Here is a 287,270-nt window from a genome sequence, read left to right on the forward strand (position 1 = left end):
GAGATTATATTTCAATCCTTTATCTTATTAAGGGAAGATGTATTTTGTCCATTAATCCAATTAGCTTTAATGGATTAATAAGATTGGGCTTGCTCTGTTTCAGGGAGCACACAAATAGCACTCAAGCATAATTAATCCTAAACTTAAGTAATGCTTGTAACAAGCATGCTATTTCCCTGCATATTCTATTAATTATTTTTACAAGCTATGCTCTCAAATTACATGATGTGAATTCTCGATTAGAATGTCTCAATTCATGACCAAAAAGCAAAACATTTACTTTCATATGTTTATAAAATTCTCTTTGTGCTAAATATAGGCAGGTAGGTTCCAGCCCAGAATAATGTTTTCAGTACTTGGGAGGAATCTGTTTGTTCAGATATAAAGGCATGAGAATAATTTGTCATTATTCTGACATCTGTCTTGGCAAAGCACACTTTCTGATCAGCACTATTCACATATAAATTCAACTGCGGGTTTGGGTGCTTCAACACTATAAACAACTCCGTCCTTTAGGTATATACAGAGCTCTTGGCATATTTTGCTGTTTGAAGCCATATGGTTCTTAACTTTAAACAGTGCTTTTATGTTACTGATACAAAAAACAGAGAAGCTTAGAAGAAAAAAGGGAAAGAAACTATCAGGAACAAACTCTGCTAGAACAGCACAAATTCCTGCAGTGGCATTGTTCTCATGTCTGTCTCTGCATGGTAAAATACAGCATCTGGTTTCCTGATAGAATGAAGCAGCTGTGGAAAATAAGAAGAGTTTGTTGACAGGCATCCTCGCTAACTCCAGAAGTTAATCAAAATCCAGCCATCTATCTTTGCCAATGGCTTGCGAGCAGCCTGGGCAGAACTACATTTCCCAGCGCCCCCAGTGGGGGAAGAGCGAGTCAGACCCAGGGAGCCAGCTGCTCCGCTGTTTGTTGTAGGAGCGGGGCTGCTAACCGAGGTCAACGCGGGACTCTCACACCTAGCTGATCCCTGCTGCTGGACACAGCACCCCTGAGCACAGTAAGTCGGGAAAACGTGTGGGAACGACAGGCCTAGATCCACCTCCTGCCAGCTGTACAGCATAGGTGAGACTTAAAGGCAAGATGGGAGTTTGGGCTGGCCTCCTAAGATCAAGTTTTTACTGTCTCCAAGTTTCCAATGATCCTAATCAAACTCTGGCACTGTGGTTCCTAGGAAGGAAGGGGTTAAACGCCTGCACATGTTGCATTTCATCATTCCAGGTACAAGCTATTCCTCTTTCCCTGCCCCAGTCACACTCTGCTGTTCATTCCAAAGTACAGAGCTCCTGAATTCAGCACAGGCTGCTGCTGTTCTGCAGATTTTCATAAGCCAGGCTCTATGAGACATGGGGGTGGAGAAGTGACGGACACATAATCATCACATCACAAAACTGTTTCAGACGTGGTCTCCGTGTTGGTGTCAGTCCTCGCATGCGTCTGCCTGAGCCTGCTGGCAGCATGCCGAGCTCCCATTGCTGTGGCTGCAGCACTGAGCAGGGATACCAATGCTCTCCCCAGCAGCTTCTGCAGCAGGCCTGGCTCCCGTGTCTCACCAGGGATCACTCTGGTGAAGACCACGCTCAGCTGAGACACTGGGAAAGAGGGATATGAGGCAAAGATGTCAGAAGCTGCAAGGCACAGCCTCCATGCTGCTTGCTACAGAAACTGCATGTGCAGATGGGAGCCTCTGCTCAGGCACCACTCAGGCTCTGGAGCCATCACTGACCTTTACTGAAAGGAGGGACTCTCAGGACTCTTCTTTGGCACTGCTTTTGTGCCTGTAAGTCAAAGCAAATGTAACTTCCTCCTTAAGGAGCTCCGAGTTCTCTGGCTGAAAAGTGAAATATTCCTAATAATTAAGGATTATGAATCATATTTATTTTTTCAGATGAATGCTAGAGATGGTAGCATTTCTGGCTATTTTCTGACATCCTGAAGTTGAGATCAGACTGCAGTCTGTGACTGCCTGAGCTGAAAATGTGGTAGGACTGTTTGGCACAAAAAGCATTCATAGCTGGAGATGGTCCAAGTCAGCTGCAACTGCTGTCTCTTGTCTAACTTGGGGAATTCTCTTCCACAGCTGATATTTTGTCTTTCATTCTCTTCTGGCATCCGTGCCTTTCCCACAGATCTACTGTGTACTGCAATAGGATGTTCAGTTGAATTGAGGCCATTACAAACTGTGTAGGAAACAAACAACAGAGCAGTCACCTTCACTCCTCTTTTCCCCACGGATACAGGAATTTAGGATGGGAACGTTCAATGTAGTCTTACTGCAGTTTCTGTAAGACTTGTGCACAGTCGCAGATGGAAACAAACTGAGGTATCTTTTAATAATCTTAAAGACTGCCTGAAACTGGATTTGATGTGTGACTAGAAGTAAAGACCACAGCAATAATTTTAGAAAGCAGATGCCAGTATTCTGCAGACTCTGTGAGAGGGAGATTTCTGCTAGTGGGTGTTTGCACCTTTAAATCAAACTTAACTTTGTAGGGCCTCTGCATTATATTCTATGCTTCTCTTTTTAGGCAGAGACAGCTACCTCTAGGTGTTGGTTATGGCTGCAATTTATCAAGCAGCATATAGAAGAGCTTCCTCTCTCATCTGCAGGTTACACTCTACCTATGTTAGAAAAATGAGGTAAGTTCTTGTGTACAGTGAGAAGACCAGAGTTTGGCACCCTTGTATCCACTGTCACAAGCAGCCCTACCTAAATCTTTTCACAGCTGAACAATGACGTAGTAATGCTATGAGAGCTCTGTAAATGATAACAGTTAGTAATGTCTCCACTCTGTTCACCAGTGATAAGAACTGGTTCTCTGAGGCTGAAGCTCTGTTAATAAATGCCTAAGTTTGCTCTCCTAGCAAAAGATCTCTTAAAGTACAAACAAACTTGAAGCAATGCTGCTCAACTCTTTAAATACTACTTCAAACAGTCTGAAAGCAGCACATCCTGACACCCTTTTTCCAGTGACTGCTTTTCCTAATTCAGGCCCCAGCCAACTGGGCCATAAGACTTCAGCTTGGTCTTTACCTCTCATGTCAGTGTGACAGATAGAACAGTAATGCATGTAGCCTGATGGGAAGAGTATTCCACATCTGAAGTGCTCAAGTAGCTTTCCAGAGACTTGGAGCCATCTAGATTGGGGGGAATAAAAGGGAAGATGAAGGTCTTGTGCACATAAATGATCATGTCTGTAAAGCAGACTTCTTGGATTAAGAGACTGGGTTACTGTTCTTTTTGGATGTCCAAGACCTGAGGCTGCTTGTGTAGTAACAACTGCAGTATTTTCTGCCACACAGCACCTTTGCTAAGGTCTACAGTCCACCAATGAGTGGACTCAGCTGTCAGAAACTCTAGAAGCTTATGGCATACATAAAATCTGTTCTGTCCATTTCTTCCCCCTGCTCTATGGAACATAAATATGTCCAATTAAGCATAACAAGGTGATCTCAACACGATCTTGAATTCATCTTCCCAATTCTTCTCTCACTTCAGATACTTAAATGAGTTAAAGGAAGATGACAGCCTTTGTAGAGAAGCCCAGACCGCAGGAACTTTCTACCTCTTTCACAATCTCTCTCCCTTCCTGCAGAAAGTTGGGGAAAAATATTTTGTACCACAGCTCAGTGCAGCAGGTAAGCAGGTGTCTGGAAATACCTCCTGGATCACACAACTGAAATGATAGAGAGTCCTTTGCAATAAGCAACACTTCATATGGGTGTTGAAAATCTGTCAAGCTGTGCAGGAATATCCTGCACACTCTGTTAACAACCAAAGGCTATTCAGACTTAAAACCTTGACAGGCAGACACAAGCTCATGCTCTTCACACACATACAGTACCAACATATACCTGATGTGTTTTGTGATGATCATTTTTAAACATTTGGGACCATGCCTATTGAAGAGAAAGGGCTGGCAGGGAAAATGCAAGGTCTATCTCATAAAGATTATTTGGTGTAACACAGGAGAAATTTTCAGTGAGAGAAAGGTGCTGGCTAGCGTAGGACAGAAAGAGAATGGACAGCTGCTTCCAAGGCATTACAGCATTTCCATCTTTAGCTTGACATGGTCAAAACTTCTAAGAGCTAAGAGGAAAGCCAGACTTCTGGTCTCCATTCAGGCGGGACCACGTGTCTAGTTCCCTCTCTCACATGAGCACCCTGCTCTGAGCTAAGATTGCATATGCCTTGAAGATCCAGAGAGAGCATAATGGTTGTATGAATGCACTTTCATCACAGATTTTTCTTCCCCTTTCCCCTGCTGTTTAGAGATTAAAAGGATCCTGGAGAAATTCAAAGAGACAGAGCAGTGGATAGAGAAGTCGGTGCTGATCGGTTGTTCAGACGAGCACGTACCACACTTTGCCCTGGATTTAGGTTGGGATTACTCCTCTTCCATCTGTGTCAGCATCACATTTGATGCACTAAGATGAAGATGCTGCCTAGGCAGCATCCCTAATCCTTGCTGAGTGAATATTTACTGCCAGAGTAGACTCAGTTGAGTCTCTATGGGAGCTGTTTTGAGTGGCGGGTCAGAGGCACAGAACTGTGCGTGTGTTAGTAAAGGTGGGCTGTTGGCAGGTCACTTAACATTTGGGAATGTTACCACTGATGTGGTGTCACTTCCACAGGAACTTCCAGAAATTGTATACCGGAACAATGTAGGGCGTAAAGTTGGGATAATAACTGTGATTTATGAGATCAAAGATTTTTTTGTTGTTGTTTTTTTTTAAACAGGAGCCTTGGAAAAATCAGTCATTGAGTCTCAACTCAAGGGATCGTTTACTAACTTACAAAAGGCTCTCTTCGTAGTGGATAGGAAGGATTCTCCTTTGCTGGCTTCGGTATTGTACAGGACTTCTTACTTTAAGAAGCTGAGATTTCTAACATTAACCTTTCTCCTTGTCTCCCATATTGTTTTATGATTTAATACATGTTGTGGAAGTATGTACTGCACACTTTCAGTGACCTAGGTACAAACACACTATAAATGACAACAATTGTCCCAAATTTGTGATCCCAAAAGCAAACTGCAATGGAAAGAGAAATAGACAAGTGGCTTAAAATAAATATCTGAACTAATTAGCCATTTAGCATCAACCTACTTCATGTCCAGTGTGAAACATACTGATATTATCAGCAGTTACAGCAATCCGAGTTTGTCCTCAGCTTAACAATTATCCAGCACTAGTTTCTTATAATCTTCTAGGCAAATTGAATTTCACAAATTCAATTCTGACCTTCTCTCAGAGCTGCTTTCAAAACTATTTACTTATCAGCTATTAATCTGCAGATACCCTACATTTGGAAGTCCTATGAAAAGACCTGTGCGTGAAAATCAGCTTGTCCTGACCCATAAGTAGAAACAGCTCATGTTTATTTTCCTGCTTCATAATGTTTGTGGTGCTTGGGCTATTTTTCAAGAAGGCAGAAATAAGATTTGTGTTTTTTTTCTTGGTGTTCGCAGGCTCAGTCCCTTCTCCAGTGGCACGATTCCCACCAGTACTGTAGCAAAACTGGGCAGCCCACTCAAAGAAACGTAGCTGGCAGCAAGCGTGTCTGTCATGCAAACGGAATAACTTACTATCCACAGGTGAGCATATGAACAGCACAGGTAATCAACACAGGGACTCTGTGGTGACAAGCCAATGCTGCTGGGTCGCATAGAGGAGAACCTGTAAAAGTTTTGCACATACCTGGTTATTTTTTCTTTAGTGTACATTCAGTGACCCTCAGTGCACTAGGAAAAGCAGCAATTTGGTCTGAACTTCTTGCTTTGCTTTTTGATGCATTTGCTAGATGTCTCCAGTGATTATCACCCTGGTGTCTGATGGGAGCCGGTGCCTCCTTGCACGACAGCCCTCGTTTCCCCAGGGAATGTATTCTGCTCTGTCAGGCTTTTGTGATATGGGTAAGGTGGTCTCTGACCCAGCACAGTGGCCTTGGACATGCAGGGTATGGGGGAAGAATGGGCAAACATCAAATACATGTTCACAGAGAAGAATGGACAGACACACAAGTGGTATCAGGGAAAAACATATTGGATCTAAATAGCTCAGCCTTCCCATCCAGACAGAATTCAAAATAGCTGTATTTATCTGAAGAGAATGGGAATTATGGGTATGTATCAATGGCTGTAGTCCCTGTTGGTAAGTAAATACATGTATAAGACTCACCAGATCAGAACCCCAGATACTTTTTTAGTCCATTTTGTGTCTAGTACAGTCTGGCTCAGAAGAAAAAACTACAGACCTCTTGTTACACGAGACAAAATGGCTTAAAAAGGGAAATGATGAACAGAGGCAGCATTGTTCTGCCTACCAACTGTATATAGACACAGCAAAAATGTCTCTGATGTCTCTGCTTAACGAAGGTAAGCATTGTTGATAAATTTAATTGAGCATCCTGCTGACAAGCGTTTCCAGGTCAGCACAGCCAGAGCTCTTGCATGTGTGTGAGCAGTCAGGGCTGGAACACCTCAGAAATAACTGTACCTACATTTTCTTTGCATGGTTTACTGCCCTGAGGCCAGGCTGTTCTTACCTGACTATGGTTGCTTTTAGGTGAAAATGTCGAGGAGGCAGTCCATCGAGAGGTGGCAGAAGAGGTTGGCCTAGAGGTGGAGTCACTCTGGTACTCAGCTTCTCAGCACTGGCCCTTTCCCAGTAGCTGCTTAATGATAGCTTGTCACGCTATAGTGAGGGCACAGCAGGCTGAGGTGAGCAGACTTGGGTACCCCTGAGGCATTTCATTACTCACCTCACATAGCAAAGTATCTTTCAGTCTACAAACTCGAGTTTGGAGAGCAACAGATCCTCTCTAAATGCAGTTTTCCATGAGCTTTCTCTAGAAGTGAGGAACAAACTTCAAAATAATGGTATCTTCTGTTGCAACATGCCAGATTTTGCACAGATCTCTGAACATGTACAAACTCACAGCCTAACACCCCTGATTGTTTTTCCTCTGAACTTTGCAGAGGAGATACTCTCTAGTATTAATATGATATTTGCCATTAATATCACATTCTGTCACATTAATTACCATGCTTAGCCACTGATACTTTGCAGTCCAGTGCCATGATGGAATAGGGCTGATTTGTGGATTCCCTAAGGAAACCAAGACAACAAAACACTGGTGGGTAGTAGTGTCCTTTCCTCTACTGGCTTCAGCACTTAATCCTGGTATGGATAAAGCACTCTGGGAATTCTAACATAGGAACTTTGTGGGTGCAAGAACAAGCAAGGTACTGCTGCCCATATTTAAATCTGATTTAAGGAACTGGTATTCTCTGAATTCTTTCCAGATCAGTATGAACAAGCTGGAACTAGAGGAAGCCCGTTGGTTTGGCTTGGAGGAAATTGTGGAGGGTCTCAAGAGACAGCCCAGATCTTCAAAGCAAGATGATGGTAGTTTTTTACCCTGGTTTCCTCCCAAACAGGCCATTGCTCACCAGCTGATTTGTGAGTGGGTTAAGCAGCAGACTTCCTAGCTGGCTTAGACATGTCTTCATCAAGTCTGGGATTATGCCAGAACTATGAAAGTTCAATAAAAAAAGCTTCCAAAGTTACTGAAGGCAAAGTCTATGTTACAGTGAGGATAGCACCACACTGATGGCAGTCTTACACTCCGATATATAGACCTACAAAGCCATTTCTAAACTAATCATCCTCAAATAATTCCATGAACACTAGATCACCTTTGAGATCCCATGTCTTGCTGTAAGCATACAATAAAATTCTTGGTTCCAAAGCATCATGCTTACTGTGACCAGCTGCTGCTGTTGCCCAGCAATCAACAGAATAATGAGCCCCTGGCACCTGTCTCATTTTTCACCATTTGTCCATCTTGGATGGATATCAAATGCACACCTTTTCCAGAAAAAAATAAAGGGACAGTGGCACCTTTCAGTGTTCACATTTATATGGATCTGGAAGAATTCTTAAACAAAAAAACAAACCAAAACAAACTCCCCAAAAACCATAAGAAAAAACACAGTCTGTATGCTGTCCCGTTCTGCTTCCTTTCCCATTCAATCTTCCAGTTTCATGTAAAACATCCAGGTTTTTTTTAATGTTAAAATAGGCTTTTACTTTGTTTATAAATCTGAGTTAATAAAAATGTCTTCAGAAGCACCATTTCCTCACCAGTAAGACAGTGTTACTTCCATCCCAAGGAAGAGAGAACAGAGCTATCTGCTGGTAGAGACTGGAAGAGCAAAACTTACATATAAGTAAGACCCAAGATAATGCAAAGGTGAGAGGAAATGCTGCAAGAAAGGACTGCACTTCTGACATAGAAAAAATCCTAAAAGGTACAATGCCTCTTACCCTGTGCCAGTGTTTGTGGCTTGCCTGCAGAGATGGTCTCATTATACTGATGAAATTGCATCACTTCTCTGGAAGGAGAGTGACAGAGATAGCCTGGGTAAGGAAAGCTTAGCAAGAGACAGATGGAAGCTTGATCTGCTGCTGATTCAGGCTGGCAGTCCTTTCTGCCTATTTGATCAGAGTTTCAATGCAAAGATTGCAGGTACAGATACTTGAACGGGGAACAGGAATGCATCACTGATTGTCACCATCAGGATTCACTGCAGGTGAAAGAGCTTTTCAGCAATGGTAAAAATCTGAAGTCAGGACAGCTGAGCAGTAAGTAAAAAGAAGGTTTTCTCACACCACTTAGACACGCTTTGTTTCCTCGGGTTGATTTTACTTTAGGAGGTTGGGAAGGGATTCCTTCAGGACACGTTGGCATGGGCAAACACCCTTCCCACCCTCTCAGTCAATAAAATGCATATGATAGAGCATATTTTTCGTGTTTGTGAACTCCGTCAGTCATCCTGGTAAGAATGTGTGCTGGTACAGCCAAGGGCATTACTTCTTCCCCTCCAGCCCAGCCAGACACACCACAGAAGCCCATACACCACTGAACTTAACTACAACACTCCTGCATCCAGTTTTCTTTGGAACATGTCCTGCTGTCTCTCTTCACAGTAATCCACCCTGCTTTCTCTCCCATCACACAGTTCTAATTCCTTAGCATTTACCTCTTCATCTCTCATCTCTGAAATCTGCCATTTTCATTTTCAGCTTCACTCCTTTCTTTCCCTTCTCTGCAGTAAAAGATACTGAAGAGTTAAGATACCTACCAGCAAGATACCCCGCTTCTCATCCTCCTTCCCACTTCTCCTTAATGCCTTCCAAGCTCACCCTTAAATAGTTCATTAATGTGCCCCAAGTATGCTTCCAGTCCAATATCCAGCTCAATGTACTTAGTACTTTTAATATCCACACATGATGTGTTATCCCAGTGGCAGAAAAAGGACTAAAAAGTGAAAGCAAAAAGTAGTGCCTATGAGGGAGAGGAGACATAACTGTGTGACTTCTGCAGTAATGTGAGCTTTGTGTGCTTTGGTTTTGTACTTTTACAGTACTTACCTGCAGTGTTTGTCTTTGTCAAACCAGCTCCAGTGTGATCAGATCTACCATCAGAGAAAATTCTTCTGTGTTTGGGAAATGCTGGGTTACTCCACTTACCCAGTTATGTTTTTTAATATCAACACTGCAGGCTATCAGTGAGCTCTAACTGAAAGAAATCAAGTACTGATGTTCTGACACCAGCTCTTTCTGAACTGTCATTTCTACACTGCTGATACAGACCTGTCTTGGGAGGGTGTCCCTTTGGGGTGATGTGGCCACCACAGCAGAAGGCAGCTGGTCACAGGAGGTGTGTTCATTACTGCTGCCCTCTTGCTTGATGCTCATGGGCCAGACACTGCCCAGGCTATCCGCAGACTTCAGGACAACTCACAAGAGTTGCAGTCTGTCTAATACTCTGACTATACCAGGCTTTTTCAGATTTCATCAGTTACTGCCTATTTTCTACAAGAAAAAAGTTACAGGAAAATGTTCTCGTTTGTTTCTGTGACTCACCTTTTAAAACACAGATTTAAAGGTCTGCATGTTCCTTTTAATTATCAAAAAGAAAAAAAATCCTTACTCCATACCTTTTTGACTTGGGTATAAAACAATGGTGGCCTCTGTTCCTGATGTTAAAAGAAAGCAGGAATGATTACAGAGAATTATAGGCAATACAGCTACGAAAAGAACAAAAAAACAAGTTGAGAGAGACATTGTTCTCACTTGCATTCACCTCAGAAAGCTGGCTGAAGCCTTAGTAATACTCACTGCAGTCAAGAAGGAACATGCACCATAAAGGCGGGTGACCTGGAAAAAGAAACAAGACAATTCCTGACAGAAGCTGCTTCAACAAAACACAGCAGGGCTTTCCCATGGAAAAAGTATCAGGCAGGCAAAAGGGACTTAGCAACGTATTTTTCTCAAAACCACATCCATTAAATGAATCTCTCTGTGGACACTTGACTTGTGTAAATCACTGAGACTCCACTGCCTTCAGAGACTGCCAGGGCTTGGGACTGACAGCAAGACCTACCACTGAAAAGCAGTCAGCATGTGGCACTACAACCCAGTTGTTCACAAGTATTACCAGCTTGCAGGATACATGGGCAGCCATAAAATAATAACATTCAGCTAATTAATTTGAAATAGCTTTTTGGAGAGCAATACAGGCAAGTTCAAAGCAGCATTCCATCTACCTACTGAAAGCAGCAGGGCATAAAAGTTATTTTTATCTCCAACAGCTGCTAGCAGAGGATTAAAGTAACCAAACTTCATGACACAACTTGTCTATCTCTGATAGAGGGAGCTCTGAAAAATCCTACCTGGAAATGGGGTGATTGAGAATTCACTTACCACATGCTCTCCCATCACCTTGGTCTACTCTGCTGCTGCATGGAAAGGTCACATTTTCCTACCCACAGGGGTACTCATCCATTGTGAATGGCAGAAAGTCTGACTTCAGCATTACAGGTCAAGGAAGAAGCTCTTACACTAAGTTACTTCACCTTAAAACATGTTCTGAGATGCAGTGGATGCATCCCAAATCTCATGCTTAGCCTGAGATGTTATATGAGTACTTAATGGAACACCCTGACAACATGACTGCATTAAAGTGATTTTTCAAGTAATCATTTTTCAAGTAACCATGGGCAGTTCAGCTCTTGCAGCTGCAAGGGACAGGTTGTCAGAACATGTAATTAAACTAACACTATTCATGTGCTTCATTCTGAAGCACTGCTGAAATGACTTACGGGAAAATATAACCCCCATTTTCAAGAAGGGGAAAATGATGACCCGAGGAATTACAGACCAGTCAGTCTCACCTCTGTGCCTGGCAAATGCTTGGAGCAGATTCTCCTGGAAGGCATGCTAAGGCACATGAAAATCAACAAGTTTGGCTTCACTAAGGGGGAAATCCTGCCTGACCAATTTGGTGGCCTTCTATGGTGGGGCTACAGAACTGATGGACGGGGTAAGAGCAGTTGATGTCATCTACCTGGACTTGAGCAAAGTGTTCGACACTGTCCCACACAACATCCTTGTCTCTAAATTGGAGCGACATCCGTTAATTACTTTGCTTTTTAGCTACAGTTGCACATCAGAAACCTGTAGGTTGTTCATGACACCTTTCTCTATTAACTGCACTCCACAAACAGTTCCCTAGCCTGGAAGCACAGCCAGCGCACATTCCTACATCTGCCTCTATCCTATTTCAACAGGACAGGTTGTTACTGTAAGTTACTATAAGAATTCAAAGACAAAATAAACTGAATCATGACCACAACAGCAATCTCAGTTATCTGCCCTGAAAGCACTGTTTTGCTGTTAACTATCTACTATTGGCACCTGGAATTTGTTAAAGATACCTTTTCTGTCCTCAGGAGGTGGTAATCAGGTTCCTGGCGGCTGAGGAAAACACTGGATGCACACCATCTAAGGTGATGTTTTAGGCTTCACACCCTTGACTTCATACTCTTGAGCAAGTCACTTTTTTCAATGGCTCTGTATTCTGCTGTCGAGGCCGAGAAGCCCAACTGCCCTCCATGGTGGTATTTTCTTAGGGGAATAAACAAACTTAGAAAAACTAATGAATTTCCATCTTAGACTTGCCAGGACAGATGCTTTTACGTTCCATTCCAAAGATGTAAATGGCAAGAGAGAGGGCAGCTGTTGCTGTAGCTTTTGCAATACCCCAAGGGATCCCGAGGTGGTACAACAGGCCTGTCCTGACTCTTGCTGCTATTAAAAACAAAATCCAGTTTCTCATAGGAGTTAGACAAGTAGCTGCAGCATGAGCTGCACAAAACGTTGATAAGAAATACTTCTCCACAGCTGCAACTAATACATGCCCTGGAGATAACTGTTACTCCTATACTTTAGCATTAGATAGGGAAAGCAGGAAGCAAGTGTCCTGCAGGGAGGTGATCTTTCATGGCAACAAGGGAGGCTGATACCCACTTACATACCAAGGATGTAGAAAACAATTAATTTGCAGGAGACCGATCAGTATCACTGACATTAAACTGCCCTTGAACACAGCGTGTTCAATAGTTAAATACCATTCCTCCCAAGCAACACCTCCTCTCCACTGACCACAAAGGAGTTAGACTGATGCTAGAAACACTGCTAGCTTGTGGATCCCTGTCTTCTGAGGTGACCTGCACACCCTCCATTAACACAGAGAAAATAATGGCCCTCTCTCTTAGGCTCCTCGCTATTCCATAAAGCTCACTGGTGGAAAGAGTGGCAACAGCCAAACTGCCCCGGTGTTCAGAAGAATTTTAACAAGGTAAAGGTCTCTGGTGTCCCCTGGATTAGTTTTGATCTCCTGTATGGAAGCTGAAAGATCCATTATTTGTTGTTTTGATTGAAACATACCAGTAAACAATTAGACCATTCAGAACTGGGGCTTCAGGGTCAAGCCACAAACAAGAAAACTACATTTCTGGGAAAGGTCAGGAAGTTCTAAGATGGACAAGGCTGTACAAAAGGCAGACGCTCAAGTGAGCAAAGTGAATAAATTGTGTTGGAATGCAGTTCCAGTTAAACTAATTTAGAATATAATGGAAACTTTAATAGCAATTCATTGAAAGAGAACCACACCGCACTTGTTCTTCCAAATTAGTTCCATCAGACTTCCTTCACTAAAAATACTCTCCTTCAAAATTAAAAGCAGAAACGCTTCATATGTTCCTTCAGAGCAGTGGAAGAGGCAGCATGAAAATGCTTTCTTTGATGGAAAATTCTCTTGTGAGCAATTCCAGAGTTTTGAAGGTCTCCACTCTGAAGCTGCTAAACAAATCTAAATAGTTTGAATAACTACAGCCCCAGAGAAATAACAGTCCAACTCATGGAAAAGTAAGATTATCTCAGAAGCAAGATCAACTGACGTGCTTCCAAAAGAGCATCTTGTTCTGAACATGGGCTTAGAAGTTTTCTTCACATACTACACTAGAAGATTCCTTTGATCAATTTTGACGTTTTGTATGGTACAGGCCACAAAAGAGTTTAAATGTGATCATGTTCTTGAAATTGAATTTTTGAAATATCTAAACTTGATCTTACTACTCATCCATTTCTCAGTTTGTTATTTACCTTCTCTGTTCAAATATAAACTGTTTTTAAGGTTCAAGTACATTTGTTTTGCACGACTGCTGGCTGTCCCTATCTCTTAGATTCAAGAACTTCTGTTACCCCCATTTTTTCCAGTGTAGGTTTGTCCAACTCAGTCTCATTTCACCTCTCTGCAGTGCAAACTCCTTGAACCGTAGCAACATCTTTATACATCCTAACTCTTGTCCATCTCTAACCCCTGTCCAACTTTCAGTATTCTCCCTAAACTGTTGAAAAAGTGATGCAGACAACATTGATGGAGGACAAATCTGGAGAGAGCATTGTCATCATACCCTTCAGCCACATTAATTCCATGCATTCACATACAGAATCTCTAATAGATATGACATTGTACCATTTTACCAGATATTTGTCATTTGAGAAAACAAACATCAATTTGGGAAAAAAAAAAACCACAAAACAACCAAAACCCCAGACCAACAACCCCTGAGCATAGCTCAATAGGGAAGTCAGTAAGCAAGCATTCATTGTACATTGTTAAGGTCTCGTTAATTTCAATGAAACATGCCAGTGTGAGACTTTCAAACAATCTTCTATGTATTGGTCAAACTCAGTTGGCACGTTTTCAGATGATACTGAAACTCATCACCCAACAAATGTCCAAGTCCTACACGGAAACAACTTTTGCTACTTTCTGCTTTGTCAGCTAAAATAACGCCAACACTTAACATGCAAAAACATTAAAACGAATACTCCAACTAAATGAACTCCGAACCTTAAAACTAACAGCAATAGTGTACTTAAAAAGCAATTAGGTGCACATTCAGGATCAACCAGGCTTTTATATCATTGAATGCTATTTTTCTGAATATGTTTAAAGAACCAACCAACCAACCCCCAAAAAACTCAACCAATAAGCTTCTCTTCTAACAGTTAAGACAATTTATTGTTGTGTGAAAACAAAGAAAAAACAATTCAGAATCTGGTAGAAACCCACTCACATCTGGCAGGACTGCATTCTTGCTGTCTGTAAATCAAGAATTTCTACGTATTTTATTCCAAGTTTATCTTGTTAAAGCTAAATCCTACTATCTAGAATAAACCTTTCATTCCATGTGACAGCAACATGCCAAACGCCTTCTAGCTACATTTTCACTGAAATACAAAACAAAACTGCTCAGACTGGGCTCACATACAGCTACTGCTGGCACGATAGCAACATTCAGCAATAACAATTGCAAAAATGCCCAATTATGAAAATGCTTTAACTCCAAGAACTTCCAATACTGCACTGAGGAAGCCATGTATACCTTCAAAGAAAAAAAAAATCTCCAGTAATCAAGTTATATTTCTGCTTTTATTTAAATAATTCAAATATTTAAATAATTCAAAAATACTTATAGCCAATATTTACATCCTCAAACCAATTACTCTTCAAATCCTCCTGGTTAATACAGAACAGACTCTTTCAGTAATTATCAGAAGTTCTTACAATGAAGCATTGTACTTTTGGAAAAACAATTAAGCGTCTGCTGAACATTTAACCAGCATTCCCAAATCCACAAGAGAACACTGCTCCTATAAGATGGTATTCCTCCATCTTCCCCTAAGGCAGCAGCTTTTTCAGAACATGAACTGCTTTCCCAATATTGAAACCTCCTAGTAACAGGTAAAAGGACATTCTAGAAGTATGCCAAATTGGATCACTGATTTGAAAAACTGAAGATGGAATTTGTAATAAAAGTTTAATTCAAGTCACATCATTTTTCAATTTTCTGAAAACATTAGCACTGTAAAAATCTTCCTATCCAAGATAGTATCCAGATGGCTTTTGCAGATAAATTCACTTTTCATCTTTCAAGTCACACATAACTAATGCATAAAATGCTTTAAATTCAAACCTTTTGTCTCTTCTTCCAAACACTGCTAGGCCTTCTGTGCTCATTTCTCAAACAGCCATGTCTTCTGAATTAAGACAGTCTTTTTTTCTGTTGCTCAACAGAGCCAGTACAATCTGCATTTTCAGGTAAATACACACCCATGCTCTGTAAAATGTTAGAGGTGGGGCCTGCCAGTCCAGACTGAGCACTATAGGATTCAAGCAAATTAGCTACTAGGTTCATATCCACATCAACTGGTGTCAATTCAGTATCTTCAGCTCCAGAATCATGGCCAGTACTTTCGCATTTAGCTGCTTTAACAGAACTTGCCTATGGTGAGGATAAAGAGAAAGTTTATCAAATTGTTTAAACATTTAAAAAAAAAACCCAACTACAAAAAAACAACAAACAAACCCCCAAAAGAGAAATGACACAAGGAAACAGTTCTGCAGCCAACAAAGCTTAGTACATTCCACACTGTCTTGATAGACAGGAATTTAGTCACCAAATGCTCATGCCAGTTAAAAATTATCACTTGCCATTATATAGAGTAAGTTCCAAGAGAAAGATGGAAAGGGTTACTGAGTTGGGGCTCAGCTTCCTATGGGAGTTGAGGAACTACAGGAACACAAGAAGTCAAGCTGCTGCTGTCTGCCTTACTACTAAACCAGAGTAAACCAGGGAAATTAAACTAAGTTTTGGAAACAATGTGCAAGTTAAAACTCAAATATTTTGCTTAAAAAACAAAAAAAAAGCATGGCGCAACTTCAGCACATTTTTCTTAGACATGGGATTACATTTTTTTTTAGTAATTAGTTCACACATGATCAGAAAACAGAAGTTTCTGCTCACATTACTCAGAATGACCACTTTTAGCGTATTTCCTACTGAAGCTCTCAAAATTATTATGCTACAAACTAAAACTCAAAGCAAACTTACCCCTTTCTTTTGGGTGGTGAAACTTTTACCAACATTGGTATGTGCCAGTTCACGGTCCATCTCATTCATGTATGATTTGAGACTGCCTATAAGTTCATTAGGTGATACCTCCTGGTCAGGCTTTTGATTTTCAGCATCGAAGTCTTCATCATCTTCATCTGAGAAATCAAACTGCTCCTCTTCATCCAGATCATCAGAATCCAGCTCTTCTGAATCTGCCCCTATGTTAGTACAGATACCAAGCAAATCAGCGCAGTGCCCATGGATGATGAGAAGACCCAGGAAAGGTGAGTAACCATGAGATAATTTGATAAAAACAAAAGAATAATGAAGCAAATCTCACCTAAAATTCTGTCTAACGCTTTCGTGAAAGCATCTACGTCAAAGGTAACATGGGAATCATCAGATGACCTAAAATATAAAAATACTTTTAAATAAGTAAAGTTTTTATGCTTGCATAAGCCCCACTTAGGCATAAGCCATATGGCATACCGATTCCTCCTGAGCCTAGATTAAAGTTGCAATATTTGAACTGATGGTCTTGGAAGTGCTTACAAGTCTGAGGCCTCTATGAGTCAGAAATGAAAGAGCAAGTGGAAGAATTCAGAGGGAATAAACCCAACAACTTTAATCATCTGTCATGGTCAAACAAATACTGCACTGAAGACAACCAAAACAAGCATGCCTGAATCCTTCTGGAAGGAAGGACTGGAACTTTAGACAAAGATTTAAAATGCTGAGAATATCTTGAGGTTTCCTGCCTAGAAAGAACACCAAAAGCTTCATTCTGATCTCTTTCAAGGCTCAGTGACTTGGGCGGGTTTGTTGCTTGTGGGGCTTTTTTCTTTACATAACTGGAAAAATAGTACATGATAACTTAGACACTAATTAAACATGAATTAGTTAAATACTAATTAAAAAAGTTCTAACACTAATTAAGAAGGATCCAACAGCTACAAGTAGACCCTTACACACTTGCTACAGCTTACACAGCATTATTTACTCAGTATTAAATCTATTCAAAAGAACCTAGACAATTCACTACTGACACTTTTCTAAATTAAAGACTTGCTCACACAACATTCACATTACTGGCATTCTGCTGTTGTCCAAATAGTTAAGTATCTTCAGTTAGCACTTTTCTTCCATTATTAGCAACGATAGGGATCCACACTGATTCATTTTTCCCGTTTCCAGGTGTACCTTATGTATTTCAGTAGTGCAAAAAAAGGCCCAGTACAGCTGAAATAGCACAACTTCCAGCATTTTTACCTGTACCAGTGTCTGAGCGGTCACCAAGCTGGTTTAAAAGCATCTATATATTAACTACTAACTTGGGTTTGTTTCAGGCCTCTGCTAAGTAGAATTCTCTGCAATAGAGTCAACAAAAAAGCTGCAGCAGAATGCAAACACATTCTACACCAAACACCAAACTTAAAAATACTACTACCATGGCATTTCTGCTCCTTCATGTGTTGAGACTTTGGATACAAAAGCCTTCATACTTTCAGCAACTGTCTCCAAGTCATATTTCTGCTCTTCCTCATTTGAGGACTGAAGGGACTCACTTCCTGCCTCCTTCAGCATCTGATCTAGATCATCTGGTGTAAGCTCCAGCCAACTGTCATCTGAAAGAAAACAGGACATTATATGTTATTCTGCACAAGTCTGTTAACCCAAAGCCCAATCCAGGTAGTTGAAAGTACAGCTAACATTTGATTGCTTATTTCTGCACTACTACATTTTCACAATGATACCAGATAACAGAGGGTACAAGGCAGTGAGAAGCTGAGCAGAAGAGAGTTCAGATTTCATTTTACTACTTTGAAACTCCATTTTACATGCAGCTTAAACTAGCAGATCTTGTTCTAGTCACACTTCAACTATGATCATTAACACTAAAGGTGGATTTGTGTGCATCATTCAGAAATCTAGACACTGGCAACAACTACATTTCTGTCAAATGACTGAAAAAGAAATCTGTTATACAAAGTTTATGCTGGCCTCACATTGGCCACCAGAGTAGACAAGACAGTAATTAACTTTGTATTGTCAGTATTGGAATTGGCTTATTATTATAAAATGTTTAAATACTTTCCATGTGGTAGACAGCTGACACAAAGTACTTGGTCTGGTGTAAGTGTGCATGGTGTTACTGAACTAGTGGTATCAAACCAGAAACTGGATTATGTATCTTGCCAACTCACAACTCCAAGCTTTGTGGCTTATACAATGAAATGGTTGCCTCAATCTTAAATGACAGGCCATTGGTAGCAGTCACAGGATAGCAAACAAACTAAGTAGATATGAAGACTGCTACACTGCTGTGAACATCCACCCTCTCCCCCTCCAAATAATCATTTGTGATTGGAATAGTCCTACTCCCATTATGCTCACCATCCTCTGGAGGAAGACAAGCTGCTTCTCTCTCCAGTTCCTTCAAATCAATGGTTGTTGTCTGTAGCAATGTCAGGATTTCATCACCTGGGCTCACTTCAACACAGCTAGAAGATAAAAAAATCAGTTTACCAAAATGTATTTTTACTAGCATTACAGTGCCAATGGCATCACACACTCAAATTCGCCATTATTCCTTCTGTGCAAATACATCAAAAGATAAGTGAATTTGTGGGAAGTACCAGAATAGTGCACAAATAGTATTAGTCAAAACAAGACATAGTAAATTACTATGTCCCTCTTGATGGTTCCAAAGCCTATTTCTTATGTTTCCCTTGTTCTTTGTATTTATGTTATCTTGGTAAACATTAGGATTGCCAAACAGCACAGACTGGAAATTCAAGCAACTAACAGTCAAGATATTATGAGCTGGCAAACCCTCAGATCTTTTTGCAATGAATCTTTTTGCATTTGATCTTTTGGAGAAATGTACAGCCAGCTGCCCGTCTTGAGTAAAGGAAGCAGATTACTACATACTTATTATTCACTGGGATTCCTTTTCAATTAAACTTTTAAACACTTTCTATAGCCAGCCAACCAAATGATGCTTTTCAGTCACTTCTTAACCCACTTGGAATAGCTTAGCATTTTACAAAATCAAGATAGTTACTCAAGCAATAACTTCTACTAGTAGAGAGTATTCTAAAGGAACTAATATCCGTACGCCCTAGCCACATGTTAAGCGTGCAATGAAGAAAAGAGTTCAGACTATTTGTAATGAGTATTAAAAAAGTACTTGTGTATGATTACTCATGATTTTCAAGTAGCTCTTACCTTTCTGGCTTGGGAACAGATTGCTGGAAGTAATCTTCTGCCATATGCAACAGTTCTGAGTACTTAGCAGATCCTTCCATTTGTCCCTGTTTAATGCAAGTCACAAGTATGAATCCAAAAAATTCTCCCTCCCCTTCCTTTTCACAAGGAAGCTTCATAACAACAATTTGTCACACAGAAATTTAGTGCTGAGAAAATCAAACAAGTAATACAGCTTTGCCATGTATACGTGGAACAGAATATAGGGAATGAGAATAAAGTATTTTTGCAGTCAAATATGAACTGAAGTCTTATGCTGCAATATCATATGGTATACACTAAAAACAATCAAAGACTACTACAATTCCCACGGGAGGGCAGATTTACCATGCTCATGTTACAACTGTACAGGAATTGTGAATAAATCTGTTGTTGTTTAGGAATTACCCACAGAACTGGCATTGCAGTACTGTAAGAATATTGTCCTTTTCCTATACTTAAAAGATACTAACCTAAACATGCTGATAGAATTGTCAAATTTTATAACCTTCAAATACGTAGTCAACTTATGTTAAATTCATAGATGTTTAACATGTAGTCAAAGGCGTCTTTAAACCAAAATAAAAAAAAAAAAAACCAACCATGAACAAAAAAATACACTTACAAGCTCCCAAATGGGACTATGGATGTTAAGTATAAACCTTTAAGAATATTTAATTCTAGAGGTAGAACAGTGAAAATATGTATAACGACAGACAAACATACTGTGGGGTTTCCTTTATTCAAATATCTACTCCTTCTTTAGATGAACAAATTCATCCCCAAATCCTGCTTTTTCCTTATTACAAAAAGAAATTAATTAATTTCAAAGGGGAACAAGCTGCACATACCTCTGTTGAAGTCATTCATTCATTTTCCATAGAGAGAAGCATTAAATTTCTTTCCTTGCTGTAACTACTAACACAAGTTCAAAAGCTAAACCATGTTTTTTCCCAGAATGTTTAAAAGACACACACAACTTCACCTTGAAATAATTTTTCTCCTTGAGGCTGCTGAGGAATCGCTCCCACAGAGGACCACTCAACACATTTCTCTTAGAATCAGGAGATACTTTATTGCACTTGGAGCACAAAATTTCAAAGCCATGAGCCTGCATAAGAGATGCAAAAAAAGGTTCTCAAGATGTGACAAATTTAAGTGCGCCTTTAAATGACTGCATAAAAACCTGACTATCGTTGCATTCCTGATGCTGACATTTCAGAAGCAGATGCCAATCCCAATTACATGTCAGGTAGTAGTATTTGTTTTGGAAGTTGGAATCTCTCTTTCTGCAGCAATAATGGATCATTTTAATTTTGCAAAATTTCTCTACATCGGCAATGCAACACAGAAGACAGATCTATAGTGCACAAGCTACTCCTTACATACGCATGAAGGCTTTACTTGTATTTATAATCTATGGAAGTATAAGAGTGCTCTGTTCTATAAAAGAAAACTCCTACGATTCTGTACTTCCAGAAAAATGGCAGCTGTGAATTTGCTCACATTTTTCTGTATAAGCAGGCAACATACAAGCAAAGAGTCATTTCTTAGGCACAGGTAAACAAGCAAACTAAAGACTAAGCACAAAACACATGAAAAAATAATTACCAGTTTCATGCCCAGTTCATAGGCTTTGAATTGAGGGTGAGATGGGAGTGGCAGTGTGTATCCACTGCGTCTATCTGGAACAAACTTCTGCTGCACCAGTTGAGCATATAAACACTTTGTGAAAGTAACCTGAAAAAGCCAGAGCAAAGGAAAAACACTCACTGCAGTGTAACTATCTTGTGTACAAGCATCAGCTTCCAACCACTCTAATTTTGCTTTAGAGCACATATATTACAGATGATACCTGAGGCTGTAGTCAAAATACATCTTAGACACATTCACCTAAGATTGTTGCTTTTCAGATCTCACAAAGTATATTCCAAGTTGACATATCTGAATAGACTTCATGCAGCCTAAATACATCAGAAAAATGCCTCAGCATTCATGCCAACGAAGTATATTTTAAAAAAGGTTAAGTACTGTCCTAAATTGACAAACTAAAGCTGAGATTTCAACAGTCTAGAAGTCTAGAATTTGACTGCAACTCTTATTTTCAGGAGTCTAGGGGTATTACTCTGTAATCCAAACTTATCTGATATGACACTGCTTGGAGAATGCTCATAAAGCACCTCATAAAATAGCTTTCACAAAGCTGTGTAAGCACAGCTGAGAAAGTGAAAAGCCTTGGAATAAACAGCTAGTGGCTGTAGGAGCAACTCCCTGTGTTGGCTGGCAGTGCTGTCAAATTGCTCTGACCACAGAACTAGGTCAATTTACTTAGCACGCCATCTCAGCAGAGGAACTACCAGCAGTAACCTCTGATTTCAGAAACACTTATCTCATGATTAGCCATGTCAATCTGAAGGCAGAAAAGCTATTAGCATCATGAACTAGAAATTCAGGTCTAGTGCCAAAAGAAAAAAAATCAGAAAATGCGCTATTTTAAAAATTAAATTTACATATTTATATCACTTGACCACAGAACTTCTGTCAGCTACAGAACCTAATTAAATGACAAGCTGCATTAGAAGGATTGCTTACTATGGTCATCACACGCTCCTCAGGACGGAAAGTCTTAAAAGGGCGACATGCTCGTAAATCCACAGGATCTCTCAGGTAAAAGGCCTGGACTGCTGCAGCCACCAAGGAAGGGCGCTGCCTCAGCACTGCCACAATGCCTGCTGGAAGGTAGCAGTGGGCTTGGTGAAACGAGGCCTGAATTTTCTCAGGATACCTGTATCACACAATAACAACACAGTGTAGTAAATGTATTGCAAGCCCAAACCACCCCTTTATTAATGATTATTCCCTTTTTTGCTTTAATATTATTATGGGCCAAGTGCCAGAACATCATTCTAAACTAAATTTAAAGCTCAGCTAACCTAACATCTGGAATGTCTGCTTGTATATATACATATATGCAAATATAAATATCTAATTAAATTTAATTCCCACAGCAGTAAAATGAATCACTGTGAACTTGACTACATGTCCATCTATACAGTACCCTTCACTGCACTGAGTGCAGAAGTCACCTGGCTCACACTGCCAAAACTTTGCAAGAAATAACGTACAATGCTGAACACAACTGTGACAAGTTGACACTCTGAAAAGTGTTCTAGTTCTACATTTTAGTTTGTAATCTTCTTTCCTCCCGCTGCAAAGGCTCCTAAAGGCTCACAGAACTTTTCAGATTATTCAGTACAAGAAGGATGTGAAGGAAGAAATAACTCTTGTCATTGTCAGGTGTGGCATCATAGCAGTGAACCACTTTCAAAGCCCCCAGATCACAGCATAGTCTACAGGACAGTGGTCCCCCTCTTTAGAAGAATGCCACCAAAAAAACTCCAGCTGGTGGCTTCTGAAAAGGAAGCAATTTTATCACATCTAACAGAAAGTATGCCAGACAGCCCAGAATCAAAACTTACTGTTGCAGAAGACCAAAATAAAACACCCACATACCCACTGATGCGTTTATACACTGCTGTTCTAATGGGTTCTGCAGCCAGGAACTCCTCCGAATGGTTGGATAACAGTGTTAACGCCTGCGAGATTGTCAGATTGTCAGCAGATGGGTTGTATTCCTTCTCTTGACTCTCTGACAGTGGAATGATGTGTAGTTCTCCTTTGTAAAAGAACACCTGGCAGATAGTAACACTGTCATCAGACAGAGTAAGAACAATCACACACTAAACAATGGAGAAATTAATTTAATATATGAATGCAACTGTTTAAACACAACACATTATTTTAGTGTGAAGTGTCCCTGCTTCAGTGTGAGGTGTCCCTGCTCATGGCAGGGGAGTTGGAACTTGATGATCTTAAGGTCCTTTCCAACCCTAACTGTTCTATGATTCTATGATTTCAGGAGCTACATATGAACTCTGCTGGATCCTGATCCCAAGAACTGAATGTAATATTGTCAATTCCCTCACTCTCCCCATTCCATTAAATGGAAGAAAAATATGGTCCTGGTAGTCCAGCTACAGGCTTGCAACTCATTTTTGCTTTGTATTCTACCCCTTTTCTTTCCAAGAGTCTTCTGGCAGGAAAAAACACAAAAACAAAAATACCCAAAATCTTTGTTCATGAAAAATTAAGTTCTTCCCATTACAATCCATTGCCAAGAAATTCAGTGACATAGCTTCTAGCAATCATCAACAGCAAGGTGATCTGGCTGCAACCTCCAGGTGAAGGAGTCCACTCATGGAGTTATGCCAGAATCAGTCTGTCTCCCCCCAGTCAGCAACACTCCAGCATTCCCCACTCTGAGGGCAGCAAAACCTTATGCCTGAGCATTCAAGAATATGGTAGAAAAAACACAAGTGGCTATAGTAGAGCTAGAAAGTTCAGGAGGATCTAAGAGTGCTCCTAAGTGCAGTACTGTAGGTTTGTACTACGCTGCCAAATACATTTCAATAGTTCCAGTCTTATTCAAGCCTTCCTTGCAGTGGAGTAACTTAGGAAATGGAAAGCTGGTCAAACTTACTGATTTTACAGATCAATCAATAGCACGATAGCTTCACTGCCTTCATATCTGCCACCACAAGTAGCAAGCTTCAAAAAGTTCAGTCAGCTCTTCATTATGGGACAACCCATAAAGAATTAATTATGCAGAGTCATAATTAATTAAAGAATTAATTAATAGAGTCAGATCCAGCTGAACAACACAGACTCACAGCCTAGCAGGAAGGTCTGCAGTCTCCATATGAACATTTGCTGTTAGCATAAAAACGTGTAAGAAATTTCTCTTTCTTTCTTCCATCAACAAACCAATTCTAGAAGAACAACCTTATACCTGCAACAATTTCCAGGTATTCCTACAGCAGTTTCTCAGTCACTCTACACAGCATTCTACAAGAGCACACAGGTAAATCAAGTATCAGAGATTTCCAGTGGTTAGGTCTCTCGTTCAACATCCACAGCAAGCAGAAAGAAGCTCATTAAAACTAGAATAAAAGACTGTGCTGAAAAAAAAACTATGTTGTTAATTAAAACAAGTCTTGAGCCTTGACCAGAAGTTTCTTCACTACTGAGGGCTAGACAGCAGTCTGGATTTTCAGTGGCAGTCAGACCACTTGGTTACATAGAAGTACAAGAGAAAACTCCAACTGGTAAAGATCCATTGCGAGCCACTTGGCAACACATACGTAAGTTTTACTCACCCTGTTGTCACTGTTCTCAGGATTCAGCCACTTTGGGAGAAAATCAGCTGCTTCTATCAAGAGAAACTCTCCATCGTTGTCATCGATCCTGGCCAAGCAGAAATTGGTTTCTTACCAGAGAAAGTCTCACACAACACAATTAACACGCACTTCCAAAGCCATGTCTGCTTTTTATTTTAACGTTAAGACATGACCTCCCGTCAGGAGGTCCCTTCACACCCCATGCCCCAACCGCCGGGCACAGCACTGGGCCCGCGGCGGCGGTCGGAGCCATTACCTGGCCGCCAGCCCCGGGAACTCCCTGGTGATCTCCCGGACGAGGTAGACGATGAACCACTCATCCTCCACGTTATCTCCGAACAGCGTGGTGCCGCCGAGGTGCGCCGGGATCTCGCCTGGCCAGGGGCGAAGAGAGGCGGCTCAGCGCCCTGCCGGGCTTCCCTCACACATCCCGCTTCCCTGGCTCCCCTCACCCCCCGTCCCCCGAGGCTCACCCCGCGGCGGCACATAACGCAGACGGAAGGGCTGTCTCTGCCAGATATAGGTGGCAAGGAGCGGCGCGAATCGCACCGCGACGCCCTCGGCGCAGCGGCGCAGTAGCGCCTCGCCGCCCGACCCCGTGGCCGCGAAGAGGCAGTAGCGCACAGCATCCTCCGGCACCGCGGCCTTCCGGATCGCCTCCATGACAGCAGGCCGAGTCGGACCGCGCCGCGCTGGGCAGGGCAGGGCGGGGCGGGGCGGGGCGGTAACGCGTTGCTCCGCCTCCCCAGGGGCGTGGTGCGGCCATGGCGGCTGCGGGCCGGCGGTGGCCGGCGGCGTCGCGGAGGAGCTGAGGATGATCTCGCGATACGCCCGGAAGCCGGTGCCTCCCGGCGCTCTGGAAATGTGAGTCGCTGCTGCCTCCTCCTGTCCCGCTACCGCCCGCTGTCCCTGCCCCCGCTGCCCCAGCCAGGTCCCGCTCCCGCCTGGTGCCGTGCTCGGGCCTGCCCGCCTCGCACTGCCCTTCAGCCCGAGAGCCGGGCCCTGTGCCAGGTCGAGGCCCCGGTTACCGCGTGTCGTTGCCGGCGCAGCTTGCCGGTAACGCCTGGGTGGGCCGAGTTTAACGCGGAGTTGCAGGGACCCGGTGCCGTTACCGCGGTGCGGTGGCGGTACCGAGGCAGCTGCCGGCGGTGCTGCCTCTAGAGGTGCCGGGCGTGGGGGACAGCCACGGTAACGTGCGCACACCGATCCTGGCCAGTGAGCGTACTCGTCGCTTCGAAAACATAAGTGTGAGAAAACGCGATTAAATCGTTGGTCTTGTCCTCTCTTTTTTTGACCCAAGAGTTCACGGGAGCGTAGGCGGTTTGGGGTTTGGGTTTTGGGGGGGGGGGGGGGGGGGGGGGGGGGGAGCGAGAGGTTTAAACAAAGACAACAGTTCGGTAATTCGCTACTACTATGCTTAATTCAGTCGTCTTTTCTGAACAGCAGAGAAATGACAGGAGAGGCAGCTTCTTTACCTAAGGCTTTTTGAGCTGATACCTGGGACAAGACTTTTGCTCCTGCATTGATACTTCTCTGCCTCCAACTATTGTGACTTTTCTCATCGTTCTTTCCTGAGCATATAAACTGGAAAACAAACAAAAAAAGGCAAATACTATTTCTCCTGGCTTGCCTGTGCATGGTTTGGTGGCTGCTCTTGTTCTGTTTGATTGTAAGTCACCTACAGGCATAATGAGATTGTATCTGCTTTTAGAGAACTGTAGACCAATTCTCAACATTTTAAGAATAAATGAAGACACTGATTTTTAAGCAAAACCCTTTAACTCCATGTTTAGCCTAGAGTTAGTTTTGATACATTAATTCTAAAGCTTTGGTAACAAAGATTAGCCTGATATTAATAAATGAGCTCTGTTATGCAAATTAGTGCATTCCTTAAAAGCAGGGAAAAAAACAAACAGAAAACCACTGTGGGACCTCCGTAGATATTTGTTGCTGTAAGTAATGTCAAGTTCCACTTCTTGTCTTATTTAGACAGGGACTTCCAAAACACACCTTGCGGCATCACCCACTGCCAGAACCAGGAGCTGAGGTGCACCCAGCCACACCCAGGGCTGAAAACCATGGCAAGACCTCAAGGTACTCATCATAACATAAAATGAATCTTTGTCTGGAGACAATGGGAAGAGCAGGCACCTATTTTGGCAGTAATAGAAAGCATGTAGCTGTGTTCTGTTCCCATCTCGCAAATGGCTTGGGTCATCTAATTTTAAGGCAGAAATGAGGAGAAACGATAAAATAATTTCTGACTGCTGCAGAACAAAGACTGGAAATAGTCTGCTGCTTAACTGAGATAATTTTTGGAAAATCTGTGCTTTGCTTGACGTCGAGATTTCCTGTGTCATTGGGATTATTAGTAGTTACAGTTGTTACAATTACTTGTGTACTGTAGGTTCTGCTTAAATGCCTCTGAAGTAAATATTTACCCTATGAAAACTCTTAGCATTGCCAAGATCTATTCTGATATGTTTTCTGTTGTATGGAGAGAAAAGTTTGTCATTGTGTATTCTTGGGTGTTTTCTTTTCTTTTTTTTTTTTTATCTTGACTCAATATATTCATTTCAGGGAGTCTGAAACCCAGAAGGAATCGGATTATCCTTCTGTTACTCCAGCTGATCGTGGGAATTCATGGTCTGCTATTCAGGGTTATGCTGACGCCTCTACCGAAGACAGCTCAGCCTTCTCTTGGGGCTATGATGTGAGTAGAATATAATCATTCAAGCCAAATCTAGCACACTGAGTAGAAAGACATTTGAAATACCATTGCAAATACACTGCAGGATAAAAATGAGGATTGGATCTCTCCCTAAATCATAAAAGAACATCTTTACCTCTTCCCCATTATTCCTTTCTCTCAGATTAAAACATACCAGGCTCATGTTTCTCAATTAATATTCTGCATTTTCATCTAGCATTTTGAAAATGCAGATCATGTAAAGCATAAGTTTATCTGTACAACATAATAAATGCTGCTGTTGTGGAATCCCAGACATGAATGGATGACTTTCAGGCACTTGGTGTGAGTTTATCAAACTTCTGCATACTTGTATGTTTCTCAAAATACAGTAAGACCATAAAACATTTTAATCTAGAAATATTTATTTTATTCTCTGTCTGCCCAAACAAAGCATGCCATTGCTTTCTGTGAGGTTAGATGGAACTGTTTAGATTTTAAATTACCCAAGAACTGACCCCATTTTCTAGAACATGTAACAGAGGTCCCGAATATCCATCAGTTGCACAGTGTAACACACCATCCTGCACTGGTTTCTGCTTTGCTGTTGTCTGTGGACATGGCAAGCAACAGATTTTCCATTACATTAAAATGTCGATGAATTTTATACTTCCTGTTCTGATTTCTTTTCTGTAAATTGCTATTTTTTTAATATAACAGTACAGATATTTTAAAATGTTTTAATAGCTAATCTGTAGTGTCAATGAAAGCTTTATGTGTAAACATCAGTCTTAACAGCAGTCTGCATTATCACTGGAGAGAAATTATTTAAAGTTAATGTCTTTCTGTGAAAAAAAAATAGAACTGGTTAAAGTCCTACTAAACTTTAAACAATTAATTGCCTTTTTCAATTACATAAAAAAAATCTATTTAAAATTCCCCTCTGAATGCTATTCAGTAGGTATTTATTGGATAACTTTCTTTTCTAGGAATTTGATAAAGCTGCCACACAGCAAGTTGAACAGATGCTCAGACAAATTGATGAGCTTCTCTATGAGCAGAAAGAAAATGAGCAGGTTGAGGAACTGCGGGAAGAATGCCAGCAGTGGACATCCAACTTTCCTCATCTCAGGTATTGTATAGACTAATGCTAGTACCATCACAGTTATAGGTAGCGATGGAAGCAGTTGCTTTTAAAACAGCATTAGTAACAGGGTGGTTTTATATAATTCTGTAGTATTATAGTATAACTAGAATTAACTACTTATAACTAGAGATAAAAAGATCACTTTGGTAGTCTGCCTGCCATTCTCATTAATAAACATCCTGCTATCTCGCATTTGGTTCCTTCCTAGAGGATTTTTGCTATTTGCAACTGACTTGGCCTTAACATAGCCAAATTCTCTCAGAAAAGATGTATGGTTGAGCTGAAAGCCATGTGCTTAAAATAATATAAAAATCCTTCTGCCCTAGTTCAGCGGTACTTATGGCTGTCTAGAAACTTACATTTTAAATCTTGGCTACATGAACTTGAACAGTTTCATACACATTCAAAAGTCTTCCAATTAGCAGAGCATAAAAAACCAAGCAGCACTTTCCTAATGTATTTACCTGACTCAAAGCAATCTGTACTAGAAAAACAACTGAAACCACTTTCAACTGTCATAAAGAAAACTACATAGAATTCTTAGGATTTGCTGCTATGTTTTCTCACACTCTTCAATAATCATACTGTCAGTGTTTTCTGATGTGTTTATCCTTTGCTTTTGCCATGGCAGAGTTGTGGGGAAGCAGACTGTGATCCCCACAGATGAAGGGTACAGATGGTATTCAAGTTTACCTTCTGTCAGTTCAGGTTCCTCAGATGTAAGTTCACCACCAGAAAAAGATTCTCATGAGTAAGTACCAGTGGTTAACCCAGACTGTACCAAGGTGGGAAGGTAATTTTGTTCTCAGTAGACTGCAGTGGCAAGCTTCTTAAAATGTGAACCCTAACTCCTTTCTGTTAGGCTGAGTTTTGAACACAGCATTCAAAATAGCAAGACTGCTTGTTGCTAACTACAGTAAAGTGGACAGTAAATAGAAATACCTTTGCTGCTACTGACTTCTTAAGAATATGTATGTATTGTAGCTGGTTTTATTGTTATCATCTATTAAATTTGTATAGAACTTAAACACCACAAAGCACTAGTTTAGTGGTACTTTTATCATTTAGTGTTTTAGGATGATTTTTAATTAGCTTTGATTTTTTTTTTTTTTGATTTTTTTTTTTTTTCCCTGAAGATTTAAGGTTCTTGGCAAGAATTAAAAATATTCAGGCCAAAGTTTTTCCTTTAATACATAATTTGTTGGCCTCAATACTGCTCAGCCTTAACTACCATGTTGTCTCTCAGTTCACAAAATGCTGCTATTTGAAATGGAATAACAACTTGTTTTAATTTCTGCTTTCTGAAAACTGTCACTTGTTCAGATTTAGTGTTTTTGGCAAGAAGGTACCTCTTTCTGTTACTCCCATTCACAAAAAGGCTGACCGTTCCAAGTCTCCGACCTTGTGTTCTCCAGAGAGTGAAGAAGGTGAAGATGGAGTAATTGTCTCTGAAGGCGTAATGGAGGAATATTTAGCATTTGACCACAGAGATGTGTAGGTATTGAATATTAAGATAGTAGCTAGTATCAGTATCCTGGAATTCCTGCAGTTAATATATAAACAATATATATTAACAAAATATATATAACATATATTTGGTTTTGATGTTGATAATTTCTTTTTTGATAAATTGATAGCTGATAAATTTGATGAATTTATTTCTTTATATCTTTTCCCTAAAGAACTTTCAAAGGCCTGAGGTAGGATGCTTGGGCACTGGAAATGCTCCCAATCCTAGAACAATTTATTTTGATAAATTATTTTTCAGATTTTTTTGGGGTAGGTTTTTGTACTAGCCATTTTTGTGCCTGGTTTAAATAGTTCCTTCCATCATAACTAATAGCCTGCTCTCTATGTGCATATTTAATAAAACTTATTTAAATGGCATTTATTTTTTATACTAAGTCAAATTCATTGCTGTTTGTTACGCACTAGCAGTGTGCTACTTTGATTTTGTACTGGAATTTGGGTGGAATTGTACCTTTCCAGATTTTAAGTGGTAAATTAAGAATTGGGAGTGGATTTGATGCTTGCCAAGAAAAAAAAAATCACTATTTTTATCTTAAGAAGAAAGGATTAAAGTTAGTATAAAGAAGATTCTTTTTGCCCTTCATTCAACCCAACAATATGAACATATGGCCTGGGTAAGGACTCTGGGTGGTACTGTAAGTTGCCAACTACTTAACTGGTTTTAAAAAGAAAGCCACTTAACTGCATGGACCATGAGATTCAGGTTGGTAGGTGGCATGCTTTGACCAGGCCAGAGGGACACTGCTGAGGCAAACAATATTGCTGTCTCTGTGAAACAACAGTGGAAGTATTACAGCTTTTTCTAGAGGCATCTCCTTAGTTTTTTTGGGTTCCCCCCCCCCGCCTTGTAGTTTTTGGATGGTAAATACTAATTTAGGGAACATACAAGAAAGCCGTAACGAATATACTCACATCAGTATTTTCTCTCTTCTATAAGGTTTCTTTTGGCTGATGAACATAAGCTTTTTTGTGCAGTTGTCTTCCAGGTTTCACACTTCAGAATACCTCTTGCATTGTGGAAGAGCACAGCAAAGGCCACTTGCTGCTGTGTATTATGTTTTTTCTTCCCTCTATTGATTACATGTAATTGTCTAAAAATGAATGAAGCCTGACAAATGAACAGATATCACTTGAACTATTGATGCTTTTTTTTTATAAATACTTAATTTTATATTTCTATTTTTATATAAATATATTTAGATATATTTACATTTTATCTATACATCTGAAAATATTTACATCTAAATTTTTGATAATTATTTTTAAATGGAACTTTGCCTTGGTAACTAATTTATTATTCATGAATATCATTTATAGTGATACTGTGTGGGGAAAAGAAGGGGTGCTGTAATGAGGTGATTGTCCCTGTCATTTCTTATTTAGATCAGCAGTAGATTCTGGAAGAAACGAAAGTTCAAGTGCCTGATGTACGGAAGCTTGCTTCTTTCACTATTACGCTGTTATTTGATACTGCTTTCAGAAAATAATACTGTGTGATAAATACAAAACTTCTCCTGGAATTTCAAATTGTATTTCAAATTGTTAACAGCTTGTCTTCAAGCTGTTTGGCCAGCTGCCTTCACCTGTTTCAGGTTAGGAGAAAATGGAACAGAAATGCAGCATTATCTGATCCTATTAAATAAATGCAACAACATATGACAAAGAAAATATGTTTATGGTACAGGTAATGCTTATGTTTCTACAGGGAGGAGGAGTTGCATGAGAGGAGAAAGGGACTGTCCTCTGGTAGACACAAACTGGGATTTCCTCCTATTTCTCCATATGCTTGTATGAAGGATTCTGTGCTTACATTTGTGTTTGATGATGTGTGGAGTGAAGTCATAAGCTGCATGGAAGAATTAATCTGCAGACACTGGGAAGGGTCAGCCTCTGGTAGGTTAAACTGAAGATCCAGAAGGGGATTTCAGTTTTCAATTTTGCAAGAATGTAATGAGAGAGATTTATTTGGGAATAATCTCTTCGGGGGTGTACGTGGTGTATTCTTCTAACAGTGTGAGACATGCCTTCAAAATATTTAACAGAGCTTACCATCTGAGAGGACTCTCTTCACAAAAATAGCACAGTCCACAACCAGCAATGCCAGTCTGCATTGACATGAATTCTCTATTGCTTTGCACAGATGATGAGAAAAATATCGTAGCAGTAGAAACAATCAGAGCAGATGCTGGAAGTGCTTTACAATTTGATCCTCTGCCAGTGTTGTTACCTTCCGTGCCACAAACTAAAATGCCCTCAGTGACTTCAAATCTGGTAAGTATTTTTAGCCATCCGTTTTGTGTATGGATGAATCAATACCGTGCTACCTAAGCAAACAGATTCAAGTACATTGAGAGATTGTTTAAATACATGACGAGTTTGGATTTTGTGTGAATTCTGACTGTCCTTTCCAACACTTAAATTCTGTTATTTCTCAGTTGCAATATTTTAGTTCCTGCTTTTCTCTTTAAAACTTGGTTATGTATTGGACAACTGTGCTGACCGTTCATTAGTGATGTACTTCTTTCTACATTTTAATAATATTTGATCTAAACTGTGAGATAGAGGATTGCATGATTGAGATCCCATTCTCACTAGCTTTAACTCAGAAGGCAATAAAGGGCAAATCCCACCACAGTTATAAAACAGGTTGCTTTTTTTAACTCAGACACTTAAATTGGACTATATTACCTATTTTAGATTATCTGCTCCCAGAGGGGTGAGTGACAAAGTGTTATCTGTTATTCCATTTTAATTCAGCTCTTTCCTTCTCATTTCTTTTCTCCTTTATTTCTACCCTCTGCCTCTTCCTCATGTTCCCTTTACTGTATGTGTAGTGCTCAAAACCCAGATGTGGCCGCAAAAGCAAAAAGAGAAGAAAAACACCTCAAGTATGTATGCTGGAGAGATTAAAGCTCTGGTATTTTCTGTCTGCTATTGTTAACAGTGGGCGGAATTTGATGTTTTTCCAGATCAGTCTGTATTCCACAAAAGGAGTTTGCAGGTCTGTTCTTGACAAAAAATGTCGACATACACTGAAAATTAGTTTTATAAAGCTTGGAATTACAGCCATTGTTAGAAGATCCTGCCATGCAAATGAGAAGCTCTGTTAGAAAATATTAAGTATGACATAGCATGGTAGGATACATTTTCTAAGCACTACCATTTGCAAGAACAATAGGATGAAAAAATGCCTTAGACGGGGAAATAATGTAACTGAGTGTATGTCTGGATATCATGGAAGAAATTAATTTCATTCTTCCAAAAGTCCACACAGGGACAAAAAATCTATAAATACGTGTATATGTCTCTGAAAAGTGTAATTTACTCCCTTATTTTTTAAATTTTCAGGTAAATCTCTCTCAAGGGTCAAGTACTGGCTCTCAACATAATCTAAATGGACTGATGGTAATACAGGGGATCCAGCTACAGCAAAGGAATCTGCCTGTAATGGAGAAAACGCTGTAAGAACTACAAATTTATCTGTAAAGTGGAGCACTCCCATGGTGAGAGGGATTCACCCTGAAATATTGAGAGATAACTGTCTACACTGGAGAAAGCAATTCTCAAATGCTTTCCTGCTTGGTTGTTTACTTATTTGTCTTCTATGAAACAGTATATTTCTAGAACAGGTTTTCTGTTTGATTGCTGCTGGTTTAGCACTTAGTGAACAGCCGTGGCATTGGTACTGACACCCTGAAAAGAAATTAAGATGGCATAGAGATTTGCTCAGATCCAAGAATCTTCAATCGGAAAGTTCATAGTTCAGTGAAGAAAAAAAGATAGGCTTTTTTTTATCTTTTCCATCCCCTATTATTTTCTAATTTGGCTGTAAATTACTTTATATAAATTACATAAAAAAACCACAAATTGAACACATCATCTCTATCCACATATAATATTGTTAATGTCACATGTAAATGAGTACTTTATAGGTGTCAGTCAGGTTGACTATATCTCTTTCGGTTCTGTAATTCTTTTGTTAGGGATCTGGATGACAAACAGCTGGGTTCCAGTTCCATCCTCTCTAACAGAGTGTGGCCAAATTGTCCATTGGAGCTCAGCACATCATCCCTGTCACATTCCACAAGAAGGCGAAACCCACCGCCACGTACCCTGCATCCCATCAACACAAGCCACTCTCGTACTGGGACCCCAGGGTCTGTGGATGATGTCTTCAGGGGAACTCAATTGTATGTTTTAAAACCAGTTTCTCACTGCAAGTTACCGTATCTAGAGAACCCAGTTTATACTAAAAGCATTCAGTTGAATAGAAAGAATATGAATGATTTGATTAAAGGAATTAACTACCCATTAAAGCACAATCTCCCTTGAAAAGGCACTAAAGTTGGTATTTATTGTGCTACAAGCTGTGATTCAATGAATCACATATTTAGGTAGTTTTGCGCACTGCACAAGCAAATACCACCATCTTTCTTGACACTGGCTTTCTTTTTCTATAGCCTGTTTTTGAGCTGTATTTTGTCTGTATTTTTTGGAGCTCAAACTACCTGTTGCTGTTCTAGTCCAGAGTGGGTATAAAGAAGGTGCCCATTTTAGGTTATCTGACCAAAGGATTTTTAATCAACTCGGTAAATCCTCAGTTACATCTAGAATGTCTTCTTTTTGTTTGGCATAATGATCTGAGTGAATGTCATTTAGAGGGACCTTGGGGTATCAGGAAACAATGCAGGGTTTAATATGCTCTATTCCACGTGTGTTGTAAATTAACAGTTTCCTTTTAGTTTCTCAGCTTACCTATAAACTCATTCAGCCTGGTTTGTTTGTGTTTTTTTTTTTTTTTGTCACATACTCTGTCGAGGTTTGGTCCTTGTCCCTTCATAACTGATGTTTCTACTTCCAGTATTTAATGCTTCTGTTCCCTTTCCTCAGGCTTTGTTCAATCTAATGATTGTTAACATCTCCCCTTTAATACCATGTATTTTTAAATGTATGCACTAGGAAAGTATTTTTTAAAATGCTGATTAGTTTTTAATGCCTCTTTACAAGACATCCTTCCTTCAGTCAACTCCAGAACACGTACAGAGCTAAGACCTCTTGATCATTTCTAGCACTTCTCAAACACACAATAATTTGCAGACATCTTTCAGGTGAAAAGGCTTTCCTAGGAAGAGGTTTTATCTAGAAAAGAAAACTTTCTCTTTTCATGCCTTCTGTGACCAAAACTTAATAAATGTTACATTTTATGTAACTAGATTAGTTTAGCTTCCTTTAGAATGCTTCCAAAAGCCTCTTGCACCTATTACTTCAAATAAACAAAATATGAAGAAGGTGGAAGCCTTATTTTACCCCAGATGTTTTACATGATGGTTGTAATAAGTGAAAGAGCTATACTCTGCACTAGCTTTTTTTACCTGCTCTGCTTAAAATGCAGGCCACTGTTGTTTTATAGGCTTGTTGCATAGCTCTAGTTGCTAGTCTGAAGTTAGCAGTACTTCATCCTAAAGGTTAAGAACAAAGAGCAGAAAATAATGCTGTGCCTGGGAATAGGCAGACAAGATTCTACCATTGTGTGGTAACTGCACATGAAGATAACATATATATATACACACGCACACCCCCCCCCCCCCCCTTGTTATGCAGTACCAGCTGCACAGGACACTCCAACAGGCACTGGATGCATTTTATCCAGCTAGCTTTTACATACACCAATTTCGGCTGGGGTATTCATTCTCAGACTCACTTTCTCTATATGCTTAATACTAAACATTCTGAAAACTAGAAGTTTTTGTTAATAGATGAAAAAGGTTTCTGCCAAATTTCACGCACGTCTCCAGTAATCAGCCTTAACACCAGCATCTTGTGGCAAAATTCTGCAATTGTTGCTTACTTTTAACATTGTCTATGTAATGCCAAACAAACTGACAATACTGTGTGTTTACACCATGGCAGACATAAAGTGTATGTTTTTTCCTGTTCTTATTGGTGCATTTCAGTCTGACTGCACATGAGCAGCTTACCTCACCCTCCCCACTGCTGCTAAACCGAAATAATCTCCTACCACCTATTAATACCACCAGTATGGCAGGTCATGTGAGCACTGCAGGATCCCAGAGGCAAACGGTAAGAGGCACAATAATTTATTATTCAGTAGTCTAAAATTGCAATGAGTGCTGATCCAATTACCAAACCCAAGAGTTCCAGTTTATTTGTTACCTTGTGACAGCAACTGAAATGATGCACAAAAAGTCCTATCAGTTTTGACTATCAGCATCACCCAGAGTCAACTGTTTTAATTCCAGTTAATGCCCGAATTTTTTCCTCTCTGTAACTAGATATAAGATGGTTGACTTGGAAAATCAGCTTTAATTTCTAGGCTAATTATTTTAAATGTGCTGCTGCAATAAGGAAAACTTGTAACTGTTCTTCAATGCAGAAATCTCGAGGGAATTCAAGTCGAGCTCACAGTGTAACAGCACAAGAAGATACCCACCAGCAGCTACAGGAGCGGCTTCTCTTACCTGATCATTTATCCAAGCCTAACACAACCAACACATTCTTGGTAAAGCATGCAAATTATACCAGATCATCTTAATTTTCTGAATAGGGTGCTCTGACAGTTAATAGGGTGCTCTGACAGTTAAATATTAATTGAGAAGCAAGGGTCATAGGCAATCAGTGGCAGGGAGTTCATCAGATTTGCCACTTGATTAGATACTCTCACTTTAACAGAAACATCATTGCTTGGCACTTCTGAAACAAACAGGGCAAGTCACTTGTTCAGGATAGCTAAAGCACTATAGTCCTCATAGCCAGCTCTGAACTACATCTATGTGTAGTTGCTGGTACTAAACTTTCCTTGAAAAATGGAAGTTTGCAATGCTTGTGCAGAAAGCTAAGTATTACTTTAGGCATAACATTTAATCTCTCACCTGCACTGGTAATCTAGCATCTTCTGTGAAGGCTTAAGAACTGTGAGGTAGGAGAGGATGCTTTAAAGTTTTGCATAGACATGAAGAATTAATTTCTGCAGCTATATTCAGAAACACTGCTTTATTGCACAAGTTTTTTGTGCTGTCAATGTCCAGCCTGGTTCTGTATTAAATTCTCTTGGTTTAATTTATTGAAACACAGCTGCTAGCTTGTTCTAACAAAGAATTTGGTCTAGGCTTTAAAAGCTATCATCTCAACAGTAGAGTTTAAATAGCTGCTTGTTCAGTTTCTGTGTATAGTTTCAATATCCCTGACTTAGCAGGTACAAGCAAACAAACTTTCCGAAGTCTACTGTGAAACAGAACTATTTCCAGAAATGTTGAGCGTGCCTTTAACTGTGGTCATTCTAAGTACGAGTGTTTTAAAAGAGTATTTTCTACTCCTAAAGTTGATTTAACTCTTCTTGAAGTTGTAAAAGCTCTACTTAGACCTTTACCACATCTTAGATGTGTTTAATTAGTTTGAATCTGCATTATCATCTCGATGTTTAAAGATTTTTGTCTGCAAACATAAATAATGTGAACTTTCTTTTCAGCTAGATCCACAGCGCCGCCGTTCTTGCACTGTTATTGATCACAGTAGTCAGTCTCGGACAAGCAGAGGATCAATAGGTTCAGGTATGCTCATCAGTCACAGAATTTAATATCAAGGAAGAAGTAGGCTTTTAGGACAGGGATGCATTTCCTACATAGGTAACTGTGTTCAGGAAGCTTTTCAAAGTTCTAAATATATTTTCCATTATACAGGTTTTATAGTTGCAAAGAATATGTTTGGGTGCAGGTGTGCTTTTATTACCACCTACTATTTTAAATCATTTAAGGAAGCTTCATGTAATCAGCCCTTGTGGCTCTCATGTCAAAGGTAAAAGCAGGAGTTGCCAGTTTAAACAGAAACTAGCAACAACTACTTTCTGTCAAGGGGATTTCTTCTGCTCAACTGTATAACTGAAAAAAATTGTCTTATATCCAAAGGAAACTTATTTGCACTGTATCTGAAAGGTATTCTACTAGATCTTAAAATTGTTTTAGATCACCTTGAAATATATTTTAAAGCCAGTAACTGTACAATTCACATGCGTACTCTGAAATCACGAGTTTCTTGTACTGTTTAATTTGTAAAAATTGGATAAACTTAATGGAGTTACTTGGCATAACCTAAAATGAATCTCACCTGAAACTACGTATTTTTAATTAACCAAAGTGTCAAGGCAGCAGGAAGGCATTTTTGGTGTGAATGTAATGCATAACTCTTCCATCTTTTTTGTCTTCCTTCACTGCAAAGTCATCTTGTTTGTGGTTAATACGCTTCAAAAACAGTTCTCATATATGCATTGGAGTAGTTACAGAGTCATAACCAGGGTTGGGTTTTGTTTTTGTTTTTTTTTTACAACTTTTTTTTTCTTTTTTATAGCAGGAAGCTACAGTACTAAGCTGCATGTGTGTAGACAAGTGTTACAGTAGACCAGCGAAGCTTACCCTCAGAGATTTAGGTTTCGACCTCTTATTGCACACGCAAGGGCTACCCTAGTCAGTTGAAAAGGATTTTGTTCACAAGTCATGGTAGAGCAGAAAGTTACCTTTGTGCCCTGGAACAGATTTTCTGAATGCCATCTTGATAGCTCTCAGCTGAGTTTGCCTCAAGCACTCATTGCTAGCTTCAATATAAAGCCAAGCATCACCTCCACCTGGAAAGGGTGGCACAGAGCACAGTGTTAGATGCACTTTCTGAAAATGAGGTCTGTTAAGGCAAGTTACACTGGACTCCTTTCATCACAGTGTTTTGGGATTCCTTATGATGTTGACAGAATTTCCAACATAAAACTATACTAACAAGATATAATTGAAGGTGCAAAAGTTAATGTAAGCTGCGAAGGTTAAAGTAGCAAGTACGTGGGTCATCATTAGAAGACAGGAGCAGTCTTCCTGCTTTTTTAATAGCACAGTGGCCTATTACCATTAATATAAGTAGTACAAGAAACATAACTTTAACAAAGGCACTAAAGTAACTTGTTTTTAAACAAGGAAGAAGTGGTTCCTACTGAAATGAAAGAAAATACCTGCTCTTCCCACCCCCACCCCCCGCCCCCCCCCCAAAAAAAAGAAATCAAACCAACAGATTAACAGTATCTTTGAATGCAAGATGAATTTTACAATTTAAATACTGGATGAAATATCAAGGAATACAGTAGTTCCCTGCAATGCAGCAACTATGAAAGCACAAACTTTGTCCCTTTTGGAAGGCAAATCACTTGTGCAAATTTGAGACAAGTTACACATAATGCAGTTGATAGCCATGTATTAGAATAAAAAGCATGTTAGTTTTAAGCTAGCAGAGCTGTATTTGGTACTTAGTTTTAATACTTTCTGGAGGTCTTAAAAGTTGTACATGATCTCTGTTTATTAGGTCTTCAGCTGCATAGGTCTGTGAAAACCCACAGGCGAAGCGGATCAGTCACAAAAAGCAAACAGGGGTCTAACGTGCCATGAAGCATTCATCCATCTCCACAGAGTCATGAACCACCTCTCATTCTCAGCAATGTCAACATTGTTTACAGAGTTTTCAAACACCCTTCCTTTTGAATAGTTATTTTTATATAAATCTAAGAAGCAGGTGCCAAAGATTAGAAGGGGTATACTTAAACATTCCATTTTCTACCAGGAGAAGAGTTATACTCCGGTGGAAGGGTGATCACACTCCGGTGGGCAGTAAAGCCTAATTCCTAGAAAATCTATCAAATGCTCTCAGTCGTTGCTGTTTTCCCATTACGGGGTTGTGACTGGATCATGTTGTTATGGGCAGGTTCTGCAGAACCTGTTGATTTTTCCGTTAGCTTTTCAGAAAATTAATCAGGCCTTCCACAGCAATAATAACTTAAACTTTTTAGAACTATATAACTGTATTTTTATGTTTAAAGCAATATTACACTATCAAAAGCAAGCACTGCACATGATACTGCTTCTACAAATTAACTTAGACCTAAGTTATGAATCCTGTAGTAATTGCAGCAGATATTAATACACATGTATAAAACTAAGGTAGCAAACCAGATGAACAAAACTGATAGGTTCAAGGGTAGCACACCACTGACTCGTCCTGTGTTATATACTTACACCTCTTCCTCAGTGACTGAGGAACGTTTAAGAGGCAAAAAATAGTCTTTTAAGTACAAGTAGTTCCAGACAGTATTCAAAGAAAAAATACATTATCTTCCTGATGGGATATTTTACAGTATTTTTACGGAATAGGTCAGCCTCTGTTTCCAGAAATACCTGCAATTATACAATATTTCTGCACTGTACCCTGAAGTTCCACAACTTGCAGATGCAGTGTAGCTTTTAGTAGATGCGTTCTCCACTGTGTGACAGACATACTGGAAGTATTAGCTGTAGTTCCCCTTGTGGCCCCAAATAAGACAAAAACATGAAATACAGGCTTCTCAAAATAAGTGATTAGGTCAAGGTTTTAGTCCCAAACAGTAAGCACCAGACTACAAGTATAAACACAAGGAGAGGATAACCACTTACTGTATTTTAGCTAAGTTAGGGCTCTGCATGAAGACAGTTGCTCCTTTATAACCCACTTCAAAAGCATTTTTTTCTGAATTTCCTTATTACTATGTTTCAAATTACAATTCATATGGAAAAAACTTGTCAAGAGTTCTTTTTGAAGTGGCTCCCCTGTTTCGCCACTCTGAGTTACGCAGTCTGTCAAATGTTATTGGTACCTGCAGAACAACTAGTATTTTTTAATCAGTATTGAAATTCTTGAGTCCAGCTGATCCAAGTGTGCTCTAATCAAAAAGAAGGGAAAAGAAAGCAAAGCAGAACTCTGCACATGTGACTGGGTTAATTTTCCTTTGCATTTCTAGAAAGGAAAAAGCACACTGGGCTCAGTCTAAATTTCTTAACTTTGCATAGAGAGAAACTGATGCTGAAGAGAGGCCTCTAGTGATTAAACCCTTTCAAAATACAGTTTCTCTTAACATTGTATAATGTCATTTAGTTATCTCAAGCTTAACTGCAGATAAGCATCCCATTTTTTATCAGTGCCATTCCTCAGGGACCAGGTTAGTTTTCTGTAGCCCTAGTGCATAAGTTATAAAAATATACACATAAACTTGAATAGATTTCTAGTAATAGTATATAGTAATAGTATTTTACAGCCTAGAGGAGTCAGTGTGTTAAAAAAGTGAAAGCAGTCTCATAATAAGGTAGTTACTGATTTCTGTACAAATGGTTGACACCAGAGACTTCTTCTGGGCTGTTAGATATCTATTTTGTATACGAAAAGTAATGTTCAAGTCATGTGTTGTGCAACATAACAAAAAATATGCTACACTCTCAGAATAATCTTTGCAAGCAGCCAAGTAAAAGGGAACAGAGTTATCATCTACCTCTAGCTTCCCCCCAGGAAGCTCTATTAAATAGTTCCTGATTGCTACCACTGCAGCAATGAGGACCTTCAACTCAACAGGTAATGTTCACCTTGTGGCTCATAAACCTTTGAAAAATGATCCACAAAATAAAGCCAGCCCCATTCCTTTGAATTGAAAACCAGTTACCCTTCAAATTCATACCCCTATGCACTATGTTAAATGGTTTAAAAACTGAAGCAAAAAAACATTAAAGTGTTTGTGCATCTTACAGCAGTAATTCACGTCTGAAATAACAGAAGTGTTGACAAAAGCAATGAAGTAGCTAATCACTACCATCCTACAGCAAACTGGGTGGTGATGCTATTGAAATAACATGCAATACATTTCTTAAGCTTTGGAATTCCTTGTCCCAGGACATCATAAACCCTAAAAATACTCAATTCAGTCTATTTTTAAGTTTTTTGCCTCATCTCAGTGTTACAGAATTGCTGCATGCTGCAGTCTCGTACTCTTATTTCATCTGCCACAGGCAATCAAAGACCCAACACTAGGTGGCCCTTTCATCTAATGCAGTCATGTGCACTGACATACAGTTATTAATAGAGCCATATTTTCTGGTGCTATAGAAGTATGTAGTATTTACTTGACTTAAATTAGTCAGAGAGTCAACATGATCAGTTTGTTTTGAACAGCTAACTAGAGAGTAAAGAGCAGGCTGGGGAAGCAACATAGCAAAGAATTATGTAGAAAGTTTCCATTTATTAAATCTGCAATTTTCCAAAGTATCTTTATAAAACCACTGGAAGACCTAACAAACACTTGTTGAGCTGAAGTGCAAAGACCTTTAAAACCAGAAGGTTTATCTCAAAAGGCACATGATAATAGCAAAAAGATAATATTTCCAACTTGGAAATCACAAGAAAGCACTGAAGACTCAAAGGTGGGATTACATTGTTTTACCATCAACTGTACCGATACCCATTAGGTGACTGGAAGAAAGAATCTTCAACACAAGTTTAATAAACACACTGGCAGCCTAAACATCACACTGCTTCCCTACTGTATCAAAACTTTTAGTCAAGAATCTGTTTGATCTTAATCGAAGAGCACCCAGAGGATTTTGGACAATAGCACCAGAATGCTTTGCCTTTCTTGTTCATATGATGTGTTCTGGATCATACCTTCCAGTCACAGCAAGTTGATGCACACGCGCTCCAAAACTGTAGCCCAGGTTAGCTCCGAAATTCTCCCAAATTCACGTGTTCCCATACAAAATGATACCTGATATTGCAGCCTATACAGTTATTTTTTTCCTTTCTTGGCTGCAGTCTTCTTTCCTCCTTTTTTAGTATTATTCGCGTATTTTGCTTCCAGTTGGGCCAAAAAGTTATCCATTTCCTTTTTTCGATCTTTATTTCTGCTCTGGGGGAGGAAAAAACAAACCAAAACCACTCTTTTACAAAATTTTTTTACTACTTCCCAATACAGATTATCCTATTGAAGTTAGATGGCTACATAAAATCTTGGAATAAATTAAACAGGGAATGCAAGCTGCAGAAAGTACAGTACCATCAAGCAGAAGCCAGCCTGAATTCTCTAGGCTCCATACCGAACTTCCTGAATTATGGAGAGAGGTAGCGTGGCTGTAAAAGTCACAACATAAGGCCAGGAAAAGCAAAGCTATTTCTAGTTTATACCCCAAACTATTACATTTTGAGGAATGATTTAGCATAAACATTCTAGGAAGGCCACTGGACGGTAAGATAATAAAACCAGAAAACATCCCAAAAAGCAGAACGTAAACAGTTTCTTTTCTCCATCCCTGAGACACAATAGCAAAATAGTGAGACCTATCAACCCCCTACATCCTTGTGGAATCCATCAGAAAGAATCATTGACACTCTCTGTGCAACTGCCTAAGGCCAGAATTCAAATATTCTGCTTGTGTATGCAATAATAATACTACAATAAGTGTTAATTTAAAAAAAGACACAGATAATAAAACCCATACAATTCTCTGATTATTAAAGTATGTAGACAGCTAACATCAAGGTCAGATTTTAACCTCAGGAACTCAAAACAGCTGCAAGGATCCAAAATACAAAGGCGCTCAGGGAAAACATGATTTTAAGCCAGTAACATAATTATGTTTAACAGATAGAAAAAAGCCTTACCTGAATCAGCGCTTTCAAGTCATCTTCTCCACCAAGGCCCAGCTCATCTTTAGTCTTTTCTGCCTCTCTAGCTTCTTTTTCTGCCTAAAATAGCAAACTAGGTTTTTTTAAAAGTATTTTGCATGTTATTTGACAAAGTCTTACAGTAGTTACCAAATGTTATTTTTTGCATCTCCATACAAATAGCTGCAGAGAAATATGAACAGTTTCTAAGTTTGACCACAGATGAGAAATTAGTCCAAGAAAGCCCATTCTGGTTCCACAATTTAGCCGAGCAAGACAGTTTCTTGGTGTTCCACAATGCTGAATGTGACGTCTATCTGCACCCGTTTCCCCCAGCCAGTTGTCTGAGTAGCTATTTAACTGGTTACTGTGATGTGTATAGAACATATTCTACAAATATCCAGGTAGCAGAAGAGGTCCATTTAGTCCTGAATGTTACTGCACACTTGCCTAAAGGCAAGCATAATGTTTCCCACCATGTACACTTCTTAACTCTGGCAACTCATGGCTTTGTAAATAAATGCAGGAACATGCTAAACTGTAATAAGCCATTGTGTATAATAATGAAATAAAAGTAATATGCAACAGCCTATTACAACTCAGAAGCTTTCCACAACAGTTTCTGGGAGGGCGTGGAGAACACAGGTTAACAAACATGGAAGTCAAAGATCCTGAGCAAGATCTGTAACCCAGCGATCCCTGGGCAAACATTTGGCTCAGGGGCAGTTTCATTTATTTCTACCAAAGGGAAATTAAAAGCTTGTAATAGATAACGTGTTCTCTTTGGTCCCTGATTGATATAACCTACCCGCCTTTTTCTTGCTGTCATTTTCTGCTTAGACTCTTTTACGAAACCTTTGTAGGATGGGACTTCTCCAGCCGCAATGGCTTTTTCAATGATTTTCCGTATCCTTGGTTCATCCGTATAGTCCACACACAACACTGACTCCATTATTCTGTCCATGTCACCCTCGAAATCCATGTATGCTGCTTTAACATCGGCTAGTTCTTCCTCTGAGTCTTTATATCTCTTTTCGAAGTCTTCAATATCTTTTACAGTAATCTGAAGCAAAGAGGTGACACTTGCAGAGTTTCAGGATGTATTCGCCAGAAGAGACAGCACACACGCACACTCCACACACCCCCAGTGCTCCAGTTTTAGAGAGCTCGTAGGGCAGACCTTGCTACAGCCGCGCAGCAGCGGGCTTCCCCTTCCCGCAAGGGTCTGCTATCCCGTCGGGGCGAGCCCTGGGGGTCCCCTGCCCGCTTTTACCTTCTTAAAGAGCAGCCGCCAATACTCCAGCCAGTCCCGCTCGCCGCCCAGCGCCTCGCCCTCCTCGTCCACCGTGCCCTGCTCGTCGTACAGGGCGCGCTGCTCCGCATCGCTCAGGACGGCGTACGCCTTGCTCAGGATCTGCAGGACACACGGGGCGGCCGGGCTGTCAGTCGGTCAGTCACGGCCAGCCGCAAGCGCCGCCCGCCCTCTCTCCCGCGCTCACCTGGAACCTCCGCGTCGCCTCCTCCTTAGCATCGGGCTCGGCGCGGTCGGGATGGACGCGGAGCGAGGCGCGGTGGTAGCCGCGGCGGATCTCCTCGGGCGAAGCCTCCCTGCGGACACCCAGGACGCGGTAGAGGTCAGGGGAGCCGAAGGCGGCCTCACACAGCTCCAGCAGCCCCATCCCGCCAACACAAGACCGCCAACCGCCCCCGCGCCGCGCCACGCCCCGCCCCGCCAGCTCCCGCGAGAGCTGGGCAAGGCTGGGATGCGCATGCGTGAGACGGACGGCGGGGTCGCGGTTGCAGAAGCTGGGCCACACAGAGGCAGCATCGGTGCATGGTGAAAAGGGGAACGAATAAAGGGGAGGCAAGGAAATCGTATTTGTCTTTCCATTTACCAGCTTTGCTGGCTCTTATGGGCCATTCCGGGTGGATGAAATCCACTGACTACTGGAAAAGCTTGCCTGCCTTCTGAAAGCACAGATGCAACAAAGTACTTAGTGAAAGTAGACTTTCACTAAGACAAAGACTCCAGGAAAAAAAAAACAACAAACTCCAGAAGCTCTTGAAAATTTCTGTTTATTACACCGAAATTCCATGTTCCAACCTTTCACACATTTTCTGTTCCTTCCAGGCTGTCCCAGATGTGACAACAGGAAGGCAAAAGTGTTTGCGTGTATCCAAACAAAACCATGGAATAAAAGCCCAATAAAGATATGTTTATAGAAAACTCATCTGGTCTTTAATTAAATGCAACGCAAGCGGTATACACAAGCTGATAGGTACAAAAAGTCAGATGCATGAAATAAAAGTTAGCATTTTACCTTTCTTGCACCTTCTGCTGAAATGTAGAACATTTCACTACCATTACCATGGAGGGAATAAAACACAGCAGCATTAACTCGGACTTCAGCTCTTATTTACAGGATTTAGATGGTAACATCGTAGAATATTGTTGCTTTTATAAAAAAAAATATAAAAGCTATAGCTATTATCTACCACTGCTGGAGAGCTCTGCTGGTGCCAGTGGGTATCACTATTCACAGCTTGATTAACCAGTTATTGTTGTACAGTTCAGGCTATGCCTGCAATGATTATTTCAGTCAGTTCTGAGGGACACTGAATCCTCTCTGACCTTATCACCTTTTCTCCTTCTCCAAAGGGCCCTTCATGGGTTTTCCGAATTTCAGTGCTAATGCTGACTGCAGCATTAACACGGCACGATGACGATATGACAACCAAAGGGGATTAAAATATAAAAATTCCCGACCATTTTATTCTTCTGATTTTTTTAACTTCTGTTTCACCTTCTGTTCATGTGAGGAAGCTTTGACTGGTTCAGCTTTCTTTGCAGTTTCAGCAGTTTTCTTTTTTGGGTTTTTCTGTCTGGAACGGACAAGGTCTTCACGTCCAAGTTGAATCATTTTTGCTTCCCACAGCTTCATTTCATTCTCATACCGAATCTTGTCATCTTCAGCAAGCTGCATGTATGGCTGGAAAAAAAAGAGGTAGCAACAGTTACAGAAGAGGCTTTGTCTGAATAACTGCCACGTCACATCCTCCCCTTTGACGCAAAGGTGACTTCAAACAGGACCTGTGCAGTGCGGATCCCAGGCATTCACCATGGCTGCCAGAAAATTAATTAAAAAAATCAAATTTGCACAGAAATACAAAACCTTATCATTGTATTATGATTATGTCAATAGATGGCCATTCCTGAAGAGGAAGTTTATTTAATATTGCTACTAACAGCTAAGGCTTTTAATTTAAGAACTAGTTTGAGAGAGCAGAGCTGGTGTATGTAAGGAAGAGGAATAGGTATTTCTGCAGAACTATTTCAAATTATTTTTCTACAGGAAGAACATGAACCTAGTGTATGTTCTAAGTACACATTCAAAGCATCTGGAAGAAGAGCAGTCAGGAGGAAGGACACTAGGGTACAGAATACTTAAAATCTGGAGGTTTAGCCTAGATTTTAGTAAAAAATAAATAAATAAAAATCTCAGGGGCGCTGAGATTTTCATGTACCCATCCGCAGGTTCATATTTCAACACACTGGCAGAAAACTATCCCAAGGCAATCAAAGTTAAAAAATACCACATGCACATCACTTGCAGACTTCTGTTGCTTTTACCCGTGAGATTCTTTCCATGAGCAGTGAATTACTATGCTGGCATTAAAAAAACAGTATTATACATTATTAGGAAAAAAACATCAAATTGTTGCAAATTATTCCACCTTCCTCCCTAAATGCCACCCAGCATCCATGTCCAGACATATGGAACTTCCATCCTATCCAACTGACTGACATTTCATCAACACTGTAAAGAAGCAGTCATTAATAGTATAAAAGTAATGACAGCCTTTTTCAAGATGCATTATAAAAATCTGAGAATTATCTTCAGTACCATATTTTGAGGAACCAAGTTCAAGACTTCATATGAATTTATTAATTTTGACTCAAGTCTGTCATTTCCTGGTTAGATCAGAGCCTCATCGAAATTCACTGACATACCTGCTTTTGGGAACTGGACAGTTTTTGCCATGTATCATATAATTGCTTCATCTTTGCCTACAGGATATAAAAGATGCAATGTATTAGAATTATTCTACCAGCAGGCTGACTGCAGAGGGTTACACATGCCATGCTAGTGAAAGCCAAATACAAACCAATGTAAAAAAGCACAAAGTCACACAAGCTTAATACCCCACCCACTCAATGAAGGGAATTAATAAACTATACTGTTCAGTAAGTTGCTGGGCCTCATCTGGGGCATGTTTACAGACAATATAAGCATGAAGCAGTTTAAGTCATTTAGCCTGCTGTGAAAGCAGGCAGGTACAGCAGCTGAGCTGATTTGTAGCAACACGACTACATCTCACTGGGTGTTATCAGCTTCATTTAGAACAACCCCTAACTTGAGCCAAGCCCCCCTAAGTATTAACCATGTTCACAGGAAACTGTACTACTTAAGGAGTATTTGGCCACAGGTGTGTCAAACTGGGCCTCAGCTGACTGGAGATGCCTGCCTTGTACATAGAAAATGAAGGAACAAACTATTCCCACCACTCTGATTTTGTGACTAACTGCATAAGGTAACAAATGCATTGGGCATACAGGCGAAGTCTCCAGCACTTCAAGTGCTGTAATCCAGCAGCATAACTTCAATCACCCCAAGTGCAGACCTCATGCATCTGCTGAGGAACTCTTCGATGTTCCATAACATCAAATGAGCTACAGGAGATACAATAACCACTACTACAGAAAGGGTAGCAGGCAATCACAACCATTTGAAAAACTAATCTATTTCTACACCAAAACAAAGGAAAGTAGAATTCTCTCCTTACAGAATGAACAGATGAAGTCTCTAACACTGAAGTGCAAAAAGTCGCACAAACATTGCTACAGCAGTTTATATGGGACATGCCACCAGCAGGATAGCCAGATCGTTGCAGCCTTAAAAATGTATATCCTAAACAAAGCAAAACCCACATAATGACCTACTGAACAGTTTTGTTGAAAATTACAGAATCTAAAACAGATTTTCTGGATACAGCAGATCTATTTTAAAGAACAATCTTTCTTGACTTACCGTAGCTGAAATTCCCTCACTTGCTTTAAACTTTTCTGACACAAAAATGTTAAAGGCACTTCGAGATTTTTTAGGTTTTCCAAGCACAGTCAATTCCTTTAAAAACAAAAAGAAAAGTTATTCAATCTGCCAAGTGTGCATTTTTCCAAAGCTAAGCTTACCATTTATCTTCGTATTTTACAAAAAAAATCAGGCTCAAGTTCCAGGTTTGGTGGCTTATTCCACAAACTGGACTGTATCTCGAAATGCTTTCACCACTCATCAAGACTAATGCTAAACTAAATTAAGAAAAGCTAACAACCTAGATTTTCACAATCCTTTTTTGGAGAGGCATGGATTTGATGGATGGACCACTTGGTGGATAAGGAATTGGCTGGATGATCGCACTCAGAGAGTTGTGGTCAACAGCTCCATGTCCAAGTGGAAACCGGTGACAAGTGACATTCCATAGGGGTCAGTATTGGGACCGATCCTGTTCAACATCTTCGTCAGCAATGAAGATTGAGTGCACCCACAGTAAGTTTGCTGATGACACCAAGCTATGTGGTGCAGTCAACATGCTGGAGGGAAGGGATGCCATCCAGAAGGACCCTGACAGGCTTGAGATATAGGCCCATGTTAACCTCAAAGTTCAACAAAGCAAAGTGCAAGGTCCTGCACATGGGCTGGGGCAATCCCAAGCACAAATACAAGCTGGGCAGACACTGGATTGAGAGCAGGCCTAAGAAGGACGTGGGGGTGTTGATTGATAAGAAGCTCAATGTGATCCACTAATGTGCGACTGCAGCCCAGAAAGCCAACCATGTGCTATGTGGCACCAAAAGGCATGTGACCAGCAGCCTGAGGGAGGTGAGAGTGCTCTACTCTGGTCTCTTGAGGCCCCACCTGCAGTACTGCATTCAGCTGTGGGACCCCCACCATAAGAAGGACACTGACTTGCTAGAGCAAGTCCAGAGGGCCATGAAGATGATTAGAGGGCTGGAGCACCTCTCATATGGAGACAGGCTGAGAGAGTTGGGCTTGTTCAGCCTGGAGAAGAGAAGGCTCCAGGCAGAACTTCTAGCAGCTCCCAGTACCTCAAAGGGCCCTATGTGAAAGCTGGAGAAGGACTTTTTACAAGGGCCTGTAGGGATAGGACAAACAGCTTTGAATTGAAAAACCATAGATTTAGATTAGACATAAGGAAGAAGTCCCTCACTGTGAGGTTGGTGAGACAATGGAACAGGTTGTCCAGAGAAGTTGTGGCTGCCCCATCCCTGGAAGTATTCAAGACCAGGCTGGATAGGGCTCAGCTTTGAGCAACCTGGTCTACTGGAGGTGTCTCTGCCCATGGCTGGTTGGAACTGGATTATCTTTAAGGTCCCTTCCAACCCAAACCAGTCTATGATAAAGCACACCTAAGAGATTCGCTTCTATGCGGCCCTAATTCAACAGCTACACATACAGCAAAGTGTAAAACAAATCAAAGAAAGTAAGGAAAAAAGACTACATCAAATAGCTGCTACCTGTAGCATGCCCCACTGAAGTGACAGATACAAGGCCTTTGTGAGCAGCTATTTCTGGATGCCTTTCCAACCAAACAAGGTATTGCTGGTTCAGATGTCTTTTATTACCTATCATTTCTCTAGGAATATGAAGAAAAAATCGTAGAGAAACTACCTCTAAGCACAAAGATATGTGATAGTTCTGGTCTTCAAATAGAGGAGAGCTACTAGAATAACTATTAACACCAGCAATTATTTTAGTCCACAGGGTTGTGGGGTTTTTTTTGTGTTTTTTGTTTGTTTGCTTTTCGACAGGGTGTGTTTGTGGTGTGGGTTTGGTTTTTTTTTTATTCTGAATCACTTTTACATTTTTAAGTATTTCATTTCTGCTCTGTGTACTGGACAAACATACGTTAGGTTCCTTGAGAGAAAATAAACCTGAAGTTCAAATTACTTACTCTTTTTATCCTGAGTGATCTTCTTTTTGCTTGTTGTCTATTCCTTTCTTCTTTCAAAGCAGCAGCCTGGGCTGGAGTTAGCTGTGCTTTATATGCAGCCACCTCTTTTTCGTATCTTTGCCATTCTGTCTTGCTAGCTTCCTCATAAACCTTCAACACGAACAATCAGAAACCTTAAAGATGCTTTCAGTCAGAGAAGCACTTGACCATTAAACAAGCTAACGCTTTTAACCTACTAGTAAAAAATATTACAGGCTACCCTGGAACATAAGATTTTTAAAGTAAAGTAGCAATTTTAGATATGTTTGAGCAGCAGAACTGATTCAGAAGAACTCAAATTCGAAACCTTGGCTCCTCCTGTTAATTATCTTAGTCACTCTGATAACACTGCACAAATCTTCAGAGGCAGCTCAAAGCAGTAACAATCTTCCATACAAGGAGGAAAAGCTGAAGCTTGGTTGAAACACTTACTCTTAACGTGTGCATACTCAGTGCAGCACCCAAGTGCTCCAGTCACCAAACACGTTGCTACACTGGCCAATACCAGGTAGAGAAGCATCACAAACTCATGGCCTTGGTACCAGGGCACCAAAAGCAGCTGAGCCAGGCTACCAAGTATCCATGTAGACTTGAAAAATCACCATCCTGTTCTCTGTTTCAGACATACAAATGGGAAGGCAAACTTTATACCAAGGCATGTGGTGCAAGAAGTCCAGAAGGGGTAAAAGAGCACTTCAATTCTACTGAACAAAGGTATCATTTCAGCTAGAAAAGTGCAGTTAGTTCCCAACTGAATCTAATTGCTAACTGCAATCATGGAAGAACAATCATTACTTTGCTGGAAATGGCACGTATATTCAGAAATGATTAGCAGTTCATAAGCTTGTTTTGCATTATCCCTTGAAATTGCCACTCTTAAAGAAACTTCACTACTTATGACAGAAAGTTAACTAGATGAAACTGAAAGAAAGTTACCTGTAAGTTAGGTCTCAGGTTACTAGCAGGAAAAAAAAGCTGTGGTCCACCAAAATTAACTGAGGTTTCACCTAACTTATGGATATGAAAGCAGAAAAACTTTCCAATGTTTATGTTATTATACATGTAATGCACATGCATACACAATTACCATTCAAAAAGAAATGAGATGCTGGTTCGTGGCCCTACAGCCACACAGAGCAAGAGCTGTGTCACTTCTCTGGCAACAGATTAAAAACACTAAGGTAACATGTACTATTGTCAAAGTATCTTCCTGTATTTGATTTACATAGGAAGGTTTTAGTAGCAGGAGAACTATGGGGGTGGCTTCTGTGGGAAGCTACTACAAGCTTCCCCTATGTCCAACAGGGCCAATGCCAGCAGCTTCACAACAGACCTGCTGCTGGACAAGGCAGAGCCGAACAGTGATGGTGGTAGTGCCTCTGGGGTACCATGTTTAGGAAGAGGGGTGGGAGAACAAAAACTTCAGCCAGAGACAGGAGTGAGAATATGTAAGAGAAACAGCTCTGCAGGCACCAGGGTCAGTGGAGGAGCAGGGCAAGAGGTGATCCACGTGCCAGAGCAGAGGTTCCTCTGCAGCCTGTGGTGCAGACCATGGCAAGACAGGCTGCCCCTCACAGCACATGGAGGTCTATCGTAGAGCAGATAGCCACCTGCAGCCCATGGAGGACACCACGCAGACAGATGCTCAAAGGAGGCTGTGACCCTGTGGGAAGCCCAAGATGGAGGAGGGCCTTTGCAGGACCTGTGGCCTCAGGGAGAGAGGAGCCCACGGTGGAGCAGGTTTGCTGGCAGGACTTGTGACCCCATGGAAGGGACCCACACTGGAGCAGTTTGTGAATAACTGCAGCCCATGGGAAGCACTTACATTGGAGAAATTTGTGGAGGACTGTGTCCCATGGGAGGGAGCCCAGGCTGGAGAAGGGGAGGAGTGTGAGGAGTCCCCCTCCTGAGGAGGAAGGAGCAGCAGAGACAGTATCTGATGCACTGACCACAACACCCATTCCCCATCCCTCTGCACTGCTGTGAGAGAGAGAAATTGAGAATAAAAAAGTTAAGCCTGGGAAGAAAGGGGTGGTGGTGGAGGGAGGTGTTTTTTAAGATTTAGTTTTACTTCTCATTATCCTACTGATTGTATTTGTAACAAATTAAACAAATTTCCACCAGTTGAGTCTGGTTTTGCCTCTGATGGTAACTGGTGACTGATCTCTCTTCCTGTCCTTGAGCACTTGGTTATATTTTCTCTCCCCTGTCCAGCTGAGAAGGGGGAGTGACAAGAGTGGCTTTGGTGGGCACCTGATGTGCAGTCAGGGTCAACCCACCACACTTTATCAGAGTACTTCAAAAAAGCTCCAAATTCTCTTCAGAATTGTTTTCATGTCTGAACCTTTATATACAAGTACTTTCAAATTGTTGTTGAAAAAAACAAACAAAAGCCGCAACAAAAGAACCATCATGTGCACACACACACAAAGCAACAAAGAAAAAAACCCAAACAGGACACCAAACCAAGTATAACAACTATTATAAACTCAGTAGTCTTAGTGCACCCCACAAAGTTACAAACTCACCTGCTTCTGTGATGCTGGTAACTCCCTCCAAGCACCTGCCATTTTTTTAAGCAGCTCCTTGCTGTTTATTTCTGTACATTAAGATTAGAAAGCAAGAAAATAAAGTTCAATTTTCTATCTTCTTCATTTTTTTCTCAAGGAAATACATCACTAGTATCTTCTTTCTGTACAAACATATATTTCTGCTTTCACAGAACTTATTGTAGCAGCTAAAGGGAGCTGAAATATTTGGGGGAGAAGGGGAAGTCCCTGCCCTTGGTTCGCACTCAGAAGAAACGTGCAGTTCTAAACTGAAGCACCATTTCAAGACAGACAGAGACACACCTATTACAACTGCACAAGTTTCATTGTTGTGATTTTTTTTAGTTTTGATTTGGATCTTTTTCTATATAATGCAAGACGGTCTGAAGTTGGAGTGGAGACAGGGAAGAAACCAGAAGTAAAATTTCCAGTTCTCTTTTTTTTTTTGGCTGGATTCCTCAAAAGGAATATAATGTGACCATATCCACCTGATACAGTACATATGCTTTATTATAGTACTTTAGTTAGAATATTATTAAACAGAAGTCAAAGAAAAAGTAACTTCTTTCTCTCACAAACAAAATTACAGTGACTTAAATCTGCTCTGATTTTCAGGTGATTGTGTTTGACTCTGCCCCTTTGGTGAGGTTTCCAGCCAGACCTGAACTTGTGAAGGAGGAAAAACCAGAAAAAGAAAAAGGTGGTGGTGGAGAGAGGCCCAAAGCTTTCCTTTTCTGGAAAAACCCTTATGAGGCTTTTCCTCTACTTTACACTAAAAGAAAAAAATAGATCTTCCTCTCTCCCACCTCAAATGTAACGTTCAGCCACCTAAAGAGTGGGAAAGCAGAACTATGCTCTTATCAGTTACTTGCCTTCCAAAATTCTGCAAAAACAAGACAGATAGGAAGTTTTTAATACATATATACCAATCTTAAAACCTCTGCAAATATGATACTTTGCCAATGCTAAAAGAAAACAGATAAATCATTGGGTTATTTTTGAACACTACCTCCAGTGGAACAAGAAAGCCTCAAGATCTCAATTTGTATGTGAGATACAGTACATTTATTTGCAATTATTGAAATCTGGGAAACATGTGGGAAACACTGGTGTGGCACATAACTACAGTATAATCTGCAAGTTCAGTTCTCAACCTTTCAGGCTGTTGAACTACCAAGCAAAACATGGGATCAAATGGCTTTCCCTACCTAAATTAACCTCATGACTTGCCCAGTGTGACCATAGTTCTTTAAGCATTTTTACATTCAACAGTGTTTTCCAAATCAACTCTGCATGCCATTTTGCTTCCCTCTAAGCAAGAAGAGTGACTGCATTGACTATAAATGAAATTTTTGATAATAAATTAAACATATTAACCAGAACCATTTTCCTCTAAATAAATTTACTTTTTCTCATACGTACTTTAAGGCAATCCATTAGGTTTTAAATTACAAAGCATTAGAATAACATCATACACAGCTTGTTATAGCAGCAATAGTGTACTTCAAATAAAGACAGATTTTAAAATAACTGAAAACCACAAATCACTCTTAACATGCATGGCCTATGTAAGCTCCTTCTTCAAACATTTTTAAAGTTACACAAAAATGTTCACTATTTTGAGTTGCTAGGTATAGAAGATCAAGCTAATACACATATAGGCAGGAAGTACAGCAATACTGTATTTACTTCTGGTATGCTACAGATAAAAAAGATGGGCTTGGTCTCCTGAAACCTGGGTAATATGCTTTGATTACTTCATAGAATCACAGAATACCCGGTTGGAAGGACCTCAAGGCAACTGAGATATTTAGGTCCCAAATGACCTCAGCAGAATTAGAAGTCAATTCTTATTGTTTCAGAGATGATCTAGAACATCCTGAGACAAATGTTACCTACAGCATGAACTCAGCCACAGATAGTTTCCTGAAAATTGCTGTAGTCTATAGCACTGTGAAAGGGCATAGCAATAAATCACAGGAAAACAAATTCTCAAGAAGAGCGACACCTTGGATACTGGTACAGAAGCTGTCTATCTTCTTCAATTTTCCACTAGTGCATTGTCTACAGAATGAGTTAATGCAGAGACTGAGTACGGATATCATGTAATTTCATGTATGCTCAGGAGAGCTTTTGCATTATTTTTTAAAAATTGTTTTTGCACCCACCTTGTACTTGTTAGCCCTCTCAGCTATCATGAGCAAAATGTTACAGAGTTACTTCAGCTGCAAGGGTTGGTTACCTGGGGCATGCAAGGCCAGGCTGGATGGGGCTTTGAGCAATTTGGTCTAGTGGAGGGTGTCCCTGCCCGTGGCAGAAGGTTTTCAAATAGATGGTCTTTATGGTCCCTTCCAACCCAAAACAAGCCTATGATCTTACATTCATCTGGTCCGACCTTTCTTGACAAAGCACGAACCAGACTAGATGACCTGGCACACTGTCCAGCTGTAACTTAAAAGTGTCCAACACCGGGCAGATTACCGATTACTCTCTGTTCGCGACATTTATTTTTACAAATAAACACTTCGTTTCAGTTTTCTTCGTTAATCACATTCTGGAGGGAAAACACAGTATACATTTGAACTGAGAACAGCTTTACAACAAAACCTCTGACACGCTTGACATTCTAAGACTTTGCATTTCTAAACGCAAAACGAAGCGAACGCGAATCCTCTCGCACCTTCAGACCTCATACCTGGATGTTTCTGCTTGAAAACTGGACGGTTTTCTACTAAGAAGCGTAAATAGGCCGTCATAGGCCGCTTTGGGGCCTCATCCGTGCTGATCCCCCTGGAAAAGCACTTCTCAACCGAGGCGACACCGCAGGCCCTGCACACAACGACACCACTCGTTACCCCCACAGAGCCCGGTAAAGCACACTGCCCTCGCGAGAGGCCCGGCGCACGCTCGGGGGAGCCCCTCACCCGCCGAGGAGGGGCACCCCCGTTCCCGGAGCCGCGCTCCCGCCTCGCCCGCACCTGAGGAGCCTGTGCGCGCCGGTAACGACGGTCGCGGCCCGGCCCAGGACCGACCGCACCGCCGCCATGCCTCCGCCCGCCTGCGCGCGCAGAGGTCGCGCGGCAGCCGCACGGCACCCTGGGACAGCGGCCGCCGCGCGGCGAGGGCACGGGCTGCGGCCGCGGTGACGCAAGCGAGGGGCGGGGCCAGAAGTGGAGGGGACGCACCAAGGTGACCCCGCGGGGGAGGCCGAGCCCGCCCCCGTTGTGCCCTCTCCGCCCCGGCACACAGTGCAGTACGCACGTTCCGTGTTGGGTACGTTCGGCCGCTTGGAGCGTACAGGGGCCCAAAGCGACAGTGACACGGTTGAGCTTGCGGGAGGGCTGAGGTACCGGCCTGCCTGCACCGTGCAGGTGCTGCAAAAAAAAAGGGGGCTGCACGGAATACGGTGCTTCCCCCCACCCCCATAATTTCCCTGAATGGAGAAGAAGACTGTAAGAATCACAGACTGGGTTCATGCTTTTTAACCAGAGTGTTTATAAGACCAACACTGATTTAGTATTTAAACAGGCTGCTGGGAGAACGCCTGACAGACTGGAGCCGGTCTTCCTTTTCTAATGAGCCTGCTGCTCTCATACTGTGATGGAAAGACAGTCCAGCACGTATGACAGGAGCCGAAAAATTACCAGTTGAAATACAGCAAGTCGAAAGGGAGCATGTATTTTGAGATGCAATTCAAACTTCGAGTTTCACACTGTTCAATATAGATAATGCGGACTTTTAAATAACTTCTAATACAACTGTATTACTACTGATCTAGACAAAAATAAAAGCTCTGGGAACACATTGTGATGGTCAGCTTTCTACCACCGTTTCAGAAGTATAAATAGCGGCTTTGGCTCCCCTAGCACCAGTGTATTACTTCAAGTATAGTGAAAACACACATTAACAACAGATTCCTCCACCTTTATTTAACTTAAAATAGCCATGTTTGCTTAAGCCTCTAAGATTAACTGAGCCATTCCCCATCAAGATTTTGTTTCAGAAGTCATTGTTACATCATAGATAAAACCATAACACAGGAGTAACATTTGCCCATGTGTGACCAACTTACACGTCTGTAGGACAGCAAGCATTAAGGTAACAATGATCCTCCAGCAGGAATACAAGCTCCCACTGTGCACGCTTCCCCTCTCCCAACCACTCCCAATGCCAGTTTTGGCATTCATTAAAATAAAAAGGGCAAATACGGCATTGTCTTAACAATTTATATTATGATGACAAATTTCCCAATTGAAAGTCACTTATTTCATGTGCAAGGTACAGAGAAAAAACAGTCATTTTTATTTTCAGATACCCAAGAATGTAGGGTAGAAAACCAAACTTCTTCCACTTTTAATGCACTTTATAAGTACATATTGCCTCTCTTCAGCAGCACTGGTTTTCTGCGTGGATAGGCTGAAGCAACTGAAGTGCTAGTTAATGGAAAGTTGGCTTCAAGTGTAAGTTTACTGTAACATTCTGCTGCTGCAAATACACCACCTTAAAAAGTGTTTGATATGCCAACACTTAACACAATTTCTGCCATCTGTAACACACCATTAAACTAGTTTAAATCCTATATAAAACAATGAGCACAGCATGCTAAATAAATTAGGCAGAAGCTAGCATAAAAATTAACTGCAACACAGTTCTAAGTTTTGAGATGCATGGCTTTCCCATCCCTGTTGTCTACAGGACACATGCACAGATATTTTGATTCTCTAGTGTTAGAACAAGAAATTTAAAGATATGTATGATTAAAAAAAATAGCCAAGACAAATAGTAGAAAAGGCATTTTATTTATATGGAAAAGGCTATATTTAGATTTGTAAAAGGTCTGTGGTAGTGTTATGTTGCCCATGTCAAAAATTGGTTGTGAATAGCAACAAAACGGTTACATATCTTTCTACATAGCAGTGCAATTAGTTCACATTGCAATAAAATCAAGTATGCAACAGAATCAAAACCAAGTGTTTCTCCATAATCAGCATATAAAGAATTACAGTGCAAAGATAATTTTAGGTTTTAAGAAATCTGCAGTCAGTCTTTAGAATATCCTAAGGGGTGGGATACTCCAATTATTTTCATTACTAGCAGTTGTATCTTGTCAATACTGTGCACAAGCTAGTAAGTCTAAAATGAAACAACTTGCATGGTAAATAAAATATTTAGTCTATACAATAAAAAAAATAACAAATTACCATAAGTGAGTTAACAAAATGAAATTCGAACACACGAAACAGACAGCTTACTTTAAGGACACACATACAGTATTCATCACATAAAACCAGCTACTTTTTTTCCAGCAAAAATAATTTGGTTGCTTTACAACTGCACTATGGAACTTGTAGTCTGAAGATGCAGATGCCCAACTCTTAAAAAACATATTAAATGTCTTCTGCAAAGCATACAAAGAGGATAAATATTCTGATCACAGTCAAAAAGTTATTTTTGGAAGTCGGTTCTCCCTTGCTCCAGAAACACACTTAGATGGTTGAAAAAAATTCAAGGCGCATCATGATATGTTGAAACAGTAAACTGTGCTCCATTTCCTTCTAATTTTGAAAAAATCCTAGAATTTACAGTACTCTGGTATATGAAAAAGTCTTCAGACGTTTACATTGCATATTTCTGAGTCCATTCTCTTGCATGTCTGTTGTATCTGTATATGCAGAAAGAAGGCATTACAGTGAAAAGCTGTTAGTGATACATCAGCAACAGCCACATGTTGTTGTCACTTAACACATTAAAACTTTTCATCTCTTGGCATCGACTCAATAATAAAATAGTCTAAAAGCCAAGAAACATATACTCACTGTACACGCAGTTTAACGTTACCTATCAATGCTATTTGGACTCAAACTGAAAACCAATCTCACAAGTTTATATTAAAATGTATGCATATCTGATTTGTACCTTAACAGGTATTTGTTGTCAATTAGTCCTAAATGCGTAACTATTAACAGTCTAACAAAATTCACACTTTTTAGCTGCATAAAATTCAGTATAAATGAACTGGTTTTGGAAATGGTGGGGAGAGAAGGCACAGTGGGTTTGGGGTTTTGGTTTTTTTTTGGTTGTTTTGGTTTTAATCATACTTTATTCTCCATTCTCAACTGCCATCTGCATTTCAGAACTTGAAAGGAAAGTTTTCTGGAAAAGTCTGTAAGCCCAGGATAAGCAGGTAGCTGCTACATCAAGGAGAAAGCAGCAAAAATGGAAAAGTCTCACATGTAGTATTTTATCCATGGAATCCTTTGGAAATCATGCAGTCTAAACCGTGGAATGAAAGGCCCAAGCTTCCTGCCATTCACAACTGCAACAAACTCTGAAGAAATCAATGTATTGCTTAGCTTAGTTATCCACAGATGCCAGTATTTAAAGCTCAAGTGCTCAAAGGAATCACTCCAGAGAGGTAGTACTTTGGAAAGAAACACAACTATGCTAAAGCACTGGTGTAGTGATCTCTAAAGACTGTTATCCCATATTGTGAAGGTTCAGCCCTGTGTGTAGCTGTAAGATAAGCATTTCAAAACAGTCCTTAGAGGTGACAATAAGTCAGCAAGCCTGAAAAATTGAACTTTGGGAAATCCAGGTGGTTCCACACTCTAAGCCAAAGACCCCAGAAGAGATGTTCCAGGCAGTATAGTACTTTTAGAGCTGAAACTTCTCAAATCAAAATCAAGTTTGGTTCAGAAGCATTTAATACTTCATTTATGTGCTGTCCATGTTACCTTCCCAAGATTAGAAACTTCCTCCAAGATCTAAGGTTCTTTTTCAATGTAAGATGCTGCAAATTGCAACATGACAATAGTTCTTAGCACTAAGAAGAGCAGAGTACTGGCCTACACTAGGTTTGTAAAATAGCATCAAAACCATACTTATTGTTCATATCTAACATCTTACTAAAGACACAGGTTTTACAACCAGAGGCTCACACTAGCAACAGATAACTCATATTTGGGAAATTATTTTTCATGAAATGAATATAAAAATAAATGTGAAGGTTTTACGCAACCAAGTGCGATTACCCAACAGTTGTGTATGCCCACGGTTCTCTGCCTGCCATTCCACTGAGCAGTATTTCCAAGATTTAAAAATCTCATCCTATAGAAATCTATCAGAAAGTATCTTTAAAAGCTAAAATAGAAGGTGCATAGCAGATAACCATCTGCAGGTACCACACACACAATTGCGTATATGTTATACTCACTTTTCCTTGTCTGACTTGTAGATCTGTGCAATATCTGGTACTAATGGATCATCTGGATTAGGATCACAAAGTAAGGAGCATATGGACAATAGAACTAAATAAAAGAGACACTAGATTAAACAAGTTAGTTTGCTTCATTTCAATAATCCTTTAATATATCCCAGTACACAGAAGGAGATTGGTAAAAGGGAGATTGGAAAGAGAATGCATGTAAGTGGTAAGCTTTCACATAGCAGTTCTGCTCAGCATAATTTTTCTAGGTCCTAAGTAAGCACCACCTGACACTATCCTAGAGAACTTGCAATCCAGGGAGCTGCACCTTTTGTAATGGTCTCTCTCTCAGGTTTTAAACCATGAATATTAAACAAACTGCAGCCTACACAGTTACATAGAAACTGTGTATGCAGTTAATTAAAATAAGCCCTTCCATCTACAGTTATTTAGGATAATAAATACTGTTTACATTACACTGCAATGCAATCCTATTTGTGAATAGCCTTCACTTCTGTGCTGACAGTTTTCTCCTTCATATGAACATTTCATGGAATTTGATGTGTGGTTTCCATTTTGGGAAAATATTTCATAAGGATTATATGCAGGAATTCACTTACAATTCCATATTAATTAATACAAGATTCCAAAGTTAAACAATTCTAAATGTTTTGTGAAAGGGAATTTGAAGGTACCATAAGAAGCTGCTGTAGAACTGGAGTTTTTTTCCTTGCTTTTTCTTGTTACCAGATAGTCTGGACTAAAACTTACTTTCAGCTGTAGGAAGTCCACTCACTTCATACTGACATATTTTATTTTATTTAGTGCAAAATACACCAGTAATATAGAAAATTGGGTTAGAATACTTGATCACACCAATTAGAGGTGCTATCGATGTGCTGTAATGCTTTGAATCAGCAAAACAGAAACAATAAAGGAGAAACTTCCATGAGCCACTGCCCTAATTTCCAGTTTATGAAATACATAATGTGTTTGCACATTAAAAGTGCATCAAATCAGAACACAAGACCAAACTGCTCCAGAAATAGAGGAACTTGAGAAACGCTGTACAAGACACAAAAAAAGTGCTGAAGATCTGAAAACTTCAACATTTTTCAGTTGTAAATGCCAACTGCTAAACATGATACAAGGGCCCACTTTCATTTGCTAAATACCTTCTTAATAGCTAGAAATAATACCATTTTTGCTGCGTGAGAAACCAACCAGTTTCTGTGAAAAGTTGTTACCAACTGCACGCAAGAGTAATTCAGATCTTCAGCAATTACTTCAGGAAACAGTATTTAAATTGGATTTTATTTTGCTTGAGATCACTGCACTGCAGCATCATTGTGTGTGAAGTTGCTTTTCCAAGGAGGTATAGGAATTGCACTTGCACAGAGCAATTTTCATTGGACAATATTTTCCTTGCTTGTACACCAAATGCAATGACACTGTTCTAAAACAAGAGACATGATTTAGAGAGCTCTCAAGCACTTAGGCAAGATGTCATACTGTTTAACCTTTTCAGTCACATGAGAACTTTCTGTAATATGACTAAGAGTGAGCCTAAGCATTTTGAGGATGGGAGAGAAAGAACAATGATAGCACCCAGATTTTAGGGAGCTTTAGAAGTGACATAAAATGCCTACAACAAAAGAACTACTTTACTGAAAATTCAATGTTCCAAAAATCTGCAGTGTTCAATTTGAGAAAGTTTAATTACAGGACTAGAATATCTTAATACATCTTTTACTGATGACTTTGAAAGCAGCTACATTTTAAAATATCCATCTTACAGAGGAATGCAAAACAGAACAATTTATCTAATATTAAAATAAAGTGTAATTAAGACCTTAGCCCACACAAGGATGCATAGGCAACCCAAAGAGCTATCAATAAGCAATCAATTAATCCCACACATCAGTATCAGGGTTTTCCACTTACATCCAAATTAATTTGATTCTGAAGCCCTGCTCACCTGTTTCTCCTCAGTTCTGCATGCACAGTCAGCTATAACAGAAGTTGCATTTCAAGCTAACTGAACATTTACTACCTTACCCAATCTGTTTTAGAACATTTATTTGCCATGCACCCGGTATTTTATGTAATGTGATACTCCAAATAAACCATGCAAGATCTTGGATCATAACAAGAATTCCAATGGAATTTGCCACTTTTGTTATGTGCAGGATAAATGAGTTCCCACTGCCACCCTTAGATAGTACAGTAATATGCAAATAAGTACCACAGCAGTTTATATAATTTCATAAACACGTTAGCAAATCTGTGAGTTTACCTTTAGATACAGTCAGAGCTGGTGACCATTGTGATCTCAGGATATCAAGACAAATACTCCCATTACTGTTTATGTTTGGGTGGTATATTTTTGTTGTAAAAGCAATCTGGAGTAAAAAAAGAAAAATAAAAACAGTAACAAAACCAAGAAACAAGTAACATCAAATTATGTTTATTACGTTTAGAATCCTTAACGCAGTCCCTTCAGTTCCAGATCTGCCAAGACACTTTACTGTACAGTCTTATCCATTCATCTGCTATGAACATTTATCCTGTTGCTGGCCTTTCTGGTTTTAACTTCCAAAATTAAGCCTCAAAGAACTACGAGATAGAAACAAAGCTTTGGAAAAAAAAAAAAAAAAGACAAACCAACAAACCCAAAAAAACCCAACCAAAACAAAAAAAAAAACACCACCAAACCACCAACCAAAACCAACCAACCAAACCCAAAACTACAAAAAAGAAAAAAAAACACCAAACCCACAAAAAAAAACCAAAATCCACAAAAACCAAAACACAAAACTATGTAAGTTTTGAGTGTAAGGACTTACCTTTGGTGGCTTAAAAGGATAGTCTGTTGGAAAGTGTACTGTGAGAAAAAATACTCCCCCTTGATATGCGCTATCGGGCTGGGAAAGAAAAAACAGAACAAACAAAACACATTAATATATTTCAGGTATTTTAGAATTTATCTTCTGAACAGAGACAACCTCCCAAAGTTGTGATTATCTCTGAAAAACTGATTTTTTCCCCCAGTACACAGCCTACACTATGGACCACAGCCCACTATAGGCTGTGTACTGGGAAGGCACAGAGGGAATTGAACCCTCCCATTGGCCTGCACAGCTACAGTAGCACCAGCTGTGACTACTACTGCAGTAGTACAACATGGCTACAGAGTGTTGCCCTTCTTGGGAAGAGAAGGGGAAGGAGCAGTGTTGGACTGGTGTAGCTTCAAAATGACTGATCCATCAGCTCCACAGCACCAAGGGTAATACAAAACCCAGAGCAGGTCTTCCAGATCCTGTCTCCATGCAACATCACAGCTGTTCTGATCCTCCTCCTCCTCCATCCTTAAGCTACAAATATACTTACCTTAAGAAGTGGTATCTCTTTGCAGATGCAAAGAGTAGGATTTTCCAACATAATTCAGTTGATCATGATGACATCAGGGAGTTTTAAAACACACAACATCTTTGTGACCTGTACAAATCTGTGAACATGCATTTTGTTAGAGAACATGTGCACAGGTTTAGGTCCAGGTTGCACACAGTTAATAGAAAGAAATAACTTTGTTGCAGTCATCTGTTGAGGAAATCTTCCATTTTTATTAACTAGAAGAGTGAGGGGAAAAGTCTCAGTGGCTAAATTATAGAAAACAGTGCTGTTGTTTCAAATAAAAGGAAGAAAACCTCTCTCATCACTTGATAAATTTAAAACAGCAACATAGGAACTCGATCTCAGCAAAGCTGCAAAAGATCAAGTTTTAGGGGTTTCTAATGGAAGTAAATGCAGACCTTTTTAAATAAAAGGTTTACCTTGGAAATAAGGGAAAATTACTGCTTTAGAGATGAATACAAGGTAAGATCACAAATGTTGCACTAAGACATGTTGTCTTACACACTCAAAATGCAGTGTTGCAATGTAAGGCAGGTTATATATAGTATTACTAAGAAGTCAACATGAGCTATCATCAGAAGAGATTGCTGCTGTACTGCCAATTAGGTTTGAAAGGACTCCTTGCATGCATTCTACATGGATTTGTCAAAGTTAAACTGAAGCTGAGACAAGTTCAGTGTAAGAGGGAAGGCAAAGTTAAGTTACATCATGTTTTATGATTAAGTAGTGTATATAAAAGAAATTGATGATGCCCCTAGGCAGGAGAAGAGTTTACCCTACTTCTGCATATAGGAAGTGAATTTTGAGGGTAAGCTTTAGACCTCAGGTCATCAGGGAACATACAGGACGTGCATCCCTATTCCCTTCTGTTATCAAGATAAAGGATTAATATCCTGCAGATGTTCTTTTCTTCTATCTCAGAAGATATGGCTGAGAAAAGGATAAGAATGAGCATCACTTGCCAACCCAGCTACAGAAATTTGAAGAACCTGAAGCAAAGAGTATTTTCCACTACAGAATATGAAGAGTGAATTGCAAGCTAGAAGAAAAAGTTGAATTTAAGTTGGGATTTATATGCTAGTATTTCATTATTCAGGTTAAGAGTCATTCAGGACAGAGACATTATTGGTGGCAGTTAGCACATAAACTTTTGTTACCTCCTACCTTCTTTGCTTTTTTGCCATTCATCTTTAAGCAGCACAGAAGGGGAAGGGTCAAATGACTTTGTATGTGAAAGAACACAGTTGTTAAAGAAAAATGCTCAAAGCATTAGTATCCTACAGAAAAATGTGCCACAATCACTTCAGTTGCTGCTGAGCTATTGACAAGTTGGACAACAGACTCCAGCATATGACCAGCAAATTCGTAAGTGATCTTCCATTACTTCAGAGCAGCCGCGCTGAAAATGCAGTCTCCAAGCAGACAATCTCACTTTTGCCCACCATGTGATGCTGCATCTTTAATGGATTAAGCATTGTCTCAAAATTTCAACTCGCACAGTGATTCAGCTCACCATCTAAACCAAGTAAGTCCAAAAGGAAACACTATGAATATATACTCCTTACCATGATATTATTAAATACTCCTTTCATCAAATTACATGGGCTTTGTTTTTTTTTGCTAAAACTCTTCTCAGTTTTCCTTTAAACTTTGTTCTTAAGTTTTGCCCTTTCTTACGTCATTTCCTTGACAAGAACAATAAATGGAGTATTTAAGAGATCTCTCTCAACCCAAGAAAAGCAGGCTTTTCTTGCACAGAAACCAAAGTACCTGCAGCTGCTGATCTACAGTTCGCAAAAGCCATCTTTTTGCCATAGCCACATCACAGCAATCACGTAAGCTCTACCTAAAAGCCGCCAAATCACCATGTGCAACTCCACTCTTGTTTACAGTTACTAACTTTAACATTGAATTATACCCATTCTTCGTCCTTCCAGATGGATGAACCTTCCAGAAGTGAAATGATCATCTTTGAAAAGCAAGCTTTCCACTCTGGAGCACACATCAACAATTCAAACATTGCAGATGACTGATTAAGCACCCCTGACTTCGTGAAAAGGACAGATTTTCTAACAGTTACGGAAGTAAATTAGTACCAGACTAATAAGAACAACAATACCGCCCTCAATCTTATACACAATACAGCTGAATTTGACTGCCATGTTTACAGAAACCCAAATGAATTCTTCCATTACAAAAAGGGTAACAAGGTCTACTTTCTAAGGGGCATGAATTACATACTTACAGGTCCCATAATTGTTGCTTGCCAGTGAAACACTGAAAGTCAAAAAGATACAGCAATTAGAGATTTTTTGAACTTTAGTAACCAAAAAAAGGTAAACTGTGACAAAGTCCTATTAACAGCTTACAGTCATCTCCAACAGGTCCGGCAGAACAGTGGGCCGGTGGATCTCGCTGCAGATCACTTAGTTCCTGTAAGAAACACACCAGTAATTGAAAGACATGTACATAAATATGTACCACTCAAAACCACCAGGTCAAAAGAAAGAACACAAACAGATATTAAATAGGTCTTTTTAAAAAAACCAACACTTGAAATGCCCATTGATACCAAAAGGGGTTTTTGCCAGACAGATCTGCTGCTAAAGAAAACATCGTGGTATAAATTAGTGTCTAAAAGTACCTTCAGAGTTATAGCCAAATTCCTAATAGGCTGGTTATACTGAAGTAGCCATGGAAGGGAGGGTGGAAGGAATGAGGACAATGAAGGGTTTCTTAATTTGTCTGTAAACTCACTGCTAATTTAGAAATTTATGCGCTAATCTGACTATTCCTTTTGCTTTTAGTTTTACAAAAGTTTCCTGCATTGGCCTAATCTATGCACACTAGCCGAGTTAAGCTAGATCATTAAATGCCTGCAGTCTGCCTAGAGATGATATATGAACACAACATAAAGGTTCCTAAATAAACTAGAAAATAAAGGAAAATATTGGCTCGACACCTTATTTAATTCCCTGCAGGCCTTCCCTGTTTCTTCCCCCACCAAAAAAAAAACCAAAACAAACAAAAAAAAACACACACCCGCCAAAAATCCCCCCAAACCAACTACTAAAAAGCTGCCAGGAAAGTTGAAATTGAAGCATTCAGAGAAGCTTTTGCAGATCAACTGACTTATTTCCCTTACATAAGTCCACACAGTCCCAAATAATTTAAAATTCTTATTTAATTACACAAAACCAGCTCAGCTTTTCACTTGATTTTTCATTGCTATACGAAATAAAAACCAAACCATTAATGTTGGTTTTTCTTTTTTAATTCAATATACTCCTTTTGATGTCTGAAATTTTACCATACTAACAACAAACAACTTTTTCCCAATTCTGAGCTGATAGGAACTACACTGCAATAAGTTTAATGACAGCTACAGGTTGGGCAGAGAAGAGATTCAAAGCAGCCCTGAGGAGAAGGACTTGGGGGTGTTGGTTGATGAGAAAATGAACATGAGCTCGCTTCAGTGTGCTCTCACAGCCCAGAAAGCCAACCGTATCCTGGACTGCATCGAAAGGAGCGTGACCAGCAGGTCAAAGGAGGTGATCCTGCCTCTCTACCCTGCTCTTGTGAGACCTCACCTGGAGTATTGTGGGCAGTTCTGGTGTCCTCAACATAAAAAGGACATGGAACTGTTGGAACAAGTCCAGAGGAGGGCCAAGAGGATGATCAGGGGACTGGAGCACCTCCTGTACGAGGACAGGCTGAGAAAGTTGGGGCTATTCAGGCTGGAGAAGAGAAGGCTGCGTGGAGACCTCATAGCAGCCTTCCAGTATCTGAAGGGGGCCTATAGGGATGCTGGAGAGGGACTCTTCATTAGAGACTGTAGTGACAGGACAAGGGTAACGGGTTAAAACTTAAACAGGGGAAGTTCAGGTTGGATATAAGAAGGAAATTCTTTACTGTAAGGGTGGTGAGGCACTGGAATAGGTTGCCCATGGAGGTTGTGAATGCTCCATCCCTGGCAGTGTTCAAGACCAGGTTGGACGAGGCCTTGGGTGATATGATTTAGCGTAAGGTGTCCCTGCTCATGGCAGGTGGGTTGGAACTAGATGATCTTAAGGTCCTTTCCAACCCTAACTATTCTATGATTCTATGATTCTGTGCAAATATTTCCATAGAAATAAGCTAAAAGATGTGTCCTAAACCACTGCTCCTAAGTCACTCAAGTAATTACTCAAAACATACACATTCAAGTCAACAACAGACATAAGCAGGACTGCAAATATTTCCTTGAATTTAGCTTAAGGAGTAACAGTGGAAACATTCCTATTAAAAAAAAAAAATCATTAGTCATGTCAACTACTTTTAAAATTACAAGGTTTAAATTCAATCTAAGTTTAGCTGAAGCGTGGAATTCATGTAGATAGTGCAATCAGACCTTACATACAATTTGTAGGATTAAAATTCTGCACTTCTCAGCTGCTGTGATACATTTATCCATTTAAGACATCCAGTAAACATTTCAACTCACACACTACCCTGAGGGACCCAGTTTACCATGGACCTGGCACCTAAACTCTTACTTCTTACATTGCTTACAGGCTCACTTTTGGCCCTGAATACAAAGAAAGGCACTTCAACATATCTTCAGCCAAAATAGAGTAGAAATGTTACCACTTGCTCTGAAGTCACTCCTCACAGTCCTTGTGATTTAAAACAAAAGAGACAGTTCTTTCATAAACTGAAGTAGCTCCAGTTGCCAACTAGCATTACTTGTCTGTCCTTAACTTTACTCTGTTGGTGAAATTGTATGCTGGTCCAGAAACAACATTGCAGACTAGACTTAGACTAATAAAGGTAACAGCAAAACCCTTTAAAAGCACAGTTCCATTTTTAATCAGAGGATTCAAATTTCACTAAGGGAGTGATACAGAGAACCAGCAATCTATGCTAAACCAAATCATTGCCAGTACACTAGGGCAGTCAACAAGTCTCAAGTTTCCAAGAGTCATCAGCATTGTAGCAAGCATCACCAACAGCAGAGCCTTACAGCCACTCTCTAATTTGCAACTCAAAATCTAACCCAAGAGAAGATTAAGTCTTGTACACACACTAAAAACAAAACAAACAAAAAAAGCCAACTACACAAGACTGTTGGCCAAATCAAAGCCTAAAAATCACATTTTATAGTGTTCACTGACTACTAAATTAAAGGCAATGATGGGAAAAAAATATTCAGCTTAAGCTCTTCAGAAAGTCTCTAAAATATATACAAACATTCCTTAAAGCATGTGTGAACTGCTAGGCAAGCACTTAATTTTGGAGTCACAAGTCCATAAATCGAGATCTTCACATGCCCCAAAACCACATAAATTGGTTTTCTTTCATATGTACTTCAGAACTGGCAGGAACTGGGCAAGTCTCCTCAGGTATCCATTTTCAACTTGTGCAGGCTAAAGGCACTGAAATTTGTCTGTGATGAAAACCCCCTGATTTTTAATCATACCTGGATGAGACCCAGAACTATCAACTCCTGTTATCAGTATTTCCCCAACAATGATGAAGATTGAAGAGGCTCTTTTCAACCAATTACCCTAGACCATACCAGTAGTAACAAATACATTCCAAGAGCTTCTGCAGCTAAGAAACAAAGCGTGGCCAAGCTTCAAAATAGTAATAAAGCTAATTCAAGACATGTTTTCCAATCATAAGAAATATTGTACTGAACCTAATGTGGTTTAAAAATACTATTGGTAACATGATCAAACTTTGTAAATTGAAACTGACAGCGTTAACAGTTTGAGCCTCTACCTACGGAAGCTCAGATCAAACTGTGGAAAAACAAAGAACGAAACCAGACTTATGTTATTATTTATGCTCCGAAGCTTCATATTCAAAGCAAAATTATCTGGAGAACTGTAAGATTTGGGTTTCAAGCTCTCCTACATCATTTTGAACTGGTGCAAGGCGACAATGTCTGAGTTCACCTGACTTTTCAGTGGCCAGAATGGAACACTGCAGAACAGTTACTATAATTCTCTAGAGTAAGTAGATGTAGAAAAACTGCTTCATGACTTTACATATTCATAAAAGAATTGTAAGTTGAATACAGGAATTACCTATACAAAGCAGCTAGAAGAACAGAGCAGCGCAAGAAGCCCAAAACTTTGCTTTGTCAAGTTAGAAGGGCTGAAGGTTATTTAAAGCACAATGTGCTGAAACCTCATGGAAACTTCCCAGTAAGTTCATTGCTTCCAGCAGCTTTGTCTGTGTTTTATGGATTATCACCATGTAGCTGCACGATGCAGGTCTGGTTACTTCAAAGGCTTGTCTGTATCAGTATTTTTAGTCACGGGTATAGAAAATGCTGGTGCAAGACTTTTGATGTACACAGGCTAACAAACAGGATCTATAACTCAAAGCACTGCAGATTCAGTTTCAAAAGAGAAAGTCAGCGCTAGAAATGACAAGTGTACACCAGCGCAGCATTTTTACAAGAGTGTACATAAACCCAAAATTTTGTCTGCAAAAGATGCAAACAGAAGTATCAGTTACTTCAAACACTGGTAAATGTCACAGCATAAAAGCATCTACCATGAGCTCAGACATGCGCCACACTATCCCAATACAGCCAGGATAAACTTGTACAGGGAAAACAGCTAAGCTGAGGACAGTGACAGAAATAAATCTTCTAATCTTCTCAAAAACAGGAAATATTACAGACTAGAATACTGTTAATTTTATGCCTATGTTAATTCTAAATAGTCTTAATTCTATGTCTCCAACTAGTTGCAATGAATGGGTGCTATAGCAAACTACTTCTATTTGTAACTACAGAACAGCACCAGAGCACAATGTAAGCCAGACCTGTGACTAAGCGTAGCTAATAAAGGAATATTAGCATAATGCTGCAAATGCTAAACAACGATTACTGGAGATGATCACAGCAAAGCCTTCAAATTATCACCTTTCATTGCACCACATGCACTGTAGAATAGCTCTGTGGGCAGCATGAGGCAAAAAATTAAAAAAAAAATAAATCAAGTTTGACATGCAAAATACATGCTATAGTAAGCTATAAATACTGGAAATATTTCAGAATGTGCAGACTAGTGCCCATTGTCAATGTATAATTTGAAATACAGGATGTATTTCATGGTGAAGACTGGAAGGCCTTACATTTAACACTTATATGCTTCATTAGCAGTCAGGCTTTTCTCCAAAAAAGCTACTGGAACAAGATTGTAAAGGATACTTGGATAACAAGGAGAAAAAATATTCTCAGGATAGCACTCGATGACTATGAGGATGAGTAAAAAAAAACAAAAAACAAACAAACCAAACCAAAACAACCAGCTCTTAAATGTCTCCTTCCCCCCCCCCCCCCCGTTAAAAAAGTCAAAAAAAAGACTGCAGACTATCAAAAGACTCAATTGAACTGCAGGCAGAATCACTAAAAGCTTTTTTAATTCTCTAAGAAACACAAACCCACAACCAGAACCCTTTACTACACCATTATTTACATATAGGTTTTTATATTTGCCAGCTATGTTCTTCATTTCTTGCACTGTAAACCACAAACTCATTTCCTACCAATTCCAAGCACACACTGCTGCTATTATATTAATGCTGTTTGGAACTAGCTGCCAAAAAAAGCCCAGTGATTAGACTTCGGCTAGTTAAAGCATTCTCTGTTCCTCATAAATCTGGTAAATGTAAACAAAATATTTGTCATAACGTTTCTTGATGTAAAGGTAAGTCTCACTAATAAAGTATATATTCTATTTTATACATTGTTCTTAAGCAAAAGAAAAAAAAAGGATATTCCTGATATCACAGCTGGTATTTTAAAAACAAATTAAAACACTTACATTACAGATCCAAGAAAAGTTTCCTCAGTATGCTTGTTACCATCTAAAGACAGCATGTGACTCAGTTTAAAGTCAAAACCTAAACCATAAATATTGATAAAACTTTACTAGAGTCAATTTACAGTAACAGCAGTTATTTTCAACATCAATATTATAGTCAGTATGTCCTGTTAGTCTACATGTAAATGAAACACATACTGAAACAAACAGACGTATAGTCCACTGACATACCTAAATGTTTGAATGCTTCTATTCTTACTGAGTCGTAGGAGAAAAACAATCGGGCACTATGTGCAAATGAGATAAAAAACAACAGCTATTTTTAAACCAGTCTTCTAACTGGTTTCAAAATCTCTTAAGTAAAAAAAAATTTTATGCTTAGGAAAAAAGTACATACTGGTTTTATATGTATTTCAAAACAGCCCGAGCCATTAACCAGCAGAGTATCAACATTAACACTAGAGGAGCACACAGAAGTATAGGGTTTATGATGAAAAAAATCTCAACTGTAATACTGAACTGACAAGGCAACAAACGCGCAACTAGACACATTAACCAAGAATTCATTACAGGAATCTCAGAAAAATGGTCCTGCATAGGATGAATGGGCAGAATTGACTCATGCACAAACAGGCATAACCTAGCAGTCTGAGTTATTTTCTACCCTCACAAAAGCCATGATGTCTCAATTTCTACAGGTGGCAACAATAAAGCTTTTAAAAAATATCCCTTGGCAACCAAAACCTATGCTATTTGTTTTGCTATCATAATTTGCAACATCTGGAATTTACAATGCTCACAAGAACATGTGGTTTTCTTTCATTGGTTCATCACTGACTACAGAAAAGCAACTCCTGCCCCAAGGAACATCTATTCTAGATTACACACAGAACACAGCCTAAAGTTTTTGACAGCTGAGGAACACTATGCCTCACTCTTTCATGCAACACCAAAGCAAAGCACTGGTAAGATAACACACCCCTCAACATAAGATGAGTAAGGCTTCCCCATCCTTCTGAGGGACTTTGAGATGAATTTGTCATGGAGGTGGCACTGACGGCTATGCTTGCACAACAGTTCTTCACGTCCTCACTGCTCTTTCATGCCCAGCACTAAGCTGAATGTACTTTTGTATGCAGTGATCTGCTTATTCATTGGTTACTCATTGCTCACTTTTTAAGAAAGCTCCCAAGCACAATACATCTTTCCATTCCTAGTGTACAGTCTTGAAGCCCACAATGCTGTCGTCTTCCGAGGAATCCCTCAAGGCTGATCAACAGAAGACAGGGTGCAACAAAACAGCTCATAATGGCACCATTATTTAGAAATTGGAGTCCCAGCCACTATAAGACAGAATATGCTACTAACATTTCTGTGTATTACGGCTTTGCTTCCTCTGTAGGTGTTATCATTCCGAACACACAAATTATCAAAATAATTACAAACACTCAAGCTTGCCACCAAAACCCCTTCAATTCTGAAGTACAAATCTCAACCACCCTAAAACCATCCAAGTTCACTTACCTTCAGACAGTACATCTAGACTGACATGCTCCCAAGTAATACTATTGTGTTTTCTGACAGCACTTTCCAAAGAGTTCCTCCAGGCACTTGATGAAACTATGAAATCCCTACAGTATTTCCTCTACTCCAGATCTTACCCCTTACTATTGTTGAGATACACCATAGCTACAAACCTTTATAGCTGGTCTGGAACATCAGAAAGTTAGATTGGATGAACACACCATCATACAAATACATTTCATCTGGCATTAAACTTTCAGTTTTGTAATTTTCAGAAAAGGTCTACATATTACCGTGACATCAAGATGGTTTTAAAAGGAAAGTTAAAATAAAGGGGAGAAGTTTGAAAAGACAAACTATCTTATTTCCTTGCCAATTTCCTCTTCTACTGCTCCAGAGGCAAGCAAGCTGCTAACCAAATCCCTCTCGTAATATATTTTATTTCCCTGGAAAGGCAGTGGATACTGATAGAGGTATTGGAAAAAAAAAAAAAGCACAACCTAAAAGCAAACAAACAAACAAAACCAAACCTGAAACAAAAGAAAAACCACCAAAAAAACCCAAAACAAACCCCCAAACCAAAACATTCCATCCAAACAAAAAAACAAACAAAACAAAAACCAAAAAACAAGTAAACAACAAAACAACACAACCCAAAAAACAGAAAACAAAAACCCAGCAATAGTCATTGTCATTTCTGCAGCAAACTAGAAGCAAGAAGTAACTAATTCTGAAACTAATCTCAGCTCTGGTAGGTCCTTCCCTGACATCTCTTCATGCTCCACACAGAAGTTATTGTGCAATCAGAACATCTTACACTACCATGAAATCAGCATCCTGGTAATAATTTCCTTCATTTTCAAAGTGTAGAAACAGAATCTAATACAGTTAGCAGAATGAAAGATACTCTTTCATAAATAAGAGTCTACTCATAATCTCATATCTGTCAAACACAACGTTTTTAAATGTGACACTAAACAAAATTATGTGTTGTCAATACATATGGAAGTCTCTAAAGCAGAAAGTTACACAGGGAATGTGGTAAGAGAGAAAAATGCAGAAAACTTATTTTAGCAGGACCTCATTTGGAAAATCACAAACTACCACTCCATCTCGAAAATACCAGAAGACTACCATAACTTACATTTTTTCTTCGACTGCTCACCTTACCAAACAATAAAAAATCTGTTTCTCCAATACCAACATTTTCAAATAGCAAAAGGGAATCCACAACGAGAAATTGCAGCACAGTCACAGAACCAGGATAGCACAAACACCGACTAAACACGGTGCACCAACAGCAACAAAATACCACATATTCTATGACGCGGCCAAGGCACTAACATTACCTCAGCTTCTATGTTTACCATTCAGAATCCTTTTTTTGTCTGTACTGCACAGCAACCAGTTGGGTCTTACCAAACAAAAGGAATCTAGAAATTTACTCCATAATTAAAACCTGACCATTCATTTGCAAATGTTACCCCAAATCTCCACAACCGGGATGCATTCAAAGGTCATATCAAGTACTGGGCTGACAGTACTTCTTTCCACTTCTTAATGTGGAGAAAAAAAAAAACTTACGTGCAAAGCGAACCAAGCTGTGCATAACGGGAGAGCAGTATTCTGGCAACAAACATTTTACTTGAAGCTCTCTCTACTAAAGATAACCCGTTAACACAACGTGGCCTGTCACCCACTACTTCACAGCCATACCCTCGGGAATTCTCTCAGATGTTTTATTAAGGACTGTTTAAAACACTGACTCGGGGTAGTGGGTCTTCAAGAAGGCGAAGAGTCCCGAAACCGCAGGAGCCCAAGAGCCATCCTTTCTCCACCTCACGACCGCTCTGTCCAGGACAGCTGCGACCCACACCGGGCTGACCCCCTCCGCCCCCTGAAGTGGCCCGAAGGACCAGCGCCGGCAGCCAGGAGACAGCAACAGGGACACGACCTGAGCGACGGAAAGCACGACAGGCCCCAGGCGGAAACAACGCGGGGCAGCGGCACCCGCGATGCCTCCCGCTGGCCGCGGCCCCGGCCCGCCGCCACTCCCGGGCAGCAGCTGGGCGGCGACAGCCCTCCCCTCGCCTCTCCGCCCCGCTCTACTCCGGTCCCACGGCTCGGCCCCACTCACTTTCTGTATTCGCTTCAGCGCCATAGGAGCGCGGGACACAACGGCGGCACCAAGGAGCGCGGCCGGCGAGAGTAGGGGCGGAGCGGCTGGGTAAGGGCACCCGCGTGCGCCGCGGACGTGGGGGGGAAGGGGGGCCGCGGGGTGGAGCCCGTACTCGCAGGGCCCTTTGTGTCCCCCCTGCGCATGCGCAGGCCAGGGCCGCTTGCGGGGCGCGCCGGGAAGTGCAGTCCTTGGGGAGCGCGGCGGCGCTGCTGCCCCCTGGCGGGGCGCACCACACCCAGGGCGCGGAGGAGCAGCTGCTGTACAGCTTAAATATTTCCTTTTCTTTGTAACGGCACTTAAAGTTTAGTGCGTTTTGTAAGGGGGGTTTGTTTTGATCTTGTCCTCTCCTCCCCAAGCAAACTGAAGTATTATTAGGCTGCTTGTGTTCAAAGAACAGAAGGTGTTTGAAGGTCACGTCCTTTGCAGTCACGCTGAGATGTGAAGAGGAAACTCCACACATGGAGCGTCAGAGTTACAGCACCTGCAATCCTGCACCGGTAAAAGCCAGATATCACATTCACGATGCTGTACAAAACAAGAGAGGCAAGCTGTTTGTAAAGGCTGTTGAGTAGGTCCCACGCTAGCAAGTCCTTAATCAGGTATAGGAGTCTTGATACTTTTTTTTTTTAAGTAAACACTAGACATTCTCATATTGATACCAGAGTTTGTGAAGTTTAAGGCAGCTATTGCTCTAGCTCATCTCTCCACAGCTATGCAGGCGAGGGCTCACGCATGTTGCCCCTGTACTCAGCACTGGTGAGGCCACACCTTGAATGCTGTGTTCAGTTCTGCACCCCTCACTACAAGAGAAACACTGAGGTGCTGGAGCGGGTCCAGAGAAGAGCAACAAAGCTGATGAAGGGTCTGGAGAACAAGTCTTATAGAGGAGCGGCTGAGGGAACTTGGATGGTTTAATCTGGAGAAGGCTCAGGGGGGGCCTTATCACTCTCTATGGCTACCTGAAAGGAAAATGGAAAGAGGAGATGGTTGATCTCTTTTCCCAAGTAACAAGTGACAGAACAAGAAGTAACAGCCTCAAGCTGCGCCACGGGAGGTTTACACTGGATAAGAAAATTTAATATACTGGATAAGGAAATTTAAGGGAAATTTCTTCACCAAAAGGGTAGTCAGGCATTAGAACAGCCTGCCCAGGGCAGTGGTGGAATCACCATCCCTGAAATGTTCAAAAATCACTTAGAAAAGGCCCTTAGTGACACAGTTTAGTGGTGGACTTGGAAGTGCTGGGATAACAGTTGGACTTGATCATCTTAAAGGCCTTTTCCAACCGAGATGATTCTATGATTCTATGTGCTAAGTGGTTTGCAGAGTCTTGGTAATTCAGGGCACCCAGCAGCAGCACCACCACCAAAAAATTACTGCAAGGCCATGTTAAGCTGGTGTCTCCTCAGGGTGAACAGTGATGCTTGGCTGCCTGCCATATTGTACTTGCAGTGGCCTCAACGCCTACTTTTCCTGCACGTCCAGGCGTCCCTTCTCCGCAGTGCCATTCACCGCTACCCCGCAGCCAGCCCCACAGCACGGACCCACCCGCGGAACACTTTCTTCACCGCGGGGAGGCCTTTAAGAGGTGGGGCCTTGCCGCCATCTTGCGGGTGGGCGTTTGTTGGCGCACGCGCGGCGGGACGCGGATTTGAGTTGTGTCTGCCCTCTACGACTTCGGCGTGGGAGCGATGGGGCTGGGGCAGAATTCCTCTGTGCGGGGTAGGGGCGCCCTCGACGCGGAGGGTGGGAGGTGCACGAGGATGGACGGATGGTCGGGCGGGATGGGGTAGCTGCCTACCGACGGGAAGGGGGGGCAGAGGGGAAAGGTGTGCGCGTCCTCGACCCGCGTTCCGCTGACTATCGGGGACAAAATGGCGGCGTGGCTGCCCCCTGTGGGGACGCGGGTGTCTTCCTGTCGTCCCGTCCTCCCGGGGCGGCGAGCACGGAGTGGCTGGTTAGATACGCACATTAGTAAAAGGCCCCTGTTGCGGATGACTGAGGAGAGCGAGGGTCGCGACTGAGGAGGGCCCGGAATTTGTCGAGCTCCGCGGCAGGCTCTTGCGTGTGTTCCGGCCCTCGCACCCGGTTCTGGCTGCCTGCCGGGTTTTATTGGAGACGGCCTGTTACAGGCACCGCTGTTTCGTTTCTGCCTTTCCCCCTGCCGCTTCCCTGGTGAGCTTTACCTTTCTCTGTGCCCCGTACTTTATGTGAAGCTGCCGGGCATAAATTACACGAAAATTTGCGAATTTCTGGAATTCTAACTTACGCTCAAAGCTCGGTACTGTGTAATAGGGATAACACTGATGTTTTCGCTGGTAATGATTGACCTAAACCGTGCCTGAAGCAGCGTTGTGTGTTTTAAATGCTGTTGGTCAACCGGACAGGATGAAAGGATTGAAATGGGTGGAAGACAGTGGAGAGCTGAGTTACTTGATTTCCTCAAAAAAAAAACCAAAACAAAAAACAACCCAACAAAAAAACAACAAACCAAACAACAACCCGAGCTTCACCTGCATGGCTATGGTTTCTAGTTGCAAAGCTCCTTGTGGCTTATGCCCTTAAGTCAGTGAACTCCATCCATATCGATTCTGGGAGTCGGGGGTGGATACACTGCTTTTACAGAGGGTGTTGGTAAAGGTATTGGTATAGTTTAAAGTGGGTTATAGTGATGTAGGCTGTGCTTGTTAAAACAATCGCACCAAAACCCTGAGGATGACTTAATAATAGATTGCAGCGAGGTTGCATTCCTAAGGGCAGCTTACTGTAATTTATAAGCTTGAAAAAATTAGAACAGTTGGTATACAGTAGGAATTGAAAAGAAAGCTTTGTGGGGAAGGGAGAAGGACATGCTCCTAATCAAACTGAAAATATTCTCCTTATCCCAGGAAAGAGGGGAAACAGCTGATTTAGAGTAGTCTGGAGGGAGCTTTGTGTACAAGGAGGTAGTGGCATACTCTTGATGTGATTTCTGTCAAGATTAAGCTTGATGAGTGACTGGCAGGTCACAGCTCTTTTCTCAGCTTACGCGTGTCTCATGCTAATGACTTTTGGAAATTGTACTAATACCTTATTCCATGCTGACAGCTAGACACCAGAAACTTACCAGAGTTTTGTGGATTTAATTCTTGGTAGCAATTGAAGAGTTAATTGCTTCTCTGCACATTGGTGTGCATATGTGCTGGAAGGTTACCCGTCGGAAGGCAGTAAATGGCATACCTAGTGCTTTCTGTTTCGAGTGTGTGACTCCACATTGACCGCAGATCTGATGGTCATGGTGACTTGCCTTTTGCTGCTTATTGGCCTGTTCCAACAGCCATTCTTCTTTGTGTGTCATCTTTACCTTACAGTTTCAGTTCAGTTAAGCCTATCAATCATAATTGCATTTCTTGTGAATGCTGTGAGGTGTTAGAAGTGGCTTTATTTACTTGGTCGGTTGGCTTTTACTTATTAGGCTTTCTGTGCAGCCAGTTATCCTGGATGACTTCTCAGTAAGCAAATGTCACGTGTTTCTCCAAGCATGGCCTGCAGAAAGATGGCCTCTTGTTTTGCATGGTTACACTACTGGACTGTTATAAACAACTCTTGGGTAATAATAGCCTCTTTATTGGCAACAAAGGGAGAACAACGCTTGAAAGTTATAAGTCCTTCTGAGGGGAAAACCAAAAAATAAAAGTTTTCATGTCTGGAGTTACTACTCTGCTGCTGATTTTGAACTTAACATGAACATTTTTTAAGCAGCAGAGGTAACATGAAAGTAGTCTCTTAGGATCATCTTGGACTGAATTTCTAGCGGTATAGCTATTCCCCATGTTGTTTCCAGTCCCTGGAAAGTAAATAACGTGTCATAATAAGGGTCGTATACTCCTGATGGAGCCAAGACCGTCTTATTTTCTTGTGCTTGTCAGTGCAGATAGTAAATACATGTTCTTCCTGCAAATAAAATCTGTCGGAGGTCTCTGGTAGATCCTAAAACTACCTCTATAGCCCAGACCTAGAAACATCCAGGGTAATATTCTGGCTGCTTAGAGAAGAGAGGAGAAACTTTGTGATCCAAGTCTCTTGTTCATTAGGATGTGTCCAAAGAATATAGAAGAAAATAAATTCCCGCCATTAGCTTGTTGCTGTTTTCATCTTTTCTGTTTATTTCTGTGTGCTTCCTGCTCTCCTGGGGCTGCGTTCTTTAAACTCCTGTTTCCTCCTTTCTATTTTTCTTCCCTTCCTTTACCTGCATTAGGATAAGGGAAGAGTAAAAGAAAAATTGTGGGTGGAGATGAAGACACCTTAAGTAATGCAAAAGTTGTACATGCACGCAAAGCAAAACAAGGCATTCATGCACTGCTGCCCATCAGCAGGCAGGTGTTCAGACATCTCTGGGAGAGCAGAGCTTCATCACACGTAACAGTTACTTGGCAAGACAAACACCATCACTTTACTGTTACTGGATACCAATGTCAGCACAGGTTGGGTTGCTGCTGCATGTGCACTTCTTCTTGTAAGACTTGACCTCCAGTGTTTCAGGTGGTTCCTGCTGTAGAAATAACCCTAACATGCAACTCAAATCCTAGATAACAACAATTTAAAGGTATTGCCATTACAATCTCCGCTGCTTATCCCTTTGGGCTAGGCCATTGAGTTTAATGTTGCAGTGAGTTCCTCCCCTTGCTGCTGTGGCTTTGGTTTATCCGCAGACTGCAGTCCCTTAGGGGTGTACCTGCTCCAAGTGGAGGTTTACTTATGAGCCACAGTGTTTCTGTGGGTATACCTGCTGTGACATAGAGTTATCCATAGCCACAGTTGCTTTGCAGTGCACCTCTTCCAGTGTTGCCTTCTCTGTGGGTCAAAGTGCATTCAGAGATACACCTGCTCCATCATGGCCTTCCCCACAGCAACAGTCCCTTCAGATGTGACCCTGCTCCAACATGGTCTTATCCATGGCTGCAGTTCCTCCATGGGTGTACCTGCTCTGCTATGGGCATACCATGACCACATGCTTTGAGGTGCTCTGGCATGACCTTGTGCACAGCCACTGATGCTTCAGGGTGTACCTGCAACAGCATGGGCTTATCCACAGCCACAGATGCTTTGAGATGTACCTTCTCCAGCACGGACTTATCCTTGGGCTGCTGTCCCTTCAGAGGTATACCTGTTGCAGCACAGACATAATCATGGCCACAGATGACTTGATGTGCCTGCTCTGCCATGGATTTATTCATAGCCACAGGTGCTTTGTCCTGGCGTATCCTGCTCCCACATGGACTCAGCTACAGGTCATGGTCCCTTTGACTTGATTTCACACTGAAGTCCCAGCCTGTCTAGTACCAGGACTGCAGAAACAGCAGTGATGCTCTTGGCCATCAGCCAGCCCAGATGCGTTGTCATTGCTGTTACTAAAATGTTGGCAGGCACAGCAGAGTAAGATGATAGGCAGTATAGTACTATGGCAAGCAGTGAACGCAAAAAGCAGCCACTAATGAGCACTAGACTCTAATACACAGTAAGGCAAGTGAGCCCCATGGCAAGCATAGGGGCAAGCATAACAGCTATAAATTCAGCCTAGCACATTACAATCAAATCTGTCATTGTCTTGAGCTCTTCCAGCCCCACACTGGGCACCAAAAAGGACTTGTGGTTTAACCCCAGCTGGCAACAAAGCCCCACACAACCACTTGCTCACCACCCACCCTCTTATCCCCGGTGGGGTGGCAAGAGAATCAGAAGAGTAAAATTCATGTTGAGATGAAGACGGTTTAAAACGTAACACACAAGCTGTGCATGCAAGCAAAGCAAAACAAGGCATTTATTCACTGCTTCCATGGACAGGCACGTGTTCAGCCATCTTCAGGAAAGCAGGGATCCATCATGTGTGATAGTTACTTGGGAAGACAAATGCCATCACTCCAGATGTCTCTCCCCTTCCTTCTTCCCACAGCATTATATGCTGAGCATGGTGCCGTATGGCATGGAATATCCCTTAGGTCAGTTGGGATCAGCTGTCCTGGCTGTGTGCACTCCCAGCTTCTTGTGCACCCCCAGCCTACTCACAGGTGGGATGGGGTGAGAAGCAGAAAAGGCCTTGACTCTGTGTAAGTACTTCTCAACAGTAGCTAAAACATCCCTGAATTGTCAGCACTGTTTCCAACACAAATCCAAAATGTAGCCCTATGCTAGCTAATAGGGAAAAAATTAACTCAATCCCAGCCAAAACCAGCACATAAAGTAAAAAAGACAGTGTGATCTATTATAAGAAAAAAATATCATAAGCTCTTTATGTGTATGTTTGTCTCTGTGTGTAGCAAATTAATTTGGCCTTCAGGAGGAGATGTAGGGGGTCACTGAAATATGACAGTTACTTTAATAATCTCTGTTGGTCTGGATGAGCTGTGTGCAGTTATGTGGTAGGTGGCTGGAGGCATCCCTCAGGTCAGAGGGATCTGGGTTAGCTGCAGATGCGCAAAGCAGCTCTTCTGAATGTGCTGCAAAAGCTACTGAATTTTAACGTAGACTTTCCTGCTTGCACTGTGAATCATAGAAGTATTTTATCATCAGAATCTTTTCCTCTGCTGGTCTGTTAAACTGACCTGGACTTTTGCATAAGTGCAGTAGGCGATCAACTTCCTTAAGGTACAGCGCCTTAAAGGGAGGTTCAGTTATAGGAGTCGTCCTTGGCGGTCTTCAGAGTCACTCTTTCCCCTTAGTTCCTCAAGGTAGAATGGATACAGTCCATCACCGTCCCCTCATCAGTTATTTAAAAATGTAGATGATGATTCGATCCATTGGCAGTGCACTGGCTAGCAACTCGGGCAATCCTTGCAACTGCTGCTTTTCTGAAGTCTCCAGTGTGGGTAACCCCTTGTTTTGCTTGCCACTGTTGTAGTTACACTTGACATTTCATCAGAACTCATCTTAAACTTGTCAGACCCAGCTTGTCCCTGAACTGTCTGGGTACCTCCTTCTTGCTGCAGTCCCGCTCTGATTGAGGAAACATACTCAAGTGAGAAGGTGAAAGGGTGCTGCAGACTCTCTGCAGTGACTTTCCTTGGGAGAACCTGCTGCCTCTCATTTAAGCTGTGGCTCTTCTTTGGATTAATTTGGACTGTTTTGCTAAAGTAAAACAGATTTTCATGGAATCCCTTCTTTAATTTCACCTCCTTGCTTTTTTAACCTATTGAAATGAATGCATTATTCTGACTAGTTTATACAGGGGAGATAAAAGAGGTGAGAACTCACTGGATGGATTTAAAACACTGGATTTACGCTATGCTTTCTGGGGTTTTTATTGTTTCAAGGAGTTTGGGAGCAGGGAAACATGCCCTAAATTCTTTGATATTAAAGATGTTTTTTTTCTGTGTCTTAATATCACGCTGTTGTTACAGGGAGGGTCTCAGTGTATGTGGGTCTCTTCTGTTTCATGTCGTAAGAAAATGAACTCAAGCATTTCTGCATTTCTTACTCCTTGTGTAAAACTCTAAAGGAGCACCTGCCTTTTCTGATCTTACAGGGCTACAGACATCATACAAGTATTTGTTTAATTCCGCATATTGCTATATCCAGACCCTTGTGGATCAGTATGGTGTGTATGAGCTGATGCACTATTTTAGCAGAGGAGAGGGTTTGATATGGATTTCAGCAAAGGCTGTTGGGCAGGGGTGGAAAACCTTCTGCACTTCTTTAAGTGCAAGCTTACAGTGGCAATACAGCAAGTCAATTGACTGTGGAGAGTAGCAAGAACTGATAAAGGTTTTTTGTTTCTTAGCTTTTAGTGTAGTAATTTCTTCACCAAAAGGTGATCAAGCATTGGAACAGGTGGCCCAGGGAAGTGGTGGAATCAGTGTCCCTGGAAGTGTTCAAAAAACATTGAGATGAGGCCTTTAATGACATGGCTTAGTGGTGGTTTTGGCAGTCCTGGGGTAATGGTTGGACTTGATGATCTTAAAGGTCTTTTCCAACCCGGTTAATTCTACAATATCTCTTGCTCCAAAGATGCCATCTGGCTTGGCATCTTTCAAATACAATGCAAACATGGAAGGGCAAGATAGAAATTCCCAACTGGAGACTCTTCTAGTTTTCTTAAGTTGTGCAGTTGTGCTGAAACTTAAATTCTTGTTTGATTTCTTTATCTGTAGAGTCAGACAAAAACTGTATGTACGTTTTAGGAGTATGTTTGTGAGTAGAGTTGGTGGATAAAGAGCAAATAAAGAGCACCCACTTGTTGCTCTGAGAGAAATAGCTGAGGCTGTTGCTGCAGCCAGAACCTTTTGGGCCAAAGTCCAAAATGTTTTCATGAGGCAGAAGAGAAATAAATAGATCCACAAAAAAATAGGAAAACTCCTTGCCAAAAAGGAAATTATTCTACGTGAGCAAGACTGCAAAGATTTTAGGGGTAACTAGAGGGAGGAAAAGTGAGGATGAGGAGAAAAGCGATGGTGAAGAGGATTTTTTTAAATGGAAGTTGTCTTTCAGAGAGTCAGGACCTAATCCAGTTAAAATAAACTCATGCTATTATTCTTAAATATGACGGGGTTTGATCTTTGTTCTTTCCAGTACACCACAGTGGGGATTTAATCTAAGCTGTCTTTTGTTGCTGTTGGTGGTATAATAAATAATTTCCCCATTGCCAAACACTGTTAAATTTTTTTTAGCTACGATGCATTATATTAAAAGCTATTCAGTACCCATACCTTGGATGGGAGGGGGGGGTTCCTATTTAGGTAGTTGGTGTTGAGTGTTCTTCTTTAATGACTTTTCTGCAACTGAAATGAACAATAGTGGGTTTCTTTTGCTGCTACAGGATGTACTTACAGCTGGTTTAATGTGCTGGACTTGGATGGACTATTCTACCAGATATCTGTTGATATCTGAGATTCTAAAATAAAAGGTTAAACCCTCAAAACCCTGTGTTTTATCCTTGTGCAGGAAAGGATTGGAGTGAAGAACTCTGATTAGTAGAAAGGAGTAGATAACTAGGCAAGTGTCAAAAGAAAATACTCCTCTAAAGTACTGCATTACTACTACAGAACAGAAAGGTCTGTTGAAATGCGTTGCCCCAAGCATGAAAGCATTTGCTACTGAGTAGTTTTATGTATGCTGTGGTCAAAACCTGACAGTCTTTTTTTTTTCTTCTCTCTTACTGTAGCTGAATGGATTGCTGCGATCTCCTTAGCTGCTGGAGCAGCTGTGGTTGGGTATCTAGCTTATAGATTTCTCTCTAAAGACAAATGCTCCAAAGCAATGGTGAATCCCCATATCCAGAAAGATAATCCCAAGGTAGTCCATGCATTTGATATGGAAGATCTGGGAGATAAAGCTGTGTACTGTCGTTGTTGGAGATCTAAGAAGGTAAGAATATAATAAATGGTCCATTTTCGTTCATGGGCATCCATCTTTCAACAAAACTTATTTTCAAACTGCTTTATTCAGAGGAAACTATGTTTTTTTTCACCTAAACTATACTGCAGTGAGATGTAGCATTGTTTTAATCCGTAAAACTATGTAGATTTATCCTGTCACTCAGTCTAAAGCCTGTAGATCGGTGCCAGTAAATAAAATGTTTCTCTAGCCCTGAAGAAGCAAATCTCTTAAAGGAGAGCCACTGTACGGAGCAATCACAGTTGTGAATGACAGATACTATTTTGTGTGCTGCTGGTACTAATACTGAGTCTTATCTAAAACTACTAGCATGTTGGCAGTAGCAGCTCAGAAGCCACAGTCTGACAGGACCTTAAACACCTTTTACTGGAGGATGTTAGACGTTTACTCTGTTAGCCAGAAAGTACCTTGCCCCTAGTTCATGGTATTAATAATACAGATTGATTAGCTTGGTATACTAGAGCTGGTGTCAAATTGTAACTTGCAGTGTCTGAGCCCATCATTAAATCTTGTAGGTGGAGTGACTGTGGAATTACTTTGAGAAGAGCTTGACTTGCACAGATGGTGTTACCACTGTTCTGTCCTGAATTTCTTGTAATGCTTCTGTGTGCTGCAGTGTGCCACACAAATGAGTACAGCTGTGAATTATTTCTAGTGGTGATGGAAATAATCTAAAAAGAAGTCATTGTGATTAAAAGCTTTTGAAGAATGTAGACTGATGGACTTAATGCATTTCTGCCTTAGCAACTCAAAATAGTTATATGGGTAATCCTGAAGTAAAGCCGGTGAGATCATGATGGCATATTTTAAGCTGCTCTTTCAGAGCAATTAGAATTCTGGTCTAGACACCCGTCCAACTTACTTGCATATGAAGTTGGGTTGACTCAGTTTGCCTAAAAATAGTGCTAAGCATGATATCTAGCCTTTCAGTAACACTGAGATAGAGATGCATGACATTTGATATAACTGAGCTCTGTATAATTTATCTGTAGTGGTAGTTCTGGGATCTGTAATGGGAGAAAGCGGGCAGTATGAGCAGTCCTGTCCCTTTACCACTGGCAGACATTTAAAAGCTTTTTCAGAAGTCAGGGTGCTAACATGTGGAAACTGAAATAATACAGAACTTCAGAGACATAACTGAGGCCAGCAGCCTTGAAATCTAGCACTCTCCATCAGTGAACTGGACACTAGACTTCTCAAGTCTTAGGCAGTGGTCTAATTGGGCCACACTCTGCAGTGTTCCAGGTGCTGTATCTTCTGCTGTTGTCAGATCTGACTTAATTACCTTGTGGGTGAAAATAACTCAGGAAGTTACGTATTTGTAGCTGTATTTGGTTTAACACTGGAACACTACTGAGAGTTAAACAGTATCACAACTTGATTCTGAAATAACCCTGTGGAGATGGGCTCATCTTCTCTGCTCTGTCCAGAGTTTGAACTGAAAACCAAAATATACATCCCCACCATGGCTACAACGTCCTCCATGGATTAAGGTACATATTGTATGATTATGCAACAGGGAAGTGTGTACATTTACATGAAGTGTTGATGGCTGTACAGCATGCAGGTACATGCATACTTATACTAATATTGCTCCTAAATCTTTCTGTTAAGTCTCAATTGATGTCCAGAATGTAGCGTTGGAAGCTACCACAAGGGCTACAGCTTCAGAAAAGAGAAAGGGGGAGGAGAAAGGCTGCTCCAAGTATCTGTACTTTGTTGTAATATCTGAATTTGAGTTTACCTCAGATTGAAATAGTGTAGGCACCTCCTTCAGGCCTTCTGGAAAAATATAAAAAAATCCTAACTGGAACCTTGGTGTTTTTACTTCCCACTTCCCACTCCATTTGCTAAACAAAAATGGAAGATTGTGTCTGGCTTCAGTGGTTGCATGGCAGCTCCTGCAAATATTCTAGCTATTGTTTGACACCGTCTTCTTTGTGTGAAATAAAAATATTAAGAAGTATATTTTATATTGAAGGGCATTGTCAGTTTAGGAATGTACTGTCCTACTGAGTTAGGGCTCTGTAATCACACACCAAAAGGAAGTGGATGGGGCTACCTTATAATGAGTCTGTTCTTAGAACTCTGATCTGAAAGGTCTTGCAAAGGCATTAAGGAGGTCAGTGGAAAAATTTGAAGGCGTTTGTTTTCTTTTACTGGTGCTTAATAATGAGTATTTTAATCAGCATGCTGTGCTTCAAAGACTGCAGTTTCCAGTTTTGTGCTGCCTTCTTGCCCTGATGGGTTAACCTTCCACGGTGGGTGGCATAATCTTAAAGATGGCGTGCGTGCTTCTGTTCAGTTTGTGCCAAGTAATAGAATACAGAGACATTCTTCATCATTCTCACATGCTTGTCATCCTTGGAAGTAGCTAGCTAGCATTATCTTTCTTGCAGTTCTCAAACTAAGATCCTGTTAAAATTTGTAAGATTATGTTTATGATGGCAGAATGGTAGAGTATGTGTGCTTCCAATGCAGGGGAAAAAAAAAAAGGCAGTTAAGTACCTGCTGTGTTTAAACAAGTGGCATATGGGGATCTCTTCCATATATAGCTTGGAAGAAATGCCCTCTTTTATCACTGTGTGAGCATTTCTCATCAGATTTAGCTTCACCTGAGGCATGAGGCTGTTAACAGATCTAGTAGCATTATGAACCGTGGGATACTTCAGTATGCACTGATGGTGTGTGTACACTACAGCTGACTTCATATGGTGTTCTTCCTGTACGAGGAATAACAAAACAGTCTGACTGTATCAGGGATTTTTGGGGTAATTCTTAAAAAAGCAGGATTCTGTTCAGTTGGGTTTTTTCTTAAATAGTATACTTAACAGGCTTTTTCTTTGTGCCGGCCAGAGTCTGTGGGGTGCGCATGTTTAAAAAACCCACAGGTGACATCTTTAGGTAAGTCTGTCTTTGGATGTAATTACATGTTAATAATAGGTAGGTAGTTCTGTAAGTGGTTCTTTCCTATGCAGTGCTGTGTTCTGTGGGCTCTTCATAATATTACTTGTCATGTTTTATGGAAAAACCCAGTGTTCATATTTACAGTGTACAGGCAAGAGTTTTGTCTTAAACCCAAACTGTAATTAGTCTAAAGTTAAAACATTTGTTTTCTTACTCTTCTGCATTTTAAACTGTGTAGCCAGGGAGGGAGTGGTAATTTACTTTCATTTGCAGTGACCTGCAACCTCTGTGTCTTCAGAGAAGCATTGGTCCCTAGGCTGTGGGACAAGGGATTCTGCTACAGAAGAAATAGTGGTAGAGAATCTAAACCTTTGCACTGTCAAGGGAAATAAGGTGGTCTGTCCAGATCACTTCACAGTTCCTTCATCTTTTGCCACTACTGATAGCCTGCTTTATCTTAATCAAGGATGAATGTGTCGTGGCAGGCCCAGGATCCATCTGGTCTTCAGGGTGACCAAATGGGTGCTGTGGAAAAGTGGTTTTTGTTTTTGTTTTCTGAGAAGCTCATGTCTAGCGTCCCAGCCTCTGGAAGCCAGCTGTTCTAAGACAGCTAACCCAGAGGAAGAATTCAGAGCAGTCACTTGGCAGTTTTGAGATGTCTCAATGCAATCTGTAGCCTGTGAATCCTGCCTGAAATCTTGAAGTGATGGTAACTGGTGTTCAATGATTCTGTAAGGAGTCACGTGGAAAAGGCTAGAGGTAATGGGTACAAATTATTCCTGGGGAGATTCTGATTAAACACGAGGGAAATTGATCACAATGAGAGCAATCAGCCATTAGAACAATCTCCCCAGGGAAGCGGTGGACTCCCTAGTGGTGGACACTCTGAAGATTCAGTTGGACATGGTGCTGGGATGTCTAATGTAGGTCATGCTTTGCCAGGAAAGGCTGGACCAGGTGATTCTTGAGGTCTCTTCCAACATGGTATTGTTTGAGTCTATGATTCTTTTTGCTGTAGCTGGATCTTGGGTTTGCCTCCTTGGGGCATATGAGATATAAATGGAAGCTGGGTCGATGCTTCTGTGAAGACGAGTGGACAGTGGTGTTGCATGGAAAAATAACTGGCTTGGGAACATCTGAGTTGGAAGCTGGTCAGTGCCCCCTGAACATGCATTCTTGTTTTCTCAGATTTTTGTCAAGTATCTGTCAGTACCTACTCATTCAGTCACAAATGACTGATATGATGATGAAGTTCCTGCATGAATCAGCATACATGAGTATTCTTCTAATTTGGGGTTTCTTTATTCGCAACATCACGTGCCATTTAGAGCGTGGATTTTGACATTTTATAACACTGAAAAACAAAAAAAAAAAACCAACCACCTAATCTCTCCCCACTCCTCCCCATCTTGCAGCACTACCCTGCGGGGCATGTTACTTTATTTTTAGAGCTTTTTGAATTTTTGTTTGTTTTTTTTTTTTTTTTTTGCAATTATATTGTCTTTGTTATACTGGTTTTGTGCAGTATTTTGTAATCTTTTATTCTAACTAAGCATGGGCAATAGGATGTTAATTTTTTTTCAAGGCTATGACTGAGTTATGAACATTGGGGTCAGTGGAGTGTTGAAGACTTTGTGACTGTACTGTGAGGGAATATTGCTGTTGCAAAGTTAAAGCTGAGTAATGTCCAACTTTTGCTTGCTTAGAAGTAATGGGAATCAAATAGTAATGCAGAGTACTGGTGTGTGATTGCTGTGATCATCTCCAGAGTTTCTTGTGCACGGGAGGCATAGCCCTAAAGAAGTGATGGATCTAACCTCACTCTTGCTGCTTCACAGAATGTCCTTTGGCTCTTGCATGTGAAGAGCTGCCCAGGAGCAGAAGGATTGTTATATGGGCATTGTATTTACAGCTGCCTAAAAGAGCCTCCATGGGTCTTGCTCTGACCAGGCAGTTCTGTTTTTCTTTTTTTATGGAACAGGCATTTCTTCAAATTACCTCCTCAGTGCTGCCCATAAGAGCCTTTGTTGAATAGCCATGTCACTTGGAAGTGCAGTTTACATTAGCTGGTCAAAATCCTAATGTGGAGGCCAGCTTGTGCAGAGTCCTTTGTGTCAGATAATCTACCTGTGTCAGGATGAAGCAAAGCTGGCTTGCCACTCCAGCTGTCTAGCGGTAGGACTAATATGTAGGTGTGTCTGTTAAATAAGAGGTGAGCTAGGGAAGCTGTCTTTTTTTTCGTTATGTGTTACAGAAAACGGGGGGGGGGGGCGGAGAAAATCGGCTAAGATCTCCTGTTTCTCTTCCTCACCCCACTTATCTTCTGTAACTGCACTCAGCTCTGGGTGCTCTCCAGGAAAACAGAATATGAGGTAAGGTTGAGAGCAAGATACTCCAGGTGGGTTACTGTTGCAGCTTGGGCTGCATCTTCCTCATGGTGGCCTGAGTCAAGAGCATCAAATAGTTCGAGTTGTTGCTTTTTCATAACAAGCCTCTCATCCACTCTGTGCTCACATGTTCAAAGCTAGTGTTCAGCCAGAACTCAGGGAGACCTGAGATCTAAGCAGAAGAGTTGTGGCCTATGGTCACAGTGGGATTTAATGAGATGTTATAATGAACTGTAAACCTAGGTTCTTAATTCTGACTGTGAATGTACTTTAGATGTGTTTATTCTTTCTTTTTTTTCAGTTCCCGCTGTGTGATGGTTCTCACACAAAGCACAATGAGGAAACTGGTGACAACGTTGGGCCTCTGATCATCAAAAGGAAGGAGGCATAGAGTGGACAGTAGAAGCTACAAAATGAATGTCTGACAATTCCTCTGTTCACTTGTAATTGGGGGAAAAACCACAAGTTCTTTGTCGTGTCACTGAAGACTTTCCAGTATAATATGTACATCAGGCTTCAGCATGTGTATTTTCTCTGGTGCTTGTCTTGTTTTAATCACTACAATACATAATTTACTAAATAGTCATGGTTTAAATTTTTGTCCTGTAAAGCGTGTGCACCCTCTCACAGAGTACAAAACTAAAATGACGCGCAGAATGTACTTCATCAGAAAATAGGTGTTAAATTTTATTTTCAAATACAGTGTACAGCTCTGAGGCTATTCAGTAGAATGTGTGTTTGAAAGGTAGATCCTAAAATCCTGGAGGGGTTTTAAAGTCACAGGTCTAGATACATTTCTATGTAAAAGGTAGCGGCAGGAAAGAAATCGTGGTGCAAAATGCAGCTTAACCTCTGATTATGCTGTCTTTTCTGCAGGTGTCATGTTTGGCCTGTTACACTACTGTTCTGTGTGGCTTCTGTAAAAGAACAAAGTTGCTAACTATGTACAGACAGCGTAACAGTCTTAAAGCAAGATGGGGCTAAAAGGCAAGTTTACCTTTGATTTTATAGCAGTGTTAAAACTTGACCTTACTACCATAAGGTATCAGGAACATACTAGTGGAACTGCAGACCTGTATTTAGAGTAGCATTAGGAGGATGGTCTCTGTGAGAGCTTTCTGAAGAGAACAAGTGGAATGATGCGAAGTACTCAAAGAGTGATGGGCAGAGGGTGACAGGGTTGTCTTTGCTGCTAGAAAGCCTTAGTTTCATTTGCAGACTCTAGCAGTGAAGCTGACTTCCCCAGACCACAGGACGCTTCTGTGGGGGAAGCTATGCCAATTTATTCCAGAAGCTAAATATAAAAACTGAAACCCCACCCATCATTATTGTCTGCTTCATCATTGCTCTGGCTGGTTCCGGAGGACTCTTCCTGCTGCAGAAGGAGGAGGCACACCTTTCTTACTAAGTGGCCTTAGGCTCTATGTGTCTTAAATAACTCCTGCCTCCCTGGGCTAACTGCTAATGTGGTTCAGCTAATTTTACCAAAAGACCTGACATGGCCAGGGAGAGGCTTTGGCAACAGCTGAGAAGCAAGGAGGAAAGGAGGGATGAGACAAGGATTGCTCTTATCCTCCTTTTGTAGGGCACTTGTCTGTCTTGCTTGACACGGTTGCATTAATGGCTGTCATGTTGGTTTCCTTAAATTAAATAGCTTTGATTTATTAACGTGTGAATGACTACAAAGCAAAACCCAAAGAGTGGGGTGGCAGAGGGCAGTTTTGTATTAAACCTGGTCCATTAGCATAATTGCAGCCTGTGTAAAATTGAGCTGTCAATGTCCTGAGACAGAGAGACTACCTCAGAGCTAGAAGAAAGGCCTTCTCAAGAAGCTGACATTTTATCCTAGCCTCTTAAGGAGTCTTCCAGATGATAGGGTCAGTAGAGGTTGGTTGTTTGTTTATAAGGGTGTGTTTGGTACCGCTGGTTAAGATTGAAGAAAACTGTATTTTTGATGTAGGAGTTTCAGAGGCTAAGGTCTTAGCTGACTGGTCTGAACTTTGGCAGAAAGCATAAAAATGGAGAATGTGGCACAGAGGTAAAGAAAGTTTGCAGGAGGAGTGCTGTAGTAGAGGCAACTACTGTCTATGAGAGACCTCTACTTGTAAGAAGTTGCAGTTAAATACATTCAGTTTCTGTTGTTTCTTCCTATTTTGACTGTAAAGGTACTTGATATTTTTTATTTGGCTGAGTACTGATGCATATGGAAGGTTGTTTTAATCTTAAATTGTCAAATATGCTGCTTTTATCCAAAACAAAATTATTTCTGTATTATTAGATTATGACACTGGATATTTCTGTATTTTTGTCAAATACACATTTGGGCTCATCTTAGTCTTGAGGTTGTAATGTCTGTGTTACCACGGGTGTGCTGTGTCTTTCAAGGGAGAGTTACACTGTGAGTAGTGCTGTACGCCAGTACTACTGTAATCATAAACCTGTGTCTTAGTTGGGTTTTCCTTCTGAGACTTTTTCCTATTAGCAGCAAAGCCTGGCTGCTCTTGAAGGAACAACAGTTCACTGAAAGCTGCATTGATGTTCTGAGAGATGAAGTTCTGAAGTTTCAGATGGGTCTCCTGAGTCATAAAACTATTTCCTGGAGTTTGAGCATCAGGGAAGGGGATTCCGTAAGTTTTTGTTCCTGGGAAGCACAGATGCAGAAGCAGAGTCTTCGTTGATTTAAAATTTGGTGAGTTTTGGAGAAGTGTTGAGTTTTGAAGAAGTGTCACATTTCTGAATGTTGACACAGAGTGGTGAAATCTTATTTTGATGTATGTACAGTTTTCTGTACAGTACCTAAATGTTCCTGTTACTCATGTATGTGAGTTGTTTGAACATGAAAATGAGCATTACAGAGAACATTTAATTTTTTTTTTTTCTTAGTACAACAATAGGTTGTCATGTACCTATTGACTGACATAATATAGGTCCATGTGCTTGTCTGCTCCAGTGTTTTCTGAAATCTCTGTTCCTTAGTGCTTTCCTCAAATAGTCTCTACAATATGAAGTGAATTGGTTGTTTTACCCAGTTTTAAACATTACAGAGTTCTTCTGCAGATGTGCAGCTTTCACCTCACATTGAAACTTCCCCATGAAAATGTGGTACACATCCTTCATGTTAATGCAGTGGAAGATTCCTGTCCCAGAGTAAAACTGTATTTCTCTTCTACATGGTTATTTTTCAAAATGTAAGTGTTCGTTAGGAAGGTGAGCAAATTAAAGTACTGATTCTGCAGTAAGTGTGTGACTCATCAAAATAGTCTGAATGTGAAATATCAAGTGCTTCTGGAATCAACATTCTTGAAGAGCAGACAGCTGTAAGTTACAGGTATTCTCTGCATATGGAATTCAAGAACTCAATCTAAGGGACAATTCCAAAACATAGAATCATAGAATAGTTAGGGTTGGAAAGGACCTTAAGATCATCGAGTTCCAACCCCCCCTGCCATGGGCAGGGACACCTCACATTAAACCATGCCACCCAAGGCTCTGTCCAACCTGGCCTTGAACACTGCCAGGGATGGAGCATTCACAACTTCCCTGGGCAGCCCATTCCAGTGCCTCACTACCCTTACAGGAAAGAATTTCCTCCTTGTATCGCCTTTTCCTATCACTACAGTCCCTAATGAAGAGTCCCTCCCCAGAAAAGGGTGGAGACCACCATTGCAATCACATACTGGTCCACTAGGAGGAAACAAACTCTATACAATGGATACTTATTGATGTGGGCAATGCTGATTTTAAGGTTCTTTTTAATGCATGCATATATTTGTGTGGTTCTTTTTTCCAGCAGCATTGCTGTCTGAGCCTGAGCATGTAGAAGTGCTGCATAAACATATTTGGGACTAAGCAGCTTTTCATGTACAGAGGCTTGTGAACTTTAAATCTAGGAGTTGTGTCACCAGTTCCCCAGCTGCAGAGCTGATCACAGGCCCTACTTAAATTTTCACCATGTTGTTGCAGTTTGGATCTTGTTCTGGGGCTGTAGAATGGATTCTGCAAAGTTGCACAGAAATTGGACTGGGGTTTTCATTTCAGTGTGATACAGCTAGACAAAGACATGGAAGTGTGAGTCACTGCTGTATCACAGTTGCTCACTCCAATAGCGGAAGAACATTTTATAATAGCAGGAAGGATAAGAATGTAGGCGTGAAACTTAACATTGGTGTTGCAAAGAAACCTTATCAGCTGGTTTCTCTTCAACCATCCTGGACATGGAAGTCTCATACTAAATTTGGCTTTAGTTTTAATTCCTGAAGCTTTGAGGCTGACAAAACCAACCCTGAGCCCTGGCTGGATTAGATAGAAAAGTACAATCCCCCCATAGCGTGTGGAGCACAGAGGCAATGCCCCTGTGCCGCTGCCACCAGGCTGAACTTATTAGTGCTCAGCATCTGTGTTCCAGCCTGGTCAGAATGTTTCACATGGACCTGCTGAGAAGACCAAATGCCTTTTCCATTGTCACTGGTACATGTTAAGCCCAGCAGTGTCAGCTACCCGTTCCTGCAGTTGCTTTTTGCACTCAGGCTTGTTTTGCCTGGGTTTCCTGCAGTGATTAAGTGTCTTCTCTGCACTGGCAGGAGAACAGTCTTTTTCTACAGCCATCATTAATGTAGGATGGGTATCAGGGGCTGCTGCTTGAAGCTCTCTGCTTCTTGTTTTCTACTGTACCCGTGTATAGTGAGTTTCTTGGGCAGGATCATTCCAGGCTGCCTAATGCTGAGACTAATGCAGAGAGGAGCTGAATTAAAAACAAATAACATACATAAATGTGTGGAGAGAAACCAGATGGGGAAAAAAGAAATAAAATGGCAGATGGGAGGAGAACATAAGCTGGAAGCGAAGATTTAACACCATGTAATATTGCTAGGTGGTAACAAAAAGGGGTAAATCAAATTACAGAAAATGGCATTTTATTATATCTCAACAGAGTGAAGCATAAGATGTACAAAGTGGCTGCTCATTCGCTTCTGGGACTAAGCAGTTCTATTAGCAAAAAAACTTACTCCTTAGAGCTGAAGGGGTTATGTGCCTCAAGCAGACATCTGTGGTTATTTTGCCTGAACTGTTTGTGAGACCCCACAGTCTGGACAGAAAGCAATGTATATTCATGCCATGGGTCCTGTGTTAGCAGTCTAATGTTCCTCCATGCCTGCCTTTGTAAACTGTTTAATTAGATGTGCAATCATAATAAATAGAAGGAGTATTTACTAGTGTGCTCCCTGAAGTAGAATCACAATAAGTTTATGTGACTGTAGCAAAGCAGTCTACGTTTCTCATGTGCAGCTTGGACTGGTAAGAAAGGATTTATTGGGGGTTTTCAAGCAACTCCTCTCATACACAGAAATTGCATGTGTCTCACCTAAGCATAGGGAGATTATTTGTCTTCTTGTTTTTTTTCCTAGCTGAAGACTGAACCATCCCGCCTCTCTGATGTGACATTGCGCTGCCTTTAATCCGTGCTGCTCTGCATCCTTTTTGTCATGCAGACTGTAGTTTTCCTGTGGCATTTTTGAATGCATGGCATTTATACAAAAAAAAAAAAAAAAGTGCCTTCTGCTTTCCAGGAGAAGCCTGTTAAAAAAAAAAGAGGAGCTTCCTGAGCGTGCCAGTAATTAAAGCTTTAATGTGTGAAGCATTCAAAATTCAGCATACTGCAAGGATCTGCTCAGTAGCTTCAACGTTTGTTGTTCAGTCAAGTCAGCTGGCAACAGAAAGGCAGCAAAATGGATGAGAAGGTCACTGACTGAGTAACTTTTCTCAAATACTTTTCTGCAGCTGGCAAATATCACCATACATGGATGAGACATGGTCGAGACACACTGTCTGTTCACTGCCGGGACTCTTGCTCAAAGCAACAGCCAGAACAGACTTTCACTTCAGCGATTATTAAATTTGTTCTTCTTTCCAAACAGTGGATTCTTGCTCTTTCAACTCATTCTTTGCTGTGCACGGGTTAAATTACTTTTTAAGGGCTGAATTCTGTTGCTTTGCAGATAAGTTTTGGCAGTAGAATACCATTTAATGGAAGAGACTTTTTTTTAATGCTACTTGGCAGTGGGTTTAGTCAATAAATAGGTATTTAATTTTACTGCAGGTGGAAGCAATGTAAGTGCCTCTAGGGAAAGACAAAGAGGCATTTTAAATAAACCTCTTGGCATGTTAATCATCTTAAGTACCGGGGTTATCCTAAAGCATTAGGATGTGACTGCTAAAATGCCATCATGCATTTGTAAACCCCTGAGCAACCCCCTTATAGAGACAGAACACTGTACTTGGAAAATTTTTGTTTAGAAAGACAAAGGGAGTAATCTTTATCTACCTATAAGCCATGACATCAGAAGATGCTACTAAACACTTTGATCTAATGCCTCTGTTTCAGAAAGAAGCACAACCTCTTGCTCAAGGATGTCAAAGTAGGTATTTCATTCAAAAAGGTCTTTCATTGCTGTTTTCTAAGGCTGGGGGCAGCAACACATGTTTCATCTCTTCAGAGTCTCCACAAATCATGTTTTTATTCCATCTTACGCACTGACTAATTAATGGTCTGTTCCTATTCTCCATGAGAAGCAGGCAGAGAAGGAAGCTGGCCTTGGTATGTGGCACACTAAGGCTACACAGAGCAGCAAAATGATGCCTTTTGTCTTTCTCGCAAAGCTCTTCCTGATGTTGCCTAACATTTTGTTGGCTTTTTTTAGCTGCAGACACATACCTGGCTGATGATTTCAGACAAGCATCAACAGTGACTTCAGGATCTCTTTCGTGGGCCATGACAGCTAGCTCTACAGTCAAAGAGCTTTGGTTTGGAATATTTTCCTCTACATTCATTACCCTACATCCATCCACACTGAAGCTTCTATGCCAGCATTGTGCCTTATGTTCAGTTTTGTGAGATCTTGCAGGACTTCTTTGACATCAGTGTTGCATCTGACTGACCTAAGGAGGTCAGGAGCATCTGCAGACCTGGAGACTTTGTGCATACTCCCTTCTCCAGGTCTTGAATGAAGATGTTGAGTAAAATCATTCTCAGCAAATACCCACTGCTGCCTCCTCTCCACCACGAAAACTCTTCAATTTCCCACCTGTTAGCCTCCTCTCTGTTGAAAAAATACATGTTTCCTTCAAATTCTGTGCTTAATTTCTTCAATGATCACCACCACCAAAATATCCAAGGACTCTGAGGAAGGAAGGAACTATTGAAATGGTCTTCTCACCTTTATATTCCTAGTGGCTTTCTAATACAAAACAGACCTCCCAAAATTTACAGCTGTGGCTCTGTTCATAGAAAAGGTGATACAAAAAAGACACAACTGCCATGAATTAACCTCACAGTCATTTTCTAAACATATGCAATTATCTCCAGAGAGTGTAGGTTGGCTTTTGACACTGTCCCTTTGTTTTCATCCTGGAAAAGCCCTGATGTACCTGGTTGCTAGGGAGGAGAGTAGTGTCAGAGTGCATCAGTCAGAGCCAAGTAAAATATTAATCACTGTGGGACCTGATGCCTAAGCAACAAGTCAGTAGTAAGGAAAGAAAGTGGGAGAGCACCATTAAGTTTTATAACTACAACTGACAAGGTTCAGATTTTCCTTTACTTAACAAGAACAAAATAAAAAGACAACACAGAACTTCTGTGAATTTAACAAAGGATTAAAAGCTCAGAGCTACTTTAACAGGGAATGATACAGCAATGCTGCTGCTGTGAAACAGCAAGAAAAAAGAACTGCAAAATGGTTACAACTTTTACTGCTGTAATGAAGTCTGCAGTATGCTGAATGATCAGATGATCAGGACAGGCTCTCCTGTACACAGGAGCACCACTGCAGATGCTCTCAACTGTCCAGCAAATTACTGGTTTTGCCGATCAACATTTCTTATGAGGACCACAGGTATGGTCCAGGTCTGTTGCAATCTTTTCGGCCAGCAGAAGCTTCACAAACACAGCCATCTGCTGCAGGAAGTAGCTCTGTGGGCAGCAGGATCTGCATCTCTTGCACAGACCTCATGCAGAAAACACTGCTCCAGCATAGCAGTGGTTATTTTGGCAAGATGGGGAGAAGTGGCTGTGAACCATGCAAAAGGACAGTGAAAAAAACAGCAGCACTTGTCAGCATACCTGTAGAGTACCAGTATTTTGGTCAAGACCCAGCCCCACTAATCTGTTTACCTAATATCCCCCTGCACTTCCACTGAAGTATGAGCTTATTTCCTGTGCTAACTACTGTACGTCTTGCGGTTAGTTATTAACTAGTTGTTGTGTTTGAAAAAGGGAGTTATTTCAGCAGAAAGTGATTCTTCTGTAATCCTCACTTAGTTCAGGGGAGCTTTGCACTGTGCCGGTGAGACATCCTCTTGCAGCACAAACAGTTTGTGCAAAATAAATGCATGCGTAATATTTTCTAGGCGTTGTTAGTCCTTACATTTTATCAGACTACGTGATGATTGATTTCCAGCAACAGACAGAAAGAGTAATCCGGAATTAAGTACAGTTTTGCCAAATGGATTTTATTAGGGAGGAAGGGGGATTCCCAGCCTCTTGCCCCTCCTTTAGGAGCTGTTTGCAGCCTCTTTCGCTTTCTCTTCAAGTGCAATTGCGCAGCCTGGAGACGAGACATTTCCTTGGGAATCCTGCTGGTAGGTTCAGCTTTCAGTGCAAACTCTTACAGTATCACACTCTGTGGGGAAATTAATTATTTGTTATTCTGGTATTCTCCCAGTTTCACTTCTTTTATTTTAGAAGACGTTCCCAGACAAGTGAATTCCGTGTGCTGAAGCATGAGGGTGGAATGAGTGAGTAGAGGATAGAGTCTTGCATCACTTGATTTCCATATGCATAAATCCGACTAAGTATCAGGGAAAAGGAAATAGTCAGTGTTTACTTATTCCAATTACTCATGCATCATATTTCTTTTAATCCCCTCCAGGCCCACTTCTGTTAGCTTTAAGGATATCTAGAAGCTATTTGTTCAGGACTGGGTGCTTGAATAGTCTTTGATTTCCTTTCTTCTTCTTCTTTTTTTTTTCCTTTTAATTCCTTTTTTCCATTAAGATTTCGAGTTCTGGTATATCTCAATGTAAGGTGGGCACCGATGCAAGTCTGAAATGCCACCTGTTCTTCTCTGTGTGTTTAGACCCAGATCGACCAGAGTGTCTCAGATCTTGCAGGGGCAAGTATCTTTCTGTGAGGCTCAGGTTGGCATCTGAGCCTTGCAGCAGTTGCTGCTGCTGAGGCCGGGATCTCTCTGCCTGACACGTACCACTTGTGCTTTTTTCCCCAACGAACTCCTCAGTAATTTTTTTTTGTGCAAGTGTTGACCAATCTGTGTCATTTCTCTCCTGCGTCAGCACCCCCCTGGAAAATTTAGCATTGGGAAACTGAAGACAGGAGCTTATGCTTTCAACCATCTGACTCCTGATCTTTAGGGCTGGACAGTATTGACTGACGAGAAGGGGGAATTTGGGAGGGAGAAACATAAGTTTTCTGACCAGCCTTGTTAATTCAGAAGGGATCTTGCTGAGTTGTTAACACCATCTTCCCCATCTCACCTAAGTAAGAGATTGAAACAAATTGTTCCATGAACAATGCACTAATGAAACTCAATTTTCATAGATTTATATGCTATGCTCCTTCCTCTCACCCTTCAATACTCTCATTTTCCCTGTGACCTTCCTCTTCTTTGATACTTTAATTTCCCCAGTAAATATCTCAAATTGCCATCCAGTTGTCCCAACCACCTGCGACATCTCCCAGGTATGGGATAGGGAAGAGGTGGCAAGTAATAGCTGAGCTCACCACATTGTTCCTCTAATGTCAATGCTGATTCTGGATATACAGCAGCCCATTTTTATAAAACCTGGGGGAACATCATATATCTGCTAAAATTCATTTGCCTATCTCTGGCCTTGTTTTCCTGTTCCTGAGTCCTACTAATGCTAAACACACCTTGATACTGGTGGATACTGTGGCAAAAGTGCAGATCAAATAGAGTTCAGCTAATTTTATGAAGAAACAATGGAAAAAGAAGGCAGTAATTGCAGGCTGACAAATAGAGCTGATATATGCCCTAGTGAAAAGAAATGTCTCCCGGCCAGGTAGCAGGCTTTGGGATCTTGTGAGTGAATGCAGGGCTTGTACATACCTCCATCTACCCATTGGGAGTTAAAATGCAGATTAGAGATTAATTCCTTATCCAATTTTGATCTGGTGTCAGGTGATGTGCACCCACCTCAAATGCAAGACCAGCACCTCCAGAGCTTGACAAGGCTCCATTTGAAACCATTTTAAAGGTCTTAAACCACTTTAAAGGTGTGATACTATTTACATGCTTCAGTTAGCTCTTATTTTCTGAAGAGAGAATAAACAAACCTCGGGATGACAGTGAATTGATATAAACCTGAAGGGGATTTAGGGTGTATTTCTGGTTACTGAGAACCAGGGAAACTGCATTCCCGAGAGCCGAGGCAGTGAACGCTGGCCCGGGGGCTGCCGACGGCCGGGACGATGTAAAGATGTCCACGGGGATGGGTGTCACCGACCCCGACACGGATCGCGTGCGCCTGGGTCGTTAGGCCCTGGTGGCTCCGCAGGAAGCCGCTGACCCCAGGCCATGCCCGTCCCGGCCGCACCGAGACGCCGGGGCCCATGCGCGGCCTATCCTCGGCGCCGCTCATCGCTCGGTGACACCGGCACGATCGGGCGGCGAAGCCTCCCACCCACCCCACCGAGGGCCAGACGGAGCGGCGGAGGCGGAGCCACGTCCGGGGTGGGGCGGAGCCGCGGCCATTCGCTACCTCGACGGCGGGGTGGGCGGTGCGGCGTGGTGTGGAGCGGAGCGGAGCGGGGTGATGGAGCTGCGGGCCCTAGTTGCCCGCGCTCCGGCACGCAGCGCCCGCTGAGGCCCGCCCAGGGCCGCCGCAGCGCGGCAGCCCCTCACCTCCCGCCGCCCCCCCCGCCCCCCTCCTCCCCACCCGGGAAATGGCCACGGAGCCCCTGCGACCGGCGCCGCCCGCGGCGGGGCGCCCCGAAGGCGGGCGCGGGCGCTGCGCGGGCGGCGGGCACGGCGAGGCTGAGGAGGCCGCGGCCCAGCCGGTGCTCGGCGCTTCCCCGGGCCCCGCGGCGGCGGCGGCAGGGGGCCGGCGGCGGGGGCTGAACGGCTGCGTACCGCTGTCGCACCAGGTGGCCGGACACATGTACGGCAAGGATAAAGGCGGTGAGCGGCGGCGGGGCGCGGGGAGAGGGGCGGCGGAGGGAGCTGCGACCCGGGCCACCCGTGAGGGAGCTCCCCCGCATACCCGCTCTCCCGTTTATCTTAATTCTTGTAGAGCTGGTTGTAGCGGGGCGGGTCTCGCTTCAATTCTCCTCACGTCCCGCTGGCGGCGGCCGGTAGTTGTGCTGTTGGTCGGAGGTGGTGTTGGTGACAGGAGGGAGCCGCTCACTGGCGGCGGGGGGACACATGCCCGGCACCTCAGGAGCGGTGTCAGGGCTTGTCGCTTTGATGGCTGAGGTCCCGCGCTGAGCTGCGGGCACCTGTTTGCCCCGGGGACTGCGTGTCGGTGCTGGTGTTTGGTGGTCACCTCGATACTGAGGGCCCGGTCTATCCGGCCAGGGTCTGCTTCCTCCTTTCGAAGGGTGGAGGAACTGCCAGAGCTCACCCGATGTACGCAGGTCGTGGGCAGAGTGGTTTCAGCAGTGCCAAATGTCTGTCTTCTGATGGTTTGCATAAATGGCAGTGGCCCGCCAGGACGGAATAGTTAACGGCGCCTTTAAGCTTCTCAGTTAGCTTCATTTTATCAGGCACCTTTTAAAAAGTGGGAATTTTGATAACAGTGCCCTCATACCCTCAGAACGTATGTTGGACCTGTGCTTTATCTGAAGGTAGCCCCCAAACCTATGGCCACCAGAAACTTGGGTGAAGTATTAATGAGTGATTTACCAGCCTGGGGTAACTTACTAGTTGGTTGTTAATTAGATGGTAAGAGTAAGCCCAACCCAATGGCTATTAAGCGGTCTAATAATACAAATATGAGGATGCAGCATTTCTGATGTGTGCCTCCACTGCCTTTAAATTTCCATTTTAATTCCAGGTTGAGGAGTGAGGTGTTAGCCCTTCTCATGAAAGGTGCCTTTTAACATAGGCAGCGGTCACTGCCAGAGCAAGCAGCCAAATTAGCATTGCTAAATGGCATTTCTCCCCTTCCAGAACAACGCATTTGGTACAACTTCTGCCTCTGAGCCAAATGCAAGGTATATATTTAACTATCAGTGTGCTCTGAGAGCAGCTGTCATGTTGCCTTTGAACCCTAATAGGTAGGAACTGTCTTTGCTGAATAGGCTAGGGGTAGTTCATCAGAACCCCTTCAGCTATCACTGAGTGGAATTGCAGTACTAATGGCACTGTGAGTTTGTCTTATCTACAGCCTGCGTCTGTGGCATGTCTTGTTGCTGATAATATCCACAGCAAAGTAGTTCTTGTCCCTTGCCCTTGCTGCAGTTGGTGCAATAAAATGTAGAGGGAGGTGCGTTGGATCCTTGGAGCTGTAGAGCTTCGTTGTTCCTGTATCATAACATAGGGTGGGATCAGTTAAAAAAGGCTTGTTCAGGGAAAGCCTCACCTTTGCCACATGAATTTTATCAGTTGGATCAAGACAGCATGGGTGATGTGCTATCATTGTGGGTGCAGCTCAAATGGATTAGGTAAAGCTAGCTCCACTATATCTGATGATCAAGACCAAGATTTTCCTGCAGGGGTATCACCACAGTTAATGATCTCATCTTAGAAACAGTTTTACATGTAGGTGAAGACCAGAGCTGCTCTGGCACTCACAGCACTCTAATTTTTGTAACTGAATATTCTTATTTTATTTCTTTACAGATGTATGTAGGAGTGCAGGCAGTTGAGATGCAAAAGATCATTATAAAGGGTCACGTATAATTCTGCCGTGCTATTCCCCTTGGTATCTTTGTTGTGAAGCTAGTGGCCAGATGTTTGAATATATGTAGGTGCTAATAGCACTGGTAAGAAATATCACAATCTGTATGCCAGAATCTGTGAAAACTTCAGGCGTGCGTGAGGAGACCCTGTGTCTTCTACCTTCTCCACTGTCTTTTTCTGCCTTTTCCTGCAGTAGTCGCCCTTCCTGTTATTTTCTGTTCTGCCATTGAACCTTTAGTATTTTAAAAGCCTAAAGCTATAAACCCAGCACACCTTTTTGTCAGGATACCTCTATTGCTATGCATACAACATACAAAATGTACCTTGAAGGTTGTACCCGGCTGGCGTTAGTATCTGAGATGTTTACTGATTCAAGCTCAGAGCCTTCCTTGTTCTGCTCAGCTTCTTCCTCTATATCACTGCTGTCCTCTGCACCCAACTTCCCTTCTGCCCTTGCATAGAAAGATACAGAGGACTTGTGGGTATCCAAAATATTTTTAGTTTTTTAATTTTTTTTTTTTTTTTAAATAAAGTAGACCTTAAAATTTCATTGCCATGTGGTTCCCTCCCTCCTGAATAACCTTTCAGTTTTCCCTTTGCTCCTTGTGACTCTTACTGCTTTGCAAAGAAAGCCTTGTAGCATTCTCTCTGCATGCAAACATAGTCTCTTGGCTTCTGGGCATAATGATTGACCTTCTGTTGAATGCTGTGTAGTATTGCTTCCCCTGGAACAGAGTAAATCACATGGAGTAAGTAAGGTTGTGGCTCGCTTCCATAGGCATGAGGAGAGAGACAGTTGTTGGTGGGATATGTCACCTTATAGAGCCTCCTGCACTTGGCTGTGGTCTGGTGACTCTACCTGTAAAATGCTGCAGGTTCCCAAGTTGTTAGTGGGATTCTGTAGCTAAAGGAGCCATTCTTTTTCAGTGTGACTTGCTTAGTAATGAAAGTCACTAAACTTCTAGCTCTGGCAGCTGTTTCCTGCTAAAAAGGTTAAGATGGCACATACATACTGGTCAGTCCTTATTAGCTACCCTCAAGAGGATGGAGGATCTTTCTGAAGTAAATGTTTGGCTTGTCTGTGCATAACAGGTTTTGTCTATAGTTCAGTGAAGTGTATGGACTGGATGTGATGCTTGTTTAGAGGAGTGCATACATCTGTGTTGTTTATTTTTGCAGTGGATTTGGGTTTCAGAATGCCAGTAAGCTTTGCTTGCAGAGCCATAGAGAAATGTTTGTAAGAGGTTTCAGAATTTTAATTTTGGTATAGTTCTGTTGCTTCTTCAGAAATGTTGAATTGCGTACTTGTATGTTAAAACAATACTACTTCCTGTCTGTGCTCAAAAACCTAAGGAACCCTAGAACAAAACCATAACCAATGCCCATATGTTAATATGACCTGCAGGTGATGGTATCTCAGGTGGTTGGTTGTAGATCAGAGGGAGAGTTACGGAGTTCTCATCTTCATGGTGAATGTTGAAGCACTAGTTTTTGGTTTCCAGGCCTGCCTCAGTCACAGTTACAGAGTAGGTGCTCTAGTTTGTCAAGAAATTCAGAGGATGAGGGAACTTCAGATAATGCCAGGTTATAATAAATTCTTCAAGTAATATGTATCAACCCAGTAGTGTATGGGTCCTACTTCCAGGAAAATTTGCCTGGCCTTTCTACCTTGTAGATTGTCTACTTGTTTTTTCATCAAAGCCAACATGCAGATTTTGAGGAGTATGTATTATAAAACTTTTTTGTAATGTTGTGATTGTTAGCAGTTCACATTCCAAACACGTGCCATTCAGATACTTTGTGCACTTTGCTAGTGCTTTCCAGCACAGGTAAAAGGGTACAGGGAGGGCATGATAAGGTGTTGTGTCTTGAAGATGTGGTAGTCTGGGCATTGTGTGGCAATGTTTTTCTAGTTCTGGAAAGTATACAAAATCCAGCTTTCAGCAAACAATGTAACTTGAGAGCTTTTACGCATGTTTTTACAAACCACTCTTTCTTCATTGGCGCAGCCAACTAGTGAAACAATTTTTCTAAGTCTGGTGGTTGTTTTAAAGTAAATATCTTAGACTCTGAAGATTTTGTTTAGTTTCCAAGGCTGCACAACAGAGCCCATTCAGAGATAATGCTTTCTAAAAGGCAAAACACAATTGCTGTTACAACTGCAAACTCTTTTTGGGACACAAAGCTCCTGGCTCATTGTACTGTGTTTCCTCAAGTGGTAAGCTGAAGCTGGAGCCTACTGTTGATAGTGCTTATGTTTTTTCCTTCCCTTGTAAACAAAATGAATTACTATCTGAAAAACTATGAATAAATTCTAGGGGAAAATTTATTTTCCAGAAGTTGGTTTTTCTTTTTCTCTTGCAGCTGATGATCTTGAAACCTAGAGGGATGCAGAAACTTTCAGAGGGATGCAGTTACTGTTCTCCATTCTTGCCCATATCCATTTCTTTGAGTACCCTCAGATATTCAGTTGTGTTTCTTATGCAGCTACTCAGCAGTGTTGCTGTCTGGAGAGTCATTAGGGCTGTTTTGTGAGGGTATGTTCAGGTCTTTTTTTTGGTGCATGATGAAGGTGATTGCCTGGCTGAGGTGAATGCATTAAACTTGGTACTAACTCTTTTAACTTACTGTTAAATAACTTATCAGTTATTTAAAAAGGGAGTGTCTATGTAATCTTCCATAGTTAATGCATTTTTTTGGGTGGAATTTTTAATGTCAAATCCCAATACTGTGTTGGCCTTGAGCAGAATTAGACCCAGGAAATCATCTAATGTCTAAAAAGATGGAGAAAAATGCAAGCAGCCCTCCGCTAAGGTTTGTTTGTAGGGGCTGTCAATTTCAGCTCTACTGTGTGTATACTGAAAGCAGTACAACTTTGCAAATAGGCTGTCCCTGATCGTGTATTTGTTGTTTGGGGTGAGGGGAAGCAACCTGTAAAACCAAGCCGTGAAGGAGGTACTTCTCTTCTAGGTATACTTCAGCATCCAGATGGGACTGTCCTGAAGCAGTTGCAGCCACCACCTCGTGGTCCCAGGGAGCAGGAGTTCTACAACAAGGTGAGGGTCCTGCAGCATGGAGGGAGCTGTCTGGCTGTGGGTGAAATGATGGGTGTGCTTCCTGTAGAAGATACAGTTCCCAACCTGTTGTGGTGGGAAAGTAAAACCTAAATATTTGAACAGTAGGTCAGCAACAGCCCTGTCTTGGTATCTGTGTGCTGTCTAGAACTTTCTCCTTTGTGGATGTCTGTCCCCATGACAGGTCTACTTCACTCACAGTTTTTAAGCTTGCTCATTTGCTCATGGGACTCTGGGTTTTTCACAGGATCTAAGATTTTATTGAAAAGCCTTGTGTGATCTCCATTTCTGATTAAAGGATGGTATGTTTGATCCCATCTTTCTCATGTTGCAGATTGTCTCAGAATTCGTTGTATCTAAATTTAGCATGTCTCGCAGTTCTGTCTAGTCTGGTTTCTTGCTAAAAGTGTTGGTCTCTTCACTGTATTAAAATTCAGCTCCTTTATAAAGTCAATAGAAAGTTAAACTCTCCAGTTGTTTTAACTTTAGTTTGATGTATTTTTCCTATTATTCATCTTCAGTTTGCTTTATCAATAACTTCAATAACACAGACCAGGAAAGCTATCGCTTCTCTTATGCAAAAACACTGTTCTTAGAGCCCCTTTTCCTTGCCAACCTACCTGCCCGTGATAGTCCATCATGTGGTTTTTCTGCATCAGCCTGATATGTCATCCCGTTCCGTGACTTACTAGGTAAAAAGAACTATGGAAAACTTCATGATGCAGGATGAGAGAGAAGTCTTGAGACTTTTTTTTATATATATACGTGTATATATGTATATTTTTTATGTTGTGCTGTTTGATTTTTCTCCCCCCACCCTCTAAGGGTGTTAAGTTTCCAAAACACCTTGGTTATTTTGTGGAAATGTCTCACATTAAAACAGACTAAGCAATGTGCACTGAGAGAATATTGTGTTTGCATGCTAGCATTACTTGATAATTCTCATGATGGGACTGCTAGACAAAACAGCAGTTCTTGACTTAGTAGGAGCTCAGCAGGAGCCAGTTAAATGTAAATGTAAATATTTTTCTGAGTTTTCTTAGTGACTGTCATTTAGATGAGGTTAGAAAGCTGCAATTCAGCCTGCGCGGTCATTTTTCAGTAGGAGGAGAAAGCTCGAACATACTCCTTTGAGTGCCAGGCTGCTGCTTACTCTTCTGTGAAATCCTGAGGTGTGGACAGTAATGTGCTATCACTGTCTAAATCCAGTGGGTAAGAGGGGTAAGCTTGAGCATTGCTTAGATGTTAGCCATTTACAGCACAGGCTTTATCTTTTTGCCTGTTTCTTAAACTAGTGTGACAAACTTTGAGCAAGACCTTGAGCAAAATCTTTGAGAAAAAGTTTTGTATTAGTGCCCTTGTTACTATGCCATGTCATAGGGGAAGAAGTCAGGTTTCAATGCTAGTAAGTTGCAAAGTTAATTTCATTATGTCTTCCAGGGCCTTGCTGGGTTACTTCCATCACAGAATTTTTTGGTTATCAGGCATTTGGGAAAAGGGTTGGGTAATTCTTGAAAAATAATGAAGAAAGAGAAGGGTGCACACACAACTAGTTGTGTGTGGACTAGAATGCCTTTTTTGGGGAAAAGGGAAGGTGAACAGATGCATGTGCATTGTATAGGTGAAAGTACAGGAGAAAGGTCTTGGGGATTTGTCACTTCTCAATGATTAACTATTACCATGTTTGCTCTTGGGCAGAAACCTTGTGATGCAGGATATAGGCACCTGAGCACTACATACGGTTGTTACAAGATGAGGATTACTGCAGATTGTGAGGTTCAGTGTAAGGTACAGTTACACCTAGAGCTTGAGCTGATTAGAGTAGCTCATTGCTGCCAATAGAGAAAGGCCTTCTGCTATGCTGGTGCTTTTTGGGCACAGATGAACTGATTTGACTTATTTAAAAGGCTGCAAAACTTCCTTGTGTTGATTGTCTGTTGTCAGTTTTAGTGATTAATCTGATGAGCAGTGGAAACAACAGCAGGACTGCCCTGTTTTGGTGACTGAGCTCAAGGCATCTTTTGGTCCACAATCAGAAGAAACTTTATCACCTTGGAGAAGTTAATGAGCTTCCAGAGACTGGGCAAAGGAGAGTTTTACCACAAGGGGTTGTTTACAAGGCGGGAGATGGTGAGAAACAGTGCAGAAATGAAACAAGTGAAACAAGACTGATGAATCCCAGGCTGTCACTTTGTCAGGACTAGACAGCAAGTCCATTGATAAGATCACACCAGAAGGTTGCCAGTTAGTATATGTGAATTGTCACTTGTTTCTTTATTTCTGTGTCTATTTTGTCATAACTTATGACTTGCTTATAACTGTTTTGTTTCTAGCGATAGGTATGTTATTGTTTCCTTTGCATGCTACCTTACCCTGGCCTTGAATTAAAATTAGTACCCCAGTACCTGGGACAGAAACAAGTGGTGTTTTTTACTTGTGGGTGAAGCGAAACTCCTTGGCTGAAGTAACTGAGAACCTTTGTATTATGGTAGCAAGAAGATGAGCTTGCCTCACTTACAGCTGGAGAGCAGCTATTGCAGATCTGAGGCAGAAGTGTTTTCTGGTAACTACCAGTGACTGGGAAGCCCTGTTTCAGCATACAGTCTGAGTGCTTGTGAGCTGAAGGCTGCAGGAAACGTGTCATAATAGAGTTAACAAGGCATTGACAGACAAGTTTGACTATAACTGATACATTTAACCTGATACCAGGTAGATGTTACCTTCTAGCAGCCTTCCAGTATCTGAAGGGGGCCTACAAGAATGTGGGAGAGGGACTTTTCATCAGGGACTGTAGCGGTAGGACAAGGGGTAATGGGTTCAAACTTAAACAGGGGAAGTTCAGGTTAGATATAAGAAAGAAATTCTTTACTGTGAGGGTGGTGAGTCACTGGAAAGGGTTGTCCAAAGAAGTGTGAATGCTTCATGTTCAAGGCCAGGTTGGACAGAGCCTTGGGCAATACGGTCTAGTGTGAGGCATCCTTGCCCATGGCAGGGGGATTGGAATTGGATGATCTTGAGGTCCTTTTGAACCCTAACCATTCTATGATTCTATCTGGACAAGAGAATCTTCTCTTCTGAAACTGCTGGATTTTCTTTTAGCTGGATATGTGAACATGACAGAAGGCCATAGTCTGTGTCAGTGAATCACCAAAAGTTTTTTCCTGTGGTTACTGATGGGTTGTTTTGAGTTGAGCACCAAGCTGAATGCTGAGTGGTAGAGCCCAAAAGAAATAGGCTTCCATTTTGGAATGGAAACTTGAGTGAGACACTGTAATACAAAATGCTAATAGTTATCTGAAACTTGCTCAGAAGTGGCAGACAGCTGGAAATTTTGAAGAATTTCACAGCTCTCTGTCAAAGTGGAAAACTGGGAAATCTCTCAAGTAATTCCTGCTCAGACTGCCATTAGGCTACCTTTCTGTTTTCCTTATAGTGTGTTTTCAGATTAGCAGTTAAAAAAGCCCCAACAAACAAACCACCCAACCCTCTAAATACATGCGCTCTTTCTTAAGAGTTTATTTCACCAAGTAAACCAAACTTTTGCCTCTAGTATAGCAATATGTGTCATTCTCTACTGATGGGGAAATGGCTTGCCATGATTCTGTGTTGGGGGAGAATAGTGTGACAAGATCATTGTGAATACCTTCTATGATAAAATGTTGCAGAACAATGAGCTATTTGTAGTTGCTGTTAATAACTTACTATGTATTGCTTAACTTATCACTGGAGTGTGATTTCCTAGTGGTAATGTCCACTTTCTGTTGAGTTCTGTAAATACCAGTAATTATCAATTCAAAATAATTAACATTTTAATTTTGTTCCTGCAAACTTCATTCTTGTACCTGAGGGCATGAACTTTTTACAAACATAGGCTGCATAATTATGGAGTGTTTCACCAGGTCTTCTGGTACCCTTACCTGGGTAAAAAAATTTTGAGTATTTACACCTTGAGTAGCTACAGAATGCTCCATTTTCAGTAGGTACGAGCAGCAAGAGAGTAGGGAAAAAAATTGAAGTAGAAGGGTTGTGTTTTTTTTAAGGGCTGTTTACACTGATGATCTGTTGTTTCCATCTAATGGAAATACTCAGCGAGAGCCTGTAGGTGGAGGCACTTTAAAGGACTTTTTAAGGAGTTTCAGGAGGAAGCAGTGTACAGAGATGTGGAAATAGGAAAATAGTGTTTAAAAATGTAGTATAATGTATTATGTAGTAGTGACCCATTTCCATTAAAGCATATAAATTGTAAAAGGCAGTATGTGTTTATGGTATGCTGCCTACACATGCACGCTAAGAAATCCACAGAACCAGGCTACTACTGGATGTGTTCTAGTATTTGGCTTCAGCCTGCTTTATGCCAGGGTGCATTTATGCATGCGGAGCACTCTGATTTAGTTCAGCAGTGTTGGGAGAGGGAAGGGAAGAAACCTATCAACCCTCCTATGGTGATCTCTTCTGGCAGATGAGTTGGGAACTGTGAGAAAAGCATCCTTTGAGAAGGTTAGTGCAGTCACTGTATGAGGTGAAACCCCCTGCTTAGCTGCATACAGAGCTCCAGAGCTCTTGTCTCAAACAAGCCAGGCTGTACCCAAGAGCACTGTGTGCTAGCATAACTCTGTCTTCCTGTTTCAGAGCTGTCCTCTTCAGAACAGGGTTTTTTTCTTAATTTATCACATCAAGAATGTAGCATTGCAGAAACTACAGTCTTGTTGGTGCCCTGAAGAGGGGGAGGAAGCTGGAATGTCAAGCTTTAAATAGGACAAACTGCTTTTGGAGGCACAAGACCATAGAGCTTGGGCTGCAATTATTTAAAACAGAGGAAGAGAGAATATACAGTTGTTAATGTTACCTTCATGACTACCATTTCCTCCTACAAGCTGTGTGTTTAGCACTAAGAGATTGAGTGTTTGCTATGTTCAACAGAACAAGAGAAGGATGGTGAACTCTTTTGAAATGGCAGCTCTTTCACTCTGGCATTCCCTCGGTGGGGCTGTAAACCTTTGTTACTGTGTGTACCTGTTCTGAGCATGGCATACTGAAGTTTCAAAACCTACTAATGCAGTAGGTAATAAACTGGGGTTTTATGCTTCACAGATCAATCAGTGTTCCTGTATACTTTTATTTGAATTGGCCTTCTGCTTTCCTATGGTGACTGTGGGATGCTTGGGGTATAAGTATACCTTCCCCCTCATCCCGCTTGCTGAAAACTGTCCTGAGAAAGCTCTGGCAGCATGGACAACTTCCATCACTTACCCTTTCCCTCCCCCCCCCCCCCCCCCCCCCGTTTGCTAATGGCTGCAGGTCATGGCTTGGAGTCAAGTTATGGCTCCAAATAACATACCTGCAGTACTATAAGGTTTCTGAGAATGTTTATTACAAGTCTTGCCCAGATACCTTTGTCCCAGAGTGCAAGGGTGATAAAGGAAAGTTGGAATGACAAGGTAGATGGGGTTCTCCCAGTTCCAGTTCAGCTCTGGCAGCCTTCTGTCTCTGTCACAATGCTTGGGAACCAAGGGAGCTGATTTACCCCACGTAGCATTGGGAAAAGATAATCGGCCTAATCACATGGCCCTTCTGGATAACAGATCTTCCACCCATTGCCAGTTAATGATGGCTCTGTTAACTGCCATAGCAGTAGTTTGAAAGTTCAGGGTTCAAGCCCTGCGGACATATAATATGAATGCAAGGAAGCTGTTACCACTGTAGATAATAGAAATTGTTTTTCACTCTTGTTGCATGTTCTGAAAACAAAGCCAGGATGTAAGAGACACAAATAGCTTCAGCATGTAAAAGAGATTTAAGTTAGTTAGGTGAGAGTCAAGCACTTGAAGGTTAGGAAGCAATGGTTTCATGGTAGCCTGTACAATTGTTGTTCTGAACTTCTGTTGGCTGCATTATAATGCAGGTTTCAATAGGGCAGTGACCTGGCTTTCTGTTTTGTTTCCCCTAAAGAATTTACTAACTCATTTTACAATCTGATGTAAGGCAGAATTAATATTGTTTGTTCAACTTCTGCCATCTGTCTTGTGACAGTTTTTGAGTTTTTGACTAGAGGATAGCATGTTAGTGAAGACCCAATTACGTTAATGTTCCTGAAGACATAATTCCTTGTGCTTCTGTGGTTACAGAGAAGAAATGTGCAGGGAGTGTGCCTGCTTGGACCATTATCAATAATTTTCTCCTTACTATGTTACTTACCTGATTGTCAGTAACCTGCCACTACTCCTATACTGTGGCTTTTCACTGCTGCTTGATGCTTTCTTCTTTTTTGCATTGTCTAATTTTAATTAGTATTCAAGCAGCTTCAGGCAGTGCAGAAGACTTCTGGTGACTTCCCTCCCCCTCCATGGCATAAAATCAAGCCAGCAGCCTGAAAGATGTGTTTTGGCCTGGAAGCTTTTGCATGGAGCTGCAAGAACTGACTCATAAAGCTCAGCCCTCTTTTAGCCTATATAGCACAAATCATGATAAGGCAGCCTGTGTTCTGTCAACTGTTCTCTGCTAGTGACGGAAAAGGAGAGGGATTGGAAGTGTCTTGCTTCAGGATGAATTACCCTATTTTGTAAACTCAGTTAACTTGTTTTATAGTCTTGATTTAGATGATTATCCTTGACTGAAAAAAGAATGGCTGATGGCTGTCATGCTGCTATTGTGTACTAAAATATCCTTATCCTGTGATCAAGTCCCCAGCTAAGGTTCTGATTTTCAGTCTTGTAAGGACAAAGCTTGGAAAAATACGATGCGCAGTTCTCTTAACATCTTATTTTGGAGATGCAATGCTGTGCCCAAACTTTTTGTTAATATGACATTCGGAGCTGTAGTTCAATGTCCTGAATGGTTATCTTTGGCCGCGTTTCATTCTGGTACATCCAGATCCTGCTACATGTCCAGAAGAGGCACCTGTACTGAAGTATACAAATTACCTGTTTGCAAACGCAGTGAGCATATTCTGATACAGCCCGTTTCTGCCTGTGGCATCATTCCTCCTGTTGAGAATCTGTCTGGGAGAGATTCTGTCTTGCTGGGGAAAAGAAACAAATTTAAGTACCCAAACCAGTGTGTGATATTGCCTCATACTCTATTCTTTAAACCACAAGCCTGGAGAGAAAAATTTTTATAAAAGAAAGATCATGCAGTACTCTTCAGCTAATGAGAAGAAAATGGCTTTTTGACCGATTTTGAAATACTGGCAGCTTGTATCCAAATCTGTTTCTCATTAGGAGTTGTCTAAGAGAGATGAAGCGTAGGTCTAAGAATCTGATGAGCTCCTACTACTGTCCTATAAACCCTTTTTTTTGGTACTTCAGACCACTATTAAATGGCTGAAAGCCTGCTGTACCAGGACAGTAAGATTTAAAAAGTATGACAGATTTGTGATTCTTGTACACTATAGCACAATCAGTTTGGAAGGGACTCGCTGCCTGGTAGAAGGTTAACTTAGAAGGGTCTGGTGAGCATCTCTTTGCTGTGCTCCTTGTGTATTGTGTAGCACAGAATAAACTATAACCTGCTTTAATAAATCTAAGAAAATCTCATAAAAGGAGACAGTAAAAGGTCGTTATTGCAATTTGATGGTATTGGGGAACTACTGGGTGGACTATTACTACTTAGTAGTCCACAGTCCATGCTATGTGAGAAAACATGAAAAAAAAATCCAGTTCTCCTACCAACCTGATTCTGAGGAAGATTCTTGCCCAAGAGTAGATTAGCTGAAAATAAAGGAATAATGCATAGTTGTAATGTGCATATCCACAGTATGTTAAATTGGATTAAGTTACAGTACAGTGCTCCTGCTGTGCTAGAGGGTCATGCAAGTGCTGGATCAAATCTCATTTAAACTTCAGTTAGGAATATTTCAGAATATGGATAAACTCATTAAAGGTATCTTGGTGTTACACAGAAAATACAGTACTTTGTGCGTAATAAATTTATTTAAAAGTAAGATATGGCTGGTGGGCTGCCAGTATGGGATTGAGGAAGGTGTAGGTTGCCTCCTTGAAAGAAAAGGAAAATATATTCAGTCTCTGAAAACAAGAATTCCAGTTTGCAGATTAAAAAAAAGAGGCTTGTAATATGAGAATGTTGCATAAGGACGTTTGTTATGTATGCAAAGAGATGTGAATCACCAGTACGTATGGCGGAATATAATGTTCTTGGTCATCCAGGTACCAGATTAACCATAAGCAAATTAAAAACTCTATTAAATATTAATTGTTACTATCCTTTACTAGTCTTTCAGGAGGGCAGTGAGGAAGTCTCATCAACAAGAAGGCTGAAGGTTCTCAAGAAGGACTTCAGGGCCGCGGGGTGACTTGTTCAGGAGCCCAAGTAGCTTTCTCGTCTCTCTTGCCAGTCACAAGCAATAACAGTGGAAACATCAGGAAAATCATGAAAATTAATTCCTGACTCTGGCACTGGTGTTAGTGTCAGAATTTTTGGATTTTTGACCGTGGGTTAATTTACGTGCTCCAGGCCTGCTGGCAGCAGATGGGATATGCCTGTCCCAAAGGAGGAAAAGTATCCTAGCTCAGGAGTTAGCAGGGCTCATAGAGAAGGCTTTAAACTAGGTTCGAAGGGAGAAGGGGATAAAACCAGGCTTGCTAGAAATGAGCCAGGGGGTGCCATGCCACTGTTGGAGGCCAGATACACAGGGAAACTTGAATGAATATGTGCCGATGCCCACAGCATGGGCAACAAATAGGAGGAGCTGGAAGCCATTGTGCAGCAGGCAAACCATGACATAGTTGCCACTACAGAAATGTGGTGGGATTGTTTGCATGATTGGAGTGCTGCAGTGGACAGCTACAGAAGGAATAGGTAAGGAAGGAGAAGTGATGGGGTTGCCCTGTATGTCAGGGCATGCACTGACTGCCTGGAACTTAATGTTATAAGCAAGAAGGTTAAATGTTTGTGCGTGAAGATCAGGGGGAAGGCCAGCCAAGCAGGTATCCTAGTAGGAGTCTGTTACAGACCACCTAACCAGGATGAAGCTGTGCATGAAGCATTCTCCAACTGGGAGAAGTTTCACAGTGGCTAGCCCTTGTTCTCATGAGGGACTTAAACCTAGCAGATGTCTGCTGGAAATACAATACCACAGAGAGGAAACAGTCCGGGAGGTTCTTGGAGGGTGTGGAAGATAAGCTCCTGACCCAGCTGGTGAGTGAACCAAGCAGGGGAGATGCCTGGCTGGATTTGCTGTTCCCAGAGGACTGGCGGATGATGTGCTGGTTGGAGGCTGTCTGGGACAAAATTAAATAATAGAATTTTTGATGGTTGGAGAAGTCAGGAAGAAGGTCAGCAAAACTGCCACCTTAGGTTGCTGGAGGGCTGACTTTGGCATATTTAGGATGCTGGTTGAGAGAACCCCTTATGAAACATTACTGAAGAACAAAGGGGTCCAGGAAGGCTGGATACTCTTCAAGAACTAAATTTTCAAGGTGCAGGAGCAGGCAGTCCCCATGTGCTGAAAATCGAACTGATGGGGAAGAGACCAGCCTGGCTGAACAAGGAGATACTGCTCTAGCTCGGGGAAAAAGAGAGTCTATCACCTATGGAAGAAGGGACTGTCACCCCATGAGGAGTACAAAGACATTGTTAGGTAATGCAGGGAGAAAATTAAAAAGGCAAAGGCGCAGCTGGAACTAAATCTGGCCACTGCTATAAAAGATAATAAAAAGTATTTTTACAAATATATTGGCAATAAAGGGAGGGCCACGGAGAACCTCCATCCTTTACTAGATACTAGGGGAAACTTAGTGACCAGGGATGATAAAAAGGCTGAGATATTTAATGCCACCTTTGCTTCAGTCCTTAATAGTCACACAAGCTATCCTTAGGGTACTCAGTCTCCTGAGTTGGATGGCAAAGATGGGAGCTGATACAAGTCCCCATAATCCAGGAAGAAATGACTAGTAACCTCCTGCTCCACTTAGATGTACACAAGTCTATGGGGCCAGATGGGTTCCACCCAAGAGAGCTTGCAGGTGAGTTCAAGCCACTGTTCATCATCTGTCAGCAGTCCTGGTCTAGTGAGCAGGTCACAGAAGACTAGAGGTTGGCCAGCATCACATCTCTACAAAAAGGGCAGGAAGGAGGACCCTGGAAACTACAGTCCTGTCAGCCTGACCTCACTGATGGGGAAGGTCATGGAGCAGGTCATCCTGAGTGAGATCACAGCACATGCGGAAAAACTGGAGGATTAGGCCCAGTCAGCATGGGTTCATGAAGGGCAGGTGCTGCTTGACCAACTTGATCTCCCTCTATGACAATGTGACCCATCTGGTTGATAAGGCTGTAGACACTGTCTGTTTGGACTTCACTGGAGCATTTGACACTGTCTCCAGCACCAATCTTCTGGAAAATCTGGCTGCTCATGGCCTGGATATGTGTACTTTTCACTGGATTGAAAACTAGCTGGATGGCTGAGCCCAAAGAGTGGTGGTGAATGGTGTTATGTGTAGTTGGCAACTGGTCAGTAGTGATGTCCTGAAGGGCCTGGTATTGGGGCCAGTGTTGTTTACTGTCTTTACTGGCAGTCTGGATGAGGGGATTGATTGCACCCTCAGTAAATTTGTAGACAGCATCTGGTTGGGCAGGAGCGTTGATCTGCTGGAGAGTAGGAGGGCTGTGCAGAGGCATCTGGACAGGCTGGATCGATGGGCTGTGGCCAATGGTATGAGGTTCAACAAGGCAAAGTGCTGGGTCACAACAACCCCATGGAATGCTACAGGCTTGGGGTAGAGTGGCTGGAAAGGTGCTCGGTAGAAAGGGACCTGGGGGTGCTGATTGACAGCTGCTGAACATGAACCAATTTGTGCCCAGGCAGCCAAGAAGGCCAACAGCATTCTGGCCTGTATCAGCAATAGTGTGGCCAGCAGGACCAGGGCAGTGATCATCCCCCTGTGCTCAGCACTGGTGAGGCTGTGCCTTGAATACTGTGTTCAGTTCTGGGCTCCTCACTACAAGAGAGACATTGAGGTGCTGGAGCAGGGTCTAGAGAAGAACAACAAAGCTGGTGAAGGGTTTGGAGAATAAGCCTTATGGGGAATGTTTCATGGAACTGTGGTTGTTTAGTCTGGAGGAGAGAAGGCTCATGGGGGACCTTATTGCTCTCTACAACTACCTGAAAGGAGGTTGGAGTGAGGAGGTGGCTGGTCTCTTCTCCCAAGTAACAAGTGATAGTACAAGAGAAAATGGGGAGGCTGCACCAGGAAGAGTTTAGATTGAATATTTTAGGAAATATTTCTTCACCTAAAGGGTGGTCAGGCATTGGAGCAGGGAAGTGGTGGAGTCACCATTGCTGGAAGTCTTCAAAAACCATGTAGATAAGGCCCCTAGTGACATGGTTTAGTGGTGGACTTGGCAGTCCTGGGGTAACGGTTGGACTTGATGATCTTAAAGGTCTTTTCCCACCGAGTTGATTCTATGATTATGTTGAATGTCCTACTGCTTATAACATGCTTGTTAAAACTCCTGTAATATTCAATACTTGGGGAGCAATCTGGTAGCAATTATTTTTCAGTCTTTTGATATTTATTTTTCTGAGTGCGTGTATTACATAAATATATGTACATGTGCGTGTGTATATAAATCTTACTGGCAAAGCAAAACAAATTACTTGGCTTACCATGCCTGAGTGTTACAGAATGCAGTTACCCAGACTTTGCCTTACTGGAGCAGACACTGATCAAAGTCGTCCTAAGGTTTCATAGTGGTATTATTACTGTTCTTTTTCAGTTTCTCTTGCCCCTGTGTTCTAACACAGTTTAGCCTTGCTGCTTTCCTTCCTTGCCAGTGGTGAGCAGGAAGGTTGGTTGCAGGTTTGGGAAGCAAGAACCAGTATGCTTGTCCATTAGACTGGCGAGTAAAAGAAACACGTAGGCTCACAGCTGATAATGTAACTTCCAGTTTTGCACAAACAAAAATGTAGGTGGGACTCCAAACAGTTAATTATTCAAAGCAAACAAAAAAAAATCTCTATTTTGATGTTACTGTATCTTATTGAACAGCTGAAAACCTCTCTATTTCAGTAGAAAATATGAGAAAAGCTTTTGGGGTGTTATTTTTAGTCCTTGTGGAAGGAGCTATTGCATACTTTCCTAGAATCACAAGCTATCAACTAAAATTACTTTTAGTAGATGCTATTCTTCTCTGTCCATTTGTTTTATTAGGATTACTACTAGTTGCCCCTGTCATGTTAAGTGTTCTCATCGCAAGGTAGAGTCTGTTGCTGGCAGAGGAGCTTTTGATAGCTCTTGAATAGTTGGAGTTGCTGTAAAAAAAACCTCATCGTCCTGAAGCAGGAAGTTGTATGAAAACGCTCTGGCCGCTGTCTTTGTTCAACTTGCTTTTGCATCGGTGAGGATTTGGATGTGTCAAGGTGGTGGTTTCTGACCAGATCCGTGTCTTTCCTTAAAATGCAAAGCAGCATTCCTGTTGCACCACTTCATGCATTGCAGTAACACAGCTGTCCTTGGCACAAAAGTTGTAAAGATAGATGAGAACTGGTCATACCATACTTCTTCAAAGGAGGTATGAACTGGCAAAGAGACTTGACTTGTTTTGAAATCTGCTGGATCTCTGGCTGCTGGTAGCTTGAGTTTTTGCAGTGGGTAACTTGAGGACAACATCAGTACAGTTCAATTGGGTGGATGGTAAGTGTTGTCAAAGTAAGAAGGAAGAGCAAGTAAGAATGGGAGAAGTATTTAGTGAGTTAAAATTGAAACTTCCTTATCAGGTGACTGACAGTAGTATGCCTTTTTTTAGGCTTTTTTTTTTTTTTTTTTTTTTAGGATGGGTTCTCTTTATTTTGGTCTCTAGTGGAGAGTGCCTAATGTGAACTCTGTTCCAGTCTGTCTTAATGCACATTGACATAACTGAACCAAGGGAATGTACGTTCTGGAGTAGAGACCTTGATGTGCAGTTTGCCATGTATTTTTGGACTATATTCATCAGAGTCTCATGACCTACTTAGGAGACTGCTTAACAGGTGATAGTGGTGCTTGAGGGATCTGGCTTTGTTGCACATCCTGAAAGGATAATTATCCTTGACTTCAAAGAGCTCTGAAGTTGATGGAAGACTCCAGCTCCTGCACAGTTGAAGCTGAATGTAACATCTGATTGGGCTGCTGAGTTGTGAACCTAGGACAGATTGAAGGCAAGAGGAAGCTCTGTTCTGTGGCAGGAGATTCCTGATGAAACGTGATCTTGTAATTTTCCAGTTTTGACCAAGAACGTCCTGATGCCCACTGCCCTGCTCAGTCCTCAGCTGGGTGTCTTGTTTAGTTGTAGGGGTGGTGTGAGTGAAGGAAATAGTTTAAACTTGCTTTGTTGTTAATCTTTAGTTGCCCAGAAATCTTGTGGGATGAAAGATGAGAAGGGAGCTTGCTGTCCTGTGAAGAGGGAAACAACCCTTTTTGCTTGTGATGGGGCAATGTCAGGTGCCTGCTTATGTCTTTCAGAATACTTAAATGCCTTGCCTCTGCAGTAAGTGGTTATTGGACAGAAAGAGGGGCTGCATCCGTCTGTCTCTATCAAGCTTACCTCTGACTGTTTCAGAGTGACTAGTTGTGTATGGTGTCTGTGGCTCCTGCAGGTCTTCACATGCGGCTCCGCTGTGCTGTTTGTTCAGCATTGCTGTAATGGCTGTGCTTGACTGCTGCCTTTTCATTTTTTTCTTCTGTCTGCTGAAGTTTTGAAGCTCTGCCACATCCTCAGAAATGGGTCAGGGTTTGCTTTGCCTCTTGTAAAGATGATTCCATGCCTGGGGCTGCAAATCTTGCTAGAGTCAGCCTAAAGTTGACCACATAAAACATGTGGAAGTGGATGAAATAAGACCTACTGTTTTTTGGCATTGTTAGAGAATGACTGGTTGATAAACATGACCAAATAAGTATCTCTTTGGGAGATTTTTGGAAGTTATTTTCACAGCCTTCATTTTTTTTAGAAGGTGAGATGGCTAAATCTGCTGTAATTCCCCCCCCCCCCCCCCCCCCCCCCCCCCGACACTTGGAAGAACGATATGATTGTCACAAGCATGCATCATACTTACTTGAAAATCCATTTATGTGATCAGATTGTGGGAATATATTCTGATTTGTTTTAAGATTTTTTTTTTTCTGTAGGTGTGAGAATAGTGGTTACTATCTCATGTGTAGTATTATCGATGTATTAGTAAAATATGCAATTCAGTATAATAGCATTTAGTAGAACAGCATTCACAAATATTTAATTTTTGGAATTACTCCGATATCAGATAGTTTGAATATAAGCAAAGATGGCTCAATTCCTGTCATATTTGTTGAAACAAATACTGTAGGCACTTGCAAGTCAGACCATGATGGTGGTACTATGAAAAAAGAAGCTATCATCCGAGTTGTAAAGCCAAGCAGTTACGAGTTGCTGAAATCACAGCTGCTGTTTCAACCTCATTTTTTTTTGGCCCTTGTACTTGTCTGGTGTAAGTGGGTGATGTAGCAGTCTGGAGGGAAATGCAGCGTACGCTCAGGTAATTAAAGTCTGTAATATAATGCATACACATTGGGAGACAGAATTAAGGTTGCACTATCATCTGTAAATCTTGCATTTGCTAATTTGAGCACATGGCTTATTAACTGCTTCCCACCCCTCAAGACCCGCTCCCAAAAACATATTGGAAGCTGAACTCTGCCTGATGTTGGCAGCTGATTGTGTATGCTGAGACTCTGCAAGCTATAGCGCTGTTGCTTTTAAGGGACACTTTACGATAGCCAGCAATAAGAAAAGGTGATGTTTCAGGCTGACATGCTACTCTGGCATTTAAAGTTTCCTACTTAAGTAGCTTTAAAATAATGCAAATATAAAATATATATTCTTTTAAATCAACTCTTTTTGTGTACTTTAGAAGATTCTGTTTAGACTACATTTTTGCCAATATGTATTTTTTTCATCAAGACAATTAAAGACAGGTCCATACTGCCAGAACTAGTTTCCTGATGAAATTTAAACATTTGTTTTATTCTCACTTTGTGATTTGTGTGATTAGCTGGTCTTTAGAAAACAAAAAAACCTAAATGTTGAGCTGCTTCAAATAAGGAAAAGAACATTACTGTTCTCCCAAGCAGCTCCTGTTTGCATTAAAAATCAGATTAATCTGTTTGGATCAGACTTACCAAAACAGAGTGTACTTTGGATTAAAAACTAAGGGATGGTAAATTTGCTTCAGAATTAAAAAGTCCTGAGTAACTGGAAATTATGACTTCATAGTGTCTGTTAGACTATCTGAGCTGCCTCAGGACATATCTGGGGCATATTCTTCCTATGAGTTAGTTGTTGTGATTTGTAATGGTTGTGTTGTGAGCCTTCCAGATGTCGGCATCATGTTTACTTGCTTTTAAGCCCAACAGTTATAACATTTTGTGTCTCCAGTTTGTACTGTTGGAATAATGTAGCCTGTGATATGTAGAAGGGATATCTGCCCTGGCTGAGCTGACATTGAATTGTTTTTCAGTTCTTGATTTGTTGGATGAAGATGCTGGTGTGGCTGCTGCTGGTTTGCAAGACAGGACATGAGTCTGATAGCCTCAGAACCGGTACAGTTACCGGTAAAGCAGAAATAACTTACATTTGTAAGTGTATGCTGGAAAAATGGACCTGTTTTTACACTAAAAGAAAGTGCAGCTTCTTGAAATGAACTTGGAATATTGCTGATATAAGTAAAAATAGAATGGTCTATTTCTAAAGGTTGTCTTGGGTTAAATGATAACCTGTCTTTTCCATGAGTTTTTCAGCAGTGTTGGTAGTGATACATTTCAGGGCATGAGCTGCACAGTTAATATCCTGTGTAATTTTAGGGATGGTTTTGTGATGTGTACATTTATATTTGGCATTCTGAATGACATCTAAATGTGTAGCTTGCGGGTTGTATGACATGGGAAGAAATGCCTATGGTGTGGTGCTGTTTGTAAGGCCCCGTTCTAATGAGCAGAAATGCTTCTCCTGCATATGAAGGAGTACAATTCCTGAAATATCTGGTTTTGTTGCTTTGCCCACACCAAATGACTTCCTCTGATCTTTATTAACTGAGTGCTTATTTTTGTTTGACATGGAAATACATTACAGGGAGAAACTGAAGTTTATATTAAGGTCAAATAAGTGCTTTGTATATGTTACATCAAACTGATGAGGGGAATTCATTACTGTTTCTGGGAGCAAGATAAATTCTTGAGAGACAGAAATAATACACTTAGTTATGCTGAATTAATGATACTGAAAAATGCATTACTGTGAGTTTTGTTTCTGTTTAAAATGTCTTGATACCAGTGTGTTAAAGGCTACACTACTTGGAAGATACCACTCTTGGAGCTCTTTTCCCAGTTTGGTGTTGACTTTGGGCTATTACACCCCATTATAAATTATCTGAATATCTTTATTGTATCCTACTATTTGAAATGCACAGGAGCGTACTCCTGGCTACTTGCTAAGTTGCTAGGTTTAATTGTCTTAGGTTGGTGATTAGAAAGTGAGTCAAAGCAAGAGTACTGTCTCTTAAAAATTGGAAGCTGTCTCCTGATGTCGCTGTCTCCTGATATCACTTTCTCAGAACTTTTTTACCAATAGGCTAAACAAATGAATTCTTACTATGTTTGCCTGTTTGGTTTTTTTTCCCAGTTACATTCAGTTTTTCTCCTCATCTGCTGCACTTGTTGCTTCCATCTCTCTCCTCTTTGACCTGTCCTAAATATATATGCTTGCTTCCATGTAAAGACTGTGATACTGCATGATAATTTAGTGCCTCACATTTCTGCTTAAATTCACCTGGGAAAAAAGTATTTTTGCTGGGTGCAGTGCGGTTTCCATGTCTTTGCTATGAGGTGCTATGATAATAAACTACCACAGTAAGTGAAAATTGGCTTTGTACTACTTGTGTGAAAATACCCACAGTGTGAAGTAATTCCACCAGTCAGTGCTGGACTCCTGGCCCAGAAACAGTCCTCTATACTGTGAGGAACAGTGAACTCTTCCAAAAGATAGCAGTGGATGAGTCTCTGCTTCAGCATCTGAGTGGTGCCAATCTTTTTCTCTCTCTTTTCTCCCACCCTTAATTTTTTGTTCTTCCTTAAACTAGTAGAATCAAGCTACACTGCAGGCTTCTGGGGAAAGCACTGTCTTCTGCTGGCAACACCTTAGGCTCAGCAAAGAAATGTTGCGTAAATAAAAATAAACAGCAGCCACTGATCCCAGGGGACAGGCAAGTTCTTTTGTCTTGGAGCACAAGAGTATCACTGTACCATCTTGAGAGCACACAAAGGAAAAGTAGGCCTAGATGTACAATTACCTGTAGACCTCGGAGGTTGTGCCAGCTTGCCACAACTAGGACTTGTGAAAAGAGGTCACTGCCCTGTGATGTGACACTGTGACTTGTAAGATACACACCCAGCAACTTTTGTATGCTTAAGATAGCAACCATAGTGGTAGAGGGTGTGGCAGTAGGTGCATGTCAGTGTGTTGTATCATGCTGTGCACGTACTTGTGTGGTTTGAGCCTTGAGGATTCAGCCCTTTCTTTAGGGTCTTTAAAAGGGGTTTTATGCTATGAGTTAGTTAAATGAATGGCTTAACTTAAATGCTGTAATGAAAAGTCAGTGTGGGTTTGGTTGTATCACTTCCTTCTTGGTCACTACCCTGTAACAGTGCTAGCATAAAGGTGTCAGAGTAGTGGCTGTTACAAACCCAGGAGAGCTCTCTATTAAATGTGCCTAAAGGGCTATTGAACAGCACTGTGCATTTGAAGCAGACTGGTGATTTGAGTTCGCCCAGTTTGAGGTTTCTGTGGTAAAACCTAAATATAGCACAAACCCGCACTGACTAATTTTAACATTCTGTTGCTGCATGAGGCTCTGTCTAGAGTTACACGGCATCAGTGATCATAGCCAAGGCTTGCCTTGATGCTCTAAAATAGTAATTGCACTTCAGGTCTGGCTTTTTGGTTTTTCCTCCCTAGATGTGTTAATACTACAATGCTTAAGGCATGTCTTTTACAATACCTACCCTTTGTCATTTCCATCACTAGATATTCCCCAGCCATAGTTAAATGTGGATCTTGAAGCAACTAGCTGAGCCAACTTTGCAGAGCTCAGTTAACACCTTAATATATTTTTGCATTGCTTCTGGGTTTGCAGCTTGCTCTGACTGCACTCCTGTGCATTGTGTGCTGAAGTAAAAGCAGAATTGTTGGCTTGCCCTGGTCACTGGTGTGCAGAGTCTGTGGGTATTGCTGTGCAGCTGCTGTAGGGCAGGACACGAGTCTGATAGCATCAGAACTGGGATTGCTGCAAGGGGATTAGGATGGGATGGTTCCTAAATGCAGTAATAATCATTGTAACCTGTACTTGTGTGGATATAAATCTTTTAGTTTGCCAAGCATATTGAACTGTGCTGTAGGCTATCCCCTATGTCTGTAACTAGATCTTCAGGTGAGGTGGGGTGAATCTGGTCAAGGGAATGGTTTTGAAACTCTCTTAACACTGCAAGCTGGTGACAATCATGGGATTCTGTGGAAGACAGTATCCAAGGTTTTGTTTTAACTTTGAAGTTTTACTCTTTCAGGAATATACCCAGATCTGGTTTTCTTACAGAAGCTGCAAAAATTGTTGGAAGCGTTAAAGGAAATGAAAGGAAATATATCTGAATTGTGCATTTTCTGTGTGGTGGAGTTGCAGGATGAGTTAGTTTGGACGAAATGAGGGAATACTATCCAGGCTGAGCTTATATGCTTTACTTGACATAACTTAAAAAAGCTTCAGATATATGATATTATGTAGTAATCCTATACAGTCTTGGATCCAGGATGGGAAAACACCCTTTTTGCTAAATATACTTTGATGCTAACAATTACAGTTTAGAATTTTTACACAAGTGAAGCCATAAATTAGTTGTAGAGTTGATATGTTTTTTTCCACTTTTAAATTTGAAATAAGGTATACCATTCATTTATGTTGGATTGTGATAATTATCATCTTCATCTTGTATGTTTTTTTAAATGCAAAGTAGAAATCTTAAACATATGAAAACAAAGACTAAGAAATTATAATTATGGGACAATTGGAAGTATAAAATGAATGTCTTAAACTGATCTCTCCATCCCTCCCTAATTTATTTCAGGTTTATGACTCTGACTGTTGCGACAGTGTTCTTCTGGAGCTGCGAGAATATCTGCCAAAATACTTTGGTGTCTGGTCACCACCTACTGCACCAAATGGTACTGTTCTAATTTTATCTGTTAATCCAAACTTCCTGGAAAGATCTTCTGGAGACTGATTTTTGATAGTTGTGAGCTCCGTAGGGTTTTTTGGTTTTTCTTTCTAACCCACTAATGTTCCCTCTAGCAACTGGTTCCAGTTTCCATTTGTCTGGCTGGATTAGGTCCTTGTGGTCTTCCTCCCAGGGAGATGGCTCATGGCTGTTTATCTGGCAAACATTTCCTGAGTAGCTGGACCTGATGCATACTGCCTGGAGCTGCTGCTCTAGTCTGGATCATGTCAGAGGAGTGGGCTAGTTGCATGTTGATGTCTGGTCAGGCCATCAGAGCAAGAGTCAGACACTGTGTGGGTGTGTAAGGGAGAAAAAGTAGACGGGGGATGTGTTCAAACTGGACTTTGCTGCTGGATCTGCAGAGATTGGGTACCATCACCATGCCATATCATACAAAGCAGTTATTTCCCCATTCTGGGGAGCTCTGCTTGTCATCCTCTGTTTGAATGGAACAAAGCTCTGATATCTTAACTTCATGTTTGTAAAACATGCTAGGAGTCACGAAGAAAAAGGTATTTTGGGAGCTTGTCTCTTCAAGAGAAAATAGATATTATTGATGTATTTAAAACAGAAACTAGTTTTCTTTTGGGGACTTTTATTATTCACATTGGGGAAATGGAGTTCTGGAACACAGGCAAACAAAAGGATGCCATGAAGTCTATTTAAATGCATGGCCACCAAAACTAGATGCTGGGCTTCCTTAATATAATTGTCTTTTGCTCATGTTGTCACTTGATAGACTTGTTTTCCCAAGAAAGTAGTAAGACAGTGTCCAAAGGCACTGTCTAAACTCAGCAAAAATAAATACAAGGAGAACTGTGGTAGTACCCAGCACTTTCTTGGCTCAGATATCCCTTCACACTTTCGCATTTGGCACTAACTCAAATAGCTCTGCTGGAGCTTTTTCCTTCCCTCGTAATTTTATGTGTGTCATGGAGCTCACTTAATGTCCCCTCCAAAGTGCAAATAATTTTTTTCTATTCACAATACAATCTTAAGTTATAAAAATACATGGTTTAGCCAAGATACAGTAATTCAACACATGCCTAGTTTACTTTGGGAGTTGACTAGTAGTGTGCACCATGGGGCTGAATTTTGGCAGGTCTCCAATAGTAGTCCAGACATAGCTGGTAGGAATGACTATTTAAAGGAAGACTTAACTTTGATTTTGCTTGTTTTGCTTCTTGGAAATAGTGCACCATCAGGAGCCCTCTTTATAGACAGCTGTGGCCAAGGTTCAAACAAAACACTTCATTGCCAACTCCATTATCTATATTATTAATCAGTTTTGTGTAGTCTTGATAGACATCAAATATGTTGGAGATGGTGGAGCTTAACAGAATAGATACATCCAAAGCTAAGGAGATTGCCATTCATGTTGGGAGTCATTTGTTGTTTAGTAGGTATTTGCAAATGTGGTTTTGCTAATGCCAGGTGTGAAGTAAAACCTGTGATTCATCTCTGTGTGTGCATTGGTGCTTGGCACCAGAGGTGCGAGCAATCAGCAGTGTTGCATTTGGACTGCATAAAAAGTAGGGAAGCAAGTTCAGAAAAATAGGAAGGGGGGAAGTAATCACACAGAGGAGGGACATGGAGAGGGGACATTTCTGGGAAAGGTGGGGATGGGTTTATTACCTGTCCCCCAGATTAGCCATGAATAAAGTTCTGGTTCAAAAGATTGAACAATATGCTTATGTGCTGTGGTGTGTCCCAGTGACATTCGATGAGGGAATCTAGCTGCTCAAAAGATACCTAGTTCTTAAATGTAGATTGAGGATATATTTGTAGGCTTTTGCAGTCCTGACATTTGGAAGCATGACCTTTCGTTTGGCAGTTGGTGTTCTACAGATTCTGGGGACACAACTTCGTACAACCTGAGTAGTGAACCCAGTAATTCCTTATTGTTTCTTGGTTGGGCATAGGTGACCGTATCGTGGGCTGTCTTAAAAGGAGCGTGACCAGCAGGTCGAAGGAGGTGATCCTGCCCTTGTGAGACTTCACTTGGAGTACTGTGTGCAGTTCTGGTGTCCTCAGTATAGAAAGGACAGGGAACTGTTGGAACAAGTCCAGAGGAGGGCCACGAGGATGATCAGGGGACTGGAGCACCTCCTGTATGAAGACAGGATGAGAAAGTTGCATCTCTTCAGGCTGGGGAAGAGAAGGCTGCATGGAGACCTCATAGCAGCCTTCCAGCATCTAAAGGGGGCCTATAGGGATGCTGGAGAGGGACTCTTCATTAGGGACTGTAGTGACAGGACAAGGGGTAATGGGTTAAAACTTAAACAGGGGAAGTTTAGATGGGATATAAGGAAGAAATTCTTTACTGTAAGGGTGGTGAGGCACTGGGATGGGTTGCCCAAGGAAGTTGTGAATGCTTCATCCCTGGCAGTGTTCAAGGTCAGGTTGGACAGAGCCTTGGATGACATGGTTTAGTGTGAGGTGTCTCTGCCCATGGCAGGGGGGTTGGAACTAGAGGATCTTAAGGTCCTTTCAAACCCTAACTATTCTATGAGTCTATGTGACAAGTTAGCAGCAACTGTGGTGGGTAAGGTGGAGGAACACAAGGAGTTTATTTTCTTAGAGGAGTATGTAGGGAGAAGCATCAGTCTATTCTGAAAATGTAGATGAGTGGATGAAATAGCTAGCTAAAAGGGGTGAAAAGTGTTTATGTAAGTGATATTATCGGAAGTGTGACAAAAAAGATGGACCGATACAGTGTCAATAAAATTTGTAAAATACTGTCCTGCTATGCTGAAATTACCTAGTGCTGCTGCACAGGAGTTGGGTGACAGTCCATCTCTCTAAAATAATTTAAAATTGGAGTGAGACAAATTGATTTAAACTGCATTCACTGGCATCACTAGTATTTGGGGTTGATTAATAAAGAACTGGAAAAGTTGTTATAAAAATGTGGGACCCTTTCCCTCTTCTCTGCTCCCCCCTTCCTTCTCTGCTCCCCCCTTCCTTCTCTGCTCCCCCCTTCCTTCTCTGCTCCCCCCTTCCTTCTCTGCTCCCCCCTGCCTTCTCTGCTCCCCCCTGCCTTCTCTGCTCCCCCCTGCCTTCTCTGCTCCCCCCTGCCTTCTCTGCTCCCCCCTGCCTTCTCTGCTCCCCCCTGCCTTCTCTGCTCCCCCCTGCCTTCTCTGCTCCCCCCTGCCTTCTCTGCTCCCCCCTGCCTTCTCTGCTCCCCCCTGCCTTCTCTGCTCCCCCCTTTCTTTTCCCCTTTCCCTTTCTGTTGCTGGGAGCAACTGAGGCTTTTCCCTGTTGCTCATATGTTTTGAGACACGTCTTGTAAGTTCTGAGAAGAATTCAGACACTTCACTTTGTCACTTCTGATTCCAGTTAGGACTGAATGCATCAACATGTATGTGCTTGTCTCCTTTGGGATTGTAATAAAATATGTAAATAATATGTCAGACCACATCTTTGTGCCTCCTTCCCTGCCACTGAAAAATACAAGGAGGGGGAGGGCAAGCCTCTGAGGAATGATTTATTTAAATCCTTGTAATATATAGTCAGGATTATGAACCAAAGCTAAGATAAAAAAATCATTACAAGTTCTTTTTTCTGAAGGAGATTTTAATTTAACCTGGTCTTAGATGGCAAATGCATGATTTTCAGAAGCATCTTGGGTTAGCAGTGTACTGCATAATAATGTAGAAAATCTGAACTGCTTGAAAAAGCTGCAGGTTTTTTGTTTAACGAAAGGACAGGAGGGAGAGTGCTCCAGTTATCTAGGCTCAGTTGCACTTGTTGATGACTTTGAGGACACATGGGGTCAGAGCCTCACTTCAAAAGGTAGTGATACCTTCCAGTGACTGAATCTGAAGATTACTTAGTTTGCTTTAGTCTCAATGATTTGAGATATTGTAGGAATAAGTGTTGAAAGGTGTAATATGTTCTGATATTGTGGGTTTGGGCTCTGTTTCAGAAGACTGTAGATCTTGAACACAGTGCAGATAAGAACTGAACAGTGCCAGGAAAAATGAAGCATAGACACTTCGATGGATTTTTCTGAAGCTGTAATTAACTTGGCATAACGCTTTGTCTGTGGTGGCATTGCTCTCCCCACAAGGACAAAACGTTTTTGAGAGTAGGGGTGTGCACTGAACAGATGTAACATAGTCTTAATTCTGAGCTAGCAGTTAGCCAGTGATAAAGACTTAGTAATTCCAAAAAAGTGAGAGAGATGAGTCATTTCTGGATAATTCACAGGCTTTGCCAAGTAATTAGTGTTTTGTAGGGCTAATGTTAGCTCCTAAGTTATTTTAATACTTTTAAAAATAGTAATTGTTACATTTTTTAGGAGGTCAGTAAGGAAGATATTGTAGTTTAACAGATATTAAATGGATGGGGAACTAAAAAATTAACAGATATTTAAAACTTCTAAATATATTGGAGGTGCTGAATGTTGGTGCCATATGCTTAAAAAGAGGAATTTGTACTAGTGGAGTAGAGGACAGTGGATAAGCATGGGTGCTCTACAAGTGCCTTCAGTGGGAAGAGCATGACTCTTGCCTGCATGTTTCCTGAAAGGAAGTACGCTATGTTTTGGGAGATTTAAGTTCTGCTTTTTAAAGTTTTTATGGGTTTGCTTTTTGTTGCATTGTGGAAATAGATGTTTTACACTACTTTATATACAGTTATATTTTAGGGTTGATAAAAACATTGCATCTAAACAATTTGTATAACTTGCAGTAACTTGCAATCTGTATAACTTTGTATTTGCAGCACTTTTGAGTCCAGAGGTGCTTGCTATATCTTCCAGAGCATTTTGAATTTGGTGGTGAAGGATTGCAACCATTTTCTGAGATGTTTCTGTATTTATTTTCTTTCCCTACCTCCCATGGCATACCTCTGGCTCAGTTCTTTTGAGAGCTGAGTCCTAAAACCCTTTAGGTTCATTTAGTTGTTGTTTTCTGGATTGCTTTAGAGTGATGACACATACCTATTGATTACAGTGATTTCCATAACATGCAAAAAGAATAGGTGTGAAGGGTGATGCTTAGACTTTTACAGTTATTGTTTTAATAATAGATACCTATCACGTTACATGGACTTCCCTGGTTACATGGTTCCCTAAAGCCCTGCAAAACTGCTGGTGTCTGACTGAATTAGACCTTTGTGTAAAATTTTTGGATAGAAAAAGTGGCACCCACACTTCAGGTGATATTCTCCATACCAGGGATTGTATTCTGTATTTGTCCTGCTTTTCCTTAGGGGATATCTAGTGAGCTAATGTCAAGTATGTTTGCTGCCTTTGGCTTCTCAGAGTTAAGCATGAGTGACTTTAACTTGGATGTATCTCTGCAGTGTTCATTAATTTCAGATTGGTGTACTGGGGAATTGGGACTTTTGATCATGATGGTGACTTGAGGCTCTAGGTAGGACTTATTTAAGTAATAAGAGTCCTTTTCATTTCTTACCATGAAGGAAGTATTTCCACTTATTAAGTAAGTGGAAACAGATCATTGCTTGTTCCCTTTGTTTTAGCTCTAACTGATTTTGTTACCTGTCTGTACAGTTATCAAAACAAAGCACTTGATCCTTCTTCTCTTTTTAAGCTTTGACTGTTTTTGCTTTCTTTGGCAATCCCATTTTGGATCATGCTGCAGGAATGGGGAATAATAAGATGTGCTTGCCTATTCAGATTGCATTGAAGACAAATAAATACACTCATGGAATAGACTGTACTTGAAAGAAAAACTTTAATGTGAAGTTTGTGACTGATAACAGGTAGATTTGCAGAAGTTGCTATGAAAAATTAGACTTGTGTTAATGCTTTGTGTTGTCATGGCATATGTCACGCCCGGGAAAGGGCTGGAGATCTGTGCAAGGGTTGTCTGCAAATCAGACAGTTAGTGGAAGTCTGGTTTTTTTTTTGTTGTGTTCTGACAGTTGGTTCTGTAGATCATGTTGGTAATAGTCTCTTACCTGCACTGGAGAAGAGCATAAACCAGTTTGACCAGGTCTGAGGTACTACTTTAACCCCAGGCTCTCCAAGGGCTTGGGGTTTTTGATCCACCCACCCTCCCAAAGGGGCTTTTGGAAATGGATGAAAGGCAGCCCTAGGATTTGAGGAGTGTTTTCCCATAAAGGTGCACCATGAGAAATGATTGCAGACGGGAGTGGGATAAAAAGGAGAAAAATGAGATGCATTTCGGCCCCTGTAGGGTAGGAATCTGAAATGTTGATTTAATTTTTAATGTGATAAAAAAATGCCATTTTAATTCTAGCCCTTTCACACAGAAAGAAAACACCATCTCCATTGCAAAACCAGCCATGTAGTAACCTGCATTTGTATGTGCTTATTAATGCTATTTGAGGTATGTTAATGTCTTAATAAAAGCTACTCATGAATTTCATCTGGGCAGTAATTTGAATTTGAGTGCTAGGTTAGCACACTTTAATTGTATACAATTTTCTAAACAATAAGGCATTTAGAATTTAATGCCAACAGAATTTGTGGGTGTCGATGACTGTGATTTAGTCTGTGTTCAGAGACAAATTTGACTCTTAACTCATGTGATCTTAAGCCTTAAAATATTCTTCTTCCACAGAAGCTCAGCAGAAACTATGTAATTGTTTGCTTTGACCCACTGTTTATGCAAGTCTTGTCTTTTTAACAGATACGTATCTAAAACTGGAAGATGTGACCCGTAAGTTTAAAAAGCCTTGCATAATGGATGTAAAAATAGGTCAGAAAAGTTATGATCCGTATGCTTCAGCTGAGAAGATACAACAGCAGGTCAGCAAGTACCCTCTGATGGAAGAGATTGGCTTTTTGGTACTTGGCATGAGGGTAAGAACTTGTTTTGTTTTCAGATTCATCTTATTCTATGGCCTCTTGTTCCACACCAGATACAGCAGCTAGTTTTTCTAGCAAACCTCTTGAGTTTGACGTAAATGAAGTGTTAAGTGAATATGTTGGTAGTACTGGTATCAGCTGTTGTGTGAAGTATGTTCCAAAACACTGCTCTTGTTCACAACAAGTGTTTAACCTGGCTGTGCGCCTTATGGGGATCTATTTGCAACTTGGGTTCTGTATATGTATACAAGAAAGGAGTTGGAGCAGACTATAGTTATTTAAAACTGAATGTAGCTACAGTCAATTCTTGCGTAGCAGATATTTCAAATTATCAAAGTGTTTGTTGGTTTTTTTTTTCCTTACTTTTAGGCTTTTCTCAGAGATTTACATACTGAACCAGTCTCTGTAATAACTTAATCATGAGCTGTATCTTTTAAAAAGATTTTATCTCTATTTTTAGAATAAAGATAATTTTAATGTAATTTTCCTATTTAAGGAAGAGCAAGTTAGCTCTCACAGGTGATGCGTGTTCTTGTAAGTAGCTGTTCATGTTCTGCATTTAAAAAAGCTTTCCACCAGAAGAAAAACCTATTTGGTGCATACATGCTTGAGGAACTGTCAGGTGAGGGTTAGTTTGAGATGGATAAGGCCCTGCATATGTCCATGCTAGCACTACTACATTTCCTTATCTTGGGCAACAAGAAAGATTCAATATTCAGTAGTCTAAAACTTGAATGTAAAGCAAAGCTGTACAGAACATTTGTGGATCTGTAACACAAATGTGTTGATGTCAGTAATGCATTCCTGATGTAATGCATTTGAAGTACTTTTTCTTTGCTATGATTGGCACAGGAATAACTTTCTTTTTGATGTGAGATTTTTGTTTTCCCTCTTGCATACACAAAGCCAGGGCTTCTCAAGCTCTGCATCAACAAGCACGAATGGCTGAAGTCTGATAAGCTTCCCCTTTGCTGTTAGATAGCAGTAGCACACAGATTGCACCATTGTTTGAAATAATTCTAATATCTCTGTAATGTTTTGTACTTAATTGCCTAGGCTCTCAGCCTTAACTCTGTCTTGAGATAAGCTTCTACAGCTATAAATTATAGTGGTCATGAGTAGTAATTATGTAAGCCTATGAGAAAGAACGTGGGAGTTGAGTCAAAAACCAGTCAAACAGTTTAGATCGAGAAGGAAGGCTGGAGATTATAGCTTTGGATTTGGCTTATGTCGTTACATAACCTTTCTTATCTCATGTATAAAACAATATACTTAACATCCTTTGTTTCATGACAGTGCAAAAGGAACGAACGCTTGCTTCCACAGTATTTTTGCTTGTGCCTATTGTTTCTAACATTGTCATTTATTGATATCTTTACTCTGTTGCACAGATTGTTTCAGTACCCTAATTTAAACTCTGTATATAATGGTTCTCCTAAGCAATGCAGTTTCCCGTCCAGTATTTAAGTAGATGAGATTTGTTTTGTGCCATTGGTACCAAATTGCATGTTGGAAGTTATTTCCCGAAAAGAATTCAAAAGGTACCTCCTCCTCTCATGCAACACATAGCAAAGTCTAAATTCACAAGGCAGTTTTTCTGCTCAGCTTGCTGCCTCTTGATTGTGGGGTATTTTCTGCCTGTTTGTTTTATTTTTGCAAGGTTCTGGCCATAATGTAAATTGCTCTCCTGTACAGGCATTTACTGCCTCTAACAGCTAACATACTAGGTAAAGGTTGCTAATCTTTCCTGGACAAAACATGGTGTAGCACGATTCAGAAAGTTAGAGGGGTCTGGTTTTAATCTCTCCATTCAGTTTTATTTTTAACATGGAAGTGGGTTTGCTTAGCAAGTTTCTATTTCAGAAGAGCAAGAGAAAAGAGGACCAGGAATAATAGAAAATGTAGTTATCTGTGGCTTTTTTTAAAGTGCACGTCATATAAGCTGTCATGAAGAGATACATGCAAAAATATATTACTAGTTTTCTTACCCCAAAATTTATTCATAGTAGGTTTTTACACTAAAAGCCATTGATACAGCTTTGTGCTATACACTGGTAAATAAGCAGACATCTGTTTCTATATAAAATATGTATGGTTTGTCCTTAAAGGAAGTGAGTCTTCTATCTGCAGAGCTTTGATTTGTGTACATAGTTCTGGCATTTGGCATGTGCTAAACTATATTCATCTTAATGCACTGAATAGACAGAATAAATGCATGGAAACACATTTAGGCAATACAATCATTTCAATAACATTGGTTAAAATCCTAATTTCATCTTCAGTGGAGAGGTTCCTTTCCTTAACAGATGAGGACAAATCTGTTACGGAAGTAGTGAAAGTTTAAATAGAAGTTGGAAACTAAGGCATGGTTGCAATAGCAAAAATTCAAGTTGCGATATGGTTTCAGTAGTAGACATGTAAATACATAAGAAGTATCTTCACAGAGTGTGCAGTAATAAAAACAGAGTATTTTATATGCTGGTGAATACAAGCAGAATGTGAAGGTTGTGATCTCAGTTTGGATTTGCAATCCAGTTAGAATTGACAATTCCCAATTTCTGCAGGTTTTCTTTTTCTTCCAGAACATCTTGATTGCAATATCACATAATCTGTAATATTTCCGAAGCATGTTTTTAAAGCACAAACTGGTGGTTACGTAACTTTACCAGTATAATCCATCATTTCCTTTTATTGTTTGTGCCTATGAACTATTGCACGCAGGTATCTCATCAAAGCTGTTTTTACAAGCGAGTTTCCCTATCTACAGCACATGTTACTGCAAGATGTATTAAAACTGTCTGTAGCTAAGTCTATTTTATGAGGTCTTTATGAACCCTTTCTAGTACTGTGGAAATTTGCATAAGTTCTGATGTCTTAATAACAAGATTTAGGAAAGGAGAAATAATAAAGCTATTAAATCCTGCATCTAGTGTTCATGTTCTTCCACAGTAAAAAATGTCCAGAACTGGGTGTTTTACAGTTGTAAGTCTAATTTAATGAGGTTTAAGAAAACAGGAAAAAAAAACCAAAACCCACAGTCCCGCCCCCAAAGTACAGCAAACCAAACCAATCTAACCCACAGCAAGCCAAAGAAACCAACCAAAAACCCTGAAAAAAACGCCCAAACCTCCAAACAAGCAAGCCTCCCCCCCAAGTCTGGAAATACATGTCTACGGTGGCTGAACTGAGCAGTGACCCATGGCACTGGTTGGTTTCTCTGTGCTGGCATTGTTACCCCTGTGCACTGCTGTCTCTTCTGCTTTTCTCATTTCACTTTCACTCCCCGGTTCTTGCAGTTGAGTTGGACTCACCCGTTTCTCACCTGAGGGTTCTGAATCCTTGCTGTGGAACTGAAAGCAGCAATTCCTCAGAGTCTGGTATCTGTGAGAGGATTGAAGGGTGTATTTCAGAAGTACTTTATTTGTGGAATCTGGGAGATTCATCTGTCACCCTCTTGGGCAAATTCTAGCAGATGGGTACCCTGGCATGTTATTTCCAGCATTTTTCGTTACTTGAAAGATTTATCATGTATATGACAGCTGGTCTACTTGTGTCTTTATGGCTGCTGAGGTTTCCTCTATGTTAGAAAAATGCTGATGATGGATGAGATGAGAGATTGCTTCTTTTTCCTCCCTATTATATAAAAAAGGAGGCATAAAAGACAGTTATTCTAATGAGGTGCTCTGTGGAAGTTCTGGGAGTCCAAAATTGTATATTAAGCTACCTTTAAAATGATACATGATTTAACTGCAGTGTTGTTGCTTCTTTTATTTAGGAGATTATTAGTCTGCTTTTTCACTGAATTAATTTCAACATAATTTCATTCTACAATTTATTTATGTAAGGATTTTACTAAAACTTTATATGGATTGTCACAGCATTTGGTGGTGTACTTAATCATATAGAGCACTCCGTTGAATATCAGAAGAACAAAGAAACAAACCAGGGAGAATAGTATGCAAGTATAGTTTTAGAAACTGGGGAGCAGGGATGCATCCTTCCTGTGGTGAATTTTCATGCCAGAAACAAGCAGGCATGTGTGTAATTTCCTCACTTGTGGTCTAGCAACAACTAAGTTTTTAAAAAGAAACAAAGGGAGTATGTGTGTTTTGATAGATGGATTTAGATAAATGGGTGTGCTCTCAGCAGAGTAATAGTTACAGCATAACAAAAAAGCAGTAGTAGCAAATAAAAGAATGTATTTAAAAAATTTTCTGTTACTTTTTCCTGAAATCTTTTTTTTACTTTCTTTTGGAAAAATTAAAAAACAAGGCTTGTTAAAACTCAGTGTTCAAGTCTCCCACTGTGGTAGGATCAATCCCTGAGAGATTACAGGGCTGCAGAACCTGGGTTCTTCTGACATGCTCCTATATTTACATAGGGACAATCGTGAGGTCCAGGCAAAAGGTACCCAGATGTGGGTGTGGGTCTTGGCCTAATGGTAGAGATGCCCCCTCCAAAGATAGTGGACTGATGCTGGAGTTGGATGTCCTCAGGTTAGCTGAGGTGCTGCTTGCTTACTTCACACTTTAGCTGTGGCTCCAGATTGGGTAGCAGGTGAGGTGCTGACCTTCACATGCCAGTTATGAGTTCAGAGCTGCCTTGCTGTACACAGAAAACTGTGTAATATTTAAACGCTTGCTCGCGTGAATGTAAGATAGGGGTGATAACTATATTTATGGAAAAAATACAAAGGATAGACAGATCAGCCCTTTGCCCTTTCAAGTCCGGATGCCTCAGCATCAGAGCATGTATCTCTGATCTCCCTGTGCTTTCACAGAAGAGGAGGGCCCAGGCTGCAAGTGCGGGGCATGAGAGGGTGCTGGGATGGGCACTGAGAGCTCCATGGGAAACTGCTACCCAGGCACCAGAAAGCGTGGGAATATCAGCAGCACGAGTCATATCATGAGTGCAATCAAGGTAACCTTGGCTCTGCAGGTACCCCTCTGTAGTACGCTCTGTGTGCATGCTCAAGATACATCTCCCCTGCCCAGTTTCAGTGATGTGGATTAGTTAACTTTTTTTGCAGATGTGAAAGATCTCTGCAAGTTACGTAGAGTTTTTTATTTGTGCTAGCAGTATCTCTACCAAACAGGCTAGTCTTAATTAATATGTATTTAAATTATACTTTCTGGAAGTTAGGGAGTTGCCACAGATAAGCACTTGAGCAGCATGTGTTGTTTTCTGCATCACCATGAAAGTCTGTACTGAATTACTGTAAATAACATTACATAACATTTGATACTTCCTTTCCACGGTCCAGTCTTCAACTTTATGTTAAAGGTTTCCAAATCATAGAATCATAGAATAGTTAGGGTTGGAAAGGACCTTAAGATCATCTAGTTCCAACCCCCCTGCCATGGGCAGGGACACCTTACACTAAACCATGTCACCCAAGGCTCTGTCCAACCTGGCCTTGGAAACCATCAGGGATGGAGCATTCACAACTTCCTTGGGCAACCCATCCCAATGCCTCACCACCCTTACAGTAAAGAATTTTTTCCTTATATCTCATCTAAACTTCCCCTGTTTAAGTTTGAACCTGTTACCCCTTGTCCTATCACTACAGTCCCTAATGAATAGTTCCTCCCCAGCATCCTTATAGGCCCCCTTGAGGTACTGGAAAGCTGCTATGAGGTCTCCATGCAGCCTTCTCTTCTCCAGCCTGAACAGCCCCAACTGTCTCATCCTATCTTCATACGGGAGGTGCTCCAGTCCCCTGATCATCCTCGTGGCCCTCCTCTGCACTTGTTCCAACATTTCCATGTCCTTTTTATGTTGAGGACACCAGATCTGCACACAATACTCCAGGTGAGGTCTCACAAGAGCAGAGTAGAGGGGCAGGATCACCTCCTTCGACCTGCTGGTCACATTCCTTTTGATGCAGCCCAGGATACGGTTGGCTTTCTGGGCTGTGAGCGCACATTGAAGCCGGCTCATGTTCATTTTCTCATCAACCAACACCCCCAAGTCCTTCTCCGCAGGGCTGCTCTGAATCTCTTCTCTGCCCAACCTGTAGCTGTGCCTGGGATTGCTCCGATCCAGGTGCAGGACCTTGCACTTGGCATGGTTAAACCTCATGAGGTTGGCATCAGCCCACCTCACAAGTGTGTCAAGGTCCCTCTGGATGGCATTCCTTCCCTCCAGCGGATCAACCGAACCACACAGCTTGGTGTCATCGGCAAACTTGCTGAGGGCGCACTCAATCCCACTGTCCATGTCAGCGACAAAGATGTTGAACAAGACCGGCCCCAACACCGATCCCTGAGGGACGCCACTCGTTACTGGTCTCCAGCCGGACATTGAGCCATTGACCACAACTCTCTGTGTGTGGCCATCCAGCCAGTTCTTCATCCACCGAGTGGTCCACCTATCAAACTGATGTCTCTCCAATTTAGAGACAAGGATGTCGTGTGGGACAGTGTCAAACGCTTTGCACAAGTCCAGGTAGATGACGTCAGCTGCTCTACCCCTGTCCATCAGTTCTGTAGCCCCATCATAGAAGGCCACCCAATTGGTCAGGCAGGATTTCCCCTCAGTGAAGCCATGCTAGCTGTCACCAAGCACCTTGTCGATTTTCATGTGCCTTAGCATGCCTTCCAGGAGAATCTGCTCCAAGATTTTGCCAGGCACAGAGGTGACACTGACTGGTCTGTAATTCCCCAGGTCATCCATTTTCCCTTTCTTGAAAATGGGGGTTATATTTCCCTTTTTCCAGTTGTCTGCCTGACTGTCATGATTTCTCAAATATGATGGACAGTGGCTTAGCAACTTCATTTCCCAGCTCCTTCAGGACCCACGGATGGATTTCATCAGGACCCATGCACTTGTGCACATTCAGATTTTTAAGATGGTCTCGAACCAGTTCCTCTCCTACAGTGGCCCAAGGTCTTCATTCTCACAGTCCCTGCATCTGCCTTCCAAGACTTGGGTGGTGTTGTCAGAGCCTTTGCCAGTGAAGACCGAGGCAAAGAAGTCATTAAGAACCTCAGCCTTCTCCAAATCCAGGGTAGCCAGCTCTCCTGATAGTTTCTGGAGGGGGCCTATGTTGTCCCTAGTCTGTCTTTTATTTGCTGCGTACCTATAGAATCCCCTCCTGTTATCCTTAACATCCCTAGCCAAGTTTAATTCTAACTGGGCCTTAGCTTTCCTGACCTGGTCCCTAGCTTCTCGGACAACATCCCCATACTCTTCCCAGGCCATCTATCCTTGCTTCCACCTTTTATAAGCCTCTTTTTTCCTTCAAATTTTCCTCAGGGGCTCCTTATCCATCCAAGGAGGTCTCCTGGCCCTCCTGCTGCACTTCCTTCTGGTTGGGATACAACACTCCTGAGCTTGTAGCAGGTGATCCTTGAATATCAACCAAAGGTCTTGGGCCCCTCTGCCCTCTACGGCTATATCCCATGGAACCTTACTAAGCAGGTTCCTGAAGAGGCTAAAGTCTGCTCTTTCGAAGTCCAGGGCAGTGAGCTTGCTGCACACTCTTCTCACTGACCTGAGAATCTCGAATTCGAGCATCTCATGATCGCTGCAACCAAGGCTGCCCTGGAGAGTCACATTTCCAACAAGCCCTTCCCTGTTGGTGAGCATGAGGTCAAGCATGGCACCTCTCCTTGTTGGCTCCTCTGTCACTTGCAGAAGGAAGTTGTCTTCCACACAATCAAGGAACCTCCTCGATTGCTTGTACCAAAAAAAGAAAAAAAAGCAGCACACTCGAAGTGCAAGGAATGAGCCTCGCCCTGGGAAAATCACCTGCTTGATCATGGTGTCTTCCCTGCCAGGTACACCTCCCATGGTGTACCTCACAGCTGAGATCTTGCAAGGGTGGTACTTTTATAAAGACCATGCTGGACCAGCTTTTCGTTTTAGCTCAACGTTTCCTTCAATTGAAGAATGTCAGGTGAGCTAACTGTAGTTGAAAAAAGATCATAAAAATACGTGTAGGTATGCAAGCAACAATAATTTAACACCTTGGGGGGAAAGAAAGGCCAAGTGCAGGTTGAGAAAGTCCAAAGAGATAATTTCCCTTGACAGTTAATTATCTGGATTTTTGATGTGCTGTCCATACAGAGTCTCTACTAGTACTAATTAAAAACCTGAATCTGTTAGCATGCTAGATTGCAGTTCTGTGTATGCGGAAACCTGAGGAATGGGAGCTGCTTGTAGGGCACAAGAAGGAGCCTCCACATTATCAACCAAACCAGCTCAGATCTTGTGTAGTAAGAATGTATAAAAATCACTGATGAAGCAGGGTTGTCCTGAAGGCAATGTTTTACGGATCATATAAGGAGTTTTGTCTTGCACTATACAATGAATCTTGTGAACACAAAGCAAACATGTAACAAGCTGTGGCAGGTGGGCAAGAAAGAGCATTTTCTTGTCTAATGATTTCTTGACCGTTGTTAAGGTTACAGGTCTGACTTCTTTATCTTGTCATTGCTTTGACAGAAACGGGCCAGTACAGACAGCTGCAACAAGAGGGATAAAAAAGAAGGTTGATTCAAAGGCAAATATGCTTTTGGGAAGGGTTAGCAGCAGATTAGTAGCAGTGACAGCATGAACAAAAGCATGGTCTGTGGACTAGGAAGTTGATTTTAGTCTTCTACTGTGCAGCTCAGCCATCCCTGTGGTATGGGGGAGGTGGGGTGGTGGGTAGGTGAGGGTGAAGCAAGAGCGGGTGAAAGCTAATTTCTGTTAGAGCTTGGGTTTCTGTTCCTCTGTTTTCAGACTGAGTCTTAATTTATTTGTATTTGTTTGAGGTTTTCCAGGAATGATTCAAATAGTCACTTTCTCGCAGTTGAGAGAAGGCTTGAAGCGGTATTATGAGACAGCTCTGGCTAACATGGAGAACACTTTCATCAGTACCTATATATATTGTCCTTCAATGCTACTGTCTGCAGCCAAGCCCATTGGTTAACCAAGGGAGTTACGAGTCTTTGCTTGTTCACAAGATGGTTAAATATGTCTGTTACCCTGCTGGTATATCTGTGGGACTTGACAGTTTGTCATTGACCATTTTGTATAGTTAAAAATGCACTGTTAATGCAGAATATGCACATCTGCCTCGGGTATTTTTAACCTATATGGAAAAGCCCTTTGGGGGAATGGTTTTGCACAATTGACGAGAAGCAGGGTGGCTTCACAGGAAGCCTAGCTCAGAAGCACAAGGGGTGATGTGCTGCCCCAGCGTTTCTCTGGAAAACAGAATGAGCTTGCAGATCTTAATCAGCATTTTTGAGCAAGTGCCCATGTCACACAAACTGCTAGCTCTTACGGGGAAGAGATAGGGTTCTGGGAAACAAGATTATTCGTTTGGGAGTGTGCTGGAGTGCTGGTGTATGGTGGAAGCTGCCCCTAGACCAACTAAATGAGAATGTTCAGTATTATTTAAGTGATGACACAGCTAGTTAAAATCTAGGTGTAGTCATCAGAGTCCTGATCCTCTCCTATTTTTTTATTTTATTTTTGCTTTATTTAATTCTCTTTGGCTTGTGGCTGTTTTAAATTTAAAAAGTTCTTGAAACTTTTTGTGTGTTTTTGAAAATAATTTCGGTACCTGGAGAATTTACATAAATAATCTTTGGGTTCATACGTTCCGTGCTGTAACTCTCTTATGTGCTCTGAGAGAGGAAATTAAAAAAAGTGGTGAAAAATGGTTGCTTTTGTGAAACCAAACTCATCCTTGTCAGATGCTGGTTTAGAAGAACTCAGCTCTGCCATGCATTTCTGCAGTTTGTAGACATCAGGGCCTCAGTTTCTTTAAGTATCATAACAGTGGAAATAGGAATGATACCAGTGGGAAGTGTCTCTGCTACCAAGTGAGTTTAAATGTTCAGGCTTCCAACTCCTGTTGCTTTAGAATAACCAGAATTATTTACTGTCCCATCAATTCATGGTTGATGACTTAAGTCAGTTTCTGCACATGATGATCTAACTTCCTTGGGGACCCTGAATTTAGTTACTTTTAGCTTTTTTTGTCAAAATAAGAGCTATTTGAGACTTCTCTTCCCAACTACTTTGCAAAGGATAAGTTACGGGCTTGTGTTTTCATACTGTGCTTGTGGTGGTTTGGATGGGGAAGAGAGGTTTTGGGGGGCTACAGTGAAAACAGGGAGTTCTTTTATTTGTGGTTATTGCTTACATACCACTCCTTTTATGCACTGATGTTTTACTGTCCTGGATTTTCTGTAGGCTACAGCAAGACAAAGCCCCCAAAGGAGGGCATGAGGGCAGGCGCCTCACTAGTGTGCCCTGACTTACTTCCTGTGGAATCCTCTCTTTTTATGGCAGGTGAAGGGGGGGGGCGCAGAGCGTTGCAGTCCAAATGGGTGCTGCAGGGTTGGGTGGTCTGAACAAGTGCCAAGCACGAAAGTTTCTGCCAGAGACAACTGCCTGCTTGGTAACACCATTATTTCTGCAAATAAGAATTGTGTATACTCCCATAAACAAATTATACTTGGGCCTGGCTGGCTGTCATGATTCTACTATGGAAATTATTTCAGTTAGAGGGAAAATGTGTCTCTCTGTAAAACATTTTTGAATTTAGTTGTTAAGCGTGTACAATTCCTGATATGGACAAAACTGCACCCGAATGAGTTGCGTCCTTTTCAGGCGAGAGCTGATGTACTGCTGTCGAGGCTGGAACCAAGCTTTCACTCGGCTCCTGGCATTTATTTCATATAACCTCATTTGTGTCAATTATAGTTTCTGATGGGTCTCATGGAGCTGGGCCTTCCTGGTCACATCATAGTATTTCTTACGGGTTGGCTGTTGTACTAGTTATTTTTAAAGTTCTAAGAAGTGCAGACTAATTGCATTGTGTTTTTTATCATCTTATGTCGTACTGATTTAATATTCATAGTAACGTGGGTAGGAGTATGATAGTTTCAAGTCGTAGCATTGGTTTGCAAAGCAGGTGCCATACACAGTGTTATTCCAAAATGGGTATGTTGCTTTTTGCCAAAGTGGTGTCTTTCTAATGCAGGAAAGCTGTAGTTTAGACCCCAAGGTGTCAAGGGGAGAATTTTGCAGATCAGAGCACTAGAGGGCAGTGCTGACCTTTGCAAGTAAAAGTACGCGAGCGCTAAACGGTGCCAGGCGTTTTGTAGCCTATCTGTAAGGTGTCTCTTAGCTCTGCAGAAATATTGGTGGCTCCAAATAAGTACAGAGTTTCCTCCTTTTTTCTTGCAGGTTTACCATGTCTCTTCTGACAGCTATGAGATGCAAAACCAGCACTATGGAAGGAGCTTGACAAAGGAAACAGTAAAGGATGGTAAGGGAGTTTGTGTGTCAGAATTTAGTGCTCTTGGATAATTTTCATTTATTTACTTATTTATAGAACTGTATGGTAAAAGTAGTCCGTGTATTGCCATTTTAAAAATCCTTTTTTTCCTTCCTCTTGCCTGGTGGGTGTTTGGCTATTTCCTGTATCATGTGAACTACCTGTTGATCCTAAATTGTTTCTAATTGGCTGTAACAGTGGTGTAAACTATAGGAATGTCCTCATCACTACTACTCTTTAGTAGCAGTCTACTAAAGTAGTACTACTTTTGTAGAGTACAGTCTTTTACTACTACAGAGGGGGTGATGGTGGTAGAAATAAATTTCTTTGCAGCCTTGAAACTGTAATGAAATAGAAATCCTTTAGAAGTATTTAATGTTTTTATAATATGTATATTTTTATCTCTAGTTGTCTTCTGTGAAGATGGCCTGTCTGTTAAATTAGAAAGCTACTATAAAGGTGTCTTTTGATTTAAGGGACCTTCTTGATTGAAGTCAATCCATGCGTTGCTCTAAAGTAACAATAAATAAAAATGCTGCCATTATGGCTCTTTGGTGGTAACGATTTCAAAGTAGTTATTGATTGACATCTATTCATCTGTCCCCCACTAAGGGACAGAAGGACACACTCCTCTCCAAAGCTGGCACTAACTTCTCGGCACTGTCTCTCATGACAAAGAGCTGCTTGAGCTTGTTTGTCCCTGAAGAGTTCAACAGATCCCTGGCCAAAACTTGCCCAGCCAGATATTTGCTGAAATGACTTGGGGAGCAGGAACCATGTTTGTCTACTGATTTATACATTGATAAGTTAGTTTACTTACAATCCAAACCCAATCTGTAGTATTACACAGCAGGCCTTACACAGGTGTGGTAACTGAAGATATCAGAGTTCCGCGGTTCACTTCTGATGTAGATAGTTTCTTTTCAGTCAGTTATTATGTGAGTGCTGTTTTTTCTCATCAAGACCTATTCTCATCCCAAAAGAAATAAGTCTGTTTTCTTTTCGGAGGTGAAAATAATCCCAAAATGTGTCTATTTTTTTTGCAGGCATCTCAAAGTTTTTCCACAGTGGGTACTGCTTGAGAAAAGATGTGATTGCTGCCAGCATTCAGAAAGTTGAAAAAATTCTGGAGTGGTTTGAAGGCCAGAAGCAACTTAACTTTTATGCAAGCTCATTGCTGTTTGTTTATGAAGGTTCCTGTCAGCCACCAACCATGCGATTGGGTGATGTCACCTTGGCAGAGAAGGGAGGAGTACCCAAAGGACTGTTATCAGGTGGAGATGTACTGGAGTATAATAATAATATTCACGTAATAAATTCTACAGAGAATGGAAAAATTGAGGCTTCTGTAGGTAAAGGCTTGTCCAAATTTTATGCACTTCACAAAAAGGCATACTCAAAAAGGCATCACAGTCAACTCTCACTAAAAGTTGAAAACTTGGAGCAAGACAATGTGTGGAAAAGCAGCACGTGCATTGCGCAGGAGCATCTGAACGGAAATGTTATACCCCAACTGGAAAAAGTTTTCTGTCACATGCCAGCTGACATCAAGGAAAGTGCAAATGTAGAAGTCCGAATGATAGATTTTGCTCATGTGTTCCCTAGCAACACAAAGGATGAGGGCTACATTTATGGTCTGAAGAATTTAATCACAGTACTTCAAAATATTTTGGATAACTAAATTCTTTGCTATGTTTTTTACTGGGGGCCAATGATAAAGAAGAGTAACAACATGAAGAATTTCTGCACTTGTAATGCTGTATAACTGGGTTTCTATTGTTCTATATTTTATTTGTCTTTGTACTTTTGGTAGAAGGGTTTAACTTTTTATAATCTCACTCAGGAAAATAATTGATAGTTAATTAGGGAGTGTGAAAGGATGAAGATACTTAAGATTAAGCAGGATAGGTAAATTAGAATGAAATATGTATGGTTGGTTTAAATCCAAGGAGTACAGCTGTACAATAAGCAAGGGTTATGATAGTTCTCCTTATGACTTTAGCATAGATAACATTTGCCCACTTAGCCTTGACACTGAGCCGTACCTCCATTAACAAACAGGTTTTTAGAAAATGGACTGAAAACTAATGTGCAGGATTGATGTCCTCAATACTGCTCTCTTGTGTTTACTGTGTTTGAATAACTGGAGTTAACCCCGCTTTGAGAGCAATCCCGTTGAGTCAGTAGTCTAACCTGGAAGCCAGTGTATCAAGAAGTGCTTTTCAATGTCACTGGACAGTATTGCTGTTCTTTCAACCCTGCTGTGGGCACTTCCCCTCTTGGTGGTTGTCTGTAATGGATGTTCACCACAGACAAGCTACAACGTAATTTGTGTAGAGGTGCTAAGAAAATGCTGGAGTAAAATATCCTAACAGGCTTAAACTGCACAACTGCTAGAGAAATTGTTTGTTCCTAAGAAAGAGTGAAAGAAGGTGAACGGGAGATGTTCCAGCAACTAATTTGATTTAGGAGGTTAAGTCAATCTCTTATGTTGTGACTAAGAAAAAATGCCTCACTCCTTTGTTCAGATGGCCCTTCTCCAAACACATTAGTTTTAAAAGCAAACTAATTGAATGGGGAAACAAAGTGTCTTGAGTAAGCATACAGAGATTTCCTCTAGCCCTTTATTGCTTGCACTTTTTGCAACAAGTGTTTCACCTTTCCACTGCTGGAGAGCCCTGACTGGAAATGTGGAGCAATACAGGTGAAGGACCGTTTACTGCAAAGATGCAGTTTGGCCTTGGAGAAAGCAGATGTACCTCTGTGTTTGCAGTGGAGTTGTGGCTCTCTTACCCTGGGCTAAGGAAGCCAGCTCTTTTATTTATTTATTATTAGTTTTTAATGACACACAGGTAAGCTGTGTAATTTGAAAGCTGTCCCACTTCCTTCTTTTCCACCAGAAAAAATCAAGCTTTCATACAGGATGTTTGAAATCAGGATGATGTATCCAAAGCATTTTTGGTGTCCCTTTTCTGTATGCTGTGTATGTGGCTACCAGGTGTGTATAGTCAGCTATACAAAAAGTTGGGATGAAGGAGTCTTGCCATCCATACAGCAAGACTGTAATGCTTTAAGCAAGTCCCAGAAGTGAAACTTCTTAGAATGGACTTTATCATTGGAAATTTACATCTTTCATATGTGGACTTAAGGTGACACTGTGGCCTTGCTGCTCTCTCTTAATGATGTTCTGCACTGTGCACACATTTGTGTACACGTCTTAGCAAGTTCTTGATTTGACATCTGTTTTCTGTATCAGAAAGAGAGAAATACTTTTTCAAGCAAGTACACTGTTTTAAATAAAGCTGAAATTCTAGCTCTATTTGAGAACTTGGATTGGTTGGAAGCAGTGGTGTGTTATGTGTAGAACTGCGTGGTTTAGACTTTGGAGCTAATATCAGCCAATACATTCAAGAATGAAACTGGTCTTGTCAGGAACATGTTTTTGAAGCATGAGAAAAGATGGTTGCAGGAGGGGCAGTGTCATTTTGTTGAAAGTTTTATGCAAATCAAGGGTGAGGAGAAAATACCAGTAAGAGAAAGTATGTTTTTCTACCTGGTATTTCCATTGCACCACATAGTTACAATATATTCCCTACTCTCCATGACCTAATTTAAGCCATATTCTGGAAAGAGTTTGTGGTTTTGTTTGCTTTGATGCTGGTTTCTCTGTCAAGATTTTGTTGTTCTATCCTGTAAATGGTCAACACTAGAATAGTCTAAGCTGGTAGTGGCCTTGTGTGATAAAGTTACAATGTTTTATAGAAAATACAGGGGAAAACATTTATACATCTGAATCTTTGTCCTCTGTAATTCATCTCTTCTGGATTTTAATCCATTTTGTGCTGGAGAAACCAGACATCTGCCTCAATGAATTCAGTCATTGGAAAATGATCTGTATGCTCTTAATATAAGCGCATTCTCCTGTCTCTGCTTTAAGATATGTCTTCAGTGTTTGAATGCTCTTTAAGTATTGATTGTTGTGTTGACTTTGGCAGTGTTTGTAATGCACCTGGAATATTGTTAAACTGTCAGAATATTTTGAATAAAAAAAAATAAAATAATTTTATCTTTTTTTTTTTTTTACCAGTAGTTATTATGGATGTATTTCTGTTAATTTAAAATGTAGTTTGAGAGATAACAGTATTTTTAATTGGAAATTGTGTAAATAAAGTTTGCTCTAGAGGTGTTCTGGCATAGTGCCAGCTGTGAATTTAAGCCTGCAAAGGTGTTACATTCACATTGTTCTTGCACATTTTAGACTTGGTGTTTCTAGTGTCTTTGGGCAGATTGTCTTCAGTTATAGTTGGAGATGTATTCATAGAAATTATTAAACAGATTAGAGAATTAGTAAGAAGATGAAGAGGGAGGCACTAAACATATGCATTGTCATCAGTCTCCCTCCAGTGATGCGTCTTTTGTCCTGTATGGAGCGTACAGGACAGGTGACTATGTAGTGCAAATCTTTACAGAAATAGTAACAAGACTTACAGGTATTTCTGTCCCGTAAAGCTGAAAGCAGGTCTCTTCCCCAGCCTGGGTGTGGTATATCTGAGTGCTGATGTCGTTGATGAAGCCTGTCTGATTTTAAGCAATAAGAGTTTTTGATTTAGCAGAATCGATTGTCAAAAGGCAAGATTCATGGAAGTATTGTTATTCCTTTACTCTCTGAGAGTATACTTCTCTGAAGACTTTCTACCTAGATGATTGTGAGAATTGTGTATAGGCTTGCCTAATGAGAGCTTGAATTATATAAAGTTTTATAAAAAAGCATTTACATATATGGTATTTTTGGATATGGGTGGAATTTGTTGCATAGGTTACATTGGAAATTATTGTACCCTTATGAAACATTTAAAGTATTTTAATCAAATAATTTTATGAACTGGAGACTTTATTTGTATGTGATTCACATGAAACTTGTACTGTTTTTCTATTTTTCTCAGCTGTAATGCATAGTCAGACCATTCTTTTCCATAACCCTACAGTTCAATGGAGAACTTTAGAAGCACTCTGTACATCAGGAAATCATTAATCCCCTTCAGTTTGTTTAACAGAGTGTATATATTCTTGAGATACTTTGGTGTACATGATACTTAAAGTAATGTTAGTGTATTATACACCTAGAGACCCAATAAAACTTTCTCACCTGCAGAGAGCTCCTGCAGAGCCCAGTCTGGATTATGTAGTATTTTAAAAGGGCCTTTTCACAGGTAAAAGCAACGAAGGGAGGGCGGCATCACCTGCGCTGGCCATGTCAGGTGGAGGTGTTCACAGCCTGAGCTTAAAATCATTTTACTGTACTGTCAAGTATAGGAAGGATAGAAACTCCCATCCACATCTACTATTTAAAGTTATGATCAGTTGTCCATCCTCCCTTTTTTTCCCCTCCAAGTAAGCTGTCCTCCTGAGTGCCTTTGTCGTCCCTTGCCACTAGGAACCTTCTGTGTGGAATGACGTAAAAGTAAATTTTTTATTTCCTAAAATCTCATGCCCCATAACTGCTCTTAAGGTATTGAAAAACACCATCAAAATGCCTCAAATACTGTGGGAAATGCAGTTTCCCTTTTGTACTCTTTCTCATGAAAGAGTTGGAATGGAATGTTAGTGGAGAGTGTGCTTGGATGGGAGACTGGATTGTAGGCTTTATGAAACCTCTTTGTGTTTTGAAAAGAGCATTTTGGGGGCAAGGTGAGTGACAGCCAAACTGTGTGAAGTTTTCCTTGTCTTTCTGCAATTAATAGTGAGGGTTGTGTTTAAGCAGGTAGCATAGTGGGAAGTGGTGAAAGTTCATACAGAGTCCTGAGCAGGACATCTGGTCACGTCTACAGTGTGGGTAACAGCCACAGGTCAGACCCAAAGGCTGCAAGTCTTACAGTATCTGGCTGGGAGAATACACTGGGCACGTTCATTGAGGTACAGCAGATCATGGCAGGGTGTTAGCTGGGAGCAGATTCACCTCCATAGCCACAGGCCAATACTGCCCCTTTTCTATCATCATAGCAATCTAAATGAAACCTGCAGAGAAGACTGTCATCTGAAGGACAAATATAACTATTTGAGCAGTGTCTGAAAGGGGAAGAAATGAGAAAGCTAAGGGTTGTACAGCAGAAAATACGCTTCAAAAAACAACTGTTGCTGTGCTCTTGTTTTGTGGAGATGGGCCCCGTGTTACATGATGTTCAACAGCAAATAGAACAAAGGTACTTTAAAACCACCCAAGTTTGAATCGTGTACATTGGTTAAAATAGCTATTTTTTTAAAAAGTGACCTATGAAGTAACGTCCAAATGTGATGTGTGTTGCACCCGACTATAAATGGAACTAGAGTGCACAGAGGCACTTTAATACTCTGGGAACTATACTGGAAGGTAAAGAAAGCATGTGAAATTGCAGCTGATGTGGTGGTGTTAATTGTTCTCAAAAATTTGACGTTAATGATGTTTGATGGGTGAATGTGTCTAGTCTGGTCTCAGCTCTTTGATTCCAGTGTCTAAAGCCGTCGCTCAATCTCCTGTGATTTGGATGTGTCTGTAATTTCATTTGCTGTTCTTTGCCGTTACTGGACTGCAGGGGGTATTCTTAATTTTACATGTGTTTATTTTATAGACCATTGTACTATGCTATCTACCAACTTTTGTAACTTAATTATAAGTGATATTTAGGGTAATTCTAATAGCTGTATATTTGGCAAATTATTAAAATTTTCTGCAAGTGACTTGCAAGTATAATTGGTTTCTTTTTAATACAGGATGATTGTTGAGAAAGTGTTTTCTTGGCTGTACCTGTACTGATGAATCCTTTTTTCTCCTCTTTTCTGTGCTCTCTAAAATGGGTATTTACATAAGATTTACCAGTTCTGCTTTGCTGCCATATTTTTGTCAGGGCATCTATTGCCAGTGTTTGCTAGGAATGCCTGCCTTGGTATACAAGAGTCACCTCTATAAAATGGGGGGTGGGGGGAATAATCCAAATGCACACACAAGAAGAATACCAAACATCAGCATACCAAACACTCTTTGTTTAAATACAAAAAATGCCAAACATTCTTTGTTTAAAAACAAAGGATTTGGTTTTTGATCAAAAGTCCTTGATTCGCTGCATTCATGCGAACTGTTGGTCAGTGCTGCATTTGATGTCCATAGCAGTCCATCAGTCTTTTTCTGAAAACTTTACCTACTAGGAAGTGCTTCTCTGAATGGGAAGAGGATTGGAAAAGACAAAGTTATCCCTATAATCGAGACACAACAACAATAAAGATTTTCGTAACTTCAGGACAGTTCAGGCCTTGATAAGCAACTAGGAAACGGCTACTTTACTCCAGAAATGCTGAACCTCAAGGTTACCTTTAATATTTGATTGAAAGCTATGAAAGTCACAGCTTAAGGGTCTCAAAACTGACTCGATTTTTCTCCTTGCTGTTTCAGCAAGTAGTGAGTAGTTGGATAGTAAAAGGAAGTCAGAGATGAAAGTGTGGAAAAGCTACACATTCCTTTGGTGTTCTGGGGTGTGAAGTGGGCTACTGTGAGGTGTTCTCAGGACATACCCCAAGCTGTGTATGAAAGAATTTACTGCCTATGTTAAGTCAGTAAGTTACTGCTTTGCAGATGTGCAAACTAAATTAAATTAATCAACTGATGGGCATCATGGCTGTAATTATATTGGAGCAGTTGGTACCAATTAATAGAAGCTTTCAACTAAGGGACAGTCCCTGCAGTTATTTTGGAATATAGAGCTTAGCGGTCTTGTTTTACACCCTACCTTCAACTAAATGAATTAAATTGTTTATGCAGGACATCTGTATTTGTAATTTCCGCAATCCTTTAAAATCATTCTGGAAAGCACTTTAACAGGTCCATGGGAGTCTGTGTGTGTTGTTGATTACAAGGCCTTTTGCATTTGCAATCAGTTCCCTAATCTGGAAGCCTGCAGGCACAGCCCTCCAGTTTCACTGTAGATCTGTTTGGTTTTGGGAAGGGTGTGTGCGTGTGTTTTGTTTTGAAAGTGTGTTGTCTTGTACACTAAAAGCTTTCTAAATGTGTCTGGTAGTCTTAGTATTGTCCTGTGGGTCTGCACAGCCTTCCTGCTCCAGAATTGAGGAAATCACTGGAAAGGGGTAAGACGAGCTGTGGCAGGAAGCATAGGTTTGTGAGGATCTAGTTTTTATTGGCTTTTAAATTAAAAAAAATCTGAATGGTGGCTATGCATGGGAGAATCCCCTAAAGAAAACCCATTTCCTTGTTGTTCTAAAGTCAAGGGAGAGCCATGCTCCTTCATTTCCTCCTTAACCCACTTGTCAGTAGTGTATCGCCCACGTGGGGTTACTCTGTCTCTCTGCTGTCTCCTTTCTTGGGCTGACCTGAGTGGTTGAAGGGCTGCACACTGGAACATGTCAGGGAGCTGACATGGCTGAAAACTGACTGGGACAAAGAAAATTACATTTAGGGAGGTGCAGAGGGGAGCTGCATGGAAATCCCCACCCCTGGAAATGCCATCCCGGATGGATGTATTGGGATACAGCCCTGTGTGAAGACTTAACCCACTTGCCCTAAAGACCTACTCAGGAGTCTTTGCTAGCGCAGCTATCGGGTTTATTTCCCTTGCCTCTCTGTTGCGCAAAGCGTGACTAATGGCTGACAGATGCTACATGTTACGGTCTTGCTCTCGTCTCGCCCTAGGCAATCTGTTCCTGTGCCCTCTCCAGCTCAGTCAAGGCTTTCTGCAGTGAGTGGGTTTCACTGGAAACCAATCTGACACATAAATTACTAATTTTCTGCTGTCCTGACTTCCTTGATTTGGCTCATTTGGGGGGAAAAATGTGCCTCTTCTGGGCGTAGTAGAAGTGGTGAAAGATTCTGGCTGTGGAAGCGGAATGAGATTGCTAGAGTTCCATTAAAGAAGTGTATCTTTAATATCAGGCATTTCTCTTCATCTCCTGTTGCCACTCTGCTATCTTTGCTTTTACTTTTCATCTTTCTTGCCATCCCAAAACACAGATTTCCACTAAGTGTAACTTAAACTGTAGTTTGTGGATTAAGTCATCATAAGATTTGTGGATAAATGTTATCTAGATTATGAATTGTAAGATATCTGCAGCCAGTCCACGTTTTCCTGTGGTCATCTCTACGCTTACTTTGACCCTCAGCAGTGCAAAGAAATCTACCTATGTATCGTGCAGTACATCTGAAGGGCAACCTATAGCCTGCTGCGCTGCATGCGCCCACTGCTGGCAGTAAAGAAATGGCGTCAGCACACACATTGGTTGATGGAACATAAGGAGAAATTGAGTGCAGCCCATTTTCCCACAGCTATATAAGCTTTGCGATGTGGCTAGCAATAAAAACTTGATTTTGTTAGCAAATTCAGTGGATATAAATTGGGCAAGCAGATGGGAAGCTATCAAACAGATACTGTGCCCAAGTACCAATTTTGCAAAATTACTTTTTAAAAGAAAAGCCAGAAATAAACCAGGAACAAGCTATGAAGAAAATACTGACTTGGTACACTTTGGTCAACATAAACCTTTTGTTCTCAAATACAATGAATCTGGAACTGGAGTAATGCCTTTTCTAGGATATGCCCTCAGGCTTCTCCAATACCTGGTCATGTAAGTTTGTGGGTGGGAGAGGTAATTCCTGAAAACCATCATGTCCAGTAGCAATCAAAAACCATTGGACTTTGTATTGGACCTCTGTTCGATCCAAACAAAAACCAGTGTTATGCTACTGTGTAATTCCATAAAAGCAATAGTACTCTTATAGCTTGAAAACTCTGTCTGGTTTTCAAAATATTGATGGAAAGCTGTGCTACGTGCAGAATCACCCGGCCTTTGTTAGGTCTTATTTAAAGTCACTGCGGTCTCATTTAGCTGGGGATGATGTTCAGGTCACCCAGGCCCTGTCTCTGCTCCAGCAGTCAGAGTATCTTTCTCCTTTCTCCTTTGCTGAGTCTGGGGACTCCTTATCTTCTTTCCAGGTTTCATTCCAAGTTCTTCTTTTGGTTTCTGCTAAAGTCCATCTGGGGAAAAGAAAAGAAAAGAAAAGATTTTAACCTATGTGGTGCTCTGGGTCGTAGGCAGCTGTGGTGACTCTCAGAGCCCTCTTCCAGCAGTACACTAGTCACCTTAGTATGCAGCAAAAGTCCAGAGTAACCCATTAAGCTATAGTCGTAGCCATAGTCATAGCTAATAATTATTACAACTGTGGTGTGCAACCTTGTTTGTAAAGAAAAATAATGTTCTTGTGAATAGACAGCATGGCTTCAGCCTGTCTTCCTTCTTCTCTATTAAATATACTAAACTTGAGTATTAAATCCATAGTTTTAAGATTAACTAAGAGATATAACTGCTTGTATCAGTTAAACTGTTCTTGTGGTCTGTATGAGGAAAAAGGAAGCAATAAAATGGAAAGAGAGCAATCTGGGCATCAAAGCAACAGTTCCAATCTGTCAGGGTCAACAGATGTGTGTTTATGAGTTTGTAATTATCATTGCAAGTTAGAAAAATGTACTGCATTATAAAGAGAGTTGAAAGCAGGATGGTTTGCATAAGCGCTTCTCTTTCCTTTGTGTTATTAAACAAATTAAACTAAAATCATGGCCCAAGACACATCCTTATCATTAAAATACAGTTATCCTTAAAGCTAATCAAAATGCATATAACTGGATTTTTTGGTCTAATTAAAGCCCAGCAGCTCACACGGGTTTGCAGGAGATGCTTCTGAAACAACCTGAAGGTTTTCAGCAGCCTATATTGAGCTCCCTCTGAAAGACTGGATCTGACATCAATAATTATAGTGCTAATGGCAGTTTCCAAGTTTGACCTGAGTTCAACATTTGCTTACTCATAGCTGAGAGTAATGTAAGCCCTTGTTTGTGTTAGACCTTCACGCAGCCACAGAAGAAGAATGTAAAATATGCTCCTTTCCAGGGCTGGCAACTTTTGGGTCAGTGGCTTTTTTCAAATTAACTGTATGAGGGAATGGTGATTGTAAAAAAAGGAAAAGAGTGGAAGAGTGGAAGAAAACAGTGCTGCGCTTCCCCTGCATCCCTCCTTGGTCAGAGCATTTACAGAACTCAGCCCACTGACTCTAACCACATGTTGGCCCTTAATCAGCTTGAATCGACGACTTCTTACCCTGCTTGGTGGCTTTTCAGGTCCGTTTTCAACATTGGTACCCCAGCTTTTGGAGCAAGGGTTAGCTCCAGGTCTCTCCCTCACCACGGTGGTGACTTAGGGAAGATGCTGATACCCACCTATGCTCTGTCACAGCTCAGTTTTCACATCCACCTGAACAAGACTAGAAGCACTAGTGTTTTAACACTATTAAACCTCTGTCTGGAGAAGCAAATGGAGAACTGCTTGATCTGCAAAAGCTGGTGTGCCTCTAGGAAAATAGCAAAGACACAGAAGTCCTGAGTACTCCCTTGATTTACGCTTCTTTATTGACCCTTTTTTCATTTTCAAAGCTTCTATCTCACCTGGTACTTGCCAAAACAAAAGCAGCCATGCTGCTTGTTGAAGCAGTCAGCACGACAGCCAGGAGCACTCAGTGGGACAGCTGGAGTGGGAAGTCTGAGAAGTGAATCAGAAGGTCTTTATAATGCAAAACTTTTTTGCCAGCAGGAAAGGAAGGTGCCACTTTTAGTCCTCAATTATGTTAGCTTTGTCGAAATGAAAGTAGCTCCCAGGGTACAGAAATAAAACAGAATAGACAGCCAATTAAAGAAAGGAGTGGGGGAGAGAACCAGGCTGAAGAGGAGGAATGCATTTGCAGGGAACTGGGAGTTTTTCCCTCAAGAAAAGTGCATTGAAATAAAAGAAGTTAAAAAAAAAAGGAGTTTGCTGTTGTGAAGCATACCAGTGTAGTGGGCTAGTAATAGAAATCATTGATTTATTCACACTAAAATAGAGCCTGAGAATTGCAGAAGAGCTCCTGTAACCTCATTGATGTTATCCTTAAATCTCAGTGATGTCTCTCCCTATGGGGGCTACTGCCTGTATTCCATGTGACTTGATAAAATGGAAAAATGAGTTAGATTTCTGCTTTTAAGTAGCTCTAACGTCTGGTACAGAAAATACCAAGCTGTTGCATTTTATTTGGGTCCAAAGACTGTTTGGGTCTGCTTTTCTCTGGGACATCAGTGGGAGCTTTCCTCTTGGAGTATGTTTAGAAAAGACCCTTTGGCTCCCGTAGTAGAGTTCAGTGCCATTTCCAGTTGCACACTGCCCCCTGATTACAGAGTACTGATAAATATCCTGAGAGTTTGTCGGTAGATACAATGGTCTGCAGCACCCTTCTACACCAGCTGCTTCTCTGGGTGATGCTAGGTGCTGCTTAGGGAGGTACCCAGGAGGGATGGCGGCATTTGGCATTAGGACATCCGGCTGATTTAATCTCTGCCTACCTCCCATTAGAATATTGCAGTGTGTCAGACCAGGGGAAATGAGCCTTTGGGTTTCCCCCATGGGGACCCTGGGTGATCACGGTGGGAGTGAACAGAGGATGCAGGTTAGTGAACTGCTGCGCCGGGTGCTGGCAGCCAGGTCTGGGTTCCCACTCCTAGTTTTGGTGGTACCTTCTCAAGTGCCACTGATGGCCTCCATAGGCCACAGTCGGCTTTGCATGAAACGTTCCTGCCTGAGCTGGTCCTTTTAGTTGCATTTCTTCAGTGCGTCTTGACGACTATCCTCTTTGTGGAGAGTATCCTGAATTCTGGTCCTATTTTGGTACCGTGACCCTCAACTCAACTGGTTCTAGAGTTTCTAGTGACCCTCATGAAACTCTTTGCTTCAGGGGTTTTTAATTTTTGCCTGCAGCAGAAGCTAAACCCACTACCGACAGACAGTGCTTAATTCCACCATGGGCACTTTTTTTCCAAAACATGTGACAGTAATTCTGGTTTGTGCAGCGCCATCCATCTTAAGCAGAACAAACATCCCATGCAGCTTTCTCACACATGGAGAATGACGGCGGATTTTGGCACATAGCATCTGCTGCATTTTCCGTGGCTGCAGATCTCTGTCACAGTGGGAGGCCCTGGAGCCTCCCAGGTCCCCTTGTACTTTCCGGCCATTCTGTGACCCTGCTCTTGAGGTATCAGTATCACACCAGCATGGGAAGATAAACCCTGGGATGGTTCTGGATGAAGACCTGCAAAATTCATGGCACCCCCACAGGGCTTTTAGCTTTTGACCTGCAATTATTTTAATTAATAATAATTTTAAGGCATTATTCATCATCAAAGGCTGATCAGACTTGATTTTTGTCCCACGCTGGGATCATCTGTTGGTGATGATTGCTTTCTATTATTTTTTTCTGATGCAGACAGCATGAGTTGGGCCCTGCACACTTTAGAAGCCTTTGGAAAATGCTGTGTATTTGTGTTTCAGCTGTACAATATCTTTAATTGCCAAGTGAGGTATTCCAAAATCAGTGTTCCAGCTACCTGGGAAGGGAGTGACACCACCTGTCATTCCCGTGCATGGCATTTGGGTTAAAGTGGAGATTTGGTTAAATAATGCAAAATTTGGGCTGTCAATTGTGAGAGGAGCAGAGCTCCCACGATTCTAGAGATGGAATGTGCCAGAGGCAGGTCAGGATGGGGGGAGGGGCTGTGCTGAACCCCCCCCTGAATTTCTCTCCCGTGCTTGGAGATCTACAACTATTTTCCTTGGCAGTAGCAGCTGAGATACTGCCAACAATAAAGCCAGCAGCTCTGCCCCCATAAAATGCTGGAGACAGTACATTAAACCCTACCAAGGCAGTTTTACTACTGCGTATCTCTTGGCTTCATAAATGTATATTAGAGAAGCCATTTTATACATTAATGGGATTATTTCACAAGACACAGAGAAGTAACAGAGCCCTTTTATCACCGGAGTTGTGGTAAATAGTCTTAGGACTAATTATTAATTACTGATAATAATTGGGAGCACTTTCCCAAGGGAAGCTGTTACACAGGCTTGTTGCAATGTCTTACTGACAAATGTTGATGTGTTTTCTTGAAAAACGTGGGTTTAAGGCCATCAGCCGATGATTCCCTCAGCTGCATGGCTGTAACAGATGTGTATTTTTAAATGAAAATTTGTGAGGGTTATGCTACCCTGCAAAATGACACAACTAAAAAAGAGACCCTCTGGAAGATAAAGGTGTGCATACAGGAAATACCAGTTCCTACAGGAAGAAAGGCTGCTGGCTCTGAAGGAAAAATGAATGGGAATGAACCCTCAAACTCTTCTGTGCAACCCCATGAGATGTCAGGCAATGAGGGGATAATGGTGAGAGAGTGGGACATGATTGGCAGCTAGGATATGGGAGGTCCTAGTTTTTACCTCTGGTTGAGCCTTCATCCCCTCACCCCTGTAGTTAAAAGCTCCTTAATCACAGTTTCCTCAACAAATTGGCCCTCCAAAATAGGTTAGAAATGAGCTTATAACCAGCAGCCATGACAGGGTCAAAAGAGAGGGTGTTGAGCAACAGGGCACCAGCTACTCCCTACAATGGTCTCTCTTGCCCCCAAGGACAGTGGCAATGATCTTTGCCAGCAGTGACCAGAGCAGCCTGGCCATGCAGAGTGACTTCAACGAGAAACCTTGCTGGAGTGCCTTGAGAGCATTGTGTTAACCCGCTGAATTATGGAAAAAAGAGGAAAATGCTGGGGTGTGTGGGTGTGTGGGTGTGTGTGTGCTTCTCCTGACCCCCCCCCCCCCCCCCCCAGCCCCCCATGCCCTATTTATTTAGTAGTGTAATAGTCACTGGAAGTTGAAATAACAGGACTGATTGTTTTCTTTCTTTACAGCAGCCTGGTCTGGGTTATGGCCACTTTTGGAGCACTTTTGGAATAATTTTGCTTCTTGTGACGGCTCATTCAGGGAGTTGCTCTGGATTTTACCCTCTGGCAGATGGTTTGCATTCCGTCTTAGGAAAAGCATATTTCACAAAATAATTACTTCTGTAGCTCTTTGCATGTTCTCAGTTGAAGATGCTGCCCTAAAGCCAGTGCAACATCTGAGCATGGATGTTAAGGGCTCCAGTATGCAGCTCTTGCCTGGCCATCTTGGAGGATGCAATATGCTGTAGGTTTGCACCACCAAAGGCCAAATATGGCTACAAGAGAGCTCCTGAGAAATGACAAAAGTTGAAAGGCAGAGTGAGGTTGGGGGGGGCTTTCTGCCTTTTACCCCTTGACTGGAGACCCACTCTCCATCCCTTGCAACTGATGGGCTCACAGGGAGCTTCCCACCCCTACCACCACTTTGGGCAAAGGCATTTTTCTCCCTAGTGCCTACAAGTGATTAATCACAGCAATAAGGTGCTGTACAAGGAGAGGTAAGGTGACCAGAAGAGCTTATCCTCATCTCCTGTGTTGGGCAGTCTGAACTTTGAGCCAGTTCACCTGCAGGTACACAGAACTTAAAATGAAGCTGCTCAAGGCTTTTTTTTAATCTCTTCAGATGGGTTCAGACTCCAGATACAAAACTTCCTGCTCTCACCAACAAGCAAGTGCCAGGAAGGTTTCTGTTGCTGCTCATCCCTAGCTCACATCTCCTCACATTGGCACAAGGCTGCCAAAACACCTGACTGTGGAAGGAAAGTGGCTTATATTTTAAGGAGATCCAAAAGGTTGTAAAAGGAAGAAAAATAGTAATGCAAATGCAGGCCTTCTGACTGCTCCACAGGACATAGGATCATTAAAAAAGGTGCAAAGTAAAACAACTGTTCGTGAGAAAAAAAATGACTGTTCAAAGTCATTCTCATTTTCTTTCCTTCTCTGATCCTCTCTCATTTTCCCTCCCACCACTCCTCCTGATTGCTCTTGAAATAGCCATAGCACCTCTTTTTTATTCAATAGAGGAGAGGCAAAGACACTCCAGAGCATTCTACTGTGTCGGTGCCATGAAACATGGCCCTGATGACAGGAGAGCCTTTTCCTGCTCTATGTGCACAAATGCACTGATGTCTGGGATTATTCTGGAAGCAGCTGAATAACTTGTTAGGCCATAACTGCCTTCATTGAGCATACAATGCCAGCTGCTCTGCCAGCTAGGACTGGGAGGCAGCTCCTTTTGGGCTGAGTGAACTGCATTAGGGTGATCCAGCTGATTTTGGCAGAAATATTGGCTACAGCTGCTTCAGGTCCAGCTGCAAATGGCCTATCCAGCAAGCAGGAGCAATGCCCCTCCTTTAAAAGCCCCAGAGCCTACAACTAGGCAGGTATGGCAGTTTGGCTCTTTAGTATTTTTTTAGTCTATTGGGTAGAAGTTGCTGAAAGTTTGTTTTTTAAAAAAACGGAGCAACTTCTTTTTTTTTTTTTCTTTTGTGCCTTACATTGGTTTACAGGTGCCTGCGTATGCCCTTCTGCTGGTCAGCCATCCTCTCTGACCAAGTCTTATGTAGAGAACATGTAGTGGAGTGTTTAACTTCATCAGGAAAGCAGCTCCATGAGGCACAAACTGCAGTACTCAAATAAGAAAGCGCCCTATCACAGATGTGTACTTTCTGGCAAAGGTGAGGTCTTCCCATATCCTGTTCATCTCCCCTTCATGCTCCATCTGCTTCATCAAAGTCTTCCTTGCGTTTGTTTTTGTTGCAGACCAGTCAAACACAAAAGAGAAGCTATAAAGCAAAATAACTCCTTTTCTATTTCATGCTATTTATTTTTCATCTTATGACAAATACAACTTTATGTTGGCTTTTCTAGATGGTAACATCAGGCTGGTTCATTTAGACAAGGGTTTTTTTTATTTATTTTTTAAATTATTTTTATGTAGGTATTTAGAGGGGGATTCCTCTTTAAAATCCACCAGGAGGAAATCTGTGAAGATTGGATGGTGCATGGGGGAAAAGCTGATGTTGGTCCTCGTGTATGAAATGCATGTCCTTGCTCTGCTTCTTGTAGAAGGGAAGTTGAAGGAGCTGCTGTCGCCTTGAGAATTCAGTTCGTGACTAAAGCAAGTAAGCGATTAGTATGGCTGGGAATTGCTGGGAAAAGCATGTGTTTCCTGGGGGAAAGTTGAGGGAGCTGCTTCAGCTCTGCCAGCGCTTGCAGCAGGATTTCCAAGTCGGTGTCAGCGACAGAAACTCTGGAGGGAGCTGCAGTGCAGTGTTAGCACAGCTTCCCCCCCTCCTCCCTTTTAGCCAAAACTGAGCTTTAAAGAGGTGGCGTTGGTGTTGGCCTTTTGAAAGTGGATTTATTTTTGAGTGATACGAAAGGAAATTGGTTTGGTTATCTCTGTTTCCATAAGCTGCAAATGCAGGAACTTAAGTGGTTGCATGCATTATTAACCTGTGCCTTTGCTGGTCAAATCTGAGTGTTTTTCATCAGTGTTATGAAGTTCTGGGTTCTGTGCTGGATATCCCCTTCCTCTGCAATAGAGAAACAGGTGGATAAAACTACAAGATATAGACACCAGCTGTGGAAACCAAAACAACCAAATAATTTTCATGGCTTTTGAGTGTTGTTGCTCTTTTTTGAGATGGTGGTTACAGAAGGGGATGGGTAAACTGAGACATAAACCCCTGAAATGTATGTGTTTAAAACCAAAACCGACAAAAGAGAGCACTTAGATGTGTATAAACTACAGGCAGGACATTTTTTGTTGGCAAAAGACTGCTGAGAAGCAAAGCTGTCCAACCTCAAACCTAGGGTTAGAATCATTAAAGAAAAGCCTTATCAAAGGCTGACCTGGAGTTTATGTGGTTTTCCTTACCTGTAGGAGTTATCCCTGGCCCTGGAGGCTGCTGAGCCATGCAGGTATTTCAGGTGTAGTGCAAGGACAGCCTGATCAGCAGCTCCTGTTTTGTGCTGGTTTTGGGAGCTGTTTCTTCCAAGGTGTTCTGTCCGCTCAGCAAGGCTTTTATTTCCTCATGAGTGAGGGAATAATTTAGGCAGTTCCTCACACCTGAGCCTGTGTGAGGACCTGGGCTGAGCTTAGGAGCCCTGGTTCAAGTCAGAAGCGCCTCGTGGTTAGAAACGTGTTATTTATTCTGGTGAAGCTGTGCTCGGTTTCACCGGAGACCTTTTCAGTAAGAATTATTACTTTATTCTTAAGGGAAATCCCCGTTTGGGGAAGGTGTTTGCAGCTGGAGCAGTGGCGAAGCCGGCGAGAGGCTGGCAGGCACTACCGACCTCTTGCTGTGCCCCCGGCTCCCCCGCCCCGGCTGAACGACCAGCTCGCGGCTCTGCAGCGCTGTGTTTGCCACGAAAACAAACGCAGATTGCGCTGTCGGGTTTTGGTTTCAAACCGGGGCACAGCGATCGGATCCTCGGCCCCTGTCCCGCCACCGGTGGCCCGTCTCGACCTCACAGCTCCTGCCCCGGCCAGGGACTGACAGCAGTGGGAGTGATCCCGTTGACAGTAAGGTGAGGGCTCAGTTCCTCGTGTTGATCCGCAGGCCAAGTACAGGCATACTTTATCGCCTCCTTCCTGGCTATCATCTGTCGCTGGAGACTAAGGAAGGTCAAGCACGGGTAAAATTAGGGTTCGGACTGTGAGCGAGCTACTGCCCTCATGGCTTTTCATCCTGAAACAGTATCAGGTGAGACGACGTCTTGCAGAAGCAAAGATTCCCAAATATTGGTGGGTACTGCAACGACTAAGAAATAGTGCTTCAGGTCTGTACTGAGATGGGGCAAGAAAAGCCCTCACCCTTTGTTCTTAAAAATCTTAAGTCTTTGTTTTAGTGTCATCTCAATTTGAGTTCTTTTTTTTTTCAGTTAGAAAGAAGTGTTTCTGCAGCGTATCAGTTTAATGATAATGAACAGTGGTGTAGCGCTAGATGTCAGTAGTGCTTCACCAGTTTCTGTATCAGACCTTACATGCTTTATTTGCTCCTGGCTTTTGGCTTATGATGCCCTCCCCTTATTCCGTGTTTTCCAGAATAAACATATACAAATATGCTGTCCTTCAAAATACATTTTCTCTTTGCTGTCCTTGGTGAATAACCATCTTAGGTCACCAATTTACAAAAAGGACATGTTTTCTGACATTTCAGTAGGTCATGCATAGGCTTTTTTGCTCTTAGTGTTCAATTTATAAAAGTTGCATCTGGGTTTGTAACTTGGCAAATATCCTTGCTATGTTGTTCCTCCAGCAGATGTCATGGGGGAATTCATCCATTCTGACATCTGCTGGAGGAACAGCACAGCAAGGAACAAACAATCCAGGAGGTTCCTGGGAAAGATTAATGGTAACTTTCTGACACAGGTGATGAAGGAGCCAACGAAGAAAGATGTGCTGTTGGACCTTATACTAACAAACAAGGAGGGACTGGTTGGGGATGTGAGGATAAGTGGTAGCCTAGGTTAGAGTGACCATGAGATACTGGAGTTCAGCATCATCCAAGGAGGAAGCAGGCCAATAAGATGTCAACCCTGGACTTCAGGAAAGCTAACTTTGGCCTCTTCAGGGGCATTTTTGGAAGAATCCCATGTGAACAGGCACTAGAAAGAAGAGAGGTCCAAGAGAGCTGGTTAATATTCAGGGATCACTTTTTTTCAGGCTCAAGAACACTGCATCCCCATGGGTAAGAAATCAATCAAAGGGGGAGGGAGACCTGCATGGCTGAAAAGTCGGACACAAGCAGAAGATGTACAGCAAGTGGAATCAAGGACAGGCTGCTTGTATGAATATAACATGTTGTCAGAGTATGCCGAAATGTAATGAGGAAAGCCAAGGCCCATTTGGAATGATATCTGGCCAAGGATTTCAAGGACAAGGACTTCTTCGGATGCATCAATAATAAGAGGAAAACTATGGAAAATGTGGGCCCACTACTGAATGGAGCAGGGACCCTTGTGATAGAGGACACAGAGAAAGCAGAGATTCTGAATGCTTTCTTTGCTTCAGTCTTCAATGCCAAGGCCAGTCCCCAGTAATCCCTGACCCAAGACACAAGGGATAAGATCTGGAGAAAGGAAGTCTTTTCTTTGGTTGAGGAGGATGAGTTAGAGATCATTTAGACAAACCTGACTTCCACAAGTCCATGGGCCCTGACTGATGCACCCCCAAGTGCTGAGGGAGCTGGTGGGCATCACTGCTAGACCACTCTCGATCACCTATGAAAGGTCATGGCAATCAGGAGAGGTGTCTGAGGACTGGAAGAAAGCAAATGTTACCTGAGCCTTCAAAAAGGGCAACAATGAGGACCCTGGGAACTACAAGGCAGACAGCTTCACCTCAGTCCCTGCAAAGACAATAGAACAGCTCATCCTGGAGGTCATCTCGAAGCATGTGGAAGACAAGAAGACGATCAGGAGTAGTCAGCATTGATTCACCAAAGGGAAATCATGCTTACTTAACCAACCTGATTGCCTTCTACAATGGGATGACTGGCTGGATAGAAGAGGCATTGAATATTTTTTATGTGGATTTCAGCAAGGCTTTCAGCACTGTCTTGTATGACATCCTTGTACAGAAGCTCAGGAAGTGTGGGCTGGATGAGTGAACGATGGTGAGATGGAATGAGAACAGGCTGAATGGCAGGTCTCAGAGGGTTGTGGTCAGTGGTGCAGAGTCTAGTTGGAAACCTGTAGCTAGTGCTGTCCCAAGGGTCAATGTTGGGTCTGGTATTGTTTAACAGCAGCCTTGGACACAACTTCAGGGAAGGCTGTCCTGCATGAGGAACTTCTTATTTTTAACAGTATTAGTAAATCAAGAAGCAAATAAGTTCTGTGTAAGGGAATGTTGCTTTTTAAAGAAGTGTTATCACCATATATTCCCCAGCTGTGCAATGTAGGTATGCACATCTTGTCTACACTCCTTACACTATCAGTTTAAAGATAGAAAACAAGAGCTGCAATATTTGCTTTTGTGGCATCTCTGTGCCTTCCTTTTGGGAGCTGTGTTTTTATGATCAGCTACAACTGTCACACCAAGTCAGCCAGCCTGGAGAGTAAGTTTCCTTCTAGTGAAATATGCGTGATCAAAATATGACCTTTTAATTCATTCTTTTTCTGAGATTTCTTTTTAAAATAGTGTTTCTGTGTACTAGGCTTGCTTTAGTCTTCTGACTTTGCAGGCTAATTTCTTTGTGCTTAGTTTGAGTTGACACTGTTACATTCCATACAGGGTAAGACTTGTGCAAAACCACTAGGATGTTTGTGCTATGTGGGAGAGCATAGTGTTCTCCATGGCAGTCTCGGGTTAAAGAGTAATTCATCCAGAGCTGGATGTTTCTCCTTCATGAAGCAGCTTAAGGCATCCTCAGGAAATATTTCTTTAAGAACAGAAATAATTCATGTGAACACGATGTGAGATGTCTTCAGAAGCCCCTTAGCAACAGATTAACTTTTTCAGCAACTTTAGTGCATAAAATATTTTATCGGTACTTGGTCACTAGGGTATGAGACAGTTTCTGTGGACAAAATTCATATGTTCCAATTGCTCCAAGTCAAAATAAGTAAAACCTAACAGAAATTACTTAATTATTTACTTTTAGGCTATTGGTTCCTGAGTGTGGCTACGTCCAGTAATGTTATAAAAATGTGTTCATCTGGTATTGTTTTGCAGGAGATGGTTTTACACTGAATTTTGCAAGCATGGGGCTTCCTTCTGCTTTGCAGGCAACTCTCGGAGAACTAAAGCGAAGATTAAGAATGCAGATGTATGTCTAGAAAGTAAAGGTGACAGGCAGAGAAACTACAAGAAAACTTCTTTCCTAGGGAAGCTTGGCAAAGGCTGTTATGTGGTAGGAAAGAATCCAAAGGAAGTTAACAGGGTAGAGAGGACAGGCTTTTAAATATATTCCTGCCCTCTCTATTGAGCAGAGGAGTGAAAGACTGATATGTGTGCACTTGGGAGTATACTACCCCCCTCCTTTTTTGGCTGGGATCTCTGAGTGGTGTGGTGGTGGCTCCTCAGACTGTTCCATCTGATTCCCATCAGAGCTGTCACTGTTGGGGGGCTTACAAGGCCTTACACAAAATTATGTTGTAAACCATCAAAATCTTGCTGCTGCTTGCTTGCAGTGAAGTTGTACAGCAGCTCTGCTGTGCTTTACACCAGTCGGCAGCAAAAGGGGGACTCTGTGACTCTGTCTGGTCTAAGTTACAGGCCCAGGTTTGTGTCTTGGAAAAAACAGCTGAGTGGGCTGTTTGTAGCTGCTGTTGCTTTTAAGACCAACAAACCCTGTGATCCAGAAGATAAGCTTTTAGCTTCATTCTCCGTGCTGAACCCTGATACAAAGTTAGTCTGTCTCCCATGGGGCAAGCGAGGCAACCTGTGATGTTGTTGGATGCTGTTTTCAAGAACCTGGACACTTTTTGTGCTTATAGGAGTCTGTAGGTAGACATAGTGATCATGCAGACAATAGGAGGAGTATTTTTTTTGTAGTGGAGAAGAGCTGAGAAACAAACTACTAAGTATAAATTGTGTAGGGTAGCTGGAACAAACTAGGAGTAAAATTACGATAGATGAAATATGAGGCCTCTTGCCCATTAGATAGGTCTATGTGACACAGATGCATGTGACAGAATGCATATGTATGTTTCTATGCGTTTTGTGCACAATCTATTGCAATTTATATAGGTGTAGGTAGGAGGGACAGCTGTTACAGAGTTGCTCAGTCTGAAAACAGCTGTGGCCATCAGTCCGCAAAAACTTCAGGTTTACAGCAGGGAAGGCAATAGCTGGAGTGATGTATTCTGTTACTGCCCAGCAGCAAAGGTGGGCACTCTTAATCACTACATGAGTTGTCACTTTGAAAGACTGCTGTATGTCATTGATGGGAACACTTGTGCAATCTTACTGTCCACCTGACAGGGAACATTGCTGTCCAGCCCCTGAGAACTACAGTCAAAGACTAACCAAAACTAAAGGAAAAGGTTAGGAAGCCTGTGCAATTGTGAATCTGTGCAAAGGAGTGTCCTCTTGAGTATCTCGCTGTTTTCAGTATAAGCTGGCATTGCTTTGTAAGGTTCCCTCCTGAAAACCTGTGTGTATTCTGTGTTTGCTGGGTGGCATCAGCTGAACTGAGTTTTGCAGCTAAAGGTCGGGGAAATAATTCTTTAAAGAACTGTACAAACTCTGTATATACTCTGTGTACACAGACTTTCTTGAAAACAAGTACAATTTGCTTTTCCTTTGTGATTATTTCCAGTACTAGGAATTGGGTTAGGTGTTACTGTTAAGCAAAGGCTTCCCAGCTTTGCTTTTCTTCTATGGAAATGAAGATAGACAAAGGTGACTGGCTCTATTCTCTCCCAAGAATGTGTAGTAGCACTTCTAGTTAAGAACAGTAGAAAGTGTTGTGGAATGATAATGTGGGTGATACTGGTGTTAAAAGCTTGAGAAGACAGATAAGCACTGCAGGTATGAAGGAGTTATCATATACTTGAACTGTACCTTTGTAATTAGTCATGGATAATTATATCTTCCAGTAAGATACTGTTAGCTGTATGGGTTGCTGGCATGAGTATCTGGTTGCTTGATGCCAACAAAGTAGATTCTATAAATGTAGCCATGTAAGTAAGGATTTAATGTACTTAAAAGTGATTTCAGTAAAATTATTCATTTATTCTTCTCACTTTAATCTCATTGTATCCCCATATGTTAGTAGCAGACCTGAGTTGAAACAGCTGGACAGCTGAATTTTTAAAACAAAAATGAAGGTAAAGATGCTGTACAATTTCTTAAATTGTTCCCTGAAAGCTGAGCTTCATCCTGTCCTCCAAAATAGGATTATGAATTTTAAAGGATTAAATGCTCTCATTTCAAATCTCTTAATGAATTGTGATTAATTCTAGTTATTTTTTTCTCAACTTGTGTTTGTCAGAAAAATAACTAGCTAATACAAGAACCTTTTCAGATCTATGATGATAAAGCTTAACCCTGCGATGTGCAGGTCTGGACACTGTGAACTCATATTCTGGACAGGTGCAGTCTGTAGGACTGAGGTCTTGCTGATATTGGCATGTGTTTGAGATCCCATCTCACCTGTGGGCATGGTGGATTATTTACCACTGCTAATTTGTGTTTTTTTTTTTTTTGTCATATTAGCACAATGAGATGTGTTGCGGTGATGAACGGTGGTCAAGAATGAAATAGAAGAAAGCTTGTTAAGAAACCTTGTGTTTGTTCTAGAATCACAAATGAGTCCGGCTTCAGATTTATGTATGATTTAGAAGAAGACTGGGCTGGTGAAGTTAAATATTACCTGGGTGTGTTTAAGGAACTCTGGCACTGCAGGCAGTGATTTTTCAAGGTCATTCCTAGGGCACCCTGGCATTTCTGGGCACAGCTCCCTTTCCTGTACCCTGTTCCTCCTGATGTGTTATACATCGGTTTGTCCTCTCCTTGTACAGTTTCTGATGGGCTTTCCTATAGTCACACCAGAAGTAAGAGCAGGTCCTCAAGTAATAGGACCTTCCCCTACCTCTGCTTGGGACAGTTTTCAAGAAGGGCCATAAAAAAGGCTTCATCATCTCTTCTGCTTTTATCTTTCATCAGACTGTGGTGGTGAATTTTACAGTGGTGGAATTCACCACCACATCAGGTGTTGAATTTTTCAGTGACCTCTTGTATGCATTTTCAGAGATGCATTTCCAATGGTGTCCTAGAAATAATCCATTTGCATACATAACCCGCCCCAGAAGGCTCTAGTGAACCCCAAAAGTCAGGAGGTAGTTTCACATCAAGAGGTAAATAGTTGTCTGGTCAGATTTTTTGCTGCTGAAAGACTAAGCGTGGTACCAGCACAAACCATAGTGTACCCCCAAAGTAAGAGGAGCTTTGGGGGTAAGAGGCTAAGAGTTTCAGGCTCCTTTTCCCATGACTGGTCTTGGGTAGGACTGATTGCAAATACTGGTTCTCAAATCCATAGAAATTAATAAAGTATCTGAAACCTTCCATTAACCTTCAAATAGTATTTACAAATTTTATTGTGAATATTCATTTTATTAATTTGGTCATAAAATATTCCAATATTCAATGTGGAATTTAATAAGCTGCAGTGTTAAAGTAAAATTGCTGGAATAGAAACAAAGTAGCTGTAAGTCTTCCTGAAGGAAGATGATCTAGGAGTAGTGGCAGAGACAAGAGGTCACTGTCCTCACAGGAAGAAATGGGGTGGATTGGGGCGGAGGAGATTTTTTTTGTACTGTGAGAATTGTGCTTGTTTTGAAGTGAAGGGTAGGAAGAAGTTAGTGATACACAAATTGTGGAAGAATGGACTATAGAAACAAGTAAATTCCCTCAGTAGGACACGTGCAGTCCAGGGGGACTTTTGATTCACAAGGCAAAGGAGTGCTGTGCTGATAAGGGCACTTATGCATGACTTGAGAGAGGGCTTTGTCCCTGGTTTTGCTGTTGACCTTGCACCTCTGTATTTCTTGCTCTTTTCATCCTCTGCCTTGTATATTTAGACTGTGTTTCTTTGTATTATGGCCAGCCTGCTGGAGAGTGTGCATTCATGCAAGACCTTGGCCAGGGACTGCGTGCACTTTTGTCATAGAAATAAATAGTCTTTAGAATGCACAGGACAGCTGTAGAGCATAAGATAGAGGTGACGCTCTTTGGTGCCATTTTTGATAAGCTGGCAGCAGTGTCCTGCATATAAAGAATTTTTCTTATTTGTTTTTGAAAAGCAGCCTGCTATCCTGCTATGCAGTGGGGGAATCAAGGGCAGCAGCAGTAGTAGGGGTTTGGAAGACACTTGATTGTGTGGTATCTAGCAAAAGAATGCTAACCAGTCTGAGTGTTCTTACAGCCAGGGCTAATCAGGTATTAGCCAGAAGAGCTATGGGGTTCAGATAATAGAGGAGTTTAACAGTTACTAAACTCAGCTGTGCTGCAGAATCCTGCATATAAATGCAGGTATAGAAAGGCATCCCAAAAGATGCTGTTTTTAATGGTTTTCTATCTTCTAATTGCTAGATATGAGTGAAGATGTGAATCTCTGTTAGATTCGAGTCTACCTCTCCATAGTGATGTACTGACATAACTAAACCTGGAGACTTTTGTATTACAGATAAAGCTAGCTACCTTATCAGAAGTGGTTTTTGAAAAGAAAAGTTTTAGAAGGTGGCTTGTGGCAGTTTAAAAGCAGAAGATACCTGTGGGTAAGGAACCAAGCAAGCTTATGTGCTGTTGAAAAAAGAAAACTGAAATCAGAGTTCTTTGAAACAGAGATTAACTTGAATGCTTTTTTTTTTTTTTTTTTGAACAAGAACAGGGGAGAACAGGACTGGCCTAGTGCTGGCATCTCCTGCAGGCAGACATATGTTCTTGTCCTGGCCATGAATTGGTTCAAATGGAGCTTCCTTACCTGGGACCAGAACATGCAGAGGATGTGGCTTTAGCAAGGGCTGTGTGACTTGGACATGTCAGTGATTCCCCAGCCTTGTATTATACCAAGATGCACGTGGTATTGTTTTGCCTCCAGCTTGGAGGATAAAAAAATGGGTCTGGAAAAACTAATGCAACTTCTTGTCCTATGACAGAAGATGCTCACCCAGCAGCTAGCTGTCATCTGCTGTTTGTTATCAGCCTGTTCCTGCTTTGGGAGCCTGAGATTTAAAAGCCATTTTACTGCTAGGGTCTCTCTGTACCACAGAACAGGATCTCCATAAAGCATAGAACAGCCTTTGTGACAGATACTGTAGGAAATATCACTAGGAAATGTAGCCTGAGGGTATGAGTACTCTGGGAGTTTTTTTTGTAACTGTTATTTCCAGAATAAAGCTACTAATTTTGGCTCTTAATTCTGCTCATGTTCATTAGGCAGATTTTGTGCCTTGAAATGTATGCTGTTGAGTAAGAGAGGGGTAAGAAAGGTCAGTGGGGACAACCTGAGAAGACTGGAAAAAAAGGTAAAACTGGTAAAATGGAGCAGAGAAGTAGTGAAGAGGGAGTGGAGCTGCCTCTGGTTTTCAAGCTGGGAAGTGGTCAGGCTGGAAAGTGAAGAACAGTTGAGAAATGAGTGTCAGCAGTCAAGTTGCTGAGGATGGCAGTAAGGAAATCCCACTGTGAAGACCCTGACAGAGGGAGTGTGGGGATGACAGCGGGTGGAAATGTAACCCTGCCAGAGAGCATGGGTTAAGAAGAAGTGTTTGAAGCTCTGTGAGCAGAAGACAAGCTTTTTTCCCTGCCACTTTTGCAATTGCTTCTTGTGCAGATTTTTTTCATTTTCAACTTTCCATGAGTGGGTCTGACAGATGTGAAAGGATTGTGCTGGAGCTGTCAGGGCACCTGGGGTTGATTGGTAGAAAACTGCAGCTCTGTGCTTGCCCTTGCAGGCTTTACCTACAGATTTTGAGTCTGTCTGTGTGGCAGAGCATGTTAAGGAAAGGCCATGCCCAGTGTCCTTTTGTGGGCTTGCTTTTTTTTCTGTTGTCCCTCTGTCTTTTTTAATCCACAGGTAAATGTAGGCAGCAATCTGTAAGAAAACTATAACCTGAAGCAAAGAAACTGTTTCAAGATTTGTGTCTTGAACTTCTCATCAATGTTATGTCTTCACTGCCTCAATCAAACTGGTTTTCATTTTAGTGGTAGGCGCTGGGATTTTTAAGCCATTATTGCAAGGATGGAAGTCACTGTTACTGTTCTACAGACCCCAGGAAAGTGGGTCCCTCTTAGAGAAAAATAAATGCAGAGGGTTTAACAACAGCAGTCACTTTTGTCCTTGGAATTGTGTCCAAAAGCAAGTTGTTTGCCCTACACCCTGGTAGGTGTGCTGTGCCCCTGATCGTTGTTTTTTGTTCACTGTACTCTTTTGTGTCTCTGCAGCTGCTGCTGCCTTTGCCAGTCCTATTGAGGTGAGCCATTGCCATCATCCGCTTCAAATTCAGTGAAGCTGTTTTGCAGCAGCAAGAGGATAGGAAAGGTGCTTTCCTTTACTTACCACAAAAAAAAAAAGCTGCTCTTGAGCCTATTCTGATAATCCTCTGGGTCCCTCTCTGCAGGAGGAAGTGTTTGGGATTAGCTGGGTTAAGTATACTCTTTTTTTGAGTGCTGGCTGTTTTCATTTGTAACTGCTTTTAAGCAAAAGTTGTCACTGACAGCCTCTGCAAGGTTAAGGATCTGCAGCCAAAGCCAAGTGTCCCTGGAGATGTTTTCTTTGGCTGGCACAGGAAAGTGTGGCCTTATAATATCCACTATAGCTCTACCATGTATCCGTTTATTGCAACACTGCTAACAGGAAGTAATATCTTTCACCATTTTAATGATAACAAGTAAGCATTCTGTCTTTGGAGGGGAAAAAAAATAACCTAAGCCTTGAAGGGCTCCCTAGAAGATTTTTTTGGTCCAAAGAATATGAAATCCTGAACTGGCATATATTAGACACAGGATGTTGTGAAAGGATAAAGAGGTTTCAGAGATACAACTTGGTGACTGCTCAGAAGTGGTGACCTCAAGGCATATTTGTACCAAGCATTCAGCAGGTAACTTCACAGAGTTATCCAGTGAAGTACAAACTGAAAGGTATTAATCAGACTGTGACAGTCTAAAATATGTTTATCAGAAGCTCCTGTCTTATTTTGGTAAAGTTTTTAACAACCTGCCATGTTGATAAACTAGAGATGTAGTTCCCTGGGTTATCAAAGCCAGTTAAATTGGTGTTCTAACTCTTTCCAAGTGAGACATTACACGTGTTCACTGTTGCTCTTGCTAGTAATGTTGGATCCTGTTTGTATATAAAGCACAGAGAGATGATTCACTCCAAAATTATGGAGTGGCCCTTTAGAGAGAAGCAAAATTGGTGTTCACTCTAACCAGTTTATTGTAAATCTGAGTCTCTCAGCAGCAGCAGCAAAGTACTCCAAGCACTTCCTGGACTGTGGTGTGTTAGCTGTCTTGGAAGATGTTATATCACGTCTGAGTCCCAGCGCTGGGGATAGTTATTCAGTTTGTGTGATTGCCCGAATGAATCTCTATCTGCTTCCAAAACTATGAGCAAAATAGTCTTCCCTTTGACACGGGTCTGTGCCTGCTAGTGAAGATGATAGCTGTCAGAGTTGGGTTTTTTTATTGTTGTGAGTTAAAGCTTTTTTTGTATATGGAGGTAGCTGACTGAGGCTGTTTCTTCTGAAGGTGCATGTATACTTCAGATGCTTTTGTGTTTTACCAAGATTTGTATTGCCCTAGGAGCTGCTTAGGTACAGAAAATCCCTAAACTCCACAGATAAATCCTTGTGATTTTTCAGTGATTTATAGCTGCTGGATATAGAAAATACTGGAACATTTCTTCCACAAACTGCCCCAGCAAAACTAATCGTGGAAAACACTGTTAGAATGCAAAAGGGATGGTGAATATGTGTTTCAGAGCAGCACCTCAGAGCTGCATTATCTACTACCCTTACTAGGTAGAAAGGATGACTAGGTGGCAGGCTCAACTTATGCCCTTATATGAGAAGGGAGGATGTTACAGATCAGTTTTCCTTCTCTGGATACCACAGTCCAGATTAACTCCTTCTCAGCCACTTCTATACGATGCATGAGTGCGCTTAATCTGATTACTTTTTGGGGCATTTGGGCATCTCTGTGTGCTTTAGCCCCCTGAGCTGCTGTGATCCTGTGAATAACAGCTCCAAGTTTCCCCTTATGCTGAGAAAAAAACAGTGTCTACAACCTGGTGTGCTCAGCCTTTGCCTGTCTCTGGGGACTTGTTGGGTTTGAAGGTTTAGTATCCTTGGAGTGCAGCAGTGTGGGTCTGATTTTTGGTGTCATTTGGTTCTTAACATGGGCAGTAATGGATGTGAAGTGGCAGTTTTTATGGCTGTTGTGGCTTTAGGTGTTAAAGGAATATTGCTTGTTGTGAGAAAAGGGATTACAAGTTGGTACCTCGCAGACAATCTTATATTGTTCCTTAAACTTCGATACACAATATAGCTGCTTCTGGAGTGTATTTCTTCTGGGTATATGTGCTAGTGTTGACTGTATCTTAGTACATCCCATGTGTTAGCTAAAGAAAAATTGAAGTCAGAGAAACTGTATTTGCTGCTCTGACAGAACTTCTTGCTGAAAGAAGAATAAGTATAGCGAAGTATTTAAAGTTAGGAATCAGTCCAGTATTTGGTTAGATATGAGAAGCCAGATAACTTTGTAAGGAAAAATGCTGCTGTAATATCTTGAGTAGGATAATCTTGAGTGCAGATCCTCTCACAACGTGGGAGGGAGTTGCTAGAACTACCTGGATAAAAAAAAAAAAAAGAAAAGCTATCAGAATGTCAATGAAATAGGCCAACATTTTTCTGAAAGTTCAGTTTCTGATGATAGGATTTATAAATGCATTCCATAAGGAACAGATGCATCTCCTCTTATTTAGAGCTTGAGTGGATTTTATTCCTCATACTATGGTTATATTTGAGCACTTTTCACTTTTTTTTTTTTACATTAGTGTTTCATTATTTATACATGTCCTAAAATCTCATTGAGTTTGGGTGGAAGCTGGGGAATCTCCTTCCAATATGTTGAGCCTGTGAGTAGGTGAAGAAACTATCACTGCTTGCAGCATGGGATACACTTCATACCAGAAGGCATCTTTTTTACAGTAATGGAAAGATTTGTGGGTCTGTGTAGATGTAGGTAACCTCAGAATAACTTCTGTCAGCAGAATCTGCCTTGAATTGTTCTTTGCCTCACAAAGAACCACAAAGAAGTCAAAGTGCTTAAAAAAAACAGGGCTGTTACAGACCTTTTCTGCTATGAGTATTTTAACTTATTTTGTTGCTAGGAAGCTGGGTCATGCCAGGGTAAGTGCAGTGCTTGAAATGCACTACTGTAAATGGCCATCCCCCCAGACTGACCAAAACCAGGGTTTTATTTTTTTAAGAAATCAATTAAATGTCAATGGTAGGACTTTGGAGACAAAACCGTATGTTTGTTTCCCTTTTTCTCCTCTGCCCTGTAATAATGAGCAGGCAGTGCTATTAAGATGGAAAGAGAATTTTGTTTTTATCTTGTGTTGCTAAAGCAAAACAAGCAAAAAACCCCAAACCACTTTGAAAGGTACAAGTCCAAGTTAGTTACTTGGAGCTACTCATTCATGCTGATATCACTTCAAGAGGTATCTATCTTAATTGCTCATCTGTCAATTAAGCCTTGCCTCCCTGTGGAAATTCTAAGGGAAATGAAAGGATCTTCATTAACCTTTCACTGGATGATGCTATAGCACAGTGCGCACTTTTAAGAGCCATGTGCCAGCTCTGTGTTTTGTCAGCTGAGGACTAAGGTTGAATGAGTTGGTAACCAACATGCTCCTGCCACATCACCTCCTGAGAAATTACTTTCATTTCTCTAAAAAGGAGCTACAGCAGCCTCCCTGCAAAGGGGAGAGGCTTTTATTCACAGCTGTGCTTTGCAGCTGGGCAAGCCACCACAGTGGCACCGAAGGAATAGCTTCGAGCTCAGAGTTGGCAAGGATCTTGCGATGCATCTGCCTATGGAAGAGATCTCAAAGAAAACAGTTTTCACATCATCTTTCAGGGAAGTTCTCTAATCTCTCAGCCAGGTGGACAGAAAAGTTCTTCCTAGCAGGGGGCTCAGTATTACTGTTCCTCAAATAACCTGAGTTCTGGGGTATCATTACTCATGTTTCTATATAATTTTGCTTGCTTTTTGCCAACACACACTTTTAGGATAGCACATTGGTTATTTCTGCTTTGTTGTGTGACTACACTCAAAAATCTCAGGAAACTGTAGATCTAAATGCTGCGTGTTGTCCCAGTGCAACAAATTGTGGTGATAAAGTGTGTTTTGAAGCAGTCTGTGAATTGCCTGTTACCAGTGCAAGGGGGACCCAGTATGAACTTGCTGTAAGTGCAGACTTCTACTTTTGGCACAATCACATTTTCAGACATTCTGGTGGGATTGTGGCTGACACTTGGTGTTTGTGCCAAAGACTAAACTTTAAAAGAACGTTGCCCTGTAACAGCAAGATTTTACCTTGTTATTGTGCTGGTAGAATGTGTCAGGGGTATTACTATGCTCAAGTACTCTATTTTAATGTGAGAAGTTCAAAGTGCTCCACATACAAACTGTAGGTGGAAAACTGATACAGTGTACCTTCTGTGCATGCCTTAGAAACTTTACCGCTGTTATTATAGGTACTTTGTCGGGGGGGGGGGGGGGGCAGAATTTTCTTCTTATATTATGGTTGTGCTAACGCCCAAGATTTGTGTTTCTGGAATACTGAAAATCCTTCAACACTTCTAGTCTGTTCCAGGCTGCAACAAAAAGCATCTGATTTCCTAAGGTTGCAAGGCTAGTAAGTGTGGGCTTTTTCTTCTTGCTTTCTGAAGTTCATTTTTGCTATTCAGTTTTTGAGTAGCTATGTTGGCTTGCTTGGCCTTCTGAGAACAGGGAGTGCGTGTCCTCTGCAGCTGCATGCCCGCTGAAGACTTGGACCTGCTGTAAAATTGGCGAAAACTGAAATTACATTGGAAGGATTAGTTACAGCTCATGCAAGTAGGGGAGCTGCTTGGTAAGTACCAAGTACTTTTCTGTGAGCTAAACCAGATTGTCCAAAAGTTGTGGCCTTTGGAATGAAGCCCCTGCATGTCACAATTTGCTGTTTTAAGGTGACATAAGGATCGAAATACGTGCATAGCTACTGGAAGAAGGGGGTTGGGTACTTCTGCTTGCTGCGGTAGGACTTTGGCACTCGTGAAGTCTCGTGTTTGTGGCTTTGGTGCTTCTGAATGCATTTGAGGGGCATCCTCCCTGATGCATATTATTGTCTTTGTCAGGGTAGCATGTGTGCCCTTCTCCAGCTCAGCAGTTTGGTGCAGGCAGCTAATGGAGTGTTCTGCGTGTTTGTATATTAGGAAAACACCCTGGAAAGGCCGTTACTGAGCCAAAGGTTTGCCTTTGCTTCGTGCTGCTTAGAAGATACTGATGTATGTGTGCCATGTACACTTATGTCCTCATCACACCTTGCCTGAAATATGCACAGCCTAGTTATCAAACTATTGAAACACTAGCTCCTGCTTATCTGCCTTAAAACAAGCAAAACCATCCTTCCTACAACACATGTGGTAAATATATAAACTCCAATCAGTATTGAGCTAGCTGGGTCCGGATTTCATATTCCTACAGTGCTGTATGTATGTAAATCATGTGAAACTGTAATATTAAACCAGCTGTCTATACTTGGCAACATTTATTGTAACAAAATAAAATGGCAGAAGTGTCTCTCAGATCAGGTCTTTAAAGCAGAGATGGCTCTATAGATGAGGCTTTAAAAAAGGCCCTAAAGTTCCTGACAAACCCATATTTTTTTTTGTGTGTCACTTTGCTCTGTTTCATAGAATCTGTATTGTAGAAATCTATTTTTTTTTTCCCCTAAAATAGCCTGTACCCCTGCACTTGATGCATTCAAGTGCATGTCATTTGGTAATGTTGTCACAGCAGACTTTTATAACCTTTGAATAATACTGCCTTTTGTTAGATTTCTCTGCAGTGCCATGCCTAGACCCAGTTGCACTTCATTTCACTGGTCATTAGCTTTTGCTTAGTCTAACTCTCATAAATTCAATAATTCATTTGATGGGTTAAAAAAACAAAGAAAAGGGATCAAAGAACCAAATGTTTTATGGAGACTGGAACAGGAATCGTTGACTATTTTCTCTGTTATTGATGTATAATCTAACATTGAGGAATAAATACTTATGTGATGCTGAAGGAGTAGGACTGAGAGATGTCATTTGTAGGATGACCAGTTGTCAGCAAGTCCTGCTAGAGATTACCTCTTAAATTTAGGATCCTGCACTTACAGCAGACCTGGTGTTAGAAGCTATTTCTTCTGCTGAAGTGACAAAATATAAAATTTGGGGCTGAAACACCATTATGCATCACAAATTGCTGGATTTTTATTTTCAGTGACTGTACTTTCATTAAGGTCATTTAAGCGTGTATTTGTGTGGTTATGGCTTTGCAGGCGGAAATGTCAGAGTCCTACTCCTACCTCCTTCTTGTGGTAACTGTAGAAGAAGGGGTCTCATATGCAAAGTGCTGTGGATTCATCCTCATCTGGGCTTTCACAGCTCTATACATATGCACACGAGGATTCTCAGCCCCTCTCTTACCTGATTCTCCATGTTTCCACTTGCACAACCCTTCATAAGCATGCAGGCTATTGAAAATGCCACTTCCATGTGTAGACAATTTGATACTTCCATCCCCACTGTTTATCCTGGTATTTGCATATTGTGGCTGAATTGACCAAACAGCTATGGGTGGAAAAAAGCTGTTGTAATGGGACTAAGTTGCCTTGGTTGCAGCACCTGAAGGCCTTTCTGCTTCTTAATGAAAACCCCTGTTTGCAGACTTCTCACTTCCCTGACACTCTTTTGGTGGATGAGCCCTAAAAGTCCATCTGTGTCATGCTGATGCATGTGGCATGTGGATGTGTGCACACACGCTCCTGCATGCATGCAAAGCTCTGCTGAATGAGAAGTGCTCATGTACCCAAATCTCAGAAAAACAGCGCTTCATTTTCTTTGTGTGGTGCTTCATTTAATTGCCCATAGTCAAGTCGGGCATGTTGCTGGAGCTCTGGCTTGCTGTGATTGTCTTTTGTAGGTTCTGCTCAGAACTTTGGGGAGCTCTATGTACCCAGGAGCATGCAACCATGTCCCCTAACTGAGGTGATGATGTGCAGAAAAATTAAGTAGTCTGTGAAGGGATCGTAGTGATAGGGACAGCCATTTTGACACTGCAAATAGGATAAATCGAGAGGCTCTTTGCTAAAAGTTTTGCCTTGCATCCAATGGGCTCCATGCATCTTAGTGCAAGAAGGCTGCGCAGAGGTGTTGTGTTGACAGACCTTTGGTAATGCCTGTTCTCATTTTGCTACCTTTTATGAGAGCTTGTGAAAACTATTAAGAGAAAGTATGGTCTTTCTGGAAGTAAAGATTCCTGCTGAACACTAACATTTTTGTGATCGGTGTAAAAGAAAGGGCTCTATCAAACAATGCAAAATGTCAATTGAAAATCCTTTTAAAATTCAACATGCTGAGCTTAGCACTGTGCTGCAAATGAGCAGGATATGACTTGTTTTATATCAAGACATGAAGCTTGCTGTTTAAGCTTGTTTCCTCCAATGTTGAGCTGTTAGTTCAACACAAGCGCCACCAGGGCTGAAAAGCCATAGATGGGACCCCAGAGGGATGAGATGACTGAGCTGCCAGGGTGTGCTTCAGGAGTGTTTCTGGGCTGCAGACTTATGAGGCATGTTACCAGGAGACAAGTTCCTGTATTTACCCCCATACTGTGTGCACTGAGCCTCAGGGGTGGGAGTTTGATGAAAGCATATTATAAAGAATTAGATTTCATTTGAAAACACAAGTGGAGAATATACAAATCCCACGGACAGTGGGGTATTTGGTTTTTTGTTTTTCACCCTTTGCTGGTTAATTTCTAAAAAAAGTTGTTCAAAAGCATTTTGCCTTACTTTAAATTTGACTTCAACACCCATGTCCTGGTTCTTAACCTTTCTCTGTTAGATTGCAGTTTCCTCTAGTAACCGGTATCTTATAAAAGTATGTATATGTTGTAGTCTGGTTACTTGTTTCTTGTTACCACCTTACAACCTTTTCTGACAGCTGAAGCTTTTCAGGTACCTCATCTTTGAGACATCTCTAACAGCTGTTGAGTCGCTCTCTTGAGATTTTCCTTCTTTGATTTTCTTTTTTTTTTTTTTTTATGTTGCTCTGTTACTCTCTTGGTTAAGTTGGAGGAAGACGGAGGGAACCTTCCCTTGTTGCTCTTAGCTTGTGTGAATCAGGTTGAGATGGGCATCCTTCCTTCCTCTAGGAAGGATGGGTGTGCATACGTCATCACATTGTGTCTGGTGCAGACAGGCTGGGCAGTCATTTTTCCTGCTGTAGGAAGAAGCTGTAGTTGCCACTGTCTCTTTTGGGCAGAGGTGTCACTTCAGGATGTGATGTGTTGGCTCTTTATCATGGCCTCCAGCAGCTGCTGAAGGTGTATTAGTGCCTCACTTCTAACATGCTACCCTGGCGTGCTGTTGTAGTAGAAGCTTTCATTAGAATGGGCTTAATATTATTTTTCCCCACCATTTTATGCTTTCTTTTTTGGTGTTTGTGGTGCATGTATATGTAGGAAGAAGAAGAAAAAACCTCCTTTGAAATCTGTAATTATTGTCTGGTTTGAGTCAATCAAAACCATAATTCAGTGCAAAATCTAGCAACTTTATCCTTGAAGAGATTTTTCTTCACTGAGATACTTCACCAACATGTAACTAATGTCTTCCTTGAATGTGTCTAAAATGGTGAGGTTTCTATTTGGTTCCTTCTCTGGCTGTTATCACGATACAAATAAAGGAGAACAGTAATACTGCTATGGATCGGCGCAGGAATTGGAGATAGAGGGGGTCCTGTGTGACACTAGGTGGTGCTTTGTATTTATATGGGTGTCGCTGAGTGCTTGTGTCACTCTTACTAATGCCTTTGGCATCGGTTAAGGCTATTTAATCTAACGAGTGGCGTCCCTCAGGGATCGGTGTTGGGGCCGGTCTTGTTCAACATCTTTGTTGTTGACATGGACAGTGGGATTGAGTGCGCCCTCAGCAAGTTTGCCGATGATACCAAGCTGTGTGGTTCGGTTGATACCCTGGAGAGAAGGAATGCCATCCAGAGGGACCCTGACACACTTGTGAGGTGGGCTGATGCCAACCTCATGAGGTTTAACCATGCCAAGTGCAAGGTCCTACACCTGGATTGGAGTAATCCCAGGCACAGCTACAGGTTGGGCAGAGAAGAGATTCAGAGCAGCCCTGCGGAGAAGGAGCTGGGGGTGTTGGTTGATGAGAAAATGAACATGAGCTGGCTTCAGTGTGTGCTTGCAGGCCAGAAATCCAACTGTATCCTGGGCTGCATCAAAAGGAGCGTGACCAGCAGGTCAAAGGAGGTGATCCTGCTCCTCTACTCTGCTCTTGTGAGACCTCACCTGGAGTATTGTGTGCAGATCTGGTGTCCTCAACATAAAAAGGACATGGAACTGTTGGAACAAGTCCAGGGAAGGGCCACGAGGATGATCAGGGGACTGGAGCACCTCCTGTATGAAGACAGGCTGAGGAAGTTGGGTCTGTTCAGCCTGGAGAAGAGAAGGCTGCGTGGAGACCTCATAGCAGCCTTCCAGTATCTGAAGGGGGCCTATAGGGATGCTGGGGAGGGACTCTTCATTAGAGACTGTAGTGACAGGACAAGGGGTAACGGGTTAAAACTTAAACAGGGAAAGTTCAGGTTGGATGTAAGAAGGAAATTCTTTCCTGTTAGGGTGGTGAGGCACTGGAATGGGTTGCCCATGGAGGCTGTGAATGCTCCATCCCTGGTGGTGTTCAAGGCCAGGTTGGACGAGGCCTTGGGTGATATGATTTAGCGTTAGGTGTCCCTGCCTATGGCAGGGGGGTTGGAACTAGATGATCTTAAGGTCCTTTCCAACCCTGGTGATTCTATGATTCTATATCAGATTTAGTCAGGGTCAGGTTGGATAGAGTTTGTTACTCTGGAAAATATCATTGGTAGCACTCCAGTTTATATACTTAAATGAGACCACTCAAATATCCTGTTATCTGTGAATCTTAAAGTACTTTTTTTGATATTAACTGATTTCACTGGGTGACAGTGAAGCTAAGTGAGTAATGCAGCCACTTTATAGATTATTAAATTAGAGCAGTTAGATTTATTGACTGCTGGAAGTCATGTAGTGAGGCAGTGACAGGGCTAGGAATAAAGTCCAGGAGTGCTGGCTTGCAGTTCCCTCTTCCGTATGTTAGATAAGGATTCATTTGGCTGCAGGTTTCGTAAATAAAATTGGAACCAGAAAGCTAAAACTGCAATTTAAGGAAAATAATTTCTAAATAATATCTAAATGATAAAGGTGTTAACCTAGGTTTGAATATGCGAATGTCACATGTTTCTTAGTGTAGAAGGCAGTAGCTGGATATAGCGGTATAGACCCCAGTTTAATTACGGTGATCCACAGAGCCTGTTTGCAGATGGAGTCTGTTTGCAGATGGCAGCACCTGCTGACAGGAAACCCTTACATTGCCTTTCTCTGAACCAGCAAATTTCTCTTCCTATCGCTTTTCCTTTCCTTGTCTGATTGGGATGGAAAAAAGCTCAAGTTATTTGCTAGAGTTTCTCTCCCTAATGTCCTATTACCTTTTGGGTATTGCTGTGATTCCTGCCATGGATGATCTGCAATTACAGCCCTCTTCCCAAGCAGGTGGCTGATACCTGGCTCAGCTAGTAACAGTGCTAAATTAATTATTGGAGGTTGTTAACCACCACATATTAACACAGAGTGAGCTGTGAGAGGCAGTGTAGGATTTTTAGGTGCTCCTTGGCTCCCCCAGTGTTTGGCTGTGCCACCTTCTGTGATCTCTGAAGATGCCCGAGCTGCTTCTTGTGCTGTGAAGGTATGTCCGTTCTGATCTGTCAGAAGAATAAGGATGCCACATCTCTGGAAAAGCAGCTGGTGGCAGGTAGCTAATTAATGCCATTGGAAAAATGGCACATAGCTTGGGAATCATGTGGGGAAGGTTGGTTTGATAACACTGATATTTTTAGGTACTTGTAGCTTGTAGTTTGTGCGCTAAAATGCAGGGGTTGATTAGCAAATGCTACTGCAAATCAAACTGTGGGAAGGAAAATGGTTACCATCTATCTCTGTGCAGTGGAAATTGGGCCTTCCTTTACTCTTGTTCTCTATGTCAGTGATTGCATTGGGCACAAGGAATATAACGTTCCCTAAAGTGAAAACTGAATTAGCGGCCAGTTTTAGCATAGACTACATATTTTGAAGTAGCAACTGTAAGCTTGTGCATGTGTGATGCTAACCAAATAATATTCTCTGGTTTGGGGTTAATGGTGCATTGAAACAGTCTCATAAGTGCAGTTGACTGAAGTCATTAGGAGATGAAGCAAACTTTGCTGCTGTTCTGCACTCGTATCTCAGGGTGGTTATTTTTGCTGGCTGCTCTGAAATATGGTGATGTCCAAGCCCACTGCCTTACAGCCATCTAAGTCCTGTGACATAGTCTGGGACCCACCAAGCCCCAGCCGTAGCTGTATAACTGGAAATTCCTCAAACAAATGAGCTTAATTTTTTCAGAAGTTAATTTCTGGCGACAGAGTTGTTTAGTCATTTTTTGCTTAAATTGCTGCCCTTAAGACTCTTCCCATCTGCTAGAGACATTTTGGAGACTAATGCACTTGCTCTTAGTACATTATTATTATGAAAAGCTGCAGGTTGCATATTTGCAGTGCAGTGGTCAGGCCTTTGCAGCTGCTGTGGCTTAGAATTTCTTTGCTTATGTAGCATTTTTTCAACAAATGGACTGTACAGCTTATTAAACTAACCATATCATACTGTTTTCATAGATCTAGTCTTTTTCTCTAGCAGCTTGATAAAAAATGACCTAAGTAATGTTGAAGACTTATTGAGAGGTGCAATAGGGTGGAGAAGGAACTCAGTGGTGTTGAATACCATCTACAATCTGAAATTATAATGAGCAGGTGAGAAACATGCTGACTTTTTTAGGATTACTTTACAGTATGTATTTCCTTGCGACTGGAACCATAACTTCTGTCTTGAGCAATCTTATCCAGATTTCCATCTGGATTATAGTGAGGGTATAAATATAGGTTTTAAAAAGGAGTCCAGAAAGAAAAATATTGCTATAAGGCTGTATGGTGCTGGAGTTCAATGACAAAATTTTCTGTATAAGTCTGTAGGGACTTGGTGTAAATGGCTTGATGAATGGTGATTATTATACCAATACAATTTCAATGCAAATATATGGACAGCGTATTCCAGTATCGTTACAATTTGAAATGATATGAAAGTATTTGAGTGATTCTTTGGAGGCTGTGCTAATGAAGTTATTACAATGCAAAATCACTATTATAGGATAATGGTTTCAGTGCAAATCTGTAGATTAACTGTATATGATTTCATATCACTAGACAGGCTGTGCTATCACTTAAAATAAAAAGCATCTTGCTGAGAAATTAACATTGGAGTAAGGACACATTTGTACGGTGACAGAGGAGTTCTGATGTTTGTAGGACTGTGTTAACCTTGTTGTGTATAGCAGCTGTAAACTCTTCATGGAGTTTTGAAACACAATTTATATATATGTGTTAGTGCAAAGCTGGAGTTGGAGTGCTGATCTGGCCAGCCCACCCTAAGTATGTGGGAAGAGAGGAGCATGGGGATAAAGCATAGGAATTAGCTTTAAAAGAGGGGAAAAAAAAGGTGATGGGTTTGAGCTATGGACAGAGCCATAAGGGTAGGTGTTGGGAATAGATTCTTGAGGGTAAGGATTGTGGAACAGATACAGTGCAGCTTCAGCTGACCTCTGGGGAAGGTTTATTTGTGCTTCTCTCTTTTCTGTTGTCTTCCACCAGTTCATCCATTTCTGCCTCTGACACTTCTCCTTGAATGTTTCTCTGTCAGATGAAGTTTAACACAGGTAAGGCTGATCCCCCCTCTTATTCTCTGGCACATCTTACCTGCCATCAGGCTGGCAAGCCACGGGACACTTGTGTTCTTCCCTCTTGTCCTCTGTAGATACATAAACTGTTCCTTAATCCTGCTCCTCTTTCTTTAAACCCTTTGTAACCTGCCCCACCTTCTCCCCCCATGCAGCTGGAAAGGTTGTGTTTCTGTAAGGTTAATCATCAGCAGGGAACTTTGCTTAAGACCTGCTGCCCTTCATCCTCTGACTCCTGCCTATCTCCTCAGCCTTCAACTTACTTTTTTCCCTTTGGTCCATCTCTTTGATTTCTTGCAAAAACCTTCAGGCACATTCTTTTAATGCTCCTATAAGCTCCTGACCACAAAGCAGCTCAAAACAGTGCCCCAAATGCTCGTGTTTGGTACAAGTTGTTCAGATCTCAGAGAAGGTTTAAGCCCAGGCAGTGTACCTGCTATCCTCTGGAAAGGAGGCGGCATGTAAGAAAGCAGCTTGCCTCAAGCAGAAACAGCATTTCCTTTTGCTTTTGCTTTTTTTTTTTTTTTTTTTTTTTTTTTTTTTTTTTTTTTTTAATGTGTGTAGTGTCTTTCTTCTAGGAAGCAGGTGTGGGCTGTCAGAACAGCAGATTCAGTCCATCTCAAATGCAGTTTTGCCTGCTTCAGAAAAAGAGACAGCTGCTGTCTCTTATTGTCTTAAAGATTATTGAGTGGGTCTGTTGCCTGCTCCATAAAAGAAAAAGGAAGATATCTGCAAAATATCATTTACTGCTAAAGGAAAAAGAATTTTGAATAGGAAACTATTTCACTTTACCTACTATTCTTTTTTTCATGAGTTTTTGGTTTTTGTTTTTTTTTGGGTTTGTCTTTCCCCCCCTTCCTTGGGCTTCTGCCTGTAGTAGAATATAGCAGCCATGATAATTTTATCCTTGAAAACTCAGACATCAGAAATGGCAGGGTTGTTCTAAGACCTCTCACTTCCTGAAGCTGTTTGTTTCATAAAAATTGTGGCAACACTTTATATATTTTAGTGTTAACACTTCCCAAAGTATGTATGGAACCATCCAATCCCATGAGCAGGTAGTGTGGGTAACCATTGAGTCTCACTACATGTTAATCTTTTTGCTGCTAACTCTTCTAATATGTTTATGATATTTAGTCGATGAATATTATGACTTTTTTGGAAGAGGGACAGTGTTTTCCGTACAGTTTCTGTATAGCAGTTAGCACAGTGTGACTGAATCTTTACAGGAAATTTGGAAAAGTAAACTGACAGAACAACCTTACAACGGAGAAAATAGCTGATGGTTTTGATGCCTGGGGGCCAGTCCTTACTGCTTTTAGGGCTGATTGATACTGCCCTCGCTTTTCTAGTGAATACTTTGGTTTTTGTGGGGAATTTCAGCAGCTCTCTGCCAAGTTCCAGTTTCTAGACTCATCTAATGGTATTACATGGGCTTGATGTAGCTAATGCCCTGTGCAGTACTGCTGAAACCAGATGAAAAACACTGGTCTGTAGTTCTCCTTAAGCATGTGCTCCCTCCTTATGCTGCCAGTAATGTATTCTTGTGCAGCTCCTCACATAGAGGTACTACAAAAGGCTGCAGTAAAGCAATAGCAGCTGCTCAGCAGGGAAAATCCAATTGTCTTGCACTGGGCAACTATCAATAGCGTAATATTTTTGATTGTTGCAGAGAGAATGATTTAATTTCCTTCAAGGCAGCCTCAGTCACTTTGGTCCCTTTGCAAAATATTTCTTTTCCTCCAGCTTTAGATCTCTCTTTTGTTGAGACAGGTGTTGAGGAGAAGGATGCATTATAAACAAGAAAAGGTAACAAAGCTGCAAATGTACTAAACCATTGCAAATAAAAAAATATACTTGAAGAGTATGATCTGTAGGAAGTGAAAAAAACATTGAGTGATAGTAAGAGTACTCAGAGGAAATTGGTAAGTTAAGCCACCTCCTCACTGAAAGGTAGCATAAGTGTGTTAATAAGGTAAGGCAGGCATAGGATGGAAAACTCTAAGCTATTTTGAAGACATACTGAATTATGACCCTCAAGTGAAAACTCATTTTTCTGAGGGAGCACAATGAAAAAAAAACCAAGTTGACCACTAATGGCCTTTCCCTTTCCCTTCTTTTTCTTTTCTCTCTGTCCTGGGTTCAGCAGTAGCAGTCATGACTCCCTCTCCCTTCTTCCAAAAATGAAGTATTATTGGTCAGTCTGTAATACTGAGTCATTAAGGGAATTCATGCATCCCCTTCTTTTTGTGTTATTTCTCTAAAATACTTAAATAGAAAGTGGATAGGTTGTGATTTTTACCTAGCATAATAAAATTCAGAGTAGTAAAAATCAGAAACAGCAACTGAAAATAGTGTCTTACTAAATTGCATCAGGATGAATACATAGAAGTAGTATTGTCTTGACTCCTCAATACTTAAAGCCATTTTGCATGGCTCTTGTTTCATGCTGTTGAACAGTATGTTATTGAAACTGTCTCTATAATTAACATCAGACATTAACAGCATAACTGTGGGAGTTTCCTCTTCTGCCTGTCTATTGACTACGAAGAGTTATCCCTTCCTGGAGCGTTTGAGCCAGCAAAGTTCTGCTTGGCTAAAAGTGTGTGTGGGAAACTTTATTTTCTTCACTGATACAAAAGCGATAAAGTTATCTGTCTGGTGGCTGTGCAGAGCACCCAATGGGTGCCTTTTACAGTCTTCTTGAGGAGGTGGCAGTCAGTAGGGTAGGGTTGCCATTTGGTGATGTGGCTCTTTAAGAAAACCACATCAGGGACTGAATGCCCCTGTGTTGTGTCGCAAATGGAACAGCACTGTGAAGCTGGACCTGCCTTTTTATTCTCGCTCACATCAAGGATCCCTGCAATGGTGTAGTCTTTGTGCTATGTTATTGAGGTTATTTCTGTTGTTTTCCTTTTCAAAATAATGTTCTGGCAGCTTTTGTCTGTCTTGATAAAACATCTTTCTTACTTGAGCAGAATTTGCTAGCTCAGTGGAGGTCCATTACCTTTCAGTGTTGTATTCACGTACAAAAATGTTTTCTGTAAAGCCTCTATTAGCTGTGATTTAATGGTTATTCAATGCCGCTGTTTTAAAAGAACCTCCTCAATTTAAGAAGTCATTTCTTCTCAGTTTGACACATGAAATAAAAAGAACAACTTTGTGCTGACTGACTTGGACTTTGCCGTGTTAATGACTAGCTAATCCAGGTCCAAAAAGTAAAGCTTTGGAACTGCTGCCTGATATAAATATAAAAGAGTTGCTAAGTACTGAAGCAAGAGCTTGGCTCAGAAGCTGCATAAAGTTGAGCCAGTCGTAGCCCTGTGCTTATATGGGCTTCATTCAGACTTCTATGGTGCTTACCAGTTGTGGCCTTAAAACTGAGGATTAAAAACTTAGTATATGACACTGCATGAAAGGTGAGTCAGCCACATGAGCAAAGAGCAAATAACCAACATTGCATGCGGTCAGACTTTGGAAAATAAACGCAGGCTATGTACATTGGAAGTAATTCAGCAGGCCAGATCCCAGAATAATGAACATCTGCATGTGCTCCAAATGAGGTGAAAAATTGCTAGGTGTATGAAGCCCAGATATTGCAGGAACGGGGCCAACAGAAATAAGTACTGAATACAGCACCCCCTTGGCAAGGCAACCTAGGGAGAATGTACTATATTAGTACATCTGATACTAATTATTTTGAAAGGGCAAATTACAGATGGATGAGGTTTAAAAGATAACAGTACAGATAACAGGTTACTGTTGTGAGGGCCCAGAGTGCAAAAAAGGGCATCCCCAAATGTCCATGTGAGCTGGAAGCAGGGTTTTGACAATGGTACTGGGGGAGAAGAGGGGGCTGTGGAGTGAGAGGAGTGCTTCGGGCTCCTCCACTGCAGCATACCCGAAGCTGCTTGCAACAATCCAACATCATGCAATTCTGAGTTGGCTGCGCAGGGTGAAATGAGGACAGCAGCATATCTGTCTTTTCATAATGTGCATGCGTGATAAAAGGGGAAGATTTGCTATTATTCAAATCCAGTCTTACAAACCTGCAGGAGGTAACTTTTTTTCTCTTTTCCTGGCTATTAATTCTATGCAGAAAAGACACTTTACCAATATTTTCTTTTCAATCCTGAGCTATAGGCACTCTTTCCAGAGAAGTACTTGAGGGAACACTCTCAAAGAGGATGCCATATGGTATCCTTAGGGGTGTATTTCAGATAAAGGATTTTAAGCTTTAAGTTTATTCGTCAAAATGTGCTGTGTATGATGTGTACGAGTTATTTTCTACACAGTGGGGGGAAACCCACCTGATGCTTGCTTGCAGGGCATTCAGGTAATGCATAAGATACGAGGCCAAAAGGGGATATGTGGGCATGACTACTGCTGATGCAGGCTTCCCTGGGCTGGAGCTGGGGTGTCTTTGCTCCTCCTGTCCCTGCTGATGCAGGTCATGTTTCTCCCTGGGCTGCAGTGTTTTGACTTTCGGCTCGGGAACAGAGCTGATAGAGGAGGCCTGGGAGGAAAGAGGGACATGACCCAAATGTATTCCATACCACAGGGCAGGATGTAACTACTGCTGAGTGCTTGCAGGCTTCCCTGGGCTGGAGCTGGGGTGTCTTTGCTCCTCCTGTCCCTGCATAGGTAACATGGTTTCCCCTTTAACTACAGTTCCATAAACCCCAAATATGAGGAGTCCAATACCCAATGCATCATCTGAGCTCCTCTGTCTCCTTGTGGTCCTGTAAAATTCCCCTGAAGGAGAATCTGAAGGAGAATTAGGATTGCTTATGTTTTCTCTGTGACTTTTTCTATTTAAGAAAGACCATTGCAATATTAGCTTATTTATTTCTTTGACAAGATTTTGGATTAGGTGGTTGACTGCCAGAGTTGGGTTATGGCTGAGCTGTATTACATTCCCCTCCCCCTCCCAATTTTCATGCTTTAGTAAGTAGTGGTGTGTGTTTTTTTTTGGTTTTTTTTTTTTAAATGTGAAATACCAGAACTGCTATTTTTGACTATCTAAATTTATTAAAAAATGGTTTTATCCTCCAAGGGATGACTCAAGCATGTAAAAAAAACCCCTGCAATGTCAGAAGCTGTTTGCTCCCCACGCTGTCTCATGAAAAGGCTGTCCCTGGAGCCTTTTCCTGTGTCACAGCAGCTGGAGAAGCCCTTCTCCCTGCTGAAGGGGAAGAGACTGACAGAACAAAGTGGTTCATTGCCTGCTGTGTTGCTGATCCCTCCTCAGCCAGCTGGTTTCGAACACAGCCTGGTGTCAAGTTTGTATTTCAGAAAGCTAATTATGCTGCAATTTGTGGATGGCTATAGTTGAGAATTCACAGCAGAAGTTCCAAAATAAGTGTTTACTGCATTGCTGTGTGTTTGTTTTCACCTGTGTAAGATGCTCTAGACTTGCCTAAACAAGGTGGGGAGATGTTTTAAATGAATCAGGGTGGAAATGAGGTATTGGTTTTTGGAAAAAGCCTTCCAGATATTCAGGAACAAATAAATTTGAAACTTAGTGAAAATAGTTTGATGTGTTTCTCCCCTGATAAGGCAAAAGTGGCAAAACGCTTGTGTCCTTGGTGTATAGAACCTGTTCATCTGCAGGATCCGCTACATTCCAATTAAGGGCTCAGTGAGGGACCTGACCCACAGTTTGGAGGTGCTTATTAAATTCCTTTGGTTTCAGCCACTTGCTGTGATAATACAGGATAAAAATTTTACTTAGAGGCTAATAAGAAACCATTCTCATTGGAGACTTTGATGCGATGGCTTCAGAGGAGATGTAAAAGTTCTAATTTAATGCATAATGAATAATCTAGTTTCCTGTTTGAAACTTCAGGCTTTCCCTCAGCACTGTTTCATGCACCAGCTGCTTGTGATGCCTCTCTTGTGGCAAATAATAAAAAAAAAAGGCATTGGTAGTTGAAGAAAATTAAGAAATGCCAAGGTCAGGAGACTGCTGACACGGATAATGAAAGAAATTGGGAAGGTGAGAGGGCAGATGGAGTATCAAATGTCTTACAGAAGGCTGAAGTGGAAATTTCATTGTTGAAATGAGCTGGGATAAGATCAGGCCTCTGAAGATGGTTGATGGAGGTTGGCATCTCCACTGCCGATACAGGGAAAGATAGAAAAGGCTGTAGGGCATGGGCGGAAATCTCTCCAGGCAGGGTTGCAAGGGCGATGTGTCAGTAGGATGCTGTGAATAAAGTAATATGTTGAGTTTGGCAAAACAGAAAGGAAGAAATTGTAGGCTGAGGTAAAAATGAAATGAAAAAGAATAAAAAATACTTTCACTTTAAAAGCACTAGCATTTTGAATTTGGAGGTGAGAAGTGATTTGAAATTTTTTTTGTTTCTGAATATTTTTAGAAATGGAAGAACTTTTTAATTTTCAAGTTTTAAACACCATGTGATCTTTTCTCAAATAACTCAATTAAATGTAAAAGAATAAAATTGTTCTATGAATAATTTCAGTTGAAATGACTACTTCAATAGGATTTGATCAAAATATTTTGCTCATCTGTCTCAGTGAATAGCATCAGATCAAATATCTTACTGTGTTTAAAGATGGATTTAGGATGGTGTCTTGTTGCACAATTATTGATGAAATTCTTTAAACATTTGTCATCTTGATACTGTGTGCAATCCAGCTTCTCCCACCCTCAGGGAAGGAGAGCTCTTGAATATTCTGAGTGAATTAATTAGTGCACCAGTGGTGATTGTTTCTACCACCTCTGGACAGTACAAAGTTTTTGTTATCTTTCACATAGATAGAAAAAAAAACAACAAAAAAACCAACAGAAGAAATGACTGGAAAATCATTTCTGAAAAGAGCATGATAATGAATTATTAACAGCTCAAATGGCAGTGTCAGGGATACTTGTTTCAATGGGTATGTAGTAAAATTAATTCTACATTTAAGAGAAGAATTAATGATGTAAACTGCTGCTATAATGATGTTTTAATGGCTGGAACAGACTTATTATAAAACAGTTATTTTACCAAATGCAGTCCAAACGCTACAGGAGGTTAAATATACCCCTTAAGACTAAGTGAGTTATGCAAAGCTTTGGAATTTAGATTTATCTTTGAACTAAACTTTTTACTTGAATTATCAGTAAATATTAGATTAAAACTCTCTTGCTAAAAGTACATTATCACTTCAGGTGACCTGAATTATGACTATAACCTCCAGTGAAATGGTCACTGTATACTTGCAGTTTTGCTCATAGAAATAATTAGATTCTTGTTGGAGTTTTTTAGGACCAGTAAAGCTTTGCACAGCAAATAGTTCACTTCAGGTTATGCATGCTGCTTTTCAAATCTCTGCATTATAGAATTGCAGATTGATTGTGGAGAACCCAAGAAGCAAAAAGCTGTTTAAATCAGATGAATGGCGTAATAGATATGCCCAGCTTTTTTTAGGTGTTTGCTGTAGTCTTCATATTAAATAGTATAGGTACACAACTTATAAAGAAACTGCTGAACAAGCACAGGGACCACTTACTGTAAAGCTTCTTACTGCTATTATTGTTAATCTATAATGTGCAAACTATACATCTTTAACAGCAAATTTACAGATGAGTGATAGACGATATGGCATGCTTTACAGCAGTTCTTCATAAGGAAACAGACTTGATCCTATCTGTCACTAGAAATTTAATTGGAAAAAAAGTACGAACTAACTGCTTAAATTCTTGTTAATGGGCAAGTAAACTAAATTGTCTCTAGAATTACGGTTCAATAAGCTATTTAACCTCTGTGCCTCAAACTCGCATGGAAAGCAGTGGATGAAATGACTCTGATTCAGTGTCTCACAAGCTAGTGGTATTGTGGTTATAAGGAGGAGGACTCCCCTACTCAGGAGTGGTTCTGCCTCTAGGTCCAGGCATATTGTGTGAGTATATGAAACTGCAAAATTATATCACAGAACAGTATCAATCTGTGTAAGATAAAGGCGTCTAACTTGTGGTAATGTTTCAGGTGCTGCTTCTTTGTCTTGCATAACATATTAAAATGGAATAAAAATAATGTGTGCTCTTATATTTTAAGGATAGTGTCTTTCTGCAGTGCTATGAAGAGCAATCTAATATAATCTTCATTGCTAAACTTGACCTGCTTTTTGAATACTAATGTGAAAACAGAAGGAACAAAAAAGGGCTGAAGTTGGAGCCTGGTTCTTGTTCTTGTTAAATGATAGGAGGTGGTTGAGAATCTATGCGCAATAGCCTATGAGATCATTTTAAGCACTTCAGTGGTTTGTGATTAGGATTTTATTTAGAAGAGAGAGGGAAGGGGAGTTCACCCACCCCTAAAAGCATTGCCATTGTGAAGTAGTTAAATACCACAGTGTCTGACCTTACGTTGACACCAGTAATGTGCCAAACACATCAATACTGTTCAGCTACTGATGTGCAGTGTGCTTGCAAATGCACAAGCAGACACAGAGCATAAAACTTCAGCAAAAAGACTTTGGCTTTAAATGGGGGCAGAGCACTGCCCTTGCTGTCTGTCAGGCAGACCAGCACTGGAGTGGCCCCTGATTTAATGATGATCAAGCTTTATGTCTCCAAAGAAAGCTGGGTGCGCTTCTGGATATGAGGGAATAAAATGCATGTCAGGAGAACTGTCCAAACTCTCTAGGTCTGGAGGTTTTGGCTCCAAAATAAAGTGTTAAAAGCTTCAGCCTGCAAACCAAGGTATGAAAGGAGACTTGAGATATGAATGTACTCTCAGGAAAAGCTTGCAGAAAGCTGGTCTGGGAAAATAATGTGGGAAGGAAAAGCGTCTGAGCCTTAGTCAGGCTTATTTCTTTCATTTAGCAGATCTATCTTCTGCAAACAGTTACAGGGACGTGGTCTGGTTTGGATGTTTTTGAGAAAAGAGTTTCTCTTCATGTATAGCTCTAACTCAACAAGATGATAAAGCTTTAGGTTATTTTAAAGCAAATTTAGTAAAAAGAAGGCATTCTTCACCCCATGTGGTGATAAATCTGGAAATGGGGTGTCTGTGTTCCTGTTGGCCGAAATGGTAAGGCAGAGAAACCTCTTTTGATATCAGAAGGGGAGGAAATGGGCCAAGAATGCATCCTGCTGTTACTAGGGATTTAACACCTCAAAAAGCTCTCCTTGTACAATTAGTACGGTTCTACATCATTTAATAAGGGTGAAGAAAAACCTACATATGTCTGTGCAACATTTTCTGCATTGCTGTCTGCTAGTGGCCTATAATTATATAGCCATGAAATGACTGTCAGGAAGTAAGACCAGCCAGCCATTTCTGATGTTAATTGCACATAACACATGGCTTTGGAGTGTTTGTCAGTGGCCCTCATCTCTCAGGTTTCACTGTTCATTGCAGGTATCAAGGGTTTTTGATTGTTCCTTCTAAATGCAACTGGGGAAAAGGGAGCAGGCAGCTGCTCCCTGATGGGTGTATTTCCAGTGTCATCTGTCACTCCCAAAGCATGGCCAGCACACGCACCACGTTGTTGCAGTTGACTCCTAATAGTGAGTTTACCTTAATGACTTGCTGTGGCTCTTGGTGTCTCTGCTGCCTAAAGCTATTAATCAGCAGAGGATGGATTGTATTACAGCAAATGATGCTACTGCTGTTACCTTCTTGCTGTGGCACAGTAAATAAAAAGCTTTAGGGAGTCTGGTTTTGGAACCTTTCTGATATAAATTTATGGCAGATTTAAAACTTCTTTGGGTCCAAGAAATCCAGTGTTTAGAAGGCTGGTGCCAGAGGTGCTCTAAAGAGGTGTCTGTTGACATTGTTTTCCTTTTAACTGTGGCAGAAATGTAAATCTCAATTTACTGTGCATATATCATACCTCCTGAAGAGCAGATGGTGCCCTGCAAGCTGACAGTGAGCAGGCTTTCTGTGTCTTGGTTTTCTCTCTCTCTGTTTCCCATATGCCCTTTGAAAATGAAAAGAAAATAAGTATGTGCATGTTTGGGTTTACTTTAATGGCACTAAGCTAACTTGCTGTCCTTGCACTCCCCTTTTAAGTGCAGGGTGCTGGAAGCTCCTGCTCTGGTTGGGGTTTTCTTGTCTCACGGTGCTATGGAGTTTGGTGTGTTTGTGCTGTGACCTTCAAGATTGATCTCCATAAGCAGCATTTTTATAAGTGCCAAACACTCCACAGAAGCAACTCTGTTCTGCACCCCTCATCAGGAGGGCTGCCTGGGAGGGGAAAGGCCCTTCTAGGTGGCTAGGAAAAAAGTAAGTTGTGATCCCAGTTAATCTCTCTGTAGCCTACTGAAGTAATGACCTTCTTCAAGGGATGATGCAAAGAAGGTTGCTCGGAGGGAGAATTATTTCAAATGGGGAGAAGAGATTGATTTGTGAAGGTACCCTACTGGCAACAGAGGCCTCAAATAAAAGGAAAACATAATAGAGTAGAAGTACCCATTATTCTGTGAATAAGAAAAAAGAGATTTTTTTTTTCCCTGATTTTACGCTAGCATAATAGTGAGCTACTAGCAATAAATTCCATTAATTTTGTGAGTAATGGAAAAGAAGCGACAATTATTACTATTACTAGACAAAAGAGAAACCTTTGTGGCTTCAGTGAAAGTCTGTTGAAAGAGAAATAAACATGTAAATGATGCCAGAGAATCATTAGCTGGTGGTGATAAATATAATAAGTGACATTAGTGCAGAAATAGCAACACTAGCAATTTGTGTGCATTAAATTTTCTATGAGACCTGGTGTAGTTCAGTGAAAGAGAGAATGATGGCATGGTACCAGAGGACATTGCTGTTGTTTGGTATGTGCAGTGTGAGTCCAGCATAATTTTAGAACATGTTGGTTGGGCTTATAGTTACAGTTTAGATGGAAATTCTTCCTGCTGTAAGTGTGAAGGCAATACTGTTAAAAGCAGCTTGGAAAATAAAATTATGGAGACACAGTGAACGGAAAAACAGAGGACAGTGAATTGTGGAAGAAAAAATGTTACCGTAACAAAAAGATGTAACGTGTGTGTATCTGAGTACTGGTTTTGTCTGCCTGTACGATTAATGGATCTGGCAGAAAGGAGCATGTGTGCAAATCCAGAAATTTGGTGCACTGATTAAGTAGGTGTGCGCACAGTCAAGGGAGTAGGTTTGCATGTACATCAGTTAAATTCAGTTTCTCCATACATAGACAAAGGTTAGCAGATGAGCTTTTGTGTCTTGTCTAATTTTCTTCTGAAAGGGTCTTAGACAGAAAAATCTTTGTTAGAAACACAGTCAGGAAAGGGGTTTTGCATAGTGTTGGGGTTAGATATGTTAAATAAAGCAGCCCGTTTGTGTTCTTTGATACAACACTGCATTAGCTGCATATTATATATATATTATTAGTATTTTTTAAAACTAAAATAATGATGATACACTTTGCATCTCTGACGTGGGAAAATCTCGCCTGGATGTTTCCTATCTGGGCCACTGTACTCTGGGCTCTCACCTGAGGTTAGATGTGTTTCTTGACCTTAAGTACAGAAGGAGTAAGATTTGCTTTTGGTAAGCAGAATGTGAAGATAGATGGTCATTAAGTTGCAGCCTCTCATGGAGATTTGAAGATAATGAGGCTTTTCATAGGTATGTTGAAATTACTGCCTGCAAATTTGCCAAATTAGGGCCTGCAGCTGCTTTGGTTAATTTGGTTATGTTTAGTTTTAGCCCTGCTGATTTTCACCAGTTGTCACCCTCAGGCTGTTCCTCAACCATCCTGTATTAGCCACCAGTCTTAGATGGAGTTACTGGGCCTCCAAGTTTGGAGGCAATGACAGGGACACAACCTCTTTCTTATGTGGCTCAGATTCTTTTGTTATCTAACAATGTTATTCAAGTTAAATTACATAGTTTGTTTCAGTACTGCTAAATATGAATCCTGAAATTACAGGTGCAACATAAATGTCTGATTTTTATCTTCAGAAGCATAGTGACTGTCTTCAAGTTCAATGTCAGATAATGTGTTTAATAAATTTTTTTGATGGAAGGTAACTTTCTCTTCTGTCTTGCTTCCTATTTTGAAAAATGTCCGTTATTTCTTTGGAGTTCAGTTTTCTCCTATAAATCAAATATACAAGAGTGAGTTTTCTGACAGAAAAACTCAACAAGGTTATAGTCAGAATCACTCTGTAGTCTGCACTAGAAAGACAAGAGGTTATTTTTTTCACTGTTATTTTTCATTAACAAGGATAACAAATGTAAGTTGTAGCAGGCGCTTACAGGGACAATATATTTTAGACAGCCCATTTTACACTTTTATTACAGTGATTTTAACATTCACATTTTTTTTTTGAGATGTTTAGAAGGAGTACAAGCCCTGCATTCAAGAATAAAAATCGAAGCAATTTCCTGGGTATATTTATTAGACTTGAATTTTCTGTGTGGTACCTGGGTCAAATTTTGTAAATCAAGAATATTTATGGCTTAAGATTACAAGTCATGATGCAGTTGAAGCATTTTGCTTGCATTGAGGAGAAAAAAATTCATCCATAGAAGATGTGATTTAGTGTTCTGGACTTATTGAAGTCTGTAGAAGCAGAAGAGAGGAGGAATAGAAGTTTTGTTTCTCAGACCATTAAATTTAGACATCAGAGATTTAAAGTTTCAGTTTTTTTAAATTCCAATCTGGAAATGAATCTGACTTTCAATGTCTTTCCTCTAAGAAAGCAAATTCTAAAGCACTGAATATGAAAGGTAGACTTCTGGATCAGCTGAAAAAATTAAACTCTGTAAACTACAAGTGGTATGATACTATGCTCTTAAACCTGAACAGAACCATTTTGAAAGAAAACAAAGAATATTGGATTGGCTCTTGCCAGCTCTTCTCCATCCCTGCATTTTAGGTCCAGGATATAAATATGAATTGTTCCACTAACAAAGGAGTCATAATAGATATGGTAAAAGAAATCACATCTAGAGCTTCCTTTGTGACATTATTAAAATCTCAAATGGAAAAGTGGATAGCAAAAGGCAAAGGATATGTTCTGCACCCTCCAGAAGTGGGACTGTCCCTTGAGTTAGGTGTCTCTGGGAGCAATTGCTGGAGACCTTTTGCTCCCTCTGCTATTAAAAATATATATTTGGGGGCAAAATGCCATAATTGCTGGGTGTAAGTGGCAGTTGGTGAAGGGAGTCCATCCTATAGAGAGAACTTGATGTGCATAGACATGTTGTCTGGTTTTCTCAGAGTACTAGGGCAATAGTAAGTGTGGAAACCTTCTGGCATTGGCTGCTCTTTGCGGTTTCCTCCTCTGTAGGACTTTGTGAGAACTCCCCTGGCCTCTCCTTCTGCTCCCCCTGCTTTTTATTTTCTTCATTTAACAATCACCTGTGTAGGTTGATGTTTCTCCTGCTTTGACCAGTGAGTCTGCATGCCTTTGTTGGTTTTACTCGTCACTTTCTAATTCTCCATGAATTTTTGGGTTTGTTACAGCTTTTGAAGGAGACGTTTTTGAGCTGATGCTCATTTGTCCAGCCTGGGGAATGCTGTTAGTGGGGGCTTTTGCTGTCGAGTCAGAGAGTACTTGGATTTTCAGCCTGTGCATGCACTAAAACTCATGTTTCTCTTCTCAGTATCAAGCAAAACTGTGTGATTTGCTGGTGCTGTTAATCACACCCCTGAATTGCGCTGTCAAACCCCTCCTGCAGTACTTTTGTAGACTGGATAAGGAGTAGAAACTCTTGTCATGTGTCTCTTTAATAGCTGCTGCTTTTCTAGAGAGGTTTAAATAGATGATTTCCTCCCAAGCATTGTTTCATTTGTGTTGTGTGCTTGGAATTTATATTGGGGTGATGGATGCTGAGGGACTGCTGCTTCATGCTGCTGGTATGGCTGGTTATGAAGACAGCTGTGGAAATCCACAGCAGAAAAAAAAAAAGGGCAAAAAACTACCAAAACCCCAAACCCAAGGTTTTGTGTCATTTCCAGGATCAGCTGCACCTATGTCCCTCAATGATTAATGTTTGCACTGCTGCTTCCTCAGCATCTCCTGTGGCCCGTATTTCAATGCCTGCTCAGGAAGCCTCACGCTGTACTACCCTGTCCTTGCTTTTTAAAAGTTTCACTTCTTATCTGACTTAGATTTTCTTTGCCCCAGTTGAAGTGGGTTATCTCTGTCCACAAGGACATGGAACAGATTATTCCTTGTCTTTGTGCAACAGCCTTTTTTGTATTCTGTCCTTTTGTTCCTCTTTCATCTTCTTTTCTTGGGGCTAAGCAATGCCAAATTATTCAATGTCTACTCCTATGCGAGTTTTAAACACCTCCAAAGGGAAAAAGTACAATTCAGTTAAAATATTTTGAATAATATTTTATGTATAGCTTATTTAAAAAACTTTCCTGTATAAACTGACCTCTGCATAGTGGCATTTTGTCAATTATACTTGCAATGAAGATTCGTCTTCAGCATCTTTTTATGTGTTTTTATTTAGCATCAAATTGGAATGTGATTTGAAGCTTCATGGGCAGGATATACTTGGAAAATCCATTATGGAAACTTATAACTTAGGTGATGTTATTAGATCCACTTATCCACCAGGTAGCCCAAAGAACTGGGGCAATCATTGGCCACTTCTGCAGTACTTGCTTTATCCTGCATTGCAGATTGCTTTTTAAAAAACTAGTCTATTAAAACAACCCCAAAACCTCCCAGGTGTTAGAGGGGCAATGATATTCCAAAGAGTATTTTTGTCGTGTTTTGCTGCAGGAGTGGGAACTCGCCATGAATTTTAGAGCAGTTTGGATTAAGGGTTTGGAGGGGGAAAAAATGCTTGAACTGCAGTTAGTGAAACAACTCAAATACATGCAGGGAAAGCGTTTAAGGAGATGACTTTATAGTTCTTTGTCCCCACTTGCCTTTAGTCCTCCATCCCTGGGTCACAGAGGGGCTTCTGCTCTTCCTACCGTCCATGACTGTGGCTGCACACATGGCTGTTTCCCAGTGCTGCTTCCATGAATAATCCATAATTTGTTCATGCTGGTTTTGATATTTTTTTGATAATGAAATATTTCACTCTACCTTCGTAAATGGAATTGTCTCTTGTAGTTTTGTGATATGGCTTTATTCAAATGACTTTAAATAAGTGGAACCCCAGAAGTTTAGGCTTTTTTCGACCTCATTTTTCAAAACCTTTATTATCAGTGTCGTCATTTTCTCTCTATTCCAATGCTACTTATAAATGCATTTAGAAAGGTTAACATTCAAAAATAATAAGACTTTATTAATTTATAACAGTGACTGGGATATTGTGCAGTAATAATTTGTCCTGCAGCAATAAAACATTCTCTAGAATGTTTTGAGGGCCTTTGTAATTCAAGGTTAAAGATAGTAAGATAAGTCATACTAGACTTAGTATTTTTTAGTAGTATTCAGAAGAGGTCCTTGCAGTTAGGGCAAGTGGGTGTTTTGAAGTGATGTGTAGTCCTTTTTGTTTTTTTTTTGTTTGTTTTTTTTGTTTGTTTTTGTTTTTTGTCAACTGATCAGCTTGTTATGTGAGGAACTAATGAGAAAACATGAGAGTTTCTAGAGATTCATGTTGTAATTTTTGATTGGCAGAAGTAATATCTATTAACATACTCTGTAGTTGAGCCAGAATTCATTGTTGTATTATATCAGTTATAGGAAATACTGTGCCATTATACTCCCATGCATCATAGGAGTAACAGAAATTGAGGTTTTGTGTTCTCCTTTGATCCACAAGCCAGCTCAGCCTTTTTAAGATTTCAGTGGGATTTCGAAGGGAAAACAAAGAGCAAGCCTGGTCCATTTGAGATTCTTAACCAGAAAGACAAAGGAATTTTTTCAGGGCTGTGCAAAATTTCTCCTTCTGTCTTAATTAACTTGTTAACTGGAAGGTGAAGGCCTTATTGTTGCTAAGGCACATGTATGCATTCCCGAAGTGACCATGGAAGGTATCTGTAGAATTGAAGTTGTTACTTAAGCTGTGTCAATGCGGTATAGGATTTTAAGCAAAGAGTTAACATGAACAGGGATCTGAACTCCCCCTGTGCAACTGGTTCTGTAAGATGCTCACAGAAGTTCAACCTGGATACTTAATGTAGTCTGTAATGCTCATCAACATGAGAGTTTGTGTGTTTTGATAAATGTATAATATTAGTTGCTGTCAGCCAATTCTGTATTCGGTTGTGTCTAGTAGCACAGTATCAGTACAGTCTGAGTAGCCAGCCAGAAACAGGTGTTAATGTGTGATTTATTGAGTTTCTTTGCTAGTTCTTTTGGCTATTTGTTGAAATGCAAGTTCTGTCCTGGCAGCAATTTCCTTTCTGTATTTGTGATAATGTTTCTGTGAAACCTACAGTGGATTTGAAAGGAATTTCAGAATACTGCTCCATTTTTGGTGTCTCTAAGTATTTTTAGCAAGGATGAATGAAGGAAAATATTGTATGAGACAGCAGCTATCTGGAGAGTGTTAGCAAGAAGTCTGGGCACCACTGCAAATATTAAGAGATATGCATATATCTTTGGCTACTTATTTTTGAAATTTCCTGCATTAAAGTGGGGTTTCACATCCTCTGTTGAAGTCTGCACTACATTATGGAGAACAAATTTTCTGGCCTCATCCTCTGGTATGGGAAGCTTTCCCAGCAGGTAGCTGAAATCAGGTCCCAGATTTGTATGTCCAAGGTAAAGTGGCCCAGGCATGTGCCCAAGCATTGAATGGCAGTGACCCAGACTCCTCATATCTGCAGTGGCTGGAAATTTTTACCTGAAATTAAATCCTTAAGTGAAAGTATTTTACATTTTTATTGTGTGTTTTAATGATGGTGTCCAAGTTGCAATGAAATTGTGGGCAGTAATTTGACTCGCGGAACATGAAAACCTGCAAATACCATTTTTGAAAAAAGTAAGAAAAAACAAGCTATCAAATAGCAAGCAGTCTTCTGAAAAAAAAAAACAATTGGTAGTTGCCATTTTGAATGATGCTTGTATTTGTTTTGCATTTCTACTTAGCCTCATACTAGCTAACAATTGCTTGGAAGTATTAATTTTCTCCAAGTATTGTATATGATGTTAAATAGTAAAACAAAGGTTCCAGTTGGCATTTGAAGTGATGTTGGAACAGTGTTACTTGTATATTGTCAGTCATTGATCTTGCTATGCAAACCAATTTGTTGTAGCAAACAAAACATGCATACTTTGCTGGAAGTGGAGCTGTGGAATAGAACTCACTGCTAGATTGAAAAATGTGAGCCCTGTAATTGATGCCTTGAAATAAGAAAAACAATGGACAAACTTGCATGTATCCAAATTGCTGATGGAGGCTTGGCAGATGCTTGGAGATATCTGTAAACAGTGTAGGACTTTGGTTTTCTTACCCACATGCAGTCTTGAAAAAAAAATTATGTGATAAAAAGACTGGCTTAATACTTAGAAATTATGTGTAATAGGGACAAGGTCCTTCTGTTCAGAAAAATGTTTCTTGTGCATTTTAGTGCCAACTTTAACATATGTCATTTCATTGTTGAAAGACACCTTGGCAGTAGAAGTTACAACTTGGAGGTTGTGGAGAAGCTATAATGAGGACACCAGCCCTTGCCTTCCCTGTGTGCCATCCTGGGGCTCTACAGGATGAGACAGTGTCTGCCTATAGATGCCACTGCTACTAACCCATGAGCACCTTATAAGCAGTAACTTTTCCTTACAGTCTTACCCTCCTGCACTTTGTCCGTTCCCATCTTTTTTATCTGATTTTCACTGTCTTTAGTATTTGATAAGTTTTGAAATTGCATCACACTTCTGACTTTCCAGGCACCCCAGGGTGCACTCTGTCTGCTTCTCTTTTGCTCTGCTCTTCAGGTATTAATCTGACGTATTCATTTGAAAGCAATACAAACCTGTTTGAAAACATGAATTGCTGTTTTTTACCTCTACCCTTCTTTAAGTGACCTCCACTGTGTCTTCAAAGTTAATTTCCTGTTTTGTCCCAGGGCCAAGAGTAAATCCCTAAAACAATCATTTAAAGGCTCCAGTATAGTCTTCCCATCTCACTATGTCTGTTGGTCAGTTCCTTGGGCTTTTAAAGCTTTTAGCTGAGGTTGGGTTTGTGATGACACTTGGCAGTTGGCTGTCATCTGGCAGTGATTAAAAGCAAAGCTTCTGTCATGAAGTCAGCTAAAAAGCCTCTGCCTCTTACTAATGCTTAGACCCTGAAAAGACCCCCCTGCTAAACTTAAACACAGCAATCAAGTCAGCAATCAGCTGAACCCTTCTCCCCTCCTCTCTCCTTCAACCAGTCAGAAGGAGTATTTATTTCTTTGTCAGCAAGAGCTTCCCTCTCACCTTCTCTTCTGCTGCTGCCCTACTGGTTTCTCTGCTTCTCCTTAGCCAAATCTTTAATTTATTTCCAAGAAAGGTGTAGAGAAGAGCAGTGGTTTAAAAAGAAAAAAAAAAATATCTGGTTTTGTGCAATATAGCATAAATGCTTTGAAGAGGTTTATTGTCATGGACTTTCTCAGGTATTAATTGGGGTACCGAGTAGGTCACTTCAGACAGCAATATGTTAAGTGAAGAGGGAAAGAATGGATTTAGTGCAATAGTCAGTTTTAATTGCTGTGAAACTGATTAAAATAAAATCACAACTCGAGTTATACACTTAATCTGTTTAATTTTTTCTACGAGCAAGAGAGATCAAGATGGACATTTCCTATTCCTGAGAGATGGTTCAGCTCATATCCTCTAGGAACAGCTGAACAAATACTGTATGGGGAGAGGAGCTGGAGTGTTGCCTTGCACCGCCTGTGAAAGAAGCTGGTATACAATGTGAATGAGTAACCAATAGCCAGTTTACGAATACAAAAAGGAATTAAAAATAATTCATATAGTGTAATAGCCCTTTTTCCTTTATTCTGAGGAAAGCCCAGTGTATGAAATGGCACACTTAATGAAATGCTGGAAAGTTAGTGCTGTGTGTCATGATAGAAAATTAATGAGTGTCTAAAGTAGGCCTCAAATTTGAGTAGTGCATCCACTTATATATTAAGAAAGTCTAAGGAAATCAGTTATCACCTGGAGGCAGGAAGTCCTCACATCCTCCTTTTGGGCAGACTTCAGTTAAGACCCTGGATTGTGAAGTGAGTACTTGGAACAATTTTTAGAAATAAAGTTTAATTTCATATTTTACCCATGGCAATAAAGTTGAACGCATCTGTAGGTTTGTAGCACTTTGGGGCCTTGTTTGAACAGTTATCTGTCTGGAAATCATATAAATGGTAATGTGAGCTGCACTTCATTCAGCCACTGTGAGTAGGGAATTGTCCTGAATAGCCTTTCATAGAGTTTGAGGATGTTTCTATTATTTGGCCTTTGCCTGCTCAGTTTTCCCTGGGATCAGGAGTGTCTTAAAAGTTTTCTGTCCAGACTATGTTTTCTGCCTCATATTTATTTATTTTTAATTTTGTTTTTTTTAAAGAAACTAAAACTTCCCTCAAGTTTAGACTGGAAAAGGTTTGACGTTTCTATCTTCTCAAGGGTAATGTAAACTTCTGAAAACTGCTCAGCAAAAGTGAGGATTCATTGCTCAGTAAATCCTAATTATAGAAATTACAAAGGGATGCCCAGTTTAATGCAGCGATCTAAATTGTTCTTCAGCTTGATGAGTCATGCAGTATCCACAGCAGAAGGCAGACCGTGAAACTTCAGGGAAGTATTGTAATACCCGTGTCAAAACTTTTAGATGACTCTTAGGCTTAAAGAGGTTTCAAAATGTTCTAGACAATAAAAGCGGTAGGGGTTAACAGTCACCTGAAATATTACTGTTAAATTTTTTCAAAAGCTATTTTTTTTCTTTTTTTCCTCAGAAGTGTTTTGTGTTGTCAAAACCGTTTGGGTGTTACCCTGTCTTCATCTTGCAGTTGAGATTCAGAAGATGGCTGGTCCATGTGGAGTAAAGCTTTGCAGGGATTGGGCCCTAAATCTGTACTGCTGTAAACAGAATCTGAAATCCATATGGGATTTTTATATACTCCAAGGAAACAAATTCAGACTGTTCCAATATGTTTCATGCAAAGAGACTAAAATAAATTTTGCTCTTCTGCTGAACAATATGCTAGCTTTCTTCCTGATAAAAATGGATATTCCCTTACAATGCCAGTAATGAAGTTCAGCGCAAAACAAATGAATGCTCTGAATCTATTACCAGCAACACACTGGCAGCTTAATGCAATAAGAAATCATGAAGCCTGATTTACATATGCATTATTAATTCATACTGGTAGAATGTTTAAACACAAATAGAGAAAAAAATAACTTAATTTTCCCTCTTCCCTCCTTTTCTTAAATGAGGGATCTCCTTCCCAGACTCACATAGTGGTGTTACGTACAAGCAATTTAATTTTTATTGTGCTTTCTAATTAGCATAGTGGGATACCTCAGTGAGCAAGACTGGCTTTGTCCTCCTGCTCTGCATAAAATACAGCAGCTTGTGAGAGGCAGCTCAGCAAGCCCAGCATCTCCAGCTGCTCCTGTTTTAAGTTCAGCAACCCAAGAAGTAATCAGTCTCGGTGGCAGCTACTAACAATGCTCAGGCTTTTCATCAAATCTGCCTTTAATTCCAGGAGATGGGGGAGTCTGCCCGTCTCTGGTGGCTCAAAGTGTATTGGAGCATGGAAGGAGGGGGACTAAACATCAGCAGTTGGGTTAATTTTTTTGTCTGCATGTTCCTATATGTTTTATGCAGTGGCAGCTGCTATCAATGCCTGAAGACAGCTTTTTTTTTTTCCCCTTTGCATGTTACTGTCTTTTTTGTTGTTGTTGTTGTTGCTATCTCTGTCATCTTTGCTGAGACTATTCATCTTTTATTGCGCTCTCAATAACATCAGAAATATGCCTGTGTGTCTTCAGCTGTAGTTCATCTTCCTCCTTTGGTCCCTTGGTATATTGTGGTAAAGAAATAACAGTATAATTCTTTATATGTTGTAAATCCTGTTTTCTTTCTTTCCATCCCTGGTTTTTTTTTTTTTCTGTACTCAAATATAGGCTGCCATGTTTACCAGAGCCCTTTAACTTATTTCCAGCCTATATATGTCCAGTTCTGAGACAAGATTGCTGTTTATTTCCATATTGTTACTGCTTGTGGATTATCCCTCTGTAGGCTTCATTAGCTTTTTATTTTCCCAGATCTATATGTTGAAGACAAACAAGGTCACCTGAATACACTAGTAAAGTTTTAGTTTAAATATAAACGCAGAATGTGAATGTAGGTCTATTTAGACATCAAAGGTTAATTGTCAAAGTTTACAGCTTATACTTAGCCAGGATGTTTGCTGTATTTTTATTATTCCCCTCCCCATCACTGTGATAAAGCCCCAGTCCTTTATTTCTGTGTTAAGATGTGAATGGCTTGGACAGGTCTTCTCCTGGAAGTGAGTTAAATCAAACTTTGATGAAGAAATAATAATTTTCCAGCTTTTCAGTTTGCGTTGAGGCTCTGTTGGAAAATAAATCTCTTAGAACAGAGCTGGAAAGTTTCTAGCAGCATGGGGGATTGATAGCCCTTGTCTGATAGGAGAGGAGACAGGTGCTGGGAGTCCCTATTCTTCCTTTGGGCTTCATGAAAGCTGCCCTGTTACCCCAGGGCACATTGAGACATTTGTCCATCACTTGCTTAGATCAGATTCTGCATTTTTCTTGTCAGATTTCCCCACCATCTAGTAAGACACATGTGAAATTGGCCCCCTCAGATATGTTTATGAGGTCCATGGCTTTTGTCTCAGAGCGATTAGTACAGGAATAACGGTGCTAAGGCATGGCTGCCCCATGTCCCCTCCTGGGAGAGATCCTGTGGCAAAATGCTGGCCGCCCTTACCGTTTTTATCTTCTAATTCAACATTCATTGTCAGAGTTAAGTTTTTGCTTTTCTAAGCAATGTAGTTTAAGAATAAGACTCATCTACATAAAAACACTTAGAAAGTGTGCTTTGCAGAAACACTTCAGTGACCTTTCCCCAGCTGTATTGTGGCTTAATGGTGAAGATCTGAAAGTTAAATGCTAATGAGAATGCAGCTTCGCAGAGGACTCCTCAACTATTTTGGATTACTTTGTAGCAAATTACAAAACAGTTTTCAGTTTTCTATATCTAAAATTTTGCTATATTTGGAAAAGATCAGATCTGTTTTGAAACTTGGATTGACATTTCACACAAATCTTACTTTTATGGAAGATCAGTCATAACTTCAAAAGAAAATCATCTGGTCTCAAATAGATGATGAATCGGTGTGCTCAGTGCAGGGGTTACTTTCATAGAGTCTGGAAGGTGTTCATCTAAAGGAAGATGGCTCTGGGTGATTTTTTTCCTTGGTTTACACTGAATAAGAAAAAAAATGTTGAATGTTGAATCTAATACTGGCAAAGTTGTGTCTGGGCTCTTGTGCGTATAAATATGTGAAAAGTCCTTTATGCAGCTCAAAAGCTACACAAATTCATGAAGGTCACGGTTTCCCTTTTGCTCTTGAAGACAGTTACTGAGGAGCTGCTCTGGATGTTGTAGAAGATATTTAATTGTCTGAGATGTATCAGCAGTTTAGGTAAAAAACATCTGGAAACTCATTATAACAAGGAGCATGTTACTCTTCAGAGGGAATTTTGTGTTGTGATCGTAAGCATACAGGGAATCACCAGGGAAGAGGATGGCGAGTTTGGGCTCTGCCTTCTGTCAGAAAGCAAATTTTAGAAGCTAAGAAAGAAAATGGACAAGAGAGTGTTAAACTTGCATAGAAAGATAGGGTGAATCAGAGAACAAATTAGTATTTTAGTGTAAAGTTAAAATGTTATGAACAAAATTAGTCGAGACAAAAGGGTATATAGAGAAGAAAATTTGCAATTATCTCCATGTCAGTGCTAGGAACCTGGAAAAATAGGTAGGAGGGCCTAGAACAGTTTATTTCTGAGCATAGTTGTGACTTCACTGCACTGCTGAAACCTGATGGCACACTTTGCGTGGTTATACCAGAACTGGGCCTGGCCTGTTTTGCAAAGTTTGAATGAGAGAGAGGAATGCGAGTGCTGCTGTCGGGAAAAGCACTGCTGCTTCTGAGGCTCTATTCAGAAGTAAGCTGTTGGTTTGAGTAACTACAGAGCACCCAGCACCATTTCACCAGCGTGTTTGAGACTCTTATTTCCTTTCCCCTTATGGCAAGACCCCAGAAGAAGTTAGGAGACTCTTCATTGAGGAAGAAGATGAACTGCTTTGGGGGACTGATCCCTGGGTGGGAGGGCAGGGGCTTCAGTGTCCATCTCTCCCGAAGTCGCTGGTGATGGTTTTCTCTGTGCAAGGCAGCAGCCTTCTTAAAATAAAAGCCTTACATTATGTTTTGAGCTGCAAAATGTCCTCTTGTGCCTTACAAGGGCAAAACCTACATTAGACCTTGTTTTGGTAGGTTGAAAATGAAAAATGGAATTGAAAATTGAGGCTAGGTTAGATACAGTGATCATAACTTGACTGTATGTATGATGTGCATAGAATAAAATCCAACCAATTACATTTTTAGTGCTTTAAAATGCCCATTCTAAAACCTCCAAAGATTATTAGCCAAGCAGGTAGGAAGATGATCTCTAAATGGAAAAAATAAATGGCATTTTAGAACTGCCAGGAGTATCTCAATGTGTACCCTGAAGCCCATAGTCAAGAGGAAAAGGATCTACTTGTAAAGCAAATTTATTGCTACATCTGAATCTAATATAAAGCACATTGTGATAATAAAATTCCTAAATATCCAAGACAGCAAGGGGAAATGGGTAGTGAGTGGTCTTTATTAGATACTAAGAGCAGAAACTAGTCAAGAAAGAAAAAGTATACAAGAGGAAACTATAGTTGTCAGCACTGAATATAATAAATATTTTTTTAAAGTGTAAATTTAGAGAAAACTATAACCAACAAATCTACTTGTTGTATTATTAGGTAGCGATGAATAGTTTTGGCGGTTATATGCAGAAATGTGTGCTTAACACTTCTGAACTGTATTTGGGAAACTGCTAGGTGATGTGGTTATGTCAAGTGAAGGTGGTGATTAACTCCTTTCCAGCCTCGATGTACCAGTATTATGGGCTCATTGATGAATTACTGGGAGCTGACCTCAGGTGAGGCTGGATGACTTGAGCCACTGCTGATTTTCTGTATTTGGCTAGTGTTTTTTTTTGGGTAAATCACCTCGCATACATCAGGAGGGGTTGAGATATTTGAGCTGATTAGCTGATTACCTGAACTTCATGCAGTAGCTTACCTCTGTTGTTCATTATATAGCCAGATACCAGAAGAACTCTAAGTAGCATAGTTTATAAACTGGTGACCTCCATTATGTGAGAGTGGGTGAAGACACTTTTGGCTTGAATTGCCTTTAATTTTGTTTGTTTACTGAAATGTTGGAGAAATGTAGAAGACGGAATGTTCTTGCTGTGAATATAGCTGAACAGAGAGAGAAGGTGATTTAAGTTGCTGATGGTATGACTTATCCTGATCTTGGTTATGGCTGTGAAATACTGATAGATCAGGAAAGTAATTGAAGAAAGTAATCAAATCAGAGAGTAACTGAACTCATACAGAACAAAGGTTTAGAAAATATGTCTTGTGAAACTGTTAATATCACAGATGATAAAACTAATAATGTTGAGACAGTATACTTTTCTGGGGATTCAAGTTCGGCTGTCATGATATTTTGATTAAGAAACTAAACATCCAATACAAAATGCCATCTAAGCCAAAAGCCATCTAACAGGTGGGACTGTAGAGGTTGTGATTAAATACAATCATCATCCAAGGGTTAGATTTGGAGTGGTTTTCCTCACACAATTTGTGCTTTGTCTCCATGCTTACTTTGTTGTTAAATTTGTGATTTGAGGAGGAAATAAAATCCTGGTAGGATCACTAGCAACAAAAATTTTCAGATGGCACAAAACCCCACTATCTTATTGAACTTCTTATCTGGGGACATTGGAGTGATACATCTGAGAAGGTGAGATCATTGGTTCAGTGTAATTTGGGTTGTTTGGTTGGTAAATTGGGTATAATATGCCTTCTAATAGAATTAAATGTAAAATGAGGAAAAGATGAACAGATGCAACCCACTGATGTGCGTGCAGCATGTGAGAGGGCCATGGGAAGGTGTTGCTGACCTGCGTGTCACCCAGCACAGTGCTTGTGAGCCTGCTCTGCACTCTGCTGATTTGGGAGGAAGCTGGAAACTGGAGAAAGCTCTGAGCAGAGTCACGAAAGTTGCCTGGAGAACTGGCAGGAACTATCTTAAAAGACTCAAGCAGCTCAATCTTGGTTTAATAAAGAATAATTTAAAGGGTGACTTGATGATAGTCTACAACTGTCTCTAAGGGAACAGATATTAGACTGCTCAGCAGATAAGACTTGGCTTTTTTCCTACTGGGTGAATAATTAAGATTTGGGGCAACTTGTTCCTCACTGTAGAGGATTTTTTTTGGAACTGGTTAGTTACAAAGTAATTGTCCTGTTTTTCGACAAGATATGATTCTAATGTGAGCAGGATTTAACTCTAGGAAATCCAGTGTGCAGCATGTCAGATAGAAATATCATAATGTTTCCTTTCAGCTTCATAATTTAAAGATATTTGTTAGACTGGGAAGCTCAACAGGATAGGTCTCTCAGCCAAGAAGTGTATATTAAGTTTGATAGGAGTTTGGAATTTTGCCTTGGGGGAGGCATATATAGATAGTAAGGTGCATTCATTCATTTGACTCATGAGTGCATCTCCAGCACAAAAATCTGGAGGTAGACATTGTCCTGCACACTTTTCTTATGAGCTGAGTGGGTTTCCAGTTGTACAGGCTTTAAGGGGGCTCTAGCAATGAAATAATAAATGGTAAAAAAATTCAGTTATCTTTCTGCTTTAAGGTAGAATATCTGTGTGTTAAAATTAGTAAAATTAGGTTTTATAAATTGCTGTGAATTTTGCCTGCATACTTCTATGCAAGTTCTTTTATTCTGAGGTGTTCAAGACAGTGAAAAAAGAAATCAGTTGGCATCACTGCAGTCATGAAAAATACTGCAGTCCAGCCTTTATCTGTTTGTTTCTGTAAGGTCTTATCTGCAAATCTGAACATGGCACTTTAAATTGGAAACTCTGTTTATTTCCCAGAAAAGCAGATCTGCTTTGTAACACTGAGTTAACACCCATTTCTGTCCCCTAACTTTCACCCCACAGATTTGGACAAACTTTGACTGCATAATACATTCTCAAGGGAACCCTTGAAAATGCTTCAAAAATATAGTTGTGCAGAAAAGGTCTGTAGATATTAAGCAACGCTTAATTCAGTTGTGCTGTGAATTGCTGTGCTGTTGGTGTAGGATAGATGGAGATCTGGCTTTGTACAGGTCTCTCAATTTTCTTTCTTTTTTTTTCTTTTTTTTTTTTCTTTCCCTAAATTTAGTTGGTTCTTCCCCTTCCTTGCTCCCCCATGCTCTTTCCTTCCTGTGGTGTCTCCCAGCTGTCTTCTCCCTGCATCTCACTCTGCCTCTTCTTGAAGAATTGTGCGAATTAAAGATGTAGAAGGGCACTGGAGTATACTTAGGCCAACAAGCCTCGAAGAAAAATGAGACTATATTGGCCTTTCTTGCAGCATTTGAAATGATCGGGACAGAAAATGTAAGTGTTGGGATTTCAACAGCTTTTTCTCATGAGACTTTCCTGGTGCCTGATAGATGATACAATCACAAAGCTTTCCCTGGAGTCCCAAACGTTTCCTGTGTTGTCTTCATTTGATGGCCTCTAAGATGATATTAGTACTCCAAGAAGCAACAAAATCTTTCAAGCGTTAGTAGATGCTACAGCCTCAGCTGCACAGTTGTTGCCTTGCAGAGCAGTGTCAAACTGAAGTGAGCTCTATGAAATGTTTCCTACCATAAGCTCTGCTGTATTGGTTATGTTGCAGCTCTCTGTATTCTGCAGTTGTCATCCTGGAAATAGTGCTCAGAATTAAAGATAGTCTTGGTTTGGCTTTACCAGGGCACTGTGACAGTCTAGTATCTCTTTTCAGTATTCCTCAACAGTGTGCAGTGTTCATTTGCCTGTGCAGATGCAGCCTGTATTTTATTAGCTTAATTTCACCTCTAAAGTAAGCAATAGCGCAAAATCACAATGGATTATTGTCTACTCTGTACTTACATAATCCTGATTCTGGCAAAATTCATGTTGATTTCAGAGAAACAGTATTTCTGCATCTTTCCAATGATGGCTTTATTTGCGCAATGTTTCTATTGCTAGGTCTCTTTCTCCCTACTTTAACTAACTTCCTTGCAGTTAGTTGTGCCTAGTAGTTGTGCATCAAGTTCCATTACTTCTCTTTTGGGTGATTAAATAGAACTGTAAAACTCCCTAGCTTTAATATTTCCCTTTTCATGCACTCTTAATCTATTATAACACATTATTTGTAGTTTTCAGTGTAGCTTTTAGACTGTAATGCTTGTGTTTCACGCCCATCAACTTCAACTAATTATCAAATATGAGTTCTCAAGACTACCCAACATAGTTAAATTAGATAGTAACTTCTTTTCCCTCAGCTTTTAGTTTTATAACTCTATTAAGTAAAATGTTATCTGGCAGGATTACTTCTTCATAAGTCTATGCTGCTTCTTTTTTTTTTTTTTTTTAAGTAAAATAATTTTACAGAATGTGCCTTTATTTACTACCTGCTCAAGTTTCTTTGTCTGGGTGCTTGCCCATGGAAAATCCAGAAGAGAAGAATTCAGTCCTTACTGATTTTTCAAGGCATGGTTCTCATATTTGATGACTGGAAAAAGGGTAATATAACCCTATTTTTAAGAAGGGAAAAACAGATGTGCGGTTGATATGCTGAAAGGAAAAAATGCCATCCAGAGGGACCTTGACACGCTTGTTGAGGTGAGCTGATGTTAGCCTTATGAAGTGCAAGGTCCTACACCTCGGTCAGAGCAATCCCAGGCACAGCTACAGGTTGGGCAGAGAAGAGATTCAGAGCAGCCCTGTGGAGAAGGACTTGGGGGTCTTGGTCAATGAGAAAATGAACACGAGCCGGCTTCAGTGTGCGCTTGCAGGCCAGAAAGCCAACCGTATCCTGGGCTGCATCAAAAGGAGCATGACCAGCAGGTCGAAGGAAGTGATCCTGCCCCTCTACTCTGTTCTTGTGAGACCTCACCTGGAGTATTGTGTGCAGTTCTGGTGTCCTCAACATAAAAAGGACATGGAACTGTTGGAACAAGTCCAGAGAAGGGCCATGAGGATGATCAGGGGACTGGAGCACCTCCTGTATGAAGACAGGCTGAGGAAGTTGGGGCTGTTCAGGCTGGAGAAGGCTGCATGGAGACCTCATAGCAGCCTCCCAGTATCTGAAGGGGGCCTATAGGGATGCTGGGGATGGACTCTTCATTAGGGACTATAGTGACAGGACAAGGGGTAACAGGTTAAAACTTAAACAGGCGAAGTTTAGATTGGATATAAAGAGGAAATTCTTTACTGTTAGGGTGGTGAGGCACTGGAATGCTCCATCCCTGGCAGTGTTCAAGACTGGGTTGAACAGAGCCTTGGGTGACATGGTTTATTTAGTGTGAGATGTCCCTGTCCATGTCATGGGGAGTGGAACTAGATGATCTTAAGGTCCTTTCCAACCCTAACTATTCTATGATTCTATATTTTCATGTATGTAACTGGTGCATTGTTTATACTGGTGTACCCTCACCTCTCCCAGCAGTCTGTCTGCCTCTGGTCCTCAGGTTGAAGATTACCTCTGTGTCCCTTAAAGCTTTGGGGGATTCCAGGAGTGGATTGCACCTGCCAAAGCAGCTGGTTTGGTCCTTATTTTTCTAGCCTATTGTACTTTTCTCTTGGAGTTCTCTCCCATTTTACGTATTTCCGAGCAACATGTCTCAGTCTTTCCAAGCTACTTTAGCTGTGCAAGCTTCTCCATGTGGATATGGCATACCATGGCTGTCCTGTCTCTGCTTGCTTAGCTCTCACCCATCCACCTTCAATTGCAGTCTTCTCTCAGTATTTTGCCATCAAGACAGATTTCACTCCTGAATCTGTTCTAATTAAATATCTTCTAGAAGCTGAAGTAATGCTGGGCTGTAGCAGCATTGTACTTGAAGCTGCAGTTCCAACATTGTTCTTTCCTGCTAAACTTGCACCTTTAAATTAAACACCAAGCATTGTTTGTGCAAACTTCCTTCCCCCACCCCTCCCTTTCAGCTATTTTTCACCTTATGTCAAATCAGAGCAGAGTCATTGTTTCCACCTTCTGGAAGAGGGAAAATGTGAATAGAATCTTGGATCACACGGTCAGCAGAAAGTGGTGATGATTCCGTAAGATCAGCATTAAGACTGATGAAACTGTGAGAATTGTTGACAGCATTTTTTTTGTTACTGGCCATGACTTTCAGGCTTCAAATTCTTCTACATAACTGATGTTTTCAGCAATTGGATTGTTCTAATGATGTGGAGAAGCAGTTTTAAGACTAGGTTGCAGCCCTGATGGTGTTCTTGGCTACTGGCTTCTTCTGTAGGAAAAAACCCCAGAACAGTCCAACTTCGCTTCTCTAGGAGAATTGAATTAGCCAGTTGTTGAAAATCACATGCCGTTCAGGAGTGCACAAGGGCAGATGCTGGCTGGCTGGGCAGATGGGACTGGTAAGTAAGCCCAAAAGGGTTTGTAGAGTAAAGGTGCTAGGAGGTGGCAGACCAGACCTCAAAGCCCTGCTTGTATGAGTACTGCTGCAGCAGGCAGAATTTCAGCTGTGTTATAAATCTGGCAATTGTAAGGTTAAAAGTGAACAGAAATGAAAGATGAAGCAATTATATGCATTGTCAAAATTAGATTTATTAGCACTTTACTTCCAGAAGTTCACATTCTTGCTAAACTGACAAGAAGACAGAACCAGGAGACTGAGTTAATGAATGTAACTGAAAGGATTAATCTCAGGTTCATATTCCTACATATTAGTCATTGAACTTGTTTTAACACCAGTAAAGTTTAACATCAGTGAACTGTTTATTAATTTTTGGAAGATGAAAATACATTGTGTTTGTTTTTTAATGATCTTTCCACTTCACTGAAACAGCTTTACTTAGTATGTTAAGAGAGAGGAAGCCTCAATATTAAATTATTGAGAAATGAGTGGTGTTTGTTTAATCTGCGGAAGACTTTAATCTCCGATTCGTGTATATTCTGAAATGTTAACTGTAACACTGAAGTCCCATGCCTGTTTTATTTTAATTGTATTTTTGCTTTTGCTATTATGAAACTACCAATCCCCTGTGTTTACAGGACATGGGGTGGTAGATCACTACTGTGAAGACAGGGAAATCCTGTCTGCATGGAGATTATGCAGCTGTCCTGATCTCCATGCATCCAGAATTTCCTTGTCTTCACAGTAATGATCTGGCTGACTTCAAACAGGAGGAAGAGGACATGTAGCTTTTTATTTTCATGCCTTTCCCTTTAGCTTGTTGGAAAGGAGATGGAAAAGGGGGAGGGCTGTTTTAACAGAAGCAAGAACGTTAAGGAGATAACTTTTAAGGTATAAGCTTAATGTGCTTCAATATTATAATTTGGTTTCTTTCCTTCATTTTTGTGCTTCTAGGGAAGTAACATCTTTTGTTTTAGGCTCATGCTCATGCCAAGTAAACTACCATATTCTTCTGGGGGTGTGGCAGCCACAGATTTTAGTAACTAATTTCTGAAATTATTACTGCAATGTGCGAAATAATTAAACTACTAGCTAAAATGACTTGTAATGCTTGGATGCTGTTATTTCCTCCTGGCATAAGTAGGAGTTCACACAGTGAACAGATTAATAACTCTATCCACTATGTAGGAATAAATATGTTCTGGGCTATGTAAAGAGGCTCAAGGCTGAATGATTTAGTTCAGATGGATATAGAATAAACAAGAAGCTTTGCTGAAGCAAAACATGCCACCTAAATTCTTGTAGAGTCTCCATGGCTTGTTTAATATGTTCTGTGTAGTGAATAAATATCTTCTCCCAAAGTCTCTGGATTTTTGTATTGAGACTGCTGCATAGGACTGCAGGTCTGTATGGTGAAGTAGTTATATGTGGTTGAGAGCATCCACCGCAGACTTACATTTATAGAGGTGAAAATCCTGTGGTTTCCTAAGACCAGCCCTCTGGAAGCTTATGTGAAGGAGCGTGCTCCGCAGATACTAAAATGTCACTATGGTGATTATTTGACAGCACTGGAGTTACATAGCCACCACAAAGTGTACTTTGGGGATTGGTATCTGGATGCTCTGACTGGCTTCTTTCTTTTGGCTTTTTTTTATTTTATTATTCTTTACTATCATAAAAGCTATTAGAATCCACTTAAAAATTTGAATGCAATCAACAAAAAGAGCATGACCGGCTTTCATTATCTTCAGTGGGGAAAACATTGTATTTAAGTGTAATGTGTAATCTATAGCGTGTAACTGCTTAGAAGTAGACTACCTTGAGCAAAGGTGCAAGTCTCTAAATCTCTTGAGGGCAGGGACTTGGTATATCAGCAATAAATCTTCAGTTCAGCTGGGGAGCACATACATGTCAAACTTGTTAAATAAGGCACAAGTCTTAAGAATAAATAAACCCTAGCAATATGAATCTGATTAGGTCTTTCAGGATCCACCAAGTATGAATAAATAATAAAATTGCATGCATATGTTGAGACCAAATATAAGTTCAAATGCCTTTTAATGAAAAAACCCTAAAATCTTTCTTTGTTATGGCATCCCTGATTTATTTTCAGATTCCTAAATGGAAAGTGCAACTTGTAGTGCCTTTTAATGACTCTTCTCTGCAAGCACTATAGCTAAAATGTGACGTATCTTGATTGTCACAAAGCCTGTTAAATTGTAATTAGACCTTTATTATCTTTGATTACATGGCAAAAGGTTTGAATTAATTTTCATCTAAATCACCACTTTGTTTGTGGTTGCATTCATTGTTCCAGGGCTAAAAAAGAAAATATTATGCAAATGAAACCCTCTACCCACCCAGGACAGTATTGAACCTATCTGAAAGCATCCGTTATTAATCTTGTTTATATATGTGTGGGTGATATAAGTATGGCTGCTGTGGATTTCAACCAGTGCAGAAGCAGGCAATGGCCTAAGATTTAAACCTTGTTTAATTCTTTTTCTTTTCTTCTTTTTACCATGACCGAATGCTAGAAATTGAGGGAACACAAAGTAAACAGATGCGGTTAGGTTTGAATATCGTTCTTTGTTTTTGTGGCTATTAATCAGTCATGTTGCTTATTAAAAAATCCCTTTTGAGTCTACTCTGGAACAAGTGGCTTTTGAAAGGATTCCTACAGACAAATGTCTCAGAACCATCCTGCCTTCTTGCAATTAATAGCCAATAATGCCAAATGAGGTGCTCCAAAGCCTATGGCTGCTTAGAAGCTCTCCAACAAAGAATATTAAGCCTTTTAAGTTGTGTAATTTTAATTTGGCCTGATTGTTTCTGGCTTTGTATGATAAGGACCTAGCATAAACTGTATAAACCAGCAGTTAAAGTTGTCACAGTGTTGGAAGTTTATTGCTGCCTTTCTGCAATCTGTGTTATTCTTTGAGAAGCCATTAATGAAACGCCTTGTGTAGTTAAATCCTGATGATCTTTATTCACCTTGAAATGTGGTGAAAAAAGAAAAAGAACATAAGATGCATATCAGTTCATGTTTTGAGTTTGTAATTATTGCCTCTGCTTGATAACACCTTATAGAGACATGGGTTTTAGGAAAAATGAGCTTACTTTGAAAAATCTGGTAGCTAATACCTGACAATGTTACTACTTACCAGGAAGTTAGTGTCTGAAAAAACAATGATATGGCAAATAAAAGAGGTCTAGGAGCTTTCCAGTTTCAATTCAGAATATGTTGTCCCTGTCATTATAGGAACATGCATATAGTTGTCTCAAAAAGAGCCCTTGAAGACTGACACGCAATATAACTGCCTGATTTTATCCTGAGAATCTGGCTTTATTTGCCTGCCAACTTACAAATACTCTTACTGGTCTTAATTCTGAAACCTTTCTGGAGTCATCAGCTTGAATTTTGGGAATGGTGTAATTTTTCAGGTTCTTCTGAAGTATTCTGTTTGCAGTTTACTCAACTGTCAATCTTTGGTTACTTGAGCTGAATTGTTACAAAAACCTTAGCAAACATCAAGATGCAGATCTGAGGGAAGTGGTGTGCCCTTCTGGCACTTAAAAAAAAAAAAGGTAATTATTCTGTGCATACAGCAAATGAACAATGCAGGCTGTTATTCTCCTCTTTTCAGAGGCAAGGCAGTTATATTTAATGAGCAGCCCCATGGAGCATATTGCTATTGAACAATATTCCTTGGTGAAACTTCTAGGTCTTCATAGTATTTTCCAGTTGTTTGAAAATGTGTTTATCCTTTCGTGTCTTCTCTTCCAACAGCTGTTAGGTATGTTGGGAATTTTTGCTTTATGTACTTGTGTGTCAGTCCTGGGGCTCAGCTGCCTTCCTGCTACAGCACTACTGAAAATAGTTTTAGCCATATGTAGAAGGTGAAAGATTTTATTGCATTCATCAAATCTTACTTGTTCTAGAGCCACTGGGACATGAGCTGAAAAGTCACAGAATCTGTAATAACCCTACATACAGCAGCAGGTAGGACATGAACTTGATTAGACACATAGTATTAACAGTAATTATGGTCTTCTGGTCTTTCATGCATAATTTAAATAGTTGATCATAGGAAATGGAAGTGAACTTATTTCCAGTTACTACAGGTAGGAGAAAACTAAATACTAGTTAAAAGTAAATTTGATAGCCCAAAGTGTGTATTTGTGAAAACTGACTTGTGTTTTACTTAGCATGTGTTGTCTTTGGGAATATATATAAAATATACATTTTTAAAGAATTTTCTGAAACTAAATAATTAGCCAGCTTCTGTGTTTAGAGGCATTTGAAATTCCAGATATTACCTTCTAAAAAACCCTACATTCTCTTCTAGGAATCTTTGCTTGGTGTGGTGGAAAGAACAGCCTTTCTCAATGGAATGACTTGTCAAGTTCACAGCACCAGGGAATGAGCAATTTCTGACTGCAGTAACTTGCTTGTTGGGATTGCAACTGAAATTTTTATGATGCGAGGTCATTAATGCTTGAATGCATCTTGTAACTATCTGATGGCTGCTTGGAGGCCTGTATAAAAATGAGATTTTTAGCTTAGTCATAATTTTAATGTGATTGGACGGATCACAGAAAACAAGCCCTGGAAGAGTCAGTGGCTTTCCACCATTTCCCAGCCATTCTGCGTAGCTGAGCTAGAGCACGGAGGAGCAAACTGTTGTCACTTAAAAAACCCTAGCATATCTATGTGTATCCAATACATACCTACTATCAGTTTGGTGCCTATCAAGCACAACACAAATACAAACTTCCTTTTTTGTATTTAAGTCAACATTTTTATACCCAAACAAGTCTGCATATTCTTGGTGCTAACAGAGTATCAACCTCCTCCACTTAAAAACTATCCCTGATGTTACTTGAGTTATCCTGCAAAAAAAAAATGGGGAAGATGGAGTAACTTTGAGATTTTGGTGGGAGATATGAGTTTTCTTAACAGATCCATGCAGTGAGTTAGAAACAAATAATAAACACTGGAAACAATAGTAGTCTTTTAGTCTCAATTTACATGCGTAAAGCATTTTGAAGTGCTAGGTAGGAATAGGAATTTGGGAAAGAATATTTACCCTCCATTCTTCCTGCTTGTAAATGTGCATTTTATTATTATAATTGTGCATATATTATATATTATAATATTTTATGTATTATATGTATTATAATAACAAATGCACATTTATTATTATAGATGTGCATAAAATCCTGTGTCTCATGCTCCTCCCTCCTCTTCTGCCCTAATGTATAGCCTGTGGTTTATTTTCTTAATTTCAGAGGCTGACTTTTCTTCCTGTTTATTTATTGCCTATTCAGAGGTCTGAAACTAGGTGCAAAATTACCAGCAATTTTCTGTTTCCCATTTTTTATTTAGGCAGTGTGACAAACACTGGCACTGTGGAAGGTCCATGGTGCTGGTATTTTACCCTTTTAATGTGCTTTTTCCCAAATACTGCCTAAAGGTTGTATTTATGCTTCATATTGATGCACTTGAAGGAAAGAAATAAGAGTGAAGAGAATGTAAGCAGCTCCTGGGCAAGTGCTCTTACCACATTAATAAAACCAAATTGACCAAGCTACTCTCTGAATTTGCAATTGCAAGATTCAGAGAGGAGGTGATTTTTGAAGAGTAATGGGATTTATCTGAGGCAGTTCAGTATCTGCCTGGGCCTAAGATGAGTTTATCCTGATTTCTGCAATTGTTTCCCTAGAACTGAGGTTTATACATCAAGATACAGGTACGTCTTTCCTGTTGCCTTCCTCTTGTATCTGTGCATGCTCTATAGTTCACAAAATTATGGATGTAGTTTTGGCAGGCATTAGTGCTCATCCTAATGTGTCTGGATATGGTGATGGTCACTGATTTTGGCTATCAGATTTCCAGCTGTTTTCTCTGTGAGTATGTCTCATGGCACACATTACAAGTAGTGTGGGTGTTGACCTTTCTATATTACTAACATCTGTAAATATTGTATATTTTAGAAAATCAATATTATCTTTAAATATCTTGCCATCAGATTCTTCAGATATGAGCGCACACCATCTCAGCAAAGGTTTTAGTATCTTGCAGCTCCTTCCTTGCAAGTGTGCTGCAGAATCTTCCTCCTTTGGCTCTTCCAAAGAGTGAGGTTTCATTAGCGGGGTTGTGGCAAGGCTGATGGGCAGGGATTTGAGAGACATTTACTATTCATGGGTGCTCAGAATCAAAGGAGAAATCTCATGCCTATCTTCATTAGTATATATAATGTATTCTTTCAGAGGCAGTCAGGAGGGAAAGATAAGAAATGAATGTCAAATACACAAGTTAGTCAAGGGTGGTCTGGAGTGGCAGTGTGTTTGTGTTTAATTGTCTCAGTGCTGCGTAGCTTCAATAGGTCTTTTTTGTGAAGCTGTCTGACCACGTTGCAGTAGTGAGACTTGCACATCTAACCTATGCAGTTCCAGTATGCATCAGTATATAGTATGTACATCAATACAGCTTATGTGAGATATTTTTGGCAGAGGAATTTCAAGAGAAAGAGTTTCTGCTCACCTATTTGAACCAGGGACCTACCTTTGCAACACTGGTCTCTATAGCAAGAGTACAGCCAAGTCACTTCCTCAGTTAAGCAAGATACATGTATATAATTATCTGAAAATGTGATTGAACTTTAATTTCATACTTTGTGGCTCTTTTTCTGTCCTGTGTATAATCCAAAGAAACAGCTGCAGCTGGGGCTTAATTAGCAATTGCCTAGATGGAAATGGATTCCACCTCACTCTCCCAAACATGTGATACCTCTGTGATAGATAACACAATGTGGGACAACTAATCAGGACCAGACCAAGTCCAGTCTAAGATCCTTTCTCTTACAGTGATCAGAGGTGAACACCTCAGGAAGAGGGTAAGAAAAAGTCTAAAAATGCTTTCCCTCCTGTCTCCCATACCTTCCCCATATTTTGAGCTTTCTGACTCTTGAGTAAAGTTTTTTCAAGTCTAAAGAAGCTTCTCAGTATTTTGTAACAGTTGTCGATTTCTTTTCCACGCAACTTGGCTGCTTCATCTTAAATCCCTGTAAACAGCATCCACAACAACCTGGAGCAAACAGTACTTTTAAGTAACAGAAGCTAAAGCAGCATGACAGTTAAGTGGATTTTTGGAAGATAATTTGCTAAAAGTAAAATAGCATTATGTCACCACTTCTCTTATAAGGCGATAACGGAAATTAATTCAGTCCTCTAATCTTGGATACAATTTGGCCTTAAGAAACTAAAGTGAGGAAAAAAAAAAAAGGAGGATGCAAAGCTCCTTCTGCAGTCCACTTGAGTTATTTTTTTCTTTAACGGAGTTACTGTAAGTAGTAACTGAGATTGGACACAGCTTAAGAGGTGTACAATTAAAAATAAATACAGATGAACACACATGTTGACATCAGTATGTATAACCAATGAAATTACTGAGGTATTGCTCACAATGCCAGAAGGTATTCATGGCCATGTAGAAAAGCTACCGTAAGCTAAATTTAGTGTAATACCCAAATACTCTTAACACAGTCCTATGTCAGCTGTACAATGAATGCTGCCAGTGTTTGGGATGAGAGCTCTTGGATGACCTGAAGGTGCCTTTTCCCTACCCAAGACCATGGTCCATCTGCCTCCATCATGGAAAGCGCCTCACTGGTACCAGCTCTGGACCTGTGGTGTTCTTCTGCTTGTTGTATTATGGTGAACTGAAATCACCTCTTTAGCTGGGCTAAAAACTGCAGTAGTTCATGAGGTTTGTAGTTTTCCTCACTGCAGAAATGGCAACATGGTTCAGCAGTGGGGATTTGTACTGAGTACCTACTGCAATAGCTGCTATTGGTGAGTGAGGGCCTTTGGCTTATTGGGGGAGATAGCTCAACTCATGCCTGTTAGGGGGACAAGCAAACACTGAACCTAAATATGGGTACGCCAAAGGCAAGTTTGAGAGGGCCTTGGTAGCTTGGCATTACTGCCAACTAGTGTACAGATACCTGCTTAAAAATGTTGAGAGGTACTTTTGATATAAATGTAGATTTTTACATTTTTCCAGGCACCAGTAATACCTATGTCTGTGCAGCTTGAATAACTGTGTTCAGCATACAAATTTGCTTCATGGGGAACCAAAGAAAAAGGAAGATGTAGTGATGAAGAGAATTAAAACGCGCAAAGCACTGATTAGACATTTATCTATTTGGAAGAGATAGTCTCCTTTAGGCTTTTGTGTTCTGGGCAAATTGTCCTCTGGTGTTAAAAGGACTTCTTTTTAACATTAACTGTCCAAATACTTATAAAACAGAAATAAATACACCTCCTTTTTCATTTTGGTACAGCTTAAGCAGATGAAAGATAACTTATTTCCTGTTTTGTTACAATACAGACAGGCAGATTAATAGTTTGATCTGGTACCTCTGACAGAATACACATTTTGTTGCTTGAATTTCAGCATTTGATTATAACACTGACGACCACAATACCATCTTATTTTTCAAGGAGCTCTTTTGAGTTTTTTAAATCTCTTAAATACCTATTAGATGTTTCCATAATGAAAACAGAATGCAATAATATCTTCAGCACAAAATGCTATTATGCGGTGTAATGCTGGGATTTTTTCCACTGAACAATGTTTTTGTGCTTTGCCACATTCTGTTAAGTAATTGACTTCAGGGTCTGTCACTTTGTTTTCCATCACTTCCACTGATGTGATTAATCAGGAGCTCTTTGGTTAGCTAGGTTTTCATCCCAAGTGGATGAATGGGATGTAATCAGTCTTTTCTTTTAACCCCACAGTGTGGGTAAATCCAGTTCAGGTGATGAGCGCTGATTTCATATGGAAAACTAGTGGTTAAACTCATAAAAGATGAAAATACAACTGGTTTGAAAAAGGCAAGATACCATATTTATCCCTTCCTCTGTTTTCTTTTACCAAGATATTTTCTTCTTTACTTGTCTGGTTAACCAAATTTGTACTTCGGTAACTGAGCATTTTATGTACAAACAAGGTGAATTTTTCTCTCTAAGGTTCATTGAATATAACTACAAATAGAATGGATTTTTCTCAGTTTTTATCTGCAGCTAGAGAAATTTTGCAAAAAACAAAATAAGCGATACTTTGTTCTGTCAGTGCAGGCATAGGCAAGATCTTGGTGGTTTGTCAGCTGTCCATGTGTGTTTAAATAAGCTGTTTTAAAAGAGTAGCTGCTAATATCTCATGTGTCTTGCAGTATCATTTTTCCTTGTGTAGATGAGCTGAGGTTACCAGCAATGGAAGGAGCTGTGCTGTGGAGTTCCCTAGTGAAGTAAAACAATTTTATGCAAGGATGTTTTTGAAGAAATTCCGATGTTTTTCATTAAGGAAAAGTCCTTTCTCTTCTCCCCTTTTTATGCACTGATTGCTGTGTGACTAATACCCAAGAAAATTTAACTCGGGATTATCAAAGACTTTAAGCTAAAAGGACTTTACCTTTTCAGCTCTATCTCTCTAGATGTTGCATGCTTTGATAATAAGGAAGGGCCCTTTATACACACTAATCCATAGGCTGCATGCTGCTTCTGCTAAAGAAAACAAACTGGGAATTCCAAAACTTTCGGGAACTGTGTCCCTGAGGTACAAGACTCCCACACTAGGGGCTTAGAACTTCATTTAAAAATTTAAGCATGGCACAATGAGCAGCTGAAGAGCGATACAGCACAGGTAAGCAAAGAGTAGTCTGTAAGGAAGAGATTTTATCTGTCTCTGGCTGAGATTTGGACCCTAACTTCAAAGGAGGTCTTGGGTGATCTGTCAGTGGGAACTTCAAGTCAGTGTGAAGGGGTAGTCCTGTGGCAACATTTTTATCTTGCATCTATATTGGACGCATCTTGTTTTTGCTAACCAGTCCTAGTAGAAGTCCTTGCTTGTGTGTCTCTGGAACTGCTTACGTTTGCAGCTTTCACTTCTGCTGTTGTTTATTCTGTTTCATATTAGTCTTAGCATGTCCAAAATCAAGTTGGACATGCTGTCTGTAACTCTTCCAGTCAGGCATTTTAAGCTTTCCTCTGCATTGATTTAAATAATTTAAAATGCTATCTTTCTCACAGGTCTCTAGCCCTGAGCATCTGGGCCTCGTGTTTAGACTCACATATAAATGACCTGTTAGCTGAGCTGGGTTTTTGATAATGTAAAAAACGACATGCTGCTCCTAGAGTTTGCGTGGCAGAGCCTACACTCCGTAGCCACGGGCTGTGACGATTCGCAGCACAACCAGATTGGCACAGTGCAGTCTGCAACTTGAGTGAGTTATATCAGCATTAGCTTCTTGCCTTGAGCCATGCTGTCTTTTGTGCGCTTGCTGTCGAGTCTTACATATGTCAATGTCCTCTGCTTGGAGTACAAAAGTAACTTACAGATGACTGCTGGCTCAGTCCAAAAGTTTGTCTTAAGGCAAAGATCTAATCCTGAAATTAACAGACCAGATCTGCTGAGTTCCTGCTGGCCAGGCGTTTTGTCCTTTGGTGCACGGAGGATCTTTCAGTTTTGAGGGGACTGTTATTCCATTATTCATTTTTGGCTCTTAAAGGAGTTGAGAAGTATAGAAAATTAAGAGAGCAAAGGGGTTCTTCTTGCAATACAGAATCCATTTTAACTTTCGCACGAGAGTGCTTCCTTTAATCCCATGAATCTCATTTTTGCATATACACCTTGCTCTGTACCACAGTCAGATGTCTTGGACTTCAAATTGTTAAATATAGTAAGTTATACTGGATATAAGTAAGAGTAAAAACTGTGAGGCAATCTTCTGTACCCTATAGGATAAAAATAAAGAACATAATCCCCCTCAACTCCACAGCTTTCTCATCCAAATGACTCCTGTCACAAACCATACTTCGGCGGTAGGAAGTCCTCCATCTATGTAGGAGGTTGGTGTTACTGCTGGTTTACTACTTTGAGGAGTGGTCCCCAAGTGCTTTCACACTGATAGCACTCTGCATCCATTGAATACCTCATCCTAAAGAGTGAGCAGCATAGCAACCTGTTTATAGTCACACACCCCAGTTTGGAGAGAGTCCAATTTCCATTACTGCAGTTGGCTTTGTGCCAAGAAGATGCGTTGCCATTGAATATTATACACATCAGTGCATCTGATACGTAGTAGGTGCTCTATGTGTATGGATTAATTTTGTTTAAATTTTAAACTTTAAGTATTGTTGGCATTATGAGTAAGTATGGCTGAAATTTAACAGTGGAGCTGTGATGGCATGAATAAATCTAGCTAACTTTTGTTCCTGGAGCGTTTTAGAAGTCTGTGGTTGAATTACAGCTTTTGTAATGTCAATCTGCAAACTAATGCAACCCAAAGTGGCTTTGCAAGAACAACGAGAATGATCATCATTGTGCTTGTAATGGTAAAATATAGCTTTGTGCAAACATAGCCAGAATTTACCAACAGTAGTGTACTTTTATTCATCTTCTTCAGGAGGCTGCAGTTTGGTCTTTCTGGTCTCGTTCCTTTGAACTGACAAATATTTCTTGGTATCCATCTCTTCGGGGCTTTTTGTTGCTTTTATTTTAGAAGACCTGACTCTGGGACAATGGTTTTTGCCTATTGTTTGGAGAATGCAGGAGTCCTGGGTCTTACCATCAGTGAATGTGGGAGTTGCAACTCTTTGGGAGTTGCAACTTTGTAAAGCTGATCCAAACAGGAGGCATTCTTTGGGGTCAGGTGGGAGGAATTGCATGGTTTCATTTCAGTTCAATGCTTTGGGGAAGACGGTATTTCGAATTACGCTGGGAAGGACAAACAAGCAAGTTTTACATTATGTATCATTCTTCTTCTGCAGCTCATAAAATTCCTTTTTGCAGACTTTTTCATGCTGAGGTCTGTGTTCCCGTGTGCTGGGATACAGTATGTGTGTACTTCTAAATGTGAAAGTAGAGTAATCCTGTAAACTACTCCTTATAAAAACAATTTTGTCAGACTTTTCCCTCCTATATCAGTTTTTGGACTTCTTGATATGGATCACTTTGAACATTGTATTACACAAGTAATGAAGGCAGAATCTATTGTGTTAAGAACAAAGCCGCACAAATGACTTAGGACAATCTGTGGAAAAAATGCCACTGTGTTTTTTAAAAAAAACACCCAAAAAAACATTTTGGTATGAGTAGTGTAAAATAACTGCATTTTATATTTTTGTCTTCTACTTTATTTTGTAACCTCAGTGGACTTCAGTGAAAAATGTTGTCTGTTGTAACATAGTGCCTGTTATGTTTTCCTCCCTTCCTCCTTATGCCCCTACTCTTACCTATCAAAAAAAGAACCGTTTGTTTTATATGCACCTCCTAGTTCCCTGTGCATCTTTTAGCAAAGGTTATCTCGCATTATATCCTTAGAAAGCCTAGATTAGCACTGTCATTAATCAACAGATAAATGCTAACTGAACTTACATTATTTTAAAGAAAATTTCATCTTGAAATGGGTCCTTGTGTGGGAAACAAAATTCCAGGTTCCTTATACCATCTCATATGCAGTCTTGTGATGCCAAAATCTTGAGTCGGTTCTGATTTACAATATGTTGAATAGCAAAGCAGTTCAACCCTTCTCTTGCAAGTGATGATTTTGGTAAAGCTAGGAATGCACTTAAAGTACATATTAATTAATTTGGTATCTTTAAAAAGTATTTTCTGTCTTCAGCCTTTAAGTTTTTTAAAGTCTTCTTTGAACCATTAATGCTTGCTGGTTGGTGGTTTTTTGTTTTGGTTTTTTTTTTGTTTTCTTGTTTTTACTATTTATTTGAATTTTTCCATTTTACTACTTTTCCTTCAGGGCTAGTAATAACTAAGTTAAAGTCACAGTATAAATTTGGTTCTTATCCTGGTTTGATATCATGTAACTCTAATCCATCCTGTTGATAAAATAACCACCTTTAGCCACAGCAAACTGCAGCATCGTTTTTAAGCAGGTCAACTATTGAAATGATAATCCCATGGCAGAAGAGGATGTATGAGGCAATAAATTTCTCCTTGTTTCATAAACATGGAGACCTGTAACTCCTCTATAGGCGCCTTGAGGAGACATTTACTTGTCTGTGGTACAGCAGCTTCTTTGGGGATAGTCATCTTCTATGACGAACAAAAGAAATAATTTGCGATGAATTTTTCAGGCTTACTTTTTATTCGATACTGACATAGCAAAGGAACAGCAGGAAGCACAATGCAGCAAAAAGGCTTGAACTGCAGATGCCCTCTGAAAATCTGACTGCAGGACTGGAAAATTTCTTTTGGGGAGAGGGAAGTTAGCCTGGCAGAATCCTCAGCATCCCTCCTGGCTAAGAAACTCTGAGTTTTAGATACATCTGGCAGTTACTGCTCCATTTGGGATGGATTGTAAAGAAGTGTGGAAGTTGTATAAAAAATAAACTGTAAAACTGGAGTTTATAGCAAAAAAGCATGTAGTAGTTTTTCACTCCTAAATAATTTATATTTAAGTGTGTTATCTCTTTCTCTCGGTGTTAGGTTGTTTTTTTTTTTCTTTTAAAAATGCAGTCAGCTGAAATGCAGACTTTCTTCTGAGCTTAAAAAGCTCATCTTTTATATTGCAGTTGCAAAGTCCTTGTGTGTCAGCCACAAGTCTGCTAGGGTTTACTGTTCTCCAAATGAAAAAGAGATGAGTAGAAACTTGCAGTTTATTAAATTAAGTGGGTCAGCAGGATTTATACATGTGGTTTCACCCTAGAATTTTGCACAGTAAGATAAATTACACTGGGTGGAGATGAATATTTTACAGCAAAAGATTGGAGGGGGTAGGCTGTCTAGCTAGTGAGCAGGCGAAGGGGCTGTGTGCTTGGTCAGGAGCAGCAGCCTTTCCTGGACTACCATCTGTTTGGAGGCAAATAGGGAATGATAAAAAGCTCTTTTAAATGTGCATTGTCATCCTGGCTTGTACCAGGTGTGGCAGTGCTGTCCCATTTCCAGACTGGCCTAAATGGGAATTCAGAAATGATGCAGCAGAAATTGGTAAACACTGCAAGTATATGTTTCAGTGGTGTTGGAAAAAGAAATCATTGAAATCATATGCTTACAGGGCATCAACATTAAATTTCATTAAGTAAAGGCTCTTGTGAGCAGTGTTTAATGCTGCTTTAGCACTTAGATTTGCAAACTTTCTTCTATACCTACAGCTTCCTCAGATATCCAGGGCATTTATAATTGTGTTAAAGTACCTGTCTCTGCGTGTCCTAATTCATTCCTTGCAAACTGATTTCTGAAGTCAGCAGACATATTAGTAGCACCAACTGCTGCTTTAAAGCAGCTAAAGACTGAAGCTTTCAAAAAATTTTAAAGTGTAGACGATATTTATAGAAACTGGCTCACTGAGAGCCAAAATAATGTCCCCTTGTGCTGTACTGGTAATTTCAGAGAGTACGATCGCATTATTAGTGGAAGCTTTGGCTGATGGTCTGCCGCATTCCCAGTTGTGGGCATGTGCCCTTTGCATATAGGGGTAGATGCACATATTGATGAAGTCCAGTTATTCTGTGCTCGTGACAGGCTGTGAATAATGTAATTATGCAATTGGATTTCCTGTGGATCATGCAAAGAGATAAATGCTGTACAAGCCACATCGTTATTGATTCATGCACCATTTGCCTCTTAGCTCACTCAGAGAAACACAATTACTGCTGTTACACTTCATTTAAAAGAATTGCAACTTTTCAGCAGTGCAAACAGCTATTGTGTCTGAATTGATATTCTTCCTGGGCCAAACCTTAATGTGTTGTATTATGTTTTCCTGATTGTAACCAAACAAAACTTAAAAGGGTTATAAAGCTATATCTTTCCTATTACTGTTCTCCCTGTGCTGCCCTACAGAACTACAGAGCATTTTCAAAACTCAAAGCGTAGCAATCACATTTCCATCATTTGTAATATACATTATTTTTATAGTTGTATAAATGATTGTATTGAATGCAGCATTTTGCTGATTTAAGGCTAAAGCTGGGTTTTAGGCTCTCTGCAGACATCTTCAATGTCCATTTTTTTGAAAAAGGGCAATAAGCGGGTAGTAATCTCTAGATCCCAACATGTTTGCATGAAGTTTTAAGTTTCGGCCTCTCAAACTTTGGGGAAGAAGAGTTTGATTTAAAAATACGGGTTATGGTACACATTAGTGAACTGAAATGGTAGCAAGTCTTTAAACTGAGAAAGCACTGATGAAAGTATGTGCCAATACAGTTCTCCGTGTACATGCAAGGAGGAGCACTAATGGTACGGCTGTGAAAGTGTTGTAATAGTATTGAGCATACAGTGTTTATGTTTCCAAGAAAACTTCTGCACCAGGAATAGGAGGTTTAAGCTATGTTTTGTACTGCCTCATTTTGGAAGGAGGAATTCCAAACTGCACTGAAGAAACAGAAAAAGCAGCACTTTGGGGCCAGCCAAAGAATCTCTTCCTCAGACTCTGCCATGACACTACAGAAACTGTCCTCAGAGGTACCTTTTGGCATTAATTCCAGACTTAATCCTTGAGGGAATATCGCACAGCAGATCATAATGCATTAGATTTTAAGGACAAGTTTTCCTCTCTGGATGAGTCATACTTGGAAATATGTTTTGTAATCAGGGAGTAAAGCAGTTTTGTTCAGAAATGTTCCTTTCAAATAAAAGGCACCAGGGAGGGTTTATTTTGTGCTACAGTAATTTCTCTGCTGTATTTTGTTCTGTTTCATTTACCCTCTTGAAAGAAACTTTAAAAATGGCTCATCATAGTAACAAGGATTATGCAATCAGGAGCTTTTCCTTCCTTGCAGCTTGGCAAATTTGTCATCTTTAGTGGGGTTTCTCTGATATAAATGAGGAGAGAAACTGGTCTACAGTTGAGCAGTGATGAGGAGCACTGGTGCTGCTGGAGGAGACAGGTCTGTGGGGTTTTTGTCTCCTTGTTTGGCCCTAGTGTCATTGAAAGAGAAAGGTATTGTCAGCAAATGAAGCAGGTAAAATGTTACAATGAACTCATGAAACAATTTCTATTTTGGCCTAAATTGCTTCTCAAAAAAATTAAATGTTAAAGCCAGGTCATACAGAGATGCTTCGCATTGACAGAGGACAGTGGGACTTCACCCGTGACTTTGAAAGAAGTAGAGCTGGGGTTAGGGTGAAGTGTCTGCTTCCATTTTGACATATCTAGGTGCCTCATTTTTATTATTTATGTTCAAGGAAAAAGCTATCTGTGAAGCTGATTTATCAAAATATTTCCACTTGACAAGACAATAATTTATGAAAGAAAAGTGTACAACTCATGGAAGTTTTACAGTCTGCCAAACTTGGAGCCTCATTTTTGGCTTTGTTTTACCCTTGGTAATATTTTAAGACATTGAACACACTGACAAATCTGTATATCTTCAAAGATTTGAAAAGAAGGCAAGTCCAGCTTGCCACTCAAGCTGCTTTGCCACAGCCCAGTCCTTGCACTTGTGCTGTCAGGTCGATTTTCTTCATCTGCCCTTTTCCTAGAGAGTTTATCTCTTTATGTGATGTGATTTATCACTTTATGTGATGTAATTTATAAATCCAAACAGTTACTGCTTTAGCTACTGAGCCACTAAATGACTTCACTCCAGAGTATCCTGGAATACAGCTAATATATAAAGTCTAGATATTTCCGGACTATATAGAAGATGGCACGTAAGTTAAGAAATCTATAATTTGAGTTGTTCCATTAAAATACAAAAGATTCAACTTGGTTTTTGAATGAAATACACACTTACTACTGAAAGGTTAGTAAATACTGTATGAGTGCAGTCTCCACAGAAGGGATACTGAGGCGTACAGAAATAACTGCGCAGGCTAAGGGTAAAACTAATGCAACAGTAGAAGATGCAAGAAAGGTAGGTTAGCTTCTGGGGATGGCTCTGGGAGAGGAGTGAGGGCAAGGAGTCTCTAAGCCTGTCATTGTATTCTTTTGGTTTTGGGTACAGGGCTCATTTGTCTGAAGCAGAGTGAAGCTTCCTGCACACTGACAAAAAAAAAAGTCATCCCATGATCTGGCTGTATAGGAGAAATTAAACTCTCTTCTTGCTGTGGTGCCACTGCCTCTATTAGCTGTGAGGAAGGGCAAATTTGAGTGTACTAGGAAGGATAAAGCTCATCTCTGCTCATGTAAAAAGGCTTTCCAATGCTTCGTAGCAGGGTTGAAAACTGGAGGTTCATGGTGCCAACAGAAACATTGGAAAAGTCAGGAGACTGTGTCTCCAAGAGACATACTGTGTACCTGCCAGCTATCTGAGGATTTGAGGCTTGGCAGAGCCAGACATGTGGCACCCCAGTTCTGGCCCTCACGTGTTACTGGTTTTAATAAATCAGCATCTGTACAGATGGGAGTTTTGTTCTGTACCAGTGTTTCCCTTGTCTGCCTGTTGGGTCCTGCTCTCCTCCCAGTACTTGTGGGCAGTAGTTGTCTAACTTAACACTGTGGTGGCTGTTCATCTTTTTGACCCATGCATGGTCATGATAAGCATGCCTATCAGTGTCAAATTGCTGCATACACTTCTGTTTAAGTGGCATCTGCTCTTTCATCTGAGCTGTGAAACAGTGTCTTGCTTGCAGTTATTTCTGTGAGCATTTTCTGCTTGTTGGAGGAGTCATGACCATCCACAAATCGTGGTTTAAGCCCAGCCAGTAACTTGAAACCATGCAGCTGCTTGCTCAGATAGCACCCGAGGAAACCAAGCAGAGTGGATGAGCTTTTATGCTTTATTTAGTGCATGTTAGTAAAGAGCTTTCAGTTGTTCTGGAGCACTGATGTTCCTGGTGACTGACAGCATTTGTTCTTCCTCCCATTTTGTTCCTTTATGTTCATAACTGAGTCCTGCTCCTGTGTGTTTGAGAGGCAGCAAGATGTGATGAGCAGATCACAGCCATGTGCTGGGAGAAGCCAGTCAGACCTGTGAGCTGGCAGGAGGAGCCTGCAAAGATTGAGCAGATGTGCTGCCCTGCAGGTCACTTGGCTAATTGAACCCAAGGGTGGCAGCACAGACACACCTAAGGGGATACAGTGGTCAAGGATTGCATATACACCTCGCTTCTCTTTTGTCCTTGGTGATTGCTTTGAGTTTTCCCTGTTTAAAAAACTAATCTGTCTTTTTTTTTCATTCAAGTTTGTTTTTTTTTTCCATTCAATAGTAGGGAGATCACTGTAAGGAGGTAATTTAACAAAATCCATTGAAAAGTCGGGATCCTGCCATGCTTTTTTTTTTTTTTTTTTCTTGTATTTGCAGTGATAGCTCTTGGGATGCACTAATTTCAAAACAATCTCAGCCTCCTGGGTAATCCTTTTATTGGCTCAGGGAGAGAATGATGATCTGTATGCAGTTGGTAGCATGGTATTACAAACTCCAGTAATTGCACCCAAGTGTTATCTTAGAATGATGTAAAAGGATGTGAAAGCGCCAAGCTGGTGTAACATTGCAGTGTGGCTGGAAGCAGATGTTTAATTAGATATGTGTGCTCTAAGGGCTAAAAGTTATGCAGAGCATTTAAAAAAATACTCTTGGTCATTCATTTATGCAAAATCACTGTTTTCTGTATCTCAAATAATTGACTGCAAAGGTTCTGTTTTAAAGCTGTAAAGATAAGAACATTTTATTAGTTGAGAGGCAGCAAAATATCTGTTAACATAGTATCTGTTAACACAAAAATATAACAAATAACATTATGTTGCCTTCCCATGGAGGTGGTGTTAGCATGAAAGACTGATATACCCCCTGGACTGTTAGTGATTTACCATTCAGATTAGTTCAGGATGATGGACTAGATGTGACTAGAAGAGATCAAAAAATGCACATCTGTGATTCTGTGATACAATTTCAACCCCAAGAGGAGGATGCGTATCTCAAAACTGCCTGTGCTATCAGTGGGGTCGCATTTCACAGTGAAAGCCCATGATCTGAGTTACTTTCTGTGAAAGATAAGTGAAAAAACTTTCCTCATACCTTGCAAGCAGTGCAAATCAGTGATGCTAATGATCTTTAGGCTTGCACCTCAATTTCTTCCTTGGCAGCAAAGGAGAATGTAAACTTTGTTCTGCCAAGAAATGGCCTTTAGCTGTTTATTGTTGTAGTAGTTTTTGTATTTGTATGCTGCAGATAAGAGAACCGGCATGAGTAAATAGCACAAAAGTATTTATTTTCTCCCCCTTGAGTTTGCAAAAGTTCTTATTTGCTGAAATCAACACAAATTATCATGGGATATGTAGTTAATTTAAAACTGCTGTCCAGTCCAAAACCTGTTTTCAGGTGACCCACAAATAACATGTTTGATTTGTGTTGCGTGGCAGCCTGGGTTTTATTCCAAAGCATGAGGCACTTGCCAGGCGCATGCAGCAGTGTTGATGTTATTTATGTCATTTGGCAGAGTGATTGAATTTGTTGTATTCAATACATTTCATTGAAATGCAGGTAGGCAAGGTACATTTGCATAATGTATATGTTATATAGACGCATGCCCGGCCTGAAAATGCATATTAGACATTAGTGGTGGGTGAAAGAGCCTTTGAGATTGGCCAAAATCTCTACTTCAATTCCACTGGTGCTGGGAGGAGGGTGCTGGACATCAGCAGCGTCAGCTTGGCTCAAAGGGCCAAAATTCTATAAAATTCCCAGAGTGCTAAATGCAGCTTCGTAGCCTTCCTACCTAATCTGTAGGCCTGCTTAGTTCTTTTCTCTCTTTTCCTGCCTCCTCTTTAGTGTAGGTTTTGCAGTTCTGAGCAGCTCCTGCTGGCCCCGAGATCTCTCTGCACTGATGGCTGTTGCCAGACAGAGCTCATACTGCATTTGCCAAGCATGCACCCCTCCATGTTAAGCAAAAATTATATGCAAATGTGTACGTTGCTTACGTGCCTTGCCTAAATTAGTGCAAAATTCTCCCAAATAGGTGTTGAGACTTGATTTACTATGTATGCTTGGTATATATACTATATTCTCTGTCTTTGAATGGTTGCAGTATCTCTTTGGGAATTGCCTGTCTATTTTAGACTCCTTTGGACAGTTTCTGGAGTACTTTTTGCGAGGAGGAGACAGTTCCTGAAGTGGATGTTCTCTGGAAAATGCTGATGCTGTCGCTGTGCCAGCTCCATTTGGCTGGCATCAATGCTGTCTTCATGGGGTGATCTTGACAAAAGAGCTGCTATCAATTCCAGTGCTTTACAACTGTTGAATCTTGCCGTCGTAAGCTGTGTGTTTGAAACAGTGAGGGAGAGGCAGCTTGCTTTTGTGCATGGATTTTGGCAGTTTTTTCCCAGAAGCCTGATACTGCTATGAGGTGTCAGCCTTCTCTCCTTATCATGGGAATCTCTAACTTGCAGCATGGCAGCTTCAGGCAAATTGTTCATGATGCCAACACCTTGCATTTACAAGCAGTGTCATTCATGAGGTTGTAGTGCAAGTTGAAGTTTCCCTGTGAAATGCTGTGGGATAAAATGCAACACGAGTTATTTATACTTTTGAAACTAGAGGAGGAATCGGTGAGGTTGCTTGAAAATATTTGGTCCGGATATAGCTTTGAAAATATTTCCATCCTGCTTTAGGTATTTGTTGTGGCTTCTACTCTTCAGTAATGAAGATGATAATTCTTGTGAACTGGAACAAGATCAAAGAGAAAGAATTAACTTTCTGATGGCTTATAAAAAAAAAAAACAAAAAACAAAACAACCCCACTTTGCTATATCCAGAAAACTTTGCACTAATTTTTCTTCATCCTTTGATTCCAAGCATGACTGATTATTTCTGTAATAATTAATGGTTCATGCAAAATTGAGATTCACGTAGTGAATGCTTACTTTAGTATCCTCCAGTCTTTTTCCTGTTGACTCTTGCCTTCAAAAGGCAGACATAGCAGGACAGCTTTTTGGATCCAGTGGCTGGGGCACAGGGGAACAGTGTCTTCATGAGAGTTGGTAGGTCTGATTGCTTCTATACTGGCAAATGTTTTGGAAATGGTGTGAATTTTATAGTGTTTAAAAAGCTGTATTTGGAGCTTTTGGGTTTCCTGCATGGTGCCAAGCCTCTCTTTTCTGTATCATTTTCCTTAAAAGAGACTTAGTTGAAAAACAAGCAGCTATGACAAGGTTTTCCTGTGTGCAGAAAGAGGACTTTTTTTACCTACAACTCTTATAAACCCCAGAAGTCAATGGGAAGCCTGTTCTTGGAGGAAAATTTCTATGTATACAGAGAATCTGAGGACAATGTTAAAGTCTTTATTGCACTGCATGAATACTAGGATCATTTGTGCTAGACATAGTGAATTATTGTCTTTTCAGCCCGGGGTGAAAAAAGCCTACGTGAGGTAAAGGTAAATGTGGAATGAGCTCTACTAAAAGCAGTATACAAGGTCCTGGGGGTGCAAACTGAAACTGCACTGAATGAGAAACAGGCATATAGCAACCCTATCACTTGCAAGTGGAGATAAGCACCTGCCTTGGTGAGTCGGTTCTGCAGTGAGTGCAGTGTGGTTGCCTGTGGCTGCTCACTGAGCGGCAGTGCCTGCAGGGCAGTGTTTTATGGTCTGCATCAAACAGTGGCTGTGACCATGGCTTCCAAACTTTGCCCGTTTTGAACTTGTAAGGTGCTTTCAAGCTATGGTGTATCTGGGATGACTCTTGAATTTGGAAAATGCTGAGAATACAGAGGGATCTCTCTTGTCTGAAAGGAATATCCAAGCAGATTCAGTGAAGATGTTTAAAGCTGCTTGTGGTTGTTGCATATCCCCATTTTTTCATAAGTCCATCCAAATAACTGGTGTTTCACCAAGTTAAAGTGTGTAAGTCTGGACTTCTATAAATGTATGACAATATTTAACCACAGACCATTCTTGCTTGCTGGATGTTATACACACTTATATATCCATGTATGTATGCACACACATGAAGGCAAATATTTCAGAAATCTAATACCATGCTTCTATCCAGCTGGAAATGCCTACGAGTGAACATATTTGAATGCCTGACTAAATTATTGATGGTTATTATAGCACTGCTAAATCCAAATCAGTTCACACATCCTTTTAAAGGCTGAAATTATTTCCCTACTAATTTTAGCAAGTCTTCTAGTTTTACTGTTTTGGGAAAAAAACAAAGCCCAACTAAATTCCAAAGCAGCAGAATCCCCAACTTACCAGAGCCTATTGGTAGATGGCAAAAGCACCTTTGTGTGTCATTAGCTTTGTTTTTATTTACATAAGGGAAAGATCGGGTTAATGTAATTCAAAAATGAGTGAGTTTCTACAGTATGCAGAAGTATGACATGTCTCTATGTGTTAATAAGGGAAAATCCTGGTATATTGTGCTTTTAATAGTATCAGTCCTGCAATGAGCTCATTAAGGTTGCATGTTCTCTGACAACTTGTTAGCAGGAGCTGGTACAAAGTGCTCAGGCTCTGAAGTCTGTGATGCTCAGAGCCAAGTTGAGGACAGTAGAGAAGGAAAACCAGAGCCTCTGGTACTGATGGTAGGTGCATGGAAATGAAAATCCAGCAGTGATGCATAAGCTCCCATGGCTGCCAGAAATGGGTGCCAGGTTATTCTCGGTTGCTCAGGCTTTTCTTGGCTTGTGCTCCTTTCCCTGCTATGCCAGCAACACGTATTTAGTTCAGGTCAATGTTGGCAATTTGCTTCCGAGAATATAGGATTTTTGTGCACTTCTTATGAATTTTAGGAAAAGCCTCTAAATGTGAAAAGAAACAAATTGATTTTTCTAAGGAATCTCTGAATAAATAATGGAGAGTTGGCATGTGGAGTTATAGGTTTGCCATCTGGTAGTACAGCCCCCGGCAAATTGTAGCATGTTGTTGTTATGGCAAGTAAAAGTTTATTTGCTGAAATGGACTGTTATTTCATTGCTTTAGCACTGAGCAGAAGCGTGGAAAATGATGAGCAATTTACTGGAGGGTTTTTGATGTATCTCTTATGGGGAGAAGCCTAATGGAAGCAGTGAGTTCTTTAAAACAAAATTGATGGCCCACCATAAAAAAAAGTGTTAAAATTCTCTGCTGGTTTAAGTTTTCTTACTGAAGTTCATTCTTTTCCATCCAGGTTATGCATTCTTGCAAGATGCACTTTCCTATTCCATAAGACATCCTGTCAGTATGGCACAATGCACTGTTTGTAAACTCTCTGAGGATGTTTGATGAAGGTTTGTTTCTCCAGGAAACAAAACTAAGCCACCACAGCTAATATGATTGTACGTGTTTTTTATTTTATTGGGTTAAAAAGTGACTTTTCAGTCCTGACTGACAGTTCCAGCTGAGAGCAGTTGGGGAGATGACGTGGCAGCTGTCTCTGAAACAGGACTGACAATTTGAGGGAAGTATTATAAATTGGGCATATGGAGGAAGAAAGAAGACTCCAGAGAGATGCGGGTCTGGATAAAAAAAAAAAGACAAGGATGGAAGTGAAAGGAAGATGAGTAATGGGTACGTCATTTTTTAGGGAGCATACATGATGTGATAAGATAAAGAAATAGCAGCTTTATATTGTAAAGGTTTGAAAGGAGCAGCAAATTGCATATAGGCTATATTGTTGGCTCTGCTCTCCTAAAAAAAAAAAACGAAAAATGTTTTTCCTTGTTTAGTTATTTGACAGTAGTGGCAAGACCCAGTTTGTAATATGCAAAGTGTGTAGATGTACATGATGAGATCAAGTCTGGAGAACTTCTAATGCAGATTTACAGGATAAGTAATTGAATAAAGTGGTAGAAAGCAACTGGAGGTGCTATTAATAACAGGAAGGAAACAGACTGGGGAAGGGATTTTGACTTTTTGAAGCAAGATCTTGCTCCACAACACAACAGCTACCAATTCATAAAAGGGAATTTTCATTTTATTGTTTCCCCCCATGAAACAAGACAAAGCGAAGACACTGTAATGAGCTCTCCGGTGGCATTGTTAACCTGCTTCTTGGGGTTGTGTTTGTTGTTCGGGGTTTTTGTCTTGGGTTTTTTTTTTTTTGACTGCTCATGAAGGGTGCTGAGTTGCTGGCAGCCTGTTTATTGAAGCGAAGTGGAGGCAACTTCAACATTGCTACACCCTTAGGTCATCTCCAGCGTACTCCTAACTGGCCAGCTGCTGCCTTGGACTATTACAATTTAATACCTATCTAGTATTTAGCTTATGTGAGAAGTCTTTTAACAAGTGTATCTTTTAATGAGAATTGTCTGAGCTCTTGGCTGCTCTGCTGCTGCTGATTTGTCTTGTATTGGATATCTCTGGATATCTCACCACTACCAATAGTAGTTAGTGACAGATTTCAGCTTTAAGTAGAAAGATGACTGAAACTTTTCATCAGCTTTTTTTTTGTTTGGACGTCAAACACGGTACAAAAAAGAAATGTAATAATAAAAGATTGTTTAGCTTTTGCTGTAGATAGCAACTGATAAGACTGTTTCTAACTTTCTCATGAGCCACCCTGTTAGTTTTGCTACCAATGCAAAAATGCTTCCAAGTCTAAAGAGGTCAAAATCCCCTTTCTGAATAATAGGTATTTCCCCTTTGAAAAATATGGCTGCTGTACTGAGGACAGAATGCTGAGTGCTCCTTAAGAAGAGACTTTCCTTTCAAAAGAGACTTTCCCCTTTCATCTACTAGTTTCCAGTCTTAAAAGGAAAGGCTAAGACACACCTTGGTGTGAAGGGGAGCAGAGACATGGAAAGGGTATATGGCTTGTTCAGTGTCCAGCAAGATGTCTTATGCAACAGCAATAAGAACCAAACTCCATATTTCGAGAGTCCAAGTGCATTTCCTTAAATTTTGTCCTTTTTTGTCTTATTTTCCCTTTCAGATGCAGCTTTCATGTGGCTGTCAGTGAGAGTTTAGGTGGCTTCTTTGCTCTGGTTAAACTGAAAGTGATGCTGAATGTCAGATACTATTTATCCCCAAAGGGAAAATAGAGAGTCTTCCTGGCAAATCCAATTTTTCTTCTATGTGTCATTTCAGAGAATCTCTGCAGTGAACCAGTGTTTCATAACACACTATTGATTTATTGTTCACATGCCACAGATCTTCCACAAGGAGGTCAAATGATAGAATTTATGGAGAATTTATGGCTTAGAATGAGGGAGCAGATAGATATATGTCTAAAAGCTTTGGCAGTTAAGTTATAGGATTTTTTTTCTATTGAATGTGGGAAAGAGATATTTCATAAGGTACATTTGGGCTTATGTCCTGTGCTCTCATCTGTTGTTTTCCTAGTTAAAAATCTGACAATGTACTAACTGCTGAACGTAATGTACTTGCTGTAATAATGTATACAGAGATGCTTCTGATCAGTGCATAGTATTTGACTTGCACAACAGCAAAAAAAAACCAGTGGTAAGTTTGGGCTGGAAAATGAATTCTTTTGTAAGAATGGTATTAAATTATCCATTGCTTACACTTAGCCTTTTGAACTCTGTCGTCATTAATTAAGCTCTCAGACTTGGGCATTGTAAATATGCAAGTACAAACACTCTTTTGGCAGTCTTGTGATGTCATCCATGAGCTAACGTAAAGGGTCTAGGTCATTAGATGGCAATTTTCATAGCAAGATGGTCAGATAATAAAACGTGCCGACTTAATTTTCAGATACATCTTATACCAGATACACTTAAAAAAAAGAAGAAAAAAATCAACTGCCCTTTCCAGTAATTAGGATACAGATGATAAAATTCAGGTCAGTCAAAGCCCTATAAAAGGCTAAAATGGAAAGAGATAATAATTACTTGAGTTCAGCAGTATCACATGCACTCTTCATGACTGCCCTGGAGAGCTTCCTTGGTTATCTCTGGTTGTCAGAAGACAAGATTTCTTGCTCTTACCCCCTGGGATATCTGCTCTCAAGCCAGTGTCTACAGAGGCACGGTCCTTTGTACCCTGAAGCAATATGACGGGGAGCTGGGGGCTTGCAAGTTTGCTCTGGGAGCATAGGTTTAAAGGCTGCTTGCTTTAATTGACTTGCTGCAGCAGTGATTGCAGTTTCCAGGGACTGAAGGGTACCTTTACAGCAACGTCTTGTCAATAACATAAATAAGTCATAAAATAAAGCGTTGACATGTTGCTGGATTACTCTGTATCCACTGTTACTATTAGGACAGCACTATGTGGAGGAGGAGGACTCTAGAATGAAGAAGCCTAAGGTTATAAATGTTGCTGCCACTGTACCAGAAGTGACTTTCATGGAAAAGTGGCAAGAGCAGTCTGGGAGAAGAGCTGGTGTTCAAGGTCTTGGTTGAAGTTAAAAGCCTATTTGCAGTGCTAAAATCTGAATGTCCACAGAGCCTATTGTACAAGCATGCTGGCAGAAACTCAGAATATTAAGTACATATCGTGTGTGTTTTTTTTGGTTATTTCCCCCCTAGTATTATCAGGGTTCTTAACAGTTTTTTCCCTCTGATGTTAAATTTACTGCTTAGTGATACGGTATGACAGATTCCATTTTTGGTTTTGCTGATGCATTTGAAGAACCCGAAGAAGTCCCTGAAGATTTCCCTAGAGATCTGCTGATATTGCCAGAAATAGCAGAACCCCTGTCCTCATGTGTCTCCATGGTTAACCTGGAAGATGGCATTAATGTTCAAGTCCAGTGGTCTATGATAGCTTTAAAATGGCTGTTTTCTTGCCCCTAAGGAGAGCATCATATAACCCAATCTTTATGTGAGATCTTTGGTGTTAAGGTTTCATATCATAGAAAAGTATAGAAAATTTTCTGTGAATATTTAGTTACTTCTGAGTGAGGAAAAGCTAGTCTGGCAGTTGAGCAGACCAAGCTGCTCTTTGTAATGAGTCCTGCAGGAGGATAGTCAGACTGTGCTGGGAGAGTGTTTTCTGAGCTAGTGCACCACTAGTCAGTAGAAGTCAAAATTCAAATACTCTAGTGCTGATGAGCTTTTCCTTTAAATAACCTGCTCATTTTTGGGGGGATGGGGTGGGAAATACAGAATAAATGGCTCTAGAGAGGTGCTGCCCACTTATCTTTGGACATTACTAATAATATTCTGGTTGGAGAAAAAAAAAAGGAAGCCATATAAGTATTTAAATCTGATACCAAAATAGACGTATTAACACTTTTTAATGAAACACATTTAGCAAACTTACAGAGCATTTTATCAGGGATAAACAATAACAAGAAATGGAAGGGAATAAGTGCTGCAGTATATTTTTTTTTTTAACCCAATGCCAATAAGGGGAAGTTCAGATTCAACATAACCGATGAGTGAGGAGCGGAACAAGCTGAAATATGAATAGTGGAGTGTTAGATGGAAAAAAAATATTGCAGAAGAAACTCCTTCCTACTGAGAATTGCAGCAAATGCTCTGCTTTGAAATAGAGGAACTTTATGCTGGCTAACTCAATACAGATCACTTGAAATGATACTCTCCTTTGTAATAATGCTGGGTGCAGATAAGGAAAAAAGTTTAAGTGCCTCCCTGTGTGGATGCCTGTTCCAGAGTAGCTTGGTGTTTTCCGTTGCGCAAGTACAATAAGGTCTATAAATAGGAAAAATGGTCAGTCGCGCTTCAACCATTCTGCCTGCAAAAGTTTTCAAGCTCAGTGACAGTGATGTAGTCTGAATGCTGAGTTAATTGGTAACTTGTCTCTTTCTTTCTTGTTCAAAGCAAGCAGAAAATAAAATCTGTCTAACTTCATAATTAAAAGAAAAAAAGCAAGTTAATGACCTGTTTCTGGCACTGGAGAGAGATGTGTAACTGGTACTGAATATTCAGTATGTAAAATCTACATGATATAAAAGACCCAAACTTCCTGAAGAAGGAGGAAAAAATAACCTCTTTAGAAAAAAAAAACTATTACAGATTTCTATGCCTTCTGCCATTTTATAATAAGATTTTATTAAAAATATTCAGGTTTAGAAAACATTTGTTAACAATTTGACCATGTAGAAAAAGATAACTACATCAGGGTGTTTGGCTAAAAATTTTCTAGTTTTGTACCACTGTCAATTTCAAAGTGTAAGCTTAGAATAAGCTTACAAATACAAAATATGTTGAATATGCTTGTGGCTCAATATGGAAAGAATTCGGGTACGTCATAACATAGCAAGTAGCATAGGCTATAGCACATTTACTGTGTAAGATGTACAGACAGCTAAGCTCCGCTAGTTGGAAGATAGGCAGTCAAGTAATTATAAATGTAAAAATGCTGTGTGACAGTTTAATCCATCTAAGAAAAGTAAATCAGAATTAAGTCTTTTCACTGCAGTATGTTGTAGCACACCATGGTTTTTATCTCAGGTTAGAAGGTATGTTGTGATACCTGTGGAGTACAGCATGTTTAGATTGTATCTGTGATTATTCAAAGGCAAAAAAGGTATAGTCCACTGGTTAATGAAATAAATAATTTGGAGGTAAATTTAGGGCCATGTTAGGCATATCTTCTTAGAAGATGAATTTTGTAATGCATTTCTCTTAAAAGCAGACACTGCAAAGCAAGAAAGTGAAACAGATGTGGAAACACTGTCAAATGAACAAACAAGATTTTTTATCTGTTAAATACATGGGAACCCCAAAGGTCTTTTTTTGCTCTCAGGGTATAAAACGGGTTGAATCTTGGTATTGCTCCCTTTGTGTTGGGGGCAGGAGGGGAGAATGCTGCTTAGTTTTTTTTTTGTTGTTGTTTTGTTTTTTTTTTTTAATGTATCTTAAATCCTGGTGTATATCTTAAAATTAACCTTTATTTATGATCTGGAAGCCCTGACAAAGTGGCTGAAGTTAAAATTGGTGTTAAGCACCATACAGTGCCTTTTGTCAACTTAGCTCCATGCTGTTGGCATATTTTAGATCTACTGGTGTTGTAGATTTGGCTTCTCTGGGTATCAGTGGGCTTCCAACTCTCTCCCATTTCATTTAAACTGGAGCAGGACACATCTTGCATGCAATTGCTGCCTGCAGTGCTGCTAATGACTCAAGCTGCTGGCCCTGCAGATGTGTTTTGTGTCCAGCTGATAGTCAGATCTGTTATGTTTTATGTCTCTCTCAACAGGAGGATTTCAGCCAAGGAGGCAGCTGAGAGTTTTACTGAATGGGACAGCCAGAGCTTTGCTCAGAGGAAAGTCACCTTAGTCATGATATCCTCCTGCCCTTGTACCATGTTGAAGCTGAAGTCAAGGTGGCTTTTGTCTGTGAAATATTAGGATCCTGGTAGCTCTAGATGGTGGTGGAAGGCAGGGGAACTGCACATAATTTCCAAACGTGTGTGTAAGTAGAATGGAGTTTGCCAAGATGAGTGATTTGAACATGGGAGTGACCTAGCCTGTACTGTGAGTGTCCTGTGCTTCATTCCTATTTCACTGAAAGGAGAAAATCATTTTCACCCTTGTCAGGGAATGCTTTATGAATGTGCTTACTGACATTTTCATTTTCTGTTTAAGCATGGTGTGCATAAGTATCCTCCAAATGCCTTATGAGTAGGCTTTGCTGCTTCTTTTGCCCCCATCAAGTATTTTACGTATAAAAGTGTACACAGAGGATATGTATAAATCAGTATTATAAATATATTTATATACCCTTGTAAAACAATTTATAATAAGGCACCCCAAAATCTGTCTCTTTACACTACTTTTGGTTCATAGGAAATTTTAATCCAAGGAATGGGAAATGGAGATGGGCATAAGTTTAGCTAGTAAGTAAAAGTATAAATGTTTCTCTTTCTCAACAAGAATGAACTTAAAGAGATCATAGTGCCAGTAGAATTGAATTCCAGTAGTGCCTTAATGCATTGCCATTTTAGGAAACTCTATTTAAACAAGAACCCACTAATGTCTTCATCTGACTACAGTGCAAGCAAAGTAACTTCATACTCCAGGTGCAATGAGCTTGTCCCAGTGTCCTGCTTTACACTGAAAAGAATATAAACATATGATATTTAGTCTAAACAAAAAGTTTTGTTAAATCTTGTGGTCTGTCTCTTATCTCTTCCTTGCACTTCCGCTGCCATGATCAGTGGGATGTTGAGTTGCTATAATATTTCTTATGTCCTTAAGCCAGTCTATGAAGCTCTGAGACTGAAATGGTGGCAACTGCAGCAGCTTTAGCGCTATTCAGTGGAAAGTTTCACACATGGGAAAGGAGCTTTTGAAAAGCTTGGATAATCTGAAATTAACCACAACAATATCTGGAGAACCTCAAATCTAATTTCTATAATGTATTCAATGTACCATGAAGCAGAATGGAAGCCAGCCACTTGAATGCACAGCTGAGCCAGTTTGAGGATATGTGAAAGACTGGAAGTATAAAGATTTGGATAATGCAGAATGACATAAGCCCAGAAAAGGAGCTGAGCTCAATTGATCTTGACATGGTTGGAGCTGGTTGTCATTTTTGGCTTGCTGGGGAACTGCAAAGTACAAAACCAGAAGTCAAAAGCTTATCTAAAGTACCAGAGAAGATTATTGTTTTTATATTTCTTTGGTTTTGGTAGCTATAATGACAAAATTCCTGGATAAATAAGTGGCAATCTGCACCGACTGGATAGACTTGAGGCCAGGAAGAGTATTGCCACCCCAAAAGCTGTGGCATTTCTCTGTGAAGTTTAAAACTCTCCTTGCATCAGAAGAACAAAAACTTCCACTAGAAACAAAGTAACTAGTTGATCTGTGCATTGTTAGGTATTTGCTGTGATTGATGAGAGAAGGCATCTGTTTGGGCTAGGGACACTACTGGATAGTTTTAAAAGGCTGTAAATATCAATGTGCTCTCCTAAGTCAACTTAGGTAGCACAAGGAGAAAAAGGGCTTAAACTGCAGTGAGAGAAGTTCTGGCTAGGCATTGGCAAAACTTTTTTGTCTGTATGAGAAACTGGGCAGTAGAATACACTGATATGAGTAAATGTGGCATTTCATGGAATTCTTTGAGGATAAATTAGATCAACATCTTTCACTGACAACAAACACTGTCAATCCTGCACCACTAGGGGATTATGGCAGACTTGGTGATCATCTGTAATTCTTTCCAGTCCTATGTCCGTACGATGCTTAAATGTAAGTTTGTAGTCCTTCTAGTCTCCTGGCAAGGGGTATAGATCTAACTAGTGTCAAATGACTGGTAAAAGGTATATTTCTGATGCTTGCCAAAGTTGGGTTCAAAAATAAACTGGTATGTGGCAAATGTGGGAGTGGCAAAGAGAGTTGAACAAATCTGTGGTTTGGATGTTGGTTTAGCTCCTGCTGAATGCTTCCATCCACCCTCTGAACTGTGGCTGTTCCCAAGGCAATACAAATCTGTTGAACCTCAGAGCTCTCTCTTTGGGACAAACTTGGATACTAGTTATTAAAGACATCTGAATATGGAACGGGAGGGTGAGTGCCTGGGATTCCTTCCTGGGGCGGAAAGCTGGCCTGTGTAATCCCTTCAAGAAATTTCCAGCTGAAGTCCACTCAGGAGGTGTAGTTGTGTGCCAGTCCCTCATTTCTCTTGCAGATCTCCTGCTAATCTGTTTCCTACTTTGTGTGGTATCAAACCACCAGATTGTATACTGATGTATAAACCGATGAGACCTTCAACTTCTTTGTCTAGGAAATGGATTATCCCATCTCATGAGAAATCATTAGTTTGAGCACAACTTTGAGTTGCATAGCTCTAGAAACATAAGAATAAAATGACATATATAAAAAAGTATTCGTCTTTCAGAATATCTGTGTTCTTGTGAAGTTCCTCAGTAAAAAATTGAAATCAGAATTTAAAAAAATATATTTCTGTGATTAATCTAGCTAACTGTAATTAGCAGTAGATTCATCCTTCTAGATTGCTAGCCTGTCAAAGGCAAGTGGAAACTCACATTTCACATGTGGAAACTCACATTTTCCAGGGAGAAATGAGAAACCTTTAAGTGCATTTTGCACTGTCAGATACTTATTTCTCTTTTCATGCTGCAACCCCCCCCCCTTCCCTTCTTCTTTTTTTTTTAATTCTATGGAAATAATAAGAGAAACTCTTCAGTTTTTCTCAGAATATTCCCTTCATATGTACTTTTTTTTTCTGCTTCTGGGTGACAGTGAATTACATAACATGCTAGTAACATGGTAGTGTAATAGTAATTTTTTTTTGATGAAAGATGACATTTACTGGAATTAGATCCTTTTAACTGTCAGCTTTTTGTCCCCTATAATAATTATTTCATCTTCTTACAGTGAGTAAACCCAAATACTCATTATGGGCTTTTTAGAACTCCTGTGCAAACTAAATCATTAGAATTTCTAGTGGTTCTCCAGTATTACTGCCATGCTACGGTCACCATTATCTTATAAGGTCAAGATATGCTATATAAGTATTCTCAAAGGTTTCCTGGTGGTGGTTTGCATAGAGTAGTTGCCCTGTATCCTTGTAACACTAACCACAAAGCCCTAGAGATGTTTCTGGAAGATTTTATGAATCTTCTGTACTTTCTTTCTTGAGTTTGAATTGACTTTCTCTGGATTTCTTCTTCTTGTAGAAATGAGTATATCTCTACATCTTTTTTTGGTTTTGTGCATAGTCTTACTGAAATGTACCCAAATGCAGTGTTGATTTAGGGCTTCATGCAGTTCTGCAGCTTTTGGCTTGCTTTTCTGTCCATTAATAATTCACAGGAAAGCTGCACATTTTCCAACATCACAAGCTCCGTTCTGCCATGGAAAACATGATGGAAGAAGGTTAAAAATGAATATCTCCATCATCCTCAAAGTAAACACACTAGGCAAATGTATCAAGCTGTTTTGTGCCAGCACAGGGAAGTGAAAGAGGAGTTGCATGTCCCTGTGTGATAAGAGTGCCAGGAGATGGCAGTGCGTGGAGGACAACAGAGATTTTCAGAAGCCACCCCAGTGGATTTAGCACGCCTAATTTCAGTCACTGGAAGTGGGATGAAGTTTTCCTCTAAAATAGCTGGACAAGGTTTTAGCAGCACCAGAAGGAGCTGATGTAATCTTAAACACCTGTGCTGATGGGTGGTAGTTTGGCATTTTATGTAATATCTTAAATATTTTTTGAATAGTGCAAATAAGTCACAAGTTTTCCCAGAAGTTTGACTTTTTAAAATGAGTTGTGACTGACCTCAGATTCTCCAATGGCATCACAGTGGGCAGAAGAACCAAAATCAATAGAAACTTAACAGCTCTAGTAAAGATGGCACCTGTAGGATAAGGGTGCTTATAGAAATAATAAAGAATTTTACTTTTAAAGCTATTTTTAAAGGCTACTATAACAGAGAAAATGACACCATGTTTGAAGTTTTGTGGGCTGTGATGGAACCAGTGGGGCCTAATGCACTAGTCTGGGGCTGTGTCCTGCACCTTCTCTGCCCCTCGTGACACTGTGACAGAGAACACTGAAGGGATATGTGGGGGACTTGTGGAAAGAGGTCAAGTCATAGATTAAATTAAACAGTTATTAATAATGTATTGTGCTTTTTCAGCAGCTTTTTGTCCTTTGTGGAAAATGGAGCTGCCGATGAATTATTTTGTGGTTTTTATCATTGCTTTTGTCAGATGTTTCAGGCTGAATTCAAAGCCAACTCTTTTAAAAGGCGTAATGCAGTGGAATATATGACAGGAATGGCAAAGTTAGAAAGTATATCGAAATCCATGTAATTTAAACCTCTGCTCATAGCATGAAAGGACAAAGTGCACCAAAAAGAAATTGCTTAATTTGTCATAGGGAAATATATGTATCAAAGGCTCTTTATTTAAGAGGCCATCTCAGTACTGTGCAACAAAGTGTTTCACAGGATGTCAATAAGACATTGCCTGGCAGATTTGCTTAGGATTCAAAAGAAAGCAATATTTTTAGTGAGACAATTATCCAGCTGTAAAAAGGCAGTTTCATTCTGTGTCTTTGAGGAGCTTGACAGTATCTTGCTTCTTGCATTTGTCTTACATTTGGACAGATCATATTATTTTTTATTAGAATTTGTAGGAGGAAAAAAGCGATGGAAATGAAATCCCTTGTGAAATTGCTTGAAATTGCCTTTCACTTGCCTGAATAAATTTGTTATTGATTTTTCTCCTTTTATAAGAATGAAAGGTTAATGAAAACAATCACATTGCTTTCATCCCAAGGTAAAGATTATGTAATTCATACAAGGCTTGGTTTTTTTTGGCTTTGTTTTTTTTTTTTTTTTTTAACCTAACAAAAATGTTAGTGTTTAGGTGTTAGCCCTATAGAAGATGAGCTGCTGTGATGGGAAATGAGTTATGCTACAGCATCTTCAAGAGCTGTATGACAGATTAATAACTCCAGCCTTTTTATGTTTTACTCTGTGGTTATTTGAGATGGGTACTATTATAACTGGGATCTGTACTCCCCAGATCTGCATAGAATGTTTTATTTCTCATGACTATCCATAGGATAAGGAAGATATAGTTGTTTTTGTACAGGAGGCCATGGAGTGCAGTGTGTCTGATTACTGGTAGAGTGTCAACTGTACTGGAGAGTGACATGGTGTCTCTAGGAGCTATTGAAGGTGTGAGTTCAAAAGCAAAGTTGTCTACCTCTGTTGAAAAAAAAAATAAAATGGTGACAACTCCTTTCAGAGCTTGTCTGAGCTTTTGACAAACCAAATAGGGAAGAATTGCAAGTCCCTGCTTGGATGTCAGGAAAGCCATTCGGAACAGCAAGAACATAATTCCAACAAGGAGTGCGTGACTATGTGAGCACAAGGTCTTCATGACAGTCTCCTAAACAGACAACCAAGAGGGGATGGGGTAGCCCATTCCTATTGTACCCTTTCTCCTCCTTGAACCCTCGCAGGGCTTCTGCAGCCTGGCCTGTTATGCAACTGAGGCATAACACTGTTGTCCTAAGGGTGCATTCCTGCAGAAATGTGCTTTCCAACCAATTTTACCTTTTCATGGCTTCAGGACCCAGGCTTTCTCTGTAGTAACTGAATTAAGGCACTCCTAGTAGGGCCAGCCCTGCAGAGCTGCATCTCAGGATACCCTGGTCATTCTCTGTGAGCACATCTCTCCTGTGTTGGATGCACAGGTCATACTTCCATGCATAAAATGAGTATTGCTTGTCAAAAAAAGTTGTGTGGTGGCAGGGCTGCTTGTACTGCGTGCAAGGCAAAATTCACCCCGGTGTCCTTTCCATGGCCCTGCCTCCTTGCTTTCTGGTCTCCTTCACTTGCCCCTTCTCCTGCACTATATAAGGGCAAAGACTGCCTCTGAAAATTTGGTGTTTAAGCATAGCCCCAGATCTGAGCTGTACTGAAGAGTACTTATTATCATAAGCTGGCAATTGTTTTCTCACTGTGGTTACTTGTTTCTGGTGAAGTTTGAGTAGTAGGTGCCCTGTCCTGCTTCCTATACCAGTAAATTCTCTAACATATAAGGGTGGCACACAGTGATAACACCTACAGTGTTGCTCCCTCCTGCCCACCCTTTGCTTCTGGAGTGTTTCTGGTGCATCTCTTAAAATTGCTTATTCTGTCTTTTATTCATAAGACTTATTCATAAGACCTACTTTAATTAAAATAAGTGAATTTTGTGCCACCCAGCAAGGGAAATCTGGATCTTTCAGCTAGGTGCTGGCTTTGTAGGGGGACAGCACTAACTGCTCTTGATATATCTTGGTGACAGGGAGGGCTTCTTATATATATCTTTTATTACTGTCATAGTAACTTTTTAAAGTCTGAGCAGGTGCAGTGGACTGACAGGAGTGTGGAGCACTACCAGAGGTGGTACCAAAGGAGCTCCCCAAGTATTGGTACAGGTGTTCAGACATTCACAGTCTGTATTGCTCTTCCCAGATCTGGCCTCTATTTTCTGCAGAGGACAGAGATACTGAGTCTCCTCAGAGGTGACTCCTCCAGTTCATATGATGCCTACAAGGAATGGGAAACTCCTTTTGCCAGATAGAATGAGCAACAGTCATTATGGCTCACTTAATGTTTAAGTGGTTTCAAATGTAATTTTATTTGCTGCTCTTGGATGTTCTTGAGGAAAGGTTCACCTTGACCTTTAAGTCAGCCCCAGCTCTTCACTTTTATGTAGAAAGCAGTTATAAAGAGAGATCACTGAACTTTGAAGTCTGCTTTTCTTTCTTAGGCTGAGACCTGCTTAGACCCTGCTTTCTCCATTGAGTGTCTCTTATTAATGTTTGCATTGTTTCTGCTGCTCTGGCATCTCTGTGGACTTTGCCATGCATTGCAAGCTTCTTATACCTCATAAAAATTCAACCAAAGTGATTCAATTCATTTGCTATTCACCAGCCATGTACTCCTTTTAAGGCCTGGGTGAGATAAAAATTCATCGTGAGATTTTGTGAAAAAGTGAATTTTTATTTGAAACATGCAATCAGAGTTTATTTTTTGTATAAGCAGTTGCTACACTCGCAGTTAATTTTAAGGTATTATATAATCTGTAGTCCATGACTAAAGTTTGGGCTGGAAAGCAATGAACTGGAATAAAGAATGGCATTTCTACAGCAATGGTTGAAGTCTAATCACACCTTCCAAAGCAGACAAGTTTTGACAGAATGGCAAGTTCATTTTCTTGGAGACACACAGTTAATAAATATAACATGTTGTTGGCAGGTGTAGTAATTTTTTGACTTCTAAAAAACTTCAAAATTCAATATAGCTAAAAAGACTGGATGCCAGATGCAGAATTGGGATTCTTTGTCAGTCTCCAACTGTACCAAAAAACCCATCCTGTGCAAGAGCTTGGGTTGTCAATAGTCCAACAGTGAAAAACAGGCTGCAAATTGATGTTTCTGATCATATTTTTGTTCTGTTTTGCTGGTAATTTTAAGGGGTTTAGAAACAACATCTGCTCGGTTCTTGCTGCAGTATAAACATGCAAGCCTCCACCAGGGTTCAAATGCTAAACAGCTGGGTGACATCATGCAAATTTCTGCAATGTCTTATCTATTGTTAGTTGTCCTACAGCTGTAAGTTTGTACATCAATGCTTGTATTTGAAGTTATATAACTTGTGAATTGCAGCTGAAGGTTGCGGGGCATTTAAACTAAGCTGTTAGCTAAGCTTAATGCTATATTCCATACATGCTAATGTGATGTTGAAGAAATGGTGTTGTTGATGGTGTGGTGTTTTTACCTTAAAACAGCTCTTTGCTTGGCGAGGGACGGCACTTCTTTCCAGTTTGGGATGGTAGGATTGAAACTAAGTAAGGGACTTTTTAATAAGCAGTTTGTGAAATTCACTGAACCTTCTGTTATTCTTGCTGTTTACTTCCTTTTTTTTCTCTAGGTACTTCTGAAATAGATCTTTGAAGTGAGGCAATTGCTGTGAATTTATTACTCCAATATTTAATTTCGGATTTTTATGTTTTATTGTATGAAGAACTTTGACTTTCAGTGTGCAAAATTTAATGTATCTAATACATACAAGCCACTCTTCAGCCACCTTATGTTAACTTGTATTTGTATCCTGTGTTCTGATCTGGGGGCCCATGAAGTACCCAGGAGGTGGGTATAGCTCTGTCAGATATCCTTCTCTGTTCATTTTCATAAGATCTCAATCAATAGAGGGCATCTGCAAAATTATTCTGGAGCCCTGCTGGCTGATTTTGTGTTTCTTTCTCCTTTCTAAATTTGACCTTGCTGCTGGCTTAATCTCTTTGAATTTTAAGAGGATGTTTTTAATTATTCTCTTTTTGTATTTTAAATAGATTAATTACTATGCAGCATGCAGAATACCTTCTTGGTGTGAGAAGCTATTTACACTTGTCTAATTCATTCTAATGCATATTGGAATTTACACTCTTGGGTCAGGAACAGCCTATACATTAATTGTATCAGTGAATACTTAAAAAAGTCTGATCTTTTCAATACAGCTTTAGGGCCAATTGGCTTCTACAGCCTATGCTTACTTGCAGTAGTTGTTGGATGAGTTCATCTGGACATGTGGTTATGCTCACTAAAGGGGACATATCAGGAACAGAGAACAAACTAAAAATGGGGGGTGATCAGTGAGTCTTTAATATTACCCCTGACTACCATTTGTAGACATTAGGAAAAAAGTTTTGCTATTTGAGCCCCAGTTTTTAATGGCAAATTTCTAACCCTCTGCCAGTGCAGAGGGGTGCATTGCCACCACTCACAGCAGCAGGAACCATTGCTGTGCCTTGGAGATAAACTGCAGCAGTCTCCTGGTTTCAGGTTTCTCCGCTTTCTTTAAGCACCATCAACTTCCTATTGGGAACCCACTGCATGCCCCTGCCTGAAGAAACAGGTTTTTTTTACTGGATGTATTAAAAATTTTTCGTTCCTGAGACACCAGAAAGTGAGTCAGATGTTGTTACTTTCATGACTCTTTTTCTGACTGGACCAAGAAGGATTTGAGTCCTTTTTGTCTTCATCTCTCTCCTACGTTGAAATGTCAGCTTTGCTGTCTAACACTAGAACTTCTTTAACCACTCTCTGTGAATAATTTCTCTCCTTCTTTGACTTACAGTACAGACACAGTTTGCCTTGAAAAGAATTCGAGAGTTTGCTAAGGATTTAACTGGTTTTGAGACCAAGCAGCTTAAAAAATGAGAATATGCTTGCTTAAAGACCCCCTAAGATTGAGTAATTCTCCAATAGCCATTCATACCCTTTCATGCAGTCATGGTTCTTTGCAGTATGTGCCAATAGTTGGTTGGTGGTTAATGCTAGCACTCACTATTTTTGGCGGGTGTTACTGGTTTAGGGCCATTTTCTTTCAGCATTATAATGTGAAAGGTTTGCTCTGGTTCTGAACTTTGATGAAGACCTGTAACACCGACATAGCCAATAGGTCCCTTGGTATCTTGTCAGGTTTTATTAACTGTGAGATGTAGCTGTTCTCCTGTATGCATAAGGGAGGCCTACGGCTGTTTCCAGCCATTACTGAGTGAGTCCATGCAACAGATACTTACAGACAGTAAGTATCATATGGATACTTATGGATTACTGGTTATGGAAACATATGGATTACAGGTGTGACATGTAGCTTCTTTATTATGTCGAAATGGACAGGCCTTAAAATTGACATAGCTGGTTTGGGTTGGGCTTGCCTGAATTTTGACCAAAGTCCTTTTAATTAAAATTATGTCAGTTTTATAAAATCAGATAACTGCTTCTGGTCCTCGACCTGCTCATGGCTATAAAGCCAAGCAATGAGATAACAGTGGAAATACCAATAAATATAAACCCGGTAATACCCAAGGGTTTGTGAGAATATTGGTAATACAATTTTATATATGGAGGGAAAAATGCAGATCATATAAACTCTGCAAACCAGTAGGATTTTAGGAATGAATAAGAAGTATGAACAGGTAGTTTTACGTTAATGTGATATGTGGTAAAATGCACGTCTTCTGAAAACAAATCATCAAATGGGCTGAACTGTCTATCTAGTCCAGATAACTCTTCCATATCATTAGGGTCTTAGTGATTTTGTTGTTCTGCTCTTGACAAGGATAGCCTATAAATTCAGGAAATAGAAAGGAGTAGCTTGGTAAAAATGTGCTGAAGTATGAAAAATACTATTCTTGAGCCTGTTAAAATAGAACCTTTCTGGTGATCTCAGCAGGGCCATTGTTTTTAAATATTTCCCCCTAATGCTGTTTTTCTCTTTGCAGTCAGTGTTTTATAGCAGTTGTTTAAAAAATAAACTCAAGTCAAAATGCTGATGCAGTACGACTTGTAGCCTGGTGCAATGCCTATGCAGGGAGATTAGACTGGGGTATTCAATTAACCCTACAGCTGTAATTTAAACCAGGGCATACAGCAGAGGATGTACTTTATACATAACTTCTTATCTAATGCAAAACTCATGTACATATTCATTAGCAGAAATGGAAAGCAGAAGGTCCATTTTGTTAGCACTGCTAATCAGTTATTTAGGATTTGTGAAATGCAGAGTTGTGTGAATTGTTACCCGTGCCAAATAATAATGCAAAGCCAGAAGCAGAGTTTCAGAATTGTAGAGAGAGTAATAAGTAGCTGTTCCTAAATTACAAATAACCTAGAGGAAAATAAGCACAGAAATGGTTCTTTGATTGATTCAGGCACATGTGTTATGTGCCTTGGGTCCAGGTTACCAGGGGGTGCAGCTGGGGCTCCATAGTGTGGGTATGAAGTCTCTTTTTTGGGTTTGTGAAAGCCTTTGGAGCTGCTTGTCCCTCTGTTGTGGCATGGTCAGATGAGCTTTTCTCACCCTTCTGCTGTTGGTGAAAGCTGCTGCAGGTAGCAGGTAACTAGTGACTGCAGAGAGCTGCAGTAGGGCTGTGCATAGTGAGTTTTGACTTGTGCAGGTATTGTATTTTAAGACAGACATGGGAAAACATGGCTTTAGGAGGCTGTATGAAAACATGCCTCCAAAAGGCCATGGCAGGCACACAAGGGTATCACTGCGGTGGGTATGTCCTATGGAGATAGCCCCACTGATTCCCAGCACCCGGAAAGAAGCAGGATTCCTTTGTCTTTGCAGATACTGAGAAGTTTGCTTATTTTCAGCTTCTGTCTTCTCCTCAGGCCACTAGACATTGTCCACTTGAAGAGCACATTTTCCTTTCCAAGCACAGTCTTCAGGCTGTGATGTTTTCCTCTGTAGTTCTGCCTTTCATGTGACTTTTATTATTAATTGCTTTAACCCAAAGGTAGAAAAGAAAGGGTATAAAATCAGCAACATGCTAAAATATGAGAATGAAAAGTAAAAGCATTCACAGGAGGGGAAGTGAGCTACTGAACAAAAGGAAAAGTTGCATTTTTTTAATTTTTTTTTTCTTCCAAATGTCCTAAAAAAAATAAATTAGCAAATACAAAGCTGTCTTGAGAGTTCCATCTGTAAATTTCAAATGGAAAGTGTGAGCTGCATTTCAGGCTGCAGGAAGCAAGATTTTTATGGCTGGTGATGGCAAACCCCAGGTGGTGGCATCCTACCCTGAATGTCTCAGCAAATTCATCCCTATCTGACTTTTACATAACCTACTCCAAGAAAATTTTTTGTATCAAAGTAGCTGTGAAATTTCCTATCTAGAGAAACTGAGACATGTCTAGCACAGTTCAGACAGGAAGCATAGGGTATTCCCATGGCTTTCTGAGGACATCTGGGTATGACAGAGGTGTGAAGAAGCGTTTGTGTTTGGCTTCTCTGTTTTGTTTTGCACCATTGTTTCCTGACCCTACACCATCGCTGCCTAATGATTTATCCAATGCACACATTCCATACCTCTTTTATTTTTTTTTGACAGGGCTTCTGGCCTGAATGTGTTGGGAGAAAGTGTGCGAATGCTTTGTGCATATGGCAAAACTCTTGGTGAGAAAAAAAAGTAACTGCAGGCAAGTGCTCTTTAATTTTAAGGCCAGAAGGACCTCTGTCATCATCTGTTCTGGTATAATTTATAGTGTCTTCTGGAGTCTTGGAAATTAATGGTGCATGGTAGCAACAGTTATTGCACTTTTGAGCCTTGTTAGTCATGGGTAGATGTAGGACCTCATGCGCATAGGAGCAGTCCTGGTTAATAACATCTCTACACTTCTTTCTAATTCTGTTAGCTTTGTTGAAATGCTTTTTATCTGGAATATTAAAATACATACTGGATTCTATAGAAGTTTGTTTCAAATCCATGTCACTTTAATTTGTATTGGAACACAACTGCTAACAGAGCTGCCTCAGTGTCATAAATCATGACTTCAGCTGGAACTTGCTTTGCTTTTGCTACCTCTGCAGTAATTCTGCAGTGGTTCAGACTCTTGTTTTAAAGGTTTAAATCTAGTGATACAGATTTGCTATCTAAACCTTCAAAAATCAAGGTTTTTTCTTTACTAGATTTTGAAGGAAGAGTGTCTTGAGTATTTCAAAAAGTTGGGATGATTTCTGTGGTGGTGTTCACCCTACATTTTTTGCCATATGCATCTAATTTCTGTTTTGTACTTAATTTCAGCTGGATAGAGTGATTTTTGTCTTTGTAAAGGCAACTTATACGTGAGCTTTTAGAATGAGAACTCTTTTTTACTTAATTTTGATTTGTTAATGTATGACCTAAATACTTATTTCTTTACATTCACTAATTCTGCCAATATCTCTTATTTTTAAAGTTGTATCCAGCATCACAGAGCAGGCTTCATATTGATGCCTTATGCCTGGGTGCCAAACATCAATCAACATTAAGGTTAGGAAATATTTATCCTCATAACATCTACAAGTAAGAAAAGTTGTGCTGTGTTCATCTGTCTGATGGCAAACCCTGAGATACAGAGGTGTGAGTCAGTGTTTCCAGGGTAGGGCAAGGAATCTGCTGAAGCCCAGAGACATGAACCCCAAACCAGGGCTCAGTCCTGATCATTGGTCCTCTCTGAGACCTCATTGTCTTGGAGTCTGACAGTCTAAGACAGCATGTAGCCTTCACGTACCTGATTCATTAGCTTCATTTCAGCTTAGTCCCACAGGCTTCACAAAACTCATGTTCTGGAGTGTGTTGGGAAGCTGGAAAGAAAAGGTAGTGTCTGTGAGGAGGAATATAATTAGCCTGTGAGTGAGAATCAAGGCCAAGCAAGGCAGTTTGAAATGTTTAATTAGCTTGGAACCAGCAGTGATTTTATTTTTTTAATTTCCTTTGAAAATCCTGTTACTTTGGGTGGGGGGAAAGGTAATTACTTCTTTTCAGCTGATCCTGGCTTGACATCTTGTAATGTAGAGGGAGAAGCTAAAGCAACTTGTAATTCTTCAGCTAATTGTCAAGGTCCTCTAGCTTTTGGAAACCTTAACTTGGGGCTGCTCAGAAGCATTAAAATGCTATTTGACAATCAGGATTTGTATATCACATCGTTTCATTTGCGTACCAGTAGTTAGAAAACCTATCATTACACTGAAGTATAATTTGGAGCTTTTCCATATTCATGACATTGTGTGAGGTTGGAAAACAAATGCCATCTCAATACAGTACAATTACTGATCACACGGAGTGACTGATCTTTAATTGGTTTTAAATTAGAATCTTCTCCATTTCACTCCCCTGCAGAGAACTGCTGAAGCTTCAGGTAAGGATTAAAAAAGAGTGTAATATTTTCTAAGAAACTATAAAAACACCATTTTGTGGTATTAGCTTTAAAGGGACTTTGGGCCCAATTATTGTAGACCAGGATAAAGACTTTGTAGCAGATCACTGCCAATTAAAAAAGATCTCTGGTACTTCATGGTTGCTAATAAGTTATTTTTGGTTATAGTCAAGAAAAGTCAATTTTTTTTAATTGTCTTTTTTAAAATGTTTCTCTTTATGAAGCCCTCTTTAATGATACTTTAAATTCCTCATAATTAAACCTCTACTGCAGTTAAAAATATTGTCAACATTTCTGTTTAAGCCTACCTTTCTGAAGGATGAATGGTACTGAAAATTTGTTCAAGTTGCTACGTATAGCATACCTTGGGGATAAGCTAAAGAATTATTTTTTATCAATTTTGGAGACTATTTTGATATAGAAAAGAATTTTGGTACAACCGATTTCCAGCATCTGCCTTTATATAATGAGACAACAGTCTGGGTTTGTTTTTTCTTTTGGTGTGCAATTGTTTAACTGCTTTTTAATGTATAATATCTATCAGAATATGATTCAGCAGCCCTAGTCCCCTTGGTGCCCGATAAACTTAGATCTAGTTACTTCTCTGAAGGAGTCCATTTGGATTTGTAGAAGGGGAAAAAGTGGAAAAACCCCTAAACTTTCAAATCCTCAACTAGAGTTTGGCTACTGTTTGAATTCTACTTTGTTTAATTTTATTTTATTTATGCATTGCATACATAATGTATGTATGCATGTATTTATTTATTTTATACAGAGCATGCAGGTCTGATGTGTTTTTGCTGTGCCTTACTAAAGAGAACTGAAAATACTGAAGTGGGTAGGTTTGTCTGATAAAGGCAATGCAACCTACTGCGCCAGGCTACAACCTTCTTGGAACAAAGAATATCCGTAGCTTAATTTAGTGCCAATGTGTCTTCACACACCGATCATCATACATGGGAAAGGCTGTAGGGTTCCATTTCAAAGACCCAACCTAATGCTTCAAAAATAGGAGAAACTGGAGTCTTTTAGATTTTTCACATGCCAAAATAGCTTTTCCTTTTAACACAGTGTTTCTTGGATCTACGTTCCCTTAGAGAGCTGCAGATAGAGGAGGGGTGAAAGCTGCATATTCCCACTTCCAAGGCAAGGTGTGAAGAAGCTTTCTTGTAGCGTCTTGTAAAGTTGTTTTCACAAATGTCTGTGACAATTTTCTAATGCAAATGTAAAAGAGGCAACTGGGGGTAATGCTCTGCTTGACCCACTGGTCACATAAAAGATAGTACCTAGTAGAATACAGCCTTGAGTAGCTTGAGCTGCAGTGACCATAAGGTGGTGAGTGGATTGAGGATTTGGAGAAAGTGTGGGAAGGTGAGCAGCAGAGGTACGACCCTGGCTTTCAAGAAAGCAGACTTGAGTTTTTTAGGAAATTGCTGGGCAGAATGAAGAATGGTGCCCAGGAGACATAGATGAATTTTTAAGAGAACTGGTTGAAAGCTGCTGTTTTGCAGGAAGACTGGAAATTCTAGCAGCTTTGGCTGAGCAAGGAGCTTCTCTGTGAACTAAAATGCAAAAAGAGAGCATATGAAATGGAAACAATAATATGCAATAGAGGTGTTGAAAAGCATTGCTCAAACAAAAAGGAAGAAAATCAAAGGCCAAGGATCAGCTGGAGCTCTAAAGAAAGGCCAAAAAAAGCAGCAAAAAGGGATTTTACAAGTACACATGTAGGGAGGGGATGTTCAAGGAGACTATTTTCCCACACATGAATGAGGGAGGCGAACTAATTGTAGACGGTGCAGAAAGGCTGTAGTTGTCCGAGCTTTTTTGTACAGCAGGTTTCACAGGAAAAACCTATTCTCAGACTGTTGTGTTCATCAATAAGCCTCAGGAAGAAGAGAGACTGTCAGTAGTGGGGAAGCAACAGGATAGGGCTATATAAAGAAGCTGCATATCTTCAAATCTGGGGCCATATGGCACATTCATAAAGCTGCTAGACCTGGTTGATGTGATTACTGTCATCTGTAAACTGTGGTGATTGGGGTGATCCCTGATGACTGGAAAAAGGTAGATGTTATGTTTGTCTTCAAGAAAGGCAGCTGAGGTCCCTCTGAGGTGCACAGAGGGGGCTGTGATAGCACCATTTTAGGGGTAGATTAGAACATAATGAAGCCAGGCTCTTCTCAGAGGTGCTAGAAACCACAGCAAGGATTAAGTCAAAACCTGCTTTGAAAGAGTTTGTTTGGATGTGCCACAATGGTTTTTACCAAGCAGCCCTGGACAGACAAACAATGGACTCTGTCTTTGGATGTTTTCACGAAGACATGTCCAACCTGACACAAATTTTTGCTTCTCTGCAGCTGGCAGTTTTGCACTGCCTCATGGAAACCATAGCTTGTGTTTTGGTCTTCAGTCCAAGTGATCCAAAAAGTTTTTTTTCTGACACTCCCTTTCCCCATCCCCCTTGAGAATGTGATATATCCACATACACTTTTTTGTTGGGTTTTTTTTTTCCTTATCCCACAAAGAGGTGGCTTTAAAGCTCTGACAGAAGGGTAGTAAAAGGATTTTGTATTCAGGCACTGAGAAAGTGCTAAAACCTTGACTGGTGTAACTGGTTCTCAAATACCAATTTGTTCCCAGCTGTTTGAAGATTCCCAAGATTGCTCTGAACCATCAATTTTTAAAGAGTCCTGAGGAAAAAAAATCTGACATAGGCCTTCTTCAGAATTTTGGTACCATGCTGTGAAAGCCTTTGAAAGATTTGTTAATCTTTGTAATTCCTCCAGCTACTTCCAGCAATATTCTTCTGTACATAGGAAGAGTTAATCCTAAAGGCAGTTTTCAGAATATCTTCTTTTAAAAAATAACCACTTCCTACACTCTTTACCTTCAGTTCAAGCTACATTTGTCAGCTAAGTGATTCAGGATTTCTCACACAGACCTAAAGAGAAAAATTTCTTAGGTTTTTGCAGAGATTTATGCAGTTAACTCATGGCATGTCTGGGAGTTTCATCCCTAAATGACTCTGTAGTGGTTTAAGGCTAGATCTTCTCCCTGTTATTCTGCTAAATGTAGATTATTCCAATTGTCTCTTGAGAACAGAAAGTGGTTAAAATCAGACAGCAGAAGCAGTAGTGACAGCATAGCTGTCTTGTAAATGGATGGCTTTTATCAAAGCCACATACAGGCTATGACAGTGTTGTATGTAAGATGACAAACACAGGTGTAGCAGCTGTAGTGGAACTTCCCTTGAGGCACCTCCAGGTTTGTTTGCAAATATGTGCAAGAAAGAAATATATCATTAGAAAAGTTGAGAAAACACCAGCTCTAACAAGTTAAGGATATTTGTTCTTTATGCGCTGATTGCTGCTTCTGATAACGCATGATGCAAATAAACCATGGTCTGTCTGTTGAAGTATCTGAACCAGATGTGCAAACATTATTTATCTTTGGTGGAAGTGACATCTATGTGGTTATGTGCCTCTTAATGCTAAAGGAAAATATTTTAGTCTCTACTGATCCCATTAATAAGGGAGTACTAAGAAATTGTTGATATCATAGAATAGTTAGGGTTGGAAAGAGACCTCAAGATTACCAAGTTCGAGCCCCCCTGCCATGGGCAGGGACACCTCACACTAAACCATGTCACCCAAGGCTCTGTCCACCCTGACCTTGAACACCGCCAGGGATGGAGCATTCACAACTTCCCTGGGCAACCCATTCCAGTGCCTCACCACTCTTAGAGTAAAAAAACATCCTCCTTATATGCAATCTAAACTTTCCCTGTTTAAGTTTGAACCCGTTCCCCCTTGTCCTGTCACTACAGTCTCTAATGAAGACTGTCTCCCCAGCATCCTTATAGGCCCCCTTCAGATACTGGAAGGCTGCTATGAGGTCTCCATGCCGCCTTCTCTTCTCCAGCCTGAACAGCCCCAACTATCTCATCATCTCTTCATATGGAAGGTGTTCCAGTCCTCTGCTCATCCTCATGGCCCTTCTCTGGACTTGTTCCAACAGTTCCATGTCCTTTTTATGTTGAGGACACCAGAACTGCACACAATACTCCAGGTGAGGTCTCACAGGAGCGGAGTAGAGGGGCAGGATCACCTCCTTTGAGCTGCTGGTCACGTTCCTTTTGACGCAGCCCAGAATACGGTTGGCTTTCTGGGCTGCGAGTGCACAATGAAGCCGGCTCATGTTCATTTTCTCATCAACCAACACCCCCAGCTCCTTCTCTGCAGGGCTGCTCTGAATCTCTTCTCTGCCCAACCTGTAGCTGTGCCTGGGATTGCTCCGACCCAGGTGTAGGAACTCGCACTTGGCATGGTTAATCTTCATGAGGCTGGCATCAGCCCACCTCACAAGCGTGTCAAGGTCCCTCTGGATGGCATTCATTCCCTCCAGGGTATCAACCGAACCACACAGCTTGGTGTCATCGGCAAACTTGCTGAGGGCGCACTCAATCCCACGGTTCATGTCAGCAACAAAGATGCTGAACAAGATCGGTCCCAACTTTGCACAAGTCCAGGTAGATGACATCAACTGCTCTACCCCTGTCCATCAGTTCTGTAGCCCCATCACAGAAGGCCACCAAATTGGTCAGGCAGGATTTCCCCTTAGTGAAGCCATGCTGGCTGTCACCAAGCACCTTGTTTTTTTTCCTGCGCCTTAGCATGCCTTCCAGGAGAATCTGCTCCAAGATTTGCCAGTCACAGAGGTGAGACTGACTGGTCTGTAGTTCCCTGGATCATCCATTTTTCCCTTCTTGAAAATGAGGGTTATATTTCCCATTTTTCAGTCATCAGGAACTTCACCTGACTGTCATATTTTTTCAAATATAATGGACAGTGACTTTATCCTAGTGGTTTAATACACAACTATTGTTATCTGATTAAAAATGGATCTGGAGCAAGGGAAGAAAGCTTATTTTGTTAGTGAAGAATGTTAGGGCATTGTATGTATGCTTCTGGCACATTTGTCTTGGCAGGGATAAGATAAGATATGAGGGAAGTTTAGGAAACAGTACTAAACAATGTGTTGAATTTTGTAGGAAAAAGTATTAAAAGCCTTGCATCATTAACAAGGAATTTTCAGTGTGAATCTGTGCTTTTTATTCTTTGCTTGTGAAAGCAGTGATGGTAGTTGAGTGTCACAGAGGAGTAAAACCCAGTGTCATGGTATGTGAGACATTAGATGTGAAGAATTCCAAATGAGATGTGAAAGGTCATTTTGTTAGTGGAGACAAAAGTTTTGTTCTGCGTTTTGATTGAGTGAAAAAGGAAGGAAAATGTGTTGTCATAAGCAGTTTTAGTGAGGTTTGCAGGATTCAGGTTTTCAAATGGTTCATTATAATATTGTTAGGAAGGAAAATAAGTGCACTTTGAGCAGTAGAGTGACAATATGTGGTTGGGAATCTGCATAATATAAAAATATCTGCTATGAAGAAGGAAGGTCATTCCTCTTAACAGACACTGCCTTTTTTAATTCACTCTGGCCCTCAGTATTTAGCTAGTTATTAGTGAAATGTCTTCTCATTGACATTCTATTTGGAGTAAATAAGTGTTATGGTAGGGAATTCTGGATGGTACAGGGATTGCTTATTTTAATTACATGAACAGTAGATGATTCTGACATTAAAATCAAAGTGTCCTTTAATTTCCCTTGTATGATATTTTCTATGTCTACAGTGCTATGTGCCTGTATATAATGTAGAACCAGATAGGAATGGTAAGTGATCTGATTGTCTTGGAAGTTTATCTGAACAGTCTAAGAATCCTGATTAGAGGTACTAGTAGCTTTAATTATTATTTTAAGATAAAGGTGAGTTGAGTAACAAATTATATAAGTGCAATTTTGGCATGATATAGTGCTGCATTCTTTCACAAATGCTGACACATAGGTTCCTCTATTAGGGAATAACATATTTTTTTTGTTCATAATGACAAGAAAAATTAAGTTATTTCATGCCCTGATATAAAACATTCTGTTGTTTATTTTGGGTCCATTCTCCCCTGTTTCTGGAAGAGTGCATTTGCTTTGCTTATTATACAGCTTTCTTTTTTTATTATTCTATAAAACTTTAAATATTTTCACATTTCAAGTGCAATTAAACAGGACATCTGTTACACTGGGAACATAAGATAACATTTTTATTATGCTGAAAAGATTTTTCTGTGTATAACTAAGCCATTTTGCATTACCACTTGCATATTGAAAAGTACTCATCATTAAAGAGTCGGCACACGTACCAAAGAGGGTAGTACTAGCTGCAGTGTTAAAGCATTCTGTCTCTGGAGCAGGAAACTGTCCATTGTAATCACATAGCTATTGGTAAATTATGCCTTGTGAGAGCAGGTGATGCATGTCCATGGCTCCAACCATTTATTGTGGCGGTTGCAGTCCTTTCCACTGAAACAGTCTTTGGTGTCGATTCCTTCACAATAAGAAACTCAGCATGGCTGAGGTGATACAGGTAGTGGAAAACAAGAATTTACTAGCTGAACTTGGTGTGAAAGCTGAAATTAAGGCCACACAACTACAGTCCAAAGGGTGTCACCTTGAAAACCCATGAAATAAGAGAGAATTGGAGCTCTGGGGAAAATGCAGTAATTGAACAATTGGAGCCTGACCAAGAGTCCCACAGCTGGAAAGTGGCAAGAAAATCAGGGAATAGGGGACTCAGAAATGGAGCTGCATCTGGCTTTGTAGCAATTATATGTGCTTGGGTTATAATCATCCCTTTCATCATTACACACATGAGATAGTGCCAGAGATTAATTTGTTTCACTGTGGATTCTATATAAACTTATTTTTGATGTAGCTCTGAGGCATGTTTAGCATATTTTATATAGAGCTCTGGTGTAAGCATAGAGGAAAGAAAGGGAATTAAGAGTCACAAAAACCAAACTAAATGCCAGACAATGCATTTGAGAGAGGACTGTATTTTCAGTATAATACATTTCCTTCCAGTTGAGTTGACTATACCTTATCTTGCAGAGTTTGGAGATCTATAACAATAATTATCTTATGTTACCTAAAATAGCATATTTTCAATTTTTTTTTGTTTGTTTATGCATTAGATTTTTTAGTTTCTGTAAGGAAACACATGTAGCAATGTAGTAGAAAGTATTAAAATATCAGATAACAGAATAATTTGTTGGGAGCAACCTCTGGAGTTCATCTGGCCTGACACCTTGCTCAAAGCATGTCTGGCTTCAAAGTCTGTTCCAACTTCAAAATTAGATCACGTTGCTCAGTTGAGTTTTGAGAATCTCCAAGGATGTGATATTTCCCAACTTCTAAAGGTTCCAGTGTCTGACAAATCCCACTATGTTTTTTTTTTTTGTTTTTTTTTATGTGGTGGTTTCCAACATTAAGGTCCCTGAGCTGCCTCCTCTAACAGTTGAACAAACCCAACTCTCAGCTTCTCCTGATATCTGCCATGCTAGCCTTTGATCACTTTGGTGACCCTCCAGTGGGTTCACTCCAGGACATCGATGTTTTTCCCATGCTTGGGACCACAAATTTGGACGTAGTAATCCAGATTAGTGGATTACCATTACTCATTAGTGGAAAACAGAGGGGAACATTCCCTTTCTGATACAAGATATAGATGTTGATAATGGAGGCCCAAAGTGTAAATGATGCTGGGATTTGAGACTATTTTTCTAGAAATTTGCATGGTTACTTGTAGCCCGAATACTGTGCATCAGTATATAGAGCTGTCTATTTGTATCTATTGATGTGTACAGTCTGGAAAGAAGGTGTATGTTGCTGTGTGCAGAATTGAGGCACAATTTGTATTTTTGAATACAAACTGGGGTTTCAAATTCCTTTCACAATTAAGGAGTACTTTAGTCTTGACTATTGGCTCTGATTTTCATATTAAAGAGCATTCTTCCTTTACATATTTAGCAGGTGCTACGGAGATTTGTTTTATAGCTTTGTCAGTTAATAGAGAGCCTCCTGACTTGTTCCCCATTCAGAACCCATGGTGTAAATTGAAATGTGTTGGAAAAGCTGTTATTTCCTGGAAGCTTTCACTTTGATCTGCTCCCTACATTTGTGACATCCCTAGTTTCAGTCAGATTGATTAGCCAGTCTCACGTCTAACCTATGCATGATGTTGTTAATGATCAGAGCTAATAATTGTTTTCTCTAAGTGAGCAAAAGGCACGTTATCCATTATTCCGGTTGTGGTTATGAGTTGTGACAGACAGCTGTCATGCGAATGAGCACACATCTCCTGGCAAATGCATAATTGCACCTTTTAATTTTTATTTTCCCCCTCATTAGAGCAAACTGTGAAGCCTTCAGTGAAGAAGCGCTGGGTAAAGTACTCAATAAATGGCCATTACTTTCAGAGAGATGAAGAGAGATCACACAAATTGTAAACTGCTCTTTCAAACCAAGGGAAACCCTGCAGGGAATAGGGAAGGGAGATTTATTCTACCACTTGATGTCAGTATATGCTCACTCTTAGAACTAGACAAAATTTTTGTTTTCCTTGTCAGGGACACTTCTGGGTAAGGACAATTTGCCCATCTTCCTGCCCCTTTACTCTGCTCTTGTGAGACCTCACCTGGAGTATTGTGTGCAGTTCTGGTGCCCTCAATGTAAAAAGGACATGGAACTGTTGGAACAAGTCCAGAAAAGGGCCATGAGGATGATCAGGGGACTGGAGCACCTCCCGTATGAAGACAGGCTGAGGAAGTAGGGGCTGTTCAGGCTGGAGAAGAGAAGGCTGCGTGGAGACCTCATAGCAGTCTTCCAGTGTCTGAAGGGGGCCTATAGGGATGCTGGGGAGGGACTCTTCATTAGGGACTGTAGTGATAGGACAAGGGGTGATGGGTTAAAACTTAAACAGGGGAAGTTTAGGTTGGATATAAGAAGGAAATTCTTTCCTGTTGGGGTGGTGAGGCACTGGAATGGGTTGCCCCGGGAGGTTGTGAATGCTTCATCCCTGGCGGTGTTCAAGACCAGGTTGCACAAGGCCTTGGGTGATACGGTTTAGTGGGAGGTGTCCCTGCCCATGGCAGGGGGGTTGGAACTTGATGATCTTAAGGTCCTTTCCAACCCTAACTATTCTATGATTCTATGTTCCTGTCTGTCAAGATTTTATTGATGGTGCCAATTGATTGAAGAAGGAGGACAACACTGGTGAGGACAGTTCTCAGGTTTCCTCACAGGTGACACATGCCTTCCCTTGAAGAAGAGACTGCTCTGGCATAACAGAGTAATGGCTTTCTAGACTTAGGATATTTTTGGAGGCCTTCACAGATGACAGCTCATTACTTTTCAAGGCACTTATCTGCATTCTTAATGTGACTAACTGAAATCTGTCCTCGCAGAGATTTGGAGTGACCTCAGCCATTCATGATATCTTTGGCACTCTCATTCTGTTGAGAAAACTTCCTCCTCATTGAACATTATTTCTGTAGTAGACCACTTTTCGGGGCCTCTTCTCCCACTCCTTTTCCTCCATTGAATTGTGGTAGGAGTTTCAGAAAACTCCGCTTTTGCTGACTTTGACTCCTCTCTCTGCCCTGTGCTTTCCTCTTCAGCAACTGCAATGCATATGTAGGCAGTGAGCTGACTTTGGGGCTTCTCTGGATTTACACCGGCAGGGGAGGCAGTGGTATCAAGTATCTCATGTCTAACCTGGGCATCTTTGGGAAAAATTTCCTCTTTGCTTTCTACAAGACTGAGCCTATCATTACATTTACTAATTGTCCTATGAGTACTTTTCTGCTCTAAGTGCTTCTTTTATTGTTAATGTGAGCTATTTCTTTGATAATATAGTCCATCAGAAAGTGAAATTGAAATTTAAATGGAAATCTATTTAGTTTTAAATAGTTTAATTTTTCTCAAACTAAAAATGCTGTTCTGGAATATCATTAAGTACTTGGTTGTAACTGGAGGATGATTTTAAATTTCCTAAAGTCTGTATGTTCTCAAACATTTATTCGCATGTCAAAATAATTAGATTCTCTTCAGATAAAGATTGCATTTGACTTAATGTAGATATCTGATAGTCTTTTAATCTCCTTTAAGACATTTGCATTAATTGTGATAAATCACCCATTTAAAATGGACATGATTTTAGACAAAAAACAGTGTCATTGTTGGGGCTTTGAAAAGCTACTGAAGGGAAAAAAGTTACTTATGCTACTGAAACTGAACTTCATTTTATAGGTAGATGTAAGAATGTGTTAAGGGTTTCCCTGTAATTTTAATAAAGCAAGATCATCATTGGCATTGCAGCCAGTTAGATGGCCTGCAGAGACGGGACCCTGACAATGCACCTGCTGATGCAGGAGGTATTTTTAAAATGTTTACAGTTTAAAGTAGGTATGTATAAGAAATGCAAACAAAGTGAAAATATTGTTAGGTTCTGACCTAGGTCATCCAGCTAAAAACTTTTGAGTAAAAGTTCCAGTGTGTTTGAATGGAATTGACGCTGTGTAAGAGTGAAAATGTGTTTTAGTTCTGTGAAAAATCTGTTTGCAAGACGATAGAAAATCCCAAGTTGCACTTTAAAGTTAAACCCATGAAAATGGCTGTGGGATTGAAATCTGGTTTTAAAAAAAGAAATAAGATTTTGGATGCACCAGCACCTAGTGACTTGTTCAGAGGCTGCTAAAATCAAACACAATTTGAGCGTAAGTGTGGGTGCCTCTGTGCTTGGGGTGGAGAGAGGCCTTCATTAGCACAAATACCGCAAAGGAATACAAAAATGCTACATGCTACTCAGTCCAGATCTACCTGTGTCAATGGGCTGTCCCAAAAGAAGGGTGAATGTTCTTTCCTCATCCCTGGTAATGTTGCTTACTTTCTCCACCATCTGTTATCCCTTTAATATCAAAGCACAAAACATTAGGTAGTCACAATGCATTTTTCTGCTGCTCAGCTATTTGCTGGCTGGTTCTTTACTTGATGGTTGTTATGGGATATTTACTGGAAGACAATGCCACTCTGGGATTTAGAGTCAAGCTAAATTATTATTATCTTAGTATCTCATTATTCGTCTTTCTCCTATGAGTCAGCACCATTTTCAAAGCACCATCTGGCACCATGGAATCAACACTCCTGCATGCTACAGTCATTAATAACAATTTGCTGATGTGCATGTATTGGCAATCATTTAGCCTTGGGTGATTTGAGAAACAGTGCCCTAGCAGTCAAGGCAAAGATGAGAAGGCCATTGCCATCAGCTTCTCTTGCAGATGATGTCTCTGCTGAAGATTTATTTTGTAGCTGTAGCAACCTGATATCCCGGTATGTAGGTGGGCCTGGAGCAGTCTGCTTGGGCTACACTTGTCTAGCTGCTGATCAGGAGAAAAATTTCCTCTGGGAGATGAATCCAAATAATCCGGAAAAGTGCTACCAGTCTGTGGTCCCTTCTTCTGCATGTGGTCTGCTCCCCACTGACCCATTTCAGGTACCTGACACCTTGTCCCTTCCTAGAGAAACCCTCCAATCACTGCCATGGTCTTTTCTGCAGACCTCAGTTCAAATGCTTGTGGAAAGGAAACAGGCATAGGCTGCAAGATAAAAATAACACTTGTTCTTGAATCAGGCCTGTGTTTTTTTAAATAACCCAGTGAAGCTATTGTGGGAAATATTTTATGCTTTTGTGGTAGAAGCATCAGAGTGTACATTTCACAGTCTTTACTGCTAAGGTTAGATACGCATCTCGCAAATGATCGCTATTAGTTTATTACCATGCTGAGAATCTTTACACTTAACAGAAGCAAGGCAATAACAGCAGGAATCTTACAAAAGAGCTGCTCTTCTAAACGAAGAAACCCCTCATACTTGCAACTTTAGAGGTAAAAACTATTGTATCCCAGTATATGTTTTATACCCTCTGCCTTTGTAGTGTGCCTTATACTTACTATACCTTAATTTGTTGGTTAACATTTGAAGAAGTTACACATATTAATTTTAACAGAGCTGCATCACAGCTTAAAAATTAAGTTTTCAACATCTTCGCAAGTGTGATCTTATGGTGGTTGATGTTCCAAGCAATTGAAGCTATGTCATTCAGCAATTAAAGTAACCTTAATGTATTATGATATTCATTGTTACTATTCTGTGCAACCTTTGCTGTACTGAAGTGAAATTTTAGATACTTGCTTTGATTTTGTGTATAAGAACCTAAGACTCTTATGTCCACTAGAGAAATTAACACATTTTTTATGAAACTCTTAAGCATAGAAATGGTTTGTACATGAACACAATTGTTACTGTAAAATGCCCTTATATAAATATCAAATATCTTTATATAGTCAATACTAACACTTTGCAGATTGAATGCATGTGATGCCTGTTAGCATTAGTCAAACCCTGTGCCCATTAATATGGACTGAACAGTTTTGGGCAGGAGGTGTTGGAGGAATCAGTCTTTGCTATTTAAAAAGACACTTTCTGTGTGTTTATGTGATGCTTAGAGTTATGTACGATATAAACTTCATTTTGTACATGTTATAAAATTTCACTGGTAGTGTGGAAAATAGTTCCTAGAATAGGGGGATCTTCATCAGGCTTATGTGATAGACAACAGGAAAGTAATTTCGATGAATATATGTCTTCAGAGAGCTATCACACCATCATTAGCTTTCATTGGAAAACAATTAATAGGCTTCAGAAATGTTTAACATGTAAAACATTTTACTTTGTGGCTTTGCTTACAAGAATGACAAATTTTGATGCATGATCTTTCCCATGTTTATTCTTTACCATTCAGTAAAAGGAGGAGTGGGAGAGGCAAATGATACAAATTACAAATCAAACAGGGAAAAGCATTTACATAAGTGAGAAAATATGCAAGTACCTAATCTTAGGGGTGTTACCACTTGATGAATTTTGAGACCTTCTGTTAAAAGTCAGTACTTTCTGTTCTCTGATTTCTCCTTCTGTGTCATCTTCTTCATAACTCTCAGCTGCTGGTCTCTCCAAAAGACCTCAAAGTATTTATTCTCTCTGGAGGCTGATTAGTCTCTGAAGACATGTGTCCTTTTGCTATTCTAGCAGCTAGTATTGATGCAAAACTGTAAGGTGATAAGAAACCATTTGTGACATGTGGGCTCTTATGTCATTTAAGCTTTTCTGAACTAAATGCTATTGAATAAGAGCATTTGTAGGTCCTAACATTACCTGTTACCAAAAAAGCCACTATGAAAGAGTGCTTTTTTTTATTTTTTATTTTTTTTTGACACCATCCCAGTAGCAGAGAATCCACCTCACCCCATGACATCTCGTTCTAGTTGTTAATTACCCCATTATTTAAAAGCTGGCCTTTATTTCTAGTTTTGTTTTGTTGAAATGCCCTGAATCGTTTATAGTTTGGAATGTTGGATTAAAAGATTGTCAGTGTTTTGTAGATGCAAAAGGACACTGATCAAGCTACCACTTAACCTTTCATTTGGTAAACTAAATGGATTGATCTCTTCAAATCTTTTACTCTAAGACATGTTTTCCAGCCTTTTACTTCTCTGTGGGTGTCAATAGGTTGTGAAGATCTGATGCTTTGGAGATGAGACCTTGTTTATTGAGTCTGGGGTGAAATGGCTTGTCGTTTTGGGGCTTTTGAAGCCCTTCATGCATCCACTTGTGCACAAAACAATTTTTTTGTTGTGTGTTTCAGGTTGTTTTGGCAGACTGTAAATGTTTGATTTGAAATGGTTTCCAGGCTTGACTTAAATCAATATGAGGGAGATGGAAATGTATTTCAGGATGTTTCTTTGTTGGTCAATAAAATGTTATACCCTGTGCCATCAGAAAATGCTGAAATCAGCTTTGAAGAAGCAGAAAAATGCAACTGTGGCAGATGCAATTATAGTGATTTCCTGCTCTAAATCGCCTCCTGTGTAGAGGGGTAAAATGGAAGTTAAAATAACAGAAAAGAGGTGTTTCTGTTCCTCAAAATCCATGTTTTAGGAGGTAATGTACGGTAGCAAGAAGCTTATGTGATCTTTAGGTAATGAAGAAATGGGAAGGACATCAGATGCTTCATCACTGAAATCAGTGACATTTCATGTTAATTGAATTAAAGGAAAACTATTTTTTTTGGGGTTTTATTTTTTTACTGTTACATTTGGATGAAAATGGTGACCTAATTGCCTGAAAAGTGTTCCTTTCCCATCTAATTATTTTCCTCTTAACGCAGATTGACGCTTGTAACCAGTGAAGCTTCTGGGCCATGATATGACTTCAAAACTACGAAGAAAATAAATTTACCTTCTTTTTGCTTGTCTGCCACAAGAGCTGGCATAAATCTTTCAAGTTCACTTTGACAGAGATTGCCCAAGTTCACCTTGTAGGGTTTTTCAGTGAATCATGAGGCTGGTGCAGCATTTTGGAAAGACGATTTTAGTAAAACCTGCAATGTCTGTGAGTGACACCTAACAAAACAAGTTATCTGGAGTGAGGCTACTGCTGCAGCGTCTCTGGCAGTGTAGAGCTTAAGACAGGATTCTAATAGCATGAGATGCCTCCCCCTGATTCTGATTATTTGTTTGGGAAATGTAAAATGCATGTTAGTTCTCACAAGACTCTTGTGAACCAGAATTTGTTTTATTTAATTATTTTTAAGCTGGAACTGAATCTGTGTTCCTAAGCTTTTGCTCATGCAGCAGTGAGTTTAAAAAGGGAGAACTGAAGTTATCCTGACTATATTAATTCCCAAGTTTTCCATCTTTACCACCACTCAACCTTTCAGAAAAGTCAAATGGGTATAACGGAGTTGAATTTACCTCCCTGTGCAAATAATAAATCAAGTGCTGTAGATTTTTGGGAGCTGGTGCATGTGACTGTTGTGTAAAGAAAACAACACGCTTGAAGCAGTGAAATTACTCAGGTTACAACAATTCAAATACAAATATTATTTCTAAAATAGGCAAATAAACCCAACAACACATTGTAAGTGATGTTCCTCAATATGGGGATTGTTTGACTACAGAGATGTGTAGCTACCAAGTGACAAGTTAATGTTGTTATAAGCTGTTGCCATCCTCTTATTAAGACAAAATGCCATTTTTCTACACTCTGCTATCTAGTTGCATGTGTTGGTTGGCAAGGGAGCCTTGTGTGTTTGTTCTGAAGCCCTGCCACATTCCTGGGGTGGGAGTTCTGCACCACTGGATGAATGGTGCAAGGTCCAAAAAGCCTGACTGGTTTTGGTAAGATGTTGCTGTTTGTGAAAGGAGCAGAGCAATGCTAGAAATTGCTTAGGTCTTAACACATTCTTTGGGGGAAACAGAAGCTGCCGAAGTGTATCAACAGGGTTGATTGCTTGTAATAAAAAAGGATTGCATATGTGCTGTGGAAACGGTGAACGTTAAGAAAGGTTTTAGAGGAATATGGAAGAGTGCATGCTCTGTTTTGGCAAATAAACTGTCATCAGTGAAAATACATAACGGAAACGAATACCGAGCTTTTTGGCTGAGCTTAGAATGTTACAAATTACTGTGAAGAAGTTGTCAAATGTTATTAGATTGACTGTAATGTTTCTGCTTTTTACATGTCCCTTCATTTGCCTGCTGAAAAATATGCATCTTTGTTTCTGCTCAAGTCTCAAATTTCTTACCTATTTTCACATTTTTTCAAAGCTACATGATATGGTTCTACAGCTGTGATATTTATTAGAGGCACCTTGGTGACTACAGGGGAACTGCTTTGAATAAAGTGAGAATTTCAAAAATATAGAAAACAAAATGAAGAGACCAAGTCTAGTGTCAGAGATGTCCATCTTCTAAAGTCTGGGGGGATTATTGTGAAAAACAATTTTCCAATGTATACAGAAATCCACTGCGAAAAACTGTCAGTTTGAGGTCAGCATGTAGGAGTAGTTTTGAACTGTTCTTGGTTTAGCTATTCAGGTATCTGATACATACTTGGTCATGAACAAAGAAATCCTTGAAGAGCAGTGCTGCTGCCTGAAATTGGAACAAACGAGGTAAGGAATGAGCAACCTATTCTTGGATTTTCCAACTCAACAGCCCTTTGATGGCAGGGTTTGAAGCAGGACACAATTCAGACTGCTTCTGCAAAGAAAGGGCGCTTGTAAGTTGGAGCAGAAAGGCATCAGCAGCTGTTAGATTTTCTTTCTTGCATTCAGTGCCTTCACAGCATGTCAATATGCACAGGTCATTGGGAAGAGAGTACTGGATTTTAAATATAACTACTAAATTTTAGCTTCTGAACTCCTGCCTGGACTTCTAACCCAGCATCTTATAGAATCATAGAATAGTTAAGGCTGGAAAGGATCTCAAGATCATCTAGTTCCAGTCCCCCTGCCATGGGCAGGGACACCTCACACTAAACCATGCCACCCAAGGCTTTGTCCAACCTGTCCTTGAACACCCCAAGGGATGGAGCATTCACAACCTCCCTGAACAACTCATTCCAGTGCCTCACCACCCTTACAATAAAGAATTTCTTCCTTGTATCCAATCTAAACTTCCCCTGTTTAAGTTTTAACCCATTACCTCTTGTCCTATCACTACAGTCCCTAATGAATAGTCTATCCCCAGCATCCCTATAGCTCCCCTTCAGATACTGGAAGGCTGCTCTGAGGTCTCCATGCAGCCTTCTCTTCTCCAGGCTGAACAGCCCCAACTTCCTCAGCCTGTCTTCATACGGGAGGTGCTCCAGTCCCCTGATCATCCTCGTGGCCCTTCTCTGGACTTGTTCCAACAGTTCCATGTCCTTTTTATGTTGAGGACACCAGAACTGCACACAATACTCCAAGTGAGGTCTCACGAGGGCAGAGTAGAGGGGCAGGATCACCTCCTTCGACCTGCTGGTCACGCTCCTTTTGATGCAGCCCAGGATACGGTTGGCTTTCTGGCCTGTGAGCACACACGGAAGGCAGCTCATGTTCATTTTCTCATTGACCAGCACCCCCAAGTCCTCCGCAGGGCTGCTCTGAATCTCTTCTCTGCCCAGCCTGTAGCTGTGCCTGGGATTGCTCTGACCCAGGTGTAGGACCTTGCACTTGTCATGGTTAAACTTCTCTCATTTCAGAGTTATTTTTATTTTTATTTTTAAATTTTTACCCTGAGCAGTCTTCTTCCCACCCAAACCTGTTGCTGTGGTATTTGAGGATCAGTTATCCCAGTTAGTATTACTGGTTTTTTCTTTTATGGAGCATTCTGCAGTATTGGATTAATAAAGTGTATCCACGTAGAACAAATTGGCAATTATTTGGATCCCCACCAATGATCACAGAGCTCTAGTAGGAAAGTGATTTGTGGCTGTGGCCTATAACATATAAATTTTACCAAATCTTTGCAAATGGAAGACTTGTATTTTAATTGAGGCCCTAATTCTGGTTACAGTAGCTTGTGGAAATACAGCGACTTTTGTATATTTATAGTTATATAATAGTAGGTTGTGGTACCAATAGGCTTTTTTTTTATCTGATGGAATGTCCTAATTATAATATCTTACCAAGTTTTATTATATGAGATTTCCAAATGTATATATTGGTATTTTGTATACATTTAAAGGTGCTGAAATATGGTGCGAGAACTTGCATATTTAAAGGTTTGTGTTTCTAAAAATTTACTTTTGTAAAATTCATACTGATAAAAAGGATAGATGTTAGGTCTTCAGTATGACATCAGTAGAAAAGAGGAAGTTTGAGCTGAATTCTTTCTGGTTATATTGAAGGTTTTGGAAGTATGAGCTGTGAATTTTAAGTGTTTAAGTACCCAGCAGTCCAATACAGGGAGCTGGCAAAGGTTGATAAATAAAGGTTTGAATTGGAAGTGTAAGTGAAGCAGTGTATTTGCTGTTTAAATTGTACCAAGGACTTGCAGAAAGAAAATCTCTCAAAATGTTGATCTTAATTTTTACTTTTTGATTATAAAGATAGTAGATTTTGGGGTTAGGGAAGCTTAACATGGCATGTGGTACAAAGGTGCAAAGACATTAATACATTTATACAACTGAAGTTGTTTATTTCTGAGAAAAGTTTTAGAGGTAATGGGGCCAATGTATTTGAACTACATAAAATCTGTTGGGAGATCAGTGTTGATTATTTGTTTGAGTATGTTGTGCAGAACAGAAGTAAAACTTACGCTGACTGAACAGACTGCAGGAGCATTTGGGAAGGTGTGATTGTATGCATAGTACTGATTATAATCCCTGAACACTTTTTGTCAAAAGCAGTATGAAGTATAGGATGATGTAAAGCAGGAAAAATAATTAGCTTAATCATTTATGCTTCAGTGTATGTGATATTAGTACTGTATGAAGCCCATTACCTCAGGTGTATTATAGCATTTGATTCTAAACACATTTTTTGTGCCTGAATGCTGTTACAAGTCCTTTCTATTCCTGAAGATATTCCTCAGTCTACTGAGAATAGATAAGAGTCTTGTCTTATGCTCTGTAGCTCGCTCAGCCTGATCTGCAATGAATCCAGCTATTTGGTGTCTCCAAAACTATGTTTCTCCCTTGATATTTAAATGCATTCTCTGTCAGTTGTAATGTTCCTACTTAATCCAACTGCAGAGTGCCAAAGCAAAGACAGAATCTTTTATTTCCTCCAGAAAATAATTATTTTGATGCACAAAGTAATAAAAAAAGAGTGCTTTTAGGTTAATATTATGGCTGGTATCGATCTAGAAGATATAGATGCCAGTGTATGCTAAGTGTAGGTATTGATTCCACCTGGGATGGGAGTTACTGAGGATGCTATATAAATGATCAAGAGCAAGCCTGAACCAGAGGTGATATGTTGTTACACTCACACGTTTGTAGCAGATCCAGAAGACTCATGGTTCTCTTCTTTCTACTTTACTTTTACTGGTTTTCGCTTTTCTAAATTAGCAGGTGCTGATTTCTTTCTATTCATCACTCAAAGGCATCTTTTTAATTGGAGAACGCATTATTTCAAAATGTTGAATTGGAGCCACATGACCTGACCTGGAGGGAGGTGTGTTCTGTGGCAGCAGAGCTGCTAAGATGGTCTATTCAGAGAGTTTTTTGGTGGCTACAAAGGGAAAGATGCTAAACAAAAACAACAAATAGTTTGAAGCACAGTATGTCAGACAGTTAAAAGCCAATGCAAATGCTCAAGATCTAGCAGTATTAAGTACTGCATATTGCCACTCTGCTAAAACAATGCATCATGAAGTTATAAAAAAAATGATTTGAACAATTCTTCAGTGCTATTAGGAATAGCTTTGCTAGATGAGGAGAAGATGGGCAGAGAAAGAATGAGTCTCATCGCTGGTGGGAGCATTCTCTAGTCATAGTGCCAATATCCTCGCAAGGCTGTGTGCACAGCTCATTTCTTTACCTGGCAAGTGCTTCAGTTATCATTTCCAGACAGGTGTTTGATTGGTTTGGGAGTCAAGGTGTTAATACTCACAAATATTTCTGTAATGACTTTTAATGCAGATCAAGTTTTTTCCAAGTGTTCTCCATTTATCATGTAGGTCTAGCCTCTATAATTCTTTTAAGTCTTGACACCCTTCTTTCTTCTCATAACACAATATGCTTGAAGATACGTAGGTGAAAAAAAAAAGAAAGAGATGAATTGAGTGCTTTGCTATTTAAGCTCTCAGAAGTGGGCCTTCTCAAGGGCTGCTACTTTAGATTGTTAGATCATTCTGACATTTGTCTCAACTTGTTCCTTTCCACAGCTGCCTCTGTACTTCTTCATCCAAATGTATGAGCAGTAAGGTTGTTGACACTGTCATTGAAAATCCTCTTCAGGTCTGGCAATGGAGCTCTCAATTAAAGTATAAGGACTTTGTCTCTCCTGAGTTGTTGTTCCAGTCCTCACCTGTAAACTCCTGTGGATAGACATTGTATCTTAGCGCCAATTCTGATCTTTATGTTTAATGTTGAGTATAAAGCAGAAAAGACTGATGACGTTTTAAGTGGTGCAATTTCTTAGTGGGGGGTCTGTTGATTGTGTAAATAATTTATCAGAGGTAAATACTGAACAGGGCAGGGAAGTTACAGCTTAGGACTGAAACGAATAAAAGTAGTAGTTTGATTTTATAATAGAACATTGAAGTGTGTTCCTGAAAATGCTTCGCACCTTAAACAGGAAATGTTAGTGTCCAAGAAGACTGATAGTATGTGGCAGACATTCAAGGCTTTGGCTACTCTCTTCATGGCATGTTGTATTTTACCTAGCGCTCTTACTAAACATAGTTGATCCTCCCAGGGAGAAGGAGAAAAGGTATATTGAATAAAAACTGCATATTAAAAGGCCCTCAAGGGAAAAATCTATTAAAAATGGATTTGAAATAATACAGCAGCAAAATGTATTAATGCTGCTGCACAAATTTTTTGAGTACTGGTGGTATATGCTCCAAATTATTAATAAAATCATATCATCCGGGCCCATGCTTCAGCCTTGTCAACTTTTGTACTGTTAAGAACTGCAGGGACATAAGGCAAATTCTCATTCATGTATCTCTCACAAAGTCATTGTGCCTTTGAGAACTTGTGCTAATGCTTCAGGTCCTGAGCATGTTATTCTAGTGGTATAGTTATGCAGTGCTCAGCAAGAATGAGAACTTCTGCATCTTAAAGACACATGCACAAGGAACTGGCTTGCAAAAGAGAAGGGAAAAGTGGCATGGGATATTCCCCTCCTAAATACTGAAGCGATTGTTGGTTTTTCTCTCTTTTTTTTTAATTCTAGTTTCAGTTGGACTAAACTACTGCAAACAGAGAATTTCAAGTAAAATATATTAACTGCAGTTCACAGGAAAAGCTTAACTTCAGCAGTTACTCTCACTGACAAAACAAGTTCCCCTAAGGTAGTTCTGCTCTGATTCATAATATAATTGTAACAATTTAAAGAGCTGCCAGGTAGTACACAAGGGTATTTCACTGAGTACTCATAGCCATGGATTTGCCTATCAATTCGCAAAAAATTTTTCATAAACCAGAAGATTTTTAGATGAAGCAAAAATAAGACAAAAGATTTCACTTTTATGATTAGTAAAATATTGCCCAGAGAATGTAAAGGAATTTTAATAAAGGGAGCCTGAGGGAGAAGAGTGATGGCAGGAATACAACAAACACTCTAGGCAGATCATCTCTGGGACGCATACTGCTTTTATACGCAGCACAAGGCCAGGCCTACTGCTAGGTTCCAGATGCTTTCCCTTGCTTTGGAGATTCAAAGATGCAGTGAATCCAGCCGAGCCTTTGAGCAAGGTTTACAATTGCTTTGGGTCACTAGAGTGGAGCAAAGCAACCAAACCTTATGCAGGAATGTGGGCTGTAAATGTTAAAGAAATGAAGGGCATGGAATAATGTTATGTCCATGAATCCTTTGCCTAACTCGCATATCTAAGGCCACAAGTGTGTGTGTGAGAGTAGCTGCATGTCCAAATGGATGAATAAGTATGCAACAGTGCATACTGAATACATGGTTATGTGTTTGTGCCAGAGTGCACGGTTTGTGGGTGTTTCCTACTTTCGGTTATTTTACCACATTACTGAAGCAACTGTAACTGGTTAACTGGTTTTTAAAGCACTGGAAAACTGCAGGGTGTGTTTCTGATAGTGCTATAAGGCACTATATGTAAAGAATGTGGGAAATAATTTCGTCTCTTCATTTGCCCCTGTTATTCGTAACAAAAGGATTTGCACTCCTGCTTTCTCTGTATTCACTTCTGCATTATTGTCAAAGTTATGACTCTCCATGTATTGAGTATATTTTTTTTTCCTGTATTGTAACTCAAATTTTATCACTATTAGTTACTGTATCAAACTGGCTAAGGGCTATTAGGCAATATCACGGACTATAACAGTAGTAAATCTTTAATTCTACTTATAATATGCAGAAAACTGCAACCCATCAACTTTTTAAATGTTTGAGGCAAAAGAAACCCTGATGTTGCTGACAGTTTTATAATGTTTACGTAAATGTTTCCATACTCATGGCAGAGTAAAATCAATGAGTTAGAGACTTTAAATGGAGCATATTAGGATTGCTTATTAAGTGAAATGTTCTGAAACTGTTGTAGTTGAGAATAAGGAATAGAAGATCATGTGAGCCCAATGAATAAGCTTTTTTCCTCCCAATCCTTAGATTGTGCTGTAGGATTTGTAGCAGGCCCTGACCAAACCATTGAGGCAGATGTACTTTGTCTTACCTTAGCCATTCAGAGAAGACTTAGAAGGATCTTTATGTTTAAAAGCCATGTTTCATTAGATTATTCATTTAATCAAATTAAATAAAACAGAATAAAATGAAGGATGAATACCCACTCTGCCCTTACCGGTGGTGTTCTTGCAAGTTAGTCACTGCTTCCAAATGTGGGTCCAATTGCCTCAGTTGCTTTTGGGATCATAGCAAACTCTGCTTCTTTGCCAGTGTTCCTTTGTGCAGCTGGACAGTCCTGCCTCACTTGAGTCTGTGCTCCTCCTTAAAAATTCTTTCCTTCCTTATTGGAAATCTTTGTGCAAAAAAGGATCACTTAATCAAAAAATGCATTTCCTCCTCCCTGCTCTCAGATAAAGATCAGTTCAAGAAGCTCTTTTCAGTTGGCTTGAGGTGCTGATCCTGAGTGAGATGCACTCATCTTTGGGGGCCAAGCAGTATCTCAATCTTACAGCACACCAGTCAGCCCCAGCTCTCTCTAGAAGACACTTGTGCTGTTCCTGGGGAATGTCCTCTTCTGTTGGCCCCATTGCTGGCTGTAAGTAGCCTTGCCACTGCTGCCTGACATTTAAGGGCTCTGCAAGGATAACCAGTCTTAACTCTTTTAAGTCCTCAACATGACTTGAGAGGTTTAATCTCTTACCTCTATTGTTTCTTTAAGAAGAGAAAGGCTGCATTTTATTAGAAGTTTCCCCTCCATACAGTTTTAAAAACATCTTTATTATAGCAGGACTGGTCATAAAACTTTCAGTGAGATTTAAAAGGCTCTCTTCCTGCTTGCTGGCTGCAGAACATCCTTCAACAGGGTCTGGACTCTGCTCTGGACATTGCATTTGCTGTTAATGCATGTGTTAAAACTTTAGATGAAGCCACTCTCTAAACTGTCTAATTGGACATACCATGGTCTCTTGAATGAGACTATACATGTTCTTGCTCAGTACAGCTTGTTTTAGGTGTCTGATTCTGAAAGCCTTTTCTTCCATACCATAGTGTCTGAATTCTGCAGAGATGGTCGGGTAGGTACATCATCAACTTAGTACTGATAAGGTGAACTGCAGCAATTTATCACTGTCATATACTGTGATAGCTTACTTTAAGTGAAACCTATTCTTGGGTAAGTGAAGCTGAATATTTTGTGTTTGCTGAGACGAGAGCCATGGCTATCTGCAAATACTGCAGAACAACTTCTGTAAAACAACTATACACAGAAATGCAATAACCGGCCTAGATTAATGAAATTGCTCTCTACAATTTGAGAAAGAGTGTGTTTGGTTTTTTTTTTCTATCAGTGAATGTTTTTCCTGAAACTTAAGCCACCTTTCTACAAGGGCCTATAGATGCTGTTTTCTTCGTAACTTGTCTTGCTGTCTGGAATACGTTAGGGAAAAAAAACAGTATGACTTGTTTGCCAGGGAATATATAACCATGCCAGGGTTTGGTATTTTCTTTTGTTTGCTGTCCCATAATGCTGTATGGAAGCTGGCAGCCAAGTTTATTAGTGTTGTACTGATATGTAAATAAAAGCATCTGTAATGTGCTTAGTTATAATAGCTGCAAATTAGGTAGTGCCTTGGTTTCCTGGTTACTAATCAGGCTATTTCTAATTGGGCACATGTCAAACTATCTGTGGGTTTCATTTTCCAGCTAGTCCACAGAAGTATGTTTATGATGGTAAGTGCTTGTGACTCTGTAGTTAATTCAGCTGACATAGACAGGCTAATCTATTTTAAAATCTTAATAATCACACTGATCTCTTATTCTGGATTGAAAGTAGCACACATCGAACCCCTTAATTTTTCTGGTGTCATTCTACTAAATTGTGTTGTGAAAGGTGTGCAAAAAGCTCATGATGGTCATCAGAGTCCAAATCTAAAACTGCTTCTTAAAATTGCTTCCTGTCAAAGAATGATTTATTATTTTAATTTTCACTACAGCAGTTAAGGTGGTAGAAAAGATTCTTTTGAATTACTTTTTTCATCTGACATAACCTCATTACAGCTTTAAGGTATTTACTTCGCCAAAGATATAACTAGTATCCACACCTTTCACCTGCCCCAGAGCTCTCCAGACTTCTCTAACCTTTACCACTACAATCTCCTACTTGATTTTACATGGTTTTAAAAGTTTTAAAACCTCCTGTAGGAGAAAAGTGTCAGCTTATACTGTTGTTAATTCAGCTGAAACAGAGTGCAATGGGAAAACTGTAATAAAAATATACTATAGTGCTGCAGCCTTTCATCCTGGGCAGTCCTAAAATAAATTCAGTACCTACTGAAGACCATTGCAGGAAGGTAGTCACTAGATATGACCAAATGTATGCAGCTCAATTCAGTCTAATAACACTGAATTTTGGCTGAAGGTTCAGTGCGGTTTGTGTCATGTTACAATGTGTGTATGTTCCTCCTGTCAAGGTGTGTCATGTCATTTCTCATCACAGACTCCCACACTATCAGTTATTTCAGCTCACTGTGCCAATAGACCCATCTTATCTCTTCACCCCGTTTATCTTTGCTGTTGCCTCTTCAGTTGACCTGCAGTGAGGCTTCACTTCCCTCACTCAAGGACGGGGTTTTTTGCCTGACTTGGTTCTCATCATGTCCTGTTATTGAATTTTTTTCCACTGCCAAGTGCCTTTACGTAGCCCATCACCTGCTCTCACTTGGCACTGGTTTCCCTTGTTTTCTTTGATACTGAGCCCAGTGCTGCCAACAAGTTTCTACCTCGTCCACCATCTAATCTCAGTAAAGGCTTATTTTTTTATAATGAGGGTCTTTCTTTCCCCCTTCACTTTCTTTGCTCAGTGCGCAGTGCTGCTGTGCTGTAGCAAGTTCTTACATCCCAGCAAAGCCCAGGTACAAACCTCCTGGCCAAGGTGGATTTCTCCATGGCAAACTTGTTCTCCCACTTTTTATTTTGCAGATTTTTTTAGCTGAATGTGCAAACTTCACCATTATGGGAACAAGCGACTTAATTTTCTTTAGGGAAGAAATTCATAGTCCTTTTTCTGGCATGCCTATGGAGGACTTGACAGAATTCTGACTGAGACTGGCTCATCGCTTATCACCTGCCTTTGCTTGATTTGAGCTGTTTTTTTTCTTGGCTTGTAAGCTTTTTGGGAAGAAAGTTTTCCCTTTGCTCAGTTTTTGCATGAAGGTATCACAATGGGGTTTGTAATGAGATACCTAAGTGGTAAGGTAACACAAACATAATAATAATAATGATAATTAACTGCATGTTAATTAAAGTTCATTGTATGTGCTTGCAACTTCTTTAAGGGCTCAAAATAAGGACTTGCCTGGCTGCAATTGGGAGTTTATAACAACCTATGTATGCCCTACATTTACCTTCTTTCCCTATGCCTCCACTTGTAGCTGCTACCAGAGACCACCCGGGGCTCTTCAAAATAATGCCATTTATTGTCTGCTTTTATGTCCCACTTCTTTTAACAAGTTACAGTAGTGATTTTTCCTCCTACCTAAATTTTAAATGTTGAGTGCTCAAACCTCATCTCACCTCTTTCTGACCTCCAGCTTAATCTCAATAAGGAAAAGTTTTCATACTATGCATTTTGAAAGCTCCCTGAACATTTTGCATGTCCCTGTAGTATAACTACTATTCAAAGCACAGTGCTCCAGGGAAAGTGAGGCTTGGGTACTTAGGAATTTTGTTTGCAGTGTGATGAGCTTTAAGGAGGTATAGAGCAACTGCATTCCATTTTAGAACTGAAATACAAATTTTGTAAGTGAATACTTGAACAACCATTAATAATTTCAGCATACAGAAACACTGTGAAAAGTCAGAAAAAAAACAGGACCCTCTGAAAACAACTGTGGTCTGTTGTTTTTATTGCAGGTATTTGTAGTATGAATGAAAAGGATGGTGATGAGCTGCAATTAAAATACTTCCGCTAGACGTCTAAGTTTGAACAGAAAGTGGCTTGTGGAAAAAATGAATTAAGTTCAAGATTGTATATAAACGCTTTTGAAGAATACATACTGGGCCTTGAATATTTTAAGTATGCAATCAGGAAACTTAAACTCTACATTCATATGTTTCAAAACTGCAAAATTAACAGACTTTTCCTTGGATATTCAGAGTGATTAATTTTGTGTGAATTTGAAAGAACATATCTAAGAACTTAGAAATATTTCAGTAAAAAGATTTAGCTCAATATATGAAATCATAAGTTAGCTCGGATCTTACTGTTGTTTGCTTTATAATGTTTGGATTCTTGGAAACGCTTGTGCTGGAAGTTGTGAATGCTCCATCCCTGGCAGTGTTCAAGGCCATGTTGGACAGAGCCTTCAGTGGCATGGTTTAGTGTGAGGTGTCCCTGCCCATGGTAGGGGGGTTGGAACTAGATGATCTTAAGGTCCTTTCCAACCCTAACTATTCTATGATTCTATGATGTAATGTTTGATCTAATTTTTTGGCTTGATACTTCTAAAACAAAGAGATATGAGTGTCCAGCAATGATTGTTTTGGTGACGAAGAAAGTCAAGGTAGGTAGTATAAAGCAAACCACCACACTGAAAGCCTAGACAGTCTCAAAAAGAACTTAATGTAAGTGGTATAACAACCAATATTTTGTTAAAAAACAAAATCAACAAAACAAAACAAACCCCAAGCAAATAGCAAAGTTACTGCAGTACACTCAATTGCAGGCACAATACATTTGACAGAAAAAAACTTTTTGAAACTTGTAATTCATAAGAAATAAGTCAAAAGACATTTATTTAAAATGGAAAATTTGGGGGGGAGGGGAACCTGTCAAATTTACCTGCATGTTGCCATGCTAGTAGCACATTTCACTGTAAGGTGTGAAATGCAAATGAGTGGGGAAAAAGAAAATGAGAAAAACTGTCTAGTGTATTTAAAAAAAGAAAAATTAGACATAATGTGGCTTGAAATTACGTGCAAAACTAAAAGTTCTAGGATTAAACGTGTTCTAAACACAAATCCTTAAACTTTCAGGGATCTTATGATGCTAAGCATTACTTAAGAGAAAAATGCCCTGTAAAAGGTGTGCATAAAAGGATGATCCTTGAATTTGAAAAAAATATCCATTAGTAAAAAGCAAATAGAAATTGATGTTAGAATTTCTACTAGCCAGTTTATGTTCTCTAGAGGAATGAGAAAACATTTTGAACAAATCTCAAGGTTGAAAAAAACATTTATACTATAACTCTATAATATAACTATTACAGCAAGTGTAGGATGTTGAAAACAGTAGCCTGTAATCAACAGTGAACAACTGAGCAAAATGGAGTATTATTGTCTTGGTTGGACTACGAATTTTCAGAAGCTTTGGAAATACATCTTGATAACCGCTGCCTCTCTCCGGAGTGTGAGAGAGTGTATTACAAACTAATACATGTGGTTAGACCTATAACTGTATGATGACTGGCTTCAAGCTGGATGACTTCCTGTGTACATTGTTGAATCACAGTGTAATTCATTGTTATTCTTTTAATTAGAGTGCTGGTCTTCCTTCACTAATTTTAAAGGCTTTTTTAATAGTTGCTTGTTTATTTTTATTTGTGAGACTTTGACATTTACCATTTTTCTTATCAAGGCATCCTATTACTAACACTTAATGCTGTTGAAAACTGAAAGAAGACAGCCCTTATGTTTGATATTTTGTGGAGGTCACTCTCACTTAGTACCAAACTATGACAGAAAAAAGTTGCAAATGCTTTTTTAATACAATCAAGTCCTGTAGTAGCACTGCATAGGAATCTAAAAGGAACTGATTTGTCTCTAAAACATTAATCTACTTCTAACATACAGCTTAGATACTGCTGTCACATTTTGCATCAGAAAAATCCTGAAGGATAATGTGAATGGAATCACAAATTGTTGAATGGCACTAATTTGAAAATTTTACAGATGACATGTTAATGTGGAAAGATAGTCTGGAAGAACATGACTGAGAAAAATTGCAGTCTGTGTAAGGGTAGAATTGGAGGAGAACTGAGTAAGAAAACAATGCTTGGTTTAGCAATAATGCAATGAGGATATTTGGAGCTAGCAGGCAACCTTTTGGAAGCTCAAAACTCTCCTGATCTTGGACCCATCTTTCCAGAGAAAGGGACAAGAGGGGCAATGAAAACTGCTGGAAAATAGGCTGATGGAAAATGAAACGTTTGGTGTACTGGTGCTCCTCCTGGAGCTGGCTGTGCTGCTGGAAGAACTGGGTTTCCACCAGCTCACCTGGATTTCAGGCAGCCTCTGAGCCCCATGTCCCAGATCCCCATGTTTGCAGCTTGTGCTGAGCTGGGGCTCTAGCTCCTGTGATTTCTGGCTCTGGTGAAAACTGCTGATGTGACAGTAGCCTTGTTTAGGAGGGAAATAGGAGATATGTGGGTTTTGTTCCAAAGCAGAGTGAAGCCATATATTCAATTGTTCTTTGAAATGCAATAGCTCTTGCTTGGAAATTGGAGATGAGTGAAACCCCTTTTTTGGTTTGGTACCATTCAGATTCAGCATTATGGCAGCCCTGCAAATAACCCGTCTTTAGCTATTCTCCAGCATGGGCTTAGTTTCAAGTTGGCACAAGGTAGCTTAAGGCAATTAAAGGTCTACAGTAGCCAATCTCTCTGCCTGCCCCTTTTGTAAAGGTAAATGAAGGCAAAAAGCACTTGCTGTTTGGGGACCCTCAAGAGAAGGAGGGGTGGAGTGACTCTGGTAGAGCTGGTGAAACAAAATGGGAAAGCAAAAATTTCAGGGATTAGCAATCTGTTAGAGGGCCTGGATTTTGTTACTGTACAGGGGTTCAGGCCAACAGCAAAAATGTCTCATCAATGGAGAGGTGTACAGGTTGCGCAGAGCAGGACAGCATAATGTGAATTCAGGGACAGTCATTACCAAAGAAGGACCAAACACACTTGTTCTCCTTCCTTTTTGCCTCCAGTGATCTGAATGGTGTCTGTCCATCATAATCCTGCCAAAACTAATCCTGGAATACTTGATAGAAGTGACTTCAGAAAATTCAGATCTCTGTGGCTATGCAGAGTCGTATGCAAATTGCTGCTTCAGTAAGTTGTTTTAGAAAGGTCTTTTTGCAAAGACCTAAATTTTTCCCAATACAAACTGCTATGGGAATAAAATTAAGGCAAGAGCTCTTGTCTTTAGGTCAAATACCTCAAGAACTGGCTAGATGAGGAAATACCTGTGAAGTTAAAAGAGCAGCTGCAAAAATATTGCTTTGACTGAGTAGCAAGGTGTTAAAGTTTATGAGGAACAGTAAGCATTTACCAAGTAGGTAAATGACAGCACCCAGCTGCAATCATATGATAGCAAGAGAACTGAGATTTAGCACTGTGCTAACACGAAACGAATAGTGCTAGAAAGAGGGGAAAAAAACAAGTGATGAAGATAAAAGAACTGATATACAGTCCCAGAAATAGGAAAACAGCCTGCCGCTTTGCATGGTACAACCAACACAGTTTCACTAGCTGCAAAAGAGGCTGCAAATTAACCTGAGGTAGTGAAGAATAAAAATAGTCTTGGATGTTAACAGGTCACTGCTCAATTATAGGAAGCAACTGTGTGACCATTAAAATAACAAGTCAGAGGACTGCGAGCAGATGAGCAAAATGTGGAAATGGATGAAGGGTATTTGAGAGCAAATAATGGGGAAATTCTGGTGGTTCTCATTTTGAACAAAAGTAATGACTTTAACTAACACAAACCACTCAACAGAAGGTAAATGCATGGCTCCATTAAAGGCTGTGTTAGATAAAAGTGACCTCTAATGGGGAATATAAAAAAGCCTGATGGCCTTAAAGATAGTGTACACGCAGGCTGTAATGCGAACATTTATTCTGATGTCAGAGGGCTAATGGATGCAATATTTTAAGAGGAAACTTCAGAAATTTTATGAGAACTAGAGAAAAGTTGAGTTGCCCCAGGTTATGCCCATGTGTGTGATCTTGGCATCACTGCTGCTCTGTTGTGTCTCGGGGTCCCTTTCAAAGCTGCTCACCTCTGCAGGGCAGAGTGTCTTCAACAGCTGGGTCAGGTCTTTCATGGTCTGACTAATTACTCTGCAATAGTCAGATTGGATGGCTACAGCTGGTGCTCTGGTTGTGAGGAATACAGTGGTGCTTTGGTGTAGTGCAGTAGCTTTGCTGTCAGGAATTGAAGCGATCTTGACAGAAATGAGCAATAAAACAGTTTAGTTTTTAAAGCAGTAGTGATAAAGGAAAACAATTCTCCTGCAGTTATGCTACTAAAAAAAAGGAAAATGGGTAAAAAAAGGAAAACCCTGCAAAGTATGTGTGGGAATATTTACCCACTAAATGGTGGGTGAGCAAAATACTTGAAAAATATTCAGTTTTAAAGTTTGGGTAATTAAAATCCAGACAGGATTTCCCTATAGGGAAGAGAGAATGGAAATAAAACCAGAGGTGTTCAAAACTTGATAGGAATATCTCTGGTCCTTTGGAGTTCCTACGTCTGCATTGCAGTAGTGTTTCATTGTGTCACACTTCTGGGCCAACATGGCTTTATAATGTTAGAGGAGCCTTCTT

General features: G+C 40.5%; 8 protein-coding genes across 14 annotated transcripts; 4 read left to right on the forward strand and 4 right to left on the reverse strand.

The window, feature by feature from the left end:
• Window positions 1-2,507: 2,507 nt before the first annotated feature.
• Window positions 2,508-7,587, forward strand: NUDT13 (nudix hydrolase 13). Of its 2 annotated transcripts, XM_057403366.1 has the most exons (8): window positions 2,508-2,656; window positions 3,516-3,655; window positions 4,290-4,397; window positions 4,758-4,864; window positions 5,488-5,613; window positions 5,820-5,931; window positions 6,584-6,738; window positions 7,324-7,587. In XM_057403366.1, exons 1-8 carry the CDS (start codon window positions 2,574-2,576, stop codon window positions 7,507-7,509), a joined length of 1,017 nt encoding a protein of 338 aa, XP_057259349.1. In that variant the 5' UTR covers window positions 2,508-2,573; the 3' UTR covers window positions 7,510-7,587. The 2 variants fall into 2 exon arrangements, with proteins under 2 accessions (XP_057259349.1, XP_057259350.1); XM_057403367.1 differs by lacking the exon at window positions 4,290-4,397.
• A 7,651-nt stretch (window positions 7,588-15,238) lies between these two features.
• Window positions 15,239-25,484, reverse strand: ECD (ecdysoneless cell cycle regulator). The gene is made up of 13 exons (XM_057403370.1): window positions 25,289-25,484; window positions 25,072-25,189; window positions 24,795-24,882; window positions 23,092-23,270; window positions 22,171-22,363; window positions 21,190-21,318; window positions 20,564-20,689; window positions 19,561-19,646; window positions 18,727-18,833; window positions 17,780-17,957; window positions 16,673-16,740; window positions 16,330-16,550; window positions 15,239-15,720 (listed from the first exon to the last, which is right to left on the reverse strand). Exons 1-13 carry the CDS (start codon window positions 25,476-25,478, stop codon window positions 15,481-15,483), a joined length of 1,923 nt encoding a protein of 640 aa, XP_057259353.1. The 5' UTR covers window positions 25,479-25,484; the 3' UTR covers window positions 15,239-15,480.
• Window positions 25,485-25,559: 75 nt separating this feature from the next.
• FAM149B1 (family with sequence similarity 149 member B1) lies at window positions 25,560-39,859 on the forward strand. Of its 2 annotated transcripts, none has more exons than XM_057403371.1 (15): window positions 25,560-25,679; window positions 26,805-26,909; window positions 27,396-27,528; window positions 28,494-28,636; window positions 29,283-29,402; window positions 29,975-30,145; window positions 31,887-32,074; window positions 32,322-32,452; window positions 33,016-33,069; window positions 33,530-33,642; window positions 34,165-34,371; window positions 36,136-36,262; window positions 36,576-36,701; window positions 37,668-37,749; window positions 39,536-39,859. In XM_057403371.1, exons 1-15 carry the CDS (start codon window positions 25,630-25,632, stop codon window positions 39,616-39,618), a joined length of 1,833 nt encoding a protein of 610 aa, XP_057259354.1. In that variant the 5' UTR covers window positions 25,560-25,629; the 3' UTR covers window positions 39,619-39,859. The 2 variants fall into 2 exon arrangements, with proteins under 2 accessions (XP_057259354.1, XP_057259355.1); XM_057403372.1 differs by lacking the exon at window positions 25,560-25,679 and adding an exon at window positions 25,781-26,062 and having other exon boundaries at window positions 29,360-29,402.
• Window positions 39,860-42,387: 2,528 nt separating this feature from the next.
• Window positions 42,388-45,367, reverse strand: DNAJC9 (DnaJ heat shock protein family (Hsp40) member C9). Its single transcript, XM_057403378.1, has 5 exons — window positions 45,184-45,367; window positions 44,958-45,098; window positions 44,493-44,747; window positions 43,682-43,765; window positions 42,388-42,929 (listed from the first exon to the last, which is right to left on the reverse strand). Exons 1-5 carry the CDS (start codon window positions 45,361-45,363, stop codon window positions 42,810-42,812), a joined length of 780 nt encoding a protein of 259 aa, XP_057259361.1. The 5' UTR covers window positions 45,364-45,367; the 3' UTR covers window positions 42,388-42,809.
• A 377-nt stretch (window positions 45,368-45,744) lies between these two features.
• TFAM (transcription factor A, mitochondrial) lies at window positions 45,745-56,366 on the reverse strand. Of its 2 annotated transcripts, XM_057403376.1 has the most exons (7): window positions 56,283-56,366; window positions 56,000-56,133; window positions 53,284-53,354; window positions 50,717-50,866; window positions 48,775-48,870; window positions 47,697-47,753; window positions 45,745-46,674 (listed from the first exon to the last, which is right to left on the reverse strand). In XM_057403376.1, exons 1-7 carry the CDS (start codon window positions 56,348-56,350, stop codon window positions 46,456-46,458), a joined length of 795 nt encoding a protein of 264 aa, XP_057259359.1. In that variant the 5' UTR covers window positions 56,351-56,366; the 3' UTR covers window positions 45,745-46,455. The 2 variants fall into 2 exon arrangements, with proteins under 2 accessions (XP_057259359.1, XP_057259360.1); XM_057403377.1 differs by lacking the exon at window positions 47,697-47,753.
• Window positions 56,367-58,084: 1,718 nt separating this feature from the next.
• On the reverse strand, window positions 58,085-75,505 carry UBE2D1 (ubiquitin conjugating enzyme E2 D1). 3 transcript variants are annotated; one of them, XM_057403380.1, is made up of 8 exons: window positions 75,407-75,450; window positions 66,292-66,355; window positions 66,168-66,199; window positions 63,899-64,016; window positions 63,355-63,432; window positions 62,805-62,910; window positions 60,518-60,611; window positions 58,085-58,966 (listed from the first exon to the last, which is right to left on the reverse strand). In XM_057403380.1, the coding sequence occupies exons 4-8, from the start codon at window positions 63,947-63,949 to the stop codon at window positions 58,921-58,923; spliced, it is 375 nt and encodes a 124-aa protein (XP_057259363.1). In that variant the 5' UTR covers window positions 63,950-64,016; window positions 66,168-66,199; window positions 66,292-66,355; window positions 75,407-75,450; the 3' UTR covers window positions 58,085-58,920. The 3 variants fall into 3 exon arrangements, with proteins under 3 accessions (XP_057259363.1, XP_057259362.1, XP_057259364.1); XM_057403379.1 differs by lacking the exon at window positions 63,899-64,016 and having other exon boundaries at window positions 75,407-75,505; XM_057403381.1 differs by lacking the exon at window positions 75,407-75,450 and having other exon boundaries at window positions 66,164-66,199.
• A 1,515-nt stretch (window positions 75,506-77,020) lies between these two features.
• CISD1 (CDGSH iron sulfur domain 1) lies at window positions 77,021-92,445 on the forward strand. The gene is made up of 3 exons (XM_057403382.1): window positions 77,021-77,170; window positions 84,585-84,787; window positions 90,413-92,445. The coding sequence occupies exons 1-3, from the start codon at window positions 77,140-77,142 to the stop codon at window positions 90,500-90,502; spliced, it is 324 nt and encodes a 107-aa protein (XP_057259365.1). The 5' UTR covers window positions 77,021-77,139; the 3' UTR covers window positions 90,503-92,445.
• Window positions 92,446-101,065: 8,620 nt separating this feature from the next.
• IPMK (inositol polyphosphate multikinase) lies at window positions 101,066-147,557 on the forward strand. Of its 2 annotated transcripts, none has more exons than XM_057403373.1 (6): window positions 101,066-101,321; window positions 106,014-106,099; window positions 125,254-125,350; window positions 132,030-132,202; window positions 143,399-143,480; window positions 144,536-147,557. In XM_057403373.1, exons 1-6 carry the CDS (start codon window positions 101,087-101,089, stop codon window positions 145,168-145,170), a joined length of 1,308 nt encoding a protein of 435 aa, XP_057259356.1. In that variant the 5' UTR covers window positions 101,066-101,086; the 3' UTR covers window positions 145,171-147,557. The 2 variants fall into 2 exon arrangements, with proteins under 2 accessions (XP_057259356.1, XP_057259357.1); XM_057403374.1 differs by lacking the exon at window positions 101,066-101,321 and adding an exon at window positions 102,351-102,805.
• The last annotated feature ends 139,713 nt before the right edge of the window (window positions 147,558-287,270 follow it).

The sequence above is a fragment of the Pezoporus wallicus genome, unplaced genomic scaffold (assembly GCF_028554395.1).
Source record: "Pezoporus wallicus isolate ANWC-B61680 ecotype Strahan unplaced genomic scaffold, APGP_CSIRO_Pwel_v1 contig_4264, whole genome shotgun sequence".
In the NCBI taxonomy this organism is placed as follows: domain Eukaryota; kingdom Metazoa; phylum Chordata; class Aves; order Psittaciformes; family Psittacidae; genus Pezoporus; species Pezoporus wallicus.

What these genes read in the sequence shown, in the direction of transcription:
- NUDT13 (XM_057403366.1), top strand. Translation starts at nt 2,574, where the DNA reads ATGGCTGCAATTTATCAAGCAGCATATAGAAGAGCTTCCTCTCTCATC. An exon ending in GTCAGGCTTTTGTGATATGG is followed by an intron (nt 5,932 to 6,583) that starts GTAAGGTGGTCT and finishes GGTTGCTTTTAG; the next exon opens with GTGAAAATGTCGAGGAGGCA. An exon ending in TGAGGGCACAGCAGGCTGAG is followed by an intron (nt 6,739 to 7,323) that starts GTGAGCAGACTT and finishes AATTCTTTCCAG; the next exon opens with ATCAGTATGAACAAGCTGGA.
- ECD (XM_057403370.1), bottom strand. Translation starts at nt 25,478, where the DNA reads ATGGAGGCGATCCGGAAGGCCGCGGTGCCGGAGGATGCTGTGCGCTAC. An exon ending in GCGTTATGTGCCGCCGCGGG is followed by an intron (nt 25,190 to 25,288) that starts GTGAGCCTCGGG and finishes GCCCCTGGCCAG; the next exon opens with GCGAGATCCCGGCGCACCTC. An exon ending in ATGAACTGGGCATGAAACTG is followed by an intron (nt 20,690 to 21,189) that starts GTAATTATTTTT and finishes TCTCTTATGCAG; the next exon opens with GCTCATGGCTTTGAAATTTT.
- FAM149B1 (XM_057403371.1), top strand. Translation starts at nt 25,630, where the DNA reads ATGATCTCGCGATACGCCCGGAAGCCGGTGCCTCCCGGCGCTCTGGAA. An exon ending in CCTCCCGGCGCTCTGGAAAT is followed by an intron (nt 25,680 to 26,804) that starts GTGAGTCGCTGC and finishes TGTCTTATTTAG; the next exon opens with ACAGGGACTTCCAAAACACA. An exon ending in CCAGAAAAAGATTCTCATGA is followed by an intron (nt 29,403 to 29,974) that starts GTAAGTACCAGT and finishes TCACTTGTTCAG; the next exon opens with ATTTAGTGTTTTTGGCAAGA.
- DNAJC9 (XM_057403378.1), bottom strand. Translation starts at nt 45,363, where the DNA reads ATGGGGCTGCTGGAGCTGTGTGAGGCCGCCTTCGGCTCCCCTGACCTC. An exon ending in GGCGGCTGCTCTTTAAGAAG is followed by an intron (nt 44,748 to 44,957) that starts GTAAAAGCGGGC and finishes TCTTTGCTTCAG; the next exon opens with ATTACTGTAAAAGATATTGA. An exon ending in ACTTGAAAGCGCTGATTCAG is followed by an intron (nt 42,930 to 43,681) that starts GTAAGGCTTTTT and finishes TTCCTCCCCCAG; the next exon opens with AGCAGAAATAAAGATCGAAA.
- TFAM (XM_057403376.1), bottom strand. Translation starts at nt 56,350, where the DNA reads ATGGCGGCGGTGCGGTCGGTCCTGGGCCGGGCCGCGACCGTCGTTACC. An exon ending in TTTCAAGCAGAAACATCCAG is followed by an intron (nt 53,355 to 55,999) that starts GTATGAGGTCTG and finishes CTTAATGTACAG; the next exon opens with AAATAAACAGCAAGGAGCTG. An exon ending in TGTCCAGTTCCCAAAAGCAG is followed by an intron (nt 46,675 to 47,696) that starts GTATGTCAGTGA and finishes TTTTTTTTCCAG; the next exon opens with CCATACATGCAGCTTGCTGA.
- UBE2D1 (XM_057403379.1), bottom strand. Translation starts at nt 75,430, where the DNA reads ATGGCGCTGAAGCGAATACAGAAA. An exon ending in ATCCTTTTAAGCCACCAAAG is followed by an intron (nt 62,911 to 63,354) that starts GTAAGTCCTTAC and finishes TTTTTACTCCAG; the next exon opens with ATTGCTTTTACAACAAAAAT. An exon ending in AGCTCTGACTGTATCTAAAG is followed by an intron (nt 60,612 to 62,804) that starts GTAAACTCACAG and finishes TCTTTTATTTAG; the next exon opens with TTCTATTGTCCATATGCTCC.
- CISD1 (XM_057403382.1), top strand. Translation starts at nt 77,140, where the DNA reads ATGGGGCTGGGGCAGAATTCCTCTGTGCGGG. An exon ending in GCAGAATTCCTCTGTGCGGG is followed by an intron (nt 77,171 to 84,584) that starts GTAGGGGCGCCC and finishes CTCTTACTGTAG; the next exon opens with CTGAATGGATTGCTGCGATC. An exon ending in GTTGTTGGAGATCTAAGAAG is followed by an intron (nt 84,788 to 90,412) that starts GTAAGAATATAA and finishes CTTTTTTTTCAG; the next exon opens with TTCCCGCTGTGTGATGGTTC.
- IPMK (XM_057403373.1), top strand. Translation starts at nt 101,087, where the DNA reads ATGGCCACGGAGCCCCTGCGACCGGCGCCGCCCGCGGCGGGGCGCCCC. An exon ending in GTACGGCAAGGATAAAGGCG is followed by an intron (nt 101,322 to 106,013) that starts GTGAGCGGCGGC and finishes CTTCTCTTCTAG; the next exon opens with GTATACTTCAGCATCCAGAT. An exon ending in AAAGGAAACAGTAAAGGATG is followed by an intron (nt 143,481 to 144,535) that starts GTAAGGGAGTTT and finishes TTTTTTTTGCAG; the next exon opens with GCATCTCAAAGTTTTTCCAC.